This window comes from Schistocerca cancellata, chromosome 5, assembly GCF_023864275.1.
Source record: "Schistocerca cancellata isolate TAMUIC-IGC-003103 chromosome 5, iqSchCanc2.1, whole genome shotgun sequence".
NCBI classification, from domain to species: Eukaryota; Metazoa; Arthropoda; class Insecta; order Orthoptera; family Acrididae; genus Schistocerca; species Schistocerca cancellata.
The window spans coordinates 729,887,160-730,175,517 of NC_064630.1; the positions used below are offsets into that span (position 1 = coordinate 729,887,160).

Genomic DNA, 288,358 nt, shown 5'->3' on the forward strand with positions numbered 1-288,358 from the left:
TACGACTGCGAAAGGGTAGAGAGTGATGAGCGAGCTGAGAATGGAAAGGCCAAGTCACAAAACAACATTTAGCTCATAAAACAATTACATTATTTGGGTCCGGTGTTGCATAAGAAAGATAGAATTTACTCAGTGTTATTGGCTTATACAGCGGCGCCAAAACAAATTTGCGAAAACGAAAATTAAAGCACACAATGTACAATTAGATGATGATAGTCGAAGTAGGGAGGATATAAATTGCAGACTGGCAATGGCAAGAAAAGCGTTTCTGAAGAAGAGAAATCTGTTATATCGAGTATAGATTTAAGTGTCCGGAAGTCCTTACTGAAAGTTTTGTATGGAGTGTAGCCATGTATGAAGTGAAACATGGACGATAAACAATTTAGACAAGAAGAGGATAGAAGCTTTTAAAATGTGGTGCTCAAGAATAATGCTGAAGATTAGGTGGATAGATCATTTAAATACTGAGGAGACAGCGAATAGAATTGCTGAGAAGAGAAATTTGTGGCACAACCTGACTAGAAGAAGGGATCGGTTGGTGGGACACATTCTGAGGAATCAAGGGATCAGCAGTTTAGTACTGGTGGGAAGCGGGGTTGGGGGGGGGGGGGAGACTAAAAATCGTAGAGGGAGACAAGAGATGGATATAGCAAGAAGAGTCAGAAGGATGTAGGTCGCAGAAGTTACTCGAATGAGAAGAGGTTTGCACAGAATAGGGCAGCATGGAGAGCTAAATCAAACTAGTCTTTGGAGTGAAGACCACAACAACAATATATATAATAAAGAGTTGACCTCGGTCACCATGTTTTAGCGCATTAAATGGCCCGTACATGTTTGCTGCAACACTTTGAAAAGTGAAACTTCCTGGTAGATTAAAACTGTGTGCCCGACCGAGACTCGAACTCGGGACCTTTGCCTTTCGCGGGCAAGTGCTCTACCGTCTGAGCTACGCGAAGCACGACTCACGCCCGGTACTCACAGCTTTACTTCTGGCAGTATCTCGTCTCCTACCTTCCAAACTTTACAGAAGCTCTCCTGCGAACCTTGTAGGACTAGCACTCCTGAAAGAAAGGCCCAGGCTGTGGCTAAGCCATGTCTCCGCAATATCCTTTCTTTCAGGAGTGCTAGTCCTGCAAGGTTTGCAGGAGAGCTTCTGTAAAGTTTGGAAGGTAGGAGACGAGATACTGGCAGAAGTAAAGCTGTGAGTACCGGGCGTGAGTCGTGCTTCGGTAGCTCAGACGGTAGAGCACTTGCCCGCGAAAGGCAAAGGTCCCGAGTTCGAGTCTCGGTCGGGCACACAGTTTTAATCTGTCAGGAAGTTTCATATCAGCGCACACTCCGCTGCAGAGTGAAAATCTCATTCTGGAAACCTGGAAAAGTCTTACAGAACATGCGAACAGATAAGGTACATGCAGTGCAAGGAATATATCAAACAGACAGCATGAAGCTTCCAAAACTGTGAAATTGTAAATACGAAAGGTTAGTAACATCAAATAAGGAAACCATGAACCTTATATGAAAACACTTTCTGAAACACAACAATAAATTATTTAAAAAAAAAGCTTTCCCTTTATTCTGTCACAGGCGCTACAACCATCACAAGGAACGCCACCAAGAGCCAGCAGTCCTGCAACAACAGGGCGAGATCGCTTAATGCGTGACAATTTAAGCGACGGTTAGCTGAAGCCACACAGGTCACTCGACGGAAGAATTTGCTTCAAAACGTTTCTCATCGTATTCATTTCTCTATGGTGTTTCACTCGCAGTGCGGTGAACGAAAGGCAGCCACAGCTAGCGTTATGCCGTCTGTTTGCAACGAGCCCGAACCTTCAGACGACAATATGTTAGCACGTGTCTCCTCAGCTGCAGCATCCACAGTGCGCCTCCATCAAAGGTACCTCGAGTTGACAGACAACAAAACGTCACGACCTTCAAATACAAGGAACATACTAGTGTTTCTCAGAACCACCATTTAATTCACGGCAGCTGATTAAGAGTAGATGCCGCTGCGAGGAACTTGCACTGACATAGAGCGATTTCGCGAACCCAGCGCTCTAAACTCCAACAGGTGGTGGGGCCTGCTGTGCCCTGTAGCGGAATGTCAAAGCACTCTTTGCTCGATAACGAGGTTCAGTAATAGCATCCAGAGAAGGCTTCTAGCTATAATCGTTCCATAAGCCGACAAAGGGCTTAGTATAACATTTTCACTTTGAAATTTAAATAACGAAGGCATATCTTATTAAAAATCTACATCTGCTTTTGTAATCTGTGGATCAGTGAAAGCAGGTGTACGTCATCAGTAATCTCCACTATATTTACACGGTCGCTTCAAAAAGTTGCGAGACCGATTTTGTTCCTGGCAGCTTGAACAGAGAACTGTAAACACTAGACGGACATTCGATCGGTCAGATGTGAGCGGGCAGTGCAAAGCAGTGGATGTGTGAATGTGAGAGAGCTTTGTTGTGTCACAAGTCGCAGTGAAGCAACCTCCCTACTTAGAGCGCTCAAGGCATTCTCCAGAATGTTTTGAAGAAGAAGAAAGTGTTTTTCTTTTCTTTTTTTTAAACGTAACTGCACAACAGCACGTAATAAAATTATAAACAGCCGACCAGTTGCAATGGATAAAGAAATTCTTAACCTAGGTTTCGACAAATATAAATATGTCTTCTTCAGAAGATAGCAATTTTACATTGTGTCAAACCCTAACTCTAGGGCTACATTTTATTTTTGACACGTGGATCTATGCCGACAATTGTAAAAACGGCGATGGTACATTAGTCCTTACTAATGTAAAATTGCTACCTTCTGAAGAACACAAATTTATATTTGTCGAAACCTAGGTAAGGAATTTCTTTATCCATTGCAACTGGTCGGCTGTTTATAATTTTATTAGAAGAAAGTGTGTGCGAACTTTTTTCTGCATATGTAATTCCCGGAAACATACCTCAGTGCCCGAAAGCCTGCCGCGAACTGAGTGAAATTCAAAAGGCATGTTATCCTTTTCAACGCTTTGCCAACAACACTGCCGACATTCAAGCTGATGTGACGCTAGAGTAAGAAAACACCCCAAAGAAAGGCGCTTGAGGCACTACAACATGGTTGTATGAACGTTCTGTGCAATATACTCAAGTGGGGGAAGACTATATGGATCACTCGTAATTTTTTTATGCAGACTCAAAACTTTTTGGACTGAGAGTAGCTTTACAGCAAGCCTACATCTACGTTTTTACTCTCAGCCATGTCCGACAGAACAGACACCACTCAAACATATATATTTCTGTAAGCGCACGAAGGCGTTTTGACGTTTGCTTCAGTGTGGATGCGCTAATATCGTCCAAGCTCCGGAAATCAGTAATTTGCGAATAGGAAATTAATAGACGAGAGGCGGTACTTTGCGGCAAGGGATAAGATGTCCGGCTCGTCACCGGCACAGCAGCTCAGCGTGTTCGGTCAGAAGGCTGACTACCCTATGTAAAAAAATAAAAAATAAGAAACAAAAATAAATAAATAAACTCGCAAAGTGTTCAACGATCAGACTGGACAGGTGTCATGTGACATCCGCTCAGAACAAATACCGAGAACAATAAAGATAAAAATGAAGGAGTGGGGTGGGGAGGTGGGCGTTAGGGCAACCGTAGTAGAGACGTGGAGCATCCGGGTTCGAGTCACAAATTTTCAGCTTTCGCCTTTGCATTACCACAGTACCATGTGCTGCTGATACTCACAGCTTTCCCACCCATCCTTTCCCTTTCTTTCCTCTTACAGTATTTCACATGTGTCACATATGGTGAAATATCTCAAGAAAATCACTTGTCTAAGTTGTAGGCAGTCTCCACAATGGACCACAAAACGCTTCACTATTTACAGGAAAACGCCGGTAATTCGAGGTGCTTGGGACCGAGTTGGGCTCTAATCTGGGAAAACACGAAGAGTGGCAATTTTAGAGACCTTTCATTTAAAAATAGATTCAGAAGGTGGTGTTCACAGTGTTATTACAGTAAACAAAATTATTTCATCAGTTAAAATATTACCTGAAGCCACTTTTTGACTTTTGCACAAAACTGATAAGTTCAACATCTGTACATTTTTAGTGCTCTTGGTTTGGCAGATTTACTAATTAACTAAAGTGGCAACTTATGATCTGCAAAGGTATTCCTGCAACCAATGATCGTTACTCTATCTTCTGATTTCTTATAATCTGGAGCGGAAGCTCTACTTATAGCTGCTAGCGCTTTAGTCAGAAGCATTCTGTAACTGAGTCCTGTCTCATCACAGTTACAAACTTGACCCAGTGACAGATTTCCCAATTTTTTTTTTTACTTTTTCTTGGACCACTGGTCATCTCCACTGTCACAGGGTAACTTTTCGGCGCAGATTTCAAGCTGACGCACTCCATACCATCTCTTTCCTTTATCCTGCCATCCAACACTAGCAAGAAACGTTCTTCTCTTTTTTCTAACTCGTTTCGAAATAAAAAGTGATTATATTCATGGTATTCTGTTTGTAAAGTAGTAGGCATTTATTATTCGCCTCGGATTCTCGGGCTCGAATAAACACTGTTTTACTGTACTTCGCAACAGATATACGAATTAATTGAAAGCGCTACACAACAGTACCTTGGAAAAAACTTTCTGTGGCCATTACCTTATAAATACTTCTTTATTTCCGACAATCTGATTAGACAGATTGTGCTGTCATCTTTTAGTTTTCAAAAATTTGTGTCGCAAAACGTGTTCGTTTTGAGTTCTGTAACAAAAATTTATGAAGACCAGAAGGCGTCAGCAAAATCTGTGGAAACCGGGTGTCGAAAATAAAGAAACATTTATGCGATCTTGGCTATAGAATGCTTTTTACCAAGTAAAACAGATCGCTCCTCCTCGTTTCTCGGCATGAGAAAATTCAAACAACAGTCTGTGAGTAATAGCCATTACAATGCGCTATCGGCTATACAGTGTTATTGTTATTACTCGTTTCAACAGTGCATCTTTCATTGGGCCAGACAGATGGAAGTCGGGAATTGCAAGAAAATGGTTCAAATGGCTCTGAGCACTATGGGACTTAACTTCTGAGGTCATCAGTCTCCTAGAACTTACAACTACTTAAACCTAACTAAACTAAGGACATCACACACATTCATGCCCGAGGCAGGATTCGAACCTGCGACCGTAGTGGTCGCGCGGTTCCAGTCTTTAGCGCCTAGAACCGCTCGGCCACTCTGGCCGGCCGTAGATGAAAATATGCAGCAGACTTTCGAGTTGATCGATGCACCATGAAGATGCGTGTAGCAGAAAACCCCGTTCAGAGTCCCAGAAGACGATCGCTCAAAATTTCCCGCTGAGGCTGCGGCTTTGAACTTTTTCTTCGGGAGAGAGATAGAGTAGCGCCACCCCACGGATTGCCGTTTTGTTTCCGGTTCGAAGTCATGTTTCATCACGTGTGACAATGTTCAACAAAAAAATTGTACCCATCATCCTCGGCAGGCGCAGTTAATTCCGTACTGATGCCTCTTCGATGCTCTTTAAGGTGTTCTGTTAGGCGATGGGGAACCAAGTGGACACACACCTCTCAGTACCCAAAGCGTGTCAGCACTACCGACAGAGAAATCCTGTTGTGCAGCGGGGCGTTTGGTTGTGATCCGTCGATCACCTTGAATGAGAGTTTTTGCACATTCCAACACTGCAGGAGTCACAACAATGTGAAGCCGACCGTCAAATAGGAGATAGGACAGCTCTGCGCAATCTTGTTGCAATGGTACCAGATGCTCGCCCAATGACTCGCCGTGCTTTTGTTCACCGCCAGGTCTCCGTAGACATTCCGCAAGTGCCTATGAATAATTTTGAAGCTTTGGTTTTGTGCCAAAACTAAGTCAGTGGTAGTTGCCTACTTGGAATGCACCTGTGTTACAGACGCCATTTTGAAGGCTACGTACGGCGTCGGCACGTATGGGAACTTCATGAAACTATAGGGGCTACAGCGTGAGTGTTCCAACATGTTCCTAAACAAATTCCGCGTTTTTAAACCGAAACTGGCCGAGAAAAATTTGTTGCATTACTTACTGAAGGCTCCTTGTACATGGAGGGAGAAATTTAGGCTGAAACATAATTTAAACATAGACTTTGGCACCTATATTAAGTTTCGTGTTTATATGATTGCCGGTGGAGCTCTTGCTGGTGTAGCTAGCTCGACCGCTTGGTCGTTCATTACCCCAAAGACATCCGACTGGGTTTCGATCCCGCGACCTTACCGTTTCCGTGCACATATTTTACGAGTGGATCACCAAACGCGACGAAACAGGTGAAATGTATGGATATCCCGCAGGCCGCACAGTGTCGCAAACAGGAAGGCTGGGAGGCCGTGGGCGGCGCCCCTGGCCGCGGTCCAGGCAGCGCCACGGCGCCGCCAGTGAGTGGCTGCCCTCCGCGCGCGCTGCCGCGACGCCGCCGCCCGCAGACATGTACGAAGACGACATCAAAGGTAGAGAGCGCCGCCGCCGCCCCACCTGCTGCAGTGTCAGCAGGGCTGCTGGCTGCGCCCCTTAACTGTCGCAGCGTAGGCACCCCTGCTACACATTCGCCAACTCAACCTGCGCCAACAGCGGACTACGACTTTCGAAGTGTGCAAACCAAATACATGTAGGGCACCGTGATCGTGACCTCCTTGTGTTTTGCGGTGTGGGACCGGTTTGCTGCAGCTCTCCAGTCTAGACTGCCCACGCAAGCCTCTTCATCTCTTCTTAACTATCGCAACTACGTCCATTTGAACCTACTTCAAGCCTTCGTGTACCTCTAGAGTCGTTAGACCCCCTCCCTCCCAGCCCTCCCCCCCTCCCCCACACAGACACTTCCCTCCATTACCAAACTGATGATACCACAATACTTCAGAATGTCTCATCAACTGATCTGTTCTTTTAATAATTATGCCATAAATTTCTTTTTCCCATTATTCTCTACACTCATTATTTCCTTGACCTACCATCTAATTTTCACCATTCTTCTGTAGCACCATGTTTCAAAAGCTTCAGTTTTCTTCTTTTTTGAATTCTGATAGTCTACATTTGACTTCGGTGCAAGGCTTCACTCCATACTAACACCTTCATCAGAAAAGACTGCCTAACACTTAAATCTACATTCGATAACAAATTTCTCTTTTTCAGTCACGCGTTTCTACCTATTGACAGTTTGTATTTTATATCTTCTCTACTTCAACCGTCTTCATTTACTTTGCTACCAAAAATAGCAAAAAACATTTACTACTTTTAGTGTTTATTTCCTAATCTATACTCTCAGCGTCGCCTGGTATAATTCGACTACAGACCATTACCATTATGTTACTTTTGTCGATGTTCATCCCATAACCTCATTTCAAGACACTGTATTTTCGTTTCAGCCACTTTCGCAAGTCCGTTGCTGTCTCTGACAGAACTACAATATCATCTGGAATCTATGAATTTTTATTACTTCTTCACCAACCTTAATTCTCTTTCAAAATTTCTACTTGGTTTCCTATATTGCTATTCAACGTATCCTCCCTCATTCACTTCTCAACCATTGTTTCCCTCTCATGCTTTCCGACACTAATAAGCACCACTTGTTTCCTGTACAAGCTGTAGCTAACTCTTTTCTCCCTATATTTTACCCTGTTACCTTCATAAATTTAAAGAGCGTATTCCAGTCAACACCGTCAAAAGTTTCTCTAAATTTACAAATGCTATTAACGCAGGGCTGCCTTTCTTCAGCGTATCTTCTATGATATGTCGCACGACCAGTATGGCTTCATGTGTTCCTCAAACTGATCTTCCCCGAAATCGGATACTGCCAGTTTTTATTTTCTTCTGTAAATAACCCATAACAGTATTTTTCGACCATTACTTATTACCCATGAGGCGTCCCCAACTACTGGTATATTTACAAGATGCGTTTCATTGTTTGTGTTTAAGGGTGGTTGTAGTGAAGTGCTTCCTCAAGAGAGAGGAATAATATTTTACTCCAGGGCTGATAGTTCACTAGCAAATTAAATTACGTTTTACGCCACTACGCTATGTCATAGGCGTTAGCATCAACAGAAGTCACCTCTTTAGCCATTGTAAAATAGTGAAAAATTTAAAACATATAACGGGCGGCTGTGTTTATGTGACTCTTTAATGCGAAAATAATGTGACCGTATCGTGATCATTTGATGATGTCTGATCCATTTTGACGATTTAGGTACTGTGTTACACACAATGCCCGTGGCCGCATTATAGAAGCAGATAACGTAATGAGATTGTGTGCACCGTCCACGGAATGCGGAACAGTCTTTTGTACATTTTTATCTTTGTACTGCCAATTCAGCACACAGTTGTGGCAGGACACTTTTTCCATAAGCGTAGGGGTAACAATCACGCAAACACGCATAACTTAATTAGGGAAAGATTATCGGTAGTAGAGTAATAAGTTATCAGATTTTCTTGTTCAGTCCTATGAAATATACTTGTAAAACCATTAAAAGTGTTATGTAAAAAAAAAACGATGTTACGAAACGTCTATATTTTGCAGACACTCTAAGTGTATGATTCCGCATATTTTTGTTTGATTTAATTATTTACGTTTTCACTTCGAAAGCTAAAGTCGTTGTCAAAAGACTACTCTAGTGAACCATTGGCAGCTCCTAGACTACGCCGGTATACTCTTTCGTACATTTCCGTCAGCATTTAGTGTGTCCCTGTACATTTCTGACAAGATAGTGTTGTCTGTTTATTTCTGTTTTGGTGGTCGTGCATTCTAAATATGGCGGTGACTAAGAAAGAAGCAGTTCAGTCTTAATGAGAAGAGCTACTGGTGCTGAAGTGTTCAGAAGACAACCAAGTCATGGGTGAAATAGAGTGAACTGGCATCGTCGGTTGGTGGTACTTATTCACGCTTTCCGCTGGATAGACAGTGTCGTTTTCGAATTCAATTTTTCGGCGTCTGAAAGGAATTATCGAAAAAATGTGAACAGAAACTATGGTGTTACGAATTGCGTGATAGGTGCAGAAATAACAGACTATTACTGAAATCAGTATAATGACAATGTGAATGTGAATTTCAAGTCAGCATGAGAGGTCCCTGTTAAAGGAAAACTACAATATTATTGAAAAGTTTGTCCAGGTTTGACAAAACGCAATGTGGAACAAACTAAAAATATGTTACGACTTTTCACAGTAATAATCATAGATGATAAAGTGATGAAACATAACATTAAGACAGCCTGCTTCATAACGTACTGGTCAATCTTTGGAGCACAATATAGCAGCGATTCTGCGTGGTATGGATTCGGCAAGTTCTTAGAAGGTGCATGGAGCTAAGAGGCATAAGATGTCTACGCACAGGAGACACGATTCCTGTGAATTTAGTGCCAGTGGTTTGTAGGTGCGGAGCTGACACCCAACAGTATCCCAGATACTTTTTAGCTGTCTCAGATCACGCTGATTTCGTGACCAGACATCAATCAGAGTTCACTAACATGTTCCTTAAACCTCTGAAACACAATTCAGGCCTTGTTTACTCACGAAGGGGCACTGGTGGCCCACAGTGATGTACACATAATCCACAGCTGTCACGATGCCTTAGATTACTGTCACAGGTCCACGGAAGCCTGCGGCCGTGGTGCTTTGCCTGCTTTGAACAGCCATTCGCGTAGATCACTAGGTTTACGGACATATTCTTAAAAATTATTAAAATATTAAAAAAATAATTAAAATATTAAAATATTATTCCACATAAACTTTGTGGGACAAAAACGGTGATTCATCCCACAAGGCGACACCTTTCTATTAATTTCCCCTACCCGCTGTAGTGGTAACAGGCGATGGGAACACATAGGAATCACCTGCTGCGGAGCAGCATATTAATCAATGTACACAACGGCGTGCTCCGAAACACCTATGCTTGCACCAGCATTGTTGTCTGTCGTCAGATCTGCCACAGACCGGCGGCATCCTGTTTTACAGAGTGCGCGAGCCTTCGTACTCGTCAGTCTATTATGAAGCATGGATGTCTAACGCCTTGTCACCTATTCGTGATTTCCCGGACCTTCAACCACATTCCACGCGTGCTCACGACAATAGCACACAAATAGCCGACCAGATCCGCCGTTTCTTAGTTGATACTCCCACTTGCCGGAGTCTAACAATGTGCCCTGTCCCAAACTATCTTATGTCTTTTCGTCTCCTCATTTACAGCCCATATCGTCGCTATATTGGTTACTCATCAGCGTTTACTCCGTTAATTAACTTTCCTAACCGCAGTGCCACCGGGAATCATTTAAACGTGCGATCGGCTGTGATCACTATCTTTGGACTCATCAGTGTCAGTTGAGAAAGGTAAAAGAGTCTGAGATTGCATTATTTCTGCACATACTGCCGTCTTGATTTGTTGCGAATTGCTGTCTTAATGCGTGTTTATACGTGGATAACAGCGAGACAGTGACTTATTGTGGTGTCACGCCCGTACTAATAGTCCAATTCGCCAAAACTGGAAAACAAAAATGAAATGCACAATTCACGTAACACTTCAAATAAAGTAGTAAAATTTGTTAGAAATCGAAAAAATTGACGCATATATAGATTAAATTAGACATTATGCAGCCAAAATTTAAGGAAACAACTTCAAAATGGTTCAAATGGCTCTGAGCACTATGGGACTTAACTTCTGTGGTCATCAGTCCCCTAGAACTTAGAACTACTTAAACCTAACTAGCCTAAGGACATCACACACATCCATGCCCGAGGCAGGATTCGAACCTGCGACCGTAGCAGTCGCGCGGTTCCGGACTGAGCGCCTAGAACCGCTAGACCACCGCGGCCGGCCGAAACAACTTCATTTGCACATAGCTTATAGATACAGGTAATCAACACAATCAGTGTTTTGTCTCAGATACGTAGATGATATAAGCAAAATTGTAATTAAAAAGAATAATGTTACGACTGATTAAACATGAGCAATGAAATGCTAATATGTTGATACAAGAAAGTGTGTTCTGAAGGAATAAGATTTCTGTTCCGCTTTAATAACATCAATACTTCCAACTCTTCCTGTTTTGTGTTGTTTTTCTTCTGACACCAATGATAAAAATACCACTATGCTCATAAATGCAGTCGGGTTGATGCTGCGAGAATTTTGTTCTCTAGTTTTACGAGAAAAGGAAAAGTTACACAATAGAAACCTTAATCGGATAGGCTTACTAAGAAACTATTACTCCTTACAATGCAGAATGATGCGAGTTCATTATGGTTACTGGGTGTTTCCAAGCGTTGTGGATATTTTCAGATGAAGAGCACTGTATACCAATAGGTCGTATAGTAAACATGCTGCTTATCTCCATCTTTTGCAAATTGAGGAATGTCGAATTATTAGCATGAGGGACATGGGGGCATCAGACAGACAGACCAGACAGCCAGCTATTGTGCAACGTCTATAGAACGAATGCTGAGGAGATCGACTAATTTCAACAGTGAGGCAGAAGGGGTCTGATGCGCCACCTTTTTTGATCAAAACTTCCAAACATCCTAATCGAACTCCATTAAAGTGATAAATCCATGTAATCAAAATTTCCATTAAGAAATGTAAATAACAATATTGAGATAGTTACTGTCATTTACTACCATATCTAACTACTAAAACTACACGTTAATTTCTTTTTATGGAGGATTACGTAAATGAGTAGTTGAGAGTCTTCTTGAATGTATGTGGAGTGAAGCTTATCAGGTTCAAATGGTTCAAATGGCTCTGAGCACTATGGGACTCAACTGCTGAGGTCATTAGTCCCCTAGAACTTAGAACTAGTTAAACCTAACTAACCTAAGGACATCACAAACATCCATGCCCGAGGCAGGATTCGAATCTGCGACCGTAGCGGTCCTGCGGTTCCAGACTGCAGCGCCTTTAACCGCACGGCAAGCTTATCAGGGTCGAGATGAGCGGACCAATATCGGGCCATTAGTCCTGAGGAGGAAAAGGATCCTTTTGAAAAGGCACGTGCTGCTACTGTCGAGGGCAGCAAGACGCCAGTGTATCGTATGTGAGCAGGACCCGCCAGTTACCATCTATACTTTCTCGGATGGCATGGTATAAGCAGTTTGCATCCTACGCCGAGGGAGACTATTGGATAATTTTTCCCATAAGACAATAGCGATTGGACGTGCAAAATCATGAAGAAATGAATGCAGCAGCAGTCTCATTCTGGGAAACGCTGAGTAAGAGATGGATCATAGATAAGATCTGCGAGGTTCAATGAGGAGAGGCCATCCCGCACCTCGGTGCTTGGAAGCGTGGCACCAGCATCTGTCAAGCTGACGTGAAACTACTTGAGGTTGTTGACTCTTGCTAAAGAACAGTAAGAGCAACTAATTACCGTTAGCTAATACAAATAAAGTCTGGAGTGGGAGAACGGTGCTCACCTATGTGTACGCAGAGGGGGGCTAATTGACTGAAATACGAAATGGGACAGATATTGGGAGTCAGAAGCTGTCTGTTTCTGAGTCCAGCACTCACAATCCTCACTGTTTGTTAATTATATCAAAACTGAGTATGGGAGGTAGACTACTGTCTTCTTATAATGTATCTGATCGGTCATCACTCAGAAGAACTACAGTAGTTGTTGACGGAAATCATGCACAAGGCTCACACTGACAAAGGAATTCACTTATTGCTGGATGTGTACTGTAGTGAAGACTTTGGTCTCAGGACGTGAGAGGCAGACCTCAATTTAAGGTCCTGAGGGAGAGAAGCTGTTAATGTAGGACAAATGACTTAGAGTTTTGCAGCTTCCACAACGCTGACTCACTGTCACTGGTAACTCCAGGTACGGCGAGCAACAACAGCGTTCACAAACTAAGCTGTAGAAGGACCGCAAAGACTTCAGCTAATGTTAGGACTTCACTTTCATGTTTGAAGTACGCTTAACAGCGTTTACAGGTTCAACATGTGTTCAATAGAGGTAGTATGTGCGTAAGTGATTCTTTCTGTTTTTATTTCCTTACTTCTTGATTAATAATTGATAATCACTGTACGGCTTCTGCGAACTTAGTTGTTTCCTAGAATGTTGTGCTGATTCTAACTTATTCATGCCGGTTCATTCATAGACATAACTGTTATTTGTGCATTTTTTGTATAATCTGAAGTACACAGGAACTTGTACCAAACAATAATTTCTAGTGACCAGGTGTTTCACTTGGTAATTTGACTAACTCTCAATTTTTATCATCTTTGTGAGTTACAGCGCACATTTACTACGTAAGTTAGGCCACCCCTGTTTAATTAATTTACTTCATTTAATGACTTGCCATTCTATATTCACGAATATGCAAAGCTGGTACTTTTGGCCGGTGATACAAGTATAGCTATCACACCCAACAGACAAGAATTAACTGATGAAATTGTAAACGATGTTTTTCAGAAAATCATTAAGTGGTTGTCTGCAAATGGGCTCTCATTAAACTTTGACAAAACACAGTACATACAGTTCCACACAGTAAATGGAATGACACCATTAATAAATATAGACTTCGATCAGAAATCGGTAGGTAAAGTAGGATATTCAAAATTTCTAGGTGTATGCATTGATGAGGTGTTGAACTGAAAAAAAGTACCATACTGAAGATCTGCTGAAACGTTTGAGTTCAGCTACTTATGCTATTAGGGTCATTGCAAATTTTGGCGATACGCATCTCAGTAAATTAGCTTACCACGGCTATTTTAATTCTCTGCTTTCATATGGCATCATATTCTGGCGTAACTCATCATTGAGTAAAAGAGTGTTCATTACACAAAAGAGTGTAATCAGAATAATTGCTGGAGCTCATCCAAGATCATCCTGCAGACACTTATTTAAAGAGCTAGAGATACTCACTGTAGCCTCACAATATATATATTCACTTATGAAATTTGTTATTAACAACACTAGGAGAAAGGATGATCTTTACTACTCAAGGTTAAATCTAACTTTGGCTCAGAAGTGGGTAAATTATGCTGCCACAAAAGTCTTTGGTCACTTACCTAATAGCATCAAAAGTCTGACAGATAGCCATATGGTATTTAGAAGGAAATTAAAAGAATTTCTTAATGACAACTCCTTCTACTGAATAGATGAATTTTTGGATATAGTAAGTGGGTAATTTCCCCAACCCCCACAAAAAAATTAAAAATATTAAATATTAAGTGTCAGGTAATACCTTGTATAGATACTTCTTATTAACCTGACACGTTCCACATCATTACGAAGTGTCGTATTCATGATCTATGGAACAAGTACTAATCTAATCTAACTTATCCATTGCACAACACCTGTAACTAAATTCACGTGATCCTTTGATGATCGATCTGGTAAGGTCACCTGATAAGGACATTCTGACATCCAAAGCAGTATGTCGACTGCTGTGCCATGACCTCACGGTAGGCAAGAATTCCTTCCCAGAGGGCTACAAAGCGAGGAGATCGCAGGATTGTTTAGCTCGCTCTCCCAAAAAAATGGATGAAACAGGTGAAAAACAGATATATAAAAGAGTGTCGCCATCAACTGCCCCACCGGGAATAAATTACTGTAATTTGAGTTGGAATATAGAGTTACAGTGAGTCGCTTATCGCTGCCACACTACCAGAGAAAATAAGACAGTGTAGAGTCAGATCAACTGGGAGATTGACTGGCAACGAGTCTCGCCTCTGTCTGTGCCGATGTGGTCGACGCAAAGGTATCCGTAGATGATCTGAAAGGTCACAGGAAGCAGCAGTTCTTGAGACCTGCACGTCTTTAATCATGTGGATGTGACAACAAAACTGATGTGTTAGTTATTGAAGGGAGTCCAACGCTCAACATGGTGTGCGAAGACTGGTATAACCCTTCACTACCGCCGTTCCAAGTGACGTATTCCAGCAGCATAATGGAGACCCCATACTGCAGTTTCCACCACAAACTAGTTGAGGCACGTACAGATGTTTGGCTGGGCTGTCTGGTCCTCTGATTTGTGTCCTGTATAGCATATTTAGATTATGATAAAACGTATCCTTTCACACTACCCTCCAGCCAACAAATTTAATTACCTGACGTAGCATCTCTGTACGCAGACTGAAGTGACGGACGAAAATTCGTTCCAAGACCGGGATTTGAACCTCGTCTTCTGCTCAAGAGGCAGATGTTCTAATCACTACGCCACCCTGCCACAGTGGCTTTGCGCAACAGCACTGACTACCGTAGCGCGCCTCCCTCCTCAATCCAAATTCCCATTTGCACGTGAGACCACTTGGCACCCCCCCCCCCCCACCCAAAAAAAAATTTAAAAAAAGTTCAATCGTTGATGATTCAGTCTGCATATATACATCCCACAAGAGACATTTCATAAATAATGCACAGATTGATGTTACTGTGGATTGTTCGATGCAACAGCAATGAAAATTACGTCAGATGAAGTTGGAAACTTGAAGCACGTGATTCTGTTTTTTCGCTGTGTATCCTAAGGCCGGTACTACACTATCAAATTTCTTTGTCAAATATCTTTGTCAAAGAAATTTGATGGTGTAATAGGGAACTTTGTCAAAACTCGCCTATCGTCAAATAAATTTGATCAAATCTCGGGCCTCGCTGTAGATTTGATAAAGAAGTCGCTCGTCTTCTGTTCACTGCGATGTGATAAGTTACCACATGGAACGCTAGTATCGCTGCAGCGTTCTGTTATCGGTAGTGTTTTTATAAACAAAATTAATAGCGATGTATGAAGCTGATGAGGCGCCCCGAATACTAAAACGGATTAAGAAGATTGGAGACCTATTCTAACCTAACCAACCTCTCTTCTGTACAACTACAAAATTAACAGAAATGTATAAAGCTGATCAGGCGCCCTGAATACAAAATCATATTAAGAAGATTGGAGACCAGTTCTAATCTAACCTAACTCTCTTCTGTAGCAAGGAATCGGAGTGTTACAGTGAGCCTGTCTTCTGCAGATATAGCAGTTCTTAAGTGAGTATTGTGCTTTGTGATATGAGGATACACTTCACTAAGCACATACTGAAATGTATGCTCAACCCCACGCCCGGGTTCCCGGGTTCGATTCCCGGCGGGGTCAGGGATTTTCTCTGCTTCGTGATGGCTGGGTGTTGTGTGCTGTCCTTAGGTTAGTTAGGTTTAAGTAGTTCTAAGTTCTAGGGGACTGATGACCATAGATGTTACGTCCCATAGTGCTCAGAGCCTTATGCTCACCCATTCTTATATAATTGATGTACGACTTGACGTCCTCCACTATAAGCTCACGTGACAAGTTTTGTTGAATGCTTTTATCGTGTCGTCGTAAAAGCCACGGCATCACCCAGGTACGTTTCCTTTTTTTTTTCCCGCTTCTCATCCGCATGTGCATACAGTGCACTTGTGGTACATGCAACTACTGCGGTTAATAACAAGTTGCTGTTGTCAGCCATCTTGAACTTTGACGAAAAATATGATGACGGTGTAATACCCCTTTTTAGCGCCACGTCAAAGATCTTGGTCAAATATATTTGACGAATATTTGACCACATCTTTGATCAAATCTTGACAAAGAAATTTGATAGTGTAATACCGGCCTAACATAAAATTGGTGAAAGTTAGAAATGGACCCTGCAGGGATTTCGCGTACTGTGACTGTTGAAAACAAAAGGTGTACTTCAAGATCGAAACTTTTCGCGGCAAAAACCCAACAGGAATCCACAGTGCGTTAAGTGAAGTTTTGGGTGAGTTTACAGTGGACGTAGCACAATTTCACGTTGGGTTAATAGTTTTCGGGATGCTCGTACGAGCAAAGACGATAATCCAAGTCCCGGAAGGCCAGAAACGTCAACAAATGAATGAAGTGCGAAACCTGTAGCAGGTGCTCTTGGAGAAGAATGCGGTGCGACTTTTAAGAAACTCTCTGAAGCCATGGGAATTCCTCCAACATCAGTATTCCGTATTCTAGCAAATGATCTGAAGAAGAGGAAAATTTCTCACACCGTTCAACTGCTGAAAAGAAGCAGAAAAGTCTGGACATTGCAACCTTCCTCAAATAACGATTTGACCGCGAAGGTGAAGGATTCTTGTCTCGAGTTGTCGCTATTGATGAAATGTAGATTAATGACTTTGAACCGGAACTGAAATCACGATCTAATGAGTGGAGTGCTTCACATTCTCCATGTTCAAAAAAATTTCGACTAGTTCAGTAATTTTTTGTGATCACCAAGGAATCATCATAACAGAATACCATGTGGAACAAGTGTCACAGCGTTGCATTATCGTAACTTCATGCAAATCCTGGGCAGAAAAATGCACAAAACCTGATCTCAATTGCTCGAGGCTGGCTCACTCATTCTCCACGACAATGCACACCTGCGTATCGGCAATTTTGTAGCCCAAAAACAGCGCGAACACTGGTGAGAAGTTTTGCCGCATCCTCCCTGCAGCCTGGACATGAGTCCATTCGGTTTGTCACCGAATGTGAGAAAACCAATGCGTGGACGTCGTTATCTTTCTCTACAAGAGCTTTCTTCCACCGTTACCTACGCCATTCGACAGATTAACGGAAGTTGTGTCCTGGGTGGAATAACGAAGCTACCGAGACGTTGGGTTCACTCATAGAGGAGCATGGAGACTATATTGAACGACTGCAAAAAGATATGGAAAAAAGTATACTTATATAAAAGTTAGTATGCATTATTTATGAAATGTCTCTTATAGAAGTCAGAGGCTTCAAAAGGTCTCTGGAACCATATGGTTACATTTGAAATGGCATGTGTTTCAGGCAGGATAAGAAATTGCTCCAGGTGACATTGGTGGGCTGTTTGTTTTCACGTCACAAGAAAAGCGATGATTTATTTGTTTCCTTGGGGTCATATCACAAGCTGGTGTTGGGAGTAGAATGAAAGGTAATAATTTAATACTCGTTGTCTGATGAACATCACAACGATGTTTGATAAATATTGGCCTAGTACTTCACAAATACTGGAACACATGAGGCAATACTGACCTTACGACTTATCTTAGAAGAAAGATTAAGGAAAGGCAAACCTACGTTTCTAGCATTTGTAGAATTAGAGAAAGCTTTTGACAATGTTGACTGGAATACTCTCTTTCAAATTCTAAAGGTGGCAGGGGTAAAATACAGGGAGCGAAAGGCTATTTACAATTTGTACAGAAACCAGATGGCAGTTATAAGAGTCGAGGAACATGAAAGGGAAGCAGTGGTTGGGAAGGGAGTAAGACAGGGTTGTAGCCTCTCCCCGATGTTATTCAATCTGTATATTGAGCAAGCAGTAAAGGAAACAAAAGAAAAATTCGGAGTAGGCACTAAAATTCATGGAGAAGAAATAAAAACTTTGAGGTTCGCCGATGACATTGTAATTCTGTCAGAGACAGCAAAGGACTTGGAAGAGCAGTTGAACGGAATGGATGGTGTCTTGAAGGAAGGATATAAGATGAACATCAACAAAAGCAAAACGAGGATAATGGAATGTAGTCGAATTAAGTCGGGTGAGGTTGAGGGTATTACATTAGGAAATGAGACACTTAAAGTAGTAAAGGAGTTTTGCTATTTGGGGAGCAAAATAACTGATGATGGTCGAAGTAGAGAGGATATAAAATGTAGACTGGCAATGGCAAGGAAAGCGTTTCTGAAGAAGAGAAATTTGTTAACATCGAGTATAAATTTAAGTGTCAGGAAGTCATTTCTGAATGTATTTGTATGGAGTGTAGCCATGTATGGAAGTGAAACATGGACGGTAAATAGTTTGGACAAGAAGAGAATAGAAGCTTTCGAAATGTGGTGCTACAGAAGAATGCTGAAGATTAGATGGGTAGATCACATAACTAATGAGGAGGTACTGAATAGGATTGGGGAGAAGAGGAGTTTGTGGCACAAATTGACCAGAAGAAGGGATCGGTTGGTAGGACATGTTCTGAGGCATCAAGGGATCACCAATTTAGTATTGGAGGGCAGCGTGGAGGGTAAAAATCGTAGGGGGAGACCAAGAGAGGAATACACTAAACAGATTCAGAAGGATGTAGGTTGCAGTAGGTACTGGGAGATGAAGAAGCTTGCACAGGATAGAGTAGCATGGAGAGCTGCATCAAACCAGTCTCAGGACTGAAGACCACAACAACAACAACAACTTCACGGTGTAGCGCATTTCCTTCCATATATGGAAGGCTTGCTCTTTCAGAACACCGTGACAAACGCTGCTTTAAGAGGTCCCCATCGCGCTGAGCTGGTATGGAGGGAGGGGAAACTGGTGATGGAGGGAGGGGGGAATTTGGCGGAGAGGAAGGGCTCGCGTGTGTCGCGTGTGGTTGGACGGTTGCCTAGGTAGCCGCAGCTACGCCGGCAGTTGTCACAGCTGTGTCATGGCAGAGCGCCAAACAGAGCAGGTGGCATCGCGACCACTGCTAAGGTCACAACTGAGTGGGACCCTCATCCTTCACTCCGAATTCGGAGGAAGAAGTTGGTGATTGAAATTTCTTGAAAAGATCCTGCCTTAACAGTAGCACCATTTGTTTTAAGGACTGCCATTCAAATCGAGTATCATATCCGTGACACACTGTCCCCTATTTCACAATAATAAAAAACGAGCTTCCCTTCCTCGAATTTTTTCGATATACACCGTCAATGCTGTCTGATGCGCAGGCTACATCGCAGAGCAGTACTCTAGATGAGGACGTAGAAGCGAAGTGCAGGCAGTCTCTTTAGTAGAACTATTGCATCTTCTAAGTATTCTGCTAATAAATCGCAATCTTCGGTTCGCTTTCCCCACAACATTATCCAGGTCGTCGTTCCAACTTAAGTTATTCGCAATTTATGTTCGAAAAAATGTTCAAATGTGTGTTAAATCTTATGAGACTTAGCTGCTAAGGTCATCAGTCCCTATGTTAACACACTTCTTAACCTAAATTATCCTAAGGACAAACACACACACCCATTCCCGAGGGAGGACTCGAACCTCCGCCAGGACCAGCCGCACAGTCCGTGACTGCAGCGCCGTAGACCGCTCGGCTAATCCCGCGCGGCAATTTATTTTCGAATTCATGACGTACTATTAACGAATGACCGTTGGATTTTCAGGAAGGAAGAACAGAAATCTAGCGCAAACAACCCGATTTTTATTTTTTATCTATTTCAACTATAGAACAGTCGTCATCAGTGCTAAAATCAGTGCAAAAAAAAAAAACAACAAAAATCAGCGGAGTAACTATGCTTCCATAAATGTCACATGGGCATACAAGGTATATATACCATAATTGTGATCCCTAAGTATTTAGTTGAATTAACAGCGTTTAGATTTGTGTGATTTATCGCGTAACTGAAATTTAGCAGATTCCTTTTAGTACTCATGTGGATGACATAGTCTATCGGCCGGCCGCTATGACCGAGCGGTTCTAGGCGCTTCAGTCCAGAACCGCGCTGGTGATACGGTCGCAGGTTCGAATTCTGCCTCGGGCATGGATGTGTGTGATGTCCTTAGCTTAGTTGGGTTTAAGTAGTTCTAAGTCTAGGGGACTGATGACCTCAGATGTTAAGTCCCATAATGCTTAGAACCCTTTGAAAAATTTTTTAGGCTCGATAACGGCTCAACAAAGATGACACGCAAGTGGGAAATTTAGTGAATTTATGTGAAGCGTAACGATGGGCACGTTGCACACTATTAATAATAGTGAATCAGCAAGAAAACTCACAGTTACGACACAGCGCTTGGTTTAAAGATATTTAAGGTACTTAGGGTGCCAGAGCAAGCGTTCGTGTTCTGCATTCTGCTACTGGAATTCGTATGTTCTTCTCACAGCACACCAGTCGTTATACGAGGGTCACTCCAAAAGAAATGCACACATTTTTTTAAAATACATCTTTTATTCTACATGTTTGAATGTTTTACAGTGTGTAAATACATCCTTTAGGAACAATATTTTCATTTCTCCACATAATTTCCATCCCTCTCAACTGCCTTATACCATCTTAGAACCAGCGCCTGTATAACTGCATGGTAAAATTCTGGACCAACCTGTTGGAGCCACTGTTTGGCAGCGTGCACAAGGGAGTCATCATCTTCAAACCTTTTTCCACGAAGAGAGTCTTTCAAGGAGATGATAGTCACATGGAACCAGGTTAGGACTGTAAGGTGGGTGTTTCAGTGTTGTCCATGCGAGTTTTGTGATCACTTCCATGATTTTTTGACTGACATGTGGCCGTGCATTGTCGTGCAACAGCGAAACCACCTGCTTTTGCCTATGTGGTCGAACACGACTCAGACGAGCTTGAAGTTTCTTCATTGTCGTCACATATGCATCAGAATGTATAGTGGTTCCACTTGGCATGATTCCGCAAGCAAGAGTCCTTCGAAATCGAAAAACACTGTAGCCATAACTTTTCCAGCAGAAGGTGTGGTTTTGAATTTTTTTTTCTTGGTTGAATTTGCATTATGCCACTCCATTGAGTTTCTCTTCGTTTCTGGTGAAAAATGATGGAGCTATGTTTCAATACCTGTCACAGTTCTTCCAAGAAATTCATCTCCATCATTCTCGTACTGTTCCAAAAGTTCGCAGCATACTGTTTTTCTTGTTTCTTTGTGAGCCACTGTCAACATCCTGGGAACTCACCTGGCACAAACCTTTTTTAACACCAACACTTTCAGTATTCTGCAAACACTTCCTTTCCCTAACGCAACGTAGCGTGACAATTCGTTCACTGTGATGCGTCTGTCAGCAGTCACCAATTCGTTAACTCTCTGCACATTGTCTGGAGTGTGTGCAGTACGAGGCCTGCAGCTGCGGGGCCCAATCCTCAATATTGCCGTGCCCGCTTTCATCCTGTAACCTGCTTTCCCACAGACTAACTATACTCCGATCAACAGCAGCATCTCCATACACCTTTTTCAACCTCTTGCGGCTGTTTCCCACTGTCTCGTTTTCACAGCACAGGAATTCTTTGACAACACGTTGCTTCTGACGAATGTCATGTGTTGCAGCCATCTTGAAGACATGCAGTGACGGCGCCACTCACGGGAACAGGCCGAACTAATTTAGAAAACAAGCGGGAAGGATGTATCTACACTCTGTGAAACTTTCACACATGCAGAATGAAAACTGTATTTTTAGAAAAATAGTGTGCTTATCTTTTGGAATGACCCTCGTACATCAAAGACAGCCAAGAACTTATATTTTTCGGCAAAAGAGCTTAAAATCAAACAGTTTACATAATAGAATTATTGCCAAAACGAGACTGATTAACAAATGGCTCTGAGCACTTTGGGACTTAACTTCTAAGGTCATCAGTCCCCTAGAACTTAGAACTACTTAAACCTAACTAACCTAAGGACATCACACACATCCATGCCCGAGGCAGGATTCGAACCTGCGACCATAGCGGCCAAGCGGTTACTGATTAACACATATATATGTAACGCATCTTGCGTTATTGAGGCACAGAGGCAAAGAGGATATTTTGTATACGTTGGATAACAGTTGGTTCTGATTAAACTAGTTTCTAATGTCGTACAATTTCACTGTTACAAATGTTTGTGTAATAGCATAAATAAAATATAATGTAGGTGCATAAATTGTAAGACTCTTTAAAGGTACACGAAAATGGCTGTGTGTAAACTGTCTATGTTATGAGATTTATGACTATCAGATATGGGAGATAAGATGTATGACAGGATAGTAACACTTTTGTTGAGTCCAGAGTTACAGCGTACTCTAGCAACTGACGCAGAATTACATAAATTTTTCGTTCTAATTAACTGTTACAGGCCTCACAACATATTCCATAATCCATGGAATTGGTATTTAATTTTATTTGTCAGTTTTATTCGGCACATATTGCTAATCGTCATTACAGCTTCTCTTAAGCAATACACACAAAATTACTTATTACTGACATGGGAATGTGATACAGACATTTCGACTGTTCCATTTTTAAATACGTTTTAATACTGGAAGTAGTTAGTTTTACATTTTAGGGTTAATTAATGTTGGCTGCCTATATTTATGATAAGGGTGGCATTTGCAACTAGCAAGAAACAATGGTATTAATTGCACCGTTTACAGGACTGTAGATAAAGTACCTGCATTAGTTGCATTTTTAACTAAATTTTCTTTTATTTAATTTCAGTAACCATTTACAAACCAGGAATACAAAAATTACTAATATTTTTTTCCATAACTACAATCGGAGTGGGAAAATCATGATATGCCCGTTAAATTAACAAGGACCTCACAGTCGTTTTTCCCGTTTATTAGACATTGTTGTGAGACAAAGCGTACAGTGTGAGTCAGACCATCATAGGAAAACGTAGGTAGATGTTCCTTCCGGGAGATGGCGTGTGAGTGGTGTTCGTGTTATGTTCTGGAAAATATAAGTCCCTGTGAATGGTAGCAGCTCGTTATTACAGTGGCGATCAAGCAGGAGTGGTACTAGTGGTTATTGGCTATGAATATTACTGCCAATCATCACTTTCGAACATAAGCAAAGTCTCACAAGTTCACTCAACAAACGCTGAAGCGTCTTCGATTAGCTCTAGCAACAAGTGCCTCCCGTGAAGCCCCCACTCGAACAATCGTTGCAGGAGGACCTGTACCTAGCGTTCTCTAACGTTGTGTAAGAAACTGCTATGAGCGTGTCAATCCATATTACTGGCTAGTTCGGATACTTCGTTTCACCAATTGACTCAGTTAACAGCAATTTTCTTAGCTGTTCCACAATGTTCTGCTTTCCCACACCGAAAGACACGTACTTAGACTCACGAAATAAGTTTTTCTCTGTAGGTGTTCTATAATTATATCAAGTTGTGTCAGGTTCTCCGATACCATGTCCAGGTATGTCGTCAGTTTCTCAGATGCCTTTGACTAGAACCTTTGCTGTTCTAATATCTCCATCCTGATAGCAAGCCATCACCACATTCTGTATCTGACTGTTGTGGACTGGCAAGACAGCCAATCCACTATGACAAGAAGCCGAAAGGCACGCGTTTAAGCTCAGGCAGGCTGGCGTGAGGTCTGGAACAGGACAAGGAATTTATAGTAGCAAAGAACGTACGTAGCTTCTGGAATACTTAACTTTAATACATAATTGGGAAACATCGCTCTTGACGGTACATGTTTTACAGCATCAATAGTAAATGGCAATGGCGCCTTGCTAGGTCGTAGCAAATGACGTAGCTGAAGGCTATGCTAACTATCGTCTCGGCAAATGAGAGCGTAATTTGTCAGTGAACCATCACTAGCAAAGTCGGCTGTACAACTGGGGCGAGTACTAGGAAGTCTCTCTAGACCTGCCGTGTGGCGGTGCTCGGTCTGCAATCACTGATAGTGGCGACACGCGGGTCCGACGTATACTAACGGACCGCGGCCGATTTAAAGGCTACCACCTAGCAAGTGTGGTGTCTGGCGGTGACACCACACTGATTCTTCAGATATGCATATACAGTGGCTTACCAGAAGGTGTCCACAGCATCACTGTAGGGTCAGGCGTCTTGGCTTGCGCCAGTACTGTTCAGCAAAAACGGCTTTCACTCCCTGTCTCTCGTGGCGCCTGTGAATGGTAGCAGCTCGTCCCTACTGGTTGACACATTTCATTTATCTTTCGAGCCTGTTCATTCCTTCAAGTTGACTAATCAAATGTTAGCACTCCTAGTTCATTAGATATATCTCTTCGAAGGGACTCCATTTTATTTTTAGGCTACCACTGCCTTTCTCGTTCTCCATTGATGAAATGATAGCTTTCCTTGGCAGTCTCCTATCAATCATATATAATCACACCATTTGTATGTGTTTTCCTGCACACCATTTAGTGCACTAAATATGGGTTTTACACACGTACTGTTTGGCACCAAGTTGGTTGGTTGGTTGATATGGGGAAGGGGACCAAACAGTGAAGTCATCCGTTCCATCGGATTAGGGGAGGATGGGGAAGAAAGTCAGTCGTGTCCTTTCAAAGGAACCATCCCGGAATTTGCCTGGAACGTTTTAGGGAAATCAAGGAAAACCTAAATCAGGATGACCAGAGACGAGTTTGAATCGACGTCTTCCCGAATGCAAGTCCAGTGTGCTAACCACTGCGCCACCTCGCTCAGTTTTGCATCAAGTGATTCACTAAATTTGGATGTAGATTTCCGCAGTACATGCGAGAATACCCTACTGCAACTGGTCTCATCAGATTGCACTTACCCTTCAAAATTCTTGCCCATTTCGTTATATATAATTTGGTAATCGCATCACTTGTAGGGCTATCAAATGTTTCACAAGTAACTTGCATACTCTGTTCTTTCCTGTTTTTCCTGGCCTTATCCCGTGTCGTCAGGGGTCGAGATGTTGTTCAGGATTTGGCAATGTTAGTGGTAGAGAGCGGTCATATACCTTCTCACTTTCTGTTTGACAACCAACATCTTGGTGCACCCGTGCACTTTAGATTGAAAGTGCAGTGGTACTTGAGCAGAGGTTTTCCCTGGTAGGTAGTTCGCTTGTTGAGGTCGGTTGTAATGCCTCCATGCTCACATTGTCTCAATCTCTTGGATATCATGCTGTCAGGACACTTGAATGAGTACATTTATTCTACTCCCCCCCTCCCTCCCCCCCCCCCCCCCCAGTCTGTGTCAGAACAAGCAGCGCTGGTCCATAATGCTCTACTATGGTTGCATCATTTTACACTTGAAACGTCCCCTTTGAAAAATTCAGACGACTGAAAGAGGACAAGTCACTCACTAACTTATTTTCATATTCAATTCTATTCTTTAATATTGTTATTACACCCTGGATACAATTTTTGTGAGGCGATAGAAATACATTGATGGGAGCATGTACATTGTTAATGGATGTGAGATCTTTTAGATAAGTCTCCTTCGAATAGTAGTTTCTGGAGTTGAGAACAAGAAGGTGATTTGATTATTTAACAGCAAATCTTGCAGTGGACATTCAGGGCTTCGAAGCCACTAGCGGCTGTTAGGGAGAGGAACGTGTAAAAGCATTTGACGGGGACAGAACGCTAGTCCCAACAATTTCTCGCACTGACGTGCAGACAGTGCTTTCTGCCACAGAATCGAAGAACTGCCTTTCTCTGCCTCGTGATGGCTGGGTGTTGTGTGCTGTCCTTAGGTTAGTTAGGTTTAAGTAGTTCTAAGTTCTAGGGGACTGATGACCAAAGCTGTTAAGTCCCATAGTGCTCAGAGCCATTTTTTTGAAGAACTGCCTACCTGGATCTACTTGTTGGGCTTTTCTGGCCATGGCAGGGACGGGGGAGCAGGAGAGAAGTGCGTCGCCTGGCCAGAGCCTTTCGACAGCGTCGTAAACGCCCATTGTGTAACGAGCCGGCATCCATAAAAATCCGCGTGTTTCCATGCTCGACTTGTACCAGACACTATCTAAGGAGCAATCAGGCGATGTCTTCCCTCTGCCTGCCGATTTTTTTGGAAGCCTCAGGCCTTCAGAAGAATTTCAGGATGGAACGCAACATTCATGGAGGCTCTGAAATGGTCCGTATAGTGAGACAAAAACACCTCTCTTAGTTTAGCTGAGGGCCATGGTCCGACGTGCTGTAGCGTTTGGCTAATTCAGAAAATGATCTGTGTGATACATGTGTTAATCACATTATACATAAACGAAAACTCAAAACACGCTGTCTAAAGTGGGCATCGGAAAAACAATTCGAGAGCGTAATGTCTTCTCCTCCCTGTGCGGAAATGTGCGAGACAGGGATTGGCTGGTTCTTCAGCAAGGAAAGGAATGTGATTAAGTTTGGTTAGGATTGGCCAGAAGGTAGAACAGATGTGTTAGAGAGGAGACGTGGCACACGTGGAGTCTTGTTATTAGCACAAAACCCCAGTGGGGGTAGTTGTGTGGATGCACTTTTTGAGTTTACTGAGGTTTGATCGGAAGGGGCAAGCAGAGACATGGGGCTTCTGATTCAGACTCTGGTCTGAAGAGCAGATTATGATCTTGACCCTTATTATAAGTGGTTTGCACTTGGGACATTTGTCCTGAAAATAACTTTGCAGTAGCACTGGACTCGATTGGTGTGCGGAATTAGTTCCTAATTTAGGTACGACTAGACACTTCAACAATAACAACAAACAACAGGATTAGCGTTGCCACCACTTAACAAATAGCCTCTAATCCCCTATTGTTACATCAACGCCCGTTCCCAACTGGTCATGGTTGACTGGCTAATGGAGATGGATGCCTCCAACAACTGCTTACACAACATTACTGATTTACGTAATTTGTTAATAATAGTTCACAGAAAAATAAGTCTTAAAACACTTCATAGAAAGGCTGGTTAAATAACTATTCCTTTGTTCCATAAGACGTCTTGGTACGACGGAAGTGATGGCACACTTGGTCACTCGGTGTACAGAAAGCCCACTCATACAGACCTGTATCTACAAGCTACTAGTTGCCACCATCCAGCACAAACAATGGGCGTTCTCAAAACCTTGGTCCACCGTGCCCATACTATCTCTGACGCCGACAGTCTTCAAGCGGAACTGGAACACCTGCAAAAAGTATTTTTGAAAAATGGCTTTTCACCTAGGCAAGTGAACAGAGTGATGAAGACCTACAAACGACGGAACAAGGAAGAGGAAGAGACCTTCAGGTCGACTGTTTATCTACCATTTATTGGGAATATTTCTTCACAGATAGGCAGAATATTGAGAAAGTATCAAGTGAGAGTCATCTTTTGCCCTCCTTCCAAAATTTTATCACTGGTGGGATCCGTTAAAGACGACCTGGGCCTGCGTAAACCAGGTGTTTACAAAATTCCGTGTGAATGCGGCAAATCATATATAGGGCAAACAACACGAACTGTGCAGGAACGCATTGTGGAACACCAACGGCATACTCGCCTTCTCCAACCCACCAAGTCCGCAATCGCCGAACATTGTATTTTCACAGACCATTCCATGAATTACAACGACACAAAAATTTTGGCCCATACATCAAACTTTTGGAGCTCGATTATCAATGAATCTGTGGAAATAAGATTGTCTGACAACGAGACTCTCATCAATCGAGATAGCGGTTATCAGCTGAACTCTGCTTGGAATCCTGTTATAGAGAAACTTCGTAGTCGACGTAGTTATCTGCATAAAGATGGAAATCGACCTGACACCGATACGCCAGGCTTTCGCAGTGGAGGGCGCGAGGCGCAACGCACGGAGCCGTTATGAACGCGCGCGCTGAGCAGCGCATGCGCAATGTCACCTCAGAAGGCTTTAAATAGCGGAGCCCAGCGCGTACTCGCCAGTACTACTACAGTGGCATTCAGCTGAAGATGGCCAGAAGACTCTGCGCCGAAATATCGTGGCAGGAAGTTACTGATATCCGGCAGTTCTCCCGTGTTTTTATGGAACAATCAGTACGCCGGGAAAGCTTTAAACAACTATTCCTTTGATTAAATTCTCAACGAATAACAGTAGCAAACAACATCACTTCCAAATAAAAACTTACAGAATAGTAATGGTAGAAAGGACCTTACAAACTTCAAAATTCAGTTTCATTTAACACGCAGATATAAAAACATATCCCAAACTTACAGTTGGCGTATTTGTCAAATTCCAGTATTTATAACCCGCTGATCTACAGCGCAGAACAGACAATTTCAAATCTGTCCAATGAGTCATCCTGATAACAGAATATTAAGTCCACAAATAAGAAATATAATGACTTTATGACAACGCCCATCCAGCATTGGCCACACTTTTACACAATCGTAAACTCCGTTGAAAAGTGACAGTTCACAGCTCAATCTCCACACATTTAAGTAAACTAACACTGCGGTATTTACTGAAGGTTAACACACGTACCGTATTCCACTGCTTTCTTCTCCAATATCATGACATCCTTATTGGGGGCGAACATGCTACAGCACAGCTTCTTCAGATTGGGCCCACGCTGTTTATCTGCCGTGGCAAAACACCCACAAACGACATCGGCCACAGCTCTCCGTAAACTGCGTCCATACAATAGTAGAGCCCACGGCTTATCGTTCCATAGCAGCGTTGAATCCCAAGCGTCTCGGTTTCACCATCAGTTCATTACCAGAGAGCTCCAAAATTATTGACGCACAATTCGGACCATCCGGACACCAACACTCTGCCGTTCTGTCCTTCTCGCTCGGTACTCTCCAACCCTCCTGTCCTCGCCGCCAGAGGGCCACTCGGCTCCAGCTCGGCGCCCCAATATCTCTGACAAGGCCAATATCGACCTTAACACTCGCGTCCGGAACACAAACGTGCCGAAAGTCGGCACATTGGAGAGCCTGTGGTGAAGTCTTCAGGCCTCATTGTCAGTTATCTTGAAGACCTCGCTGTGCCGAGAACAGTCTTATTCGAATCTGGTCTACTGCCTTGGCGCTTTGTACACTGCCGTATAAGTGAGTCAGATTGGTGCATAGTATGACCAGCGAACAAGAGTGTCACATCCTAGAATCTGTCAAGATTTCAGGTCTCAGTGAGAGAGTAATTGCGATCCGTCTATCAGACCGGTTATCCATGACTCTGCGTATTTCATGCCAGAGATACCGGGCGCCACACATGACTGCTCTGCAGACGCCTGCATCATGACCCTCACCTGAGACACTGCTACGCAGCGAGAAAGAGGTACAGTACTGCTCTGGCTTGTCAAGGCCAACAGAATCACAGTCTTGCCACTCGTTCTCAGCTGCTCCAATGTAGTGTAACTTTTCTGTAGATGAATCCATCAAAGTCTGTTCAGCGTTAGATAATTTCAGATTGCATTATTCATGTTTTGAGCCAGGGTAAATAGATTAAACAGATAAACCTTAGTCGTTGTCCACCAAACACCAGCCATGGAGTGCTAATTATTTGTTACCTCTGTTTGTGTCGCCAACAGTTCATGATTTCTTTGTCATTTAGTTTAACTTGTGTTGCCTGTCCTATTTCATGATCAGTAAACTCTTGCCATTTTTTTTATAAGAGATTAATCCCATGTCGCTACATTAATCGCCCGCTGCTGCCGTAGCCCATTAACCCCAAATTACGCCTCTCGGAGAAAGACGAAGGTAATGAGAAGTAGTAGAAATGAGAACAGCGAGAAACTTAACATCAGGATTGATGGTCACGAAGTCAATGGTAGCAGTAAAATAACCAATGACGGACGGAGCAAGGAGGATATCAAAAGCAGACTCGCTATGGCAAAAAAGGCATTTCTGGCCAAGAGAAGTCTACTAATATCAAATACCGGCCTTAATTTGAGGAAGAAATTTCTGAGGATGTACGTCTGGAGTACAGCATTGTATGGTAGTGAAACATGGACTGTGGGAAAACCGGAACAGAAGAGAATCGAAGCATTTGAGATGTGGTGCTATAGACGAATGTTGAAAATTAGGTGGACTGATAAGGTAAGGAATGAGGAGGTTCTACGCAGAATCGGAGAGGAATATGTGGAAAACACTGATAACGAGAAGGGGCAGGATGATAGGACATCTGCTAAGACATGAGGGAATGACTACATGGTACTAGAAGGAGCTGTAGAGGGCAAAAACTGTAGAGGAATACAGAGACTGGAGTACGTCAAGCTAATAATTGAGGACGTAGGTTGCAAGTGCTACTCTGAGATGAAGAGGTTACCACAGGAAAGGAATTCGTGGCGGGCCGCATCAAACCAGTCAGTAGACTTATGACAAAAAAAAAAAAAATCCTGACTGATACGTTCGTCGACGTCCCACATTGATTTCACGCACTGTTTCTTCTCTGTTAGCACTGACAAGTCCACGCAAACGATGCTGCTCTCAGTCGCTAAGTGAGGATCATTGGCCACTGCGTTGTCCACGGCGAGAGGTAATGCCTGAAATACGGTACTTTCGACACACAATCGACGCTGTGGATCTCAGAGTACTGAATTCCCTAATGATATCTGAAATCGAATGTCCCATGCGCCTTGTTCCAACGACCATTCCACGTTCAGAGCCTGTTAATTTCCAGTCTGCAGGCGCAATCACTTCGGAAGACTTTTCCCATTAATCACCTGAATACAAATGACAGCTTCGCCACCGCAATGTCTTTTTGTGTCCTGTGTACGCGTCATTACCACCATCTGTATATGTACATATCACTGTCCCATGACTTTTATCACCTCAGTGTAGAACAGTGTGCATACGACTGCTATATTAGCTGTGTTCTAGCTTGACATCTGGTTTCCTTCTCAGCAGGGCGTAAAGATACGGAAGGGCGCAATCCTGTTGCTTCTCTACACTAAACTGTATGCTTGGATGAAGCCTGTTGAGGTGATAAAGAAATTCGCCTAAGCTTACAATGAAGGCTTTCACGACCGGATGTTTCAGCTGCCGAGAATTCTTCCGGGTTGTATAGCCGTGGTGGATGGAACTCTTCTCTCCCTGACGTGCTGTCCAGTCCATGTTGCGAAACGAAGAAGGACTCATCCCCGTGACGGGAGAAACAAGATGAGTTTAGTTGGGCTTACTCCAGGCCTTCTGCTCGAAATCTCCCATAAACGAGTTCTCCAGGACCGCGACAGAAGACACTGCATGACAATGCCATTTGTCTCTTCGTAACAATTTCCATCGAACAGGAAGTAAATTGATGTGAGCACGAACTCGAAGAATCTTGCCAGGTTGGTCTCGAGTTTCTTGCTTATCAACCCCTTGGAGTCCTTTAGGGGTACCTTGGTGCACAGGGGCGCTACGTCAAACTTCACCAACAGCCCACTATTACTCAGGCGAAGTTCTTGTAGATGTTGTAGACACCACACTGAATTATGTCAGACCACCAACTCAAGCGGGGCCATGCACAGTATGAAAACTGGCCATACTACGCATTAAAACAAAAAAGAAAAAAAATATAGAAAATCATCCTGCTTCTGGGATAGCGTGATCAAAAAGGCCATCGTAATTAGTGGTCTAGATCGTCTAATTAAGAAATACAGCAACCTACAACTGCGCCTAACGTGAAACCTTGCACTGAGACTAGGAAAAAAGCTATCCTGTACAGTTAAGCCCACATTTGACTACGATAGCACAGATACTTGAAACGAGAGTCCACATTTAGGTGTCGCCACCCCAACCACAGCCATTTCCATCGTGACTGCTGCACAGATAGCGACAGAAGAGAAGAGATGGTGATAAAGTCTAACTTACACAGCACAAGAGCGGAGCAGCAGACATCAGGAACCGCCTGAAGATGGTTACGAGTCTGTCAGCCGAAATATCATGGAGAACCTTAGACCTGACCCAGACGCACTGCCCGCACTACCCAGAAGGCAGCACCCTAGGTGGTGGGACGGCCGAGGTGGCCGAGCGGTTCTAGGCACTACAGTCTGGAACCGCGCGACCGCTACGGTCGCAGGTTCGAATCCTGCCTCGGGCGTGGATTGTGTGTGATGTCCTTAGGTTAGTTAGGTTTAAGTAGTTCTAAGTTTTAGGGGACTGATGACCTCAGAAGTTAAGTCCCTTAGTGCTCAGAGCCATTTTTGAACCTAGGTGGAGGAATTCCAGAACTCAACTCTCCTGATGGTTGCCGCGGGCCATAGGCCTATTCTGATGTCTTTGATTAGACAAAACCCTGAAAATGACATAGTCCCATTCGCTGTCCAACTGGTAGCTTCTCTTTCAAGACAAGTTAGTAACGAAACGGGAGAGTAAAAAGGTCCAACAGCCGGAGTTCTGAGTCAAGTATCAACAGCCGCAAGCCGGGAAGTGAAAACACTTAAACGCCGTTACTCGGTCAGGCAGACATCAACCGCGACCCTCGTGAGCGAGACTGTGAGTGAACCCAGTAGAAAATCGTTAGAAGGGTGTCTTCGTGACGATTTCTAAGAGACACTAGGCAAGACGCAACATCGGCTAGCAAGGGTTTGACTAAACAGTAACGACACTGCAACAAATTCTTTAGGTAAATGTAGCGGAAATGAAGACAGCTGATGACTCGAGAAGAGCAGAATCGATTCGGTCATTGCGAATGACGTTGTAGAGCTGAGCCTCTCCTCAGTGACATAAATACTCCACCCATACTAGCCCAGAGCACTCAGTTAGTAGGTTCGATGGCGTTCATGTTGTTTGCACTCGATTCTCCCGTTGTGGTTTGGTAACTTCTAATGTGAGAGACTTTTGTGGTGTTAATCTTGCACTTGCTGCCCTACAAGACGATCAGCGATCCGAAGCCACGGCTGATGGCGTTCAGCATCGAGTATTGAAGTCAGCACAGCAGTCAGAAGTGATGGATAGTCCTGGGATCTACCAACATGGCTCCGGTCCAGGGCAGAAGCTGCCCTAAAACTCCAGCGTCACACAAGTCTGATGGCCTCCCATTCCGGCGGGCCTGGTTCCGAATTCAGCACGACATCACAGCGTCCGACATAGTGGTCCACCTGATGGAGCAAGGTAGGCAGTGATCTGGGAGGGATAGACTACTCCCCAAAACGGTGCGTGACTCAAACACAAACGCCACCTGCACCGCCATCTGCAAGCAGGGTTACCGACGGGACGCGCTCACCTCACCGGCGGGCTGCAGGTGGCCGGATCAGGATGTCATCGATAGATTGACTTCCACTCCGAACAGATGCAGCGTCCGCGGCAGTCTTGAGTCCACAGGGGAGTGTTATGGGACCATTGCCTTTCACAATATATGTAAGTGACATAGTGGATAGTGTCGGAAGTTCCAAGTGGCTTTCCGCTGTAGTATACAGAGAAGTTGCAGCATTAGAAAATTGCAGCGAAATGTAGGAAGATCTGCAGTGGATAGGCACTTGGTGCAGGGCGTGGCAACTGACCCTTAACGTAGACAAATGTAACGTATTGCGAATACATAGAAAGAAGGATCCTTTATTGTATGATTATATGATAGCGGAACAAACACTGGCAGCAGTTACTTCTGTAAAATATCTGGGAGTATGCGTGGGTAACGATTTGAAATGGAATGATCATATAAAATTAATTGTTGGTAAGGCGGGTGCCAGGTTGAGATTCATTGGGAGCGTCCTTAGAAAATGAAGTCCATCAACAAAGGTGGCTTACAAAACACTCGTTCGACCGATTCTTGAGTACTGCTCATCAGCGTGGGAACCGTACCAGGTCGGGTTGACAGAGGAGATAGAGAAGATCCAAAGAAGAGCGGCACGTTTCGTCACAGGATTACTTGGTAAGCGTGATAGCGTTACGGAGATGTTTAGCAAATTCAAGTGGCAGACTCTGCAAGAGAGGCGCTCTGCATCGCGGTGTAGCTTTCTGTCTAGGTTTCGAGAGGGTGCGTTTCTGGATGAGGTATCGAATATATTGCTTCACCCTACTTATACCTCCCGAGGAGATAACGAATGTAAAATTAGAGAGATTCGAGCGCGCACGGAGGCTTTCCGGCAGTCGTTCTTCCCGCGAACCATACGCTACTGGAACAGGGAAGAGAGGTAATGGCAGTGGCACGTAAAGTGCCCTCCGCCACACACCGTTGGGTGGCTTGCGGAGTATAAATTTAGATGTAGATACATTCAGCGGATTTCTCTCCAGATGACATAGCATCCAGCCGTCGCAGAAGACGTGGCAACGACTTGTGCTCTGAGTAGTAAATGGAATAACCTTGAATACTGTTTTATTGTGTTTAACGACGTAACACTGGTGCTTGGTCTGAGAAAACAGTGAGAGTTTTCAGCCGACAGTCGGCGACCCCTACAAATTAGTGTCAGAAGTGCACAAAAGAAAAAGAAACGTATTATTTTCTAGGTCCAGGTCAGGACTTAAAGACTTTGAATATACTTCGTGTAGACTGTGAGAACTGGCAGATTTATCTTAGTTTAAGGGCAATAGTCGGAAAGAGTATCTCGTCGTGACACTTCGTAAAGCATATAATTTGACGGCACACCGTGACCCATGTGACAGATCTGTACCAGCAACATGTACTACATGTAGAAAATATGGTCACATGGCAGCCAATTGTTCAGACTGTAGTTGGCTGATGATTAGTCGCCGCGCGGGATTCTCCCAGCGGTCTGAGGCGCTACAGTCATGGACTGGGTGGCTGGTCCCGGCGCAGGTTCGAGTTCTCCCTCGGGCATGGGTGTCTGTGTGTATGTCCTTAGGATAATTTAGCTTAAGTAGTGTGTAAGCTTAGGGACTGATGACCTTAGCAGTTAAGTACCATAAGATTTCACACACATTTGACCATTTTTGATGATCAGTCGTAGGAATTAGATGTAATTGTTTTATTTTTGTAACTGTCGCTATTGAGTTATTGTCGGAAATAATAGTAATGTGATTCGTGGGAAAGAGAGAGAGACAAATTGCACGAAGATCACACATACAAGGTCAGGTCGAACTAATAAAGCGATAGACGCCCTTACAGGACAAGTTTACAAATTTTTGAAGGATAATGAATAATAGAAAGCACTTAATGAACAGCAAGTCAGTAGTTACAAGCTTTATTGACAGAACAGCAGCAGCAATTAGGATTGACTAAAGTTGAAACTGTAGTACAAGTGCCCCCTTCATCCGCTGATCCTTCAGCCACGAATCCTTCTCCGGGAAAACCATAGAGGATGTTACTGTGTTTAAAACGATGTATTAGCCACAGCTGCTTTAAATAGCTGGTTAGGTGAACCATGGTTGGGATGGCTAAGTTACGTATCAGAGGCGAGACAAAAACCTGTATCTCGTATCATGAGGTGCTTAATAAGATAACCAAATTCAGTGAGTTAGCGGAGAAATTGTCTCTGAGGCACAGAAAAGAGAACAGTACACGGTTTTTTAGGATGAAACTTAATAGCTTAACAAAGAAGGCGAATGGAATAGTGGAACCAATTTCTGAGAGAATACGTAAAATGAATGCAAAGACTTGTGAGCTGACGCACAAGCTGGATGCGGACAGCCTTGCTCTAGGAAGTGGAAAATAGAGCGGTGGATCCGTTTCTCAGAAGGATTCACCCAGATTTTTCACGGTGGTTGCGAATGGCGACCTCTGAGGATTTAGCCGCAGCACTCTACGTTGCTATGCGTTTACGAGAAGCGGATAGTGGCCAGCAGGAGCATTTAAAGGCGCAGTGTCGCCAAACACGCGTCTATAATTGCCAATAGTTCGGGCATAAGGCTCAGGATTGCGAATTTAGAAAACAGGGCAAGTAAAATGAGTAAAATAAACAGATAAAGGCCAACCTGGATGTTCCTTCCATTGGGACGTGTTCTCAGTAAATCGCAGTACTATAAAAAGAAGTTCACGGAGACGGATTGTTACTTGATACCTTGGATAAATGAAATGAGATATAAGTTTTTGCCAGATACTGCGGCACATGTATCGGAAGTGAATCTAGACCTCGTGGAACAGAGGACACTGAAAACTGCGAGATACAATTTGTGTGCAAGAGGGGTAACAAAATGGATTCAGTGCAGACAACAAAGCTCAAGGCTAGGGTAGGAAACACAAGGTTTCGGGAGTAAATGGAAGTGTTGGCAACTGCGGAGCAGGGATTTTCTGTGTTACTTGTATAACACTCTCTGGTTAGACAGCATGCTAAAATCGTCCTTTGGCAACAAACAGTTGAATTCAATGGGGATTTTTTTCTCGATGGGTGCAACAATGAAACGTTTGTGATTCACAACGTACACCCATTGCTAAGGTACTACCAACTAAACTGAATAAAAGTACATTAATAGTTGTTTATCATGACATATTACCACCAGATACAGGGAAGTTAATTTGAATTATGATAGATGTTGATGTTCCAGAACAAGTTTTACGTTTAATAGAACATCTGTCGACTAATGACTTGTTGCACGAATAGTATTGGTTCTTATGAAGTGTAGCACATGCTAGGAAAATAAATGTTGTGGTGTCAGTAAGCCTGGATAATTTCGGAATGAAAGAAGTAAGTTTTCTGAAGGGGTCTTTAGCTCGTAGCTACATTGCAGCTACTTGATGAAGAAGTCAACAGTAGGTCAGAGATAAAGTACAATCTCAAGCAAATCATCAGCATTTCTGTGTTACATAAAAAGTTTAGTCTCTTATAGAGTTATTATTGATCATTCATGTAATCACTGGTAATCTGGTAGAGAGTTTAGTGTAATTCATAAGGCCCTATACCAGTCATGTCCATAAAACAGCATTGGATTGGATCAGGTAGTCATGCACTATCGCACAGTAAGCATATAGGTTACCAAAACATCTCCAGCTATTAACAGAACAGCTCATAGATCATCATCTTAAGAAAGGCATTAACAGAGCCACAGCGATAGTCCTTGGTCAGCCAAGATAGTTATCGTGCCAAAAAAAGTCACCTGACTGAACAAGAAAATATAGATTCTGTTATGATTACAGGTTTGTAAATGAACTAATAACCGATGTATATCTGATTCCAAATATTACTGAATCTTTGAATAACTTGGGATAACTTAGTACAATGTAAATTCTTTTCTATGATAGTTTTAAAGAGAGGTTATCACCAGAGTGAAGTACACTCCTGGAAATTGAAATAAGAACACCGTGAATTCATTGTCCCAGGAAGGGGAAACTTTATTGATACATTCCTGGGGTCAGATACATCACATGATCACACTGACAGAACCACAGGCACATAGACACAGGCAACAGAGCATGCACAATGTCGGCACTAGTACAGTGTATATCCACCTTTCGCAGCAATGCAGGCTGCTATTCTCCCATGGAGACGATCGTAGAGATGCTGGATGTAGTCCTGTGGAACGGCTTGCCATGCCATTTCCACCTGGCGCCTCAGTTGGACCAGCGTTCGTGCTGGACGTGTAGACCGCGTGAGACGACGCTTCATCCAGTCCCAAACATGCTCAATGGGGGACAGATCCGGAGATCTTGCTGGCCAGGGTAGTTGACTTACACCTTCTAGAGCACGTTGGGTGGCACGGGATACATGCGGACGTGCATTGTCCTGTTGGAACAGCAAGTTCCCTTGCCGGTCTAGGAATGATAGAACGATGGGTTCGATGACGGTTTGGATGTACCGTGCACTATTCAGTGTCCCCTCGACGATCACCAGTGGTGTACGGCCAGTGTAGGAGATCGCTCCCCACACCATGATGCCGGGTGTTGGCCCTGTGTGCCTCGGTCGTATGCAGTCCTGATTGTGGCGCTCACCTGCACGGCGCCAAACACGCATACGACCATCATTGGCACCAAGGCAGAAGCGACTCTCATCGCTGAAGACAACACGTCTCCATTCGTCCCTCCATTCACGCCTGTCGCGACACCACTGGAGGCGGGCTGCACGATGTTGGGGCGTGAGCGGAAGACGGCCTAACGGTGTGCGGGACCGTAGCCCAGCTTCATGGAGACGGTTGCGAATGGTCCTCGCCGATACCCCAGGAGCAACAGTGTCCCTAATTTGCTGGGAAGTGGCGGTGCGGTCCCCTACGGCACTGCGTACGATCCTACGGTCTTGGCGTGCATCCGTGCGTCGCTGCGGTCCGGTCCCAGGTCGACGGGAACGTGCACCTTCCGCCGACCACTGGCGACAACATCGATGTACTGTGGAGACCTCACGCCCCACGTGTTGAGCAATTCGGCGGTACGTCCACCCGGCCTCCCGCATGCCCACTATACGCCCTCGCTCAAAGTCCGTCAACTGCACATACGGTTCACGTCCACGCTGTCGCGGCATGCTACCAGTGTTAAAGACTGCGATGGAGCTCCGTATGCCACGGCAAACTGGCTGACATTGACGGCGGCGGTGCACAAATATGCGCAGCTAGCGCCATTCGACGGCCAACACCGCGGTTCCTGGTGTGTCCGCTGTGCCGTGCGTGTGATCATTGCTTGTACAGCCCTCTCGCAGTGTCCGGAGCAAGTATGGTGGGTCTGACACACCGGTGTCAATGTGTTCTTTTTTCCATTTCCAGGAGTGTATATGACTGAATTATGTCCAGAAGACAGGCCGAAAATAGCTTTTATAAGCCGGGCGTTGTGACCGAGCGGTTCTAGGCACTGCAGTCTGGAACTGCGCGACCACTACGGTCGCAGGTTAGAATCCTGCCTCGGGTATGGATGTGTGTGATGTCCTTAGGTTAGTTGGGTTTAAGTAGTTCTAAGTTCTAGGGGACTGATGACCTCAGACGTTAAGTCCCATACTGCAGAGAGCCATTTGATTTAGCTTTTATATCATACGGTAACTACCAGTTCGCAGAATGCCTTTGGGGTTAAAAAACATAACTGCTACACGTCACCGCTTATTGTATGGAGTCCTTCAAGGATTAAAACCCAAAAATCCTTGGTCTATTTAACATCATCGTTTTTTCAAAAGATCTAGATAAGCTAATTGTTTGTCTGATCTGATAAAACAGTTATGTTGTCTATTGAAAGTAAAGTATTTGCATACTAGTCCAATCCACCCAAAAGGTAATGATTGTACTGAATGAGTCTATTGTACCATATCGAAGATGCTAAGACACTATGTCACTAGTGAATATTTGGATTAGGATGTCTATATGAACCATGTGGTGAGCACGTACAACTCAAAAACCTGTGCAGGGACAGGTCTTTCACTGTACGAGGCAGAGATAAGAATGCAGGGCCGACATGTGAAGCAGTTCGCAAAATCATTGAAAGAGGTTTTGCAACGAGCGAAACGTACAATTACAAAGGCACTGAAGCGTCAAGAGCGAACTGGGCAAGGAAAAGTAAATAACCTCAGAGCAGGGTAGGACTGTCAAATACGAGCACTGCAAAGCGTAAAATCAGAAAACACTTGGCGTAGTTTCAAACAGTTTTGAGGAGATGACTCCAACAATCAATGTCAAGTTGCAATTACCCAATTACCGATCAAAACATCAGTTGCATATGTTAGTTGAGTTAAAAATTTAAACGGTACAGCTGATGCGTTACAGTAAGTATCTGCACCGTTACCACAGAAAAAGAAAGTAGCACGAGGAATGAGAGTAGCACAAAGCGGAGCTTACAAGCTCAGGTCTAGATAGAAGTTATAACGTAGCATCTACATCAACATCTACGTGTTGCTCTGCTATTCTCAATAAAGTGCCTGGCAGAGGGTTTAATGAACCATCTTCAAGCTGTCTCTCCACCGTTCCACTCTCGAACGGCACGCGGGAAAAACGAGCACTTCTGTGCGAGCCCTGATTTATCTTATTTTGTTGCGATGTTCATTTCTCCCTATAAAGATGGGTACCAACATAACTTTTTCAGGATCAGAGGAGAAAACTGGTGATTGAAATTTCATGAGAAGACCCCGTCGCAACGAAAAACGCCTTTGTTTTAAATTATAGCCATTCCAATTCACGTATCACGTCTGTCTCCCCTACTTCGCGATAATACAAAACGAGCTGCCCTTCTCTGTACTTTTTCGATCTCATCCGTCAGTCCCACCTGATGCGGATACCACACCGCACACCAGTACTCCAGAATAGGGCGGACAAGTGTGATGTAAGCAGTCTCTATAGCAGACCTGTTGTCCGCCCCAGTAGCTGAACGGTTCTGAGTTCCCGCTTCGCGCGCTGGGCCACTAGGTTGTGCTATTAGTTCCGCCTCTACCGTAGCGATGCGTGTTTTCCTCGTGTCCGTTTAGTGTCGTGTTGGTCTCCGTGCGCGTCGCACCGCTGGTTGGTGTTCGTGCGGACCTTCCTGTCGAGGCGTCGTCTCACGCCGTGATGTCCACCATGGTTCCCACTAAAATTCTGCCTACAGGTACTGCAGCTTCACCTTCGACAAATCCACGCTTCACGTCCAGCCCGATTCTTTGGCGATACATGACTAATTAGTCGATACAATTGAAGTCACTACTGATCAGGTGCATACTACTTTTCTCCATAGTTGCTATTTAAATTAAGGCACTTATCGTACCGATGGACGAACTTGGAAATTCCTTCGTCGTAAAATTCGGCTGCCTGTGCCTTCAACCACGTGGTTACCTCTTCTTGAAGCTGTGCTTCGTCATCAAAACGCTGCATAGCCAACCACTTCTTCATTGCTGGGAATAAGTGGAAGTCGCTCGGTGCCAGGTCGGGACTGTACGGCGGATGAGGAAACAACTTCCACTTAAAAGATTCGAGAACTTCACGAGTGGCATTTGCCGTGTGGACCCGGGCGTTGTCGTGAATCAGCAAGATCTTTGAGCCCAACTTTCCCCTGCGCTTGTTTTGTATTGCTCTTCTGAGGTTGTGCAGAGTTTGGCAATACCTTTGAGAGTTTATTGTAGTGCCTCTTTCCAGGAAATCCACAAATATCACACCTTTTCTGTCCCAGAAGAGATAATCACGTGGTTGAAGGTGCAGGCGGCCGAATTTCACGACGAAGGAATTTCCAAGCTCGTCCATCGCTACGAAAAGTGCCTTAATTTAAATGGCAACTATGTAGAAAAGTAGTATTTAAGTGTGGCTTTCATTTGTATATAATAAAAAAAATTTCCAATACTTTATTTATTTTTAATTCCAAAACGTAATGTACTTTGTGGATAACCCTCGTATATACAAATGCCCGGTTGTTTAACCTTCCGCGCGAGGTAGACGACTGTTTTCTGAGGCCCGTTTTGCTTCCTTACGGGGAAATACGTCATATTCGAAAGGAACGCTGGTATGCTCAGCACCGCTTACAGGTCTATAGTGGTATCCGGTCGGTGGAAATGGTGATCAAAAACATACTCCTCATCTACAGGTATGTGGTTATAGGGTCCATATTACGTACAGTGGCCAAGAAGGAATATGTTGTTGCCGGCCGAGGTCGACGAGCGGTTCTAGGCGCTGCAGTCTTGAACCGCGAGGCCCCTACGGTAGCAGGTTTGAATCCTGGATGTGTGTGAGGTTAGTTAGGTTTAAGTAGTTCTACGTTCTAGAGGACTGATGACCTCAGAAGTTAAGTCCCATAGTCCTCAGAGCCATTTGAGCCATTTGAACATGTTATTAGTGTAATCAAACCGGTCATTTCCGTACTAATTGTCCATTGCATTTGGTGGTATTAAAACCTACATACGAACAGCGTAAAAATTGACTTTAGCTGATCTTCTCCCACAGGGTTCTCAGACTGAATCGCTCCCTGTTACTGAGGGACGCAGTGATTCGTTGACCGACAATGCCCGTGATTTTCCCCGCCTGTCCTTGCGTAGCGATGTTGATGCCGTTACTTCCGAGGTGCTCGCCATGATTTCTCACAAAAAGCGTCGCCGAACACAGGATGGTGCGGCTGATGAACCTCCCTATTGGCTCGCCCTTCCGATGGGCCTCCAGTACAGGATTCTCTTTCTCAGTCTGAAATCGTGGATGAGGACGCCACAGGTGCTTTCATGTCTGTGCAGGAGACCCTTGACACCGGCGTTGTTCCTGTTGTCGCGGCCGCCCCTTCGGAGACGCCCGTGAAGCAACCTGCTTTCGGTTCCCACTTGTCGTCTCCGGTTCTCTCGGACACTTCTCCTGTCGACTCTGTTTCCCATCCTCCTTCTGCGACTTCTGTCGCCCCCTCTGGGTTACAGGCTTTTCCCATGAAACAATCGATTGATTCTCAAGAGCCAGGGGATTCAGTTGTTATTCACCAACCGTCCCTCCGTGAACCCATGTCTGCGGACGAGTGGGATGTAGAGGCCTGTCCCTCGCAATCTGAAACGGAATACCTACATGATGCTCCCACGCGACCGAACGCGGCAGCGGCGGCGCCACGGAGCAACAGTAGAATCCGTAAACAGCGACAGAGAGCCGCGTCACGGCCGAAGAAAAAGCAGTGAGAAGATGAGGGTTCTGTTTCGTAGTTCTTCTCTCTCTGGTTCGGCGATTGATTCTGGTATGGTTACTTGTATGTTGCTCCGCCAACTGACGGATCTCTACCGTTTTTTGTTCTTTCTGGGTTGAAGATCCATGCGAGCATACACATTTCTTACTCTTTTGCTCGCCGCTTTGCGACTTTATATATCAATCTGGGGCAGATTTTTTGTTTCCTTTTACATAAAGTCTTATTCGACCAGTTTTCCATTCCTGGGTTCTCGACCTTTTTTAATACAGCTTCCGAACTTTCTACGGGCACTACCTTGTTTTATAGGGAAGGTATTCCGTTGATGGATTTCGAAGTACTCGACACTGAAAGGGGCATCGGGTGCACGTTTTGTGACCTCAGTTTACTTCTTCTTTATGCCCCTTCTGGAACATGCCCTACTACCACACGTTCGAGTGTCTATAAAGAAGAAATCATTTACCTGCTTCGAAAATCCTCGACAAAGATTATCTTAGGTGGGGACTTCAATTGTGTTCTACGGCCGGTGGATCAGTCTCCTAATTTTAATTTCAGTAAACAACTCGACGACCTGGTGCGCTCCTTGCGCCTGCGTGACGTGCGGGTTTCTCGCTATCCTACACTTGTGCGACATACATATTTTACTCCCACGTCTAGCAGTCGCCTCGATCGCTTTTACCTTTCCGATTCCTTGTGTGGGCAACTTATGGATGTTGATGTGATACCAGCCTGTTTTACCGATCATTGCGCCGTAGCCGTCACGTTTAATTACGAGCAGCAACCAGTAAAATTGTTTCGTCCTCCCTGGATGCTCAGTGTAGCCTATTTGCAAGATACCTCTCTTGGTGTCGTCCTGGAGGACGTACGGGTTCGTTGTTCTCGTACTAAGGACCGGTACTCGTCTCTTGTGGCATGGTGGACATTGCATGCTAAACCACAAATCCGTAGGGCTCCCATGGGTTTTGGAGCTGCGGAGATAGTAGACGATCGACGAACGCAATAATTTTACTACTCAGTCTTACGTGAACTGTACGATAATGCTACGCATGCTTCCCTACGCGTTACTGATATACAGCGCATCAACGTCAAATTGCTGCAGCTCAAACTCATTCAAATGGAGGGACTGCGGACGAGGTCTCAACCACGTTCCCTTTTACAAGACGAATTGACGTCACTATACCATCTAGTCCGTTTACGGGCGCGCCGGAAACGTGTGTGTCTTGCCTCCCTCAAAACCGCTGACGGCCGCATGTTCACCTCTTACCGTGACATTTTCGACTTTATTTACACCTATTTTACTGATCTGTACGATACCCATGTCCCGGCTGACAACTCTCTACGACTTTACATCCTTGCTGCATCACGTCGTCACTCCTCAATTAAATGATGCCTTTCTGCGTCCCTTTCACAAGGATGATATGTATGACGTTGTTACAGGATCTCAGTCCCGGAAGTCGCCTGGATTAGACGGTATTCCTAAGGAGTTTTATGTTCAATTTTGGCCACTCATTCACAATTCGCGTGCTACATCTACATGATTACTCTGCAATTCACATTGGCAGAGGGTTCATCGAACCACAATCATACTATCTCTCTACCATTCCACTCCCGAACAGCGCGCGGGAAAAACGAACACCTAAACCTTTCTGTTCGAGCTCTGATTTCTCTTATTTTATTTTGATGACAATTCCTACCTATATAGGTTGGGCTCAACAAAATATCTTCGCAATCGGAAGAGAAAGTTGGTGACTGAAATTTCGTAAATAGATCTCGCCGCGACGAAAAACGTCTTTGCATTAATGACTTCCATCCCAACTTGCGTATCATATCTGCCACACCCTCTCTCCTATTACGTGATAATACAAAACGAGCTCCCCTTTTCTGCACCCTTTCGATGTCCTCCGTCAATCCCACCTGGTAAGGATCCCACACCGCGCAGCAATATTCTAACAGAGGACGAACGAGTGTAGTGTAAGCTGTCTCTTTAGTGGACTTGTTGCATTTTCTAAGTGTCCTGCCAATGAAACGCAACCTTTGGCTCGCCTTCCCCACGATATTATTCATGTGGTCTTTCCAACTGAAGTTGTTCGTAATTTTAACACCCAGGTATTTAGTTGAATTGACAGCCTTGAGAATTGTACTATTTATCGATTAATCGAATTCCAACGGATTTCTTTTGGAACTCATGTGGATCACCTCACACTTTTCGTTATTTAGCGTCAACTGCCACCTGCCACACCATACAGCAATCTTTTCTAAATCGCTTTGCAACTGATACTGGTCATCGGTTGATTAACCGTCTATTACTACGAACTGTGACCTTCCTGACAGGAAATCACGAATCCAGTCGCACAACTGAGACGATACCCGATAGACCCGCAGCTTGATTAGGAGTCGCTTGTGAGGAACGGTGTCAAAAGCTTTCCGGAAATCTAGAAATACGGAATCAACTTGAGATCCCCTGTCAATAGCGACCATTACTTCGTGCGAATAAAGAGCTAGCTGCGTTGCACAAGAACGATGTTTTCTGAAACCATGCTGATTACGTATCAATAGATCGTTCCCTTAGAGGTGATTCATAAGGTTTGAATGCAGTACATGCTCCAAAACCCTACTGGAAACCGACGTCAATGATATAGGTCTGTAGTTCGATGGATTACTCCTACTACTCTTCTTAAACACTGGTGCCACCTCCGCAATTTTCCAATCTGTAGGTACAGATCTATCGGTGAGCGAGCGGTTATATATGATTGCTAAGTAGGGAGCTATTGTATCAGCGTAATCTGAAAGGAATCTAATCGGTATACAATCTGGACCTGAAGACTTGCCCGTATCAAGAAATTTGAGTTGCTTCGCAACCCCTAAGGAATCTACTTCTAAGAAACGCATGCTAGCAGCTGTTCGTGTTTCAAATTCTGGAATATTCCATTCGTCTTCCCTGGTGAAGAAATTTCGGAAAACTGCGTTCAATAACTCCACTTTAGCAGCACAGTCGTCGGTAACAGTACCATCGACACTGCGCAGCGAAGGTATTGACTGCGTCTTGCCGCTTGTGTACTTTACATACGACCAGAATTTCTTGGGATTGTCTACCAAATTTCGAGACAATGTTTCGTTGTGGAGCCTCTTAAAGGCATCTCGCAATGAAGTCCGTGCCAAATTTCGCGCGTCTGTAACTTTTAGCCAATCTACGGGATTTCGCGTTCTTCTGAACTTCACATGCTTTTTCCGTTGCCTCTGCAACAGCCTTCGGACCTTTTTCGTGTACCACGGGGGATCAGTTCCATCTCTTAGCAATTTATGAGGTATGAATCTCTCAACTGCTGTTACTACTATATCTTTGAATTTGAGCCACATCTCGTCTACATTTGCATAGTCAGTTTGGAAGGAATGGAGATTGTCTCTTAGGAAGGCTTCTAGTGACACTTTATCCGCTTTTTTAAATAAAATTATTTTGCGTTTGTTTCTGGTGGATTTGGAAGAAACGGTATTGAGCCTAGCTACAACGACCTTGTCATCAAAAATGGTTCAAATGGCTCTGAGCACTAGGCGACTTAACCCCTGAGGTCATCAGTCGCCTAGAACTTAGAACTAATTAAACCTAACGACATCACACACATCCATGCCCGAGGCAGGATTCGAACCTGCGACCGTAGCGGTCGCTCGGTTCCAGACTGTAGCGCCTAGAACCGCACGGCCACTACGGCTGGCCCTTATCATCACTAATCCCTGTATCAGTCATGATGCTCTCTATTAGCTCTGGGTCGTTTGTGGCTAAGAGGTCAAGTGTGTTTTCGCAACCACCTCAACGTCAATTGTAAATGAAGTGATGCAGGGAGTCTCACTTCCTGCTCCTTTTCAGGAAGGTAGACTGGTCCTCCCGAAATCCACAGGTCGCCCTGCGATTGATTTCCTCCGTCCTATTACTCTCCTTAACTTCGATTATAAAATTGCTCGAACAATTAATATCCATCTCTCTAAGCTGCTCGATACCATTATTGCCGCCCACCAAAGCTGTGTGTCTGGTGGCACGATACTGACATCTGTTCTCGAATGTAGCGATGTAATTTCGGTGGCGGCTGCCACTAATATCCCAGGAGCTCTGCTTTTTCTTGATTTCCAAAAAGCGTTTGGTCGTGTCAGCCATGATTTTTTAACGAGAGTGCTCACCGCTGTCGGCTTTAATAATGATGCTCGACAGGTCTTAACTTGCCTTTTTAGTGGTATCAGTGTCCCGGTGATTGTTAATGGTCACCATACCCCTCGGATATCGATCAGACGAGGCCTACCCCAGGGAAGCCCCTTATCCATGTCACTTTTTGTCTTGTTCTTAGAGCCCTTACTTCGCCGCCTCGTCATGCAATTACGTGGCTGGACTATACTGGGGGAAGTTCTTTCGGTGCGTGGATACGCCGATGACGTCATGGTTTTGGTACCTACTACATGTCGAGGACATACCGAGACTTAAGGATACCTTGGATTCCTTTTGTCGTCTTGCTGGTGCTCGCATTAATGATCGTAAATGCACTTTCCTACCGTTCCGAAGCTTCGATCATGTCATTCCTTGGGCGACGGTCGTCAAGTGCCATAAGACCTTAGGGATCTTAGTGGATCGCAATCTGATCAAAACGGCGACACAAAATTGGCGTAAGGTTATGAGTCGTGTTCACGGGGTGATCCTTGAACATGAACGCCGTTCCCTTAGCCTCCTTCGCAAGGTACGGGTTTTAGAGACCTATGTTTCCACTAAAGTATATTACGTTGCGCAGGTCTTCCCGCTTGGGGGGGGGGGTGGTTAGTGTTTAACGGCCCGTCGACAACGAGGTCATTAGAGACGGAGCGCAAGCTCGGGTTAGGGAAGGATTGGGAAGGAAATCGGCCGTGCCCTTTCAAAGGAACCATCCCGGCATTTGCCTGAAACGATTTAGGGAAATCACGGAAAACCTAAATCAGGATGGCTGAAGACGGGATTGAACCGTCGTCGTCCCGAATGCGAGTCCAGTGTGCTAACCACTGCGCCACCTCGCTCGGTGCCTTCCCGCTTCCCGCGATGATGGCCCGCAGAGTGAAACAACCGTCTGGTCGATTCCTGTGGCACCGCCATATCTTTCGTGTCCGGTATGAAGACGTGGCCAGGCCTCGAAAGCTTGGAGGATTGGGGCTTTCCGATATCAAAGTGAAGACATCCATCTTATTTGCCCGCCGCTGTGTTTTAACCTTGCGGCACATTCGTGAATACTTTCTCATTATTGGTATCCTAGGTGCTGATGTACTTTCTATGACGCGTGTTACTACCAACATGCTATTACCTCGTTGGGGTGCACCATGTCTCCTTTCTTCTGTTGAACTTGCTTCCCCGTCAACGTCTTGAAAAACGGTCTGGTCTCATCTTAGGCTTCCTATATTGCCGATGGAGATTGTTTCAAGGTGGTATAAGGTCATTCAGCGTTTGATACCTGCTGGTGATCGTCTTCATCGTATTGGCCTTCGTCCGACATCAGTGTGAGGCATGTCATCAAACTGACACCTTACATCACAGGCTTGTTGATTGCGGACGGGATCATGGGCCCTGGGTCCGCCGTGAATTAGCTTTCCTTACTCGAGGGCCTGAAACCGCATTCACAGACGACATTCTCCTACAGCCGGACATATCCTTTTTTCCTCAGACGAAAACGAACACGATTGTCTGCTCTTGGGTTACTATGTTCATTAGGTCGTTGAAGGCGGGAATGACACGGATCCCCGCGTATTTCCCCATTATCTCTCAAGTGCGCATTAGAAATGGCAGCGGTTGCCACGATACCGAACGCTTTTTGCGAATATGCTTTTTCTTGTGTTTAACCGTCAGAGTGTTGTTAAGTTCCCCTGCGATTCCCTGTTTCTTCCCTGAACTTGAGTCCCCTCCCTTGTAGCTTTGTTTTGTCACTTTTTCTCCTCCACATGCATATAAAAAAAGAAATGGGCAAAGCGTTGGAATGCCAAGCACGGGGGCCCGATTTCGATTCCCGGCTGGGGTGGGTGATCTTCTCCCCTCAGGGACTGAATGTTGTGCTGTCCTCATCATCATTTCATCCCCACTGTCGACGCGGAAGTCACCCAATGTGGCGTCGCACTCAATAAGACTTGACCTTGGCGTCTGAATTTACAGTCTGGGAACTCCCGGCCGCTGACACCATACGACCATTTCCATTTTTTTCCAGTAGACCTGTAGCACCTTCTAAGTATTCTACCAATGAATCGCAGTATTTGGTTGGCTCTACTCACAACATTATCTATGTGTTCGTTGCAATTTAGGGTATTTGTAATTGTATTTCCTAAGTATTTAGTAGAACTTACTGCCTTCAGATTTGTGTGACTTATCGCGTAATCGAAATTTAGCGGATTTCTTTCGGCACTCATGTGAATAACTTCACACTTCCCTTCATTCAGGGTCAATTGCCACTTTTCGCAAAACATAGGTATCTTATCTAAATCATTTTTCAATTCGTTTTGGTCATCTGATGACTTTACAAGACGGCAAATGATAGCATCATCTGCAAACAATCTAAGACGGCTACTGAGATTGTCTCCTACGTCGTTAATATAGATCAGGAACAATAGAGGGCCTATAACACTTCCTTGGGGAACGCCGGATATTATTTCTGTTTTACTCGATGACTTTCCGTCTATGACTACGAACTGTGATCTTTCCGACAGGATATTACGAATCCGGCCGTACAGCTGAGGCGATATTCCATAGGCACGAAGTTTCGTTATGAGACGCTTGTGAGGAACGTAGTCGAAAGCCTTCTGGAAATCTAAAAATATGGAGCCAATTTGACATCCCCTTTCGATATCACTTGTTACTTCATGAGTATAAAGGGCTATCTGTATGTCGCAAGAACGATATTTTCTGAATCCCTGTTGACTACGTGTCAATAAATCGGTTTCTCCGATGTACTTCATAATGTTCGAATACAGTATATGTTCCAAAACCTTACTGAAAATCGACGTTAGTGATATGGGCCTGTAATTTAACGGATTACTCCTACTTCCCTTTCTGGGTATTGGTGTGTCTTGAGCAATTTTCCAGTCCTTGGGTGCGGATCTTTCGGTGACCGAGTGGTTGTATATAATTGCTAAATATGGAGCTATCTTATCAGCATACTCTGAGAGGAACCTGACTGGTATACAATCTGGACCGGAGGCCTGGCGCCGGCCGTAGTGGCCGTGCGGTTCTAGGCTCTGCAGTCGGGAGCCGAGGGACCGCTACGGTCGCAGGTTGGAATCCTGCCTCGGGCATGGATGTGTGTGATGTCCTTAGGTTAGTTAGGTTTAATTAGTTGGTTGGTTGGTTGGTTGGTTGTTTTGTGGAAGGAGACCAGACAGCGAGGTCATCGGTCTCATCGGATTAGGGAAGGACGGGGAAGGAAGTCGGCCGTGCCCTTTGAAAGGAACCATCCCGGCATTTGCCTGGAGCGATTTAGGGAAATCACGGAAAACCTAAATCAGGATGGCCGGACACGGGATTGAACCGCCGTCCTCCCGAATGCGAGTCCAGTGTCTAACCACTGCGCCACCTCGCTCGGTGTTTAATTAGTTTTAAGTTTTAGGCGACAGATTACCTCCGAAGTTAAGTCGCATAGTGCTCAGACCCATTTGAACCACTTTTGAACCGGAGGCCTGGTCTTTATTAAGTGATTTAAGCTGCTTCGTTACTCCGAGGATATCTGCTCTACGTTTCTCATCTTGGCAGTTGTTCTTGATTGGAATTCAGGAATATTTAGTTCGTCTTCTTTGGTAAAGGAGTTGCGGAAAACCGTGTTTAATAAGTCTGCTTTAGTGGCAGTGTCATCAATGACATCACCGTTGTTATCGCTCAGTGAAGGTATTGATTGCGTCTTGCCACTGGTGTGCTTTATGTACGACCAGAATCTCTTTGGCTTTTCTGCCACATTTCGAGACAGAGTTTCGTTGTGCAAATTACGGAAATCATCTCGCATTGACGTACGCGCTTTATTTCGAACTTGTGCAAAACGTTGCCAGTCTTTGGGATTTTGCGTTCTTTTACATTTGGCATGCTTTTTTCGCTGCTTCTGCAAAAGCGATCTGACTCGTTTTGTGTACCAGGGGGGTTCAGTACCATCACTTATTAGTTTATGGGGTATATAATCTCAATCGCTGACGATACTATCTCTTTGAAATCATTCAACAACTTTTCTACGCTTACATGATCAGATCTGAATGAGTGCAGACTGTCTCTTAAAATCGTGTTAAGAGGATTTTTATCAGCTTTTCTAAATAGACATACTTTGCGTTTCTTTTTGATGGTTGTAGGAGTTACGGTATTGAGGCAAGCAGCTACTGCCTTGTGGTCGCTAATTCCTGTGTTCGTCACGATACTCACTAATTGTCCAGGATTATTTGTTGCTAAGAGGTTAAGTATGCTTTCGCAAGCATTTTCGTTTCGAGTGGGCTCATGAACTAGTTGTTCAAAATAATTTTCTGAGTGTGTGTTTAATTTTGTGTTGCGTTACCTAGATTTACTTTTTTTAGTTTGCTGTAATTGTTTTCTGTGAGATACGCTTTTTCACCTGGGACAGCGATGTCAAAATATATTAACATGGATATAGAGTTCTTGCACGAATGCGAAGCAGGTGTCATTAGAACCCAGCCGTTGGAGAACAGAAACTGAGAGGGTACTAGAAGCAATAGACAATGTCACACATGGACAGTAAAGTACAACATCGTTAACACCACAGCAGTTTCCACTGTGCCTGCAGCATGCAGAAAAAGAATTTGCAACGGGGTCATGACACATTGTACCACTAGTGAAAAGAAATATGGTATTTTTCTTTCATGTTTCTACAATTAAGGTTTATTCAGATGGACCTAGGGTGAATATTAACATTCTGTTTCCAGTTGAAAGTTTAAATTATCGTCACCAATATTTTACGGTCCATCCATATCCGATCAAATGGAAAATTATCGGTAAGTTGGAACAAGTAAAAATAAACAAAGTATTACTTGTGTCAGAACAAAGAGATACACATGTTGTTAAGTCAGTAGGAGACCTTATCAATTGTTTCAAGGTCTTAGCCACCATCTTTCCATTGTAGGTGGTTCGAAATTTTTGTATCCTGCCTGGAAGGCGGCGCGTGGGTCTACTTCTGTAAACGGAAGGGTAGGCCAAATGTAGGAAGCGAGTAGGAGCAGGAAAAGGTGAAATGCTTCGGTACTGCTGGTAAATTTAAATCACGTTTACTATAGGAAGAATATGAATACTTAACATTGCACTGAGGAGCACGTAGGTGCGAAGCCAGATGTCTCAAAGCTCACAAAAGTTACACAGGCAAATTCTGTAGTGGCTAGCTGTGGTGAGCGTACTGTAAGACCTTCGGTACACACACCATCAGATTATTTGACTTGTCTCTCTAATGAAGTACGCGAGTGTCAGCAATATGTCTCGTGGTCTTATTGTGGCGTGTTTATCTTCTGCCGTTAGGTCAGACGATAGAAATGACACTTGCACGCTTATAGTAGCAGATTGACGGTGACCAACTTTAAACAGAACTTGATTAATTTTCACACACATTTATTAAAATAATAACAAGCATAAAAATTACTTAACTTGGTTCTGGATGCTATTTACAATTGACAATCTGAAGTTCTTTTGGTATTGGTACGTTAATCTTATTCTCACATATATCTCTGATACTTGACAAAAGTGCCTATACATTTATCCTCATGGCTATGCACAGGAATATGGTAATCTTATTAGGCGCAGACTGAAACTTGACTATAGACTAATGCAGACTGATGCACACTGATGCAGACTGACTAATCGGAGGTCTGTACACTCGTTATAATACCTCGAGCGTTCAGGTATCACTGCGCGAGTGTGATCTGCGAGACATATTAATACGCGGATCGGCGGAAGCAGAATTTGGTCCGTCTCTAAGACAGCGCCATCTCGTAGTGCGGAGACGGACGAGCGCTGCGCCTGCGCTGTTGTGCTTAGCGGGGCGCGCTCTGGTGGGAAAGCTGTGTACGCGCTGACTACGCGGAACTATGTACACAACACAAGCCCACTATTAGATAGAACCAACGTTGCTTGGTCTTCTACTCGGGCTCAAATGGGCTCAATCCGGAGCGGCACTCGTGGAGCTCTATAGCGCCGGATAGAGGGCGCTGTCGTCGGTGTCGGTGTCGTAGTGCCAACCTAGTAGAGCGCACCTACGTTGTGGCATCGTAGCTATTGATACCACATCCCTCGCCCCCCCCACCCCCACCCGAAACGACGCACCGTCGTTGAGTAGGGCTTCCGACGGCGGTTGGAGGGACCCAGAGGCGGCGCTGCTGAGGGGGCCGACAGCGGAGCTACGAGGGAGCACTGTCCACCCCCACCCCCGAATTGCTCGCGAGGGGGCGAGGAAAACGCCCTGTGGATAACCTGCCCAGGCCGCGCACAGCCACTGGTTATGCTCGGATGAGGAGACGGAGCAACGACCTCCATGGGTGACAGCGGCGGCGGCGCGACGGCAGCCTCAGCGTCCGTCGGTTGCGGCACCGCAGAGGAACACGACGGCCGCGGCGGCGAGAGGTGCCTTTCGGGTGCAGGTGACCGGACCGGCAGCGGCGGCGATGGCAGGAGCGCCAATGATGGAGGCGCGAGAGGCGTAGGCGCCGTTGGTGGAGTCGTGGGCTGGGGCGGCGGAAGCCGCGAAGCATCCAATTCTACTGGAAAACAACCAGCGGCAGAAAACCGAGGACGGCACGAACGGATCTGGTTTTGCTGTCGCTTGACAGTGCCGGAGGGACCAGAAATGACAACTAAGGCGCGGCCAAGCTGGTAAAGAATGCGCCCCTGCTCCCAATGCTGCCTGCTAGAGAAAACGCGCCACGCCAGAACGAGGCGGAGCAAAAAAAAAATTGTTCAAATGACTCTGAGCACTATGGGGCTTAACATCTGAGGTCATCAGTCCCCTAGAACTTAGAACTACTTGAACCTAACTAACCTAAGGACATCACACACATCCATGCCTGAGGCAGGATTCGAACCTGCGACCGTAGCAGTCGCGCGGTTCCGGACTGAAGCACCTAGAAGCACTTGGCCACCGCAGCCGGCGAGGCGAAGCAGCGGGAGCGTGCAGCGGCGGGTGCAGTAGCTGCAGGAGCGACCGATGGGCGCGGCCATGTAGCAACTCCGTTGAGGAATGGGTGCCGCGCGGCTGGGAGCGATATGAAGCAAGGAAAGTCCAAAGCGTACGCTCGCGAGAGTGCGTGGCGAGCAACTTGCTCATCTGCGACTTAAAGGTACGCACAAAGCGTTCAGCCTCGCCGTTCGACTGGGGGTGGAACGGGGTTGAGGTCAGATAGCGAATGCCATTAGCAGCACGTAACGCTTCAAACTCGTAGGACACAAATTGCGGGCCATTTTCAGAGACAATAACTTCAGGAATGCCCTCAATGCAGAAAATAGACGTCAAAGCGCGAATAGTATTGGCAGATGTAGTAGAAGCCGTAGGTACAACAAAAGGAATGCTGCTGTACACATCAATAACTACCGACAAGCGGGTGTCCCAGAAAGGACCCATAAAATCAATCTGAACGCGCTGCCAAGGCGCAGTAGGAGTCGGCCTCGCAAGGAAGCACTGACGGGGGGCAGATTGATGCTCCTAGGAAGAGCGGCAATTAGCAAGCAAATTCTCAATGTGTTTATCAATGCCGACCCAAGTTCAGTGACGACGCACTAATTGCTTCATACGCCAATGACCAGCGTACAGCAATCGGAGGATTTCCGACTGCAACGAACGAGGTACAACCACACGAGACTCATGATTGTCAGTTCGTAACAAGATAACACCGTGCTGTACAGACAAGTTGTGACGCTGCGCAAAGTAACGCCGCACCAGGGGATCACTAATCTGGGTAGCAGGTGGAGGCCATTGAGTACGAATATACTGCAAAAGAATCTGCAAAGAAGCGTCGGCGGCTGCCGCGGCAGCAATGCGACGAAAATCCACTGGAAAACCATCAGCTAATTCCTTATCTTGTGAATCAATAAACATTCATGACAATTCGGAAGAATTAAAAGCTTCGTAAGGGCCAATAGGTAGACGAGACAAAGCATCAGCATTGCCATGCTGGGCCGTAGGCCGAAACAAAATTTCGTAATTGTAGGTAGACAAAAACAAAAACCAACGGTAAAACTTTTCTGCAGTACGGTCCGGAATTGGCTTTGATGGGTGAAACGACGACGTCAAAGGCTTATGGTCGGTGACCAAATAGAACTTTCGACCGTACAAAAAATCATGGAACTTAGTCACTCCGTGCACAATAGCTAAAGCTTCTTTCTCGATTTGAGAATAGTTCAGCAGAGAATAGTTTAGCAGAATTGAGCAACTTAGACGCAAAAGCGATCGGGCGATCGACAGAATTAATGCAGTGCGAGATAACGGCTCCGGTGCCGTGAGAAGATGCATCGACAGCCAAAACAACTGGTTTGGAGGGATCGAAAGGAATCAAACAGCGATCACTCAACAAAGCAGATTTGAGCTTGTGGAAAGCAGCGTCACATTCCGAAGACCAAACGAAGAGAACGTTCTTACGCCTAAGGCGATCCAAAGATGCTGCAATCTGCGCTGCATTTGGTATAAACCGAATGCAATATGTAATTTCGCCCAACACGGACTGAAGTTCTTTCAAGTTCCTGGGTGCTGCAAGTCTCTAATCGCACTGAGATGTGGCGGTGAGGGGTGGATACCCTGTCCGTTAATAATATGTCCTAAATACTGAATCTCAGTTTGAAAAAATTTTCACTTGTCTGTGTTACACTTTAGTCCTGCCTGCAAAAGTACAGTAAATAAGGCACGCAAATTCTGCAAATGTTCGTCAGGGGTGCAACCTGATACAAGTATATCGTCCAGATAATTCAGATAATTGGAACAACCAGGGACAGTGGCTCACAAGTGCTCCAAATAAGACTGAAAAATAGCAGGAGTCGAAGCACAACAGAACGGAAGGCGGCGAAACTTGAACAATCCAAAGTGGGTGTTGATCACAAAATAGCGATGTGACTGTTCGTCGAGCAGAATCTGAAAGTATGCGTACCGCAATTCAATCTTGGAGAATAATTTTCTCGCAACAAGCTTATCAAAATGTCTCCAAGATGCGATAAGGGAAGCGTAGCTACATCTGCCTGAGGATTTGCTGTAGACTTAAAGTCAGCACAAATAATGAGACGACAGTTTGGTTTCTTTACACACACTGCAGGTGAAGCCCATGGCGAAGCAGAGAAAGTTTCAATGACACCACTGTCTTGCAAATGCGTAAGTTCAGCTACTACGGCGTCGCGCAGTGCGTGTGGTACCGGGTGTGCAAGCCGAAAAACAGGCATGGCATTGTCTTTAACTACAAGATGCGCTGCAAAGTCTGTGGCACAACCAAGGCCATCAGAAAAGAATGCAGCAAATCATCACATATTGCGGCAACACTGTTTGCATGGTCACTAGTGTTGATGCAAAGTACATTGTCCTGAATTGCGAGGCTAGAAAGTTCAAATGTGTCCATGCCAAACATGTTCGTAGCATCACTAGAGCGGAGTACATGGAAAGACACTGTACGTGTCGTTGCACCATACGTGGCTTACAAATTACACACGCCGAGCACAGATTTCCAGTCCAGTAAACACAGTGTGAAATGTGAACGATGAAGCGGGGAAGAGCGAATCAAGTTATACGTTGATTTGTTCACTAAAGAAACTGACCCACCAGTGTCCAGCTTCATGCGAACAGAACGTCCACACATGTTCAAAGTCACAGAAAGTTTCCTCACATTGCGCTGGATACGAGAGGAAGTGTCTGGCAAAACTTGATTCGCACGACGAACTGTTGACGCACCTGAAGCAGAAGGCTTTGAATAAATGGCATTAAGGTCCATAGGCTGATGTGAATCATGATCACGGCGGTTGCTGTTGCGGTGACGCCCACGCGAGTCACGCGAACGGGAGACACACACAGCTTGCACTTGTCCTTTCTTATTACAGAAATAACACTATGCTTGACAGGATGGGCAACGAAAGCAGTTCGGACATGATTTAAGTTTCTTAGAGGGTGCCAGGCTTGAAACTTGTTTACTTGCGCACGAGTGGCACTGCGTAGCGTGTTGCGCTGTGACCGGGCGGTAGGGCACGTGTTGTGCCGCGCTAAGTACACACACCCGGGGTCACGTCGTACGCGGAAGTAGCCATGTCTAATGTATGTCTAGGACAGGGGCGGGTAAACGTTGCACGCGGCTCATGAGCGCACAGCGCTGCACGTGTGCTGCTCGCGTGCAGGCGTCGCTGTGGCGACAGCCGGCAGGTTGCGGCAGTGTAGTGCCAGCCTAAGCTGCGGACGTTTATGCGAAGCGAGCACTATGTAGTGAACGTTGTATCTGAAGAACGGAGAAGTGGAGATTTGCTATCTTGTAACAAGTAATGGGAGAATCATATTTTCTTTGTGCAAAAACGTGAAAATTCGAAATGTTTAATATGTGGCAGTATTCTCGCTGGTCAACGGAAGTTTAGTATTGAAAGCTATTATAATAAATTTCACAAGGACGAGTACAATTTGTCGGATTCTGAGCGGATGGGGAATTGACTGAGCTTAAGAAGAGCGATCTGACGATACCAGATGAATCTGTCGTAGTTGGCCGGCCGTAGTGGCCGAGCGGTTCTAGGCACTACAGTCTGGAACCGCGCGACAGCTATGGTCGCAGGTTCGAATCCTGTCTCGGGCATGGATGTGTGTGATGTCCTTAGGTTAGTTAGGTTTAAGTAGTTCTAAGTTCTAGGGGACTGATGACCACAGCAGTTAAGTCCCATAGTGCTCAGAGCCATTTGAATTTGTCGTAGTTGCTGTTGTCACGAGAGATCTGCGACTTTTTCTCGTCATGTCTCTCATCTAACTGATTTAACATTTTATGGAGCACTGTTTTCAAGTTTTCAGGACGACAACTATAATAGCCCAGCGGTATCTGCAAGTTATAAGACTGCGCTTAATATAGCGAGAGCTGGAAAACCGTTTGCTGAATTAATAAGTCTCGGTTAAGAGCAAACATCAGTGATGAAAATTTACGTAACTGTTTGTTTTTGTCTCTACGTAGAAATTTTGTTCCAGGTATTAAACGTATTGTAAACTCCGCCTGTGATAATTAAATAAAACGTATCGTAGGTAATAGGTACTCTTTCAAACCATGATTTCTTTCAAGCACTCCTACTAACCTTGTTCATTCACTCAACAAAGCAAGCTAGGAAACAAAACGCATTACAGAGGAAGGAGCGGACAGAAGGTATGGTGGGGATGGGAGATAAGCGGGTGGCTGGCTTGCCCCTGTGTGTACGCGGATCACCTGTTAACTGCACGCGTGCAAGTGCACCGCACATGTGCAGGATTCCTGCCCGCCCCTGGTCTAGGAAGTCCACTGCTTCCTGCAAAGACGAATTTTAAATTTGAGGATTTGCTCGCGGATGCGGTGGTCCGCCACACTCTGCGCAATAGCGTCTCTAATCATTATATCCGCATATGAGCGTCCACACGAGCAAATAAAGTCACAATCAGATGTTAGTTCCTGAAGGTCCGCTAACCAAGATTTGTTGAACTGAGTAGGGCCACGCCGGAGACGTAAGAATTTGTTGCGTGCAGCTACCACATTGACACTATCACAGAAGTGGGAATTCAAAGAGTCAATCACTTCGTCGTAAGTTTTAGTTTCTGAGCAGGTGGTGGGTAACAATTTTACGAGTACACGGTATAACACAACACCCACGTTGCCAATGAAAAAGGCAAGCCGCTCTGTACCTGGTGTGTTGTATGCTGCGAAGTGTGCCTCGAGTTGGGCGATGTATTCTGGCCAGCGTTCAACGTCAGGATAGAAGGCACGAAATGGTGGCGCCACGGGCGTCGGCAGTGGTACCGGCGCTGAAGTAGCTGCAGTTTGTAGCGTGCCCAGTCCATTTATGGCAGCAAGCAGCTGCGTCATTTGCTGAGCCTGAAAACGTATAAGATCGGACAGCGAAGCCTGTTCCTGTGGCGAATCCATGGTGTACACAAAAGAAAATCTTATAGCGAATGGTGGAAGAAGTCACACTGGGCTAGCACGAAAAGAAAGCAGTGCTGAGCAAAAAAAGAAACAGGAAAAAAGGCGCAACTTTTGTATCCCGCCTGGAAGGCGTCGTGTGGGTCTGCTCCTGTAAACGGAAAGGTAGGCCGAATGTAAGAAGCGAGTAGGAGCTGGAAAACAGGAAAAGGTGAAATGCTTCGTACTGCTGGTAAATTTAAATCACGTTTACTATAGGAAGAATATTGCATACTATAGGAAGAACTTTGCACTGAAGAGCACGTAGGTGCGAAGCCAGATGTCTCAAAGCTCACAAAAGTTACACAGGCAAAATCTGTAGTGGCTTGCTCCCTATGAAATAGAAACAATGTTGCTTGGTCGTCTACTCGGAATAAGATGGGCTGAATCCGGAGTGGCGCTCGTAGAGCTGCACGGCGCCGGCTAGAGGGCGCTGTCGTCTGTGTCGGTGTTGTGGTGCCAACCTAGCAGAGCGCACCTACGTTCTGGCATCGTAACTATCGATACCACAGAAATGACAAGCGATCTCGTGAAATTCAATTGTTCTTACGATATACAGAAGCACCAGACCGTAAAAAAGGAAGTTTCCATGGCACAACGATATTTACAACGGATTGGCAGGTACTAGTTATTTCTATGGTGGTGGTGGACTTGAAAGTTTTGTTGATAGAGACATTATTGCCTATCGTACTTACCATGTGGCCGAACTGGCAAATAAAGACTTTGGTAAATCCGCATATATGTCGCCATCTGCTCTTTCATTGTATACTCGTAGTAAGAGAAAGATATCTCTAAATGAGTCTGTGTTTATTTGGGTTAAAGGTAAAGGTGTTTGTGAATATGTAAAGTTTGTTGGTGATTGTACCTTGCACTTTCATAAATAAATATATATTATTCAAACCTAATTTTGTGTTAGTACAACGAGAACCGGGGGCTCAAGGATGCAACAGTTTGTTTTTCGTCTTTCTTATCACACTTGACCTTGTTCACCCCATCCGGCGACCGCTTACGCAATCGTGGCGGCGGGCCATCGGCAGTGCGCGCTAACGCTCCCAGGTAGATGCTATTTTTCTTGACTTCCGGAAGGCGTTCGATACAGTTCCGCACTGTCGCCTGATAAACAAAGTAAGAGCCTACGGAATATCAGACCAGCTGTGTGGCTGGATTGAAGAGTTTTTAGCAAACAGAACACAGCATGTTGTTATCAACGGAGAGACGTCTACAGACGTTAAAGTAACCTCTGGCGTGCCACAGGGGAGTGTTATGGGACCATTGCTTTTCACAATATATATAAATGACCTAGTAGATAGTGTCGGAAGTTCCATGCGGCTTTTCGCGGATGATGCTGTAGTATACAGAGAAGTTGCAGCATTAGAAAATTGTAGTGAAATGCAGGAAGATCTGCAGCGGATAGGCACTTGCTGCAGGGAGTGGCAACTGACCCTTAAAATAGACAAATGTAATGTATTGAGAATACATAGAAAGAAGGATCCTTTATTGTATGATTATATGATAGTGGAACAAACACGGGTAGCAGTTACTTCTGTAAAATATCTGGGAGTATGCGTGCGGAACGATTTGAAGTGGAATGATCATATAAAATTAATTGTTGGTAAGGCGGGTACCACGTTGAGATTCATAGGGAGAGTCCTTAGAAAATGTAGTCCATCAACAAAGGAGGTGGCTTACAAAACACTCGTTCGACCCATACTTGAGTATTGCTCATCAGTGTGGGATCCGCACTAGATCGGGTTGACGGAGGAGATAGAGAAGATCCAAAGAAGAGCGGCGCGTTTCGTCACAGGGTTATTTGGTAACCGTGATAGCGTTACGGAGATGTTTAACAAACTCAAGTGGCAGACTCTGCAAGAGAGGCGCTCTGCATCGCGGTGTAGCTTGCTCGCCAGGTTTCGAGAGGGTGCGTTTCTGGATGAGGTATCGAATATATTGCTTCCCCCTACTTATACCTCCCGAGGAGATCACGAATGTAAAATTAGAGAGATTAGAGCGCGCACGGAGGCTTTCAGACAGTCGTTCTTCCCGCGAACCATACGCGACTGGAACAGGAAAGGGAGGTAATGACAGTGGCACGTAAAGTGCCCTCCGCCACACACCGTTGGGTGGCTTGCGGAGTATAAATGTAGATGTAAATGTAAAAGTAAATGTAACGCGCGCACCTAGAGCGACTAGTGCGCGCGTCCGTGATAACGCTACTACACGCGTCTGCGATAAGGACTTAGTAAATTTCAACGTCCTCCCTATACTACATAAGCGAGCGACAGCCGCGCAGTGGCTCAGTCGCGCTGGTGCTGCAGCACAGGCAACTGCATTGAACGCCGCCACGATGCCTTACAGGAGAATTCGTCGCCGTTCTAAGCAGACTATCTATAAAACCATCGAGTTCGCCACAACAGCTGGCGACAAGACGAACCACATACCATTGAAGAGTGTCGCGGCTACTGCACTTGTGGACGGACCTTGTGTGTTCTGTGGTTGTAGACTTAATTTTAGCATTGATCTTAATGATACATTTTCTCATGGTAATGGATGGCTTACTGTAGCCAGAGACAGTAATCGTGAATTGCTACAATAATAAGACATTTACAGAGTGATAAAATAAGAGTTGAAAAAAGTGAATTGCTAGTAAATGTAACCAAGTGTGGTATAGGCGGAAGAAGGACGTACCTTACTGCTACGGTAACAGATACCACCACAAGTACAGGGACTCAACGAATGTTGTATTGAGCGGAGAAGCCTTTTTGCGTGTTATCCGTGGAAACCCTAACCTTCCTGTATAGTACTTTGCTATGGTCAACAGAGGAATTAGTCATTGAAGAAAAACAACTAATTTCGGTAGATAAAATGTCATGATATGTGCATAACTATGAAAAGAAGCATAAACAAAATACTGTTACAATCAGTGTATCAATGACTAGTATTATTGTGATGATAGCCTATATTTGAAAAGTTTATTTTTGTCTCAGAAAGAGAGCAAATCGTGCAAAGGGAAATTCCTTTGAAATGAATTAGTACTAGTAAGTAAGAGACTTTAGAGTAAAAAGCGAGAAGAAACAAGGTAGAAACCTAATGTTGAGTTAGGAAATGTTTTCTTTGTCCTTAATGGGATGAAAGGCTGTAAGTAGATGTAATTGGTTCAAATGGCTCTGAGCACTATGTGACTTAACTGCTGAGGTCATAAGTCCCCTAGAACTTAGAACTATTTAAACCTAACTAACCTAAGGACAGCACACAACACCCAGTCATCACGAGGCAGAGAAAATTCCTGACCCCGCCGGGAATAGAACCCGGGAACCCGGGCGCGGGAAGCGAGAACGCTACCGCACGACCACGAGCTGCGCACTAAGGAAACAGGGCCCGCCTGGTTAGCCGTGCGGATTAGTGTCGAGGTCCGGTGTGCCGGCCAGTCTGTGGATGGTTTTTAAGGCGGTTTTCGATCTGCCTCGGCAAATGCGGGCTGGTTCCCCTCATTCCGTCTCAGTTACACTATGTCGGCGATTGCTGTGCAAACACTTTCTCCACGTACGCGTACACCATTATTACTCTACCACGCAAACATTGAGATTACATCCGTCTGCTGTAAGACGTTCCCTGTTGGATCCACTGGGTGCCGAACCGCACAATAACCCTGGGTTCGATGTGGGGCGGCGCTGGGGTGAGTGGACTGCTGTACCACTGCGGGCTAGGGCGGGGACGAAGCCTTTCCGTCGTTTCTCGGTCCCCAGCTCCATACAATACAATACAGTACAAAGGAAACGGCAGAGTAAAATGTTCTAAGTCTGAACAGCCAGTGTTATACAGTCACGTGGAACTGTCAATTTTAGCCACCAACCAGGAAGCAGAAGCATGTCAACACCGGTTAGGAAAAAAGCAACCTCGAGATACTTGAGCGAGACTGCGAGCGAGCTCAGCAGAAAATCGTTAGATGGGTGCAGACCGAATTGCCGGCCAGAGTGGCCGAGCGGTTAAAGGCGCTACAGTCTGGAACCGCACGACCCCTACGGTCGCAGGTTCGAATCCTGCCTCGGGCATGGTTGTGTGTGATGTCCTTAGGTTAGTTAGGTTTACGTAGTTCTAAGTTCTAGGGGACTTATGACACAGCAGTTGAGTCCCATAGTGCTCAGAGCCATTTGAACCATTTTTTTGCAGACCGAATTGGCTTCGTAGCGTTATGTAGGTAGGTCATGTAAGTAGGTAGGATGCAACTTGACCTAGCTCAAGTTTGACTAAACATTAACGACTCTGTAACAAATTCATTAAGCAAATGTTGCGGAAATGTAGATGACTGACTATGCGAGAAGAGAAAAACCGATTTGGTTATTAAAATTGATGTCATAGGGCGGAGTCTATACTCAACGAGATAAACACTCTACCCTCACTAGCCTAGGGTCCTCGATCAGTAGGACCGATGGCGTTCATGTCGTTCGCATACGACTCTCCGGTTATTGTTTGGTAAAGATTGCTCTACGTTGGTCTTACACTTGCTGCCCTACGAGAAGATCAGAAATCTGTAGACATGGATAATGAAGTCCAGCATCCAGTACTGAGGTCATAACGGGTGCCAGGATTGACGGGTAATCCAGGGGTATACCATCTCAGCTCCGGTCCAGGGTAAAAGCTGCCCTAAAACTCCAACATTGTACGAGTGTGACAGCCTACCGAACCGGCAGGCCAGGTACAGCGTTCAGCGCGACGTTACATCATCCGACATCGTGGTACAGTTGATGGGAGAAAGCGGGCAGTGATGTAGGACAGATTGAGAACTTCCAAGAAACGGCGTGTAAATCGAAACACACACACCGCGGTCTTCGCCATCGCCAAGCAGGGCAACCGATGGGGCGTGTCTACCTTGCTAGCGGGCGGCAGACCGCCGAACCAGGGTGATGGACTTCACCTCGGTCTGATGCTGCGTCCTCGGCAGCCTTGAGTCCGGTGTTGGATTGAGCAGATTCCTCTCCATAGTACTTAGAGCCCAGCCATCGCAAAAGACACGGCAACGCCTGAGTAACAAGTGGGATAATAATACTGTTTTATTGCCATGTACTGAGGCCACAGAGGTCCTCTCTCTGCATCCTGACAAAACAGTAGGAGTTTCCAGACCGGTAATGGGCGACCCCTACATTGCTACAAAGGTTAATCTGATTTTCCACCGTGAGGATTTCTATGGATTCTTTAATAGGGGAATCCCATAAAGATGGTACTGGGACTGAAATTATTATCATACTTCCTTGAATTTCGGGTGGTGGCACAATGTTTGAGAACAGCAGACTTTCTTGGTAGCAAAAGGCGACTGCAGTATTTATGTTCAGTGCAGCGTTCGTACAACTTGCGTCTCGTCCGTCCTGTATAAGCCGGAACGCATTGGCAAGGTGTTCTATAAAATCCAGTCTTCCATAATAACAAGTGGTCTTCCACTGATTGCAGAAGATCTGCAGTCTTAGATGGTGTGAGAGAAAACCACTTTCACCGGATATTTACGGAGGATTCTTCGTATCTTAAATAAAATATTGCCACCAAAGAGAAGAGAGGCTAGAGATTTGGCCGGCGTGCTCTCCAGTTTGTCCATTTCCTGCGTCTTGGTTTTAGTGTCGTGTTTATCTAGTAGGTAGAATGTCAATTTATCCTGAACACTGTCTTCAGGTGGGATAGCTGTTTAGGCAAACTGTCTGCGTCTAGGGCTCAGTGAGCTCTGCGTGCAAGTGTTTTAGGAACACTCATCGTTTGTTGTGGGTAATAGCTTGACGACTGCGAACACAAATTGATATGAGTAGGCTAATGTAAAAATTTCATTAATTTAATTTCCTCATGAGACGACACTGTGAATGTACCGACCCCACAACTCCAAAATACAGATCGCCTGAGAGACGCTGATTCACTTGACATTCCTCGAAGTCCTCTTTAAAATGTTGGGCCACGAGGAGAGAAAATAGGCTACCCATGGCGGCGCCGTCAATCTGTTCAAAATATTCTTGGTTGAACACAATAGGTTAAGGAAAGAGCGTGCCGAAACAAAGTAGTAATGTCCGTCTGAAACCTATTTCAATGAGCACCAAAGAATCTACGAGAGGCATCTTTATAAAAAGTGATACTACGTCAAAGCTAACAAGCGGTCCGAGCTGCTTACACGAAGAACCTCTAGTCTATTGATAAAATATGTCGAGTTGCACATAAGATGTATAATAAAGCGGTTTACTGCTTGATTGTCGTGGACTGTAAGAACTGACTAGCCTCCGCAAAGACGCTAGTGTGCAGGTAAACGAACATTTGAAAGCTAAAGACATAACGAGATGGCGAAGTGTTGTGTCCTAAGAATCCATTAAACATGTGAGCATGAGCGCAATGTAACATCTAATATGTTCACATAAAACATGCATTTAAAATATTCGTATGAAATAATCACAGAGAAATGGAATTGTGTTCAGACGCAAAATAATTCACTGTCACTTCAAAATCTATCACAAAATAAATGTTTTTAAGAAAACCTTTTATTGTATTTTTCTTTCTCACGTCATGGAAATAGTATCACGATCGATTTCGACGTTTTAGAAAGACAGTCAAACGATCTGCTTAAAAAAGAAAGAAACGAGAGGAAATTAAAATACTGGGAAAACGAATCACAAAATCAATTTAGCGTCCATGTACGACTACACACCCTTGAATACGTTACAGGCTGGGATAGGCGTTGTGAAACTGGCGATGATACCATTTGTGCACCCGGAAGCTCTAAATTACAATAAAAATATTTCAATTCCAAGACATTCACTCTTCTCTATGCAAGTATGCCGAGTGTGTGGAAGACTGTTTTTATCTTTGTATTTTACAGAGATGTACTGTCCTAACGCTTCGTGTCCCTGCCCTTTATGTAAGAAGTTACAGTGACTACGTACTTTAGATATTACAGGGTAAGTCGACTTCTCTGAATCCTCGAGATATTTGATGCTGTGTAGTTATTATTCGAAAAGTCAGCAGATTTTAAGGATAATATTTCTTCAATCACGGAAGTACGTTCATATTCTTTTTTCTTTACCTTTTATTATTTCGTTTTTACAGTGTACTTCGACTTTTTCCTTTACTGCTACTCTATCGCTTTGTCGTACAGAACTGAATTTCACGATAATTTCTTTAACATGTTTTCTAGATCACAAAAGCCAGGAAATGCCGTCATCGAATTTCACCTCCTGTGAAATTCACACTGACGTTGTACTTCTAGGATCATATATATTCACAAAGCTACTAATGGTTTGTAAATATTTGGTACAGTTAGTGACTACATCTAGCGCACGGTTGTTCCTAGCGGCTGTGTAAGGTCTGCTGCCGAAGTAAATTCACAGAAATCCGAAACTGCTGCTCTTTGTGTGCTCCTTGTTTACGAATCCGTTTACAGCATTTCAGATCTCGCGTTTCGCCTGTTTGTACAATACATTCACTTTTATCTTTGACGCTCTAGTAGCAATATCGTATCACATAGTTTTTGCGTGTAGTGGAATCCTTAAATCGTTTGAAACAGCTTTATATTTCATTTAAAGGAGAATTTTACATCACCACATTACTGTTTTCAAATAATTCTTTATTCTCTTACTTATTTTACTCACTTTTCCAGAGCTGTGAAGTACAACTTAAAGATTTCTTAAAATATTAAGTTAGTTGCCGTTTGCACACTAATATTACGTTTTGCGGTAAGTGTCCACATTAAAAAATATGTCCTATCGTCCGTCATGACTACTTGTCTATTCCGACAACTTTTAAAATAAATTATTTTTTCTGACTGTTTCTTTGTAATGTTTAAATCTCAATTCCAGCTCTGTGCAGTGAAAGCTGGCAAGTTATCAATGCTGCTTCTTCGTCGTACTGTTGATTACATTAGTTAAACAACAGGGTCATACCATATTCTTGCAGGTCATCCCCCTTAAAACGTTAATTTCTCTCTGGAAGTGATGTTTGAATTCGACTAGACACTCATTCCTATCTGTTCGTTACGTAGAAGCAGACAGTATAGGCAGTACTGTATATGTTTATCACGTCTTATGAATCATTCTTCAGCTCTTCTTCTAGCTCTGGCTCTATTCGAACTGCGTTACATGCATTCACACGCTTCTGTAACGTTTGCATATTTTCGATAGCCTGGGCATAGTGCAATACTTGTAAATATATCAACAGTCAGAAATCCAATGAAATCCACTTCGGTGAAAGGGGAGCCCGAACTATCAGACTTCTTCAACCAATCGATCGCACACAAAACGTTGCGATGAGGTAGTGTCTCGTGATCCGTAGAACATAAGATAGTGCTCCGTAGTCCATAAAATACAGTTTTTGTCTTTCTGCAAGGGTACCGTTCTCCAGTAGCGCTGTAGTGAAGTAGAAGTGGATAGTTCTTGTGAATTATTATGGGTGGAGGTTACACTCAACAACCGAGCTAGGTTAATAATTGGCTCCTTTTACCGACCCCCCGACTCAGCAGCATTAGTGGCAGAACAACTGAGAGAAAATTTGGTATACATTTCACATAAATTTTCTCAGCATGTTATGGTCTTAGGTGGAGATTTCAATTTACCAGATATAGACTGGGACACTCAGATGTTTAGGACGGGTGGTAGGGACAGAGCATCGAGTGACATTATACTGAGTGCACTATCCGAAAATTACCTCGAGCAATTAAACAGAGAACCGACTCGTGGAGATAACATCTTGGACCTACTGGTAACAAACAGACCCGAACTTTTCGACTCTGTAAGTGCAGAACAGGGAATCAGTGATCATAAGGCCGTTGCAGCATCCCTGAATATGGAAGTTAATAGGAATATAAAAAAAGGGAGGAAGGTTTATCTGTTTAGCAAGAGTAATAGAAGGCAGATTTCAGACTACCTAACAGATCAAAACGAAAATTTCTGTTCAGACACTGACAATGTTGAGTGTTTATGGAAAAAGTTCAAGGCAATCGTAAAATGCGTTTTAGACAGGTACGTGCCGAGCAAAACTGTGAGGGACGGGAAAAACCCACCGTGGCACAACAACAAAGTTAGGAAACTACTGCGAAAGCAAAGAGAGCTTCACTCCAAGTTTAAACGCAGCCAAAACCTCTCAGACAAACAGAAGCTAAACGATGTCAAAGTTAGCGTAAGGAGGGCTATGCGTGAAGCGTTCAGTGAATTCGAAAGTAAAATACTAGGTACCGACTTGACAGAAAATCCTAGGAAGTTCTGGTCTTACGTTAAATCAGTAAGTGGCTCGAAACATCATGTCCAGACACTCCGGGATGATGATGGCATTGAAACAGAGGATGACAAGCGTAAAGCTGAAATACTAAACACCTTCTTCCAAAGCTGTTTCACAGAGGAAGACCGCACTGCAGTTCCTTCTCTAAATCCTCGCACCAACGAAAAAATGGCTGACATTGAAATAAGTGTCCAAGGAATAGAAAAGCAACTGGAATCACTCAACAGAGGAAAGTCCACTGGACCTGACGGGATACCAATTCGATTCTACACAGAGTACGCGAAAGAACTTGCCCCCCTTCTAACAGCCGTGTACCGCAAGTCTCTAGAGGAACGGAAGGTTCCAAATGATTGGAAAAGAGCACAGGTAGTCCCAGTCTTCAAGAAGGGTCGTCGAGCAGATGCGCAAAACTATAGACCTATCTCTCTGACGTCGATCTGTTGTAGAATTTTAGAACATGTCTTTTGCTCGAGTATCATGTCGTTTTTGGAAACTCAGAATCTACTATGTAGGAATCAACATGGATTCCGGAAACAGCGATCGTGTGAAACCCAACTCGCTTTATTTGTTCATGAGACCCAGAAAATATTAGATACAGGCTCCCAGGTAGATGCCATTTTCCTTGACTTCCGGAAGGCGTTCGATACAGTTCCGCACTGTCGCCTGATAAACAAAGTAAGAGCCTACGGAATATCAGACCAGCTGTGTGGCTGGATTGAAGAGTTTTTAGCAAACAGAACACAGCATGTTGTTCTCAATGGAGAGACATCTACAGACGTTAAAGTAACCTCTGGCGTGCCACAGGGGAGTGTTATGGGACCATTGCTTTTCACAATATATATAAATGACCTAGTAGATAGTGTCGGAAGTTCCATGCGGCTTTTCGCGGATGATGCTGTAGTATACAGAGAAGTTGCAGCATTAGAAAATTGTAGCGAAATGCAGGAAGATCTGCAGCGGATAGGCACTTGGTGCAGGGAGTGGCAACTGACCCTTAACATAGACAAATGTAATGTATTGCGAATACGTAGAAAGAAGGATCCTTTATTGTATGATTATATGATAGCGGAACAAACACTGGTAGCAGTTACTTCTGTAAAATATCTGGGAGTATGCGTGCGGAACGATTTGAAGTGGAATGATCATATAAAATTAATTGTTGGTAAGGCGGGTACCAGGTTGAGATTCATTGGGAGAGTCCTTAGAAAATGTAGTCCATCAACAAAGGAGGTGGCTTACAAAACACTCGTTCGACCTATACTTGAGTATTGCTCATCAGTGTGGGATCCGTACCAGATCGGGTTGACGGAGGAGATAGAGAAGATCCAAAGAAGAGCGGCGCGTTTCGTCACAGGGTTATTTGGTAACCGTGATAGCGTTACGGAGATGTTTAACAAACTCAAGTGGCAGACTCTGCAAGAGAGGCGCTCTGCATCGCGGTGTAGCTTGCTCGCCAGGTTTCGAGAGGGTGCGTTTCTGGATGAGGTATCGAATATATTGCTTCCCCCTACTTATACCTCCCGAGGAGATCACGAATGTAAAATTAGAGAGATTAGAGCGCGCACGGAGGCTTTCAGACAGTCGTTCTTCCCGCGAACCATACGCGACTGGAACAGGAAAGGGAGATAATGACAGTGGCACGTAAAGTGCCCTCCGCCACACACCGTTGGGTGGCTTGCGGAGTATAAATGTAGATGTAGATGTAGATGTAGATGGTATTTCACTTCACAGAAATCGGTGATAAAGAACATCTGTTTCCCAAATTCCGGCCTATACACTGATACTGAAGCGGTCCCAATGCCTCAATGCCATGATAGTTAAAGATTTGCTTCTGCCCACGCATGCATAATCTGGTACTTTAGTACGCCATCTCTAGTGAACCCTGACTCATCTATGAATAAAAGGTAAACTGTGAATTTCTCGTCTTCAATTACCCATATCTCAATAGGTATTCATTTCAGGACATTGCGAATTTTCTTCTAGTTTTGACCAATATTACCTCCTGTATGAATTTGTGACAACCTTTTTTTGACACTTTATATGTTCTGTTATCTTTTGCTTGGAACTACAGAGAGTAAAACACAACGTAATGTGCCATTTCCCTGTGATTGCCATCTCACTGTTGAATGAGAGCGCCATGCAACTGTGAGAAGAGGAATTGTTGTCAGTGAAGGACATATACATTGGGTGGCCAAAAATATTGAAACACCAAATTCGCAACACATTCCCATTCCGAATACGGTGTAGAAAAACCGTTGGCATTCAAAAACGCTTCCAGTCCTCTCGGACTGGATGAACACAAGTCATGTATGGTTTCCAGGAGAATATTAGATCATTCGTAGTGAAATAAGACGACAAATTCAGGAACCGGTCCTGGAAGAGGATAACGATCAAGTACCCTTTTCTCCAAAGCAAACCACATAGGCTGAATAACATTGATATCTGGTGAATGTGGTGGCCATGCGAGCGCGACACTTCATCCACGTCCTCACTAAACCAGTCCTGGACGATGTGATCTGTGGTAACAGGGATCCTTTCATTATAGAACACAGCATCACCATTGGGGACAAACATTGTACCTAGGCATGGGGCTAATCAGTCAAAATTGTGGCATAATCCTTCACATTAATGCGGCCTTGCAGAGTAGCCGTCGGGCCATGGTATACCACAATAAGGATGCCAAAATCATCACCGAACCGCCTCCATGTTTCACACTTGACACGTAAACTCGGCCAAAATTGGGAGACAGTGTGAAACAAGACTGATCCGACTAAATGACGTTCTTCCACTGCTCCATAGCTCATGTTTCAGGACTTCGGCACCACGTTTCCCTTTTTACAGTCAGCTGAATCACTGGTGAATGGTTTTGGAATTCCAGCGCGACCTGCAATTCATTGCTTCTGGAAATCCCTTCATGTTGTTTCATGCTGACACGGTCCATGAGTGCGGCATTCAGTTCTGTTGTGACTTTAGCAGTTATCGTCCTCGTACTTTTCGTCACGATCCTCTTCAATGACCGCCCTTCACGATCACTCAACTTACTTTCGTCCGCCTTGTCACTTCGCGGATGCTGTTTTTCCGCTTCTTCTGTATGCGTATAAATCTTCGATAGGATGCGCGTTGAAACAACAAACAATTCGGCTACCCTTAGTTAAACCGTCCTGTCACGGGAAGTGAAAACACACGTGGACGAGGAGCTGAAGACGTCGCAGCGTTCCACGTTCTACTACACTGCACAGCGTGAAGTGAAGTGAAGATCTGGCACCGGCCGGGGTGACCGAGCGGTTCTAGGCGCTTCTGTCTGGAACCGCGCGACCGCAATGGTCGCAGGTTCGAATCCTGCCTCGGGCATGGAAGTGTGTGATGTCCTTAGGTCAGTTAGGTGTAAGTAGTTCCAAGTTCTAGAGGACTGCTGACCTCAGATGTTAAGTCCCATAGTGCTCAGAGCCATTTGAACCATTTTTGAAGATCTGGCATATCAGATGTTGCTTAGTGGAGAGGAATATGGACAATGAGCTATGAAATCATTTCACGTCACAAGCGGAAATCAGGAGCCGCCATATTGTATTAACTAGGTATTGAAATGCCCGCTAAACCCGCTGAGCAGAACAGGTGATTAGGATTGTGGAAAGGACCAAATAAGGTGTGGGTCAGGTTCACTCAAAACTGTAATTTAATAACATCTTTAAACCAAAACGGCACACAGCCGAGCCTTTAGAACTACGAGTTTCAAAAAAGCAATTATTTCAGGGCTGAAGGCCTCCAAACAAGAAATCTTAAAGCAACAACATAAATCTCAAGTGGTAAAAAACATGCAGTTAAAACTGAAAATAAAGTAATCATATATATACACGGCGAAACTGAGGGCCTCAAGGCAAGGGTGAATAGAATACCTTACCATAACTTGTCAAAGGCAAAAGGCCACCGAGCGAGGTGGCGCAGTGGTTAGCACACTGGACTCGCATTCGGGAGGACGACGGTTCAATCCCGTCTCCGGCCATCCTGATTTAGGTTTTCCGTGATTTCCCTAAATCGTTTCAGGCAAATGCCGGGATGGTTCCTTTGAAAGGGCACGGCCGATTTCCTTCCCAATCCTTCCCTAACCCGAGCTTGCGCTCCGTCTCTAATGACCTCGTTGTCGACGGGACGTTAAACACTAACCACCACCACCGCAAAAGGCCGCGATTTTATTTTATTTTTATTTATTTATTTATTTTGGAAATAAGGATTTAAGTGGCTGAAGGCCCACAGTTGATTTTCCAAAATTCAAAATACATAAAACCCATAGAAGCAAGAACATTGGGTATGGAATGGCTCTGAGCACTATGGGACTCAACTGCTGTGGTCATAAGTCCCCTAGAACTTAGAACTACTTAAACCTAACTAACCTAAGGACAGCACACAACACCCAGCCATCACGAGGCAGAGAAAATCCCTGACCCCGCCGGGAATCGAACCCGGGAACCCGACCATTGGGTATGATAGATCATAAACAGAAAATTAAACACCGCTGACACCGCTGAGGAGGACAGTAAAGAAAACGGCACTCAGAAGCCTCCAGGAAGGTCGGTCTGCCCTAGTTCGTCCGCAGCTCGTGGTCGTGCGGTAGCGTTCTCGCTTCCCGCGCCCGGGTTCCCGGTTCGATTCCCGGCGGGGTCAGGGATTTTCTCTGCCTCGTGATGACTGGGTGTTGTGTGATGTCCTTAGGTTAGTTAGGTTTAAGTAGTTCTAAGTTTTAGGGGACTGATGACCATAGCTGTTAAGTCCCATAGTGCTCAGAGCCATTTTTTTGCCCTCGTTCACTTAGGTGACACAGGTGATGAGCCCAACTACACTCGATCCGTCGGGACCCAATTAGGGCACAGCCACGGACCGACCGACAAAACGACTTGCTTGCCACCAATCGGTACATGAGAACTGAAGTACCAAAGTTGCCAACGTGATTATCCACAATGAAATATGTATTAGCTGTCAAAAGTTCACACCATCTTGGACAGCGACAACAGGTGAGGAAAGGACGCTGCCTGAAATTACGTCAGTGGCCAGGGCTGGTAACCGGAACACTAACGGCCACAAGGCAGAAAATTCCGCTGGTGCACTTGAATTGTAGTCTACCAGTGTAGTCAATTGCACCGCTTGGCTGCTAAATTTCAGCAATAGAAACACTCGGTGTTGCTCACAGGAACATCTCCCCAACAACGAACCACCGAAACGAACCACACAACATGAATGGACATGGCTTGGGTAGTTGAAACAACTACTCAACTTTTACGTCCTGGGTCGGTGAACCACGAAGCACGTAGCTATCGGACAGCTCCACACACGCTCCGACACTGCAGAGGGACCGACAGTGGACCCAGCCGACTGCACTACGCTGAGATAAATTCCGTAGTCCGCAGCAACCGACAGACTGCACTCAGGATGCCGACAACGTCTAAAATAGTCGTCAGTGGAAGTAACGCCAACTACACACACAACCTGATAAACACTTGCACGAAGACCTGGATAATACCCAATAGTAACTAAACACACGCGAAGAGAAATCGGGAGTCGATGCACATACACAGAGCCGACTCATGAACGATCGGTGAGCCAAAACGCGTCGTCCGGTAGGACGACCGACCGACGATCCACCAAGACCGTGGCCCGGCTCAAGTGGCGCGTGGCGGCAATGGTCGGGCGAGCCACGTCGACGCAGACCTTATTGCTCCAACTTGGCTGCACTACTGCCACATTGCAACTCCCTGACTGGCAGGTCCAGACTGCGCTCCAGACGCGTTCCAGCTGGCTGGCAGCCCGAACTCGCGACCCCAACTCCCTACGACCGACACCGACCGGAAAGTAACAACAGTCCAGCAAAGATACTACGAGAGAGGATATATCGATACGCTCTGCTAAGGCCACTCACGGTCAGGCAAAGCAGCAGCTCAGTGACAGTATAAATTTAAATTAACCTAGTGAGATGAAATTACGTTAAAAAGAGGGTGTAAAATACATGATGCCGGGAACATGAGCCACGCACGGCTCACGTATTTTATGGGTTTTCTTTATACATTGTATGAATATGATCTGTTTCAAAACACCAGGAAATTGAGGGTCCCTCCAAAACGCGTCACTTTAGCTACGATTTTTTATAATAAAATGAGAGGAAATAATATAGCAGTAGAGAAAGGCTTCTTGTATTTGATGTTTGCAGTGTTATAATTTGTGCGTGCTTTTGTACGATTATGATGTATCAAAAGTGCGTCATTCTGATACGATTTGCCATAGTTACATATCAAATAATGACATTCGTAGATATAGTTTTTAGACAGTGTATACCACGTACGAAGGCAGTCTGACGTGTTCAGGTCGAAGCGGAGTTGGTTGGGCAGTGAGCTGTAAAGGGAAAGGTAACAGCCTTGCGTACGTCTTGTTTCAATTTTTTTCCGCTTTTTTTTTCTGAAAGATTCTGATATTTTTCATTAATTTAATAGACGTATTTACTGCTGTAGTTGATGTTATTTATTATAAATGATTCATTTGCTGCAATTCGTGCTGCAAGGGCCAACGACTGAAATGTTGCACCACTAGCCAGAAGTATTTAGCGTAACATTCAGTCTTTGTCCAAAGGTAAATGTAGGCTACACACTGAAAGTTGTTGCTCTTATGAAACTTTGTGTAAAATGTTAGGTTTGATTAACTGCCTCATGTTTGTTCCTTTTGCGTATATATGTTTTTCAGTGATGGCTAGCAGCTTCGAATAAAACCTCCTCTTCCATCCTTACGAAATTACAAAACGAATTTTGACCTTGAAGTCTATGGGATGAAGTACGTCACTACAGAGTGATGGTAGCCAACGCAGCATTGAGAATATGGACATTATGCATGGGTCTGGAGCCGAGCGACCGCTGCGGTCGCAGGTTCGAATCCTGCCTCGGGTATAGATGTGTGTGATGTCCTTAGGTTAGTTAGGTTTAATTAGTTCTAAGTTCTAGGCGAATGATGACCTCAGAAGTTAAGTCGCATAGTGCTCAGAGCCACATTATGCATGCACAAACTGAGATTAAACTCTGTACTTCAAGTACATTCAATTTAAAACCACTTAGACAGATCGTTGTATAGCATTATTCGCTGTTCAGGCCGTCGATGAGACCAGAATTGTCTCTTCGAGTTAATCCGCTTTCCTTCGGCAAATTTCTGATAGAATTAATACAGCTATTTTACTAGCGTCCGTTTTAGAGAGGAAACTTAGATTTATGCGCCGGATGCCGCAGACCATCACTGGAGAATGATGGGGTCGCAAAGCACGTTGGGGAGCATGTTCTGTAAGATGTAGCGCACAGCAACGATTACGGACACCACCTGTGGTCTGCTCCAAGGCGGCCTGCTTCGCGATGACAAGCTCGTCCCGTGAAGCAATGTGGGGTGGAGCGCCGTCCCGCATAAACATCGTACGTTCCAGCAGGCGTTTATCAGCGAGCCTGGGGATGATGCGATTCTGTAACATATCGGCGTACCTCTCACCCGTCACGGTAGCAGCTACAAAATCAGAATGACGCATTTCCTCAAAGAAAAAAGGCCCGATAACGGTAGATGTGGTAAATCCAATCCATACCGTGACTTTCTCGTCGTGCAGTGGAGTTTCCACGACAGTTCTAAGATTTTCGGTAGCCCAAATTCTGCAGTTGTGGGCTTTTACAGACCCTCAGAACGTGAAATGAACTTCGTCGGTCCACAACACGTTACTCAACCAATAGTCATCTTTAGCCATCTTTTGAAACGCCCACACCGCAAGTGCCCTCCGCTGCACTAAATCGCCAGGTAACAGTTCATGATGCCGATGGATTTTGTACGGATAGCATCGGGGGGTACGGCTAAGTGCCAACCAAACAGTAGTGTATGGAATGCCGGTGAGACTGCACGAGCGCTGACTTCCACGTGCATAGACGAACCCGCTACAGTCTCCATTTCTTCCTGAACTGTCTCAGCTGCATTACGCCTTGTGCTCGGTCGCCCACTACGGGGTCTATCGTCTAAAGAACCCATGGCTTCGAAATCATTCTCGCCACAGCTGCATTTGTCAACGGACCTTTACCTCTCCGAATCCCCTTCCTATGGTGACAGGATCGTAACGTTGAAATAGCACATTCCCCATTCTGATAATAAAGCTTCACTAAAAGCGCCTTCTCAGGTAACGTCAACATGCTGCGACTGCTGGCGCATCTGATTCTCTCTCTGTTTTTTCTTTTTTTTTTTTTTTCTTTATTGAATTTCAATTCCCCCCGAAGGGGGCGGGCTGGCAGCAGCTTAGTATGCCGCTCTTCAGCCTACAGGCTTTGTGAGAAAGATGAAGAGAATAAATAATAAAAACAGGCGATAAAGATTCTCTCTCTCATTACAGCTCATTTTATACACGATTGTCATGCGCAGTCACTGACGTTTTGCTGTCCAGCGCCATCTGTCGGTAATTTTGTGAACTTTTTTTTTGTTCTAATAAAATCCCATGTCATTCCAAGCGTGTGTGTCAATTTTTACCTCTCCATCTACATTATTCTGTGGTTTATTAAGTTTTCAAATTTATACTGACTTTTTGATAACCCAGTGTGTGTGTGTGTGTGTGTGTGTGTGTGTGTGTGTACATATGTTCTTGTAAGTGAATGTGAATACAAATGATAATTATGTGATTTTTATACTTTAATTTTCGTACATTGTTTTCATCGCTTCGTCACCATAGCCTCACTCTGCTCTTATAAGAGTAAAGGTCAGGCAATAAATATCTGACTGTCTAGTGCTCAGATCAGTATGGCAGCATCCCAGAGTTTTCATCTGGACAGTCTCTGTGCTGTTGCTAGTTGCCTATTAACTTAACAACGTGAACAACAAGTCATCAGGTCTGTCCTTAAAGATACTTTCTGTTATCAGCTGGTACGAACTTCTTATTTATATTTTTAGGTCATCAGTCTTCTTATTTGTTTCATGCAGCCCGCCATGAACTGCTCTCCCGCGCACATCATCTCAAAGTAGCACTTGCACCCTACGTCTTCAATTATTTGTTGAAAGTATTCCACTCTCTGTCTTCCCGTATAATTTCTACCTTCTACAGCTCCCTCTAATACCACTGAATTTACTCCGCGATGTCTTAAACATGTCCTTTCATCTTGCTCTATCCTGCTATCAAAATTTTCTCGCGTCTCTCTACTCGGCGAGTTTAAGGACAACTTGAGAATCTTTCACTTCACCTAATTTTCGTCATTGTTCCGTTATATAACATCTGAAACTCTTCGATTTACTTTTTTCAGTTTTTTCCATAGTCCTTGATACATACACATGAAAAAATGTTTTCATCACCCCGGTTCCCATAACTCAAGATAGACGCTGACAGACACAGTGCCTTTGACCGTTCAGAGATGTCACTAAACAAGCCCAAAGATGTAAAATGGTTCAAATGGCTCTGAGCACTTCGGGATTTAACATCTGAGGTCATCAGTTCCCTAGAACTTAGAACTGCTTATACCTAACTAACCTAAGGACATCACACACATCCATGCCCGAGGCAGGATTCGAACCTGCAACCGTCGCGGTAGCGCGGTTCCAGACTGAAGCGCCTAGAACCGCTCGGCCACCAGCGGCCGGCCCCCAAAGATGTAAGCAACCATGTATGAGCTGAGCCTATTAGACGGAGGGGGTCCGACAGCCGATCAGTTCCAGTCATTCCAACAGGAATTGTCTATAGTTCAGTCATGCCTAGACAGTCAATACCGCGGTTCAATCGCATCCGCATTGTTACTTTGGCCGGCCAGTGTGGCCGAGCGGTTCTAGGCGCTTCAGTCTGGAACCGCACGACCGCTACGGTCGCAGGTTCGAATCCTGCTCGGGCATGGGTGTGTGTGTGTGATGTCCCTAGGTTAGTTAGATTTAAGTAGTTCTAAGTTCTAGGGGACTGATGACCTCAGATGTTAAGTCCCATAGTGCTCAGAGCCATTTGAACCATTTGTTTTTTTTGTTACTTTGTACCAGGAAGGGCTCTTAACAAGTGGCGTCTCGGAGTGAACCAAAGCGATGTTGTTGGGATATGGAGGAGATACAGAGAGAAAGGAACTGTCCATGACATGCCGTGCTCAGGTCGCCCAAGTGCTACTACTGCAGTGGATGACCGCTACCTACGGATGATGACTCGGAGGAACCCTGACAGCAACACCACCATGTTGAATAATGCTTTTCGTTCAGTCACAGGACGTCGTCTTACGACTCAAACTGTGCGGAATAGGCTGCATGATGCGCAACTTCACTCCTAACGTCCATGGTGATGTCCATCTTTGCAACCATGAATCCATGCAATGCGGTACAGATGGGCCCAACAACATGCCGAATGGACCGCTCAGGATTGGCGTCAAGTTCTCTTTCCGATGAGTGTCCCATATGATTTCAAATGGTTCAAATGGCTCTGAGCACTATGGGACTCAACTGCTGAGGTCATTAGTCCCCTAGAACTTAGAACTAGTTAAACCTAACTAACCTAAGGACATCACAAACATCCATGCCCGAGGCAGGACTCGAACCTGCGACCGTAGCGGTCTCGCGGTTCCAGGCTGCAGCGCCACTTCGGCCGGCCCCCATATGATTTCAACCAGACAATCGTCGGAGTCGTGTTTGGAGGCAAGTCGTTCAGGTTGAACGTCTTAGACACAGTGTCCAGCCAGTGCGTCAAGGTGGAGGTTCCCTGATGTTTTGGGGTGGCATTATGTGTGGCCGACGTACGCAGTTGGTGGTCATGGAAGGCGCCGTAACGGCTGTAAGATGGGTGATGCCATCCTCCGACCGACAGTGCAACCATATCGGCAGCATAGTGGCGGGGCATTCGTCTTCATGGACGACAATTCTCGCCCTTATTGTGCACCTCTTGTGAATGATGTCCTTCAGGATAACGACAAAGCTCGACTAGAGTGGCCAGCATGTTCTCCAGGCGCGAACCCCATCGAACATCCGTGGGATACATTGAAAAGGGCTGTTTATGGACGATGTTACCCACGAACCACTCTGAGTGATCTACGCAGGATCGCCGTTTAGGAGTGGGTCAATCTGGACCAACAGTGCGTTGATGAACTTGTGGAAAGTATGCCACGACGAATACATGCATGCATCACTGCAAGAGGACGAGATTCTGGGTATTAGAAGTACCGATGTGTGCTGCAATCTGGACTACCACCTCTGAAGGTCTCGCTGTATGGTGGTACAACATGGAATGTGTGGTGTTCATGAGCAATAAAAAGGGCGACAATGATGTTTATGTTGATCTCTATTCCAATTTTCTGTACAGGTTCCGGAACAGAGGTGATGCAAAAATTTTGTTGTTGTGTGTACTTGCATGCAGTGCTGTGCCCTAATCATCCTGTATCCTTACAAATGTCCTCTTCAAATTAATGCTGATGGTGGATCCTAGTGGTCATTCTTTGGTTTGGAATTTCCTCATTGCTCGTATTAGTCTGGTCTTTCCGTCCTCCTTGTTTTGTCCGTGATGGGTTATTTTTCTTCTAAGCTAGCAGAATCCTTCACTTCGTCTGCTTCGTGGTCCTCAATTCTGACGCCTGCTGTTTCTCTTCACCTTAGTCTTGCTTCGGTTAACTCTCAATAGACAATGTGTACTCATTAGACTTCATTGCATTCGAAACATCCTGTAATTCTTCCTCAGTTTCACTGGGAATTGCAATGTCATCAGCGAATCTTATCTGATATCCTCTCAACGTGAATTACAATCTCACTCCTTAAACTCTGTTATTTCCGTCATGGCTTCTTCGATGTATATACTGAAAAGTTGGGGCAAAAAACTACTTACCCTTCTTAGACGACTTCTAATCTGAGCTGTTTGTTCTTGATCTGCAAATGTTTTATTTCCCTTTTTGTTTTTTGCACATTTATAGAATAATATCCTGTCCTGTTTAGCAAACAGAAGTGGCTGTAACTAATTAGGTGGCTCTGGCTGGCTCTGAGCACTATGCGACTCAACTTCTGAGGTCATCAGTCCCCTAGAACTTAGAACTACTTAAACCTACCTAACCTTAGAACATCACACACATCCATGCCCGAGGCAGGATTCGAACCTGCGACCGTAACGGACTCACTGTTCCAGACTGCAGCGCCTAGAACTGCACGGCCACTCCGGCCGGCTAACTAATTAGGTGACAGCCTATTTATAATAATGGGTGAGCTGCCACAGTTTACAGAGTGAACTCAAAACTACGCCTCCTACGGAATCACGAATTATTCGGCATCCTTCCTAAATAGCTATGTGTACGTATGAATGAGCCGTGCGGAGTGGCAGCGTGGTTTGAGGCGTCATGTCACGGACTGCGCGGCCACTGCCGCCGAGGGTTCGGTCCACGCTCGGGCATGTGTGTGTGTGTGTGTGTGTGTGGGGGGGGGGGGGTTCTTAGTATAAGTTAGTTTAAGTAGTGTGTAAGTCTGCGGCCCGATCACCTAAGCAGTTTGGCTCCCTATGAATTCATACATATACAAACATACGTATGTACACTACTGGCCATTAAAGTTGCTACACCAAGAAGAAATGCAGATGATAATCGGGTATTCATTGGACAACTATATTATACTAGAACTGATATGTGATGACATTTTCACGCAATTTGGGTGCATAGATCCTCAGAAATCAGTACCCAGAGCAACCACCTCAGGCCGTAATAACGGCCTTGATACGCCTGGGCGTTGAGTCAAACAGAGCTTGGGTGGCGTGTACAGGTACAGCTGTCCGTGCAGCTTCAACACTATACCACAGTTCATCAAGAGTAGTGAATGGCGTATTATGACGAGCCAGTTGCTCGGCCACCATTGATCAGACGCGTTCAGTTGGTGAGAGATATGGAGAATGTGCTGGTCAGGGCAGCAGTCGAACGTTTTCTGTATCCAGAAAGGCCCGTACAGGACCTGCAACATGCGGTCGTGCAATATCCTGCTGAAATGTAGGGTTTGGCAGAGATCTAATGAAGGGTAGAGCCACGGGTCGTAACACATCTGAAATGTAACGTCCACTGTTCAAATTTCCGTCAGTGCGAACAAGAGGTGACCGAGACGTGTAACCAATGGCACCCCATACCATCACGTTGGGTGATACGCCAGTATGGCGATGGCGAATACACGCCTACAATGTGCGTTCACCGCGATGTTGCCAAGCACGGATGCGACCATCATGATGCTGTAAACAGAACCTAGTCCGAAGAAATCCGAAGAAATGACGTTTTGCCATTCGTGCAACCAGGTTCGTCGTTGATTATACATTCGCAGGCGTTCCTGTCTGTGATGCAGCGTCAAGGGTAACCGCAGCAATGGTCTCCGAGCTCATAGTCCATGCTGCTGCAAACGTCGTCGAACTGTTCGTGCAGATGGTTGTTGTCTTGCAAACGTCCCCATCTATTGGCTCAGGGATCGAGACGTGGCTGCACGATGCGTTACAGCCATGCGGATAAGATGCCTGTCATCTCGACTGCTAGTGATACGAGGCCGTTGGGATCCAGCACGGCGTTCCATATTACCCTCCTGAACTCACCGATTCCATATTCTTCTAACAGTCATTGGACCTCGATCAACGCGACCAGCAATGTCGCGATACGATAAACCGCAATCGCGATAGGCTACAATCCGACCTTTATTAAAGTCGGAAAGGTGATGCTACGGATTTCTCCTCCTTATACGAGGCATCACAACAACGTTTCACCAGGCAACGGCGGTCAACTGGTGTTTGTGTGTGAGAAATCTGTTGGAAACTTTCCTCGTGTCAGCACGTTGTAGGTTTCGCCACCGGCGCCAACCTTGTGTGAATGCTCTGAAAAGCTAATCATTTGCATATCACAGTATCTTCATCCTGTCGGTTAAATTTCGCATCTGTAGTACGTCATCTTCGTGAAGGAGCAATTTTAATGGGCAGTAGTAGTAGTGTGTGTGTGTGTGTGTGTGTGTGTGTGTGTGTGTGTGTGTGTGCGTGTGCAAGCAGTAACTGCTGACGGAGCAATGTCGACGCTGCAGCAGTGGGAGGCACGAAATGCGATAGCTGATTCCCCACGATATATTCGGTGACGAAGCTCTGCTGTCGCGACCTGACACGGCAGAATGGACGTCTGTCGGTGGACCTCTGACCCTCGTATCTCTCGCTGTGCCCCACGTCGACAAGCTCCAGGCAGCCGTCACCGGATCGTAAATCTGGAGCGCGTTGCAATACGCTGTAAACACCGAGCGCCGCTAACTCCGCTCCCGAAATAGCGTGACGGGTGCCTTCGATCCGGCGAATGTGGTCTGTGATTTATTTATAATGTGACACCGGCGACACATTTAGGCTCCCCGCCGTGGAGATGCGGCTAAAATAAACAAGGTGACTGGTTTGCTGCGGTTTTCCGACGCCACGCCACTGGCACGCGGGACAGCAACATGGGAGTGGAGCTTAGGGGGCGGCAGCAGGCGTCTGCTGCATACCTGCTGGTGCAGATGGAAAAAGACTGCGGGAGCCTCTGCGAAGGAAATGCGATTTACTCATTTTTTTCTCTTACTGTGACGAACCGTCAATGGCAATTTTTATGTATATGCAGCCACTTATTAACAAAAGCACAACATTTTATGACGTACAATACATCCTTATATTGCGATCTAACTTACGGCTTGTAATGCCACCGTCAGATAAAAGCTCATTATCATCCTCAGATAACTGTAGCATATTGGTGAATAACTTCGGAAGAGACACTACAGTCGAAAACATGAAACGTATTCGCAGTTGCGAATTGTACAACGATCAACTGTATAATGGAATGACGACAATGAAATTTGTGCATGTCCGGGACTCGAACCCGCATTCCTCGTTTTCTTGAATGGTCACCTTACCATTTTTTTTCCTTTTTTTATTGTGAAAGGTTTTTGTTATTTTATTTATTTATTTATTTTTATTTTTTTTATTTTTTTAACAGTAAGTGATTGAAACTAGTGAGCACACTCGTCGCGTCGAGTTGGGGACGCACATAACTGAAAACATGCTTATAGTTGCAGCAAAGGGCGTAAAGAAAGAAAGCAAAGTGTGGAACTAAGAAAGCCATGAAACAAAACGTAAGGGTGGAATCCATACCACCAGTAACCGGTGCTACATCTTGCAGCGAATGGGAAACAAAAACTGCGAAGACGTTTTCGCACAGGGGACGAAAAAGAGGAAAATGGGGCAAATACTGCTATAGAGTGCGAGGGGTCACGATGAAACTCTCCACCTGCTGTATCATCCAGGTATGATTTCACGCAATGACCAAGGCAGATCCCACGTTGTACCGTGTAGTGTTCTGTCAGCGTCTTGTAATTTTAACTTCTCTTAACCGTGATGATCCAGCTGCATGGAGGGTGGGTGGAACGCACTCCATAATTGATTGGAAAAATATTGACGATACTTTGGGTTACGGAGGGTCTTGCAACGTCGTTCCTGCATATAGTGCCAAAAGTCTAAAGTGCCGTCTTGAAACAAATAATGCACTGCATGTCCACGAAGCCACGTCATGGCATTAGTTTTCGTGCGTGGGTAATACGTCTCATCCGTGAATAAGATAGTCTTGGGGTCGATATGATTCGGCGTCACTCGATGTAAGTATGCTGACATTTGCTTCACTAAGTGCCACACTGCCGTAGACTCGCCACAGCTAACACGGTCTTCATCGTTCTCTTGTACGCCACAGCTCGTGCACGTGGGTGAGTCTACCATATGGATCGCATGTAGCCTTGATCTGGTCACCTACTTACCATTGACGGTGATATACCAAATCGCCGTGACGTCAGTGTCCAGTGTTACGTGGTGAATTGTCCTCCACACTACTCTCCAATTGACGTTCGGATGCTTCCTCTCCACAACGTTATCGGGTCGTCCACGTTATGACGCGATAAACCGTCTTTGCCGTTGCCAGCTGAGTCGCTCGTAACGCAAGTCGAACGTAACTGAGTTCGAAGTAAAAGACACTGATGTAGAAGAGCGAGGAGGGGACGTGGTGAATCGGCACAGGTGGCAACAGGGAGGGCGGTGCTAGTTCTTCTATTAACAAACTCGTCAGACCTTCCGGACGGCGGTGCCATAGTTTGACTAACGTGCTCAAAAATAGGGCGACCACTCTGTCATGAACGTGATAAAGGCTAAACCCTTCCCGATCCGGGGGAAGGCCGAGACTATCATATTAGATTCTGAAAAGCATTCCTGAACTCACGAAGAACCCAAAAGCTGGGAGTACACGGCGGTATACATAATATGGGCGATGTGTGGAATGCGTAACGCTAAATGTGTGTTGACATACTGGGTCCGTTGGACGATGTCCAGGGCTCGTAGGCGGTTGTTGGCTATCTCAGTCTGAACAGTTCGTAAAAGCCGTTGAAAGTTGTGAGCAGCGGTTCGTCGTATATCGTCTGTAAAACCAATGCCGAGACATTTCAAAGTATCTCTGAGCTGTAAGGGGGTGACGTTGTCTTCAGACAATCCGACCCCGATGTTCAACGCCACCGATTTTGCGACGTTGCTACGACTACCAGTGGCCATGCTATATGTCGCTATATAATTCAGTGCGCTAGCGGTCTCGTCGCCGTTGCGGATGACAATCACCAGATCGTCAGCGTACGTTTTACATCGGAAAGTGTTGCCTCGTAATGTCATACCTGTTATTCGTTGGCGCAGGCCGCAGAGGAGTGGTTCCATGGCCACAGTGTAAAGTAAAGTGGACAGAGGGCAGCCTTGGCGTATCGATCGAGAAATGGTGAGGGGCTGCGTAGGACGGCCGTTAACGATCACCTTGGATGCCGCGCCACGGAGTAGTCGCATGAAGACAGTGACGAATGGCTGTGGGTACCGCATATGTTGGAGGACCGCTTATAGATAGTCGTGGTCCACGGGGTCGAAAGCTTGACTGAAAGCGATTGCCGCCAGTGCACCCTTCAGACAACATGCCCTCGCCTGTGACATCAAATCACGATATTCACTGAGTGCTGTTTGAATATTATTGTCGCCTCATAATGACGCTTGATCGGGTGAGATGACGTTTTGTAAGGTCTGGTGTATCCGCGCCGCCAACAGTCGAGAAAAGATCTTAAAAAGTTGCAGTTCAATTGCGTCAACGGGCGGTAGTCCTGCAGCCGTGAGCCACCGGACGGTTTGCGAATAGGAATAATCATCCCTTCCACAAGGGCCGCAGGGAGCGGCACTTACGGGGATAGTACTTCGTGACAGATTTCCGTTCGTCGGGTGGCTAGTAAATATTGAAAAATCCGGTAAAATTGCAAGGGAAGGCCATCAAGATCCGGAGACTTGTTGACAGCTCCTTTTCTAATGGCGTCGATCACTTCTTCATCCGTAATTTCTTCCAACATGGCTGCTTCCATTGCCGGGGTGACGGTGCCGTAAATCGTCTGAGAGACGTCCTCCAGTGCTGTCGGATCAGGGGTCTGAGCGGAATAGGGCTGGGAATAATGATCGTAGAACGCTGTGTTTGTCTTGTTGCGTGGTGAGGCGACGACCTTCCTCCGTGTCGATGAAGCGTATCAGCGCTCGTTCGCGTCGTTTACGTTCACGGAGTACAGGAAACATAGACGAGCGTTGGCTCGCTACCCTATTGCGTCCTCGAGCGGATGACCACCCCCTCTAGGTGGCGTCGCATATTAGCGATGATCTGAGCCTTAGCACGGTGGACCGCCGTTTGTCGTTCCGGAGACGGCGCCATAGCATCGCAGTCGCGCAGTACCCTGAAGTAAAAGTCGAGTGTATGTCTACGCCAAGCAGCGTGGTCGCGACCGTAGATTATCAACGTTCGCCTCAGTGCCGGTTTGGCGCAGTCCAACCACCAGCGGATCGTTGTGGGATATGCAAGGAGGCGATTTTCACACATGCCTCGTATCCTCAACGGCTTGGCGGCAATCCGGGTACGACAGGTGAGCGATGTTTAATTTGCACGGGCTGCGGCTTCCCCACACTTGTTGCCGCTGCAGGGTGACGCCACAAATGTAAGCTGAGTGGTCCGAGAAAGCTGCAGGCCATAGTTCTGCATCCTGTGTTCCAGAGGCAAGACACCGTGAGTCGATGCGTCTGGAATAGTGACTCGTGAAGTGTGAGAATCCCGGTCGGTGGCCGTGAAGATGTTCCCAAGTGTCCACCATCTGCAGGTCTCGATTTAGCGTCTTGAGTTCCGGGCACGGATTATGTCGTGGGAGTTGGTCTCTGGGTGCCGGTGCGCAATTGCAGTCACCTCCAAACATCAGATGGTCGTGGCGGCCTTGGAAGAGCGGAGCGACGTCTTCCGCAAAGAATCGTGAACGTTCGGGACGTTTGTCCGTCCCGGAAGGTGCGTAGATATTGATAAGGCGGACACCTAGTACTGTGAGTGCCATTCCTCTTGCCCCAGGCACGAAGAGGATATCGTCCGCCACTATCCCTTCCCGAAGAAGCACAGCGACACCGCTGTCTGTTGGGGAAGCTGGAGAGACACAGACGTCATAACCGTATATGCTTGGGAAGTTGTCGACGTACACATCTTGTTGTTGTTGTGGTCTTCAGTCCTGAGACTGATTTGATGTAGCTCCCAGTACCTACTTCAGCCTACATCCTTCTGAATCTGCTTAGTGTATTCATGTCTTGGTCTCCGTCTACGATTTTTACCCTCCACGCTGCCCTCCAGTACTAAATTGGTGATGCCTTGATGCCTCAGAACATGTCCCACCAACCGATCCCTTCTTCTAGTCAAGTTGTGCCACAATATCCTCTTCTCGCCAAATCTATTCAATACCTCCTCATTAGTTATGTGATTTACCCATCTAATCTTCAGCATTCTTCTGTAGCACCACATTTCGAAAGCTTCTATTCCCTTCTTAATCTATACTCGATGTTAACAAATTTCTCTTCTTCAGATACGCTTCCCTTGCCATTGCCAGTCTACATTTTATATCCTCTCTACTTCGACCATCATCAGTTATTTTGCTCCCCAAATAGCAAAACTCCTTTACTATTTAAGTGTCTCATTTCCTAATCTAATTCCCTCAGCATCACCCGACTTAATTCGACTACATTCCATTATCCTCGTTTTGCTTTTGTTGATGTTCATCTTATACCCTCCTTTCAAGATACTGTCCATTCCGTTCAACTGCTCTTCCGAGTACTTTGCTGTCTCTGACAGAATTACAATGTCATCGGCGGACCTTAAAGTTTTTATTTCTTCTCCCTGGATTTTACTACCTACTCCGAACTTTTCTTGCTTGCTCAATATACAGAATGAATAACATCGGGGAGAGGCTACAACCCTGTCTCACTCCCTTCCGAACCACTTCTTCCCTTTCATGTCTCTCGTCTCTTATAACTGCCATCTGCTTTTCGTACAAATTGTAAATAGCCTTTCGCTCCCTGTATTTTACCCCTGCCACCTTCAGAATTTGAAAGAGAGTATTCCAGTCAAAATTGTCAAAAGCTTTCTCTAAGTCTACAAATGCTAGAAACGTAAGTTTGCCTTTCCATAATCTTTCTTCTAAGATAAGCCGTAGGGTCAGTATTGCTCACGTGTTCTAACATTTCTACGGAATCCAAACTGATCTTCCCCGAGGTCGGCTTCTACCAGCTTTTCCATTCACTACTGGCCATTAAAATTGCTACACCAAGAAGAAATGCAGTTGATAAACGGGTATTCATTGGACAAATATATTATACTAGAACTAATATGTGATGACATTTTCACGTAATTTGGGTGCATAGATCCTGAGAAATCAGTACCCAGAACAACCACCGCTGGACGCAATAACGGCCTTGATACGCCTGGGCATTGAGTCAAACAGAGCTTGGATGACCTGTACACGTACAGCTGCCCATGCAGCTTCAACACGATACCACAATTCATCAAGAGTAGTGACTGGCGTATTGTGACGAGCCAGTTGCTCTTCCACCATTGACCAGACGTTTTCAGTTGGTGAGAGATCTGGAGAATGTGCTGGCCAGAACAGCAGTCAAACATTTACTGTATCCAGAAAGGCCCGTACAGGACCTGCAACATGCGGTCGTGCATTATCCTGCTGAAATGTAGGGTTTCGCAGGGATCGGATGAAGGGTAGAGCCACAGGTCGTAACACTTCTGAATTGTAACGTCCACTGTACAAAGTGCCGTCAATGCGAACAAGAGGTGACCGACACGTGTAACCAATGGCACCCCTACCATCACACCGGGTGATACGCCGATATGGCGATGACGAATACACGCTTCCAATGTGCGTTCACCGCGATGTCGCCAAACAGGGATGAGACCATCACGGTGCTGTAAACAGAACCTGGATTCATCGGGAAAAATGACATTTTGCCATTCGTGCAGCCAGGTTCGTCGTTGAGCACACCATCGCAGGAGCTCCTGCCTCTGATGCAGCGTCAAGGGTAACCGCAGCCATGGTCTCCGAGCTGATAGTCCATGCTGCTGCAAATGACATCGAACTGTTCGTGCAGATTGTTGTTGTCTTGCAAACGTCCCCATCTGTTGACTCAGGGATCGACACGTGGCTGCACGATCCGTTACAGCCATGCGGATAAGATGCCTGTCATCTCGACTGCTAATGATACGAGGCTGTTGGGATCCAGCACGGCGTTCCGTATTACTCTCCTGAACCCACCGATTCCATATTCTGCTAACAGCCATTGGATCTCGAGCAACGTGAGCAGCAATGTCGCGATACGATAAACCGCAATCGCGATAGGCTACAATCCGACCTTTATCAAAGTCGGAAACGTGATGATACGCATTTCTCCTCCTTACACGAGGCATCACAACAACGTTTCACCAGGCAACGCCGGTCAACTGCTGTTTGGGTATGAGAAATCGGTTGGACACTTTCCTCATGTCAGCATGTTGTAGGTGTCACCACTGGCGCCAACCTTGTGTGAATGTTTTGAAAAGCTAATCATTTGCATATCACAGCATCTTCTTCCTGTCTGTTAAATTTCGCGTCTGGCGAAAGCACATCATCTTCGTGGTGTAGCATTTTTAATGGCCAGTAGTGTATATCCCAAGGAGCAATATTGCATCGTACTCCTGAACGACACAGGTACTGCAACACCATACAGTCAAATATCACGGAATTTTGAGTTTTTGTGATGAAATCGAGTCACCTTTTACGCCGGACTTATCGCGTACCAGGAAACATTACAATTAAACTCAAAACTAGGAAGATACGCTTGGTGTGTCGAATTAGATTATAAGTTCAAATTACGCTACAACTAGTTGGAAATCAGTCAAACAGAATTTCATCATCATCTGCATCAGAGATTGAAGCATTACAGGTATGTTGCATCTTCAAAATCCCTGTTTCAGTCTCTTCCTGTTAACCGATCCTTCTCCCATGTTTTGGCTTGTAATCATCCACTTTCTTAAGGGTGTCGGGGTTTGGGTAAGAGGGTGCACTTACTCCTGGAATATGGGTTTTTATTCATTACAGAATTAAAAGTATTTGGATAAAAACGGTCTAGGATCGCTTGCAAGTTGTTAAAATACAAAATTTATTTATCTAGTGACCAGTTTCGATTTCGTTACGATAATCTTCAGGCCATTAGAACTCCATGAGGACGGTTGGAAAGAATGGCGAGGAACCACCCCCTATGTAGCGACGGTAGACACTGAGAGCAGTGATTGTCTTTTGCCATTATCAGCGCCAAATAACAACAGCCACTTGTTCAAAACTGCTGAAGAAGGCAGTGTCATTGGCAAACTGAGCGAGCACCACCTGTGCTAAGTCGTGAGACCGTTCACGTATACAACGAAGAGCAGTGGAGAGAGGATTGCTCCCTGTCTGATGCCTTCTGCAAGCTGAGACTGGAACGTCGCCCATCGATTTTTACCAAAATTCTGCGATATTGTAGGGAACTACTGATGAGCGGTGTAAAGTAATCTCGTAAAGATCGTAGGTTCTGGAGTTTGATCAGTAATTTATCCTTCCATACCCTATAAAAGGCTTTCTCCACATTCAGGAACATTGATGCAGCGGAGTTGGAGACGTTTACTTTATAAGCTGAAGCGGAAGCCCTGCAGTTCAGGCGATAATGTAGGCCAGGTAGCAAAGTGGTCTGGGTGAACAATGTCATTTTCCACGATAGGGTGTCTGATTCGCTGAAGTATGATTCGTTCTAGCATATTGGAAAATGTCCACAGCATGCTAATTGTTCGGTAATTGGCAGGTTGCGTGAGGTGCTTGCCTGGTTCGGGCAACGGTATGTCCCGAGCTATCTTCCATTCTAATGGGAAGTGTCCTAGCAGCATGCAATGCTTGTAGATGTCGTATGAAGTAATGGAGGCTGTCTTGGGAAGTGGTTCAACTGCTCGTCAGCTTTCCGTCGGGACGAAGGATGAAATCATTTGCTAATCGGCTGATGAACTTCTTGACCTTCGCCCGTGTAGTGAGTTCGAGTTACAGGTACGTAGGGAGGTCTCAAATTTCTTTAGCCTGACGGCTGGTCTATGGTACTCCTTTATCGTTGCCGTGCAATTCCTAGTTGTTTTGTACCTCGTATTTATTGGGAGAGATTTCGGCCTTGCCCAAGGAGTCATATCGCTGACCAGCAGGGCCTTGAATGGCTAGTTTTGGAGGTTTCGGTTTGTCCAAAGTCTTCACAAGCCACCATTCTTTCCTCGACTGCGGTGTTAAAGTGACCAATTTGTTTTACCCAACGCTCTGTTCGATGTCTTATGGCTCGGAAGTTCAGTTCTCTAGAAACGGTGATCCCTCTGTGATCTGCTGGATTACGGCACTTTTGCCACTGTCTACGGACTCTGTTCTTAAGTGCTTTAAGATGCTGAAGTAATATCGAAAAGGTATCGGCCTGGTGCGTTTGATGTGTTGCTTGCACGGAGGCTTGCTTGTATGCCCTCTTGATTTTGCTGGTTAGTACCGAGATAGTTTCTTCAAAGGCTGACATGGTGGAGACATCTGTCATTGGACGATCATTGTTATTTATTCATGAGCTTAACTGGTCCCAGTTTTGTGTGACATATGTGGGCTGACAAAGATGGGCAAAAGTTTCTTAGATGGAGCCAATGACAGGCTGATGATCGAAATCAAATCTATAACATTGGTGAGGTATAGATCTAGTAGCAGGTTTTTCGGTATTGCAACATCGAGATGATCTGGATGATAGTTGGGGTTAGTTGGGACGTGGATCCGCTCTTTAGGGGGTAATGTAATGGCTTCTAGCCATTTTTATGGACATGGAGTTGTATTCGTTTTGGGTTGTTGCGTCAAGAGTACTAACCGTAATTTGTTACATTAAGGTCGTGACATGTGAGAGTCTTGTCAAATCGGCCGAAGAGAGTGTTGAGGTCTTGTCGTTGTGGGCTCAAGCATACAGACACCATCGTGACAACGGCGTGACAAGAAGTGACGTTCACTGCTGTTGCCTCAATAAATGTGAATTGAGGAAGTGCAAGTAACACGTGCTTGAGGGCCTTGTGAAGATATATGGCCATGCCACCCTCTCGGAAGTTAATTCAGTCTCTCCTGTAACCAACCATGTTCCGAAGTTTAAATGTTTGAGAGGGTTGCCATTGTCCTTCCGCCAAGAACTGAATTCCCATCTTATGTCTTACATGAGAAAATCATCCAGTTCATGCTTCTTAGTGATGACACCTTTGGCATTAAATACACAAGTGTGAGGTCTTTTAGCTCTGAAGATCTACAGGGCATTATTGGTGGCGAGGATCTTAATAGCAATTTCGAAGAGGATGAATAATTTTGAGGGACTTTAGAGTGCGTCTTCATCTTTAAATTTTTGGTAATTTTCCTTAAGGATGGCAAAAATTTTCTTCTGGTGGAGTGATATTATGAATTCCGATACCCTCGAGAAAATTTGAGTGATGTCTCTAAAATCGGACTATTCTTGTGCTGAATGTGTTGAGGTAGCACGTGGGTTGCGGTCGCTAGTTCGGGATGAAGATCGTCCAGTGTATTGTGCTGATGTCGTCCTCTTAGGTAACGTAGGAAAGTCCTCCTGGCGGAGGAGCAGTGGCTAGTTGTTGTCGGCGTGACTGAGCTGCTTCTACTTGTGCAGTGTACTTCTTCAGCACCTACTGAAAAGTGACATACCACCTCTTTTGTGTTAGCAGAAGAGCCTACACAGTGTTACGAGTGGAGGCCGAAATGCGCGCGTTTTAACTCACACGGGATGACGTGAGGAGGGAAGAACTATACTGACGTGAGGTCTGGAACATAACTAGGAATGAGAATTCAGAAAGCGGACGTAATTAGTTTCATACTTAACTTTAATCCATTAATGATGAACGTCGCTCTTGACGGTACGTGATTCACAATATTATCTGTTCAGAATACATTCTTGAAGTAATTATAGTAACTGAATATGGCGCCTTGCTAGGTCGTAGCAAATGACGTAGCTGAAGGCTATGCTAAACTGTCGTCTCTGCAAATTAGAGCGTATGTAGACAGTGAACCATCGCTAGCAAAGTCGACTGTACAACTGGGGCGAGTGCTAGGGAGTCTCTCTGGACTAGACCTGTCGTCTGGCGGCGCTCGGTCTGCAATCACTGATAGTGGCGACACGCGGGTCAGACGTATACCAACGGACCGCGGCCGATTTAAAGGCTACCACCTAGCAAGTGTGGTGTCTGGCGGTGACACCACACCCTCCATATGGTGGATGGTCGCCTTCGCTGTACACGCATTTAGCCTGCTATGTTGTTGATTTAATGCAAGTTTAGTACGGGTGGTGGCCGGCGCATTTGACGCATCTGGGTGGTAGTGAGCAATAGATACCGTTTGTAAGAAGCTATCGCAACGCTTACACTGTGGTGGTGCGTCCTTCGGGCGATAGGTTTCGGTCTGGAGTTGGTGACCATGAAGTCGCGAACATTCTACCGTAAATCGAGTCGTTAGTTGGTCCACGTAGAAGTGAAACACAACACATAGGTTGCTCCTTTAGCTGTTTGGTTCGTTTGCCACGTGATTGGAATTGACGGATGAAGACGTGGGTGAATACCATGGTTCGGAGTTCCCGCTCAGCTTCCTCAGCGGTTATCTTAGCTGGCAAGTACTTATTAACAGCTCTCAGTGCTTTCTCTGTTGGTAGAGAGCGACAGAGAAACGGAATTTGGGACTCCTGAAAGAATCGTAGTTCAGCACACTGATATGCGAGGGATTCAAAAAGATACTTGATTGTATCCCTCTTGAATATCCCCTTCATCGGTTGAGTAATGTGTTTCTTCAATTTCGCATGAAGTGTCAGGTAGCACCTTATGTGCTGGACTGTGATCAGAAAAAGTTGTGTTGCTGGAAATGCAGGTCGTTGAGACAATGCTCAAATGGTTCAAATGGTTCTGAGCACTATCGGACTTAACATCTGAGGTCATCAGACTTAGAACTACTTAAACCTACCTAACCTAAGGACATCACGCACATCCATGCCCGAGGCAGGATTCGACCCTGCGACCGTAACAGCAGCTTGGTTCCGGACTGAAGCGCCTAGAACTGCTCGGCCACAGCGCACAGTTATATCAAATTCAACGATGCATCGCCAGCTGAGTGAGTGGTGGCTTCCGTTAGTTCTGAATCTGCCTACAGTGGAGTGAATTTGCTGATGTTGGCAGTGGATTCTGTCGCTTAGTTAAGTTTTATTGTTGTTGGGAATTTTTCGGTTTCCGGACAGCTGCCTTACGTCCGACCAATGGGAAGGGTTGTAAACCATTTCAATAGTCCTGGAGAGGCTCATCGTACTTCGAATGGCAGGCAACGCCTGATTCGGATGCAGGTGTGCAGGTGTGCAGGTTCGCAGGCCCCCAGAAGAGCCTTGATCGCCACGTTCAGGTGCAGGTGCGGCCCTGTCTCTGGGAAGCTGGTCACGCCGTTGGCCATCTTCATTAGTTATTTGTTGAGTTCTGTAGTCCATGGAAGGAGAGACATTCGCAGGAAATGTCCTGCCCACATAATGATGCCTTGTTAATGATCTGGACCTTGACCTTGGAAGACGCGGACTTGCCACTCTCAGGTGGGGCCCTGGCCCTTCGCCATCCCCTCCTCTTGCCTAGTTCACCAATATCAAAGGTGCACCTATTGTTGTCAAAGCTGATGTAAGTGGAGCAGCCGTTGTAGCTACCTGTTGGGCAAGCTGGGTAGGACGCTGATCGGCCAACTGCAGTGCGGCCAAAGCAGCTGCCCCGGCGGTGTGCGGTCCGCTGTCTGTCTGCTGCGGCATCGCGCCCTCGGCTATGCTATTAGGAAATACTTCCTTCATTAAATGGGACCTCTCGTCACCCTAGACCAGCGTCGGCCACGGCGTTCCAAGTTACACGCGCGCAGCGTCGCGGGCGAAGTCCAGGTCTGTCACTCGGCTTTGTTCGGTCCTTCTCGGAAGTATCCGGAAGAGCGGGACATTTCATTTAGCATTGCAGTGCGGCATTTTGCGGTCGACACAACTCTCTGAGTTCAGCAGTATCGTCATGCCAGCGCGGTTTACCCTTCGCTATTTGTTAGTGATATGAAGGACGTTCACAGGGGCACTAGCTGTTCGCATAAAAAGAGACGATCTAGCGATCTGTCATCACAATCCATTGAAATGAATGGGACTGACAGAAGACAGGGATGAGAATTCTCAGTTCGCATAAGGGACAGGTACTGCTTACTTACTACGAAACGACGTTACAGTACAATGCAGAAAGAATTTAAACTTTTAGATGACAATAAAAGCGCAAAAAAGTACAACGATCGACAGACGGGATTCACTGTTCAGTGCATCACGAAGCGCTTTCTGTAAATCTGCCGGCATGGAGCAGCTGAAGAAACTGGTGGTACGAACAGTAAAATTTCTGACGTCGTACCTATAATTCCAATTTTAGTTGCAACGGTTTTCGATGGAAATCAACGAAGAGTCTGTAGACTTCATATATTAATGCAAACTGCCTTGATTACATCAAGAGGCATGCCAGGGACGACTTTTCTATTTAAATCTCTCTATTGTTGAGCGTATGAGGGGAAAAGGAGTGCAGGAACGAAAATTACAACATGCAGAATGGTTTGCAGACTTCGAATTTTAAGTGGACTTAACTGCCCACTGCCCACAGAAAGACATTGCAAGGTCCCTTCTTTCTTATTTAATGGAAATGCATTTAAAAAGAAAATCACGTTGTGGAAGGGACACAGTCCGGCAAAGTCGATCCAATTCCCTAAGCTCACTGGCGTTAAAGAAAGCGCGAAGTTTGAAGAATTCATTGATGCCTCGTAAGAATTACAACGATAGTTTCATAAAAGTTTTCAGAACACTGTCTGTCTTACATCTGTTTTCGAGATCATTTGCCGTTTGAGATGAAAGCATTCCTGCACATATGCGGATGTAACTGGCTGATCTGCAATGTAATTTAAGTTTTAATTACAAATATTTTTACTTTAAAAATGGCTCTGAGCACTATGGGACTAAACATCTATGGTCATCAGTCCCCTAGAACTTAGAACTACTTAAACCTAACTAACCTAAGGACAGCACACAACACCCAGCCATCACGAGGCAGAGAAAATCCCTGACCCCGCCGGGAATCGAACCCGGGAACCCGGGCGTGGGAAGCGAGAACGCCACCGCACGAACACGAGATGCGGGCAGGAGTTACGTTAAAACTGCCCAGGACGTCTGCACTGCATTTCTCAGGTAAATTTTCCGAGTCTCCATAATGAGGTTGCAAAAGCACTACGCGGTAACTTGAGTGCGAAACTCTATGAAATTATCTGCATCTGTCTTATTATGCCTACAGTTTGTACCAGATAAAAATTATGTCTTCAGCGCGCCAAAAACAGTTAATTAGTACTGAAAACTTGTTTTGTTTGTGCCCTGTGCTGTTGATAAATGTGAAATATAAAACCAAGTGACATGCAATACGACTCTACGGCTCTTTAAATGCGACGCGTTCGCTGCTTTCCCCTCTTCACCCTTCTCGCACTCAGATTGCGTGGCGTGGCGCTGGGGAAATGTAGAGTCAGGTTGAGTGCTTCGACACTCGGACCCTGGGCATGGCCCACGAGAAGAAATCTTGACCATCCCTGGTCTAGATAATGTATTCCCAGTGTTTCATTGTTTACACTTGTACGTATACAAATTATTGCAGTTATTATCCTGAATAGGAAATAATTGTTTTGGAACTTGCTGGTGATGTGCTGCAAAGAGTTATCGTAACCTATTCACTTCGATAATATCAATCCAGATTTTGTTGACAAACTAATGAGTAAGATAACCGACGTTGTTTGCACAATACGGCGAGACAGGAACAAGTTGCCCGACTTCACTTAAAATGAGAAACTGAAGGAGAGCGAATTCGTAATCGCATACAGAAATAAGCAGATGCTGATAAAATGGGAGAGCAATAGAGAAGTAATTGTGAGAACGTTCTATGACGATACAGTTCAAGATTTCAAAGAATGGAATCGCACAAAAGCCAAGCATAGTCGTGAATTACTGCAAAGATAGCAAATGGCTAGGAGAATTTTTCGCCTCTTACTGAACTTCTCAGCCTTCAATGCGTACGTTCTGTAGAAAAAACGCGGCGGCGAAAATAATCACATTGGAATTCATGGCAAGCTTCGGGAAACAATCCTCCGTATCCTCTTCGCAACAAGAGTCGTCAGTTGGACACCCGTTTCGAACATAAAAAACGACTCGTCTGGTAGTCACACATTTTCCAGATATTCGACTATCACAACCAAGAAAAGACCAACAGGGAGTTGTGGAGTATGCACGAGAAGAGGCCTTCGAAAAGAGACATCTTAGCGGTATGCAGAATGTGAAATTTCTCTGTGAGCAGCACTATGTTTTACATTATTTCATTCAGAAAACGGGTTGTATTTAAGAGAAAATAAAATTTCATTATCACGTTTTTGTACAGCCTGGTCGATTATAACCCAGTTTAGTTTTGGCCCCAATCTAAATCAATAATGAAATGTTTTCACTAGCGAGAAAAACACAGAGCGATACTCCGTCGGCCAGCGCTGGGTACAATTACCCCATAAGGCAGAGGAGTGCGAACGAAAACTACGCACCTAATGACTGAACAACATTTCTCTGTGTTTTGCGGCCTCCAAAGTTCCCTCAAACCATTCATCTATTTTGTAAAAGTCATGTTGGAAAACACACCGACAGTTACTACCTGTTTATCTCTTTCAGTCATACTGTGGGAGAGGGGCGGAAGGGGCGGGGGGGGGGGGGGGAAGGGGGAGGTGTTGTATCACGTAATGCTTTTCAGACTTTCGTCACCAGTCATTCCTGTAATAGAAGTTCAAAATACTTCCTCATTCATTTGGAAACGATAGTACTCACTTTATGTGTGCTGCAGTCTTAATGAAATTGCTCAGGAAAAGTAAGGATTCTTGAAATGTGAGAAACTTTTCCAAAGTTGTAAGGTTACAGATGTAGATAGTTCTTGAGTAGCGATGTCTGTACCTTACATGTAGCGGCCTTGCGCAGCAGCACTGCCGCCATGGGAACCCCCAGTGATCGAGAAGCTCTGTGTGGTGCCAACCGTTACGGGTGGCGCAGAAGGCAACGAGTAGTGGGGAGTCGTGTCGGGATGCCACACGTGGTTGGACGTTAGATGGCCGCGTCCCGTAAGAAGTTCGACAAATCTGTTAAATATTACAGCGTTCGTGGACGGGATTGAGAACACATCAATATTACAAGCGGGTCGCTGGCAAAGGCTGGCAGAAGAAATGTTTATCTCAGAAAATTAGTAAAAAGCCGAAGAAAGAGTGAACGTCAGTATGTGTGCGCAGAAACGTTAGGAAAGTGTACCGCCCTAGAGACAACAGACCTGTCAGTTCTACGAAGTCAGTGTTCATATCTTTCAGAACTGAGTGCGAAGATTTTTAATTGCAAGTGTGATGATTTTGATGTGACATGTACCGGTATGCACACGGTCTCATTTTTAGTCTTCAAGTGCATGTTCCTTGGAAGTAAGATGCCCAACGTAAGCTGGGTAGCATAAACATGAGTCCGAATGCCGTGGCTATATCAGCACAGTGCTTTGAAAGAGAAACTCGGCTGTGGTAGACACTAATAACGGAGTAAGTATCTTAAAAGGTACAATTTGGTTACGTGCCTAGGAACAAATATTCAATTCAGATTTAAAAATGTTCCCGTCGAGAAAATTTTGTCAATATTGCCCTTAATAGTCTGTGTGTTACATTATTACTCTACTACACACCAACAGTCAGTAAGTGAAAACAAATTAAGAAGAAATATTACCGAAAATCAGTCGCAAGTTAAAAACATTTTCAAGCAGAAGCTATTGGCAATCAACTCGGGCTTCCATTTTCAAGACTGGGAACAATGTACAGACATTAATGAAACTCAGTTAATTATCAATTATCATTTGTTTTATAGTAAAGAGTCCTTCCGTTTCAAGGTAACAGATTGTGCACAATCTTTGCATGTGCATTCCACCAAACGAACGACAAACGTCCAGACGATAGTCAAACACGTCTCGGTTTTTGCAAGTATGTATGGAGTGGAGCCGCTCACTGCTGTTTTCACGGCTCTGTTCGCCCAAAGTTGTTGGAGGAGAAGGCGCACAGAGTCTTTCACATACTCAGAAAAAGGACCACAGGGCGAGATCACGTGACCATAGAAGCCAATGGTGCAATTCGAGATCTGCATGTCCCTTACGGTCAGTCCTTCTTGGAGGCTATACTCTCGACGAAAAACACGTCTCACAGTTATAACTGAACTGATCCTGATGAAAAGAGAAAGCAAACTGTCTTGTGTTGTTCTGTTAGCCCGACATCGTCTCGACTCACATTTACTTATTTTATTTACTCTTTTGGTATTTTCTTTTAGTCTGTTATCTGTATGAAAGAACAGACAGAATGTTGCACATGAATTGGCACGAATATAGCACATAAAATTCGAATATAATTTCAAATTGGTTAGTAATAACTAAGCATTATGCTGTTTAAGGGATTAAAAAATCTACATAGAATATCTACTCGAAAATGAAAATAATAATATTTAATGCCGGCCTGTGCACTACTATACGGCCATCTGGCGCACGGATATCTGTATCCGGAACTCAGAAGGCACAGGCTACTAGTCTTTTACACTAAACAGCACTGATAGATCAAAATTATGTAATTCATAGTTATGGACTACACTAATATACAGCACTACACTACAGAGCACTAAAATACGCTAAGCTACAGCCAGAATTTCTCGCTTGTCTAGATGGATAGTCTCTGGCGCGCTGAGGAGCAACTCTAAGATTCACAGGGGCTGCGCTGCGGTGGAGATTGGGAGATGGCTGTCAGGATCTGTTGAAATCTTTCCTGGTCCTTCCCGCGGCCCATCTCCTCATTGCTTTCAGAAGGTTGCTGTATGTGGACGTTCTGCCGTGGCACGACTCGTTATCATGATGTATGGCAGGGCTTAACAACTGGCCGGTTTTGAGAGCGAGTACTCGCGTCTGCTCAGGCACGTGCTCGCGAGCAGGTGCAAGGTCGCGGAGTAGGGAGGGAGGGGAAATGCGCGCGCACGCTTGAATGTGATCTCGCGTTCTTAGCAGATTTAACTAGCCATCTGAATGCTTTGAATATTTTACTACAAGGTAAAGATCTGCTAATTACTCATTTCATAGATCGAATACGAGCTTTTAAAATGAAATTGACACTTTGGGTGAGTCAGCTGGAAACAGGAAACCTAGCTCATTTTCCTAAATTATCATCCATGCACGATGTTCACAAAGACTGTGAACGTTATTCACATAGTTTAGTTGATCGGCGCTTTCAAGATCTGACACCACTAGACAGTGATTTTGATCTGTTCTCTCCATATTCAGCGAATATTTAAGAGATTCGTCCTGAGCTGCAGCAAGAAATTATTGACCTGCAGTGTGACAGAGAATACAGAGACAAATTTCAGAACAAGAAAAACATTTTGGAATTCTACAGACACTTCCCTCAGGATAGATTTCCTCGTTTGCACAAACTGGCGGCTACAATAATATCAATGTTCTGTTCTACGTATGTTTGTGAACAACTGGTTCAAAAATGGCTCTGAGCACTATGGGACTCAACTTCTGAGGTCATTAGTCCCCTAGAACTTAGAATTAGTTAAACCTAACTAACCTAAGGACATCACACACGTCCATGCCCGAGGCAGGATTCGAACCTGCGACCGTAGCGGTCTCGCGGTTCCAGACTGCAGCACCTAGAACCGCACGGCCACTTCGGCCGGCGTGAACAACTGTTCTCTGCAATGAAATGTAACAAGAAGCGCCTGAGAAACGCATTGTCTGATCGAAATTTAAACTGCACGCTGCGCCTAAAATGCACAAGAACGATTACTCCGAACATAGACGCAATTGTAAAGGGCAAAAAGTACAAGATAACCGAGAATCCCACACTTCAGTGACACCTTTTATTGTGTAACAGTTCACAAATTAATTCGAATGTAGAGGCTTATACTAAACTAATAAAATTATGTGACACATGTACATTCTCCTTTATTTGTTTCATTTGTCGCAGTAATATTTCGTGAGTGATATCCCTGCAGGTGGCCGCGGATTTACATTGACTGGCGGCAGCTGTTGTGTGCCCCACGTGACTCTCCCCACTCTCCGCTCTGGTCCGGTAGTGGGGGTAGCGTGCTCGCGCCGCTCCGTGCTCGCGCCTTGCTGCTCACAGCTTGCTCCGCGAGCACGTATGTTGTGAAGCCATGATGTATGGCCTCTTCTTGGTTTATCTCTTAGCCATGTAGGCTTGCAGTTCATGAGCTAACATTTTAGCTGTCAGCCAGTTCAGTTCGCCACAGTTCCCCATTACATTATACACTGTTGCATTACCAAATGCGTTCCTGTCCTGACCTGTAACATCTTGTCTAATGGCACATTCCCAGACGATAAAATCTGGTTTGCCGATTGGTCCACGCACACAAGTGTCTGTAGTGCGCTGTCGTATTTTTGGTAAGTGGCTGGGATACGAACCGTGTCCCGACAGGTAGTGTCTAGCTCCCTTGGTCGGAAAGAAGTCAGTCATTATTGTGCTTTGTGTTAGGAAGGAATTGGTAGGTGCTCCTCCCTGTTTCTGCCCTGTCTCAGATTTATTGTAATTCTCTATCAACGTATGCTTTTATTCCTATATTCCATACTGCTCTTTTGCCCAGTATATTCTTTACCTTATCATATTCTCGCTTTTTGAGCCAGTATTTGGCACTTGCCTTTCCTTTTGCTAAGTCTAGGTGTAGCAAGCGTCGTACCACCACCACCACCGCCTCAGTCACTCTCGTTCTTAACGCGCAGGAGTACACCCCTCTGTCCTCGCCTTACAGCCTGTCCTGTTCTTAACCTTTCTGGTTCTATAAGCCCACACACTCGACCCGTACCCCACAATAGCGAGTAAGATTGCGCTGTGGTACGCTCTAATTGCACTTACAAGGGGAGGCCGCCAATTGTGAAATTCAGATTCGATTCATACTGCGCATAATAAAAGCTCATGGTCAGAGGTGTAATGTGGCAAAGCACCAATATGCACTTCTCAGCCGTTGTCGAGAAAATGGACAGTTAAAAGAAATCGTTCCGGTGAAATACTCTCTAAGATTAATAGTTTTCTACAGCGTCGTGGCGCAGCGGTAAGCGCTCGGGTTCGTAATCCGTAGGTCGTCGGATCGAATCTCGCGCCATGCAACCTTTTTTTTAGTATTTGTTTTTTTTAATTCAAATATATATATATATATATATATATACTCCTGGAAATTGAAATAAGAACACCGTGAATTCATTGTCCCAGGAAGGGGAAACTTTATTGACACATTCCTGGGGTCAGATACATCACATGATCACACTGACAGAACCACAGGCACATAGACACAGGCAACAGAGCGTGCACAATGTCGGCACTAGTACACTGTATATCCACCTTTCGCAGCAATGCAGGCTGCTATTCTCCCATGGAGACGATCGTAGAGATGCTGGATGTAGTCCTGTGGAACGGCTTGCCATGCCATTTCCACCTGGCGCCTCAGTTGGACCAGCGTTCGTGCTGGACGTGCAGACCGCGTGAGACGACGCTTCATCCAGTCCCAAACATGCTCAATGGGGGACAGATCCGGAGATCTTGCTGGCCAGGGTAGTTGACTTACACCTTCTAGAGCACGTTGGGTGGCACGGGATACATGCGGACGTGCATTGTCCTGTTGGAACAGCAAGTTCCCTTGCCGGTCTAGGAATGGTAGAACGATGGGTTCGATGACGGTTTGGATGTACCGTGCACTATTCAGTGTCCCCTCGACGATCACCAGTGGTGTACGGCCAGTGTAGGAGATCGCTCCCCACACCATGATGCCGGGTGTTGGCCCTGAGTGCCTACGTCGTATGCAGTCCTGATTGTGGCGCTCACCTGCACGGCGCCAAACACGCATACGACCATCATTGGCACCAAGGCAGAAGCGACTCTCATCGCTGAAGACGACACGTCTCCATTCGTCCCTCCATTCACGCCTGTCGCGACACCACTGGAGGCGGGCTGCACGATGTTGGGGTGTGAGCGGAAGACGGCCTAACGGTGTGCGGGACCGTAGCCCAGCTTCATGGAGACGGTTGCGAATGGTCCTCGCCGATACCCCAGGAGCAACAGTGTCCCTAATTTGCTGGGAAGTGGCGGTGCGGTCCCCTACGGCACTGCGTAGGATCCTACGGTCTTGGCGTGCATCCGTGCGTCGCTGCGGTCCGGTCCCAGGTCGACGGGCACGTGCACCTTCCGCCGACCACTGGCGACAACATCGATGTACTGTGGAGACCTCACGCCTCACGTGTTGAGTAATTCGGCGGTACGTCCACCCGGCCTCCCGCATGCCCACTATACGCTCTCGCTCAAAGTCCGTCAACTGCACATACGGTTCACGTCCACGCTGTCGCGGCATGCTACCAGTGTTAAAGACTGCGATGGAGCTCCGTATGCCACGGCAAACTGGCTGACACTGACGGCGGCGGTGCACAAATGCTGCGCAGCTAGCGCCATTCGACGGCCAACACCGCGGTTCCTGGTGTGTCCGCTGTGCCGTGCGTGTGATCATTGCTTGTACAGCCTTCTCGCGTGTCCGGAGCAAGTATGGTGGGTCTGACACACCGGTGTCAATGTGTTCTTTTTTCCATTTCCAGGAGTGTATATATATACTTCGAACATCATTATATTTTCCGCAAACAAAGTTGTATTTCACAAATGTTATTAATTGTCTTCATAATGTTTACCACGTATAGTTAACGGAAGACGTAGAAACGATATTCCGAAACGAATACGTATAGTGTAAGTCAAACGTTCGAATTAGAAAAGAGACCCCATGAACACAAATTTGCTGTGGCAGGTACGAAATATAAACTCCGTTACTCGCTCGTTACATTTGAAGGACAGATGTTGAATGGGCCGAAACTAGCCGCCGCATAACAGCATAGTTGCCTGCTAACTTCGAAAGAAGGTAGATGCGGTCCCTAGCAACTTATAACATCGTCGAAAATCAGTGCGTACGTGAGAGATTTGGTACACCCTGATAAACAAACGGAAAAATGGAGGCGGTACAATTGGAGAGCGATCCGCCTTCACCAACATGCATAAGCAATTCATTAATAGTGTGTGTGTATGTTTGTTTGTTTGTGTGTGTGTTTGTGTGTGTGTGTGTGTGTGTGTGTGTGTGCACATTGGAATTACAAAAAAAACAAATAATAAAAAAAAGTTGCATGGCGCGAGATTCGATCCGGCGACCTTCGGATTAGGAACCCGAGCGCTTACCGCTGCGCAACGACGCTGTACAAAACTATTAATCGTAGAGAGTATTTCCCCGCAACGGTTTCTTCTAACTGTCGATTTTCTCGACAACGGCTGAGATGTACATCTTGGTGCTTTCCCACATTACACCTCTGGCCATGAGCTTTTATTATGCACAGTATGAATCGAATCTGAATTTCACAATTGGCGGCCTCCCCTTGTTAGTCGTGGCTGAAAACTTCTTTGGGCAATTGTTGCTATTTTATTTAGGATTGTAATGCCTCTCTGGCAGACGATTTGTACATGTACATGAAAGTATTGCTTTTCGTAAGTGTTAATTCGAAGGTACCTGTATATTTCTTTTCTTTTGACACTATGGTCATTTATTCTGACTGTAGGATTTATCGTTACTTGATAATATTCCTTTTAGTAGCATACAGACTGTTTTGTGGTGTGCTATCGTTAGTTTGTTTTCTACGCATCATTTACTTAGTCTTTCAAAACTACTCTAATATTTTCCTCTAATCTAGCCTTTGTGTTCGCAGATACTGTAATTAGCGGATCGTCTACATGGGCGATGCAGCCTCTAGTGTTTGTTACACTCTGAAGTTGCTTCAGTAATGGCTCCATGCCAACATAGCAGAACTCTGGACCACTAACAAAGACCCTTCGGCAGTCTTTGGCGATGACTTTCACAATTTTCTTTACAGGGCACTCTCATTGTACCTGCCTGTCTTTGCAATAATCTCTCAGACACCTGGAACAGTCCATCTGTTTCAGTCTTTTGAACAGGGCAGGTCACCACAAACTATCAAACACCCCAGCTACATCAGTCATTATGCCTATTACATATTTGTTGTCTAATGTGTGATGTTCCTTAGGTTAGTTAGGTTTAAGTAGTTCTGAGTTCAATGGGACTGATGACTATAGATGTTAAGTCCCATAGTGCTCAGAGCCATTTTTTGTCTAAGGTGTTCACAAGATTCACTGCGTGATTTAGCGCATCTTCGGTGGATTTCCTTTTCCTGAAACCCTACTGCATGGGGCTCATGCCTACTATCCGTCTTTGGTCAACCGACTCACATTCGATAATGAACGTGGAATCCAGCAAGCTAGCTGGTCCAGGGGGACCACAGCCGGCAACCACATGAACCGACAATTTACAACTGTCGCCGAGGTAAACTTTTAGTTTTGATGCGGAAGTCAAAACTCAGTGTGCGTTTCTGTCTTCATTCACGTAAATGACATACTCTTATGAAATCGGCAGATACTTCTTTAAACATAATTGCGGGAAAAGTACACAGTTGGTGAATGAACTATTTGAAAATCAATGTCTGTTTGTACAATAAATATAAGCGTCGTTTGTCCGTGCTTGCTATTACAACTTACTCCCCAGTTCCATGGGTTTATATTGCTGTACCCTCTTTAGCAGCTTCTATTTCGATTCGTTGTCTCTGGATAGCTGTAATAACTGGTTTCTTTATTCCTAAACAAAGAGCTACTTAACTTCAGTTTCCATGTGCTGTGGTACAAGCTCTCTTCTGTTTAGTCCACGAAGCCTCAATGCTGTTGAAGTAGAAGACTGTTATGATCACTATAAGGTTACTATGTGCTGCCTGTCACTGTGCTAGACACTAAGTCTGCGGCTCCATCGCGGTGATACGCTGGAGTTCCACGGCGTACAGACTCGAAATAATTGGAACGAACTAGCTAACTAACTCAGCATATCAGGTTCGAACTAACTGGCTAACTGACTGGCTAAACTGGCCCTCCGGTCCCAGGCGGCGATCCTAAACACTGCCGGCTGAGAGGGCGTTGGCGGCGCGTTTCCAGCGAGTCTTGTTGTTGGCCTCTATGGATACTCTCCTAACCTCTATGAGGCATGGTGTGCTGGCGCTAGCGTACGCCAGCACATGTGGTAGTCCGCCATACCCAATCCTTGAAGAACATTTCTGTTTGGAACTGCAGGGGTTGGATTCGAAGAAATTGGTGCAAAATGAGGGCGTCGCGCCAATGGACTTATTATGGGAAGATGGTGAAACAGCTGGAAATCGATTGACAAAGTGGCCAGTACACCTGAATGTTGTAGAATGTTCCAGACACAAAGTTGTAGAATGTTCGAGAATGTTCTACAATGAATGTGGCCGTCATCGAGCAGATCGTCCACACACATTACTTCATTTTCATAATGTTGAGTTCGTATATAAATAGACTTTATGCACCATGACGAAACTATCTGAGGGTTTTTATCATATTAGAAAATGACAATAATATGCTATCACCAGTAATGTGAATTCTTGAAGTAATTTGGCAACACTGACATTATAAATTAATGTACCAGTCCATGGTCCTCAAAGTCGATACTTTTTGTCCTGCCGACATCTCCCCAGCTGGAAATCTGTAGTCCAATCCCACACGCGTTTCGATGTTCCGTAAGCACTTATTTTGTTTACTAGAAATTGGAACTGTTTCGAACGCCCTCCGGAAGTTGAGAAGCATGGTCATCTACAGCGTCTTGGAACTTGAAAACGAACGGGGTAAGCTGGGTTTAAATTAATCGGTGTTAAGATTAAAGCAAGAACGGGGTCATAACTACACTGCATAAAACAAGATAAGAAGTTGCTGATACTCATGTTTTTTCTTTTTTTCCTTTTTTTTAGGCTTCTCTTCCACAGACGGGTTTTCCCGAATAATGTTGGGGCTATGCTGTCATCTGCGACTGTAGAAAGTCTTATTTACACAAAATACATAAATTATTATTTAATAGCATCAGCAGTGTGAAACTTAGTTCTTCTTTTGCAAAACTTCAATATTTGAAACAATAGTGCTGAAAACATTAAACCTGAAATGTTGATCATAATGTGTGATCATTAACTTTCAGTGCAATGCCTTTTTAACTTATTTTACATTTTTCCCTGCTGAAATTTTGACTTTAACTTTAATCATCTTCAAAATATTGTAACACTGTGGGTGAAGTCCTGAATATGTCCAAAATCAGCGTGGTAAGCTAATCCAAGCTTTTAACGATTAGTGACCTACATTGACCTTACGAGGAATGGAATACACGTTGGTCGCCATAAAAAATACAAAATAAACAGTTCTCACGGTCCCTAAATATAAAGTTACCAGAGCAACGGAAGATCTGCTCTGCAACAGTACCTGAAAGCTGATCTCCCGCATCTGCACCTGAAGCACGCTATGGTGCAATGTGATTGCGCTTTTTTGTACAAGGTGGTTTTCCACCAGTAAACAGGAAGTGTATAGTCATAAGGCAATCTGAATGAAAAGTTTACTTCAGGACAAATTTTAAACTGAAACTAGTAGAAAGATAATTAAAGAGGACTATTTGTATTTCAAGTTTCATGTACATTATTCTTTAGGCAAATTTATCAGTCACGAAAACGTGGAGGCAGGCACGGAATACAGAATCCATGCTGGTACAACATTACATATATTACTCGAAAGATTTCTACATTAAATATGTGCACACCCTCAGAAGGAGGGAGATCGGACACCAACTTCGTCAACACGTGCAAGACGAGAAATAACTGGCCTTCCGTTAAAGTAAATTACTTTAAGGCCACAGCATGTGGCTACTGCTTGAACATACCAAATCGCATCACTGAGTGTTTAGAATGAAAGTCTGACTCCACGTAATGATTATAATAGTACAATCTCGTGTGGTATAGAGCTATAGGCCCAAATACACTAATCCAGCTTTATACTTAGGTCGAAGTGGCTATCGCGAAGCGGCTACGAAGCCAATGAATGACTTTCTATTCAGGATTTTCATACCACAAGAATAACTCGCGATGTTGTTATTCAGTCCTGGTCGTACTATAAAATACTTAGAGATCGCGGTACACGCGAAAGCGCCCGTACACTCTACCACGTTCTGCATGCAGATGGCAGCAACTGCAGCAGCAGCAGCAGCAGTCAGACCTCTCAAAGTAGCGTCTCGGAAACGAGTGTGCGCGAACACCACATTCTACTGCCTGTCGGTTAACTTGGCCACAAAACCTCTGGCGTCAACTATTACCAATCATACCGCAGAGAACTTCTCCAAGAGCGTGATCAGACACATAGTTATATGGTTGTCAGACGATAGATAATGGCCTAGTGACGAAGATGTGCCGGCCGTTGTGGCCAAGGGGTTCTAGGCGCTTCAGTCCGGAACCGCGCGACCGCTACGGTCGCAGGTTCGAATCCTGCCGCGGGCATGGTTGTGTGTGATGTCCTTAGGTTAGTTAGGTTTAAGTAGTTCTAAGTTCTAGGCGACTGATGACCTCAGCAGTTGAGTCCCATGGTGCTCAGAGCCATTTGAACCATTTTTTTGACGAAGATGTATCCACAAAGAAACCTAGTGTCAGCTGTCAGGCTTTCACTGTAGCAATTGTCGTTTTGTTTACATATCGGTATACACACGGGGGTAAACTTTTCCCTATAAATTAATGAAACACTTAAATATTACTGAGAAAGGTATTGCAGAAATATAATTATGAAATATCAGTGGAAAAAATTTTACAAAAATCTTGTCAAACAAAACATCAAGAATTGAAGGAGGAGGAGGAGGAGATCGCATCACATAATTTTACGGTGGATTCAGTCTCACAAGATAAAATGAAGATGGCCGAAGGGGAGCGAAATTTAACGCACAGTCCTCAGAATTTTCCATAAAAAAGATAGCCATTGCTGGAGATAATGGAGAACGCAAATCTATTCCTAAAGTTACAATTTGTCCTCCACAGGTACTTCTGTTTCAAATAGTATGAAGAACAGGAAATTATGGGCCAGATGGTATTAACATTGAACTTTTAAAATACGATGGTCCCTTTTCTGATTTTAGATTATTACATTTTAGATTATTTATGAATGATGGCACTCGTGTCAAATCCCAAACTCTTGAAGAAATGATAAGTGATATCAATTTTTAAAAAAGATCAAAGGAATAATTGTGAAAATTATAAGGATTAGCCTCCTAAGATGTTGTTGTGGTCTTCAGTCCTGAGACTGGTTTGATGCAGCTCTCCATGCGATTCTATCCTGTGCAAGCTTCTTCATCTCCCAGTACCTACTGCAACCTACATCCTTCTGAATCTGCTTAGTGTATTCATCTCTTGGTCTCCCTCTATGCCGGCCGCGGTGGTCGTGCGGTTCTAGGCGCTCCAGTCCGGAGCCGCGCTGCTGCTACGGTCGCAGGTTCGAATCCTGCCTCGGGAATGGATGTGTGTGATGTCCTTAGGTTAGTTAGGTTTAATTAGTTCTAAGTTCTAGGGGACTGATGACCACAGCAGTTGAGTCCCATAGTGCTCAGAGCCATTTGAGCCATTTGTCTCCCTCTACGATTTTTACCCTCCACGCTGCCCTCCAATACTAAATTTGTGATCCCTTGATGCCTCAGAACATGTCCTACCAACCGATCCCTTCTTCTGGTCAAGTTGTGCCACGAACTTCTCTTCTCCCCAATCCTATTCAATACCTCCTCATTAGTTACGTGATCTACCCATCTAATTTTCAGCATTCTTCTGTAGCACCACATTTCGAAAGCTTCTATTCTCTTCTTGTCCAAACTATTTACCGTCCATGTTTCACTTCCATACATGGCTACACTCCACACAAATACTTTCAGAAATGACTTCCTGACACTTAAATCTATAGTCGATGTTAACAAATTTCTCTTCTTCAGAAACGCTTTCCTTGCCATTGCCAGTCTACATTTTGTATCCTCTCTACTTCGACCATCATCATTTATTTTGCTCCCCAAATAGCAAAACTCCTTTACTACTTTGTCTCCCTCCTAAGATAAGCCCATAAAATATTTGCAAAATTAATAAAAAACCGTTTAACAACCATAACAGAGACTCTCCTATTGGAAGAACAATACAGATTCCGGAAAGGTCTTTCACCCAGTGAGAACATATTTACCATCAAAATAATTTTAGAGAATTGACGATAGTTGAGCTTAGAAAAAGATATAGCTTTTACTGAATTAGAGAAAGAATTTGGCAGTGTGAACAGAAAGAAACTATGGGGCATAATGATTAAAGTTGGGTATCCTAGACAACTTACAGAAACTATAAAAAGCTTGTAATGGACACAAAAGCGATAATAAAAATTGGTAATAATAAAACTGAAGAAATAACTACCAATAGCGGACTTAAATAAGGCTATAGCTTGTCGCCAACCTTATTTACTGTACATGTAAGTTATCTCATTGAAAACTGGAGAGAGTAAATAGATAAATGGAAATAAATATGTTAATATCCTTGCGTACGCAGATGATGTTACTATTTTGGAAGGAGGTGAAGATGAGCCATAAAAAGCTGTATATTAATGATATCATTTAGGGACAAGAGATATAACCTAAGAATATCAAATCGGAAATATTCCGCAAGCTCAAAAATAGTAGTAGATAATAAACAACTTGAGTAAGTCTCAAAGTTTAATTTTTTATGATTCGACGTAAGCTGTGACATGGACAAGGAAGTAGAAAATAAGGTTAACAAGTATCAAACATTATGCGGAATGATAAACAAAACATTCGAGAACAGAATGCGGAAGGAAGCGAAATTAAAATTTTATAAAACCACGGCTACACCTCTGTTGACATATGGAAGCGAGTAATGGATCCTCAAAAAGCGCAATAAAAGAAAACTACCATCAGCAGAAGTAACGTTGCTTAGCAAAGTGAGAAGTATTACCGTGGAAGACCTCACAAGAAATGAAGATATCAGAAATGGACTAGCCATACGTGCCTAAGCCTTGGAGTGCAGAAGAAGTAGTATGGGAGAAGGCAGGGGACTGTTATCAGGCGACAAAAAAAAAAGGTACACTACTGGCCATTAAAATTGCTACACCAAAAAGATGACGTGTTATAGACAGGAAGAAGATGCTGTGATATGCAAATGATTAGCTTTCCAGAGCATTCACACAAGGTTGGCGCCGGTGGCGACACCTACAACGCGCTAACATGAGGAAAGTTTCCAACCGATTTCTCATACAGAAACAGCCGCGCACCATCACTTTTCCGACTTTGCTAAGGTCGGATTGTAGCCTACCGCGATTGCGGTTTATCGTATCGCGACATTGCTGCTCGCGTTGGTCGCGATCCAATGGCTGTTAGCAGAATATGAAATCTGTAGGTTCAGGAGGGTAATACGGTACGCCATGCTGGATCCCAGCGGCCTCGTATCACTAGCAGTCGAGATGACAGGCACCTTATCAGCATGGTTGTAACGGATCGTGCAGCCACGTCTCGATCCCTCAGTCAACAGATGGGGACGTTTGCAAGACAACAACCATCTGCACCAACTGTTCGACGACGTTTGCAGCAGCATGGACTATCAGCTCGGAGACCATGGTTGCGGTTACCCTTGACGCTGCATTACAGACAGGAGCGCCTGCGAATGTGTACTCAACGACGAACCTGGGTGCACGAATGGCAAAACGTAATTTTTTCGGATGAATCCAGGTTCTGTTTACAGCATCATGATGGTCGCAACCGTGTGTGGCGACATCGCGCTGAACGCACATTGGAAGCGTGTATTCTTCATCGCCATACTGGCATATCACCTCGCGTGATGGTATGGGGTGCCATTGGTTACACGTCTCGGTAACCTCTTGTTCGCATTGACGGCACTTTGAACAGTGGACGTTACAATTCAGATGTGTTACGACCCGTGGCTCTACCCTTCATTCGATCTCTGCGAAACCCTACATTTCAGCAGGATAATGCACGACCGCATGTTGCAGGTCCTGTACGGGCCTTTCTGGATACAGAAAATGTTCGACTGCTGCCCTAGCCAGGACATTCTCCAGATCTCTCACCAATTGAAAACTTCTGGTCAATGGTGGCCGAGCAACTGGCTCGTTACAATACGCCAGTCACTACTCTTGATGAACTGTGGTATCGTGTTGAAGCTGCATGGGCAGCTGTACCTGTACACGCCATTCAAGCTCTGATTGACTCAATGCCCAGGCGTATCAAGACCGTTATTACGGCCAGAGGTGGTTGTTCTGGGTACTGATTTCTCAGGATCTACGCACTATGAAAATGTAATGACATGTCAGTTCTGGTATAATATATTTGCCCAATGAATACCCGTTTATCATCTGCATTTCTTCTTGGTTTAGCAATTTTAATGGCCAGTAGTGTTTTAGATGACTGATACTGAACTTGAGGCCCGTATTGCTTGTTGCTGACAGTGGCACACAGTACTGTGCGCCTTGCGCTGTAACCTGCTTGCAGCAGCAGATGGTGTAGCGTGCCGTGGCCCGCAGCAGGTATTGGCGCGTGACGGCGCTGCTTAGCCGACGTTTCGCACTCGGGGTGGCCATCCTCACCGCCAAAGACAAACCGCAGAGCCTAACGAGGCGCGGGCCTCTCTAATAGCGGCGATCCACTCCGGAGGTCCATTACGGCACAAGTTGTTATTTCTCTTCCCTCCGCCGTCCATTTTGTTGCTGCCGGGGCGACCGGCGTTCGGTCGGCTCTCCGGACGTTAATAAAAAGACACCGGAAAGATGGAATAAAGCCGTAAAAAATATACGGTTACGTGTTACAGTAGATGTTGTATCCGAAGCGGGCAGAGAAAAAAACTCCGAATCCCATTAGTGGCATCTGGTAATGATGAAAGGTGCCGAAAGCCGAAGAGTGTTCTCCCCGGGGCTGGAAAGGCGGCGGCAGCGGCGGGTTTGTTTTAGAGGAGCGAAATAAATAGGCTTACGTAAGCGGGGATAGGATATCGGCCTTCGACGCAGCGCGGGTTTTACGAGGGCTCGCTCCGGGGGTCCGAGCAGGCAGCAGCGAGTAAGGACTCATTTAGCCGCGAACGGCCGTGCGCCCGCCGGGGCGCGCGTTCTAATTGACTTAACACGTTAACGGGTGCTTAAACGAGAAATAGTGTTGGCCGGCTTGTTTCCGCCACTTACAGCCGCGCTCTCCGCTCTCGTACTGCTCACTGGACTCAGCATATAAACAACTCATTCTCCGCTTCGCCGCCCGAATGCTGTCCGCTGCATCCAGTGTTGTAAACCAGCGAACCTCGATAGCTCGGGGTACTGCTTCACTGTCACGACTCACGATTATTGAGCAGAAAGGGGATGTCTGTCGGAAAATACGTTTAATCAGACTTATTATCAGTTAATAAACAATCTCTGTCTACACACTAGTGAGGCGTTAGAAAGGGGAAAGCATGTTAGTTACCAAAATATCGTAAGTCGTTTTCTCTTGTAGGGCAATGTACGCAAGGGTCGTTAAAAAAGTAAATCAACCCTTTTTCTCAGTCAATTTCGATTGAAGATTTTGTGTTAGCAGAAGAGCCAACACCGTGTTACGAGTTGAGGCCGAAATGCACGCGTTTTAGCTCACGCAGACTGGCGTGAGGGGGGAAGAACTATACTGACGTGAGGTCTGGAACATGACGAGGAATGAGAATTCAGAAAGCGGACGTAATTAGTTTGATTTTTAACTTTAATCCATTAATGATGAACGTCGCTTTTGGTGGTACATGATTCACAATATTATCTGTTCAGAATACATTCTTGAAGTAATTATAGTAACTGAATATGGCGCCTTGCTAGGTCGTAGCAAATGACGTAGCTGAAGGCTATGCTAAACTGTCGTCTCTGCAAATAAGAGCGTATGTAGACAGTGAACTATCGCTAGCAAAGTCGGCTGTACAACTGGGGCGAGTGCTAGGGAGTCTCTCTAGACTAGACCTGTCGTGTGGCGGCGCTCGGTCTGCAATCCTGATAGTGGCGACACGCGGGTCTGACGTATACTAACGGACCGTGGCCGATTTAAAGGCTACCACCTATCAAGTGTGGTGTCTGGCGGTGACACCACAGAAGAAATGCGTCATTTATTGTGGGACATTGTGGAATACTCCCTTTTCACCCCTTACAATTTCATATAGTTCCAGTAGATAGCAGCCCTATACATAGCCTTCAAAATGACATCTGTCACGGAAGCGCCTTCCAAGCAGAGAGCTGTCATTGAGTTTGCTTTGGCGGAAGCCAGAGCACCTCAGGTATTCATAGTCGCTCACAGAATGTGTACGTAGACCTGGAAATCAACAAAACACGATGACTCGTTGGCCGAGGCGTCTGTCATTACCGCAACAAGTCCGCGCACACGTGTCCGACCACCCGCGTCCCACGTGCCGCTCACCCGTGCGCAGCTGTGACTTCTGCAATGTTGGAACGTACAGTCACTCTCATTCGAGGTGATCGACGGATTACAGTTAAATACCTCGCTGCACTATTGAACACCTCTGTTGGCGATGGCGACACACTCGTACTCCAGTTGGGTAGTCAAATGTGTGAACGCGCTTGGTTTCTCGCCCCCTAACAGAAGACCATAAAGAGAGACGAAGGACCATCTGTGCGGAATTGCTTTCGCGGTACGAGAGAGGTTATTGATACAGCAAGTTGGCTCCGACGTCGACTAGTAGAGTGGTATCATGCGGGCATAGAGGCCCTCCCAGTTACGTGACGTAAGGACATCGCACGAAACAGAGATTATGTTGAATAGCAGGGTTTTGAAGCCAACAGAGTACGGAATAATATGGTGTACTGGAATCCTGAATAAAACCAACACGCTTTCATTAAAAAAAAGGATATGTTTCATTAACTATTGAACGCTCCTTGTAAAAAGCCAATCGTACAGTGAATTCAATAAGTTTAGATGTACTTTTTGTGCCAATAGATCCATAATAACGAGATCCTGCAGCATGTAGACCAAGTCAGAAAAACGAGAATACACAATAAATGTTTACAAAGAGAAACAAATGTGCTAATGTACCTTCCACAGATCCAAAGTGAAAACTACTGCACTGAATTTATGCAGGGATCAGATTATATTAATACTCTCATTATTTAATATTATTAGAAAGGGCGCCCATACGATAGTTTCTAGGGGAGGGGGGCGGGCACACCTTGGGGGTATCGAATTTTTTTAATATTTTGCAAGAGTAATGGTGATTTTTACGTAGCCAAAAAAATCTCCAATTCCAACACTGTTAAAGAAAACGCGTAATAGCGACATTTACGTAAATCACGATATCGAAAGAAAAACCGCTGACTACGCTATATTTTTCCGTTCCTTGGGGGAAAGGGGGCGAGGGGTGGAGGGGAGGGTTGGGAGGGGGAGGGGCCGCGCCCTCTTGACTCCAGGTATGGGCGTCCTTGATTATTTATACCACACACACATCAGTTAGTTCTCTTTAGAAATTCATCAGTGCGGTGGAAGGAGACGGCTACTAATAAATCTTTATGTTCCTCTTAAACTGAATTTTATTAGTAGTTAAATTCTTTATGGCTGCTGGTAAGTTACTGAAAATATGTGTTCCTGAATAATGGGTACCTTTCTGGACCAAAGTAAGTGAGTTTAACTCTTCTGAATATTGTCCCTGTTTCCAGTAATGAGTCTATCAACTGAGCCGCTGGTTTGAAAAAGAGATTTCATTAAGAAATATATATACTGGGAAGCAGTAGTTAGTATCCCTAGTTTCCTAAACAGACAACTGTAGAATGTTCTTATGTCCACACCACAAATAATTCTTATTACAGCCGGCTAGGGTGGCCGAGCGGTTGTAGACGCTACAGTCTGCAACCGCGCGACCGCTCCGATCGCGGGTTCGAATCCTGTCTCGCGCATGGATGTGTGTGATGTCCTTCCGTTAGTTAGGTTTACGTAGTTGTAAGTTCTAGGGGACTGATGACCTCAGAAGTTAAGTCCCAAAGTGCTCAGAGCCATTTGAACCAATTCTTATTACATATTTTTGGACCCTGTAAACTTTAGCTAGGCTTGATGATTTTCCCTAAAAAATAATCCCATACGACATTAGGGGATGAAAATAAGTATACTAAGTCAGATTTTTATTTTTATATCACCTGTATCTGACGACTTTCGCATTGCAGACAGCGATTTGTTCAGGTGCTTCAGCAGTTCTGTACTTTACTCCTACCAGCTGAATTTATCATCAAGCTGTAAACCGAGAATTTAAGCTTGTCAACTTCTTGTATCTGTTTGTCTTCAGAATTTAGGCACATACTGGCAGTTAACCTCTTATAAGATCTAAACTGCATGTAGTGCTTTTTTTTTCTTTTTCAAAGTTTAGTGACAAAGAATTTACTATGAACCATTTATTATTGTCCATGAAATAGTTCCATCGAACAATCCCGTTCCTGCAGCTCTCCAAAGATGGCAATTGCGTTTAATATGACAGACTTCGCATCGAGAAGGCTGAAAGTCCACTTTATAGGACAATATTCTGATCAACGGCAGCCTTCATACATTTAATTGTTGTCACGGTGTCAACAGAATTTTAGAAGTGATTGAGTCATCTGATTAAATTACTGAATTCACTGTACGATTGGCTACGACGGTCCAAACCCGCATCCGGGGATCCTGATTTAGGTTCTCCGTGATTTCCCTAATTCGCTTCAGGAAAATTCCGGGATGGGCACGGCCAGTTTCCTCCCCCATCCTTCGATGGGACCAATGACCTTGCTGTTTGGTCCCCTCCCCCAAACCAGCCAACCTACCAGCCAGTGTTATTGTCAGAGAGGGTAATGATCCCTGTGTGTCTGTGCTCCTCTAGAAAGCCGTATTCAACAATTATCCTTTGTTACTTGTCCTTGGGGGTCTAGCGGATAGAGCAGTAGACTCCGGCCCACAAGATTCCGGGTTCAATTCCGGTTAGTGGGGAGGGGAATTTTCGTTGTTCCAGTCCCACCAACAATGCTCCAGGTCCACCACCCTGCTGTCAAAATGAGTACCGAGGCCTTTACTCGGAGCTAAAAGGCGGCCAGGGTGATAAGCCCGCCACTCCTTCCCCTCCTACTGGCACGGTGAATAGAAAAGCAGTGTACCTGCGGTCAGTCCCATACTCTAGTCACGGATTACCGTCAAGGACTTTCCGGTTACCTTTGGATTACCTTCAAATATCACTACAAGTGTCAAGACCTAAAGGGAATCGACGGATGCAAATAGTGCGGTGGATTATAGATACAAATGGAACATCAATTACCTTTCTTTTTGGGTTAAAACACCATGTGCCCAAAGAAAAGAGACGACAGTTTGTTAACGATACCACATCTCAAATCTCTAGAAAGCAGCTGTTAGCGAATTCTGCCAACACCTCGTGATAAGCACGTGGTTAGTCAATTAAAAAAAAACCCATAGGCTCTCTAGGCAACGTCATAAAAAAGCTGCAGTATCATTAAAACCACCCGGTACGATGTACGAGAGGTAGTGATGAAGTTTTAATTATCGGATCGAAACAATAAAGTTGCGTAACATTTGTTTGTTTGTAGGCACGCGCCTGCAACCCGGGCACCCACTGAAACACTCGCATGGTAGTACGGTGGCACGCCGCTAGAGGACCGAATAGCAAACGTCGCAGATCAGGTCCCCTGGTGCACGTGCTACGCCATTTGCCTTCAGGTCTCCTATCGGCGTGCTACGGTAATATCACACGAGGATATCAGAGTGTGCCGGGACTGCACGTAGCTGCCTGTAAATAAGTAAACAATTAAAATCCCACTTTTTGATGACTCTTTCTCGTCGTTGGTCCACAATTTTTCTGGTGTTTGTAACTGGCTTTCCATTACAGACCCATCTGAATTTTAAGGTTCCATAACTGAGACAAGCATTCCACGACGGGGATACAACACAATCACGAGGAACTTTAGGACACATTCCGACATTTGTCTACGAAAAAAAAGTTGGCAACAATACGCGGTACGTCAATCCCCACCGAGGATTTTATTTAGGTGTTTTGTTTTGCTAAGAGTAATGATTAACCGAACAATTTGAGTGAACACCTTATACTCTTATGACCATAGCAAAATTCCCTTTAAGTCAGAAACTTGCGATATTAATAAATAAACAATTCATAAAAGAGAAACATAATTAGGTTTATTCTCAGTGAAAGGTTTGTCTTTTATTCCTCTTTAGATTGTCGCACTAACGCTGAAATGACACATAGACAAAGGGCAGTATAATTAAAAAACAACTACAATAGTTCAGTATGGCATAGCTCTCTGGACATACTGAAGTGTTTGTTCGACTCTACAAAGATTGTCAGAGAAAATGGCCTATTTCTAACAACGTTTTAGCGTACGTAGATCGAGCTTTGAAGCGTTCGAAGCAGTTAAAATAAATGACAGTCATTCCAGGTTTCAAAATGGGACGTCAGATATATGCATGTAACAGAACACCTATATCGCTTACGTCAATACGCTGTAAAATTGTGGAACACATTTTACGTGACATTTTCACAGTCTGAAACTCCATTGCTTGTGTTAACGTGCCACAGCAATGCCTCGGCGACGTGCTTGGCGACGTCGCCTGCGGCACAGCGTTCCTGTCTATCGTGCTTTGAAGGCAATAGACATTGATCTGGCTGGACAGTTCAATAAGCAACAATTAATTGGAGGTCCGAATGTGTTTCGAGGCCTCCGTCTGAACTTTACATGTGATGTACAGGCTCTGTTTGGAGGCAGTACATGGCTCACACTTGCTGTAGTGTGGGGCAATCACTGTGACTACGGTGGCCTTGAAACATTTCCAGAAGCAAATATTCTGTGTTGGAGAACGTGGAGTATAGCGGAGACAACAGGACTCTTGGCTAAAGTTCCATTGGTACGCTTGTTCCAAGTATGCCATTTGTATTGACTACCAGAAGAAAGAAGAAATTGAATGCTGACGAGTACCTGTTTATATGTGCTAAAGTTGGCAATGGAGTTCACGAATCTACAAGGGGTTGCTGAATAGTAATGCTTCAGAATTTCTTTTATGAAAACTCTTACATCTTTTTAAATAAAACAGACTTTGTTAACATTCTAAGTCGTTATTCTTCATATCTACATATTTATTTCTCAACGTAGTCATTCTGGCCACAAACACTTTTCTCTCGACAAGAGACCAGTTTGCTGATGGTCACTATAGAATGTTTGAATTTGCTGACGGTGCCGCAGCCTCACCTCTGCTTGTAGTGCATCATCACTATCAAGCTGCGCGGTGCAGCCGTTCGGTCTGAGGCGCCTTCACACGGTTCGCGCGGCTCCTCCCTTTGGAGGTTCGAGTCCTCCCTTGGGCATGGGTGTGTGTGCTGTCCTTAGCGTAAGTTAAAGTTATATTAAGTAGTGTATAAGCCTAGGGAGCGATGACCTCAGCACTTTGGTCCCATAAAACGTACCAGAAATTTCCAATTTCCAGTCAGTATCAAAGTGAAAACTGAAAGATATTCTTCAAGTTTTGGAAACAGATGAAAACTGGACGGGACGAAGTCAAGACTGAATGGAGGACGGCGGATGACCCTGAACCCAAGGGTTCGGATTGCTGCAGATGTCACAGCACTCGTGTGTGGCCTGGTGCTGTGATGTTGAAGGAGAGGGTGCTCTATGTGTGAACGGAACCTTCCCTTCCGAAAATTGGGTTACAGCACACTGTTTCACACGCAGCGACGTAGCTACGTTACACATCGCCATGTTACATGCTACAATTCGGAGCTCTTTAGCGGCAGAGGGTTGCAAATACATAGAAATGAAGAATAAAAATTCACAATGTTAATAAGGTTTGCTTTATTTAAAACGCATTAACAGTTTTCACCTAAATATACGGAGACATTACTTTTGAGCACGCTGTCGCACATGGAACCTGCACGCAGCGTAGTGAAGTAACTTGTCTCTGTGCGCCTACGTCACGCAGCAGATGATAGATTACTACGTACTAAATTCTGTGTCGATTGTCTACTAGAAGACTATCTGTACAGTTCCACATTTTCATAAAGTGAACAAAACAGCAGATTAAGAAATTTCTGACCAGTTTTGTGGCCCTCTATCGAATAAACTCATCAGATGTAAAAATAATGTCCTGAGCACACAAGACCCATATAGTCTTGGTTTTATTTACGAAAGGGGGCACAAAGTAAATGACACTCACCGCTTTATCAACAGAACAGTTGTCATTCTGAAGAAACCAATTCTTTGACTGTCACAATGCAGGCAATACACAGTAATTTTTTCAACTGAAGAAGACAATACTGGTCAGCTGCGGTATTTTCGGAAACAAATTCATGGTGGATTACGTCGTTAATATCGAAGAACAACCAACATATTCTTCACGCGGTTCTCAACATTTCGATTTGTTTCATTATGCTTGGAGTACGTTCCGTAAAGTCACGCGGACACTCAGTGTTTGCAAGTAGCACGGGGTTGCTGATAGAATTTGCGGGACAGCGAGCACTTTTTATGGAACATTCACACTTTCTGATGCTTCCGCACGATTGACTGTGCTAATAGCTGACTCTACAGGGTGTAAAATAGTAACGTAGCAGTAAAACCGTTCATTGCTGCTCGGGTTAAAAGGGATTTTGTTACCTCTGTATCCCTTTCCTGCTACCAGTGACTTGGAGTATGGCCTTGAAAGCTAAGTGAACCTGTCCATATGCAATGGTACAGAATACAAGGAACTCCAAAAATTTACGTTCGTAACAAAATGCAGGAAGACCCGCATAGGAGCAGAGACTGAAAGCTCACTCTACAGTCTGGAGCCGAGCGACCGCTACAGTCGCAGGTTCGAATCCTGCCTCGGGCATGGATGTGTGTGCTGTCCTTAGGTTAGTTAGGTATAATTAGTTCTAAGTTCCAGGCGACTGATGACGTCAGAAGTTAAGTCCAATAGTGCTCAGAGCCATTTGAACCATTTCTTTGCAAAGGGATCTATAGTATTGCGCCTCATAGGATTGAAACAGATATGTAAAGGTTGCTTGTTACTATTACAATTGTGTTAACCTGTCCCTTGCTCTTTACTTGCCTCTTTTGTACTTGTTTTTCATCGCGCTATAAAGTGATGGTTGAATGTGAAGAGAAACCCTATCTTATGGATAGCTGAAGGCATTAGGAGAATAATAAATGGATAGAAAATACGAGAGTAAATGCTTAAGATACATTCATTACGTAGCCATTGCAGGAAATACGGGTTGATTCATTCTGGGGCTATTTGCTCGCAGCGAAATCAAGAAAATTAAACCCGAATTATTGGAGTGAGTAAAATAAATTACCACAAAATACAATGTTACAGAACAAGTGATGAGTTAAGCCTATTCTGTTGGCCTGAAGTCCAGGCCACGTTTCTACAAATACGAAGAAGAAATAAATTACATGAAACATAAATTTTACATAACTGACGTGATTTGCCTAGATTACGAACATATTCGTATTGAATTAAGAAGAGGGGGAATGTTAAGTCCAGAAAGTTTTGCTTCCTCATTCAATTCATAATACTCGCATAGGTATCTAATCTATTCTTGAACCGGTGACTATGATCAAAACAACATTAAGAAAAGCACAGGTTATTTGGATTTGGGAATCTACAAATTAAATTCATGGGGATCCCTACAGCTTGCCGAAGTTAAACCATAGGTGGAAATCTACACATCGACAGATTTGCACAGTAACTGCAACAGTAACATTAACAAATACACACATCAAAAAAGTTTTGCATCACCCCGACTCCCACAACTCCTGTATCACAGACAGAGTCCCTTTGACTGTTCAGGGATGTCACTAAACCCGCCCAAAGATGTAAACAACCATGCTTGAGCAGCACCTATTAGACAGAGGGGATCCGGCAGCGGATCAGTTCCAGTCATTCCACGACGAAGGAGGTACACGGCTCGTGTTGTCTGTAGTTCAACCATGCCTAGACGCTCAATACCGCGGTTCTATTGCGTCCGCATTGTTACTTTGTGCCAGGAAGGGCTCTCAACAAGGGAAGTGTCCAGGCGTCTCGGAGTGAACCAGAGCGATGTTGTTCGACATCGAGGAGATACAGAGAGACAGGAACTGCCGATGACATGCCTCGCTCAGGCTGCCCAAGTGCTACTACTGCAGAGGATGACTGCTACCTACGGTTTACGGCTCGGAAGATCCTGACAGCAACGCTACCATGTTGAATAATGCTTTTCGTGCAGCCGCAGGACGTCCTGTTACGACCCAAACTTTGCGCATTAGGTTCATGATGCGCAACTTCACTCCCGACGTCCACGGCGAGGTCCATCTTTGCAACTACGACACCATGCTGCGCGTTACAGATAGGCCCAACAACAGACCGAATCGACCGCTCAGGATTGGAATCACCTTCTCTTCACCGATGAGTGTCGCATATGCCTTCAACCAGACAATTGTCGGTGATATGTTTTGAGGCAACCCGGGCAGGCTGAACGCCTTAGACACACTGTCCAGCGAGTGTAGCAAGGTGGAGGTTCGCTGCTGTTTTGGGGTGTCATTATGTTGGGTTGAAGTACGCCGCTGGTGTTCATGGAGGGCCCCGTAACGGGTGTAAGATACGTGAAAGCCATCCTTCTACCAATAGTGCGACCATATCGGCATCATATTGGCGACGCATTCGTGTTCTTGGACAACAATTCGTGCCTCGCATCGTGCACATCTTGTGAATGACTTCTTTCAGGATATCGACATCGCACGACTAGAGTGGCCAGCATGTTTGCCTGACATGAACCCTATCGAACCTGCCTGGGACAGATTGGAAAGGGCTGTTTATGGACGACGTGACCCACCAAATAGTCTGAGGGATCTACGCCGAATCGCCGTTGAGGAATGTGACAATCTAGACTATCAGTGCCTTGACGAACTTGTGGATAGTACGCCACGACGAATACAGGCATGCAAGAGGACGTGCTACTGGGTGTTGGAGGTACCGGTGTATACAGCAATCTTAACCACCACCTCTGAATGTCTCGCTGTATGGTGGTACAACATAATAACGAGAAATAAAAAGGGCGGAAATGATGTTTATGTTGATCTCTATACCGATTTTCTGTATAGGTTTCGGAACTCTGGAAACCGAGGTGATGCAAAATTTAGTTTATGGGGTAGCGTTGCTAACTCTGCGTCCAATCCTCCTCGGTTTTCACGATGGATTGGGCCCGCCAGTGGCACCTATTATTTGTATAATAGTGACTGAGACACATCTCTGCTTTTAGGTTGCAGAATGGTGTGTCACTAGCGACCATTGACTGCGTGGTGCAGCCTTCCTTACATTTTGAAACTAAAATATAGGACAGGTATGAAACACGATAAGCACCTGGAATTTCGTCGGTAGTGACCGTCGTAAAGTCATGAAGCCTAAGGCTGCACTTAAGTGTAGTGACTGATGCGGAAGCAGAACAACACCTCTCTGCGACCCGCTGTTGTTTCTGTGAGGCTGCTGTCTCAAGTAAAGACCAGGTGCACGGACTGCAACAATGCGTAATGCGGCACATCTGTTTGCAGCACTCTCCAGTGAAAGAGTGCCCCGACTATCTAAGCTGAGGTGGCAATTCATACTAGTTTCGTAATAAACTCTTTTTGTTGACAGCAAACGTACTATTTCTGTCAAATTTATGACAGATGCCTAATACCTAGAATACAAAGAGTGACAAGAGTCATGGGACAGCGGTCGGCACTTACACAGACAGCAGTAGTATCGTGTCTGGTATACAAGGCATGAAAGGGCAATACACTGGGATCTGTCACTTGTTCAAAAATGGTTCAAATGGCTCTGAGCACTATGGGACTCAACTGCTGAGGTCATTAGTCCCCTAGAACTTAGAACTAGTTAAACCTAACTAACCTTGTAAGTAGACTGTATAGGTTTTTTTATTGGTAACGCCACATAGCGCTCTGTATGAAAATCACTGGCTGTGCTGTGTGCAGTCTGTGGCTAGTTTGCATTATTGTCTGCCATTGTAGTGTTGGGCAGCTGGATGTGAACAGCGCGTAGCGTTGCGCAGTTGGAGGTGAGCCGCCAGCAGTGGTGGATGTGGGGAGAGAAATGGCGGAGATTTGAAATTTGTAAGACTGGATGGCATATATATTATGATTATTAAGGTAAATACATTGTTTGTTCTCTATTAAAATCTTTCATTTGCTAACTATGCCTATCAGTAGTTAGTGCCTTCAGTAGTTTGAATCTTTTATTTAGCTGGCAGTAGTGGCGCTCGCTGTATTGCAGTAGTTCGAGTAACGAAGATTTTTGGTGAGGTAAGTGATTTGTGAATGGTATAGGTTAATGTTAGTCAGGGCCATTCTTTTGTAGGGATTTCTGAAAGTCAGATTGCGTTGCGCTAAAAATATTGTGTGTCAGTTTAAGCACAGTCCTGTATTATTGTTCTAAGGGGACGTTTCAACCTAAGAACATAACAAACATCCATGCCCGAGGCAGGATTCGAACCTGCGACCGTGCCGGTCTTGCGGTTCCAGACTGCAGCGTCTTTAACCGCACGGCCACTTCGGCCGGCATCTGTCACTTGTGCTAAGGTGATTCGCGTGAAAACGGTTCCGACGTGATTATGGCTACACGACGGGAATTAATGGACTTTGAAAGAGAGATGGTAATTGCAGCTAGACGCATAGGACATTCCATTTCGGAAATCGTCAGGGAATTCAATATTCCATTATTCATAGTGTTAAGTGAATGCTGAGAATACCATATTTCTGGTATTACCTCACATCACGGTCAACGCAGTGACCGGCGGCCTTCACTTAACGACAGAGCGCAGTGGCGTTTGCACAGTGTTGTCAGTGCTAACAGACAAGCAAGACTGCGTGAAATAACCGCAGAAATCAATGTGGGACGCACGACGAACGTATCCGGTAGGGCACTGCGGCAAAATTTGACGATAATGGGCTATGGCGGTAGACGACCGACGCGAGTACCTTTATTAACAGCACGAATTACCTGCAGTGCCTCTCCTGGGCTCGTGAGCATATCGGTTGGACCCTACACGACTGGAAAACCGTCGCCTGGTCCCATTTCAGTTGGCAAGAGCTGATGGTAGAGTAAAAGTGTGGCTCAGACCTCATGAGCCATGGACCCAAGTTGTCAACAATGCCCTGTGCAAACTGGCGGTGGCTCCACAATGGTGTGCCCTGTGTTTACATGAGTGGACTGGATCCTGTAGATGTTCGGCTACTTGGAGAGAAATTATGAGCCATTCATGAACGTTATGTTCTCACACAACGACGAAATTTTTTGTGGATACCGTTTACCATGTCAACGGGCCCCAATAATTCGCATTGGTTTGACGAAATTTCTGCACAATTCGAACGAGTCGTTTGGCCACACATATTGCCTGTCATGAATCCCATCAAACATATACAGGGTGGTCCATTGATCGTGACCGGGCCAAATATCTCACGAAATAAGCATGAAACGAAAAAACTACAAAGAACGAAACTCGTCTAGCTTGAAGGGGGAAACCAGATGGCGCTATGGTGGGCCTGCTAGATGGCGCTGCCATGGATTAAAACGGATATAAACTAGGTTTTTTTTAAATAGGAACCCCCATTTTTATTACATATTCGTGTAGTACGTAAATAAATATGAATGTTTTACTTTGACCACTTTTTTCGCTCTGTGGTAGATGGCGCTATAATAGTCACAAACATATGGCTCACAATTTTAGACGAACAGTTGATACCAGGTAGGTTTTTTAAATAAAAGTACAGATCGTAGGTACGTTTGAACATTTTATTTCGTTTGTTCCACTGTGATATATGTACCTTTGTGAACTTATCATATCTGAGAACGCATGCTGTTACAAAGTGATTACCTGTAAATACCACATTAATGCAATAAATGCTCAAAATGATGTCCGTCAACCTCAATCCATTTGGCTATACGTGTAACGACATTCCTCTCAACAGCGAGTAGTTCGCCTTACGTAATGTTCGCTCATGCATTGACAATACGCTGACGCATGTTGTCAGGCGTTGTCGGTGGATCGCGATAGCAAATATCCTTCAACTTTCCCCACAGAAAGAAATCCGGGGACGTCAGATCCAGTGAACGTGCGGGCCATGGTATGGTGCTTCGATGACCAATCCACCTGTCATGAAATATGCTATCCAGTACCGCTTCAACCGCACGCGAGCTATGTGCCGGACATCCATCATGTTGGAAGTACATCGCCATTCTGTCATGCAATGAAACATCTTGTAGTAACGTCGGTAGACATTACGTAGGAAATCAGCATACATTGCACGATTTTTTTTTGCCATCGATAAAATGGGGGCCAATTATCCTTCTCATAATGCTGCACCATAAATTAACCCTCCAAGGTCTCCGATGTTCCACCTCATGCAGCCATCGTGGATTTTCCGTTGCTGATTTACGTTACCGCTATTGGTGAATGACGCTTCGTCGCTAAACAGAACGCGTGCAAAAAATGTCTTCGTCCTGTAATTTCTCTTGTGCCCAGTGGCAGAACTGTACACGACGTTCAAAGTCGTCGCCATGCAATTCCTGGTGCATAGAAATATAGTACGGGTGCAATCGATGTTGATCTAGGTAGCATTCTCAACACCGGCGTTTTTCAGATTGCCGATTCTCGCGCAGTTTGTCTGCTACTGATGTGCGGATTAGCCGCGACAGCAGCTAAAACACCTACTTGGACATAATCATTTGTTGCAGGTCCTGGTTGACGTTTCACATGTGGCTGAACACTTCTTGTTTCCTTAAATAACGTAACTATCCAGCGAACGGTCCGGACACTTGGATGATGTCGTCCAGGATACCGACCAGCATATGGGCTCTGAGCACTATGCGACTTAACTTCTGAGGTCATCAGTCCCCTAGAACTTAGAACTAATTAAACCTAACTAACCTAAAGACATCACACACATCCATGCCCGAGGCAGGATTCGAACCTGCGACCGTAGTGCCGAGCAGCATACATAGCACACTCCCGTTGGGCATTTTCATCACAATAGCCATACATCAACACGATATCGACCTTTTCCACAATTGGTAAACGGTCTATTTTAACACGGGTAATGTACCACAAAGCAAATACCGTCCGCATTGGCGGAATGTTACGTGATACCACGTACTTATACGTTTGTGACTATTGCAGCGCCATCTGTCACAAAGCGAAAAAAGTGGTCCAAGTAAAACATTAATACTTCTTTACGTACTACACGAATATGTAATAAAGAATGGGGGTTCCTATTGAAAAAAAAAAACGCAGTTGATATCCGTTTGACCAATGGCAGCGCCATCTAGCGGGCCAACCATAGCGCCATCTGGTTTCCCCCTTCAAGCTAGACGAGCTTCGTTCTTTGTAGTTTTTTCGTTTGATGCTATTTCGTGAGATATTTCGCCCGGTCACTATCAATGGACCACCCTCTATAGGACGTAATCGAGAGGTCGGTTCGTGAATAAAATCGTACACAGGCAACACTTCCGCAATTATGGACGCCTATGGAGGTAACATGGCTCAATATTTCTGCAGGACACTTCCCACGACATTTTGAGTCCATGCCACGTCGAGTTGCTGCATTACGCCGGAAAAAAAAGAGGTTCAACACGATATCAGGAGGTGTCTTATAACTTTTGTCACGTCAGTGCTTATTTAACTGAGAGAGTATATGTTTGAGATTCGTATGTATAGTTCTGTTGTCAAGTAGGTAACGTTCAGATACATACCAAAATCTTCTATATTCACATTGTTTCTAGTTGTTAACAGCTGAGACCACGACGAAAGAATTGTGAACTGATGGTGAAACGAAACTGGATACTATTAGAATTCAGTAATCTGGCATTTTCAATTGCATCGAGAAGAGTGGTCTGTGGCGAAATAGTCTTGTGATTTCACGACCAATAGCTCAAGCAGCACTTGCTTCTGTCAGGATTCTAACGTGTTCTCTGCTGAGAAGCCACAAATTCTAATTTCCAGCGCCTCATAATACGGTAATATCTACTAAAATTCAAAACGTCTTTACAAGAGTGGTTTTTCAGGACGATGTGGTCCGCGTCGGTTATCTTCGAGTCCTTAAGTAATTGAGGAAAATGGGTGACACATTAGAAATCATATACCATTTTAAACATGAAAATTGCAGTTCATTGTTTTCACTATTGTTGTTTCTAACACTGAGTACATTTTCTTCACATCGTTGGCATAATAGTCTTGGAGTACTTATGATTCCTGATGGATGCATAAAGTTACTGAGTTTGTGAACTGATGATTTTCTAGAATACTAGTGACGAAAGTCACAGGTGTCATGTTCACTATCATCACATTTATTCACTAATTTTCCAAATGATTATTCTTCAAATAAGTGATTGCAGACACAGCGCAACATGTCCGCGATGCAAAACCAACTTTGATATCCCTGTTCCCGCTATCGACATCCAACAGTCACCTTTAACGACTAACTAGAAAGAACCATATCATATACGTATCAACGAAATTCTTTTACAGAACAAATAAGTTATTTTTCGCAGTCTTTTCTTTGAAGTTATTTTAAAAGTTTATAATTAACTATTTTAATATCGATGACTCCGAACAGAGATTTCGAAATACATTCAAGATACGCAAAAATAATTAGGTTACATGAGAAACGTTAAAAATTAATATTACAAATTACGATTTTTTACTCATTCTCACCACATAGTGAATTTAGGAAGTATTGACAGGCACTATACGTAGCAGAAGATGAGCTATTGATCGGGTCCATTACAGAAGCCACTACATGTTCTGGCTTTCTTCAAATTGATGCTGAAGTGGTACTTCTCTGTGTGAGATAGGACTATGGTTGGTCGTTTAGAATTAATTCTGAGACGCTTCGAAAATGATTTAATGACAACTGCATTCCGGCCATGAAGACAATCAAACACTGTACAATCTGCTCGCATAGGCAGGCACCTGTAACAGCACATTCGCACAAGATCTAGTACCTATTTGTATGACCACACTCCAGCCCACCACATGGGATTCATTTATACGCACAGCACAGGAGTAACATATTTTCCCACATCCTGCAATACTGTAGTACGAACAATAGCAACAACTTGGACTTAACGTTGTACTGCTAGGACTCACCTAGCGATGTGACCTCACTGCAGCTGATGGTTGCATTTTCTTCTATACCTGTCTCTAGACATCTCTATAACGTTCTTGCGGATAACGTAACCTCACTTCAAGAGTCATGAAATTTAATTAAACTCTATAGTGTGAAACATGGCCTGTTTTATTCACGTATCATGCCTTCCTAGACCCCTGGATGGCGTTCAAGGCTGTATCCACATCTTCGACTAATAACCTGCATACCTCCCTAGATTGCGATTCAGCCAATGAATTTTTAATTAATGGGACATAGGATATTGTATTGGACGCCGAACGTTCGACAGAAACAGAGGTATATAAGGCCATGCCCCAACGAAGCGTAATAGTATATCCGAGGTTCTCAGAACATGTGAACAAACTTCCAAATAGGGCAACAGGGCCATCAGATTTTCTGTCGACTGTTCGTTGTCTACAGGTAAGTAGAGTTATCAGACGATCATGAGAAAATCCACAAAGATATGGACACAATTTTTTTTTGGTGTAATGAACAGCAGCTCTATTTAAATTGGTAGTGTCCGACTGAAAATTAGTGGTACAGATACTGAATATGTCACCGAAACAGGAATTTATTTCATGACTGAGAACAATGTTTGTGATATCATGACTCAAGTTAGAAGCAGGACGCTATGATCAGAAGTTAACTTAAATGTTATGGCATTAAAACTGTGCACTGTTTTTGTTTATGGAAGAGGATACATGCATGAACAAAAATTTCGATAGCTTGTCCTGAACTCTGATCATGTTAATGAACTTCACCTATACGTAACGCACATCCTTAATTGCTAGAATTTACTAGTATGGAAAGGAGTATGAGATGGAGAGTAATAGTTAGTGTGTAAACTAGACAGGAAGGTTTATGTGCTGGTGAACTGTATGATTACGTAATTAATAATTACAGTCTCGGATTTTTGTCCATGACGCGGTAATCTGTTACGAAGCTTTACGTGTAGAGCAACTAACTATGGAGTAAAGTGTGGGAATACTTAGCACATAAAGAGAATATTGTAGCATATTGACGTATTATTAATAATGAGAAATTCAAAATCAACGGTACGTCAGATTGCATACATTGCTTTCACTTTCCTAAACTAGTAGAAAAAACAGGTAATTGTAATGCAAATATCAAATATATGCGACTGCACATGATTTTCCCCACTCACATAGTTTAATTATCCACAGTGACTGAGGAATCGCTTGGATTGTAAGACAAGCCTATATTAAACATAAGTGAGACAGAATAATCCTCAATTAAATTATCTACCACTTTCTGTTAGTAAATTATAATACACAAGTGTATTTGAACAGTTATGTGCAATGTATAATCACATTTAGCCTACTTTCACTTTTCAACAAATTTTAGGAACGTACTTCCGGCATGCTGAAATAATTGTAGATCAGCAACTTCCGTTAATCAGTGCAATGGAAAACCAGCAAAAGTTGCAAATGCCACTTTTTTTTTTATACATTCGGTGACTGGTTTCGACTCGGGCCCGCTTTCAGATAATTGTACAGACAGTCAAAATGGCATTTCCGAAAATGCAAATACCATGACATAAATGTGCAAACACCGAGTGCATAAAAAAAGTGAAATTTTCAACTTTTCCTGGTTTTTTGTTGTGCTGAACTCTTCGAAGGTTCCTTTCTTGGATAAGCAGCCACCACAAACATAGTCTTGGAGTGTCTTCTCCAGTATATACAGCATGATTCCAAACAGAGTACCCAAAACAACTGTACCAAAACTCTTTGTGTTTACCTGCTTCTGCGCCAGACGTAATAAGACTCTTTGCTTGCTTTAGTACTTGTAGATGTCGCTTTCAGTGTGCCAGTAAACTTATTATTGTAATCATCGTCACCGTCATCAGCAGAGATGGTGGAAACATACGATACATTGGACAACTTTGATGTTTCACCCTTACTTCTGACTTCCAGTTTCTTTTTACATGGCTGCTCTGTAAAGCATTCATGTGCAGCTGTCTCACTCATGTTCTTCAACCCAGCCTGTGGTCGCTTTTCATTCTTTACCTACTTCTTCACTATAGCTTCTCCTGGCTTCTTTATGGTCTTTTTATACGCATCATTAACCCAGTTTGCCATTAAATTCCGGATCTCATCCCTATTTCCTGAGTTTGGGGTAAGTGACGCATTTCACATTAGCACTATATACTATCCGAGAAGTTCACAATTTGCAGGATTTGCTATGTAACTTGTGTTTATTGATCAGTTGTATTGTTTCGTGGATCTTAGACACGTTTACTTTGCGTTGCGATCTGCACACATTAGCAAATATTGTTGTGTTTCCCAAGGTACCTTCTCACAGTGTTGGTGGCATATTCTTGATGAAACCGAGCTTCTACAGAGCTTTAAATTTCCGTATTTTAGGTGACGTCGTGCTAGTTGTGTTGGAGCAGTTTCCCAGCCAGTTTATTTCGTTGGAACCTTATTCTCTGTCGTTTTAATGTGTCGCATGTCAAGGTCTCAGAGTGAATAATTCACTAATTAAACTCAGACTTGATTTGAATCTCAGAACCGAACTATTCGTCCAACAACTGGCCCTGGCTAAACAACCCTCTAAAAATAAATATAGACAATTTATCTGCATTTGCAATTCATTTGTCTCAGTGTGACGTTGTTCCGTTTCAATACATGGCAGAGGCTTCTTACGAGTCACCTTATACGCAGATACAGTGATCAGTTTTTTCACTGTTGTATAACGAGCGCTGCACTCGTTCACCTAGCACGTTTTTGATAATATCGTAAGTTAAGTTGGATAGCTACCACTTTACGTGACAACGAAACGGTTACATTTCATTCGAAAAAAAATTCTGAAACAATTAATGAGAGAGAATGCAAATGCAACTATAATTTTCCAACAAGTCGTTAGAAATTTCACACATGCTTTTAGTGATCATGTTAATTCAGATATGAATTTCAATGCACGTAAAGAGCATGGAGTGATAATGCCTACAATTTCCTAGCTATAAGGAAAGAAGATGATTTAAATAACGGACGTTATTGTGTTAATTTCTGTAACTATATTTGTTATTCACATCCTGTGATATGTAAGAGCAGTTCTGCATTGTGATGTAATGGAGACTTTTGTACGTCACCAATTCATATGCTGACTGAGCATTGGGATTGTCAACATGCCTCCCAGTTAACATTAGTCTTAAAAGAGAAGTGTTGAAACTGCACAGTAAAATATGTGTAAGGATTTAGACCAGTTTCTCAGCTGCTAAAAAGATTTAGTAAAAAACAGTTGACTGCTTCGGAAGAAGACAGATCAAGGCGAAGAAGATGAAAACAAACAAACAAAAACTAATCTATTTATGTAAACAGAAGTTGGAAACATTCGCAGATAAAAGGAGAAGAAGAAGATGAGTGCAATGAAAAAGACGGAGATGACGATGACAACGAAAGCTATGATGAAGTTGTGAGAAGTCACAGAAGAAAATTGTAGTACAAGCAGAGGAAACTGGCAGCATCAATTTTTAGTAGACCAACAAACAAAATGTGTGGAACTGTACACGCTATCAGATTTGAACTGATAGCAAAAGTGTGGGTGATTCGTAGTTCACAGGTAACTGTAGATGGAAATGATTTAATTAACTCGCAATGTGAAATACCCTGGAATGAAAGGACTATATAACCTATTGTCTAAAATTAAACCTCCTAAACAGCGTTACACAAGTTCTTCAGAACTAAGTTACGTTAAAATTCTCAGGATTACTGATGCCCTTAAGTAAAGCCATCTCTCCTACAGACTATTAAAATTCAAACAAAGGTTATAAATATACCCAAACCTTACGCCTGCATGATAAATATGTGACTGAGAGGTGATGACATACATATCGTTATTGGGGAGAATGATAATGCATTTGATATTCACTATTGGAAAATAGTCTCCAATGAAACATCGGCACATACCGATGTTGTTCAGTGAAATAATCCGAATGAATCGCTTAGTTTTATTGATAGTTTGTAAGCAGCGGGTAATGATTCACATGATAATGAAATAATATCTAGTGAACAGGGGCTTTGTAAGGTATCGATTATTGCTTGATATTTACCAAAATTATTAAAAATAACAAAGTGAAAGACTCAATAGTATATTCGGAAGGTGCATATGAGGACATTCCACCAATTTAAAGACACGCAGAACAGGTGCATTTTGCGGATTTAGAAAAAGTTCTTATATTTATACCATGGTATTTCGCATTTGATCAGCAAGCACTGCATACTTTGGAACAAATATAGAGGGAGCGTATATGATTTCAAAGGAGAACTGAATATGTAGGCCGAATTATAGTATCATCATTATGGACTAACCGTTACAAAAGGCTAGAGCTTAACAGAGTGACAGAGGGGACTGTAAGGTGCTCTGTGGCGAGCCGTTGTGCGTGTGTATTAAATCTCGCATTCTGGTTCATTGCGGTCTCCATTGTGGCGGCAAGGTTATCAGACGCGTTCGTATGTTAGGGAGAATTTATTTTCACCACAAAATTGTAGTTATTGCTATGATAATCAAAGTACGAATTTTCGTTTGATATGCAGCGTGGAGATGGAGAGGCATTTGAGATTGCGTTACTTTTTCTTAAATGTGCAAAATGTACGTATCTTAGGGGTACACTTGCATTCGAGTTTGTTTCTTCTTCCTTGAAATGTGTATTCGACTCATTTAAGTGAAATATGATGACTTCTTGAATGCAAATGTCGACAAGACAGATTGATTACTTTAGCCTGTTGCAATAACTTGGAACAATTCGGAACAAATCGGAGCTTGATGGCTCAGGAAATAGGTGTATAATAAAAGTAGACCAGCCACTGTAAGTAGGACGTTATTAATGCTGTCATGTCATCACAATCGTTGTCTTAGTTCAACGTTTTCTTCTTCCGTTTGGAAATAAAATGTAAAATTCCCTTGCACTGCATACCAGTTCTACCAATAAAGTATAACATTTAAAATTATTTGCTGCGATTCAAGATAATAGGGATTATGAAATGCACTTACAATTGCAAATCAGGGCTCAAGTACAATCGGGCATAAATTTTCAAATTTTACTGGTAAATCGTGTAGTTGTTTTAGTCTCATTCACAATTTGCGTATGCGTTTCATCATTTAATACGGCTGCCAATTGTCAGCAGTGCCCGTTCTTTCGGACACGCATGTTCGAGGGAACTTTGCATCGAACTACACGGACACTGAAAAATAAAGACACTTCCCTACTGAAAGTAGGGATTCTTCAGCTTCTATGTCGCGGAACTTGAAGCACCATGGTGACGGTGGAAGCGTAAATGTACCAAAAGATTACTGACACTGGAGAAGAGAGAGAACACCCAATCCGCAGTGGTAGATGCATCAATACCAAATTTAGGGTGGCAGTGCTGGTTTACTTGAAGAACTATAATACGTATCTACCATCAAGATTGTTGGCTGTTTCTGATGTCGAACTTGACTTTCTCAACAATGACACAGCGTGTGTGATTGTTCATTATAGAGTGAGCAAAATGAACACAAATTATTTCGAAAATAGTCATATTAATTAATCTAATTTCTTTTGAGTCATCTGTGTCTACTAGAAAACGATGTATACAAAATGTCAGTTAAGTAACACAAAGTGGAACTGTGAGAGAAATTAATGTTCATACTCTAAAAGCAGATTGTTATGGCATGATGTTTAATTTGCAAGCATGTTTAGCACAAAAAAATCATTGGCCTTGCGTATGATCTACACGGTTCTTCAGAAGTTAATGAGAAATAATACAGTCGCTCAAGACGGAGTGATTTATGGGTTCCGAATGCTTTGTTGCTTTTGAAGTGTATGATAAAATGAATGTGTTTATTATACTGAATTGTTTGTATTTCAGTATAACACACTAACTGATTGTTACATTAATTATATATTATTCATATTTTATGTGGTTTGGCAAAAAATGCAATTCACTGTGCAGTAAGTCAGATACAACTGTTAAAACTTTGTTATATGATGGCTAAATCACACATATTTACTAGAACTGGAGCAACCTACTGTTTGCAATAGACGCTAATCCACAAAGTGTTGAAGATGAATAGTAATGTGTATAATTTCGTATATTTCCACTGAGTGACAGCATAAAACGTCAAACGATTTATGCTGCAGGAAAAAGTTAAGTATGATTTCAGGGTACGTGTGAAATTATAAAAAAGTTTTAAAAGAGTTTTATTATGTGATACTGAAAAAAAATTACATTGACGGTATTTTTGTTTGGGGTTTTTCCTCCCATTCGAGTCTGAAGTGTTTTATATTGTTGATGGCCTATTCAAGTAACTATTACAGAATGATATATAGGCAGGTAGGTAGAGAGAGAGAGAGAGAGAGAGAGATGATATTTGATACAAACCTTTGGAAATGAAGTACATAATACAGGTAGAAATTTATTGATGAGGCAGAATTTTGGGTGCTTACGTATTTTTAATGTTACAAGTAATGTAGTTTACACCAGGATGCAATTTTTGTATCTGTTAGTTATGAAGAAGTACGCTGAAGAGATAGAATTTTAGGTGCTGATATGTTTGGTAATACAGTAAACTACACCCATTACGTAATTTCTGGTTTGTTGAAAAAATCAATAACCAGTTGCTTAAAAGAAATTTTATGCCTTTACCGGTTTCTGGTACCTAGTGTTCTTCACATGAGTATACATACGACTATTCAGTACAAGCTAGATAAGAATATTAAATTTTAAGAAAGAAAACTATAAAAAATTTGAAGATACAAATTGTACTTACTAAGAATTACCGCAGTATTACGAGACTAAAAAAAAAAAATTTGAGCCCAGCCTAATACTATAGTCCCAGAAAATAACAGGAATAGTATGTAATACAATAATGAAATACATTATTACGAAGAGAGCTCGTAAGTGCTTACTTAGGGATAAAAGTGCATGTACAGATATGGTGTAAGAAAATCAGACAACAAATTTGGACATCATGCAAGAATTCGAGCTAAACAGGTAATGACAAGCGTAATTTGAAGTTGGTCTCATAGAGGGATAAAAGTAAAATAAAATAACCAGACAACGTCTTACACTACTGTAGTTCCCACAAAAAATAAACGATTATGAAAGTGCGCATAACTAGCATGGTAACTAATATACAAAGTCCTACATACTAGTGATAAATAAAACATATTAATACAAATGACATGCGGCGCAATGGCTCGGTATTTTAGGAACTATTCGCCGAAACAGGTATAATAAGATGAGTATGTTAGCAGGGAACCCGTCGTCGAAAACAAAGTGCGAAGGAAATCGTGGGGGCGGAACTTCTGACTGCGATAAGTGGAGAGATGATTCTGAATCAGTAGTTAATATGAAGGGTCAGAAAGTAAATACAGAGCAGAGAAAGCGTGAGTGCAATTGTATACTTCTATCATACTGAAACAAATAGTACTGGATTACATGTACGGCGCAAATACGATTCGTGAAACAGTAGTAACTAACGACATTCATAGTAATTGTATGGTAAGTATTACGACACATCACTGAACTGGTGTAGATAGGTCAATAGCATGCCCACAGGAAATACTGCCGCACAAACAATGCACGAAATGCAGCAAGGGTCCAAAAGCAATAACTTGAATAATTAGGGAAACAGTTTCTGATCAGTAGCCAAAACGAAGGGTCAAAAGTGAGTAAAGGAAAAAAGAAGCATGGGCATAGTTGTATACTTCTGTTAGAGTTAAATAAGTAGTGCAGGAATTTAGACAAAGCATAAACACTTTACTTCCAATTATTGATCACAGCTGTGTTATCCCACAAAACCTTTCACAGAAAGCACTTGGCGCCTGGAAATAGTTATCAACGTCTGTGTTCATTATGTCTGTGATGTTTGATTCTCTGATCGTATTTCACCATCATATGGATATATATCCTAGCTGCATACAGACAAGAGTAGAGATTTCCATACCCTCTGCCTTCTGTACTGTCTTATCAACTTACACTGTTTCCCATATCTCTCCTCGACGTTAGCACTCTTGCCCGATCAACACATCAGGAACAGTTAATGACATGCCTTCTAAAGCAACAAGTGTTACCACTGTCCCTGTGTGCACTTGTTGACCTTTTTTATCTCTCTTTACAACTTGATATTCCTCATTTCCCAGTGCTCTTAGCTGATGCAATTTTCTTAAATTTTCTTTTTCCAAATTTGCTATATCAGAAAACATCTATTTTGTTCAGATATTAATTCTTGGCCCATGCACGCTCTCGTGATTTGCCACGCTTAACTGAGATCTATGTCTGTATTGCCCGACTATTTTCTCTGATGAGTTCATCAACCGATTTCGATGAATGTCATCGGTTGCTGTAGAGTTCGTCCACTCCAAGCCACGAAGAGGTAAAGTGGACCGAGTAATATGCGTGACATGTAATACGGCAACCGATATTGAGAGCAGAATAAAAAAAATTAGAAGCTTACGTTTCATAATGCTCTCATAACTATTTAAACTACTGTAGTACTGACAATACTTCTTTGTTTTGTTTTGTTAATTAGAGTTTCATTCCACGTAGTTCAGGTAAAGTCTGTGTGTTTTTCGATTTGGAAATATTGTAACATTCGCATTATTTGGCACTATTTCACTCAGGTAAAGTGAAGATTACCTATCGTTTAAAAAAATTATACTAGCCGTTTGGATTGGATACTTACTACTTGCCTGTTTCGCCAATATTTTTGAATTTCCCACCAATGAGACGTCATAAAAAAGCGGTGTGGCTAGTGACGTCATGATTATGACATCACTGATAAAGAGAGATTTATTTATGCGAGTCATCAGCAAACAGAATACATTATAAGGAAAAACAAAATACGGAAAGTATTATTAAGCTACACTATTGTTGCTCAAAATTTTGTACAATCAATTGTGCTCGTAGTGGCGAGCAGAAGATCTTTTTCTAGGCAACATGCAGAGTATAGTTGACACACCATTAGGTGTTCTATGGTGTGTTCTTCTCCGGAGTCAGAGTTGGTGGTATCCACAGATGAGTGCCATTTCTGGAGGTCACTGCTAGATCTTCAAACTCTAGATCGAAGGCAGCTGAGTGACATCCACACGATCCAGTTATGCTCAAGCCAAGGGGGAAGGTTTCTGAATCGGATGGCCAAGTCGAGATATTCTTAGGTCGCGAGACCCACAGCTATTTCACTACTGTAGCTAATGTTTGAAACACCAAAGCGGTCTTGACGAAACTTCTTCTGGCTCTCAAACTTAAGGCTGCTGGAATGTGTCCATACAATGGATAGTTTTCCTGACTTCACAATCCAGGTTCTGAACTGAACATCAGCAGCCCAGAAGCAATTAAATGATCAACATGATTAATAAAGCGTAATGGTGTTATTGATTGGACGGATTTGGCTCTTCACGTCATGTGTTCATCGTCAAGTAAACGTTGACATTTCCAGGGTTGAAGGTCGGTCAACGTCAAACTGCACCAAAGAAATGCAGTGCTGGCTTTACTACTTGCGGGCGTTACACAAAAAAGGGCAATGTGAATAACAACAGGCTTGTCCCCCCCCCCCCCCCCCCCTGAAAATCATGAATTTGATACGACGCAAACTAGAAGTTGAATAATTCGCAGAATATGCACAGAAATTCCAGGAACAATCTTTCACGACGAAGTCTACAAATGACTGTGTACATACATCTTCTTTTCCCAGTAAAGACTATGAAAATAAATGTAGATGAGTAACTGAACGTGCAAAAGGTAATAAGTAATCACTGTTTCTACAGTTAATGCTTCAGTTGGAAAAAAGACGCTGTAACATATCGTATGGTTATGAAGCACCGTATCTTATATTTTTATAGTGATTCGTAGAGTGAAGATACAGATTTAGAGCCACTTTGATTCTGTATCTGGCAATAGCCCCTTCAGGACTGCAGAAAGGCGACCACACAGGTTACCTAAGAATTTACTTTAACTATGATTCGACTTGGAGAGAAATTTCATAACGGTAGGTTCACACAGATCCTTGCACATCTTTGATCATCCCGGGAACTGTGTTAACGGCGAGAGATGTTCGGTAGACGTAGAACACATCAGTTAATGGATGTGGTGAAGCACGTATTCCGTGATTAACTGTATTGCTCCGCACATGTAGAGAACTGGTAACCGAACGTGTGTACCACGTTCCCCATACGAGTTAACTGAAATGTAAGTAAATTTAGATTATTGGCGAAAGACATTCCTGTCCAGAGCAGTCAGTTGGTTATCGAGCTTGTACGTGCAATTGATCAAATAAGCATCCAAGTCATCTGATACTTGGAATTACATCAAATGCTGCGTTTTGACAGGACCTCACCTTACCATTATGCACGTCCTAGTGGCCAGAAGATAACTGTTTAGTGTGACAGGTAGCGCTCCGATGGTTATTTTTCTCACAGCTCTGGTCTAAGTACTCAGGGACGAATGGAGAAGTCAAGAGAGAACACAATTCTCACAAGCTCTAAACTTATATTTTTAACTTAAAAAGTAATATTTAACTGGGTTTATATAAATTTGTGTTTTCCAATGAAAATATCATTTATTCATAAAACCTGAAATCCTATTTTGCAGAGCCCTCAACGAGCCGTCGCCGGGCCTCCAGAGAAATGACGCCGTCTTCCACATCCACCCGACAGCGGAAGGGCTTCCTGGGCAGGTTCTTTAAGAAGGGTATGTCGCTTTCTGTCTTGCATAAATACAAGACCAATATTTGTTGCACGGGCACATTTAGTTTCTTGAAAATCCAGGGGACTTATTATGTTCCAACACCCCCCCCCCCCCGATATGAAAAAAAACGATGCGGCTTACGTCTTTTTAAGGGTAAGGCTAACTAACACAGTCAGAAAATCGACATACAGATATACAGGGTGAATAAAAATACGCGCACTCTGACTTCGCATCGCGATTCCACACGTAGCGGCAATATAAAAATTTCTCTCACAAAATTTCGTCCTGCGCATATTTCGCGCAGTAAATGGAAGTTAAATATTGGTAATCTGGCGACACTGTAATCACATGTACGGCAACTATCGCTGTCGGTGCTGTGCAGTTGGCGGAGTGGAGAGCGTTTTGGGTTAGCATGCAGATGGTCGAGAGTTCGATTTTATTTGCTAAAAGTAGAAACTACAGCGATTACAGTGGGCCCTTTGCAAAATTTCATTTTGCAGTTAGGTACTACCAACACAGAGATGGAAGGGCAATCATTTTCATTGGTCAGATTTTAAATAAACCTTTTGTACGTCGTGGACGCGAATTGTTTCGTCCCACTGCATCTATGAGGTGTATTCGGAAAGTATGATCCATTTACGCGCGAAATGGAAACCACTGTGAAAACCCAATGGAACTTTACACAGGGGCAGAGTCTTCAGTGTGATTGCTGATGTCTCCACGTCGATCTTTTCAGTTCAGAGTGCAAAGTGGTCACGTGGAAATGCCTAAAACAACAGTGTCTCTCGCCAAGTTTGTGGATCTAATGAGAGATTTCGCATAAAGCCATGCAGCCCATATGACATAAATTTCATGCGTTTCTTTCTTCAAGACAATTTTCAGCGGCATTCTGCAGGGACAATGAAGACGCTCCTGCAGAGTTTTCGATGAGAAGTGTTTGATCACCCACATACAGACCTTAATTGGCTCCCTCCGTGGTTTATCTCTGCTCACATGAACCACTGGCTACGAAGACAACATTTTGGCACAAACAAGGAAAGGCAGACCAGCGTAGGGAATTGGCGGAAAGCGCAGGCGGCTGCTGTCTGTGGCGAGGGTACTGGAAAGTTTGTACAGCGCCCCGAAAAATGTCTGTCGGAGTGGCTACTATTTAAAGAGGTAGCTGGAAGATGTCGCTAATTGTTGCGAATAAAAAATTGTTGATTTTCACAGTGGTCTTCATTTCGCGACCGACTAGACCTTACTTTCCGAACAGCCCTCGTACTGGATTCCAAACCTGTTCTTCTGTATACCATCCCCCAATGGTCCCATCAAAATTATTTGCAAAGCGCGTTGCTAATCCTACTGGTGACGTAAGGTTCTAACGAAATGTAATGGACTTGAACGTGGCAAAGGATAATAACTGGTTTTAATCGCTGGGACCACTGGGAGGGGGTGCACACTAATCAAGCTTGGAACCTAGTAAATGCAGTGGTGCGAAAAAATTAGCGACCACGACTTGCAAAAGATTTTTTTAAAAGCTGACCAATGAAAACGAGTGTACATATTTCCACTTCCGTGTTCGTAGTACATATCTATAAATGTTTTCTAGAAGACCCGCTGTACTCGTTTTATGACGATTAACGCGCTAGATACCGTACCACGCAGACTACTTTTAGCAAATAAAAGCAAATAAGCCTCGACCCAGAACCGAACTCTCGATATCCTGAATGCTAATCCAAAATGCTCTCCACTGCACCAACTGCCCTGCACTTCTGCTGTTTCCTGGCAAAGGTAGTTACGGTACGCGTACGTGATTACAACGATTCTATATTGCCAGCCTTTAACGTCTATTTACTGCCCGAAATACGCACAGGACGAAATTTTGTGAGAGAAATTTTTGTGTTGCTAGTAAATGAGAAATCGTGCTGCGAAGTCCAAGTGCGCGAATTTTTCTTCACCCTGTGTCTCCTCAATTTTCTGTCCTGCTCCATTGGCGTATTGAGTAAGAGAAAAAATGGCTGCATGCCTCTGTATGCGCCCTAATCCGTCTTATCCTATTCTCGTGGTCCATACCTGAGATGTATGTTCGTTGCTTCGAATATGGGTTCTCCAAATATACCTAACACGATTTTGTCAAAAATGGTTCAAATGGCTCTGAGCACTATGGGACTTAACATCTATGGTCATCAGTCCCTAGAACTTAGAACTACTTAAACCTAACTAACCTAAGGACAGCACACAACACCCAGCCATCACGAGGCAGAGAAAATCCCTGACCCCGCCGGGAATCGAACCCGGGAACCCGGGCGTGGGAAGCGAGAACGCTACCGCACGACCGCGAGCTGCGGGCACGATTTTGTCAGAACATCGTCTTTCCTACTTAAATTTTCCGAGCTTTTACACTTTTATATGCAATATTGGCAATGAAAGCCTGCTAACGATCCGAACACTGAACATTTGAATTGTTGGATATCCGTTGTCATACACCCTTGATGACGCTGGAGCAACAGAACTGGTCGTCCTGGCGTCTTGCCTGTGATTTAGTTTATGGATGCACGTTTCCATAAGACTTCCAATAAATATATATTCGTATTCTCTAATACCGATTTTATATGATCCTCTGACTTCATGTAGCTCCTAAGTATTTATTACCGCCGAATATTTATAAAATGTGATGTTCTCCAGATGTTTACTGCTAACCCTGTAATCGAATAGAATCAGTAAACCCAGATTCGTTAAGGACAGACGTAGGGCAAAGTGCATTCTTGTACATACATATCTCCAAAAGTATTACAGCTAAAACAGTAAATCTGAAACTGTTATGAACAGCATAATGCTTGATATTCTGTGCAGTTTTTGTTTGAAAATGCGCATCTACTTAAATTGTATAAGGAATCGAATTTTTAATTAGCATTGTTTCTAAACTATACCTTTTCTCGTAAACTAATCAAGCAATAAAACTGGAATTTCATAGTTCAAATCTGCATTAACGTGTGCAACAGATTTTTGTTTAAGGTCATAGTTGCTTTGAAATTAATTTCTCACTTTTGTGCTACGTGGGCCTTCCCTATATTTCTCAAATTTTAAAGGAGAAGTTTTTTCGGGGGAAAGGTGACAGAGAAGTGCTGCATAGGATTATTTAGTAAGTAATACTTAAGAACTATGCCAAATTTTACGATGTTTTCTTTTATAATTTCTGAGAAAGGATACATTGTAGCTCAAAAACATCAGTTTATGGCAGTTAGCATTGTAAGTTTTTATTTCAACTTTCGAAAATTTTGCTATACCTCTAGTGACTATCGCTGCCCATACCCATAATCTTTATTCTATTCCTCGTCCTCCTGGAGTACACTCTTCCCCTGCCTTCTTTGAATAGCCAACGTTTGCGTTTTTTCTTCTGCACCTGGATGGACACCTAGTCTCTGTAGGCACTAAATCCCACCTACGTTTCCATTATTCAGCACTACACAGACGTCACATGCAGCTATGTTCTCAACAATTGAGGACATACTGTTTTTGGACAACGCGTCCATATAAGGTGATTGCTGCCCTCTTTGTATTCTGTGTTTTCCCATATACACATTTTTTCAGCAGTTCAGGATTGCCTAGGTACCTGAAAGCTGGTTTTATAGCATCTAAAACAGAAAATGGCAAACCATGTTCATGGGTGTATGGCTTTTCACTGGCTTCTGCCTGAAGATATTTGCACCACGATATGTCACAAAGGAGATGTTTAGGATTGTCATCTGTGGAAAGTTTTCGAAAGAATATTGCTCACACGGCTTGCTGCATTATTTTCACGCTATGTATGTTATCTGTGATAACTTTTCCATTATATGTTTGTAAAGTGTGAATTTATTTGTCTGTCACTCTGTTAACACCTCCCAGTGGTTTTCCATCTTATAATATCTTGCCTGTTCAAAAAAAACACCTTTTAAACAAAGGAACAAGCAAATATAATCGTCCTCACAGCCTTCTAGACTCATATGCAGTTCTTTTAGATTGAATGAACAAAAAATTAATGCACAAAACATACAAGCGTAGGAAAGGTGTGGATAAGCGAATAGAAAGAGAGGGTGTGGAAGGCGCAGATGGCCAAAGAAACTTTTCTAAAACATATTTCCAGCCAGAATTAGATTATGAAACTTTACGATGGTCTTCTTAAAGAATCAATAAAATAAATTACACAATAAAAAAGCTCTATTTTTTTCACATTCTTCCCTACATCTGCCCTTAAAGAATCGCACTCCCATGTATAAAACGGTTTCAAACGTCCGATTACAAATGAGGCAATGTGTTAAATATTTGACTTTCAGCACGTAAGAGAGAACAGTTTTACGACAGGTCTGAAATTATGCATTAAGTTTGTTGCAAATTGCAAAGTACTCTCATTACGGAACAGTGGATGAATGTAGTCTGGGTAATTGGTGCTCCATTTCAAGGGAAAACTAGTTTTTCACATATCTCATTGTTTATGATGTAATATCTCCCGAACAACGTTTCGTACAATTACATAATTTTGCACATATATTGAGAGATATACGTAGAAACTGCCTGCAAAGTGCGTTGCTAATAGAATTACTAGTAAAGAAACAATAAATTAAAACATTCTACCCGATACTGAACTGTGACTAAATGAACAGCGTAAATGTAGTAAGCGACAAACCGTTGCCTTTCATCAGTTTGTGGGGAGTATCAGTGCGAAAACGCTTCGTTAAAGTTTGGAATTGTGCGTGAAGTTTGTTGGAAGTCGCCAAGTGCCCTCATTCTCAAATACTGGAAGAACGTAGCCCGTGTATATGCACGTCATCAGTTACGCTGCATCAAGAGAAACAAGTAGTTTCTAACTGTGATACTTGTCTTCCTGTGGAAACTTACAATTATGATACCTCTTAGTGAGTAGATTGTGACAGCATTTTGAATTTATAATTCGTCCAATAATTACGCAAAATACTGAAAATAAGATTTTTCCTTCCCCTGGAAGCCTTTCGATAGGCGACTTGTAACTGTTATTGGGTCCTGGGATAGTGGTTTAAGAATATACATTGGGTTCTTTCTCTTTTTTACAACGTAATCTTACACTGATAGACATGTAAACAGAGCTACCATTGATTATATCAAATGGAAATTTCGCCCAAGTCTTCCAGTACGTCCTTCCTAAGTCCAACAACGATACTTCCCCGTAAACAGCGTCATCAACACCAGCGAACAATCTTACTCTGCTGCTGATCCTCTCTGATAAATCTTTCATTTAGACTGAAACATAAGAGGCACTGTTACTTTTCTTTGGAGCGAATTCGAGGCTTCTTTCATTTCTGAATAACGTTCTCCGTCAGTGTAACGTTCTGGATTGTGTTAGTGAGATATTCACCTAACCAGTCACATATCTGTCATGATTGTATCGTGTTTCAATGTCGTCAGTGTGTTACAATGTCCAGAGGCTTTCTGAAATATAAGAAGACGGGTTCTGCCTGTTCAACCACATCTACCTGCTTCTAAGACGTCGTGATTGAATAAAGCAGGATGTATGAGGAAAGTGCCTTACATTTATGATGCTCCCTCTTATAGTGGTTCTGCTGCGATGAAGTGGAGTCTGAGTAACACCCAAGTCTATATAATACCGAATACACTTACGATGAAGTTTCCCCAGTGACAGATATTTCACGTTATACGAGCATATCACAGCCTACAAACAATTTCACTAGTGCCTTTTCCGGCAGTGTAAATTTCTTAAGGGACTTTCACACGCTCGATATTTATTGCGCAATATGGAGCACTACGTAATAATATTGACTGTCTCAAAATGGTATTGATTGTTTCTCGCAGTATATTGAAGGAGACAGCAGAGCTTTAAAATATAGACGCTGCTTCAATGTATTGCACAGTATATACGACCAATTTCCCTACACAGACTTTGAGGACAGGTTCCTTACACGAAAACAAGAAAAAATTTCTAGTAAACATAGGCTCTAAAATGAGTACCTTAAGACCTACCAGCACTTCTTCAATAGAAGCGTTTCACTGTAGAGAAGACGAGCAAGTGATTATAGCTCTTAACCTATGAATTACAGAGCCCATGTTTACTGGATATCTTTTTCTTGTTTTAGTCCATACTACCTCCTCCCACAATATGGAAAGCAAAGAGCTTGCACTGGAAGAGTCGTGTTTCATAGCCTCTACTCCGTAAGCCACAACACGACGCGTAGAGGAGAGTACCCTGTCCCACTTGTAATCATTTCCTCTCCTGTTTCATTCGCAAATAGAGCGACGGAAAAACGACTGTCACTATGCCTCCCTACGAACCATAATTTCTCTTATCTTATCTACGCGAAAAGTACGCTGGTGCCAGTAGAATGTTAATGTTCACAGTGCCATCAGATACGATGGCAAGGGTCATTGGTTGGTGAGAACTGAGCAGCTAAATTCAAGATGCCAGGACTATGAATGCAGAACATTGTTTAGATGTGAAACGTGAAATACTACCCTGCACCCTGCGTGTCAAAAGCTTTATTATGTACAGTAAAAGGCGTACTGAAAGAAACAATTCGTGAAACGTTGGTAAAGCTCGTAAGTATGCAATTTAAGACATATGAATTTCTATTTTATTGCTTATTATAAAAAATAAACAATTCCATAGAACCCACATCAATTCGTTTTATTCTAAAACGCGTTTATCACAATTCCTCATCATCTGGCCCCTCATTTAACACTGGCAGGAAACCTGCCAATGAAAAATGTAATGTAAAAAAATTAAAATCCATTTAATTTTGCTAATATGTTAAAATGTATGATACTTTAATCATTATACTGAATATGTGTAAGTATACGAAGATTTCGGAAACAAAATAATTTTTGTATGATATTGGTTAAGAACATTTGTCTGTAAAAACGTGGAGTGGTATAACAGACAGTCAGTTGATTGAGTCTGTTGTGTTACCGCATCGTCTTCCACCTCCCCGTTATTTAGCCTCTTCGGACAACGAGATTCCAGCATTATTGAAAGATGTTACTTTGGATACACGGACGGGAATGTTGTTCTTCCAGCATAACAGGGCCCCTGCACATTCCAGTCACTAGGTGGCTTTTCATCTAAACCTAGTATACAGCGGTTGACGGATCGACAGAAATAGCCACGTTTCTTGGCCACCTAGGTCCCTGAACCTTATCCCCATACCTTTTTGCCTGTTGGGAAGGTTAAAGGGCAAAGTCTACAAATAAAAAGTACACTCAGTCATTTGCCGTTGCTTCCGCCTTCAGTTTACACTCTAACAGTAGTATGTCTGTAACCAATGAAAATTACACTCATGTTAAGCTGAATGTTTTATTCGAGCTATACGATCACTTTCTGACGTAGAGCGGACAAAACAAAGATGGACCAGGAAACACGAGGGGCGTTCAGTAGGTTTTATTCAGTATTCCAATACACCATACTATTCTCCACTGTTTTAGCAACAAAACCGTATTTTTCAACACAATCTCCGTTCAGTGCGAAGACCACGCCACCTGACTTAGAGGGCCTGTTTTCCCGCATGTTACCACCCTCCTAGTTGACATCCGGGCCAACATCGCCCTGCACCAATAACCTCTCGATCATCCCGCGGAGTCGATCCTTCATTGAGCCAAACAGTTGAAAGTCGAAAGGTGCGAGATCGCTGCTGAGAGTGGATGAGGAAGAAAGTCTAATAAAGCTTTTTGAGCTCCTCTCGTGTCGACAGGCTTGCGTGAGGCCTTGCGTTGTCATGGAGAAGGAGAAATTCATTCGCATTTTTGCGGCTACGAAGATGCCGATGTCGTTTCTTCTATTTCCAAAGGGTAGTACAACACACTTGGGACTGGATCGATGAACCATGAGGGAGGACATCAAACAGAATAACCTCTTCAGAGTTACAGAAGACCGTCGCCATTTTACCGGGTAAGGGTGCGTCTCTGGACTTTTTTTCTCCGATGGGGAGGTGGTGTGGCGCCACTCCGCTGATTGCCGTTTTGTCTCGGATTCGAAGTGATGGATCCACATTTCACTGTCTGTGATGATGTTCGACCAAAAAACTGTCACGATCAGCTTCGTGACACGCAATAAATTCCACACAGATGATAGATCATAGCTCTTTCTAGTCTTCTGTTGGGTGGCGAGGAACCCAATAAAATGGTCCCAATGGCTCTAAGCACTATGGGACTTAACATCTGAGGTCATCAGTCCTCTAGACTTAGAACTACTTAAACCTAAGGACATCATCCAGCCCGAGGCTGGATTCGAACCTGCGACCGTAGCAGCAGCAGCGCGGTTCCGGACTGAAGCACCTAGAACCGCGCGGCCACAGCGGCCGGCTCGAGGAACCCTCCCCCCCCCCCCGTCCCGTCCGCCGCTCGTGGTCTCGCGGTAGCGTTCTCGCTTCCCGAGCACGGGGTACCGGGTTCGATTCCCGGCGGGGTCAGGGAGTTTAACCTGCCTCGAGATGACTGGGTGTTTGTGTTGTCCTCATCATTTCATCATCATCCAGGAAAGTGGCGAAATTGGACTGAGCAAAGGTTGGGAAATTGTACGAGCGCTGATAACCACGCAGTTGAGCGCCCCACAAGCCAAACATCATCATCATCATCGAGGAACCCCGCAAGCACACACTTTGAATACCCCAACTGGTCGACGAGTGTGTCAGCACTACCAACACAAGCTTCCAGTTGAGCTGCGAGGTGTCTGACTGTAATCCGTCGATCACCTCGAATGACAGTGTCCCGCACTTTCCATCGTTATAGGAGTTACAGCTGTGTGCGGTCGGTCAGCACGCGGGAGTCAGAACGGGTTTGCACGACTATGTTGCGATGACGTCAGACGCCTCGCCCAACGACTCACTGTGCTTTTCTTCACTGTGCTTTTCTTCACTGTGGGATCTCCATAGACATTCTACAGTGCCTGTGAATATCTGCAATGCTCTGGTTTTCCGCCAAAAGAAACTCGGTGACAGCTCTCTGCTTGGAACCCACCACCGTTATGTCCGCCACTTTGAAGGCTACTTACAGCGCCGCAACCTGTCAGAGCTTCGTGAAACTACAGAGGCTGAAGCGGGGATGTTCCGCGATGTCACGCAATAAATTCTGTCTTTTTTTCGACCGAAACTCTCTCAGAAGATAACTACATTGCATTACTTATTGAACACCTCTCGTATTAATAAGCCTGACGCGGAACTGAACCTTGTTAACGAAAGGAACAGGGCACATCACAGAAAATGCTGGTAACATTGATTTCGAAGCACCAATCTGTTGGTGTCTCATGCTGCACATGAGCATCTCCTGCAAGCTCTGTCCCGTGTACTAAATGTAAATGTCGTGTGGCTAGGGCCTCCTGTCGCGTAGACCGTTCGCCGGGTGCAAGTCTTTCGATTTGACGCCACTTCGATGACTTGCGCGTCGATGGGCATGATATGATGATGATTAGGACAACGCAAAATCTCCGACCCAGCCGGGAATCGAACCCGGGCCCTTAGGATTAACATTCTGTCGCCCTGACCACTCAGCTACCGGAGGCGGACGTCCCACGTATTTCTCTGTGAGAATGAGAGGAGCAGACGTGATTAGTGATCAGTTCAATGCAACACAAAATGGTGCTCACTGCGAAACAGAGCGTATTTATTTCCGAGTGTTATGCGAAGCACACTTTGTGGAAAATCTCTGTGGAACTGCTTGTTCAACAATTTAAGACTGGAAGTTTCTTGGCGAAACCTCCAGCGTAGTCTACAATTAGTGGACAAAATGATTCAAACTGGGTTCTGTGGAGAATAAAAACGGAACGGTAACTATCCGAAAAGAGTTCGATCACTTGGAAACACTGCTCGGAAGAAGAAAAATTTAGAACTAAGTCCGAGGAAATCTCAGCGCTAAACATTTGTGCAAGTATGTATTAACAGTTCGTCTCGTCGCAACATTATCAAAAGTAACCTGAAGCTGAAAGCTTACAAATTTTCAGTTGTGGGTGAGTTAAATCGTTCAAGTGGACTTTTACTTGATAAGTTGTGACGGTGATTTCTGAGTGAAGTGGAATTTTGGATTCACTGTTTTTCTTTTCTTAAGATGAGACCGGGTTCACACAGTCTGGGTACGTGAATACAAAGAAAATGCGCCATTATGCATAGGATAGTTCACATCAGTACTCTGAACGATGGCCATTTCCAGCATAGTCTGTAATTCTTGGAGGTATGTACCGTCTATGTAACTAATTGAAGACAGTTTGTTTATGACCATACGCGTTTCGCTTCATTTATTTGGGAAGCATCATCAGTGGCCTGTAATACATGTTTCCTTTTATTCATACAAGAAATGTATTATGTTGTGTATATAATATGCTGCTATATTACATTTTGCCGTCTCTTTCTCTTATTTTTTAGGTAAAAATCTACTTTTGTAACTCGAAGTTCGTAATGTGAACTTATCGTTCGGTGGTACGATTTCCAGCGCTGTTAACTCATGTGTGTGGTCCTGGAGATGTACTCGTTAATTTCCATACTCCAGATGGCTCATTTCTGGCGTTCTTTCACCCACATTTGTCACATCGCATATGTCCCTTGCACTTCCTGTTTTGTGATCAACAAAATGGTTCAAATGGCTCTGAGTACTATGGGACTTAACATCTATGGTCATCAGTCCCCTAGAACTTAGAACTACGTAAACCTAAGTAACCTAAGGACAGCACACGACACCCAGCCATCACGAGGCAGAGAAAATCCCTGACCCCGCCGGGAATCGAACCCGGGAACCCGGGCGTGGGAAGCGAGAACGCTACCGCACGACCACGAGATGCGGGCTGTGATCAACATATATGTGTTTTCGTGCGTGTAGTGTTGCAGGCTGTTGTTGTGTGTTTGTCTAACTATTGTTCGTGTTGTGGTTTGATATTTTTTATTAGTTGTTTGTGTGTGTGTGTGTGTGTGTGTGTGTGTGTGTGTGTGTGTGCTCGTGTGCATATGTGTGTGTATTTTGCTGAGTGTAAGTTTTTCTGTTTTTTAATATATATGATAATGAGTTTATATGTGTTTGCGGGGTGGTGGGGGGGGAGGGGAGGGGGGGCGAGAGAGAAGGGGGAAGGAGATTCATTAATTATTTATCCTGGTTACATTTCAGTTTCTTATTGTTTTGGTGGTCAGCATGGTTCAAATGGCTCTGAAGACTATGGGACTTAACTGCTGTGGTCATCAGTCCCCTAGAACTCAAAGCTACTTAAACCTAACTAACCTAAGGACATCACACACATCCATGCCCGAGGCAGGATTCGAACCTGCGACCGTAGCGGTGGTTAGCATGACCAGAGAATTATTGCTTATATCGATTTGGTCACTGAGTACCTTCTTTTCCGTTGCAATGGCTCTTAGTATGTGAAAGTTTTCTTCCAAAGTCACGAGCTGTTTATTTTGATTATTCACTCTGATAACTGTCATGTCACATTCCATGTTGGATGGTTCATGTCCATGTCTTATTAGGTGTTCGGCTTAGGTGGGAAGGCTATTTTATATTTCCAGCTTCTTATATGTTTTTTATATCAAGTTTTGAAGTTCCTGCTTGTCACCCTCAGATGTACCGATTTACATTCTTCGCATTCTAGTTAGTGTATACCTGTTCCTTGTTATTTACCTGGTTTGTCTGTTGCTCCTGTCCGCCCCGATGGCTAAGTGGTGCCGGCACGGTAGCTCAACGTGTTCGGTCAGAGAGCTGATTGGACTCTATAAGAAAATGAGTGAAAGGATGAACAACGAACTTGAACGGATGTCATGTGACGTCTTGCCGTCCTTCGGGCCCGGGTTCGATTCCTGGCTCTCCTCTCAGGGACTGGGTGTTGTGTTGTCCTCATCACCATTTCACCCCTACCCAGTGCGTAGGTCGCCTACTGCGGCGTTGAGTGTAATAAGACGACCGGACCTACCCCCCAAGGGGCCTCCCGGCCAATGTCGTTCAACGTTCATTTCCATTTTTTCTGTTGTTTATAAATGTAACTGGAGTGTGTTTCTTGTTCTGTAAGCTATGTGTAATGCCTGTTTCTTTAGTATATTTGCTATCTTGTGTGTTACTTTGTGTTTGTATGTAAGAGTGTACCATTTTTTTTGTTATTCATGTCATGAGTATTATGGTTTTGTGTTTCCGTGTGTGCTATAGTGTCTGTGGGGTTCTTCAGTGTTTGTGTTGTCTGCTTGTTTTGATTTTCTTTTGTTGTGTTTTAATTTTTTGGTTCAGTTTTTGTACTGTATTGGTGTTGTAACTATTATTTGTGGCTATGAGTTGCACTGTTTGTAATTCTGTTTCATAGTTTTCGTTTCTGAGTAGGATGTTATTTAGCCTACACTTGTTACATACAAACAGAAAGCAACCCACAAGATAGCAAATATACTAAGGAAACAGGGATTACGCATAGCTTACGGACCAAGAAACACACTCCAATTACATTTACAAACAACAGACAAACCATATAAATACCAAGGAGCAGGTATACAGAGTGGTCAACTGATCGTGACCGGGCCAAATACCTCACGAAATAAGCGTCAAACGAAAAAACTACAAAGAACGAAACTTGTCTAGCGTGAAGGGGGAAACCGGATTGTGCTATGGTTGACCCGCTAGATGGCTCTCCCATAGGTCAAACGGATATCAACTGTGTGTATTTAAAAAAAAATAGTAACCCCCATTTTTTATTACATATCCGTGTAGTACGTAAATAAATATGAATGTTTTAGTTGGACCACTTTTTTCGCTTTGTGATAGATGGCGCTGTAATAGTCACAAACATATGGTGCACAATTTTAGACGAACAGTTGGTTACTGGTAGGTTTTTTAAATTAAAATACAGAACGTAGGTACGTTTGAACATTTTATTTCGGTTGTTCCACTGTGATAGATGTACCTTTGTGAACTTACCATTTCTCAGAACGCATGCTGTTACAGCGTGGTTACCTGTAAATACCACACTAATGCAATAAATGCTCAAAATGATGTCCGTCAACCTCAATGCATTTGGCAATACGTGTAACGACATTCCTCTCAACAGCAAGTAGTTCGCCTTCCGTAATATCTGCACATGCAATGAGCATGCGCTGGCGCATGTTGTCAGGCGTTGTCGGTGGATCACGATAGCAAATGTCCTTCAATTTTCCCCACAGAAAGAAACCCGGGGACGTCAGATCCGGTGAACGTGCGGGCCATGGTATGGTTCTTCGACGACCAATCCACCTGCCATGTAATATGCTATTCAATACCGCTTGAACCGCACGCGAGCTATGTGCCGGACATAGATCATGTTGGAAGTACATCGCCACTCTGTCATGCTGAGAAACATCTTGCAGTAACATCGGTAGAGCATTACGTAGGAAATCAGCATACATTGTACCATTTAGATTGTCATCGATAAAATTCTCGCGCAATTTGTCTGCTACTGATGTGCGGATTAGCCGCGACAGCAGCTAAAACACCTACTTCGGCATCATAATTTGTTGCAGATCGTGGTTGACGTTTCGCATGTGGCTGAACACTCCCTGTTTCCTTAAATAACCTAACTACCCGGCGAACGGCCCGGACACTTGGATGATGTAGTCCAGGATACCGAGCAGCATACATAGCACACGCCCGTTGGGCATTTTGATCACAATAGCCATACATTAACACGATATAGACATTTTCCGCAATTGGCAGACTGTCCATTTTAACACGAGTAGTTTATCACGAAGCAATAACTGTCCACACTGGCGGAATGTTACGTGATACCACGTACTTATACGTTTGTGACTATACAGTGCCATTTATCACAAAGCGAAAAAAGTGGTCCAACTAAAACATTCATATTTCTTCACGTTCTACACTAATATGTTGTAAAAATGGGGGTTCCTATTTTTAAAAAAACGCCATTGATATCCGTTTGACCTATGGCAGCGCCATCTAGCGGGCCAACCATAGCGCCATCTGGTTTCCCCCTTCAAGTCAGACTAGTTTCGTTCTTTGTAGTTTTTTTCGTTTGATGCTTATTTCGTGAGATATTTGGCCCAATCACTGTCAGTGGACCACCCTGTATAACAGCTAGAGTGCGAAGAATGTAAATCGGTATATCTGGCCATGACAAGCAGGAACTTCAAACCTAGATATAAAGAACATATAAGAAGGTGGAAATATAAAAGTAGCCATTCTACCTTTGCCAAACACCTGACAAAACATAGACATGAACCATCCAACATGGAATGTGGCATGACAGTAATCAGAGTGAATAATCACAACAAGCTCCTAACATTTCAAGAAAACTTTTACATACAAAGAGCCATTGCCATGGGAAAGAAGGTACTCAATGACCAAATCCATGTAAGCAATAACTCTCGGATCATGCTAGCCACCAAAACAATAACAAGTTCAAAAGTGACCAGGATGAATAATTAATGAATCTCCTTCCCCCTTCTCTCTCCGACCCACACATATAAACACACACACACACACACACACACACACGCACGCACACACAACAAATAAAAAATGTCAAACCACAACACAAACAAAAGACAGACAAACGCCTAACAACAGTTGGCAACATGATACGCACGAAGGCACACGTATGTTGATCACAAAATGGAAAGTGCAAGGGACACATGCGATGTGACAAATGTGGGTGAAAGAACGCCGAAATGAGCCAGCTCGAGTATGGAAATTAACGAATACATCTTCAGAACCACACACATGAGTTAACAGCCCTGGGAATCGTAAGTAACATCGAATGATAACTTCATATTACGAACTTTGTGCTACAATAGTTGATTTTAACCTGAAAACAAGAGAAAGACATTACAAAAAGTAATATAGCAGCATATTATATGCACAACATAATACATTTATTGTATGTATAAAAGGAAACATGTATTACAGGCCACTGATGATACTTCCCAAATAAATGTGGCGAAATGCGTATGGCCATAAACATACAGTCTTCAGTTGGTATCTAGACGATACATACCTCCACGAATTTAAAGCATCTAGGGGAAAGACGGAAACCAGAAAAAATAACAATCGTCTCTAATTAACAAGGGTCAACCATTAGTCAGTCTTAATGTAAATATCTTCCGGGCGACTTTTCTTTGGTCACCCTGTATGCTTAGTATTTCTCCGGAAACAACGTGAATGGATGCAAAATCTCCACCTGTAATTTCAACAATCTGCATGGAAATGGGCCGGCCGCGGTGGTCTAGCGGTTCTGGCGCTGCAGTCCGCAACCGCGGGACTGCTACGGTCGCAGGTTCGAATCCTGCCTCGGGCATGGGTGTGTGTGATGTCCTTAGGTTAGTTAGGTTTAAGTAGTTCTAAGTTCTAGGGGACTTATGACCTAAGATGTTGAGTCCCATAGTGCTCAGAGCCATTTTTTTTTTTTCTTGCATGGAAATGCAGTGATCAGCCAGAACATGGTGACCACCTACCCAACAAGTGTCCATCTTTGGCAGGCTAACAGTGGTGACGCATCGTAGCATGGAAGCTATGACGTCTTGGTAGGACGCTGAAGGGAGTTGGCACCACATCTGCACACACGTCACCTAATTCCTATAAATTCGGCGGAGGAGGGCGATGACCTCTGACTCACATCCCAGATATGTCCGATCGGGCTCAGATTTGGCGAGTTGGGAAGCCAGCACATCACCTGGAACTCGCCACCGTGTTGCTCCATCACACTCCTGGCCTTGTAACATTGGGCATTATCTTGCTAAAAAATGTTACTGCCGGGAGAAACATGATGGTCACAAGGGGTTTACGTGGTCTGCAACAAGTGTACAATATCCTTTAGCCGTCATGGTGCTTTTCATGAACTCTACCTGACCCATGGATACCCACGTGAACGTTCTCCAGCGCACAATGAAGTCGCCGCCAGCAGCTAGTCTCCATCCTCCCATCCCGATATCAAAGAGCTGTTCCCCTGGAAGACGATGGATTTGTCTCCCCCCCCCCCCCTCACCCCATTCATTGGCATGATGAAGAAGATATGGGGATTCATCAGGCGATGCAACACTCTGCACTGCCCCAATGACCAGTGCCAATGGTCACATGCCCTTCTCAGTAGTAGTTGCCAAAGTCGTAGTGTTAACATTGGCAAATGCGTAAGTTGTTCGTTGTGGAGGCCCATCGTTAGGAGTGTTCTGTGCACTGTGTGTTCAGACACACTTATACTCAGCCCAACATAAAAGTCGGATATTAGTTCCGCCACAGTTGGCACCTGTCCTGTTTTACCAATCTGCCCAGTCTACAACGTTCAACATCTGTACTGAGGGGTCGCCGCCCAACACAATGACTTCTGCATGTGGTTTCACCTTCGTTTGGTCACTTGCTGAAGAGACTTGCCACAACACTCCTCCAACACCTGACAAGTCGAGCAGTTTCCGAAATAATCTTTCCGGGCCCCCGTACCTTCACAATCTGCCCTTGGTCAAACTCAGATAGCGTGCCTTCCCCATTCTACATATGGATACCTCTCTCATTGATACTATGCGCGTGTCTCTGACTAGCAGTCAATCCTCGCCACTGCTTTCGACTGGAAGAGTTTATATTGATAGTGTTGTGTACATAGTTCCGCATAGTCAGTGCGTACACAACTTTCCCACTAGAGCGCGCCCCGCTAAGCACAACAGCGCAGGCGCAGCTCTCGTCCATCTCCGCACTACGAGATGGCGCTGCCATAGAGACGGACCAAATTCTGCTTCCGCCGATCCACGTATTAATATGTAACGCAGCCAATGAGATTGCTTTTCTCCTCACAGATCACACTCGTGCAGTGATACATGAACGCACGAGGTATTATAATGAGTGTACAGACCTCTGATTAGTCAGTCTGCATTTGTCTGCACCAGTCTATACCAGTCTGCATTTGTCTGTACCAGTCTATAGTCAAGTTTCAGTCTGCGCCCGAAAAGATTACCATATTCTTGTACATAGCCATGAAGATAAATGTATAGACACTTTTGTCAAGTATCAAAGATATATGCGAGAATAAGATTAACGTACCAATACCAAAGGAACTTCAGATTGTCAATTGTAAATAGCATCCAGAACCAAGTTAAGTAATTTTTATGCTTGTTATTATTTATAATAAATGTGTGTGAAAATTAATCAAGTTCTGGTTGGTCACCGTCAATCTGCTACTCTAAGCGTGCAAGTGGCATTTCTATCGTCTGACCTAACTGCAGAAGATAAACACGCCACTATGAGACCACGAGACATATTGCTGACACTCGCCTACTTCGTTAGAGCGACAAGTCAAATAATGTGATGGTGTGTGTACTGAAGGTCTTACAGTATGCACACCAGAGATAGTGAAACGATAGTCAGAATGTTCAGGCCGATCAGTGTATGTAAATCAGTTACAAAAAGTAATTCGATAACTTCTGCAGTACTTCTCGGGCAGATATCATTCTCTTTCCAGTGCGGTCCTATGTTACGAAGAGTAATTTTTCGTACTGTTGCTAACTCAGATTGCCTGAGACAAGAAATACATATCTGGTTCCAATAGCTCACATACTGCTGAAGACGAAAGTATATTAAAGAAAGCAACAGTTTTATTTCTTTCGGTAACGTCTCAGACTCAGCTAAGTAGCAACATGGTGGTTAAAAACTGCCCGCTTATTAACCAGCGATTCGTAGAAAGCAGAGCGAACACAGATGCCGCTAGCGGGAAGTCTGTGAGCTATGGAGGGCTCCAGGGTAGCAACTACGTTGTAGCACGTGGGTGGAGCAGCCACGCCCACTGTGCTCTTTCTAACGGGTGGCCACCGAGCACTAATCCGATAGCTTACGAGCAGCTGTCGGCAGCAGCAAACTGCCCTGGCATAAATTTCAAAGCGCCCACGAGTCTCAGAGAAAAAAGCCTCGAACTTAACGGGGCGAGTGTACGAGTCAGAATTTTAAGACGGTATACCGACACCTTAAGAGAATCTGAAAGATGTGGCCTCAAAATAAGCGCCACAAAAACCGAATCCGCCAGTACTATAGAGTATCTGGAGACAGGAGACAGTAATTCTTTTAAGCATCTGGGGGCTCTGATGTTACTAAACGGAAAAAAAATTGAAGATGACATAAATAATAAAATAGAGCAAGACAGGAGTGCCTTTCAGCTGAACTCGGTCCTTTTTAATAACAAAAAGGATCAAACCGGTGATATACCGTCCAGATGTTGAAAACATCAGTACGTACGTTGCAGAAACGTGGCAAAATAACAAGTTACAGATAAACAAGTTGCCTGCGCTAGAGATGAATTTCTGAAAGTGAAGTTGTGGCATTCCCAAGCTGGATCGTTAGCAGATACCAACATAAGAGAGGCTACGGGAGTCGATAAATCAATAGTAAACACTATAGAGATGAAACGTGTAATATGATATGAACATCTAGAAAGGATGGACGATAGCCGGTGGCGAAAGAAAGTGTGGCAGTGGTCCCCAACGGAAAGAAGACAGCCTGACGAGCTGGTAGGAACAGGAATCAAGAGATCGCGATGGCTGCCAGAGGGTTACAAGGATTGGCGCGATCGGAAGAAATGGAAAGCGGGAAGCTAGAAACGGCGTCAGTCGTAGAACACTCGCAAGATGATGATGATGATGATATTTTAGAATCTGTCACTTCCATGGAAAAATTCATGACATCCTGTGTGACGTAGGAATGTCAGATGTATAGCTGTGCAAGAAAAATAGAAGAATGTTGAATATAATCGAAGCTACATTAACATTTTCTCAACTCTAGAATGTGCTGGCATTTGCCTTGAATACCTGGGCAATACCAACACCGTTACAGGGTAACGGCAAGAGTATTTTCTGTTTTTCCACACGAGAAGCTTTCATTTACATCCTCTATTGCTCTTTCGTTTTCTAAGCTGAACAGTAACGGAAAGAAACTGAGCACTTGCCTTTCGCCCTATTCAATCCGAGCAGTTCTCCATTGGTCTCCCATTCATCTTGATCCCACTCGGCCCTCGTACGTATTGTGTATTACCTGTTCCTATAAGTCATACCTGTTCTTCTGAGAATTTCAGTTATCTTGTACCATTTTGTTGCAAAACCCTTTGTGATGACCACGGTCTACATCCCAACTTACATTTTTTGTTTTTGTATGTGCATTATTTTTTCCCCTAGATATTCTTGTAGAGAATGTCAGGACAGTAAATTAAGAAAAAGGAATCGTAAATGCTGGCTTAGCCCACCAAAGGCGCCTGAAAGAATTTCGTGAGTAAATGATGTATCGAAAAGTTTTATGTCGATATGAAAACTATAGAATTTCAATAACCTTGCGTTGACAACAAAAATGAAAAAAATAATAAACTGTGTGGTACAATCAGTAGAACGCTAAGAAAAAGAAAGGAAACAATGTTAAGTTCAACAAAATGATGTCTGTACGAGTAGGTTTTTTACCGGGCTAAAGAGTGAATCTGCGCTAGCAAAGACAGAAACGGAGTCCAACTCTTCGAAATGCGATCTCTACGAACTGGAAGTATCGTAAAGAACGCTTTCCAAAGGCGGTCTACAGGTATGAGATTAGAGGGCTCCGCAGACAGGACAGACGAAGGAGAAAATGAACGCATAAATTTTGGAGGTCACTATATGTCTAAAGGACTAATGCAAGAAGATATGAAGTAATCGCAGTCGGGAACAAGTAACAATCTTTTATTTTTACCTGCATATTCAAATCGTGAAAGGTACAAAAAGCATTAACATAAGCCAGAAATGTAGCATCTGAAAATGACAATGCTCTTTTGGCAAGCATAATTTTGATTGAAGTGCGAAACAGTATCTAAAAATCAGACTTTGCTTAGTTTTAAGATTTTTTGTAGCTTTCTTGGCCATCTTGTCTTTTGTCTCGCGATCTTCCTCCGATGTTTATTCAACTTATTTTGTTATCATTTCAACAGAAAAAGTGGGCACCATGTGAAAAGAGGGCGTGTCTTTCACAATGCCAGCCACCTGTGCTGGCGAAACGTCAATGGAATCTTTGAAAAAGCATCGGCCGAAGATTTGTTTAGTTTGTTCTACTTACCCTAGGAGCACCACATATTTCACAGAAACAACCACTTCCCCTGTGAGGAAAGCGAAATTATTCTTTTTAGCCGTGTAACACTAAATTTTCCAAGGGGCTTCTGCGTGACTGTCTCAGAGAGATATAGAGGCGTTTCGCAAACGAGGACTGGGCGTGTTGTCGGATCAGAAGAGTAAGCGCCGACCGTGGGTATTTCCATAGTGTGTGCCCGCCTGCAGACAGCGGCCGGTATACCCCTGTAATTTGGGAGGCGTGGCCACAGGCTACGAGGCGGGCGGTCAACATGAAAGGGTGGAGAGAGAGAGAGAGAGAGAGAGAGAGAGAGAGAGAGAGACAGTGTTGCGCTGTGCTGTAGGTCTTCGGGCATTTCCTCTGCGGTCTGCTGCGCGTTTCCACCTCATTTGCTTCGGTCCTGCAACAGCACGTTAACAAAACCAATACCACTGCAGCACACAATTTCCTTCACATCAGTCATTTTCTCGATGTTGGAGCATAGCCTAAGGCAGAACATTTTGACGTTTCAGGGTGAAAGTAATCTTCTATCAGAGACTGGGCGCGATTTCGAGAAACACTTCTCGTGTGACACACAGCTCTGAAATTTCACACACGCTTTCTTACCACCACTAAACGTCATGGAACAGGCAGACTTGTAGGGTGAGGCGATTGGCATTCTAGCGCACTACCGACTAGTACCTACGAAATGCTCATACAATCTCTTCATGCGGCAGTTATTGAAATCCTTGGGAGAGCTAGCCATGACCAAACGATTCTAGCTTGTGTACAAGATATAGAGTTGTTATAATTAAAGCGCAGCTATTCACAGAATTATCATATGGCAGCGGAACCTGGTAGATATTCTAATGTGTTCAAGTAGAACGGATTTCCGCTAGAAAAACTGGTTCAAATTTTCGCCACCAGGTGCAAATATGGCGCTCTGACTGAAAGAGAGACGTATAGAAATGTTTCCATACGTAATGGATTAGGAACGGGGCGTGGGCAGAAAAGGTCAAACAAGAGAGACAGACATAATGTTGATTTTATTATTAACCACCACTTACACGATTTGTGCAATGTGAGCATCAGAGACACGGAAGAAACGTCGTACAACGCCATATTTGCTCCTGGTGACCAAAATTGGTACTAATTTTTTTCCAGCGTAAATCAGTTCCGCATTAACACATTACAATACCTACCAAGTTCGCTGTCATACCATAATTACAGCCCACACTGGACCTCTGTGAGTATCTGCACTTTAATTATGCCCACTTAGTATATCAGAATTACGAACTGCCTTCAGACGTCAAGAAAAATGTAATTATTTTAATTTCTAAGAAGACAGGTGCTGACATACGTGAATATTAGCAAACTGTCAGTTTACTAAGAATTTTAGTCAAGCTTGAAAAATACCTGTACTTATTATTTACAGAAGAATGGAAAAAACTGGTAGAACCCGACTTCGGGGAAGAACAGGTTGGATTCCCGGCAGATGAAAAAACACTTGAGACCGTACTGAATCTACGACTCACCTTAGAAGATACACTGAAGAAGGGAAAATCTATGTTTATTGAATTTGTAAATTTAGAGAAAGTTTTTGGCGCTTTTGACTGGAACAAGTTTTTAAAATTCTGGGTGTAGCAAGGATAAAACATAAACAGTGAAAGATTATTTAATCCTTGTACAGAAACCAACGGAGGTCGTGAGAGGGTATCAGTAATTGAGAAGGGAATAAGAGAGGGCTTTGACATATCCAAGATGTTGTTCAATCTGTAGATTGGACAAGCAGTAAAGGAAATATAGGAGAAATTGGGAGAAGGAGTTAATGTTTAGGGAGAAGAAATAAATTATACGTGGTTTGCTGACGACATTCTCATTCCGTCAGAGAGAGCAAAGGACTTGGAAGAACAGCTGGACGGCGTGGATAGTAAATGTAAAAGAGGTAATAAGATGAGCAACCACAAGAGTAAAACAACAGTAACGGTACGTAGTCGAATGAAATCAGGTGACGCTGAAGGAATTAGATTAGGAAATGAGACACTAAAAGTAGTAGATGAAGTTTGCTATTCGGATAGAAAAATAATTATTGACGAGTAAAGCATAAAAGATAAGAAATGCAGCCTGGCTATGGCAAGAAACGTATTCCAGAAAGAGAGGGGCCTTTTACAGTATATTGCAAATTTAAATGTTAGGAAGTCTTTGCTGAAGGCATTCGTGTGGAGTGTAGCCATGTACGGAATTGAAACGTGGACGATAAACATTTCAGACAAGAAGAGCAGACGCTTCTGAAATTTTGTGCTGCAGAAGACCGCTGAATATTGGATGGGTAGATGGTTGGTTGGATCGGAGGAGGGGACCAAACAGCGAGGTCCTCCGTCCCATCGGATTACGGAACGATGGGGAAGGAAGCCGGCCGTGCCCTTTCAAAGGAACCATCCCATCATTTCCCTGAACTGATTTAGGAAATCACAGAAAACCTGAATCAGGATGGCCGGCCGCGGTTTTGAAACGTCGTCGTCCCGAACGCAATTCCAATGTGCTAACCACTGCACCACCTCGCTAGGTAGATGGGTAGATCGAATGAATGTGAGGAGGTACTGAAACGAATTGAGGGAGAGCAAAAGCTACGCACAACTTGATGAAAGGAAGGGAGCGGCTAATAGCACACATCCTGAGGCATCAAGGAATAGTCAGTTTTGGTAATGGAAGGAAGGATGGGAGGTAAAATTTATGAAGTGATATCAAGGGAAGAATACAGTAGGTGGGTTCAAATGGATATAGGTTGCAGTAGTTATGGAGAGTTGAAGAGATTTGCACATTATAGATCAGTGCAGGGAACTGCATCAAACAAACCTCCGAACTGAAGACCACCACAACAACATAGTGTACTGTTCCTGCTAGATTATATGGCCTTTGGAAAAACAGCAAGGAAGTGGTTGCTCTTAGCTCAGTTAGTAAAAAAGGTGCTCAGACGTACTACTGTATTGAGTCCACGGGTGGATTACTACCCAATTCACATTAGGAAATATGTAAATTTCATACCTCGATTAGAGGGTTAATCTGACTGACTCTCATATTTTAGAATGTGTTGATGTTATCGTTCTCTTCATTCGTGTCCATCTGTCGGATTCTTTACTGTTAACTACGGTCAGATACGGTGGCGGATTAACTAGTTTATTTCTGCAATCGTTGATTTCCACCTACGTTTTGTTCAGAGGCCAGTTCCATGAGCAAACAGATGAAATTGCAGTGAGGAGCCCTTTGCCATTTATTGTTGCAAACATTTTTGTGTGTTTTGTGGCAACTGCCAAAGAGATATCGGCATTGAAGCGTTCACGTTTTTTAAATTCCCGTACCTCAATGGCTTAAACGAAATCAATGTAGGATCACTTTGCTGTCCGACAGTCCCTCTGTTTATCCGACTGACAACACCCCTTTTTCTCAGGAACCGGTTGAATTTCCTATCAAGTTGAAATTTATGTTACATACTCAGGTGTACGGTCTCCGGGCGGCGTAGAAACTTTAAGCTCCAAAGTCAGTGCAATCAAAGGATAGAGCCGTATTTTGATACTCACAAACTCATTCATCAGAAGCTACAGAGTGCTTCTCGCCGACCTAGAATCATGAAATTTGACAAGAAGTAAGGTTTCATAGAACAAGTAAAGGAAAAAATCCGAAAACAATTAATTTGTAATTATGTTACATAAACAAATATTTTTTTTTACAATTAAGTGAATACCCCTAGTTGCATATAGGCGTTGATATAAGTCAATGGGGACAGTTGAAAATGTGTGCCCCGACAGGGACTCGAAGCCGTGATCTCCTGCTTACATGGCTTTTTTAAAAATATAATTTTTTATTTGTTTTCGTTCGTTTTATCTGCTCGAGGCGGAAGTCGCAAGACACCCATTTCAGTTCGTCGTTTATCCAGTAACTCAGTTTTTATTACAGTGGTCAGCTAACCCTCTGACCGAACACGCTGAGTTACCGTGCCGGCATCCATCTGAGCCACCGAGGACACAGAGGATAATGCGACTGCAGGGACTTACCTCTGGCACGCCTCCCGTGAGACCCACGCTCCCAACTTATCGTCCCGCACTATTTTCGTAGTGTCCCTGCCCATTATACTTATCAACCGCGCCTTCTTCCCGATTCTCGTAAGAGTTCGGGCACTGTTTGTGCATCCGCACAGGTGGTCCAATGGCCGGTGAGACTTACATATGTATATATATATATATAAAATATGGTATCTGTTCTTTCCGACATGTCCGAAAGAACAGATACTATCTTCATATATAAATATTTTTTTGCCATTACATACATTGGATTCGTAATCTGTCAAAGGTTTCAGGAACTGCTTGCTGTACGAACTTTGATCTGGTTTTCAGTAATGTATAGAGTGATTCAGGAGGAAGGTTTGTGTATGAATGAGTAAGTTATAAATATTTCCTACTAACTGGTTCAGTTGCGATAGTGAAGTCTCCTGCCGCTGTGAAAACGATGACTTTGCCATCTGTCGGTGATAGGTTTAAGTCCACCCGACTACTGCACCACGCCGGCGCTAACATCACAGGTCCTTTAGAAATTATTCGTTGTGCATACAAACATTCCATGACAACCTATTCCTACGACACTCAGACCATCTGTAATGTTCCAAAGCAAAGTGATAGTGGTAATTGATGAAGGATTCAACTTCCTATGTTTGTGATGAGGTTTCACTATCTCACAATACCCGTTGAAGTATTCTATTGAACAATTCGACATTTTGGCAACAAGGATAGCCCGACGGTGGGTATTAGCGTTATCTTCTCCTGAGACTTCCGTCAAATCTTACCACTAATCTGAACAGGGCCGATGGCAGACGAAGTTAACGCATCTGCATTTGCCAGTTAGCATAGCATGCTTAATAATTCCAAAATTAATAAAATATATGAAAAATTACAATGACAAATGTCAAAACACACACAAAATTTCAACTTAAAATTAAAACATTCTCGAAAGTCTTGGACATCCCTGAACCGATATCTTGCCAGTATCAGTATCGATAACAGGCAAATATCGTCGAGATTCTCGATACCCACGCTGGATGGAATAACTACAGACACAATAAAGTTAGTACGGAATCTTTGGAGCAGGAGTCTTACTCGCTATTGTCCGGGTTTTTTAAATATGTACATGATATTCTTGATATCTGGCTACATGGCAGGGACAACGTGGACAACCCCTTGGAACATCTCAGTTACGTCCACCTGGATATTCACTTCATTACGCTTCTGGAAAAGAAACATTATCTTTCCTCCTTTGACTGTTCGTAAGAAGGAAGGACAATAGTATCTCATAAATGCCGTTTACTGAAGCCAACTCACACCTGTTTGTTTGTGTTATTTGGGCTCCAGGATTTTTAGCCTGTTTAGCCACCGAGACAACATGTCTACTTACACTACTGCTCATTAAAATAGAAACACCAAGAAGAAATGCAGATGATAAACGGGTATTCATTGGACAAATATATTACACAAGAACTGACATGTGAATATACATTTTCACGCAATTTGAGTGCATAGATCCTAAGAAATCAGTACCCAGAACAACCACCTCTAGCCGTAATAACGGCATTGATACACATGGCATTGAGTCAAACAGAGCTTGGATGGCGTGTATAGGTACAGATGCCCATGCAGCTTCAACACGATACCACGGTTCATCAAGAGTAGTGACTGGCGTATTGTGACGAGCCAGTTGCTCGTCCACCATTGATCAGACGTTTTCAGTTGGTGAGAGATCTGGAGAATGTGCTGGCCAGGACAGCAGTCAAACATTTACTGTATCCAGAAAGGCCCGTACAGGACTTGCGGTCGTGCATTATCCTGCTGAAATGTAGGGTTTCGCAGGGATCGAATGAAGGGTAGAGCCACGGGTCGTAACATATCTGAAATGTAACGTACACTGTTCAAAGTGTCGTCAATGCGAACAAGAGGTGACCGAGACGTGTAACCAATGGCACCCCATACCATCACGCGAGGTAATATGCCAGTATGGCGATGAAGAATACACGCTTCCAATGTGCGTTCACCGCGGTGTCGCCAAGAACGGATGCGACCATCATGATGCTGTAAACAGAACCTGGATTTATCCGAAAAAATGACGTTTTGCCATTCGTGTACCCAGGTTCGTCGTTGAGTACACCATCACAGGCGCTCCTGTCTGTGATGCAGCGTCAAGGGTAACCGCAGCCACGGTCTTCGAGCTGATAGTCCATGCTGCTGCAAACGTCGTCGAACTTTTCCTACAGATGGTTGTTGTCTTGCAAACGTCCCCATTTGTTGACTCAGAGATCGAGACGTGGCTGCACGATCGTTACAGCCATGCGGAGAAGATGACTGTCATCTCGACTGGTAGTGATACGAGGCCGTTGGGATCCAGCACGGCGTTTCGTATTACCCTCCTGAACCCACCGATTCCATATTCTGCTAACAGTCATTGGATCTCGACCAACGCGAGCAGCAATGTCGCGATACGAGAAACCGCAATCGCGGTAGGCTACAATCCGACCTTTATCAAAGTCGTAAACGTGATGGTACGCATTTCTCCTCCTTACACGAGGCATCACAACAACGTTTCACCAGCCAACGCCAGTTAACTGCTGTTTGTGTGTGAGAAATCGGTTGGAAACTTTCCTCATGTGAGCACGTTGTAGGTGTCGCCACAGTCGCCAACCTTGTGTGAACGCTCTGAAAAGCTAATCATTTGCATATCACTGCATCTTCTTCCTGTCGGTTAAATTTCGCGTCTGTAGCACGTCATCTTCGTGGTGTAGCAATTTTAATGGCCAGTAGTGTACAATACATAACTGTACAAAGAAAATAAAAAGAAGTGTATTTACAGAATTGAAAGCTCAAACCGTAATCTTTCTCACTTAACAAATAAGATGATAAGTAAATTGGACATATTTATGTTATCAATTCACACTGATTCTTAAATTTAATAACAAGTAATGCAGGTAAATTAAAACTTGACTCCTGCAGCTTTTTTCCCTTTACTGTTAAGAAAACTGACAATCACTTCACATAGGCGAACGTCTTTAGAAACCAAAAGAGAAGACACCGATAGCGGGAGGAGGTAACACATACACATCAAAGCCTTTAGTAGTTCCGATCGTCTACTGTCAAATTTTGAACATTAAAACAATTGTTTACATCAGCTTCTGACTCGGAATCACACTCACATGCCGGGGAGTCGTAAATGTTGATTCCATACAGACGTATAGGAAACGACTATGGTTAACGAGGAGTCGAATGGTGGCAGATGTCGTTGATCGGTCCAAATGTATCCTCGTAAACCACTGCTTTGCAGCGTTTTGGGATTCTAATGCCGCACAATATCGTCATTCCGTTTGTTGGGACACATTGCACATCTCTTGCCATAGCTGTTTTCCGTGGCTGTTGACTTCACGTAAGTAGTCTGCATACTGTAAAGTCATGTCGAGAACAGGTTCTGTAGCTGCAGCTTGCTTCGCTAAGACGTCAACTTCCTCATTATAGCGAATGCCAGCGTGGAATGCACCCAGAGCAGAATGATTGTCTGCCCGCTCCGTTTACAGCGAACATAATCCAATATCACATCCCACATAATGGTTGATAGTTTTATTCCCTCTTCTGTGTTGAATACTTCTAAGAACACTCCGGGAGACGGACACGATTAATATATTTAAGAAGGAAGTTGAAGTTACAAACTTTCCACAGTTTTACAACTTTCTAAAATTTCCATAGCCTCCGCTGTAAAAACTGAACCACTTTTAGACAATTTGTAGGCCTTACTGATTTGTATTTGTAGGCGTAGAAAAACACATCCAGGTTAATCCTCTTTTGGACTTTGTTCCATCAGTGCATATAGCTATATAACCAGGGCACTGAGCTTCAATGAGACATTAAATATGCAGTGTACGATAACAGTGAACGAACTCGTCATATTGTAGTATAATAATAGACTGGAATCTGGCAGCTGAGTGTGTCACGAGCACATTCAAATAAGGGCAAACGTGAAGAACATTGTATAGAATGTATGACGGGATATCACTTGTCAAAGTTTGTGCGGACAACCGGAATTTTGAGTTCTTCTGTTGGAAACCTTCCGTAACTGGTAAATGCGTCCTCTGCTCTTATAAACAGGACATTCTATGGACGCCATTTCTTGAACGAAAAATTTATCTAACAACGTCTGACGTCTACTAGTAGGGCATCTCTCGTGCCTCCACCAAGTGAGCATTAATAGGCATCGAGCGTATGGCTCCAAGGCATATTTGGCTTAACGTAAAGAAGTGCTTTGTTTCTTGATTCACACGGTCCACGTAATCTCAGATCCTGAATTTAGTCAGCTCAGTTATCTGAGGAAAGCCTCATAATGGGTACAGTGCGAGATAAATCTGACTCGTGTTGCACTGCCGACCAGCCGCTAATCCGATGAGAATAATGATGTGGTTCCCAAATCTAAACCTTTTTCGCTTTACGCAGGCAGTATCTGCAATAGGTTTGATCGTATTCTGAGGGAACACTACGTGAAGGCGATTTTCAAATGGTTCAAATGGCTCTAAGCACTATGGGACTTAACGTCTGAGGTCATCAGTCCCCTAGACTTAGAACTACTTAAACCTAACTAACTTAAGGAGAGAACACGCATCCATGCCAGGGGCAGGATTCGAACCTGTAACCGTAGCGGTCGCGCGGTTCCACACTGAAGCGAAGGCGATTTTCGATGATCTATGATTAGAGCACTTTTAAGTGTCTGTAACGCACGAGCTTGGTTTATTTAAGACAGTTGTCTACCGTATCTCCTACGGGTTTTCTCTGCCATAAGTCGGTCAGATATTAGGGCGGTAGTAGACCGGTGTGTAGGGCATAAGCGTCACTCCAGTTTACAACAATCGAACAGATCTGCAGTTGCGGAACATTGCCTTGGTTCTGACCATCCGTTGGAATATAATAACACAGAAATTCTAGAATGTAGTTTAAGTTACTGGGATAGTGTTGTAAAGGAAGCTGTTGAATTAAACTAGCAAGTGACCATATGAATACAGACAGAGCTATTCAGTTAAATTCTGCTTGGAATCCTACTCTTTCACTGGTCAGACAGCAAATGATAGATTTAGCATTACTTACGCATCCGTTGTTAATTTACGAGGTGCATTCAAGTTCTAAGGCCTCCGATTTTTTTTCTAATTAACTACTCACCCGAAATCGGTGAAACTGGCGTTACTTCTCGACGTAATTGCCCTGCAGACGCACACTTTTTCACAACGCTGACGCCATGATTCCATGGCAGCGGCGAAGGCTTCTTTAGGAGTCTGTTTTGACCACTGGAAAATCGCTGAGGCAATAGCAGCACGGCTGGTGAATGTGCGGCCACGGAGAGTGTCTTTCATTGTTGGAAAAAGCCAAAAGTCACTAGGAGCCAGGTCAGGTGAGTAGGGAGCATGAGGAATCACTTCAAAGTTGTTATCACGAAGAAACTGTTGCGTAACGTTAGCTCGATGTGCGGGTGCGTTGTCTTGGTGAAACAGCACACATGCAGCCCTTCCCGGACATTTTTGTTGCAGTGCAGGAAGGAATTTGTTCTTCAAAACATTTTCGTAGGATGTACCTGTTACCATAGTGCCCTTTGGAACGCAATGGGTAAGGATTACGTCCTCGCTGTCCCAGAACATGGACACCATCATTTTTTTTTAGCACTGGCGGTTACCCGAAATTTTTTTGGTGGCGGTGAATCTGTGTGCTTCCATTGAGCTGACTGGCGCTTTGTTTCTGGATTGAAAAATGGCATCCACGTCTTATCCATTGTCACAACCGACGAAAAGAAAGTCCCATTCATGCTGTCGTTGCGCGTCAGCATTGCTCGGCAACATGCCACACGGGCAGCCATGTGGTCGTCCGTCAGCATTCGTGGCACCCACCTGGATGACACTTTTCCCATTTTCAGGTCGTCATGCAGGATTGTGTGCACAGAACCCACAGAAATGCCAACTCTGGAGGCGATCTGTTCAACAGTCATTCGGCGATCCCCCAAAACAATTCTCTCCACTTTCTCGATCATGTCGTCAGACTGGCTTGTGCGAGCCCGAGGTTGTTTCGGTTTGTTGTCACACGATGTTCTGCCTTCATTAAACTGTTGCACCCACAAACGCACTTTCGACACATCCATAACTCCATAACCACATGTCTCCTTCAACTGTCGATGAATTTCAATTGGTTTCACACCACGCAAATTCAGAAAACGAATGATTGCACGCTGTTCAAGTAAGGAAAACGTCGCCATTTTAAGTATTTAAAACAGTTCAGTCTCTCCGCTGGCGGTAAAATTGGATCTGCCATACGGTGCTGCCATCTCTGGGACGTATTGACAACGAACGCGGCCTCATTTTAAAACAATGCACATGTTTCTATCTCTTTCCAGTCCGGAGAAAAAAAATCGGAGGCCTTGAACTTGAATGGACCTCGTATATTTCACTATCGACGTTGGTTGTGTTTGGCTGTGTGGTGCCACTAGTTCTTTGTGTTTTACCATTCCACATGCGCCATTTTTTGGTTCCTGGTTAATGCAGTACCGCCAACCTAGAGTTAAGTTGCCGTGCTCAGCCCTCTCTCGTTTCATTTATGCCCAGAAAATGACGGGCTGCTCACCTATCGAAACATCGGCGGTTATCAATGACCTTACCAGGCTGCATTCTCATACGTTATATTCTCTTTAATTGTTGAAATTAAATTTTATATCGGCTAAATTATTTAGACACCAATAGCGGTGATACGTTCTCTGAGTTACCTGATTCTAGCGGTACATAAAATGCGGAGGAAGGTTTCACCCTCTGATTAATAATAAAGACGAGTAAAATCCAGATTTTAAGTTTTGATTAACTCAGAATTATAAAACTTAAAATATATACAGATTTGCTTTAGAACAGAAGACACGAGGGACAATGTCTTTTTCCCTTCCTAAAATGTGGCCGAGATAGATACGAAGCCTACACCTACTACAGTAGTACAAGTTTATATGCCAACTAGCTCTGCAGATGACGAAGAAATTGAAGAAATGTATGATGAAATAAAAGAAATTATTCAGATAGTAAAGGGAGACGAAAATTTAATAGTCATGGGTGACTGGAATTCGAGTGTAGGAAAAGGGAGTGAAGGAAACGTAGTAGGTGAATATGGATTGGGGCTAAGAAATGAAAGAGGAGGCCGCCTGGTAGAATTTTGCACAGAGCACAACTTAATCATAGCCAACACTTGGTTTAAGAACCATGATAGAAGATTGTATACATGGAAGAACCCTGGAGATACTAAAAGGTATCAGATAGATTATATAATGGTAAGACAGAGATTTAGGAACCAGGTTTTAAATTGTAAGACATTTCCAGGGGCAGATGTGGACTCTGACCACAATCTATTGGTTATGACCTGTAGATTAAAACTGAAGAAACTGCAAAAAGGTGGGAATTTAAGGAGATGGGACCTGGATAAACTGAAAGAACCAGAGGTTGTACAGAGTTTCAGGGAGAGCATAAGGGAACAATTGACAGGAATGGGGGAAAGAAATACAGTAGAAGAAGAATGGGTAGCTTTGAGGGATGAAGTAGTGAAGGCAGCAGAGGATCAAGTAGGTAAAAAGACGAGGGCTAATAGAAATCCTTGGGTAACAGAAGAAATATTGAATTTTATTGATGAAAGGAGAAAATATAAAAATGCAGTAAATGAAGCAGGCAAAAAAGAATACAAACGTCTCAAAAATGAGATCGACAGGAAGTGCAAAATGGCTAAGCACGGATGGCTAGAGGACAAATGTAAGGATGTAGAGGCTTATCTCACTAGGGGTAAGATAGATACTGCCTACAGGAAAATTAAAGAGACCTTTGGAGATAAGAGAACCACTTGTATGAACATCAAGAGCTCAGATGGAAACCCGGTTCTAAGCAAAGAAGGGAGAGCAGAAAGGTGGAAGGAGTATATAGAGGGTCTATACAAGGGCGATGCACTTGAGGACAATAGTATGGAAATGGAAGAGGATGTAGATGAAGATGAAATGGGAGATACGATACTGCGTGAAGAGTTTGACAGAGCACTGAAAGACCTGAGTCGAAACAAGGCCCCCGGAGTAGACAACATTACATTGGAACTACTGACGGCCTTGGGAGAGCCAGTCCTGACAAAACTCTACCATCTGGTGAGCAAGATGTATGAAACAGGCGAAATACCCTCAGACTTCAAGAAGAATATAATAATTTCAATCCCAAAGAAAGCAGGTGTTGACAGATGTGAAAATTACCGAACAATCAGCTTAATAAGCCACAGCTGCAAAGTACTAACACGAATTCTATACAGACGAATGGAAAAACTAGTAGAAGCCGACCTCGGGGAAGATCAGTTCGGATTCCGTAGAAATACTGGAACACGTGAGGCAATACTGACCTTACGACTTATCTTAGAAGAAAGATTAAGGAAAGGCAAACCTACGTTTCTAGCATTTGTAGACTTAGAGAAAGCTTTTGACAATGTTGACTGGAATGCTCTATTTCAAATTTTAAAGGTGGCAGGGGTAAAATACAGGGAGCGAAAGGCTATATACAATTTGTACAGAAACCAGATGGCAGTTATAAGAGTCGAGGGACATGAAAGGGAAGCACTGGTTGGGAAGGGAGTAAGACAGGGTTGTAGCCTCTCCCCGATGTTATTCAATCTGTATATTGAGCAAGCAGTAGAGGAAACAAAAGAAAAATTTGGAGTAGGTATTAAAATCCATGGAGAAGAAATAAAAACTTTGAGGTTCGCCGATGACATTGTAATTCTGTCAGAGACAGCAAAGGACTTGGAAGAGCAGTTGAACGGAATGGATGGTGTCTTGAAGCGAGGATATAAGATGAACATTAACAAAAGCAAAACGAGGATAATGGAATGTAGTCGAATTAAGTCGGTGATGCTGAGGGAATTAGATTAGAAAATGAGACACTTAAAGTAGTAAAGGAGTTTTGCTATTTGGGGAGCAAAATAACTGATGATGGTCGAAGTAGAGAGGATATAAAATGTAGACTGGCAATGGCAAGGAAAGCGTTTCTGAAGAAGAGAAATTTGTTAACATTGAGTAGAGATTTAAGTGTCAGGAAGTCATTTCTGAAAGTATTTGTATGGAGTGTAGCCATGTATGGAAGTGAAACATGGACGGTAAATAGTTTGGACAAGAAGAGAATAGAAGCTTTTGAAATGTGGTGCTACAGAAGAATGCTGAAGATTAGATGGGTAGATCACGTAACTAATGAGGAAGTATTGAATAGGATTGGGGAGAAGAGAAGTTTGTGGCACAACTTGACCAGAAGAAGGGATTGGTTGGTAGGACATGTTCTGAGGCATCAAGGGATCACCAATCTAGTATTGGAGGGCAGCGTGGAGGGTAAAAATCATAGGGGGAGACCAAGAGATGAATACACTAAGCAGATTCTGAAGGATGTAGGTTGCAGTAGGTACTGGGAGATGAAGAAGCTTGCACAGTATAGAGTAGCATGGAGAGCTCATCAAACCAGTCTCAGGACTGAAGGCCACAACAACAACAAAATGTTTCATTCTGTTCAATGTCTGAAATCTATATGAGCGCGTGCCATTCACATGGGTCTGAAGGAACCAGTAGCGAAGTCACACATTACGAGATCCTAGGTGGATACGGTCAGGTGAAGCCGGCGTCTCAGCCAGCTTCGAAAATTGGACTCAACGACTGTTCCCAGACTTCTATTCTCTATCTTAACCTAGAGAGATCACCTGAATTCACCAAACTGCAATTGCATCAAAGTCATACAATCCAGCAATCATCCATGTTTAGGAAAAGTGTTTACAGGTACATGGTGTACTGAAAATCAAAAGTAGCAAAAACGAAAATATAACGAAATCATTTCGGTTCCCAAGATTATCTTTCTCCCTGGCATGGTAAAAATATGAGGACACGCAGCAGAGGAAAGACACTCTGCAGAACTTAATAAAACTACAAAACCTCATGACTCACTGCCGCCTCAATTACTCACTACCCAGGTTAACAAACTCATGCCGCGTCTGTTATTACAGTGTGATGGTATTGTTTTCTTTGTGCAGCCTTGTTTTAAATACTAAGACCACAAGAGATAATCCTAAACTCTTGTGTCCAGCACGGAAATTTTCTTAATCGCCCTGTACACTCTGCAAACGCTATCAAAAATATAAATTTTCCTTAGTAATAAAATGATTTTCCCACGTTATTCACAGAAACATTATGAATTACTTCTGAAAAATCCAAGACCTGCCCTCACTCGCCCCCACTTCGCCCCCCCACCCCACATACACACACAACATCACATACAACTCACAATTGAAACGCGATGTTCAGCTGTGTTCTGAAGCACAAATGCAGCAGAGATTTTCTCATACTAAACACAAATGGAAATTCGGCATACACATTCTTAAGATATCTATAAAAATATATCACATCACAAAATATAGGAGTGTGTCTTTGTTACAAGAATAATTGACATCACAAAATTGTAGCTCGTACCAAGAATATAAAAGATTTATAATAACTAAGCACATAAAAGCATGGTCCGCAGTCGGACGAAATGTGAAACAAGTAGATAGTGTTTTTCCCTCAAAATAAGAAGCACATAATGAAAGAAAAACAGTCACGGTACAAAATACAGTCTTCATTCGGACGAGTGTCAGAGACTTTTCAGATGATTACTTGTTCTTATCTGCAAACAAATATATTAAATGCTAGTCTGTGCAGCAATAAAAGCCGGGAGCACATCTCTGAAGGCGTAGTGAGACAGAATTACGAATCAACTACAGGAGAGGATATCAACACAGCGCCACTTATATCTCCAACAGCACAGTAATCACCATATCAATTCCCAACTTACATCGACCATCACAATATTCCATCAACTCCTGCTGCCACAAGTCCGTATCGTCCAGTCCCATAGTAAATGGTCGAACATAATATAACTGAAAAAATGGTTCAAATGGCTCTGAGCACTATGGGACTTAACTTCTGAGGTCATCAGTCCCCTAGAACTTAGAACTACTTAAACCTAACTAACCTAAGGACATCACGCACTTATGCCCGAGGCAGGATTCGAACCTACGTCGTTCCGTTCCAGACTGTAGCGCCTAGAACCGCTCGGCCACCCCGGCCGGCTAATATTACTGAAGGGTCAATTTCGGAACACATCAGGAACAATATTCTGATGAAGAAAAACAGCCAAAAATGATTGACGTCATATGAATACTTGTTTATTAACAATACATCAGTCTCCTCTAGGCGAGTAGGGTCAGAAGTCACGCAGCTCACGCGAGATGAGACATCCGTATCTACAGTGCTGCTTGTTTTCCCTAGCCATCCCACATTAGGTTCGCTACGGGGGGGTCACACCTAGTTTTTGTACGGTTGTTACAGTTATCATTTGTCGCCGATAGTATAACAGAACAGTAATGGATCATTCCACTTATTTATGCATAATATTTTTCATTATTTAGGCACGGGTCGCTGCTCCAAACGCAGATCCTCTAAAGGTTATCCTAAATTTCGTTACCGTCTTCTGGCGTATCAACCTCCTTATAGTCAACACCATCGTCAACTGAGATCTCACAGAGCCTCCATCGTTATCCGCTAGTTCATTGATGCTGACTGTAATCTGTAATGGCCCGATAAAACTCCCTAGAGACATTGCCGAAGTTTCTTTTACATCTGTCGATTTAGGCCTGTTAAGAACGACATGTTGAGTTCTTTCTTCTACGAAGTCTTGCATCATCTTCAGACACTAAAGACAATGCTTTGTTGGTGTAGCCATCCTTCTCTACCTCTCGGCGTCTTTTATCATTGGGTTGTAGTCATCCCATCTATAACGCTTTGTAATACAGATGTTCAAAGCATGCGTCTTAATTATTTTCACTGTTTTTTTTCCTTCTGAGATGTAAATGTTTTATTCAGTTAAGTGTCCAACAATTTTAAGTTTTCTTCTCTGTAAGACGTACAACAATGTCGTTTTCCCTTTAATTTTCTTTAGTGTTTGTTCACTGGATTTTCTTTCGCTCTACAGTGTTTTAGTGTCTCTTCTCATAAACTCGTCTGTACTGCATCCATCTTTTTCTTTTTCTATTTATTCCCAGTTTGCCATCCACAACAATAACTCGAAATGGTCCAGATAAATGTCTTGATGAATTTATTTCTTGTTTCTATATTAACGTAGTTGCTTGTTAATAAATTATTCTTATTTCTGAAGTCTTGCTTGGTCAATGTACACTGAAGAGGCAAAGAAACTGGTACACCTGCCTAAATTGTTTAGGGCCCCCGCTACCATGCAGAAGTGACGCAACACGATGTGCGTGGACTCGACTAATGTCAGAAGTAGTGCTGAAGGAAACTGACACCATGAATCCTGCAGGGCTGTTCATAAATCCGTAAGAGTACGAGGGGATGGAGATCTCCTCTGCACAGAACTTTGCAAGGCATCCCATATATGCTCAATAATATTCATGTCTGGGGCATCTGGTGGCCAGCGAAACTATTTGAACTCAGAGGAGTGTTCCTATAGCCACTCTGTCGAAATTCTGGAAGTGTGGGGTGTCGCATTGTTGCGTTGGGATTGCCCACGTCCGTAGGAATACGCAGTGGACAGGAATGGATGCACGTGATCAGACAGGATGCTTACGTACGTGTCACCTGTCGGAGTCTTATCTAGACATCACCCAAACTGTCCGCAGCTCGTGGTCGTGTGGTAGCGTTCTCGCTTCCCACGCCCGGGTTCCCGGGTTCGATTCCCGGCGGGGTCAGGGATTTTCTCTGCCTCGTGATGACTGGGTGTTGTGTGATGTCCTTAGGTTAGTTAGGTTTAAGTAGTTCTAAGTTCTAGGGGGCTGATGACCATAGATGTTAAGTCCCATAGTGCTCAGAGCCATTTGAACCATCACTCAAACTGCACACGCCCCACACCATTACAGAGCCTCCAAGAGCTTGAATAGTTCCCTCCTGACACGCAGAGTCCATGGCTTCATGAGGTTGTCTCCGTACCCGTACACGTCCATGTCCATTCGCTGGATACAAACTGAAATGAGACTCGTCCGCCCAAGCAACATGTTTCCAGTCATCAACAGTCCAATGTCGGTGTTGACGGGTCCCGGCGAGGAGTAAAGCTTTGTGTCGTGCAGTCATCAAGGGTACGGGAATAGACCTTCGGCTCCGAAAGCCTATATGATTGAATTTTCGCACGCTAACTCTTGTTAATGGCCCAGCATTGAAATCTGGAGCAATTTACGGAAGGGTTCTGTCACGTTGAACGATTATTTTCAGTCTTCGTTAGTCCCGTTCTTGAAGGATCTTTTTCCGGCCGCAGCAATGTCGGAGACCTGATGTTTTACCAGATTCCTGATATTCACTGTACACTCGTGAAATGGTCGTACGGGAAAATTCCCACTTCATCGCTACCTCGGAGATACTGTGTCCCATTGCTCGTGCGACGACTATGTTACGACGTTCAAACTCATTTAATTCTTGATAACCTGCCATTGTAGTTGCGCCTTATATAGGCGTTGCCGACCACAGCGCCGTATCCTGCCTGTTTACATATCTCTGTATTTCAGTACGCATGCTTACACCAGTTTCTTTGGCGTTTCAGTGTAATTCTTCGTTTAACATCCATTATACGTCTGTTCTCAAGCGTTATTACACTTTTCCTGTAGCCGAACTTGTTTAGTTTGCATGAGTGTTATACTTACTATAGTTTTCCTTTACTCTTCTGTTAGCTTTATCTATAGCCATTATTTTATACCTGATTGTTTTTGTTTTCCATTTCTTTGTGTTCAGGTATCAGACAAATTTGATGCGATACTCATTAATTTCATACATTGTTTAATAATTCATAGTGAAGATCGGTATCGAATACCTTCCAGGAACACAGTATCAACCGGATCGCCAATATCTACAATCTTCTTGGAGTTTCATAAGAACATTGGTTGCGGAATCCATGCTGATTCCTAAAGAGGAGATTTTCCTTCTCTATAAAGAACGCAGTACGCTACCATAAATGATGCTCAATAATTCTGTAATTCTACAACAGACAGACGTCATTCGTATAGGTCAGTAATTAGCGGCATGTGTCCGACGACCTTTCTTGAAATCGATGAGTGACCAACGCCTTTTCCTCATTACTTGGAATCCTTCGTTGCTTAACCTGCGTACGATGAACTGCTGCTGGCAGATGACCAATTCCTTCCGCAAAATTTGTAGAAAATGTCCAATTGCCTCTCCTATACTGAGGGATTTCAATCGATTACCTGCTCTGCTATCAATTATCTCGGTATGTGCTTTTTCAGCAATCGTATGATGACTGGAAGGAAGAACGTTATTCATTGGGTCTTCTGGCTCCCATTTTTCGATTCAGTGCCAATATTAACTCAGAGTAACTGAACAGAAGGTTTTGATTCGTTTGCTTATCTTACGTTAAGGAGAAAGAGAGGAAGAGAAGAGACAGAGAGACTTTGAGGATTTTTTGTCTCACTGATTGGTAAAAGTTTATTTGCATCCCATATTCCACACAATCTTCATTCAGATCTTTCAGCATGTTATTCACTGTCTGCTCACTTTCTGCCACTAACACCATGTCATCAGCAATTATTATACATTCTATTCTCTTTCCACCAATATACACTCCCGGAAATGGAAAAAAGAACACATTGACACCGGTGTGTCAGACCCACCATACTTGCTCCGGACACTGCGAGAGGGCTGTACAAGCAATGATCACACGCACGGCACAGCGGACACACCAGGAACCGCGGTATTGGCCGTCGAATGGCGCTAGCTGCGCAGCATTTGTGCACCGCCGCCGTCAGTGTCAGCCAGTTTGCCGTGGCATACGGAGCTCCATCGCAGTCTTTAACACTGGTAGCATGCCGCGACAGCGTGGACGTGAACCGTATGTGCAGTTGACGGACTTTGAGCGAGGGCGTATAGTGGGCATGCGGGAGGCCGGGTGGACGTACCGCCGAATTGCTCAACACGTGGGGCGTGAGGTCTCCACAGTACATCGATGTTGTCGCCAGTGGTCGGCGGAAGGTGCACGTGCCCGTCGACCTGGGACCGGACCGCAGCGACGCACGGATGCACGCCAAGACCGTAGGATCCTACGCAGTGCCGTAGGGGACCGCACCGCCACTTCCCAGCAAATTAGGGACACTGTTGCTCCTGGGGTATCGGCGAGGACCATTCGCAACCGTCTCCATGAAGCTGGGCTACGGTCCCGCACACCGTTAGGCCGTCTTCCGCTCACGCCCCAACATCGTGCAGCCCGCCTCCAGTGGTGTCGCGACAGGCGTGAATGGAGGGACGAATGGAGACGTGTCGTCTTCAGCGATGAGAGTCGCTTCTGCCTTGGTGCCAATGATGGTCGTATGTGTGTTTGGCGCCGTGCAGGTGAGCGCCAAAATCAGGACTGCATACGACCGAGGCACACAGGGCCAACACCCGGCATCATGGTGTGGGGAGCGATCTCCTACACTGGCCGTACACCACTGGTGATCGTCGAGGGGACACTGAATAGTGCACGGTACATCCAAACCGTCATCGAACCCATCGTTCTACCATTGCTAGACCGGCAAGGGAACTTGCTGTTCCAACAGGACAATGCACGTCCGCATGTATCCCGTGCCACCCAACGTGCTCTAGAAGGTGTAAGTCAACTACCCTGGCCAGCAAGATCTCCGGATCTGTCCCCCATTGAGCATGTTTGGGACTGGATGAAGCGTCGTCTCACGCGGTCTGCACGTCCAGCACGAACGCTGGTCCAACTGAGGCGCCAGGTGGAAATGGCATGGCAAGCCGTTCCACAGGACTACATCCAGCATCTCTACGATCATCTCTATGGGAGAATAGCAGCCTGCATTGCTGCGAAAGGTGGATATACACTGTACTAGTGCCGACATTGTGCATGCTCTGTTGCCTGTGTCTATGTGCCTGTGGTTCTGTCAGTGTGATCATGTGATGTATCTGACCCCAGGAATGTGTCAATAAAGTTTCCCCTTCCTGGGACAATGAATTCACGGTGTTCTTATTTCAATTTCCAGGAGTGTAGATTCTGTATCAGTCGTCTCTCTTTCAAATCTACTCCTTTCCTCTTCAAAATATCCATTAGCTTGTTCCACTCTCAAAAGCCCTTTCTAAATCTATAAAAACAGCAAAGATTTCTCTACCTTTTTCCATATATCTTTCCCCTATAGTTCTTAACAGGCCAATAGCATCTCTTGCTCCTTTTCCTCTTTTAAATCCGAACTGCTCCTCTGAAATCCCTCTATCCAGCTTGCTTCTGTTCAACACTCTCAACAAGACTTCAGCTGCATAAGAAATTAACCGACGGTCCGGTGCTCTTCACATTTTTTAGTGTTTCTCTTTTTCTCTTTTGGTGTCATAACTGTTGCAAGGAAGTCCTCAAGCCATTCCCCTTTGTCATATAGCTCGTTACAGAGGTAGACTATTTATTTTCTTGCCTTGTTTCCCAGACTCTCCAACAGTTCTGCTCGCAAATCATCAATTCCACATGCCTTCCTATTCGTCATCTCCTTCAGCGCCTTTTCTACTTTTGCTTTCCAAGATGGTAAATCCCTTTCCATCTTCCGGCACATATTGCTCCTCTTCCACCTTAATTTCGATACATAAGAATCCGCAATGTACTTGCTGTATCTTGTAACGCTGGTTTCGAACTTTTAATTTTGAAATTATTCCAGGAGTCTTAGCATGCTATGAGGAATCGCATAAACACTGCAGTGGTGTGCGGTACGCCGTAACGCGACGAGGCACCTTTTGATATCATGACAAGAAGTTCAGGAGATCTGATTGCAGCACTTGGAAGCTTGGCATAATACTAAATTTATTAAATCGAATTTCATTTATATGCTACTACACAAAAGAGTGAGGCACCCAGTCGGGGAGGACGAAAGGAAATGAAATTTCATGGGTTGTGGTGTTACGTGATGTTCTTTCCGTGACTACAGAATCGAGTAAAATATACGAAGAAATTGACAGTAAGAGCCCAGTTACGACTATGACGTTGCACCGCTTCTGGTCTGGATGCACGGACCGATTCGTTGAGGAAGCACGTCATAAAACGCTGTATCCTCTCCTGAGCCAAGGTGACCCACAAATTTTGTGACTGGTCCTTGTTCCTGGAGAATGGTAAGGGACAGAACCGATGTCAGGGAAAGAAATGTGGATTTTGTTGGTCGCAAGAATCACTTCAGCATCACGCAGACAATTCACAGAGACGCATACCATATGAGAACGAGAACTGCCCTTTCGAAAAATGGGTGCACGATACTGTCGCATGAGAGGTAACGCATGAGGGGGCAGAACGTGCGTGACGGATACTGGTGTCGTCAGACTTCTCTCAATCACTACCGCCCATGACCTGGAGGCATACTCGATGGTTCCCCACACCATAAGGCCAGGAGTAACACCGCTGTAAAACATTTGAAGAACGGGATCTCTCAACAGGTCACCGTCATACTCGCCGACAATGGCGATTCAAGGCGGTAGTGCAGAATCACAATTTATCGCTGAATGCGATGCGACGCCATTCACCAGCAGTTCATGGTATCCGGTCATGACACCGCTCCAAACTCGGCCGTTTGTGTTGTGGTGTTAATGGCAGTCTACGCATGGGTCGGTCACTCCCTACGTCAACTGATACTAGTCTCCGACCTATCGTGAAATGGTTATGACGTGGTTGGTGCATAATAAGGCTATCGTCCTTCGTGGTGATGGACCAGAACCATGGCGACAGCTATACCTGTCTTCGCATTGCCGTGCAGCGTAGTACCGGGCTGCATGACACCCGAATGCCACACAAACCTGGATATTGCACGATTCAACCAACAGCCCCCTTTCGAACTCTGGCATGTGCTGAGAACAGTGTCTCATACGAGCACCCAACATCTCCACTTCTTCACAGTGATCACTCAGCGTATGACGAAGTTCGCGCCCCTTATGTACACTATCAGGCCAGCCCTGGTAACAACATTAGACACAAGAAACACTAATAAACCCAGCTGGTTGCTCTACCTGTCAGAGAGAATTGCAACTCTGACCATTTACACAGCCGACTGTGGTGTTTAAGAGTACGAAGTTACACCGACTTCCGACCGTATCGTGCGAGTGCTTTACTCTTTTTGTCAGATAGTGTACGTAGTTCTGTGAGCCTGGTTATTTTATTTACACGAATCTGAACCCTTGTTGCTAGCGAAATCTGAACGGAGTCAAAACAACTGAATGGTCAATAATGTGATGTCAGTACATTGTATATGTTATATGAATACATTACATTGACTCAGCGCCTACGTGACGCTGCCATAATCATTTGGTCTGATTATACACTGTACAGCCAAAGAAACTGGTACACCTGTCTAACATCGTCTACGGCCTCCGAGAGCACGCAGAAGTATCGCAGCACGACGTGGCATCGACTCTACTAATGTCTGAACTAGTGCTGGACGGAACTGATACCATGAATCCGTAAAAGTACGAGGGGGTGTAGATCTCTTCTGAACAGCGCGTTGCAAGGCATCCCAGATATGCTAAATAAGGTTCTTATCTGGGGAGTTTGGTGACCAGCGGAAGTGTTTAACCTCAGAAAAGTGTTCCTGGAGCCACTCTGTCGCACTTCTGGACGTGTGAGGTGTCGCATTGTCCTGCTGGAATTGCCTGTCCGTCGGAATGCACAGTGGACATTAATGAATGCAGATGATCAATGATCAGACAGGATGCTTACGTACGTGTCACCTGTCAGAGTAATACCTAGACGTATTAGGGGTTCCATATCACTCCAACCGTACACGCTCCACACCATTACAGAGACACTACGAGCTTGAAAGCCCCGTGCTGACAAGCAGGGCCCATGGATTCATCCTTTCGACACAGTCTGAAACGCGACTCGTTCGACCAAGCAACAAGTTTTCAGTCATCAACAGTCTAATGTCGCTGATGACGGACCCAGACGAGAGGTAAAGCTTTATGTCGTACAGTCATAAAGGGTACACGAGTGGGCCTTTGGCTCCAAAAGCCCATATCTATGCTGTTTCGTTGAATGGCTCGCACGCTGACACTTCTTGATGATGACCCAGCATTGAAATCTGCAGCAATCTGAGGAATGGTTGCACTTCTGTCACGTTGATCGATTCTCTTCAGTCGTCGTTGGTCCGTTCTTGCAGGATCTTTCTCCGGCCGCAGCGAAGTCGGAGATTTGATGTTTTATCGGATTCCTGATATTCGCGGTACACACGTGAAATGGTCGTACGGGAAAATCCACACTTCAGCGCTACGTCGGAGATGCTGTGTCCCATCGCCCGTGCTCCGACTATAACACCAAGTTCAAACTCACTTACATCTTGATAACCTGCGATTCTAGCAGCAGTATCCGTTCTAACAACTGCACCAGACACTTATTGTCTTATATAGGCATTGCAGACCACAGCGCCATATTCTGCCTATTTACATATCTCTGTATTTGAATACGCATGGCTATACCTGTTGCTTTGGCACTTCAGTGCAGCTGCCAAGCCGAAACCGGTATATTACAAAAATGGATATGTGTGTGTGTGTGTGTGTGTGTGTGTGTGTGTGTGTGTGTGTGTGTGTGTGTGTGTGTGTTTGCCTGTTTGTGTGTATACCACATCTCTTCTTAAATCACTGGATCGATATCAACCAAACTTGGTACTCATATCCCTTATTGTCAGGAGACAATCGCTGTGGGGGTAAGAACCATCTACCTATCATAATTCAGGAGAGATGTCGTCATAATGTCATCGTACATGACCTTGAAATTAGTTACTTGTTTTCCAATAACTACATCCGAAGCACATTTTGTGAAGGATATCCACATATGCCGCTGAAGGTATCTATACAGAAGCATAATTGTACGATACGCAGCTCGAGAGATATGACATGATAAACAGTGAGATGGGTAAAAAAATACCGCTTCATACATGAAGTTTCAATACATTGGTCCTTTACTACTAAGGCACTGGTGCAGTCGTGTCAACGTAAGGAAATCCCTGACATCTTGTAGCGCTTTAGACAGTTTTCAACAGTGAAGAGCAACTGGCTGCAGACGGAAATGATAGGCTTTTATAGAGCTCGAAGAGGCGTTGGCTTGGAGATGATTACAAAACCCCATTGTAGACATGCGAAGCAGCTGAGCTCAGCGTATGGAAACTGTCCGAGATCATGTTTCTTAATTTGAATACTGTACCTATACATCTGTGCATTATGGATACTTCCTTCTTCCACTGTTTCATAGTTTTAAAGGTGTATCGCAAATACAATGAGATGGCATTTTTTCGATATTTCACTAGAAACACAGTTTATTTTTTATTTTCGTTTCTAATAGAAAACTGGCGAAATGAATACCCGATCAATGCCAGGTTTTGTCATCTAGTAACGTTATTACAGCATTTGACCTACCTGTATACACCTATTAGGAGACATTGTTTGTAGCTCTCTGAAGCTTTTCGCAAACGACACAGTTGGTGCAGGGAGGTTCAAATGGCACTATGGGACTTAACATCTGTGGTCATCAGTCCCCTAGAACTTAGAACTACTTAAACCTAACTAACCTAAGGACATCACACACATCTATGCCCGAGGCAGGATTCGAACCTGCGACCGTATGCAGGGAGGTCACGTCGCTAGAAAACTATAAAAAAGTTCAAGAAGACATGTAGATGATCCTTGGCGAGAAGACTGATCGATTTACACAAATACGAATAAACGTAATGTAAAGTTTATAAACAGACGTAAAAGCAGAACTTTTTAAGCACTCGATCAGCGATTAGTTACTGGAATCACTAATCATTCATCCGTAAACGTCTGTCTAGATCGATTTAATGTCGAATGAATAATGACAGGTATTTAACCATGGGGAAGGAAGAGAGAGGATTCGTATTTTTCCGAAGAATACTAAGTAAGTTAAATATACAAACGTGAGGAGGTAACCTGAAAATGCTTCGTTCGAGCAAACCCTAAGTATTGTCAGGAGTCTTGCTAAGGTGGATTTACGGAAGACTTGAGGGTTTATGTTTCTCATCCATCCTTTTCAAAGGTGAATAGCGGCATGCGAACAGTTTCGAAAGCTAGCCTCTGCGGTAATGCTTCCATTCATGGACCGAGAGCCAATCATCGTGCACTTTTAGACGTGAGACAAATCGCTCCGTTTCTGCATTACGTCATCGACTGCACTGTTCTTCAAGCCCACCCGGTCACACTTTAAATAACAGCACACTGCTAGTGCTGCCACTTGCTGGCTTCATGTGGTTATTCCACGTTGACGTCGAACATAGGTGGTGGTCACATTAATGTGATTTGACCGTGTCTTATTATTGCTTGCAGCTTTCACGCGACGTTAGTGATTTGATTTGATTTACTAGCCGGATCTGCTTATTGAATTATTAAACAATTTGTAGCAGAGTTTAGGAAAAACTGTCACGTAACATCCTTCTTGTTCTTGATGAGTATTTATGGCCAACCTGTTTGTGTTTCTACAGTTGAAAGTTGCGAAAATGCATTGGAAATCACAAAAACAGTTTTTGCGAGACGATATAGGCTTCTCTAGCAGAGTAAGTGATCTTGATTTGCGTTTACCGAAGCTTCACAGCAAATGCTGATCAATAATCAACTAGAAATCGTCAAAAAATTAATAAGCCGTTCGGCGGCCGTCAGTGACTCAGTACTATATTCAGTCGTAAATCCCACAAAAGTCAGATGACGAGAAAACTAACATATCCAATTTCCGACAGACAGGAATAAATCTTTCTATAAAGAACGATTTCTGCCATTATCTGTGTAACAAGCTGTTCTCATATGGACACTCTGTCGCTTATATCAGAGAGCGATGTACTTGTATGTCATTCGCAGAGACAAGCAGTGAAAGCACCTTCAGTGAAAAATCGGAAACTTTCCCGTTTAACTTGCTACTATTTGAGTGAGTACAAGGTGTCGGTAAGGTTCGGTGATCGTATCAACAAACGACAAAAACAAAATTTTTGGACAAGACATCTTTATTCGTCTTGAAAGTAATCTGCATTAGCCTCAGTGCACTTTTGACATAGTATCTACAGTTGCTGGAAACTGTTAGCGAATATTCTTCTCGAAGTAATCGAAGCACTGGCGCACTGCACTAACAAGGTGACCGTTGTCTATCCTACCGCAGATCGTATCGGTGGCACCAGTCTGTATTCATTGCGACGATAGCTTGCAGAAAAGATAGACGCCAGTTATGAGTTTCTGACAGTTTAAATACTTGGTATTCTGTGTTTATCAGTCAACTTGTATGGCACAGATTGACAATAGATAGTTTACTAATACACATTTTTGTGAATTATGTCGCTGACACTCTCCTTACCTATCCGTTGTGTGATATCACTGTCAGAGACACCTGCTGCTTATGTTTCAGCATCTATCGCACCAAATAGAAGTTGCCTATTATAATGGTTACTGATGATCGAAAGTGTACTGATGACGTCATCTGTTCTTTTGCAACGGTGCAAATCTCCTGTGCATTTGTAGAAATACATATCTTAGTACCAATTTGGGGGTCTTTGATATGTGGGCCCATGGAGGCTCGCAACGAGTGTGCGCGAAATCAGGTGATGGTGCTGAACTGTGAACATCACGACTGCCCAATCTGGTAACACTGGCGGTACTAAATTACCAAAACCAGATCCGACACGGAATGATGGGGAGCTTTTTGTGGAGCGCGGAAGGGGTATCTGATGACAAAGTGTTCTACAGTTTGTCAGCAAGTGGCCACGAAAGCCTTAACAACTTTGTATTCCGCAGTTTGCTCGTTTCTAAAATATTTTTTCAGCGGGCTGCTAGAATTCGTCCGAGCCGACTGCGCCCTGAAATTTCCACCATCCCCCACCCCATTCCTCTTTAGCCGATAATCTTTATACGCTCTTGAAGCGTTTTCAGATGTTCTGTGATTAGCTTCAGAACGTAATGTTTTCAAGTTGTAGAGATTTATGCTAAAATAATTTATTCATTACTTTTCCAACAGTACATGTCTTGAGTTGGGGATCAGTTTTTTTGTTTCTGGGGCAGATAGGTGTTTAATTTTAATGTTGTTTTGCGTAAATGTGCATAAATGTGGCTCACTTGTGGAACGGCGATATATCTTGTCTTCAAGTTCTACTGCAAGGAATATATTCTACTGTGAAGTGTATTCGTAACATCCATACAACAGTGAGTCCATCCAGCACAGCTGTATAAACGTCTTATAAGCGACAACTTATGTTGTACATCACACAGGAGTTTATTAGAATCAAAGACTGTATAACAATTTTATTGTGGATAAACGCAAACCTTTTCGTGAGGTAGCATACAAATCCATTTGAAATCAATTGCGAATCAGTGTCAAGATCCCAAAACCGTAGCTCACAGTATTTTGTGAATTCTGACTTGTTTTATAAACAAACTTGGTTGCTATAGCTTGAAGTTGACTATTGAAATAATTATTTAAAACGAAATTCTTGATCAGTAAATGAACTTGAAGCATTTTACAGAATTGAAATAGACCTTAATAAAATTTAAGATTGAACTGAGGAACTTGGGGTGCTTTGATGTGGTGAAGGAATTCTGACTTGATTTCAGACACGTCGGAAATTTAAATAAAAGATTGTAGTAGGAGAAAGATAGCTACTCTCAAAAGATGTTTGAACCCTTTAACTACAAATTACTCAACCCAAAGTTAAACTTTTTCTGTTCTGCGTTAATGAACCTTACATCAGAAGACTGAGCTGTGTTTTTCTAGGAAAGGCGCAACAAGCAATACATTATATTAGAGTTTTAATTCGTTTGGTAATAAAATAAAGTTATCGCACTGCCAAATAAAGAAATATTTCTGTTGAGGGTATATGTATACTTATTTAAGAATAGTTTTTCTTGCTTAATTTAACAGGCCAAGTACTATTTGTTTGAAAGCCTCCCGAAAGAAAATTACGTACATAAAATTTAAAAAATAAAGAAATTTTTTTCCAGATAAATAAAAACACGAGCATTTTTAGGTTGCAATTTAGCAAATTGAAACCCCCACTTCGAAAAAATCCTGTCTACGTCTTTGGTGGGGCCACAGACCGGAAATTAAAACCCGTGCTCAAAACCGCTTACGAAGATGCGCCTCTAGTTAAAAAAGCAGCTACGCTACTGGCCATTAAAACTGCTACACCAAGGAGAAATGCAGATGATAAACGGGTATTCATTGGACAAATATATTCTACTAGGACTGACATGTGACTACATTTTCACGCAATTTGGATGCATAGATCCTGAGAAATCAGTACCCAGAACAACCACCTCTGGCCGTAATAACGGCCTTGATACGCTTGGGCATCGAGTCAAGCAAAGCTTGGATGGCGTGTACAGGTACAGCTGCCCATTCAGCTTCAACACGACACCACAGTTCATCACGAGTAGTGAGTCCGCCGCTCGTGGTCTCGCGGTAGCGTTCTCGCTTCCCGAGCACGGGGTCCCGGGTTCGATTCCCGGCGGGGTCAGGGATTTTCACCTGCCTCGAGATGACTGGGTGTTTGTGTTGTCCTCATCATTTCATCATCATCCAGGAAAGTGGCGAAATTGGACTGAGCAAAGGTTGGGATATTGTACGGGCGCTGATAACCACGCAGTTGAGCGCCCACAAACCAAACATCATCATCATCATCACGAGTAGTGACTGGCGTATTGTGACGAGCCAGTTGCTCGGCCACCATTGATCAGACGTTTTCAATTGGTGAGAGATGTGGAGAATGTGCTGGCCAGGGCAGCAGTCGAACATCCAGAAAGGCCCGTACAGGACCTGCAACATGCGGTCGTGCATTATCCTGCTGAAATGTAGGGTTTCGCAGGAATCGAATGAAGGGTAGAGCCATGGGTCGTAACACATCTGAAACGTAATGTCCACTGTTCAATGTGCTGTCAATGCGGACGAGAGGTGACCGAGACGTGTAACAAATTGCCATCCCATACCATCACGCCGGGTGATACACCCGTATGGCGCTGACAAATACACGCTTCCAATGTGCGTTCACCGCGATGTTGCCAAGCACGGATGCGACCATCATGACGCTGTAAACAGAACCTGGAGTCATCTGAAAAAATTACGTTTTGCCATTCGTGCACCCAGGTTCGTCGTTGAGTACACCATCGCAGGCGCTCCTGTCTGTGATGCAGCGTCAAGGGTAACCGCAGCCATGGTCTCCGAGCTGATAGTCCATGCTGCTGCAAACGTCGTCAAACTGTTCGTGCAGATGGTTGTCGTCTTGCAAACGTCCCCATCTGTTGACTCAGGAATTGAGACATAGCTGCACGATCCGTTACACTCATGCAGATAAGATGCCCATCATCTCGACTGCTAGTGATACGAGGCCGTTGGGATCCAGCACGGCGTTCCGTATTACACTCCTGAACCCACCGATTCCATTTTCTGCTAACAGTCATTGGATCTCGACCAACGCGAGCAGCAATGTCGCGATATGATAAACCGCAATCGTGATAGGCTACAATCCCACCTTTATCAAAGTCAGAAACGTGATGGTACGCATTTCTCCTCCTTACACGAGGCATCACAACAACGTTTGACTAGGAAACGCCGGTCAACTGCTGTTTGTGTATGAGAAATCGGTTGGAAACTTTCCTCATGTCAGCACGTTGTAGGTGTTGCCACCGGCGCCAACCTTGTGTGAATGCTCTGAAAAGCTAATCATTTGCATATCACAGCATTTTCTTCCTGTCGGTTAAATTTCGCGTCTGTAACACGTCATCTTCGTGGTGTAGCAATTTTAATGGCCAGTAGTGTATATAAAAGGGTCACGGAAGTCTTAAGCTTTGTGTGTCCGACGCCTGTCGCCATGTTTTTACACGTGCATGTACATTCTCGTCCACGCCATTTCTATACGCGCTACTGTTTGGAGGTCATTTCACTTAGGGAACTCTTTAGTATTGTAAAGTAATGAGAAGTTTGAGTAACCTCGCTTCCTGCATCCCTACCAGAATTAATTCCGCTGGAGCCCACGGCGGGCACAGAGGTACCCAACGCGACGTCTCGGTCGCGGACAGGGGTGGCATTGTGCCCAGTGCGAATATAAGAAACTAAGAATAAATACCACGTTGGTCGCGGCCGGACGCCAAGGAAGCGGACCGCTGGAAGATTACAAGCCCGGGCGTGGCGGCCACTTCTGTGGTAGGACGCCCGCATCCACGTCGCTGTGAAGGCTTGTACTGCCACAAAATTGTCGACAATGACCCTTCTACTCCTATCGCTTGTGTAGTCGCAGGCAGAGTCGAAATTTATCTCGTTCTGCATTTTAATACGCTACTAAGTTAATATACACTGACCGAAATAAGTCACACCACCAAAAACTATATAATGCAAAGTCATGAAATTTCAAGAATACATTTGCCTAGGTAATATACTAAGGGGGGTACGTTGATGAAAAACACACACTCTGTTTCAAAAATGCACCAAATCCACCATTTTGGAGATATGGCAATGAAATTTTGTACTACACTTGACGTGAAAGTAACACATTTATATATACAATACTTTGATTATATGTTGTTGTTGTTGTTGTTGTTGTTGTTGTCTTCAGTCATGAGACTGGTTTGATGCAGTTCTCTATGCTACTCTATCCTGTGCAAGATTATTCATCTGCCAGTCCCTACTGCAACCTACATACTTCTGAATCTGCTTAGTGTATTCATCTCTTGGTCTCCCTCTACGATTTTTACCCTCCACGCTGCCCTCCAATACTAAATTGGTGATCCCTTAATGCCTCAGAATATGCCCTACCAACCGATCCCTTCTTCTATTAAAGTTGTGCCACAAACTCCTCTTCTCCCCAATTCTATTCAATACCTCCTCATTAGTTATGTGATCTACCCATCTAACCTTCAGCATTCTACTGTAGCACAACATTTCGAAAGCTTCTATTCTCTTCTTTTATAAACTATTTATCGTCCACGTTTCACTTCCATACATGGCTACACTCCATACAAATACTTTCAGAAACGACTTCCTGACACTTAAATCTATACTCGATGTTAACAAATTTGTCATCATCAGAAATGCTTTCCTTTCCATTGCCAGTCTACATTTTATATCCTCTCCACTTCGACCATTATCAGTTATTTTGCTCCCCAAATAGCAAAACTCCTTTACCACTTTAAGTGTCTCATCTCCTAATCTAATTCCCTCAGCATCACCCGACTTAATTCGACTACATTCCATTATCTTCGTTTTGCTTTTGTTGATTTTCATATTATATCCTCCTTTCAAGACACTGTCCATTCCGTTCAGCTGCTCTTGCAGGTCCTTCGCAGTCTCTGACAGAATTACAATGTCATCGGCGAACCTCAAAGTTTTTATTTCTTCTCCGTGGATTTTAATACCTACTCCAAACTTTTCTTTTGTTTCCTTTACTGCTTGCCCACTATACAGATTGAATAACATCGGGGATAGGCTAGAACCCTGTCTCACTCCCTTCCGAACCACTTCTTTCCTTTCATGTCTCTCGACTCTTACAATTGCCATCTGGTTTCTGTACAAATGGTAAATAGCCTTCCGCTCCCCGTATTTTACCCCTGCCACCTTCAGAATTTGAATGAAATTTGAAGATTTATTTTCAAAAAATAATGTATCTTCCTTTTTCTCAGAAAGTATTCAAGAAATTTCTACAAAAATTTCTCTGTTTCATCTCTTTATATGTTATAAGCTTCTCTCATGAGGTTTCTGGAATAGGTCAAATAGGAGAACTTTCATAATTTTTTAATTCCACAAGTTCAATTTTAAATTCATGCAAAATTCCAAGCGCCTTGCCCCATATCTTAGCCTACAACCAGACTTTCAAAATTTGCCCTAGGGACAACGTTTATTAGGTTTACTGAAATATGTGTACAAAATTTAATAATTCTAGCATTCGTAGAATCTGAGGAAAAGATGCATAAACTTTAAAAAACAAAGTTTTCAGGAAACGCAATTTAAAGTTCAACCTAACTTTTTACCGTATGTCACTTCTTCAGAAGGCATCACATTTGTACTCTCTGTCGTCTTTCCCTTCAAGGCTTCTCTTCTGGTTTCTTGTTGTCTGTCTTCTTTGCTTTACCAGTTCTTCAACTGACTTTTCAGCTGCAGAGACGCGCTGTAAATCTATTTTTCTCAGGATGTCTCCAGTAAAATTTCCTATCGTGGAGCCCGTTCTTTCTAATACCTTCATCCTCCCGACGCTCTCATCATTAAATACAGTAACTGCATCGTAAGTTGCAATTCTGACAACTGTAGCACATGCACATGTGTTTTTAGGGTATCGTGTCCATATGAGTGAATTTAGAGACTCATTTGGATTTTGGGTTTTGCCATGGACACACTTTCTGAGAAGTGCAGGATCGGCCAAAGATGATCTATAAAACCAAAGACTATGTATCGCGGCCTTCTAGATGTATGGCTCTGAGCACTATGGGACTTAACAGCTGAGGTCATCAGTCCCCTAGAACTTAGAACTACTTAAACCTAATTAACCTAAGGACATCACACACAACCATGCCCGAGGCAGGATTCGAACCTGCGACCGTAGCGGTCTCGCGGTTCCAGACTGACGCGCCTAGAACCGCACGGCCACACCGTTCTAGATGTATCCCGCACACGTTTGGTTGAAAGTAATACACAGAATTGTTGTTCACTGAGCTGGTATTGAAGTCCTTCTTTAAAACGTGGGCGTGGCAGGGAGGCCGCGCCATACTTTTAATTAATTTTCAGGGCACTTCGGATGCAATTTCAACATTGAAACTTCGTACTAACAAATAAAAAATAAATCGAAAATTGACACTTTTGGTCAGTTTCATCAACGTCCCCGCTTAAGACATTAACATTGCAGCATTACAGGTTAATGAAGGCATGAATTAAACCATCGCAAACGTGAAATGCTGATACGTTAATAACCGGTGTACTCGCCAAAATGTTGAATACAAGCACACAAACGTGCATGCATTGTGTTGTACCAGTGCCGGAAGTCAGTTTGTGGCATAGAGTTCCATGCCAGTTGCATTTGGCCGGCCAATACAATGACGCTTATTCTGTAGCGGTTGAGACTGGAGTTGTCGTCCAATGATGTCCCATGTGTGCTCGGTTTGAGATAAATCTTGTGACCGAGTAGACTCTGGTAACACGTCGACACTCTGTAGAGCACGTTTGTTACAACAGCGGTATGTGGACGAACGTTATTCTGCTGGAAAACACCTCCAGGAAGCTGTTAATGAGTGGCCGCACAACATATACAACGTACAAATTTGCAGTTAGGGTGCGTGGGATAACTGTGAGTGTGTTCTTCCTGTCATACGAAATCGCACCCCGGTCGATAACTACAAGTATAGGTCCAGTTGTCCAGTACACAGACAGCTTGGTTGCAGGTCCTCAACTGATCTCCTTCCAACCAACACACGGCCATCACTGGCACAGAGGCAGGACAACCTTTCATCACTAAACGTACGAGGGTGAGTCAAATGAAAACCTTAAATTTTTTAAAAAATATTATTTATTGTGTAGAAGTAGTACAAAGCTGTATCACTTTTCAATATAATCCCCCCCACGCTCAATGCAAGTCGTCCAGCGCTTACAAAGTGCGTAAATTCATTTAGAAAAAAAATCTTTTGGTAGTCCGCGCAAACTATCATGCACCGCGTCGGGTACCTCTTCATCAGAACGGAACTTCTTTCCTCCCATTGCGTCTTTGAGTGGTCCAGACATACGGAAATCACTTGGGACAAGGTCTGGTGAGTATGGTGGATGAGGAAGACACTCAGAATGCAGGTCTGTGATTGTTGCAATTGTTGTACAGGCAGTGTGGTGCCTTGCATTGTCATGTTGCAAAAGGACACCTGCTGACAGCAATTCACGTCGCTTGGATTTGATTGCAGGCCGCGGATTATTTTTTAGGAGATCTGTGTATGATTCACTGGTGACAGTGGTCCCTCTAGGCATGTAATGCTCCAAAATGACGCCTTTTTCGCCCCAAAAGAGAGTTAGCACAACCTTCCCTGCTGATGATTCTGTTCGAAACTTCTTTGGTTTTGGTGATGAGGAATGGCGTCATTCCTTGCTCGCTGTCTTCGTTTCCGGTTGGTGGAAGTGAACCCAGGTTCCATCCCCAGTAACGATTCTTGCAAGGAAACCATCGCCTTCTCGTTCAAAGTGCCGAAGAAGTTCTTCACAAGCAGCAACACGCCCTTCTCTCACTTTAGGAGTCAGCTGCCGTGGCACCCATCTTGCAGACACTTTGTGAAACTGGAGGACATCATGCACAATGTGTGTGGTGAACCATCACTAATCTGTAAACATGCTGCAATGTCATTCAGTGTCACTCGGCAGTTTTCCTTCACTACGGCTTCAACTGCTGCAATGTTCTGTGGAGTCACAACTCATTGTGCCTGACCTGGACGTGGAGCATCTTCCACTGAATACAGACCATTTGTGAACTTCCTACTCCATTCGTAGACTTGCTGCTGTGACAGACATGCGTCATCGTACTGAATCTTCATTCGTCGATGAATTTCAATAGGTTTCACACCTTCACCACGCAAAAACTAAATAACAGAACGCTGTTCTTCCCTGGTGCAAGTCGCAAATGGGGCGGCCATCTTTATACTGGTGCTGCGACGGTATGTGTGTATCTGCACTATGCTGCCTCCTATAGGCCATTGTGCACGCTGTTTGTAACACGCTTACCAACTTACAGGATAACGGCGCGAAATTCGATTTGTTATTACAAATTTAAGGTTTTCATTTGACTCACCTTCGTAACAGACCCCCACCCTGCCATCTAATGAGCTCTCACTTGACAGCATTGAAGTCGCAAATGGCAGTGATTTGCAGGCAACAGGGCGTCTGGTTCGGAACTGTCCTTGAAGTAATCGATTTGTTCAAATGGTTCAAATGGCTCTGAGCCCTATGGGACTTAACATCTGGGGACATCAGTCCCCTAGAACTTAGAACTACTTGAACCTAACTGACCTAAGAACATCACACACGTCTATGCCTGAGGCAGGATTCGAACCTGCAACAGTAGCGGTCGCACTGTTCCAGACTGAAGCGCCTAGAACCGCTCGGCCACAGCGGCCGGCAACCGATTTGTAACACTTCGTTGTGTCACTGCGGTGCCATCTGCAAACTGAGATTGGTGCTGCAGATGCAGTACGAAGCACCAGAGCCATAGCTGTACACGATGGTCTTCCCTCTCGGTAGTGCCACGTGGCCGTCAGCAGGCCGGTCTTCTTGCAACCGCACGTTCTCGTGACCACCGGTACCAGCAGTCATGTGCAGTGGCTACATTCCTGCCAAGTCATTCTACAGTATCGCAGAAGGAGCACCCAACTTCTCGTAACCCTGTTATATGAGTAAACTCAGGAAGGTGCTGATAATGGCGTCGTTGACTAACATCAACTTACCACGTCCAATGGAGGGTAACTAATGGTTCAAATGGCTCTGAGCAATATGCGACTTAACTTCTGAGGTCATCAGTCGCCTAGAACTTAGAACTAATTAAACCTAACTAACCTACGGACATCACACACATCCATGCCCGAGGCAGGATTCGAACCTGCGACCGTAACGGTCGCGCGGTAACTAATGCTCACGACCGTTAAAGCGTGTATTTAAAGCTAACCTGACTTGCTACCTCATAGTGGAACTACTAGCGCCATTCTTATGCGACTGGTGTGTACTTTGAATAGACATAGTCTTTCATATGAAAAAAACATGCCTACGAGTTTTCGTTTAAGTAGAACGATTCCATCTTAGTGTTTCGACTTTTTTCATATCAGTCTATTTAATTAGTATTCTTTATAAAATGATTCCGGTGTTTTGTTTTACTTTAATTAGGCTAAGCGAGTTCTGTAGCCGCACTGAAAATCGATCGTTATGGGTCGTGAACTGACCACGCCGAACAAATATCCTAAGGAGATTGTTTCACTTAGACTCCGGCGCTGCACCATACGACCATCACATTGTATCAAGGATATCCCTTTCAGACCTCACACATTTCAATTTCCCGGAAAAAAATACAGTAGTGCTTCTCAAAGAATTTAGATTCCCGCGTCGGATGTGCCAACGTTTGTCGTCGGAGTGCAAAATAATCGCATGAAGTGAAAGTGGTGACTCCACAGCAATCTGCGCGAGTAGTAGTGTGGTTTGCAGAAACAAAATCGCCGATTAACGTGTAAATAAACTATCGTAGGTTGTATGGAAGTAAGTCACCTGATATGATGATGCCATCGTAAGTTTCTGGCAACTTGACGTCTTCTGTAACATTGTGGTGGTGCACCTCGTAGTGTTTCGGAAGAAAAGGTGGAGGACATCAGACAAGCGTTTCTCAGAAGCGCACGTAAGTCAATACATGAGGCAACGTAATGTACCCCGAGTAACGACGCATCACGTAGTACACTAGCGCCTTCTTTTGGATGCTTAGAAAGTAAATTCTGCAACATACGACGTCGAAAGACAAACCATGCCGACAACAATTAGCTATAGACATGCTGCAGCGTATTGACATTAATAACACCTTTCTGGAAAGATGATTAGTGTCAAGTGTAGCAACCTTTCACGTTTCAGGAACAATTATTTGGGATAACGTGCGGATTTCGGTTTCGCAGCATCTCCACGCTATCACTGAACACGCCGTGATAGCCCTAAAAGGAATGTCTGGTATGGGCTAATGCACGACGGGATTGTTGGATCTTTCTTCTTCGCAGAAAACACGGTGAATGGGTCAGTGTATCTAGACTTATTGTGAAACTTCCTGGAATATTAAAACTGTGTGCCGGAGCGAGACTCGAACTCTGGACTGTTGCCTTTTTCGGGCAAGTGTTCTACCAACTGAGTTACCCAAGCACGACTCACGACCCGTCCTCACAGCTTCAATTCTGCCAGTACCTCGTCTCCAACCTTCCAAACGTGGTAGATCACTTGCCCGGGAAAGGCAAAGGTCCCGAGTTCGAGTCTCCGTCCGGCACACAGTTTTAATCAGCCAGGAACTCTCGTATCAGCGCACTCTCCGCTGCAGAGTGAAAATCTTATTCTAGAGATGTTGTAATTGTTTGTACACCCTCAGGTACACAACTTTGAACACAACATTATCATCTGCCGCATTGATCAACGGCTGTTCGCAAGTTCCTGGATACGAAGTTTCCCAGCCGTTGGGTCGGACGTGGAGGATCCTGTGGGTCGAGATGGGAACAGTCTTGATATGGACGGGGAGTATGACACAGATGGTGACACGGAAAAGAAAGCAACTGAATTTAGTGGCATTAATGTGCATTTCGTACAGCTGTTTGAGCCTCTTAATACAGCTGCCAGACGTATGAACATTTTACTTGAGGAGGGACTGTTGGAGGTGGAAATGGCTCACATTCCACTGTTGTCAGTTGGGTCTGTCAACAGGGCGGGTTTCACTACGCGTGGCCTGCACGTCAGTAGGTATTGGAAGGGGGGGTTGACAAAGGTTGTAGGTGACAGGGTAGTGGGGTGTACAGGGATCACTTACGGGAGAAAATTCCTGTAGTTGTTGGCGTTGGAACTCCATCAATTTTAGACTGAAGTCAGCCGATAGGTATTCCTGCTTAAAGGAAGTCTCTCTAACAAAGGAACGACTTTTTACAAATTTTAGACATCCAATTAATGAGGGAAGTAGCACATGTCATCAAAATATACAAGTTATTAGAGATATAGTTAGTGAACTGCTTCTAGATGTTGACTCTGAAGTTATTGGTACGTACATCAGAACACTTCTTAAATAATGTGATAATTTAGAGAAACCTTTACCAGGACACGGGTTAGCTGGCTGTTTCTCTAGGAATACTTTGTGGTGTGAGGGAGTGGGATTATATAATATTAGTTGTATGTGATAATTTCAGTAGTAATTGTGTAATTGTGGTTGATCTTCATTCACATCATATAATGCAAATTGTATTCTTTCAAACGAGAGTGCAGGGGAACAGTAGCACGACCACTGACAACATTTTTGTTCATTCTTCATTACTAGAGGGGCGTCCTGCGAAAAGGTGAATGGCCTTTAAGACCACGATGGAAAAATTTTTGGGCTAAAAAGTTTTGGGCTCAGTCACACGTTAAATATAAATACAAACTGTTTATAAAAGCTAATCCAGTTGCAATATAGACCTTTCTAAACCTCATTAAGGAGGAAGAGTGGCAGGATTTTTATAGTGCTGATAACCTAGACGATAAATATAATGCTTTCCTCAACACATTTCTCATAGTCTTTGAAAGGTGCTTTCCATTATAAAGCTCAAAACAAGGTGCTAGCAGTAACAGGGAGCCTAGGTGTCTAAGAGGCTAAAAATATCATGTAGGACAAAGTGGGAATTATATCAAAGTTTTAGAAGCAGTCCCAAATGAGCTGCAGCAGGCCATTACAAACGGTATTGAGAGGTGCTTAAAACCGTTATTTGAAAGGCAAAAGGAATGTGGTACGTGAATAGAATTGCTAATCATCAGAAGAAAATAAAACCTTATGGTTACTTGTGAAGGAAGTGTCTGGACAGCAACGCCAGGTTGAGCGCGAATGCTTCAGTTACTGGTAAGTCGGATATAAGGACAGTATCTATTACTCACTTTCAGAATATAGCAAGTGAACTAAATAAAAGCTTAGTTCCTACAGGGGATCATATACCCTATTAGAAAATAGGTTTCGGAGACTGTTTATTCGACATACTCCTTGATGATACTGAGTGATACTGACAAGGTGGAGACAGAGTCAGTAATTAAATCACTAAAGACTAAGGTCTCTCATGGATATGACGGGGTATCTAACAGGATACTAAAATGCTGTTCCGCATTTGTTACCCCAGTACTTAGGCATACCTGTAACTTATCCTTTCCGAGTGGTTAGTTCCCCGCCAGATTAAAGTACTCAATAGTGAAGCCACTTCATGAAAAGGGAGAAAGGAAAAATGTAAACAATTTTAAATCTGTTTCTATGTCATCGGTGTTTGCTAAAGTTTTGAAAAAGCTGTATATACAGGGTGTAAATTTTAAGTTGACAAACCAGAATAACTCGAAAAATAAGCTTCACACGAAAAAACGTGTAGAATTCAAAGTTGACTATTTTCGAGGGGGACGTCTTCTGGTGCTAAAATTAGCCCGCCACTCCAGCCCCCTGGGGGTGGGGTGGGAGCCAACTTCAAAATTTCAAATGGGAACCCAATTTTCTTATTGCAGAATCAGATCCTACATAAAAAACTACGTACATTTTGTCTTAGACATTTGTTTTGATTTATGGTAGTTGGCGCTGTAATTCAAGAAAATCCCATGTTCTCATTTTTACGTGGAAAATGGGTACGGATAAATAAAAAATATTTATTTACTTCGTAAATTAAAACTTTCCCTCTCTCCCCATTGAAAGTTGTGTGGCCGCATTACCACTACATAAGCAATTTATCCGAATCTGAGGAAAAAATTAATATTTGCATCAACATTTGTAAAACTCTATTTCCTCTCTCTCAAACCCCACCCTGTACAGGTTCCGAAACTATCGGATCCGAGGTGACGCATTTTTTTTTATGAGTGTACATGCGATCTGGTAAGGTACCCAGTATTACTTTGCACCTCAGCGCTTCTATCTGCAGACACAGAGGGAGGCCCCTTTTGGCATTTAACCTGCGTAGCGGTGAGACGATGCTCATGTAGCAACAACGAATAGTGTAGGTGCAATTTTTTTGAATATTGCACAATTCGTACTACAGTTTTGTACTACAAATGTAAGGCTTTGAGCGGGAGTCGAAGTGTTGCCTCATACACGTGCGTCTATACGAAGCTCGAACGGTAACCTCACGACCACCATGAAGCCTAAGGTCCGGCGCCTACGCACAGGTATATCAGTTACATAACAGACGCGCGAAACTTCTCGCGACTTTATGGGAATTGCCAGGGTAGTGTTCCTTACTTCTTGCAAATTACTTTATTTTGATGGCCTACATCTACATCCATACTCCGCAAGACACTTGACGGTGTGTGGCGGAGGGTACTTTGAGTAGCTATATCGGTTCTCCCTTCTATTACAGTCTCGTATTGTTCGTGGAAAGAAGGATTGTCGGTATGCCGCTGTGTGGGCCCTAATCTCTCTGATTTTATCCTCATGGTCTCTTCGCGAGATATACGTAGGAGGGAGCTATATACTGCTTGACTCCTACTTCAACCTAAGCCCGTACCGAGCTACTGAGCGTCTCTCTTGCAGAGTCTTCCACTGGAGTTTATCTATCACCTCCGTAACGCTTTCGCGATTACTAAATGATCCTGTAACGAAGTGCGCTGCTCTCCGTTGGATCTTTTCTATCTCTTCTGTCGATTCTATCTGGTACGGATACCACACTGGTGATCAGTATTCAAGCAGTGGGTGAAGATGTGTACTGTAACCCTCTTCCTTTGTTTTCGGACTGCATTTCCTTAGGATTCTCCCAGTGAATCTCAGTCTGGCATCTGCTTAACCGACGATTAATTTTATATAGTAATTCCATTTTAAATCACTTCTAATGCCTACTCCCAGATAATTTATGGAATTAACTGCTTCTAGTTTCTGACCTGCTATACTGTAGCTAAATGATAATGGATATTTCTTTCTATGTATTCGCAGCACATTACACTTGTCTACATTGAGATTCAATTGCCATTCCCTGCACCATGCGCCAGTTTGTTGCAGATCCTCCTGCATTTTAGTACAATTTTCCATTGTTACAACCTCTCGGTATAGTACAGCATCATCCCAAAAAGCCTCAATGAACTTCCGATGTTATCCACAAGATCATTTATATATATTGTGAATAGCAAGTGTCCTACGACAATCCCCATCGGCACACCTGAAATCACTCTTACTTCGGAAGACTTCTCTCCATTGAGAATGACATGCTGCGTTCTGTTATCTAGGAACTCTTCAATCCAATCACACAATTGGTATGATAGTCCATATGCTCTTACTTTGTTCACTAAACGACTGTGGGGAAGTGTATCAAACGCCTTGCGGAAGTCAAGAAACACGCCATCTACCTGGGAATCCTTGTCTATGGCCCTCTGAGTCTCGTGGACGAATAGCGCGAGCTGGGTTTCAGACAACCGTCTTTTTCGAAACCCATGCTGATTCCTACAGAGTAGATTTCTAGTCTCCTGAAAAGTTATTATACTCGAACATAATACGTGTTCCAAAATTCTGCAACTGATCGACGTTAGAGATTTAGGTCTATGGTTCTCCACATGTGTTCGGCGTCCCTTCTTGAAAACGAGGATGACCTGTGCGCTTTTCCAATACTTTGGAACGCGACGCTCTTGCCGGCCGCGGTCGCCGAGCGGTTCTAGGCGCTTCAGTCCGGAACCGCGCGACTGGTACGGTCGCAGGTTCAAATCCTGCCTCGGGCATGGATGTGAGTGATGTCCTTAGGTTAGTTAGGTTTAAGTAGTTGTAAGTTCTAGGGGACTGATGACCTCAGATGTTATGTCCCATTGTTCTCAGAGCCATTTTAACCATTTTTGAGCTACGCTCTTCTAGAGACCTACGGCGCACCGCTGCAAGAAGGGGGGCAAGTACCTTCGCGTACTTTGTGTAAAATCGAACTGGTATCCCATCAGGTCCAGCGGCCTTTCTCTTTTGAGCGATTTTAATTGTTTCTCTATCCCTCTGTCATCTATTTCGACATCTACCATTTTGTCATCTGTGCGACAATCCAGAGAAGAAACTACAGTGCAGTCTTCCTGTGTGAAATTTGCCTACTGAAGATGTAGAAATTAGAGTGCTGCAACGCTCAATGTTTGACCGGCCACGGTTCGCCTGTTGACGGGGTGACCGAGCCACTTGTGTCCGGCCCCACACGACTCGGCTCGGCCACGTACTCGCCCCACGTCTGATGTCCGGATTCCGGACACGCGGATAACCGAGCATGACCGGTCACTGCTGACGTCTCACCTCGCCTCGCCCCGGCTCGCTGCTCTGTACTGTGCTGTACAAATCCAACGCCTCTCTCTCTCTCTCTCTCTCTTTTTTAATACAAAAGTAACATTTCCAAGAACGGGTACGTGACACAGCTAAATTCATAAAGCACCTGGAAAGTAAAATGATATTTCAATACAATCGCGGATAGAAGACGAGTCTCATTTCCAAACAAAAGAGATATTTTTCCTTTCATTTATAGGAAACATTAAATAAGTGCTTTCTCTGTAATCTAGAAGACAACCATCTTCATAAAGAAAGCATACAAAGAACATTTAACATTTACAGACGTAACTTGTCATATGTTTCAATTGTTTGCCACATAAACAAAATTATAGTTATTGTTGATCAGCAGGAAATCACTAACGCGTTCCGGATTTAATTGGCTGCGGCAATTTGTTAGTAACATGCCGGCTTTACTAAAGCACCTTTCACTAGGTGCGCTTGTTGCTGGGATACATAAAATACGTCTTGCAACTGCAGCCAAACCTGGTAGATCTGTTTCATGTCTGCTCCACCACTTTAAGATGTCATCATCATCTCCGGGGTGCATTAAAACGTACAGATCTACTTCATCTGCTGCGGATGATCTGTTGTTCCTCCATTCCTTGAAACGAGCTCTCTTTCTGGGTGGTGATGACACAGTACTTGAAGGATCTATGATAATAAAGAAAAGAGACGAGTAATACAGAACTGATATGGAAATCATCGAAATATTCCCGTAAGAGACCGATGACCTCGCTGTTTGGTCTCTCCCCCCAAACAACCCGACCCCCGTTGCCATAAAAACGAGATGTTTTACGTTAACGAAATATTACACGAGTCACAACATTCCCGTTTCTCTATAATACACTTTCCACTAACAATCCAAAAACGATTATGTTAATGATTGAATGTTGTACCTGCGTACGTAGCACACATTTGTCGCAGTTAAGAATTTCCTGCTTTTCACTATTTCAAGCATATTAAGATAACGGAAGGACGGCCAAAGAAACGATCTTTGTGAGGTTTCTTGCAACTGTGTTTCTTTAAATGAGTGGTTCCCGACTGGAAAAACAATAAAGTGGAGCAGTTTATGCACGATGCGTACCCAGTACACGCAATGTTTTCATCTACAACCAACAGAAATGTACTCCATACTTGGCTTTTTAGACCTTCCCGTTTCTTTAATGTGTAAACATTGGTTTCAATCTTACGTCTTACTGCACTGGCTTCCTCGCGCTGCATGATTACAGAGACACACACCACAAATAAGAAGCCCGTACTGGCTGCAGTGTCACACGGATAATAACACGTGTAGTGTGTTTGAAGTTGCGTGCTACGTATTCGGTCACGGCTTCTATGCTCGGTCACAAGAACTAGTGCGGGTAGCCTATCCAGTTAGGGTGTGCTCGCCCCACCTCGTATTTTGTGCTCGCTTACTCGGTCATGCAGGACTCTAGTACAAATTTTGAAATAAATCCGAGATCCCAACGTCGTGGCCCCTCCCTTGCTAGTCACAGCGTTTTTCGTTAACGGCCGGTTGGTCAGAGGGAGCAGTACCTGTGCTGGGCTGGCGGTGTCGCCGCACGCCGCACAGTGCCGGACAGGCGGTACGAGCGGCCAGAAGGGGCGCCGGTTCCGCTGTGGACGGAGCGCGGCTGACGCGCCTTGGCCTGGTCTCAAGAATGCGCGGCCCACGTCCCGCCGTGGATCCCTTCCCCGTGACGCATCGAGCGTACACGTCGCTCCCACCGAGTGGTGCCGTAGCCCAGCGGTCCGCAGCAATGCCACACTTTCTGCCTGCCTCGCGATGAGCATTGATCACCACGCTTATCTTCTATGATGATGCACATCTGTTTGATGCTCAAAAGGGATATGCTTATAGAGACCTACTTCATATCAGTAGCTTCCAAACATATTCCAAACAAGAAAAATGGCTCTGAGCACTATGGGACTTAACATCTGAGGTCATCAGTCCCCTAGAACCTAGAACTAATTAAACCTAACAAGGGAACGTCCCCATCGCACCCCCCTCAGATTTAGTTATAAGGTGGCACAGTGGATAGGCCTTGAAAAACTGAACACAGATCGATCGAGAAAACAGGAAGAAGTTGTGTGGAACTATGAAAAAATAAGCAAAATATACAAACTGGGTCGTCCATGCGTAACATAGGCAATATTAAGGGCACTGTGAGGCGAGGAGCTCCGTGGTCCCGTGGTTAGCGTGAACAGCTGCGGGACTAGAGGTCCTTGGTTCAAATCTTCCCTCGACCGAAAATTTTAACTTTTTATATTCAGTTTATGTGAAAAACTCTTATGTTTCATCACTTTTTTTGGAGTGATTATTACATCCACAAGAAAACCTAAATCGGGCAAGGTAGAAGAAACTTTTCACCCATTCGCCAAGTGTACTAGTTAGGTGGGTCGACAACATATTCCTGTCATGTGACGCACATGCTGTCACCAGTGTCGTATACAAAATATCAGACGTGTTTTCCTGTGGAGGAATCGGTTGACCTATGACCTTGCGATCAAATGTTTTCGGTTCCCATTGGAGAGGCACGTCCTTTCGTCAACTAATCACACGGTTTTGCGGTGCGGTCGCAAAACACAGACACTAAACTTATTACAGTGAACAGAGACGTCAATGAACGAACGGACAGATCATAACTTTGCGAAAATAAAGAAAGCAAAGTTTTCAGTGGAGGGCAGATTTGAACTAAGGACCTCTGGTTCCGCAGATGTTCACGCTAACCACGGGACCACGGCGCTCCTCGCCTGACGTTGCTCTTAATATTGCCTATCTTACGCATGGACGACCCAGTTTGTACATTTTGCTTATTTTTCCATAGTTCCACACAACTTCTTCCTGTTTTCTCGATTGATCTGTGTTCAGTTTTTCAAGGCCTATCCATTGTGCCAACTTATAACTAAATCTGAGGGGGGTGCGGTGGGGATGTTCCCTTGTAAGTAACCTAAGGACATCACGCACATCCATGCCCGAGGCAGGATTCGAACCTGCGACGGGAGCAGCAACGCCGTTCCGTACTGAAGCGCCTCGAACCGGTCGGCCACACCAGCCGGCTCCAATCAAGAGTCTGTCTATGTAAGTCTGCAGGCTTTCGTGGCCGTTGTCACTGAAGTTAAAGCCTTCTGGGTTATTAGGCCGCGTCATGTTTCTTCTAAAATGTTCGACGTTTCGACCCCTCTGCTGGGATCTTCTTCAGGATCTTTTGGTGTCCACTACTGCTAGAACAGTGTTCTAGGAGTAGTGGACACCCAAAGATCCTGAATAACACTGTTCTAGCATAGTGCACACCAAAAGATACTGAAGAAGATCCCAGCAGAGGGGTCGAAACGTCGAACATTTTAGAAGAAACATGACGCGGCCTAATAACCCAGAAGACTTTAACTTTACTAAGAGTCTGTCCTCTCAGTCCGTAATATAATAATTTTAATTATGCGCATACTTTTAAAACATTTAATCTCAAAGGAGATCAACTGAAACGTAGGCCTAATATGAGTCTATTTTTTTAATGTGAATTGCTGCGAGACCCGCACGAAGACAGTCAGTGGGGTTCTGAAAGGTACCGAAAGTGATGCGGCGCCAGCGGCGTGGGCAACTGCACCAACGTTCTCGGTTAAGGATCCATGGCGCGATCAGACCGTTGGAGGTGGTCACACAGATTCTCGACTGGTTTCAAGTTCGGGCAGTTTGGTGATCACGGTAGTACGATAAACCCATCCTGGAGGTCCAGTTGCTATGCTGGCGTGTAAATTCCAACCGTCGTCGCCGATGGACAGCAGTCAGTACGGGCGCCTGCTGCGGTCGCACGTACGCAGCAACGTCAGCTGAACTGACGGCGAGGAGACGCCGTTGGTAGCCCCTTGGTTCGTCTGGGCGGTCGATTGCTAAAGAGTTGCGTGTCTGTTCGCCCGAACATATCTATGCAGCAGTTTTCCACCCGTGGCGCACCACAGAAGCCTCGGCCGCAGTTTCGGGTATCACCATTTTGCCTTGCTCGGTACATTTTAACCACGGAGGCACGCGGACAGTTCACAAATTTTTTTCTTTTCCCGATATGTTTCCACTCTTGATGAGAAATCCCATTGGAAATTGGAAATGTCGTTTGGCTAGGGCCTCCCATCGGGTAGACCGGTCGTATGGTGCTAGTCTTTTGAGTTGACACCACTTCTGCGACTTCCGCGTCGATGGTGATAAGATGATGATAAAGACAACACAACACCCAGTCCCTGAGCGAAGAAAATCTCCGATCACGCCGGAAACCGAACCCGGGCCCCTTGGCATGACAGTCCGTCGCACTGACCACTCAGCTATCGAGGCGGATAGAAAGCCCATGATTGTGACCTTTGGACGTCAGACACCTCGCTCTGTTTCCTCTTTACGACTAAGACTGCACAGATTTCCTGCTGCCCACCCTCCCTCCCCCTCAACGCTCTCCACCCCCTCCCCAGACATGTTTTATGTAGCCTCCACCACTAGTGCTGCCACCTACCGTCTATGAGTGGTTACTATACGTTGACGTCTAATATAGGCAGTGGTCACACTAATGTGACTGGGCCGTGTATGTAGAGATTTCAGAATGTGAGTTGCACGTGTCATCCTGCTCTAAGACCATTATGCTAACACAGTGGCGCACTATCAGCAGCCATTATATGTTCCGGGTATCCTGCACTCACAGTTCTGCTGCGCTACGGATAATAGGCGCGTCACAGTGTGTGACTAAAATGGCGTGCCAGCCACGACAAAAGTTCACTGATCATAACAATGTTTTAGATTCTGTAAGAAATGAAGATATACTAAAGAGTCGAATCCGAAATAGGGAACACAATTTTTTAGCAAGTTGAGATTTTTATTCCTCGTCCCTGGACAACCCATATCGCATTCCAGTGCACGCAATTGGCGTATTTGTTACAGATATTTCTGATGTCAGGATGGATTCATATTGGCCTAATAGCTTGTACATAACTTTCCAAATGTAGGAAGCGATCATTATTAATCTTAGATGTCATATTATTTTATACAGACTATTTCTGTCAGTAGCTCTGAAATCGTCATTCCTTCGTTGTACATATAACGAGGAACTGTTCCGAGCGCATCACTACGTCGTACTTTGCCCACAAGTAGCTACACAGAGTGTAATTGCCGAAAACTAGGAACTTTCTCAATCCCACATTCCATTTCCCATTTATTGAAATACCACCAAACCTAAAAACATACACAACACACAGTTTATTGTTGTGAAGCTGGAAGGACCTGAAACTGAGTAGTTTCGTCTCGACTACCCCAGGAGCAAAGTTTCCAAACTCTGTTTCTAAACTTAATGTCTAAAAAGGAAAAGAACATTTGAACATCAGTTTTAGGGCAGATCCATCCATTGACGTCAATGAAATGAATGTTCACATAGTACCTCAGCTCATACAAAACTTCTTTCCCATTTTGTACGATCTCTTTTGGCAGTCCGCAAGTATTAGGAGACATGGGCAACGCCACGAATTTTCTCCCGCCCTTGTCAAGTACAGGAAAATAAACTGAGAGCAGTGTCCACATCCAGTAGAGTCAGCACTGCATTTATTCTACATATTCGTTGATGCTTGGCCAATCTTACAGCATTCTATGGTTTTTCAGAGATCTGGAATTAACCGTGTACGTCACAAGTGTGAAAATCTCATTTGGAAACAACCCCTGTATCGGTACCATCTGGAGATCTGTACGTCATCACTCGAATCAGCGTTATTCTCGGAGCGTTTCCCTTTATACATCTACATTGTTAATTTTTCCCTGGAGATGAATAGCACGTTGTTTAGTCTGGCAGAAATTGGACACTAGCAGGTGGAACTTCTCTGAAAAACCCGGAATGCCATAAACACTTTTATTACAGCAGTAACATTTCTGACCGAGCACTGATATCTTCGTAAACATTGAGCAGAGGTGGATAAACAGGATGTTATGTGACGTTCGCGACTTGAAATGACAAACTGCAACAAGTACTAACATCAAAATAATGCATAACAGCGTTTAATGCTTGAATTTATAATTAGTGGCTATTCTTGGCAATAGGGAGACTATCAAAGGAATGTAAAAATAGTAGAATCTGTCTGTCTTTTAAACAGTGTTTTTTCTGCCTCCCACGGATAAGCAATTGTGGCATGTTAACATCACAATGAGGCTAATTCGATAAACGATCATGATGAAGCTGTGCTCCGAAATGTACATTGATGAAGTAAAGCCGGCCGGCGTGGCCGAGCGGTTCTAGACGCTTCAGTCTGGAACCGCGCGACCGCTATGCTCGTAGGTTCGAATCCTGCCTCGTGCATGAATGTGTGTGATGTACCTATGTTAGTTAGGTTTAAGTAGTTCTAAGTTCTAGGAGACTGATGACCTCAGATGTTAAGTCCCATAGTGCTCAGAGCCATTTGAACCATTTTGATGAAGTAAATACGATATTGAAACACAATGGGCCGAATTTATTATTAACTTTTCAATTCAGAACTGTTCGTTTAGAAACACCCAGTCAACAGTCAGCAAGGAAAACATTGTTCATAGCGGATTCAAACACCGTAGCCCCAACTGTCAGCTTTTGAGACAGACGGCAGTTTACGGATGTGACTAGCATCTGCTTAAGGTCAGTAGTATCACCAACAATTATGGAATTTGTGAGAACTGGGAAGGTAGCAAACTTGATGTGTCCCACCGACAGTGAACAAGAACAACAACATTCCAAAATTTTCGTAATATTTTGACAGCAGAACAACAAATACAAAGTGGTTAGTGCCCTCTAGTAACGAAAAGTCATACTTTGATTTTTTTCTCGTAAATTTTGAAAAGTAACTTTGAAGAAAGAGAACCAGCTCTGTTACATGCACTACCTGATCAAAAGTATCCGGACATATCTTATGTAGACCACTAGGCGTCACGAGAGGCGATCAGCTAGTATTTTTATAAAAGGAGACGGGGAGTATTGTGCCAGTAGAGAAGTAGTAACAGCAAGATGGGTCAGTCAGGAGAGTCAGTGACTTCGAACGTGTGCTAATCATTAATTGGATTACACTTCAGTAAAAAAAAATCATCGGTAACATTTCAGCTATTCTAAAGCTGCCCAAGTCGACTCTCGGTGATGTGACTGTGAAGAGAAAACGCGAAGGAACAACCACAGCTTCAACCAAAATCAGGCAGACCTCATGTACTGAAGGACAGGAACCGTCAACACTGTGGAGGTTGGTTCTAAACAGTCGCATGGAATCAGCGGAAGGAAATGTTTGGAAATTTTCTGGTAAGGTCTTATGGGACCAAGCACAGCGGAAGGAATCACTCTTGGGTTCCAAAGTGCTACCAGGACTCCAGCTGACACAATACTGTGCGTTGTCGGCCGTGGTGGCCGAGCGGCTCTAGGCGCTCCGTCCGGAACCGCGCGACTGCTACGGTCGCAGGTTCGAATCCTGCCTCGGGCATGGATGTGTGTGATGTCCTTAGGTTAGTTAGGTTTAAGTAGTTCTAAGTTCTAGGGGACTGATGACCACAGCTGTTGAGTTCCATAGTGCTAAGAGCCATTTTAACTATTTGAACTGTGCGTAGGTAGTTAAAAATAATTAAGTGCAAAGTTCCAGTATCTTCTCATAAGCCACTCGTTTCCGTAGTCGACGTTACGCGACAGTTGAGGTGGTGTAAAGTGGATGACTGGAAACGAGTGATTTGTGGCAGTCAGTGGAAAGGATTTGTGGTCGGTGAATACCTAGAGTAAATTATCTGCTATTATGTGTAGTACCAATGGTGGAGTCACAGGAGGTAGTGTTGTGGTATAGGGGTGCTTTTGGTGGTTATGGTGTTATCCCCTTAAACGGTAAATGAGGAAGAACATGTACATATTTTGCAGCGTTGTATAATACGTGGAGAACTACTTTTCAGGGACGACGGTTGTGTCAGCGTGACAATGTATCCTGCCATAAAGCAACCTCTAGCAGGCAATGGTTTGTGGACAATAACATTCAGGAAGTGGACTGCCTACCAAGTCCCGACCTGAACATAATTAGACACCTGTGGGACGAGTTAGAACGTCAGCTCCGCTCCAGATATCCAGACACCTCATTTAAAGTGTCCCCCGCAGTGTCCCGATTGTCTCAAGGGGGAAGGGTTGACACATGCTACCTTAATGCCCGCTAATATGTGTTCGGATTCTTTTGATCAGATGATGTACTTTCTGTAAACGTGTAGCAGACAGTTTTTCATTATTAAAAACACATTCGTAAATTCGTCGTTTTCTTTAATACTTGTCTCTGAACATTTAAATATTGTCCAGCCTACTGTTGATGTATGACTACACTCCTGGAAATTGAAATAAGAACACCGTGAATTCATTGTCCCAGGAAGGGGAAACTTTATTGACACATTCCTGGGGTCAGATACATCACATGATCACACTGACAGAACCACAGGCACATAGACACAGGCAACAGAGCATGCACAATGTCGGCACTAGTACAGTGTATATCCACCTTTCGCAGCAATGCAGGCTGCTATTCTCCCATGGAGACGATCGTAGAGATGCTGGATGTAGTCCTGTGGAACGGCTTGCCATGCCATTTCCACCTGGCGCCTCAGTTGGACCAGCGTTCGTGCTGGACGTGCAGACCGCGTGAGACGACGCTTCATCCAGTCCCAAACATGCTCAATGGGGGACAGATCCGGAGATCTTGCTGGCAAGGGTAGTTGACTTACACCTTCTAGAGCACGTTGGGTGGCACGGGATACATGCGGACGTGCATTGTCCTGTTGGAACAGCAAGTTCCCTTGCCGGTCTAGGAATGGTAGAACGATGGGTTCGATGAGGGTTTGGATGTACCGTGCACTATTCAGTGTCCCCTCGACGATCACCAGTGGTGTACGGCCAGTGTAGGAGATCGCTCCCCACACCATGATGCCGGGTGTTGGCCCTGTGTGCCTCGGTCGTATGCAGTCCTGATTGTGGCGCTCACCTGCACGGCGCCAAACACGCATACGACCATCATTGGCACCAAGGCAGAAGCGACTTTCATCGCTGAAGACGACACGTCTCCATTCGTCCCTCCATTCACGACTGTCGCGACACCACTGGAGGCGGGCTGCACGATGTTGGGGCGTGAGCGGAAGACGGCCTAACGGTGTGCGGGACCGTAGCCCTGCTTTATGGAGAGGGTTGCGAATGGTCCTCGCCGATACCCCAGGAGCAACAGTGTCCCTAATTTGCTGGGAAGTGGCGGTGCGGTCCCCTACGGCACTGCGTAGGATCCTACGGTTTTGGCGTGCATCCGTGCGTCGCTGCGGTCCGGTCCCAGGTCGACGGGCACGTGCACCATCCGCCGACCACTGGCGACAACATCGATGTACTGTGGAGACCTCACGCCCCACGTGTTGAGCAATTCGGCGGTACGTCCACCCGGCCTCCCGCATGCCCACTATACGCCCTCGCTCAAAGTCCGTCAACTGCACATACGGCTCACGTCCACGCTGTCGTGGCATGCTACCAGTGTTAAAGACTGCGATGGAGCTCCGTATGCCACGGCAAACTGGCTGACACTGACGGCGGCGGTGCACAAATGCTGCGCAGCTAGCGCCATTCGACGGCCAACACCGCGGTTCCTGGTGTGTCCGCTGTGCCGTGCGTGTGATCATTGCTTGTACAGCCCTCTCGCAGTGTCCGGAGCAAGTATGGTGGGTCCGACACACCGGTGTCAATGTGTTCTTTTTTTCCATTTCCAGGAGTGTACTTCTCTGAAAAGAGAACTATTTTTACATCTTGCGTGTTGCAGGTTCTTTTTTCACGTCTATTTGATTTTCATAATTCTATCATCTGTTCATTCCTAGACAGTAATTTCAGATCGTATTTCGTAAAATAGACGACCGCTTAAAATAATCTGAAATAGTCTGCTTATACGTATATCTATTAGCTGACCCGCGTGGTTGCGTCATTCGTTATTCAAATTTTCTTATTTGATTTAGATACAGAATGTTTCATGTCTTACTAGTGCAATTACGGATGCACTTCTTTTCTCGCAACAGTTTCCTCCATACCTTCTGAGACAGATAACTTCGTTTTTTATCTAACTGTACATTCGAAATATTGAATCGCTGTCTTTCTTTTATGAACAGTAGGGCAGTCCCCACAAGGAAAAGTCAATTTCATATCAACGTGTGCTGTCTGTTTTTTCGGACTTACCTGTGATAAATTTTATGTAAATTGAAAGTGAAAGGAGAAAAAACGAAAGGAAAAGAACTGTTGATGTCAGCATCGTCAGGAATTTATGCGGAATCAGAGGCGACGAGTGAAATTGTGTGCCGGCCCGGGATTCGAACCCAGGACCTCCTGCTTACTAGGCAGTTGTGTTAAACATTGCGCCACACGCACACACGGCTTATCGCAATCCGTGGTATGGCTCACATTTTCATTCGTCGTCACCGATTCCGCACAAAGTCCTAGTGCAGCTGACGTCACTAATTCCTTCCCTTACCTTTCCTTTTCTTTCTCCACCCTCCGCCTTAAGTTTACACAAAATCAGTTTATCACCAGAGTTTCGTTTCAGCTTCTTCTTCGCACGTTACTCGGGTATTTCTGGTTTGTTTTCTTAGTCTAATAATACACTTCAAACCACAATTTTAGGAGTGCTGTTGTTAGACTTCAGTAACTAAGCTTTGTTTAAGGGTGTAAATTTTAAGTTGAGAAACCAGAATAGCTCGAAAAAGAAGCTTCACAAAAAAAGTGTAGAATCCAAAGTTGGTTATTTTCGAGGGGGACATCTGCTGGTGCGAAAATTAGCTCGCTACCCCAGCCCCCTGGGGGTCGGGCGGGAGGCAACTTAAAAATTTTTCAAGTGGGAACCCCCATTTTTTATTACAGAATCAGAGTCTTACTTGAAAAACTACTTACATTTTGTCTTAAACATTTATTTTGGTTCTTGGTAGTTGGCACTGTAATTCAACAAAATCGATGTTCTCATTTTTCCGTGGAAAATGGTACAGATAAATAAAAATTACTTACTTACTTCGTAAAATTTGATTTGCTAAAACTAAAACTGTCCCTCTCTCCCCATAGGGGGGTTTGAGACAGAGGAATTAGAGTTTTACAAATGTTGACCACAAAACTTACCCGAATCTGCGGAAAAAATTAATATATGGGTCAACATTTGTAAAACTCTAATTCCTCTGTCTCAAACCCCCGAATGGGGAGAGAGGGACAGTTTTAGTTTTAGCGAATCAAAACTTACGAAGTAAGTATTTTTTATTTATCCGTAACCATTTTCCACGCAAAAATGAGAACATGGATTTTCTTCAATTACAGCGTCAACTACCAAGAATCAAAACAAATTTTTAAGACAAAATGTACGTACTTTTTTAAAGTAACAATATGATTCTGCAATAAAGAATGGGGTTCCCATTTGAAATTTTAAAGTTGCCTCCCGCCCCAACCCCATGGGGCTGGGGTGGCGAGCTAATTTCAGCACCAGCAGATATCCCCCTCGAAAATAATCAACTTTGGATTCTACACATTTTTTCGTGTAAAGCTTCTGTTTCGAGTTATTCTGGTTTGTCAACTTAAACTTTACACCCTGTATAACACTACCTGTCATACATTTGTGCTTCGAGAGTCTGTTGTTATTGTATTTCATTAATAGTTGAATTTAATCACTTATTAAATGTTTTCTTATCAACCTACTACGTTTCTGCACTTGAGATGTTATTATTTAAATTTCTACTGCTTCTCGTAACTTTTTATAGTTTCTTTATTTATACTTTACTCCAATTACTGCAAAATCTAATTATTGTGTTTAGTCGTTCAAGCTATATTTGAAATCCGCTTCAAAAGGCCTGGTACCGAGATGAGACCAAAGCAGAGAGAGAGAGAGAGAGAGAGAGAGAGAGAGAGAGAGAGAGAGAGAGAGAGAGGGAGGGAGAGGGACAGGATGACTACGTTGGACAAATAGAAAGAGTGTTATGTAGTAGACCTCATGGACTTGAGCTTCCTGTACAAACAGCGAGGAGAGTGCCGATGGATTGGAGGGTTTGTGAAGGAAATAGAACACCACCTAGATACAAAACAGAGGTTTTGTGCAAAGCGACATTTGTAAGCTTTTACTACTTCCAATGCATACGTCGCAAATTAGAGAATTAACATCGGCTGTAAGAAGAAAAACATATGCAAGACAAAAAATGTCACTGAAATAAAAATCTAGGACCTTTTGTCAGATGCGTTTCAGCAGTTCGTCATGACAGATACTTTAGAAAATATGTTGGTTGATGTTAGCAAACGCATAAATTGAAAAATCAGAACAATATAAATTTGAGGAAGAGATTTTGTGGATATTACAAAAAAGGAAGAGCTGTGTTCGAGCTCGCCGGCCGGTGTGGCCGAGTGGTTGTAGGCGCTACAGTCTGGAACCACGCGACCGCTACGGTCGCAGGTTCGAATCCTGCCTCGGGAATGGATGTGTGTGATGTCCTTACCTTAGTTAGGTTTAATAGTTCTAAGTTCTAGGGGACTGATGACCTCAGAAGTTAAGTCCCATAGTGCTCAGATCCATTTGAATTTTTTTGTTTTCGAGCTCCACTTGACCGATAGACTTCGAGCCTCCAGTTAGACAGGCGCTAGATGACAGTTGTCCACTGTGTGTTGCATCTATTGTAAGATGTTTGATGCCCCTTTCTTGTAGTGCTGCACAGCTGTTTCGCATCAGCACGCTTCTGGACTGTATTCATGAAGCGACCAACGTTGTTCTTCAGAAGTACATGTGTTTTGAGTGCCATGTGTACGCTCTGTGACTCAGTTATTGCCGGAGGTTCGTTTGGCCACCGTACGTCGTTATGAACTCAACAACACATGAGACAGCCGCTGCCTTTGTCGTAAAAGCTGAAAGAAATCAGTTCCGTTCTTCTTGGAGCTTAGGAAAGAAGAATACGCTTGCCACACGGGGCAAGAACAGACGTTTTGTTTTAAACAACTCTTATTCTAGTGGCCTGTTCCTAATGATTTTGCAGTCCTATCACAAATATTATACAAGCGATGTTACATGTTCTTGCATAATAGTACCGTGCCGTTCTTGCAGAATCTTCCGATGCTAAGTTTCTGCCATTTTGCTGACGTCTACTTCCGGAACTGGCAGAACAGTAATTACCTGCTTTTTAGTGTTTTTTTAATTATTGAAGCTATGCCCATATTAAGTGTGTGTGTGGATTGTGAAGACAGTCCCTGGAAGAAGGCATCACCAAGAAAGAACAAACCTTGTATCGGAAGATTCTGAAAGGATGTCACATAAATGTACAAGTCTTCCGTTATGCAAAAACAGCTCTAAACGATTAGGAAGTCTGCGCGCAAGATGATGGTCGTATACGCCGCAAGTGATGACTACAGCTCGACAGTGGTTAGCAACAGCTCACATGTTCATGAAATCACTTACGCTGACAATCATTAGTGCCATAACCCTCAATAATGCAAATTTCTCCAAGAAATTCACGCTCATCTCTAATATACTTTTTTAAAATCATATGTCCTCTGATCCCCCATGAACCATGGACCTTGCCGTTGGTGGGGACGCTTGCGTGCCTCAGCAGTACAGATGGCGGTACCGTAGGTGCAACCACAACGGAGGGGTATCTGTTGAGAGGCCAGACAAACGTGTGGTTCCTGAAGAGGGGCAGCAGCCTTTCCAGCAGTTACAGGGGCAACAGTCTGGGTGACTGACTGATCTGGACTTGTAACACTAATAAAAACGGCCTTGCTGTGCTGGTACTGCGAACGGCTGAAAGCAAGGGGAAACTACAGCCGTAATTTTTCCCGAGGGCATCTAGCTTTACTGTGTGGTTAAATGATGATGGCGTCCTCTTGGGTAAAATATTCCGGAGGTAAAATAGTCCCCCATTCGAATCTCCTGGCGGGGACTACTCAAGAGGACGTCGTTATCAGGAGAAAGAAAACTGGCGTTCTACGGATCGGAGCGTGGAATGTCAGATCCCTTAATCGGCCAGGTAGGTTAGAAAATTTAAAAAGAGAGATGGATAGGTTAAAGTTACATACAGCGGGAAATAGTGAAGTTCGGTGGCTGGAGGAACAAGACTTTTAGTCAGTTGAATACAGGGTTATAAATACAAAATCAAATAGGGGTAATGCAGGAGTAGGTTCAATAATGAATAAAAAATAGGAGTGCGGGTAAGCTACTACAAACGGTATAGTGAACGCATTATTGTGGCCAAGATAGACGCGAAGCTCACGCCTACTACAGTAGTACAAGTTTATATGCCAACTAGCTCTGCAGAGGACGAAGAAATTGATGAAATGTGTGATGAGATAAAAAAAATTATTCAGATAGTGAAGGGAGACGAAAATTTAATAGTCATAGGTGACTGGTATTCGAGTGTAAGGAAAGAGAGAGAAGGAAACATAGTAGGTGAATATGGATTGAGGGTAAGAAATGAAAGAGGAAGCCGTGTGGTAGAATTTTGCACAGAGCATAACTTAATCATAGCTAACACTTGGTTCAAAAATCATGAAAGAAGGTTGTATACATGGAAGAAGCCTGGGGATACTAGAAGGTATCAGATAGATTATATAATGGTAAGACAGAGATTTAGGAACCAGGTTTTAAATTGCAAGACGTTTCCAGCGGCAGATGTGGACTCTGTCCACAATCTATTGGTTATGAACTGTTGATTAAAACTGAAGAAATTGCAAAAAGGTGGGAATTTAAGGAGATGGGCCCTGGATAAACTGACTAAACCAGAGGTTGTACAGAGTTTCAGGGAGAGCATAAGGTAACAATTGACAGGAATGGGAGAAAGAAATACAGTAGAAGAAGAATGGGTAGCTTTGAGGGATGAAATAGTGAAGGCAGCAGAGGATCTAGTAGGTAAAAAGAGGAGGGCTAGTAGAAATCCTTGGGTAACAGAAGAAATATTGAATTTAAATGATGGAAGGAGAAAATATAAAAATGCAGTAAATGAAGCAGGCAAAAGGGAACACAAACGTCTGAAAAATGAGATCGACACGAAGTGCAAAATGGCTAAGTAGGAATGGCTAGAGGACAAATGTAAGGATGTAGAGTCTTATCTCACTAGGGGTAAGATAGATATTGCCTACAGGAAAATTAAAGAGGCCTTTGGAGAAAAGAAAACCACTTGTATGAATATCAAGAGCTCAGATGGAAACACAGTTCTGAGCAAAGAAGGGAAAGCAGAAAGGTAGGAGTATATAGAGGGTCTATACAAGGGCGATGTACTTGTGGACAATATTATGGAAATGGAAGAGGATGTAGACGAAGATGAAATAGGAGATATGATACTGCGTTTAGAGTTTGACAGTGCACTGAAAGACTTAAGTCGAAACAAGGCCCCGGGAGTAGACAATATTCCTTTAGAACTACTGACAGCTTTGGGAGAGCCAGTCCTGACAAAACTCTACCATCTGGTGAGCAAGATGTATGAGACAGGTGGAATACCCTCGGACTTCAAGAAGAATATAATAATTCCAATGCTAAAGAAATCAGGTGTTGACAGATGTAAAAATTACCGAACTATCAGTTTAATAAGTCACGGCTGCAAAATACTAACACGAATTCTTTACAGAAGAATGGAAAAACTGATAGAAGCCGACCTCGGGGAAGATCAGTTTGGATTCCGTAGAAATATTGGAACACGTGAGGCAATACTAACCCTACGACTTATCTTAGAAAATAGATTAAGGAAAGGCAAACCTACGTTTCTAGCAATTGTAGACTTAGAGGAAGCTATTGACAATGTTGAGTGGAATACTCTTTTTCAAACTCTGAAGGTAGCAGGGGTAAAATACAGAGAGCGAAAGGCTATTTGCAATTTGTACAGAAACCAGGTGGCAGTTATGAGTCGAGGGACATGAAAGGGAAGCAGTGGTTGGGAAGAGAGTGAGACAGGGTTGTAGCCTCTCCCCTACGCTATTCAATCTGTATATTGAGCAACCAGTAAAGGAAACAAAAGAAAAATTGGAAGTAGATATTAAAATCCACGGAGAAGAAATAAAAACTTTGAGGTTCGCCGGTGACATTGTAATTCTGTCAGAGACAGCAAAGGACTTGGAAGAGCAGGTGAACGGAATGGGGAGTGTCTCGAAACAATAGTTTGGACAAGAAGATAATAGAAGCGTTTTAAATGTGGTGCTACACAAGAATGCTGAAGATTAGATGGGTAGATCACATAACTAATGTGGAGGTGTTGAATAGAATTGGGGAGAAGAGGAGTTTGTGGCACAACTTGACTAGAAGAAGGGATCAGTTGGTAGGACATGTTCTGAGGCATCAAGGCGTCACCAATGTAGTGTTGGAGGGCAGCGTGGAGGGTAGAAATCGTAGAGAGAGACTAAGAGATGAATACACTGAGCAGATTCAATAGGATGTAGGTTGCAGTAGGTACTGGGAGATGAAGAAGCTTGCACAAGTTGGAGTAGCATGGAGAGCTGCATCAACCCAGTCTTAGGACTGAAGACCACAACAACAACAACATGTCCTCTGACTGGTTAGAAGCATCCCACCACGAATGTGTCACTTGTATCCTATTTTCTCAGTCATTTGTCGGATGTATTCCACTCTCTGTCTTCCGCTGTTTTGTATCTTCTACAGCTCCCTCTTAGTACCAGAGAAGTTATTCCCTGATGTCTTACCACATGTCCTGCCATTCTGCCCCTTTTTTCAGCAGCGGTTTCTATGTGTTCCTTCCTTCACAGATGTTGTGAAGAACCTCGGCGTTTCCACATAATTTTGAAATGATACTATTGCGTCCTATCTCAGAAGCTTCGATTCGCTTCTTTTTTGGTTTTCTAGTAGTCCATGATGGACTACCAGACTCAGAAAGTTCTTCCTCATATTAAGGAAGTACAAGGTACTGAGTAAGTGGGGTGAGCGTGGGAAGGGGATGGCAAAATAAAATAGTTAATAAAGGGAAATTTGTGATATATTCTCATTGCAGTAATCCAGAAAGCGGTTGTCCACGAGAGCAAAAATTGTGGACGCACTGTACTCCGAAGGGGTCTGAAAAAATTTATTGGGGATCCAGCCCCAATTTGGTGCCAATATGACATTATTAACTCACCTTACACGTCACATGAATTTCTGAGTTCTGGCCTTTTTTAGCATGTGCCACCAACTTACTGTTTAAGTGACGTAGATCTTGAGGGCGACGTTGCAAGCCGCCAAGCTTTTGCGTCATCGCAGAGGAACATTGAAGGCACGTTTGTACCAAATTCAAAATTTCTGCGTGGGAATGGGAGACAGTTACAAGATTTGAAAAAGTTGGTCCTTTAATCGCGTTAGGCAGTGCAGTAAGGTTTGTAACAGGCCATCAGCCACATGTGTATATACACTCCTGGAAATGGAAAAAAGAACACATTGACACCGCTGTGTCAGACCCACCATACTTGCTCCGGACACTGCGAGAGGGCTGTACAAGCAATGATCACACGCACGGCACAGCGGACACACCAGGAACCGCGGTGTTGGCCGTCGAATGGCGCTAGCTGCGCAGCATTTGTGCACCGCCGCCGTCAGTGTCAGCCAGTTTGCCGTGGCATACGGAGCTCCATCGCAGTCTTTAACACTGGTAGCATGCCGCGACAGCGTGGACGTGAACCGTATGTGCAGTTGACGGACTTCGAGCGAGGGCGTATAGTGGGCATGCGGGAGGCCGGGTGGACGTACCGCCGAATTGCTCAACACGTGGGGCGTGAGGTCTCCACAGTACATCGATGTTGTCGCCAGTGGTCGGCGGAAGGTGCACGTGCCCGTCGACCTGGGACCGGACCGCAGCGACGCACGGATGCACGCCAAGACCGTAGGATCCTACGCAGTGCCGTAGGGGACCGCACCGCCACTTCCCAGCAAATTAGGGACACTGTTGCTCCTGGGGTATCGGCGAGGACCATTCGCAACCGTCTCCATGAAGCTGGGCTACGGTCCCGCACACCGTTAGGCCGTCTTCCGCTCACGCCCCAACATCGTGCAGCCCGCCTCCAGTGGTGTCGCGACAGGCGTGAATGGAGGGACGAATGGAGACGTGTCGTCTTCAGCGATGAGAGTCGCTTCTGCCTTGGTGCCAATGATGGTCGTATGCGTGTTTGGTGCCGTGCAGGTGAGTGCCACAATCAGGACTGCATACGACCGAGGCACACAGGGCCAACACCCGGCATCATGGTGTGGGGAGCGATCTCCTACACTGGCCGTACACCACTGGTGATCGTCGAGGGGACACTGAATAGTGCACGGTACATCCAAACCCTCATCGAACCCATCGTTCTACCATTCCTAGACCGGCAAGGGAACTTGCTGTTCCAACAGGACAATGCACGTCCGCGTGTATCCCGTGCCACCCAACGTGCTCTAGAAGGTGTAAGTCAACTACCCTGGCCAGCAAGATCTCCGGATCTGTCCCCCATTGAGCATGTTTGGGACTGGATGAAACGTCGTCTCACGCGGTCTGCACGTCCAGCACGAACGCTGGTCCAACTGAGGCGCCAGGTGGAAATGGCATGGCAAGCCGTTCCACAGGACTACATCCAGCATCTCTACGATCGTCTCCATGGGAGAATAGCAGCCTGCATTGCTGCGAAAGGTGGATATACACTGTACTAGTGCCGACATTGTGCATGCTCTGTTGCCAGTGTCTATGTGCCTGTGGTTCGGTCAGTGTGATCATGTGATGTATCTGACCCCAGGAATGTGTCAATAAAGTTTCCCCTTCCTGGGACAATGAATTCACGGTGTTCTTATTTCAATTTCCAGGAGTGTATAAAGGCATCATAAAATCACTAAGAAGAGATGTATGTATTAATCGATTTACTACATGTTAGATCATATTAATATGTCTATCATGCTTATTCTCTCACACACGTATATATTCAGACGATTCCATACGAAATACTGACTACGGAAAAATATGCCACATGCAAGTGATGAGAGAGGTGTCAACATTGTAGATAAGATACATTGCAGAGATACTGCTTGCGCGAAACTAATTATAATTGGGAGGATAGTTGTTCAGGTCTCCATTAGACTGTAAAAATTATGGTTTAGAAGTTTTATGAGGATTTAGTCCACAGCCTTAATGTAATTGTAATCCAATCAGCACGCGGCTACAAGAGCGATTCATTCCGGTATGTATTGTGAATGTAGTATTTATTTTTTATGCAGGCTGACTGCTGTTATTGTGCTTGCCACATGGCTTTTGCTTGGATTCAGAGTACTGAGAACTATGTTCCGACATCTGACGACTTAACATCTACATCTACATCCATACTCCGCAAGCCACCTGACGATGTGTGGCGGAGGGTACCTTGAGTACCTCTATCGGTTCTCCCTTCTATTCCAGTCTCGTATTGTTCGTGGAAAGAAGGATTGTCGGTATGCCTCTGTGTGGGCTCTAATCTCTCTGATTTTATCCTCATGGTCTCTTCGCGAGATATACGTAGGAGGGAGCAATATACTGCTTGACTCTTCGGTGAAGGTATGTTCTCGATACTTCAACAAAAGCCCGTACCGAGCTACTGAGCGTCTCTCCTGCAGAGTCTTCCACTGGAGTTTATCTATCATCTCCGTAACGCTTTCGCGATTACTAAATGATCCTGTAACGAAGCGCGCTGCACTCCGTTGGATCTTCTCTATATCTTCTATCAACCCTATCTGGTACGGATCCCACACTGCTGAGCAGTATTCAAGCAGTGGGCGAACAAGCGTATTGTAACCTACTTCCTTTGTTTTCGGATTGCATTTCCTTAGAATTCTTCCAATGAATCTCAGTCTGGCATCTGCTTTACCGACGATCAACATTATATGATCATTCCATTTTAAATCACTCCTAATGCGTACTCCCAGATAATTTATGGTATTAACTGCTTCCAGTTGCTGACCTGCTATTTTGTAGCTAAATGATAAAGGATCTATCTTTCTCTGTATTTGCAGCTCATTACACTTGTCTACATTGAGATACAATTGCCATTCCCTGCACCATGCGTCAATTCGCTGCAGATCCTCCTGCATTTCAGTACAATTTTCCATTGTTACAACCTCTCGATACACCACAGCATCATCTGCAAAAAGCCTCAGTGAACTTCCGATGTCATCCACCAGGTCATTTATGTATATTGTGAATAGCAACGGTCCTATGACACTCCCCTGCGGCACACCTGAAATCACTCTTACCTCGGAAGACTTCTCTCCATTGAGAATGACATGCTGCGTTCTGTTATCTAGGAACTCCTCAATCCAATCACACAATTGGTCTGATAGTCCATATGCTCTTACTTTGTTCATTAAACGACTGTGCGGAACTGTATCGGACGCCTTGCGGAAGTCAAGAAACACGGCGTCTACCTGGGAACCCGTGTCTATGGCCCTCTGAGTCTCGTGGACGAATAGCGCGAGCTGGGTTTCACATGACCGTCTTTTTCGAAACCCATGCTGATTCCTACAGAGTAGATTTCTAGTCTCCAGGAAAGTCATTATACTCGAACACAATACGTGTTCCAAAATTCTACAACTGATCGACGTTAGAGATATAGGTCTATAGTTCTGCACATCTGTTCGACGTCCATTCTTGAAAACGGGGATGACCTGTGCCCTTTTCCAAGACTGGGCCTTAAGACTGACTGCCATACAGTGGACCCAGTGTCGATTCCCGGCCGGGTCGGAGATTTTAGCCACTCGGGGATTAGGTGTTGTGTTATCATCATCATCATCATCATCATCATCATCGAGGCGCAAGTCGCTGAAGTGGCGGCAAATAAAGAATAGCACTATGTAGCAGAACAAACCCTAGATGGGGTATCCCGGACAAAAAAATGCAATACTATCATTTCATTATTTAAACATGGAATAGCTGCAGTAGACAGTAAGGTTTTCCGTAGTTTCCTTAAACCACATTAGGCGAATTCTGGGATGATTCCTTTGAAAATGATACGGTCTGTTTTCTTTCCCAATCAGATCTTGAGCATCACCTGCAATGACCTCGTCGTTGACAGACTTAAATCCTAAGCTGCTTAAAAACTATTTTATTGAGAGTAAGATGAAGGGGGGTACACTCCTCACCTTCAGAGCAAGCAAAATATCTCGTAAGGTGACAGTGTTCAAAGTTTTCAATTCTAATATTCAGTTCATTTCAAAACAATCATCATTTGTGGCCAGAAATAATTTACAAAGAAGAAGCTACGATCACATATAATGGGACTTTGAATTCAGTAATAGTCATTTGCAGCCATCTCAAATCTTCACTTACGTTATAGTAGAGGTAAGGGATATTACATATCGTTTGTCATGATATGTGTTACGTGTTCCGAAGAAAGGTTTTTACTGGAGTAAGCATGGAGAAGATTTATTGTTATTTTTATAACACATCGGTTATTTCAACACCATCCGGAATCACTTACGGGGTATTTCAGGAGATTCGTCGAGGAACAAATCAAGTGTGGGAAACTAAGGCTAGTACCGTCGACCAATGACGTTACAAATCATGAAAATCCTGGGGCCTTTCACCTATGGGGCAACGTGTAACATCACATTCCCCACTGGGCATTCAGGCAGTTAGTGAAGATACAAATGAAAGAACATAGGTTCCGAAAATTCAGTTATTAAATGGAACTCAAAAAGTATAAATGCAAATCTAAATTGTTAAATATTGCAGTTACTTTGAAGAAGCAGATACTACCATTCAAGCAGATGTTAAAAGTAAACGAGCATCTACAGATTCCTCTATCCATGAGAGTTAAAAGCGCCTCAGGTTCCGGCACATCAGCAACCAGTGCCACGGTTCAAAATGGTTCAAATGGCTCTGAGCACTATGGGACTCAACTTCTGAGGTCATTAGTCCCGTAGAACTTAGAACTACTTAAACCTAACTAACCTAAGGACATCACACACATCCATTCCCGAGGCAGGATTCGAACCTGCGACCGTAGCGGTCGCGTGGTTCCAGACTGTAGCGCCTACAACCGCTCGGCCACACCGGCCGTTGAGTTATTTTACTCAATAACATGTCGTTCAAAGATGCCGAGACCAGACTTGATGAAATTAACTATGCAAGGGTCACATGAGGCTCTCTTATTGACAATACTTCTGGATATGTATTCAGTTCTCAAACTCAGCACGAAATTTTTTATGTATGAGATTACAGTTCATTTGCTCCACTAAAGTATCATCACATAAGGAGGTTCCCTTTCTTCCATTGGCATCTCAAGACCTATCCCTTAGATACAGACATATAAAGAGCTTACCGGTCGACTCAGCTCTCGGAAACGACTAACATGGATAACACAGCACAGACGTCTGGTTTCAGAGACTACAGCCCTAACATTACATTCGGAGTCTACTAAATCTACTCTTCAGTAGACTTATTGGTTTCCAGTCTCAGGAATTTAGTGCGTTGTCTCCCGACCCAAACCAAGAAGATGTGTCGGAAGTTTTATTAAGATAAATCCCTCTCTCCCTTAGAGTCATTCCTCTGATGCTGGGACAAATGGTAGCAGAAATGAACTCACATATAATGTTTACAGTCGGATATTAGCAATTGTGGTATAGTCTCTACCATTGCAGAATTACTTATCATAGATTCAAGGAACAGAGTTCTAAACAGTATATCGGACAATAGTTTTCAGGTTCCTAGAGTGGAACGCCCGGTCAGCCGTAGCCAACACGCAAAATACAACTGTGGCTTACATTTCCGAAACGTGCTTCAAACCGAACTGACATGTCAACTTCAGAGGATTCTGTGTTGTCGGATTATACAGACCAGACGTAAAAGTAGATGTCGCTATCCTGCTACGAAAAGGAGTTAGTAGACAATTGTCCCACCACAAGGCTACAATTAGCTCTAGTATAAATTAAATTAGGACTGTATCATTAACTTTGTTATCGGACCATTTCTCCCCGAAAAGTAAGGTAGGCGAAACTCTGCGGGGATTTCAGCGGCTCAGCACAGAGCTCAGCTAACGTAATATAAGACGATTACGTCATAATCTTCAATGATGGACCTCCCACCTTGCTGTCGCTTCCTCACAGAAGTTGATCTTAAAATGCACACTAAACAATAATCGAGACGATATGTTACGCCTATTCAACATGATGTTCAGTATTTTCTAATGCATAATGGTGCTAGCCGGCCAAAGTGGCCGTGCGGTTAAAGGCGCTGCAGTCTGGAACCGCAAGACCGCTACGGTCGCAGGTTCGAATCCTGCCTCGGGCATGGATGTTTGTGATGTCCTTAGGTTAGTTAGGTTTAACTAGTTCTAAGTTCTAGGGGACTAATGACCTCAGAAGTTGAGTCCCATAGTGCTCAGAGCCAGAGCCATAATGGTGCTTGTTTCGACTTCCCATATCCAGGCAAATTGACACATAACTCATCTAAAAAATGATGAACCGGGAATCTCAGCACTCTAGGTGTCTCGACATCTTCTGGGAAGGGTAAAAAGAACGAAAACGAGAGGAGTTGGTAAAACTACTCGGTTTGTTCTTATTCGTGGACCTACTTTATTTTGTGGTGCGAGGTTAAATTTTTCTTTAATGAAAGTTTCTTCTTCCTCTAGTTTGGGTAACGGATGGCTCACTGTTGCTTTCGTTGCTTGTAATAATGCAGGTATACCAGGTTTGGAATCCTTTGAAACTAGGGAAAACTTAGCTTACCGTACTATCCCTGTTTCTGAGATTATCATTGCTAGTGAGGGTTCCTACCTTTTTCCGCACGGGAGTTTGTCTTTGTCTTGTCGTAGACGTTGTAAGATAAATTCTGATTGTAGCGTTCACTTGTGGGTGAAGGCGAGTGGTCCTTCTTCTTTGGAAGATTGTCGCATTGTTGGTGATTGTACTTTATATAATCATTGAAAGTAGTAGTTCTCAACAACAAGAACTGAACACTCACCAGCTGGTGTGCACGCGTAATCCACTCACAACAACATATGTGTTAAGTATCAAGAGGCAGGTTCTTTCTGGTGACACTGTAATTTCCAATTTCGACTAGCACACCCAGCCGGTGTTTCACGTTCATTTCTGCAGCCGATCTTTCGCAGGAGTAATATTTCCTGTTAATTGAACAAATATCGAATAGTTTCCTATTAGTGCCCTCCATCTAATGATCACGTTGTCACGACACAGCGACAACGATTTTATTGACAGTGTTATTTTGACGACCCTAAAAATGTTTCAGCTTGCAAATGACTCAAATTTTCCAATAAACAACAAATGAAGAACAGTTCTGAAAAGAGCTGCTGATAAACTTTTAATGGATGTTAATAAACTGGTTTACAACAAATCTTTTGCCACTTATGTTTGAAAATCCTCTCCCTACACTGATCAGAAACTGTACGATATTTCCATATAGCATATGAATGATCAGTCGAAAACGATATATTCTGGAGATTAAAACAAGTTCGTATTTGTAATATGAATATTGTCAGGTACAGGAAACAAATGAACAAAAGGAGTTGGTGCATTTTACTCGCTTACTTCTTAACGCCGTTCTTTACCATATCTGGGGCCTAGGGAATAACTCAGCAAGTCAAGTCGAAATTCTTCAGTCCGAATGCTTCTAATGAAGAACTACTTCTGTTGTGATCTCCACAAAATCTCTGAAAAGCCTCTTCCAAATCATGTAACCTAACTACTGAGTGTCAACACATTTATACCGGAAAATCTGTAAGTAAACTCTCGTTTTCCTTTTTTTTTTTTTTTTTTTTTTTTTTTTTCAAGTAACAGCTTAGTTCACAGAATCAGATCCAAGAGTTTGAACGTGCTACACAGGAATACAAATTGTCAGTAACTTTGTAGCAATTATAAAGTGATTTGTTTCTAATACGGTACATTTTAGGTACAGCCTAAAAGACTTACTGCTGGACAACCCGAAATCTGTCTGGTATATTTAATATTTGCAAATCTTCAGTGCAACAATATTAGAAATATTTTTGTCATTTCTTTTTAGAATGTTGGACTACAACATTTTGAAGATATTGTTAGAATGTATAAATCTGAACGTTAATGATAACTGCTGCAGTAATTCCCGTCATTTCCGGGGAGAGGGGCGATGAGCTCTGACGCCACGTTGAAACACATCCCAGGTGTGTTCGATCGGGTTCATATCTGACGACTTCGGGGGCCAATACATCAACTGGAACTCGCCGCTATCTTCCTCGAATCACTCCACCAAACTCATTGCCTTCTGACATGGCGCATTTTAATAATGAAAAATACCACTGCCGTCAGAAAACATGATCGTCATGAAAGGGTGTGTGTGGTCTGCAACCAGTGTACGACATTCCTTGGGCGTCGTGGTGCCTTGTACGAACTCTATGGACTCATGGATGCTCACGTGAGTGTTCCCCAGAGCTTAATGGAGCCATCGCCAGTTGGTCTTCGTCCCACGGTACAGGTGTCAAGGAGCTGTTCCCCTGGATGACGACGGATTCACTCCCTCCCATCGGCATGATGAGGAAGGTATCGGGATTTATCAGACCACGCAACAGTGCCGATAGTCGCGTGCCCATTTCAGTCGTAGTTATCGATGTCTTGGGTGTCGCATTGTTCTGCTGGAATAACCCAAGTCCGTCGTAATGCACAATTCACATGAACGGATGCAGGTAACCAGACAGGATGCTTACGTACATGTCACCTCTCAGAGTCGGATCTAGACGTATCAGGGGTCGCATATCACTCCAACTGCACACGCCCCACACCATTACAGAGCCTCTACCAGTTCGAACAGTCCCCTGATGATATGCGAGGTCATTGGATTCATGAGGTTGTCTCCATACCCGTACACGTCTATACACTCGATACAGTTTGAAACGAGACTCGTCCAACCAGGCAACATGTTTCCAGTTGTAACACCATAGCTCTAATGCTGTACTCATTTATTTTGCTTTTGTTTCATTTAATGTTACGTTGCTGTGCTTCTGTAAATGTGTTTGATTGAATAGATAACACAAAATTGTATACTCCTTTCTTTGTACAAACTTTGACGTCATGATTTGATTCTATGCAAAGTACTGTATCTGTAATTTAAAATCTTTGTCCCATTTGGAAGAAACAAAAACTTACTATATATAATTGTAATTTCTGTGTGAATAATTTTTTTGTAGAAATGTCAATATGTGCAAATGTTCGGTCTTATTTAATGTATTTGTTTGCTGTTATGTAAACTGCTGATCCTCACTTAGGGCTCTTAGTTATTCTGTATGTAAAAGGTGTAGTGGTTCCCCTCGGGAACGGAACTGTGTAGCGCGCGCAAATTGTGGTTGGCCTACGTAGAAAAGGTGGAACTGGTAGCCAGTCGGGGACGAGTTACCAGTCGGGGACAAGCTGTGAGTCGGGGACGAGCTATGAGTCGGGGACGAGCTACCAAACTGTGCACTGCCATGTAAATGTTGCATATTGTGCTGGTTCCGAGAGAGGCTTTGTCTGCTACTTTCCAATGCCTCGGATGGATGGATAAATAGCTGGAACTAATCTGGAATTGGTATTTATCATCGCCACCAAGAAATGACAGAGTCCAGCAATTCTACCTGCAATTCCACCTACCAACATGCAGTTGCCACCACATTGCGCAATCATTGCAACGGAATACTACAATGATGTACAGTGAAGGATCAGCTTAATGGATGTGTTAGTGTGCTCAAATATAAGGTAATTTATATCTGAATTATGTACCTACCTTGATTTTTCTCCTCATCATAACACCTCTCAGGTTCCTCTCCGATCGAACTAAAGTGATTACCGAGTGTCCCTACTGAAAGAACATTAAAAACCAGTGTTTCTTTTCTAATTAATGCCTCTTGAACATAGTAAAGAGAAAGTTAATGTGGCTAAAGAGTGAATTAAAGTCAATGATGCTTGCTGAAAATATTCCTATTAAAACTGCTTATTAAAGTGCTTTTGCCGACTTCAAAATTAAAAGTTCTTAAGACTGAGGCTTATAAAGTAAATGATCACATTGTTGTCTGTAGTAAATTCTAAAAGGTGAGTCAGTTTCTTGCAATGTTGTCAACATTGTGTTTCGCTGTAGTAAAAGTGCACATTAATAATATAACAAGATCCACAGTTTGTCTATTGTATTAATGCTGGGTATCAAGTAATGGGAAGACCACTAATTATAAAAAACCATAATTTCTTTAAAGCCTGAAAGTAATAGGGTGTTTTGGTATCTCTTATAATTTTGCAAATAGTTCTGCTGCTCTAACTGCTAGCTTCATTCTTAACGTAAACTAATGTATGTGTCAGAGCTCACTGCACTCGCGTGTGACAAAGTATAGGTTGTGTTTATCCCTTAAAGTTACTAATAACTATTTTCTTGAACGAGAATGTTAATCATTCTCTTGCCTAGTTAGGCTGGCGACCGTTTTCTTTATCAGTTAAACAGTGTAAATAGGCAAAATTTTGTTTGTTACTGTTCAAATATTTACGTAATTCTGACTTTCACTTCCGATAAGCCACCTCCGTTAGGAACAACACGATCAACATAACAAAATTCCTCTCAGAGGGTAACACTGATCTGTTGCTTTATACCATTATTACTCTAACAAAATAATTCTGTTTTGCAAATTGCCTCCAGTTTCGAGGTTATGGTATAGCAGTAGCAGACAGGAGTGTTATACAGTCGTCAACAGTCCAATGTAGGTGTTGACGGGTCCAGGCGAGGCGTAAAGCTTTTTGTCCTGCAGTTATCAGGGGTGCACGAGTGGACCCTCGGCTCCGAAAGCCCATATCGATGATGTTTCTTGGAACAACGATTTTCTTCGGTCCTCGTTGGTTCCATTCTCGAAAGATATTTTCCGGCCACAGTGATGTCGGAGATTTGACGTTTTACCGGATTCCTGATATTCATGGTACACTCGAGAAATGGTCGTAGGGGAAAATCCCCACTTCATCTCTTTCTCGGAGGTGCTGTGTCCCATCGCTCGCGCGCCGACTACAACACAACGTTCAAACTCACTTAAATCTTGATACCCTACCATTGTAGCGGCAGTAACCGATCTAGCAACATTGGCACGTGCATGGGTCGTAGGCAGCCGAGGCATGTCGTTGGGAGTGTTCGGCGCACTGTGTGTTCAGAGGCACTTGTACTCTGCCCAGCACTGACCTCTAGCGTTAGTTCCGCCACAGTTTACCGCCTGCCCCGTTTTACCAGTCTCCCCAGCCTACGACGTCCGACATCAGTAATTAGTGGTAGTCGCCCAACCGCTCGACGTCTGAACGTAGTTTCATCTTGGTCTCGTCACGTGCTGAACACACTCACTACAGCACTCCTCGAATACCCGGCAAGTCGTGCAGTTTCCGAAACGCTCGTGCCGAACATCTGGCGCATCACAATCTGCCCTCGATCAAACTCAGATTGCGCGCCATCCCCATTCTACACACGCACAGCACGCTCGCCGATGAAGTAAGACGTGCTGTCGACAGGGGATTCAAATTGATTCCATATTTTTAGATTTCCCCAAGGTTTTCGACACCGTTCCTCACAATCGTCTCCTAAGCAAACTGCGTGCCTGCGGAGTATCGCCTGCGGAGTATCGCCTCAGTTGTGCGACTGGATTCGTGATTTCCTGCCAGAAGGGTCACAGTTCGTAGTAACAGACGGAAAGTCATCGAGTAAAACAGAAGTAGTATCCGGCGTTCCGCAACGAATTGTTATAGGCCGTCTATTGTTCCTGATCTATATTAACGACGTAGGAGACAATGTGAGTAGCTGTCTTAGATTGTTTGCAGATGATGCTGTCATTTACCGTCTTGTAAAGTCACCAGATGATCAAAACGACTTGCAGAATGATTTAGATAAGATATCTGTATGGTACGAAAAGTGGCACTTGGCCCTGAATAAAGAAAAGTGTGAAGTTATTCACATGAGTACTAAAAGAAATTCGCTAAATTTCGATTACGCGAATAATCACACAAATCTGAAGGCTGTAAATTCAACTAAATACTTAGGATTACAATTACAAATTGTTGTGACTTGGCAAGACAGCCAAGCCACTATGACCGGTAGCCGAAAGGCACGCGTTTAAGCTCACGCAGGCTGACGTGAGGTCTGGAACAGTTAAAGGAGTTGAGTCTAGTAAAAATAATACGTAGCTGCTGGAATACTTAACTTTAATCCATAATTGGTGAACATCGGTCTGACGGTACATGCATCACAAGATAAATAGCAAATGATAATGGCGCCTTACTAGGTCGTAGCAAATGACGTAGCTGAAGGCTATGCTAACTATCGTCTCGGCAAATGAGAGCGTAATTTGTCAGTGAACCATCACTAGCAAAGTCGGCTGTACAACTGGGGCGAGTGCTAGGAAGTGTCTCTAGACTTGCCGTGTGGCGGCGCTCGGTCTGCAATTACTGACAGTGGCGACACGCGGGTCCGACGTATACTAGCGGACCGCGGCCGATTTAAAGGCTACCACCTAGCAAGTGTGGTGTCTGGCGGTGACACCACACAAATATACTAAACTGGTACGATCACATAGATAATGCTGTTGGTAGAGCCAACCAAGGACTGCTATTCATTGGCAGAACACTTAGAAGGTGCAACAGGTCTGGTAAAGAGACTGTTTACACCACGCTTGTCCGCCCTATTCTGAAGTATCGCTGTGCACTGTGGGATCCGCATCAGGTGGGACTGACGGATGATATCGGAAAAGTACAAAGAAGGGCAGCTCGTTTTGTATTATCGCGAAATATGGGAGATGGTGTCACAGACATGATACGTGAATTGGAGTGGCGATCATTAAAACAAAGGCGTTTTTCGTTGCGACGGGATCTTCTCACGAAATATCGATCACCAGTTTTCTCCTTCGATTGCGAAAACATTCTGTTGGCACCCACGTACGTAGGGAGAAATGATCATCACGATAAAATAAGAGAAATGAGAGCAGGCACAGAAAAATTTAAGTGCTCGTTTTCCCGCTTGTCGTTCGAGAGTTGAACGGTAGAGAGACAGCTTGAAGGTGGTTCATTGAACCCCCTGCCAGGCACTTTATTGTGAATAGCAGAGTAATCACGTAGATGTAGATATAGATACTACATGCACCATGCGTGTGTCTGACTAGCAAGTCATTCGTCGCCAGCTGACGCTGCTATCTGCTGGACGGATTTTTATTGATAGTAGGTCGGTGGTCATAATGTTCTGGTGTACATACAAGTGCTACGTTTCCGGACAAGGCTTCCGTATCAAAACCTTAAGTACGTACTCCCCTCTAAACCTCTTGAATCTGTAGTAGGAATTGGAGAAAACGCTGTATATCCAACCTAATGTTTAAAAAAATGAAATGAAGAACATAGAGAGAGAGAGAGAGAGAGAGAGAGAGAGAGAGAGACAGACAGACAGACAGACAGAGAAAGACACTGTTTCAGAATTTCAAGGATATGTTCTTTCCATTCTGCAACACTGAGCGTTTGGCCGGCCGAAGTGGCCGTGCGGTTAAAGGCGCTGCAGTCTGGAACCGCAAGACCGCTACGGTCGCAGGTTCGAATCCTGCCTCGGGCATGGATGTTTGTGATGTCCTTAGGTTAGTTAGGTTTAACTAGTTCTAAGTTCTAGGGGACTAATGACCTCAGCAGTTGAGTCCCAAAGTGCTCAGAGCCATTAACACTGAGCGTTCGACGAGACTTTGTTTAGACGTTGCTCGGCAACTGACTGTGGCGCTGTTGTGTGTTGCAGCCTGGGAGAAGATGAAGCGGCCCGAGAGCGAGCGGCCCAAGGAGGATCCGTGGGACTACCTGGAGGGTGAGTACGCTCAGCAGCCTTCCCACGCGTTTCCAGTGGTAGTGATTTAGGGTATAACCACCCTTGCACCCTCTTTCCTACTCTCAAATACAGTGCTTTCATTACGTTTGTTTTTGCGAAAGAGTCTGTTCGCGTCTTTGAAACAGCGTGACTTTGCTGCGACTTAGCTATCCCTATCTCCTAAATTCGGAGTCCCGGAATCAAGCAACGATATTAATACTTTCATTAGTAGGCTTATGTTGGACTGTGGTGCACTCTTTCACTAATTTTGCCGGGTATTTACCTCACTGAACTTGGGTAATTTCCAAGAAACAGTGACATCGAAGGCGCGGCCTCAGTGCGAGAGATGTATATATAGAACGCTCTACTCTCTAAGCGGGAAATATAGGTACTGTTATCTGCATTGACAACGGAAGGTCGCATGAGAGCAGTAGAAGTGCAATGCCCATATATAATTCTCTTGCGTGGAAGCAGTTGATTCTTCCGTTTGAACGATACTGAACAATGTACTAAATTCTGTAGGGAATATGGATTGCTTCCAAATCACGGTGCGATAAATTGCTTTCACTGTGGCCACCGGAGATGCATGATCGATTTACGATCGCACGTTCGATATGTATCGTTTGAACCCAACGACTTCGATAGACAATCATTATTGGAAATTACCAAGAGCACAGTGAAAGTTAATTTTGGTTTCCAGCTCATATATAAGAAATGTAGGAAGAGAAGTAGTAAAACAAAGAGCGTCATACATGTTGCGTACTAGATGCCTAATTTTGCATTGGAAGACCGGAGGTGAAATTTAGGTGATACGGTTTCTGATTAGGAAATGAGACACTTAAAGTAGTAAAGGAGTTTTGCTATTTAGGGAGTAAAATAACCAATGATGGTCGAAGTAGAGAGGATATAAAATGTAGACTGGCAATGGCAAGGAAAGCGTTTCTCAAGAAAAGGAATTTGTTAACATCGAGTATAGATTTAAGTGTCAGGAAGTCGTTTCTGAAAGTATTTGTATGGAGTGTAGCCATGTATGGAAGTGAAACATGGACGATAACTAGTTTGGACAAGAAGAGAATAGAAGCTTTCGAAATGTGGTGCTACAGAAGAATGCTGAAGATTAGATGGGTAGATCACGTAACTAATGAGGAGGTACTGAACAGGATTGGGGAGAAGAGAAGTTTGTGGCACAGCTTGACTAGAAGAAGGGATCGGTTGGTAGGACATGTTTTGAGGCATCAAGGGATCACAAATTTAGCATTGGAGGGCAGTGTGGAGGGTAAAAATCGTAGAGGGAGACCAAGAGATGAATACACTAAGCAGATTCAGAAGGATGTAGGTTGCAGTAGATACTGGGAGATGAAGAAGCTTGCACAGGATAGAGTAGCATGGAGAGTTGCATCAAACCAGTCTCAGGACTGAAGACCACAACAACACAACAACAACAACGTATTTTATAGGGAGGTGTGTTATGTTATTGTTTCTAATGGTAGCGTCCTGATTGATGGACAAACCCAAATTTGTAGAAGTGGGTGAATCTCACGTGGCCACCAGCAAGTGTGGAAAAACGATTACTTAAGAATCAAACAAAACATGTTTGGTTTTTCGCGGAATACAGCGGGAGTTAAGTGCTTCATTTTACTTGTGTATTCCAGGGGAAAGAAAACGTTAGTATCTCTCATTCAACATTTCATTTTACCAGGTGCGGAAGTGATCATCGATGGCTGTAAATCATACAAAACACTGAAAAACTGAGTGGCGAATTGATCATGAATTCGTCGGTCAGTTGGTAGAATTTGTATCGTCCGACAACTCATCTGTGCACACACAGATCACTGACCGTCTCTAGAAGTCACTTACCTCATCTGGTAAGAAATAAGAGAGACCTGGGCATCGAGATGAATTGTACATATTTGTTTTTTTATCTTTTCACAAAATACGCCTATCTCGCAAATCTTCCATTTTTCCTAAAAGATATGTCAAAAGTGTATTCTTAGTACGGGAAAAAAGCAGTGGAGCCAGTTGCTTACATCACGCACGATATTCTGCACGACGATGATTCACCTGATGAGTAATGTAAGTGATTTATTTTATTTTATTTACACGTCAAGTTCCGTAGGACCAAATTGAGGAGCAAATCTCCAATGTCATTGAACGTGTCAGTGCATAAAATTACAGATTAAAAGTAATAACAGATAAAAAAATGTTTATCAATCCGAAAAATGTCAGTCCATAAGTTTAAGTAAACGCAATAAACAATACAACAAATATCAGCTTAATTTTTCAAGGAACCCCTTGACAGAATAGAAAGAGTGACCCATGAGGAAACTCTCCAGGTTTGATTTGAAAGCGCGTGGATTACTGCTAAGATTTTTTAATTCGATTAGTAGCTTATTGAAAATGGATCCAGCAGTATACTGCACACCTTGCTGCACAAGACTTAAGAATGTCCGATCCAAATGTAGGTTTCATATCCTTAATAAATTCCCGTGAGTGAAGGAAGTGCTGCTACTCTCTTTTTTTTAAATAACTACGTTTTCAGAACGATCGTCTTTTGTCGTCTCTCTTGTCAACAACTAAACATCTCGAGAGTCGAGCGTTCGATATATGTCGCTCGCAGTGAGGTCACGACTTTGATGTGAACCGTATCTTCGAAATTACCTTAACTTGGCTATCGAACTTCTTCTGAAGGGTTTAGTAAACAAACTATTGGGTTATTGTTTTCAACAACAAAGTATTCATCGCACTTCACTGCTTACCTTGAATTATAATTTTGATAATTTGTATTTACCACTAAACACAGTGACTGCATTTACAACTGGAACAAGGACCGTGACTAAATCCACCTTGAACAATTTCTTCTAAAATTCAACTCAGTTATTGGATTTTTACGATCGCGAAGTCTGATGGAACGGATTTTGAAAGCCAAATCTGTTCATTCAACTCGTAACAGTTATTTAATTTATGTCTGAATAACTTTATAAGCTTTTCAGGACTAGAATGGAAATAACAAAACGGTTATCGACTTCCTTTCGTTACTTTAAGTCTACGCAACGAATGTTTAAATGTGATATTTGTGATTTGAAGAAAGTTAATGTACTCTTGAAACTTCAAGAAAATTGCTTAACACAAATAAAATTTACTTCTGCAATGCAACAAAGTGATCCGTTAAAGATATTTAATACTCTGTCTCAATGAACTGACTACAACAAATAAATTACTGTTGTTACATTCAGCATTAATGAATTTTGATGTTGGGTTTAAGAAAAATAAAATGATTATCTGAAATTAAACTTCACAAGCTATAAGAATTAAATGTCTCTATATTGACCAAAACTACACTTGTTCACAGTGCGCATTGGATTAAGTCTGGCCCTCCTTTTACAAGAACAATAAATAAATATTTTGGAGTTTGTTATCACAAGTTCAGTTGAGGATATGACGCCAAAAACACTTTCACAGTCTCTTCATCTCTCTGATTAAAACAGTACAACAATGAGTGCCCTTATTAACACTTTCATGATTAACATTTTTTCAGAGGATAGTTGAAAAATGAGGTCAAGACCTATCTTCCTTTGTGATATATAATACACTTCTACTACCAAACATTATTTTAAGTTGGCCGGTTTTGAAAATTAGTGAAGGGGGACACATGTGAACTCTGAACCTAACTGGATCCATGTTTTCGTGTGCACCTAGGATGTTCAGAGTCAAATATTTAATTTTAGAATGATTTTATCAGAATGGCGATTATGGAAAAATTGTAACAAATTAGTATCAAAATACGTTTCTTCTCCCTGCAACGAAAAACATGAAATATCGCACACTCGTTTTCAAGATAACGTGTGAAGGTGGCTATGACATATCACGCACTAATGTTTTCTACATTCTATGAAATTTTCTTGGGCATAAATGTCCCACTACATAAAAATTATGTATTGACGATCAGAACTACCGAGGTGTCTGTTAAGTATAAGAAAACATAATCAGTTACTTCAGACATTGTTGGAATGGAGAGGACAGTGATTTGATATGATTTTCGTGAAACAGACCAACTATAAACTCACGCCGTCTCACTTGTTCACTCAGTCTTCTATATATATCCATCTCGTGGTCCGTGGGATTTTGGTTCTGAGCACTATGGGACTTAACATCTGTGGTCATCAGTCCCCTAGAACTTAGAACTACTTAAACCTAACTAACCTACGGACATCACACACATCCATGCCCGAGGCAGGATTCGAACCTGCGACCGTAGCAGTCGCGCGGTTCCGGACTGAGCGCCTAGAACCGTCCGTGGAATTTTCCTCGAAGTTCCTAAAGCATCTCGCTACGTGCTAGCACTTGAGACATAGACGTTCCAACGCTCAAAACTTCATATTACTTCATTGGCACGTATGTGTCCCATCAACCACAAAAGGGTTAATCCTACTTGACGCCAGTTTCAAAAACGTTGCAGAACCAGAATTTAGCCTGGTAAGTCTTACATCGACGGTGAATAATTACTGAAGACTACTTCTAAGTGCAGAAGCATTAATAAACGTAGTCCTCCAATAATATATGCCTATAATAGCACAAAATACTGACGTCTCGCAGAGAGCAAGAAAACACGACCTCTCAATATCATTGCTGACTGGCTGCTCATTACTGCTCAGTCTGTCTGCGGTAAACTTTTTTTCACCATATAAAACGTGTTCCTCAAAACGGAACGCGACAAGGCAACCTGTCCGTCCTATAGCAACACCGCCCGCCAGGTCTGCGTTGTTCGCCTTTTCCCTTGTAGGAAAGACGTTCACCAAACTTCAACAAGTTTGGCCTCTGTCCAACCTAACGGCTTCACTCTTTCTTATGCGTATTGTTATACCTTGGGTAATAACAATGCCAAGTCAAGTAGTAGCTCAGATCGTTCAGAAATGATTTGTTACTTCTTAATTGTAGAACAGTAATTCAATTGTGCATTTACGATTCTAGTTAAACTTTTAGGAAAATTACTAAATAAACGTGTCAGATCTAGACAACACACTACGTGGAAGGACATTAACAGTGTTCCGGTACAAGGAGCAATGCGAACTGGCAGCCGCAGGCAACGATCCTCACAAGGGAAACTTCCCATGGCACCCCCTCAGATTTAATGGTAAAACGGCCCACTGTATAGCCCGTCAAAAACAGAACACAGATCAAGCATGAAAACTGGAAGAAGGTGTACTGGACTGTGAAAAAAAAGAAGAAAAATAGGAACACCGAACGATCCAAGCTCAAGATACGCAACATCGAGCTAGTTTGAATAGCCAAATGTTGTGGTTGTGCGATCACGATGTTGGAATGCGTAGCGATGGATCCGTGTTCAAATCTCTCTCGTGCCGCCTTTTTTCCACAAATTTATGAACCGTCCGTCCGGCCATTGACGTGTCTGCTCCTCTTCTGTAGTCTTGGCAATTGTCATACAATACGTTGATCACAGAATACGAGTCATGTGGTAAGAATATATTACCTGACGCAAGTAATTGTGATGGATAAAGAAAGCAGGAGAGATGCCGCATAGATTTCTCACAGAAATGAAAACAACAAATAAACGGGTGTGAACTATGTTACAACAAAGGAATTCAACAACCAAAAGTTCAAAAACGGAACGCAAGGGTCATAACATGTGGTACTTGCGTAGAACAGACAGAAGATACATACGTCTGGACTTCCCTCTGTTACCCCTTGCGGTTGCAAACTGATGTTACACCACGGCACAGACACAAAGTTGAGTACAGCGAACACACTCGTCAATGGCGGACTGATAATTCGTAATTTTGTGAAAGAAAAAAATATGGGTCAACAGGGAGATTTAAATAGGGATCACCCACCACGCAGTACAACACCGTGACAGCTTAACCACGACGCTGCGGATATTCAAATTAGATCGATGTTGCACGTCTTGAGATTGGATCCTTCACCGTTTCTACTTTGTTTCATTTTTCACGTTTCAGTACACCTTCTTTCTGTTTTCATTTTTGATTTGTGTTCAGTTTTTGATGGGCTGTCCAGTGGGCTATCTTACCACTAAATTCCAGGGGGCTTGCGATGCGATCGGGAGCTTTCCTTTCCAGCACTGCCGTTCCGAGAGCGCTGCTCACTTCCCTGGGCTCGGCACAGACTAGCAATGTCTATAAAATCAGTATCTAGATTCCCGGAACAGAATGTTCGTGGCCAACATTCACCGACACTGAAAGTCAAGTGACTATGGCACGGCGTAAGTTTTGCCCTTAAATGACCCCGCAAAATTTACATGACCGTTAGACACATACTAAAATCAAAAATATTATCCGTTTATCTTCCGCGATTCTTAGGCATCTTAATTGTTCGCGCTCGATATCTGGAATGAGATTGCCTTAAAGCGTTTAAGAGATAAACGCAGGGGCATTTCGTTCTTTACGACAAGTATCACTGCTCAGATGCTATTTTTGAAGTTGTTATAGGAATAGAAGGCAAAGCTAAAGCATTTTCCTTTAGATTTCAAACTGCACTTGATAGTATTTTCGAGTCTTTGTTTTAACAAATCATGTTCCAGCAGCATTAAGAAATGGTTTCCTAGTACACCAAATTGAAAGTTTGGCGAGGAACATCGAATTTGGAACTATGACATGCAGAAAACTTGCTATTTATCAAGTATTGAAATGTTTTTGAGGGCAACATTCTCTCAATTTTATTTTCGTGTACCATTTTTTTAACCTTCTTTCTTTCGTTCTTAGGGAAACTAAAGTATTACTCACACACGATCATTCTCCATTTTGTAGGTACCAGTACAAAAGTTTACCATTGTGATTCTTTTAAAATAAGCATAATGGCATGGAGACATGTCATGTGTGCGCCAGCGAAAACGACTCAGACTGTCATACATAAATGCCATCTGCAGGTGTAAATTCCTCAAAATATGTATAACTTCAAAGGTTCGACTGGCAACACACTCCAACACTAAATAATTCGTCTAGCAGTTGTCTCACAAATATATGGCCATGCACTCACATAATTAGCCCTACTATGTTAACACTTTATTAGATTATGTCTCGATATTCTGCAACACATAAAGCGCATATTACTGGTGTGATAACTACAGTGAGACCTTTGTGGTACTTACCCATGAAAAGTGACTTTTCCTCCTTTCACGTACTCCGATTTGCATTTGTAGCAGCTACAATTATTCATCGTTTCTGTTACTAATAAATAATCTGTAAAAACAGGGAAAGAACTTGCAGTGTAATGGTTACAGTCTCGGGATAAAATGTAAACAAACATCGCTGTACGGATGTCATACAACAAACCCACCATAGACGTTCCTATTCTATTCTATTCACTCCAGTAATGATGTCACAGTTATGCCGGTCAAAATGAATACAGTTTCTCGGTTCTTCCCTTATAGAGATGATTCCTTTTGCCGTAAAAGAAACATAAAACCAGTTATATGGTCGTAATGATGTTCCTTTAGACTTTTTGATTTTTCTATGATTTTCCTAGTTTGTAATTTGACCAAACTTTGCTCTGGAAAACCACTGAAAGTTTGCTCTACCCTAAAATCTTCGATAAAGTTCTCTGTACCGAAAAAGGCTCTGCCACCGCACAGCGCATACAGAGGGTCTATGTCTTAGTGAAAGATAATGACTGTCATCGTAAACCTTTAAGCATTCTTCTGAAATAAGGACTTAAATGATATATTGGAATGCAAGTGGATAATAAAACACGCTTTAATTGACGTTTGCTGAAGCCTTCGAATCTGCAATTGAACATAGGTACAGATCGCAGTTCCGCGAACCACTTAACAGCGTTCAAAATGTGAGAGGCCCATGTGCAACACATATGTAGCAGTAGTGTTCTGTACACAACCATTCGATGTATAAGATAGCGTAAAACTGTATTTCAGTGAAATGATATTATGAAGTCTGAAATAGCCATGTCTTCAAAAAAATTGATTAATTAAAATATGTATTTATTTTCTTTCCGCAGCGGATCTGACATAATTTTTCTAGTGTGCAGGAATTTTATTAGGTAGGTGTTGGGAAGGTGTTTTTCTATTTTTTCCTTTCTTTTTTTAATTCTGTACAAATGTTTCTTAAAAACATTTGATAAAGAATAATAGAGGCATTTGATAACAGTGGATAAACTCAAAACCGTATCAAACCCTTATGTCCAGGATTTTGCTTAAATTTCGGGAGACATGACCAATCATACATAGTGAAAGAATAAGCGACAAACATAAAGCACGAATTTGTTGTTCAGTGTTACTTTCCTTTGATTGGTCTTTCATCGTACTTGTTTAGATCCCTCACTTCCACCATGTAGGATATCGTCACATTTCCCTGTACTTTCCTGCTGAGGGTAATACCACCTTATCACTGGATGTAACTTATGTGCATAAGAGAGATGAGTACGAACCGTCTGGCGCAGGCAGCTGTGATTTTCGCACCTGTTTGCGCCTCGCGTGCGTCGAAGCGTTGCGGACAACTTACACTGTAACTTAAAACGTTGAATTCGGGGGAAGGGGGGGGGGGAGATGAGGGCATAGTATGTTGTACCGGTACACACTAAACATGGTTTACTCTAATCCATTTTAAAGGATTTACTTACTCATTAATTCTGTGACTATAGACTTGTTAATTAATGTTGGCCATAATGTGGCATAGGACTGTTTCAAATGCGCTTTCGTTTATGCTGTTGTTTCTAAACTTAATAAACTTTCAGAATATTGTAAAACTTAATTGCTTCGAATTTTTTCAGTATTACAAATATAGGCAAAAGGAACGAAATTGTCGAGACCTGAATTAATTCAAGCACTGTTAATGGCAGAGATTCTATTCGTTACACGTTGTCCATAGATGCTTAATTCTTCTTGAACATGATGAACATTAACATTCGTTAACGAATTCTGATGAAGAACTTTGTACAGAACTCATTTATATTACATTAATACAAATTGCATACAAATATCACAGGAAACAACTACACTTGAACTATATGAACATGTCAGAGTACACATTTAAAAATGACTCTTTTACTTCCAGTATTTGGTAGGATACTGTTGTGACTCACAATTCGCAATTTCTCACAAACATCTATTATTGATGTAAGTTCACAAGGTTGATCACTGAACAACAAACGAAAGGTAACAATAACGATTCCAGTAAAAGTCTCCTAATTGAGGCAAACAAAAGTTCACTTCTAATCTTCCTCAAAGGTTCGTGGTAACACACACACACTAGTAAAAGTCCAGTTCAGTGACGAAGACGTAATCTTCAGCAGTCGAAATACACGAGGTCGGCATCCAGAGTGAACTGAACTTTGGGGCTGGTTCTAGCTCCTAAATAGCTGTCTCCAGCCAATTACGTTTCGGCGTAGTGATACTTCCTGCAGGCCGTGGTTCGAGTTCCCCCTGCAGGATGTAGTGCTCGGAATGTCTGTTTCCATTATCTTGTGTGTACAGAGCCGGTGTTTACCATAGCGCTTTTGGTACGCCTTGGACATAGACAACCTCGTCCTCTGTGGTGTAATATGGGTTGCCGGCCCTCAGGGGCTCACTTGGCTCCTGCATAATAGATACATAATACATTTTGGTTCAATATACGACGTTCATCCATATACTCGGAGTCTGACTATAAATTGCACGTTATACATGACTGCAGGTAACATCAATAATTCACACGAAAGAAAATGTATTTGAGTGTTCGGTGATGGGTCTTAGTAGGTCATTCATTCTGTGATGGCCAGAGATCCAGAGATGGTATCTTCAGCTGATTGAACTTCAGACTATGTCTTTCAAGTGGACAACAGCACCTCATTAGACCCCAGAACTGACTAACAATGTCATAAAATTGATATGTCATAGTAATTTAATACATAATGGCGATTTATGTATGTGGCATAGCTACCTGTTACATACCTTTTACTGACTGCACTGGCTCGACAATCGTATATTGTTGATATCTGGGACCATTATTCCTCATTTCCGCACCTCTGTCTCGCAGGTAAGATTAACTGTTATCAGTCTTTTGCAGCTGAATTTTGTGCTTTTGCTTTAACCACATATGTTTCATTTAGCTGGACTTGGTATGTCTTCCGTGTTTTATGTATGCCCATTACCCCCGGATTAACTGATGCACTCAAACTTCTTTAACAGGATTTCGATCTACCAGCAAGACATGTTGTACACTTCGAAGTTGTAGCGGAAAGTCTATGTGCAGTGAATAACAAGAGTGACTAAAAACTTGTTAAAGCAGTTTGACTCCAACTGCTTCAACAGCCAAAGCTCAAAGTTTATTTTCTCAAAACAATATCAAAAAACATTGAACCATCTGGCAGCTCACCTCTTTCTAATAACTGTACGTTGGGAGTCCAGTGGTATACGCAGAAGTTAAAAAATATTTCAGATAATCAAGAAAATATGCGTTACCTACATTTTGTATAAAGAGAGGAGTGTATCACATGAGCAGATAGAGCTCTAAGTCTGATAGTGTCAGAGATATATTTTCAACGGCAGTGCTGCTAAACAAAATTATAAACGAGAACACATTTTTATACATTTAAGGATAGCTGTTTATAACAAGTTATTTAAGAACAGAATTATACAAACAGGGAAAGATTTTGCTTCTAAGAGTATTTGAAATTTACGTATCTATCTAGATCCCTTCAGATACAACGTAGTTCTATAGAGAACCAACTTCCCTTGACTTTTAAAATATCTCCCAATAATTCAAAAATGCACTATTCATTCTGTCCGACTTGAGGTCAGTGTTTTTTAATTGATTTCAAAATTCTCCGAAATACTACTCTATTAACTGATGTCTTTATTACGGATAAATTTCGACGCGGTTAGTACTTTACGACCACTAGCTGGTAGTATCAGTTGCTACTTTTCCTATAGGAACATCATTTTCCGCCATGAAAAGAATACTTGGCCGGCCAAAAAGAAGAAAATGTTGGCGTTTTGCAATTTCATCAACATAAAATGTCGTGCTGCTAGGTTTCATAGCTTAAAACGGGTGACATGACTTTTACCAGTGAACCGTCGGGATATTAGTTAAGTGACGGGAATGTGAGATAGAGGGACTCAGTAAAAGCCAATGACAAACATAAACAGTAAGATAGTACTGTTTGACATGGCTATGATAAACTTGCTATCTAGTTTGTGTTTTTCTTCGTTAATTGCTTGTTAATCCTTTTTGATTAGTACTGAAAATGCTGATTGCAATACGTTAATTTACTTATACGCTATATCTTTTATTTTAATGCGAAAAATGGGCGTCTGCCTTGTTAGAAGCTACAAAATGTCGAAAGTAAACACGAGTCTAGATGATCACGATTTTGCAGGGGCAGTGGGGGCCTATAAACGTCGTTGTGCTATACGCTTCCGTCAAAATTTGCGGTTCTAATAAAGCGATGAAAAATGATTAAGCGTCTTTTAGGGTAAATGTAAGCCGTAAAAATCACATAATGGAGCTGATGTCTTACCGGTGGCGCTGGAGCTTTGTGTTACAAAACCTACACACCAGATGCCGCCAGCGTACAGAGTCGGGAGGAAACTGCGTGCACTGCGAGTTCGTCGACAGATGGCAGCACTAGCCTGCCTTTCGTTCAGCCATCCTGTCGCATAGTGTGTGAACTAGTCACGCTGATGTTATTGTCATCAATCGCAATGGTAGATAAATGGTATACGTTATGAACGAATGTGAATACGTAGAAGTATCGCTAGAAATTTTCAAAATAAACAAAAGACGTTGCACAGAACGTGAAAATAAGAAACATTTGAACATATTGTGCTACGTACTACTAATTAAACTGCTACGCTAATTGTGTTATGTTTACTCATTGTATAAATTACTGTCTATTTTGATGTGAACGAAGAGTCATCAAGGCATGAAACAATAGAGAGATCAACATTTCTTCTTAACGTTTTTGATTGCTGCAATTAGGCAATTTGTTATTTCAAAATTAGCTGTGATGCTTTTTGATTCCGGATTGTGGAACCGAATCCAACGAACTTTTACCCTTCATATACACACCAAGATTTTGTGTAGTAAGTATTTTGTTCACCATACGAAGTCCTAGCACGGAGAAACGCACGCTCGGCGATTTTTGTCACCGAAAGTGCATATCTGTGGTATTTTTTGACACCAGTGGAAAATCATTAGATTTTGTGTTGCTAATCTAATAAAATACGGAGGCATAATACAGTGTCGAAAGTGTTAATTGACCTTTATAGTCACTGTGCTAAATGTTTAACCTTTCTTGATTCAACTATCACGAGGTATTCTATGTCAGGCCAGGCGTGTCCACGTGATACTGTCGTTTATTTTCTCTACGAAGATGTGTGAAATAGCTCTTGTTTCGCAGTGAATCAAAGGAGTAATAAATAGTTACAAATCGGCCAATTACAGAATATTCTATCTGAACTGCTGTCTGTCCTCAGTCTGACGGCTAGAAGTCTCTCAAGTCGCTTGTTTTCGAAGCTTTCTGCCTGTAGCCGCGTAGGCCTCTAATTGTTGAAGGATCTGGTGACGACCTAAGAGCGTTCGTGCCCTTTGATAAACGAATGAGGCCGCGGGGCTGCCTTCGCTTACGTGTTCGCCTGATACTTATGCAACCTGAATAGCCGCGCTGCTTTATAGGTTGCGGCCATCCGGGCACCGCAACGCCGCTATTTGTCTGACGCTTCTGTGATTACTCCAGGAAGGTCTTCACTGTGAGATGCTGTCTTGCTTTCACTCTTCTCCTCTTCTTGTTAGCCATTACCTGTCATATTTCGAGAATTTAAATTCAACATGACTCCATAGCACCTATAAACAGTGATAATGTGGAGACGGAAAGGTCTCGGCTTTCAAGGTGGGTGGCAACATAGAGGTAGTTTGACGTTACAACGATTACCGTATCCATGGTCTTGTGGCGAAGTGCCGAGATACTGCAGCTGTCCCAGAGTTTATACTAGGGGAGCGCCCCTTGCGTGTTGGTTGCGGGTGACCTAGTCCTGTGCAGTAGGGATGGGAAAAACCAACTAGTTATAACCGATACCGGTATTTTAGTTCTGAATAACCGGTATTTTTAGGTATTTGTTTGGCCTCGGCTTTAACAGGTATTTTTATTTTTTACTAATAACCAGGTAAAAGAACCGAAACATCAATTAGCCATAGTAGCAGTGCTAAAATTATTCGGTTTTAAATACAGCTTTTTCGAAGAGCGAATAGTTTTTTACCTGCAAAATAATTTTGGGCTCTTATAGAAAATGGGAAAAGCGATCACTGCCATTTTAATTAGAATCCCGACAGAAACAAGCAACAAACGCATTAAATAAGAATTGGTACAGCATTTCTAAGACAATATTTTACCACGAGATGTGGCGTGTCATATTAGACTGTACTGGTGTACAAGCAGTTTGCAAGCCTTGCCCCATCTGGTCTGATTGGTATTTTCACCACGTCGTGTATTACAGGAAGGCACCCTCTCCAGTCTGGAAATATTTTACAAAGTGAGGTATCAATTAAGTAAATGCTCTACTTGCTTTAAAAGACTAAAAGCAATTGGAGACACAACAAACTAGTGACATAATATAAGGAGAAAACTTAAAAATGAACAGTTCATTCACAGTTTACAATTAAAATAGCAAGCGGCTGATCTGCTGCCCGTGTCTACATAACGCGACTCTATCTGCTTGTAACCGTTGGACACAGACAAATTAATACGAAAAATAGAGTTCTTCAACCTCAGTTTTCACCCTTTAGCACTGACTATTGGTAGTGTCCGAATAGTGATATGATCGCCGATTACAATATGATTTTTGAGCAGAGTTTAAAATATTTCGGCAAAAAGGAGAATACTGCTGACTATTTCTGGTAATCAATCAGTTATTACAGTCAGAGGAAAGCAGCGAACGGTGGACAGACTAAGTTTTCTTTTATTTCCATATTTAATTTCATATCTTGATTTTACGTATCTTGAAACCGAGGGCGTCAACAGTTTTCGCCTTCTGTTCGATTTCTACGTTTATTAAAGGGGTAATAGGAATAACGTACCGAAAATCGGTTGTTTTAGAAAACAACTATTTTGAGCGCTTTTAACAGTCCGGGTAAAGTGGCGTTGAAACTGTTGTTTCAGCGATAACTGACGTCACTGCTTGCGGCCTGCGGGGAGGGACTGGCATGAGAGTGCAGTGGTGGTGGCGTGATAATGCATCTTACAAAATACCCTTTGTCTTTTACTAGACTGTTCGTATGTTAACCTTTAGGTGGCTCCGTTGACACACTGAACTGCTTGCTCTTGATGCTGACATCTTAGCCTTAAGCCTGTACCGTTTATTCGTACGAGCTGAGCACAGCGAGACATATTCAGTTACTGACAGACCACCGTAGACCTACAAACAGTCTGACAGAATTCTTTTGTCTGTATTGATTCTGGTTGTGTGTACTTGATAATGGAATTATAGTATATGTTCTGCAACTGTATACACAATAATAGACGAAACATTGAATGTGTTTCTGAAACTTCCCAAAAGCTGTAGTTTCTTTCTGCATTTGTTTACCGAGAACTGTTTTCAAGACAACATCATCATTATCAAGCAGTCATACGAGATTCAAACCAGATGTAGGTTGTCATCTGTTTTATAGTAATTAAAAAGTTCTTTTATTTTAGGGCGCAAAAACAACTGGGGCCACACGCGCCAAAGTCAAAGCTATAGAGCGCGAAGACAGATAGGAGTTTAAAAAAAGCGACTATACATCAATCCCAAGTGACGTAAGAGAAGACAGAAAAGGCTATAAAGGACACTAAACAGAACTGGAAGACCAGAACTAAAAATGAAATGGCCTTCGCCATATTGCTACGATGGATAAAAAGTAATACGCGGTCGACAGCCCGCGCGCCGCTTGCTGAAACGGCCGATAATGGTTCAAATGGCTCTTAGCACTATGCGACTTAACTTCTGAGGTCATCAGTCACCTAGAACGTAGAACTAACTAAACCTAACCAACCCAAGGGCATCACACACATCCATGCCCGAGGCAGGATTCGAACCTGCGACCGTAGCGGTCGCTCGGCTCCAGATTGTAGCGCCTAGAACCGTACGGCCACTCCGGCCGGCAACGGCCGATAAATCAGACGACAAACCCAAGCGGGAACCTAAACTATTAAAAAATGGGCATTCCGTCAGGAAATGGCGGACAGTTAAAACTTGGGAGCAATGTGTACAAAATGGTGGGGGAGCGCCTCTTAATAAACGACGATGGCTAAAACGAGAGTGCCCAATACACAACCTAATTAAAATGAGAGGAGGTCGTCCAAGCCGCTGGGAGGGTCTTAATAATCTGGAGCTTATTCCCGTTAAGGGAGGACCCATTGCGATGCCAAAGTGACACCACCTGCTGACAGAGGGCAACACAGAGATCATCGAAGGAAATAGGAACAAATGGGCTGAGGTATGAGGACTACAGCCTTGGCAACATCGTAAGCAGTCTCGTTTCCTCGCAGACCAACGTGTCCAGCAACCCACATAAACATCAGTGGTTCAAATGGTTCAAATGGCTCTGAGCACTATGGGACTTAACATCTCAGCTCATCAGTCGCCTAGAACTTAGAACTACTTAAACCTAACTAACCTAAGGACATCACACACATCCATGCCCGAGGCAGGATTCGAACCTGCGACCGTAGCGGTCGCGCGGTTCCGGACTGAAGCGCCTAGAACCGCTCGGCCACAACGGAATCCATGGAATAGTGCGAACGTGGTCAGATGTCTGCGAGTCGTGTAACTGAGGCGGAACGTGGGGACCAGCCCGGTATTCACCTAGCAGGATGTGGAAAACCGCCTAAAGACCACATCCAGGCTGGTCGACACACCGGCCGTCGTCAGTAATCCGCCGAGCGGATCCGATAAAGGGCCGGCGCGCCTACCCGAGTCCAGGAAGCAGCGCGTTAGCGCTCTCGGCTAACCTGGCGGGTGGAGACTTTCCATCTCTTTGTTGCAACATCAGTGGCTCCATCAAGAGTGAGCAAGTGACAGTTTTCCTGGAGCCGTTGCGCTATGGAACGGGCGGTGGACAGCGCACAGAGACTTCGAAGAACGCTGAGAGAGTCGGAGCAGGGAACACAATTGAAAAGCCTGTGTCCCCAGATGCACTCCGTGGTCTGATACCGGGCGAAGAGCTCGGCTGTAAATATTGGGCTGTGTGCCAGAAACCGACATCGAAAAACGTCTGCGCCAGTGACGAAGGCATACCCGACGCCACGGACAGTCCGAGAACATTACGCAAAGGTACTATCGCGAAGTTCCATGCGAAGGTTGTGAAACTGAAGGCGATAGAGCGAGGCTGGAGCAGCGTCCGGTCGCAGGTTCGGATCCTGCCTCGGGCATGGATGTGTGTGATGTCATTAGGTTAGTTAGGTTTAAGTAATTCTAAGTTCTAGGGGGCTGATGACCTCAAATGTTAAGTCCCATAGCGCTCAGAGCCATTTGAACCAATTTTTGGAGCAGTGTCCTTAGGAAGCTTATGAATGCCTAGATGAACACGGACCGCCGCAAGAGGCCATGGTCGAGAAGTGTTCACACCCAGCGGCAAAGTTTCAAGTAGGGTCAAGTTAAGCCACCGGAGCAACTGCTGAAAGCGGACTCCAGGAGGTAACAGAGAAGAGAGACGCGCCACGTACTGGCGATCAAAGGTATCATCGACGAAGGAGGCATAGGATGGGTGGCCACCCGTGGCAGACAAGCGGCATGCATACATGCTGAGGAGAAAGTCACGATAGCAGGACAGTGGTAGTTCGGCAGCTGCTGCATACAGACTCTCAACCGGGCTAGTGTGAAAGGAGCCAGTGGCCAAACGGCTGCCACGATGGTGGATAGTGTTGAGATGGCGTAAGATTGACAGACGTGCAGATGCATCAACAATGCGCCCATAGTCTAGTTTCGAACAAACAAGGGACCGGTAAAAACGGAAGAGGGTGAGTCGATCTGCACCCCAGGAAGTACCACTGAGGACACATAGGACATTGAGTTACAGCATACAGTGGCCTGCCAGGTAAGACACATGGGAGAACCAAGAGGGTTTCCTATCGAGCATGAGCCCCAGGAATTTCGTAGTTTCAACGAACGGAAGAGAAACAGGCCTAAGATGTAAAGATGATGGGAGAAACCAATTGCGCCGCCAGATTTTTATACAGACGGTTCTGTCAGTGGAAAAACGAAAGCCATTGCCGATGAGTAAAGACGATGAAGACATCGCTGAGGACTTGTGACGTGTCAGACAGCGTCATGAGCGCATGACAATGTTTGAAAGGGGCTTCATTCTGGGTCTCTGCTTGGCTGACTGGCCTGCATCTACATGTACGTAGATACTCCGCAAGCCACAGTACGGTGCGTGGCGGAGGGTACCCTGCACCACTACTAGTGATTTCCTTTCCTTGTCTATTTGCAATACAGCGAGAGAAAAACGACTGTCTGTATGACTCCGTATGAGCCCTAATTTCTCGTAACTTTTATTCGTGGTCCTTACGTGCAATGTATGTTGGCGGCATTAGAATTCTTTGGCAGTCAGCTTTAAATGACCAATTTTCTCAATTGGGTTTGTCGAAAAAACGTCGCCTTTCCTTCAGCGATTCACATTTGAGTTCCCGAAGCACTTACGTGTTGTTCGATTCTACCGGTAAAAAATCTGCCAGCCCGCCTCCGAATTGCTTCGATGCCGTCCCTCAGTTCGACACTCGAGCAGTACTCAGTAATAGGTCCCGCTAGCGTCCTATATGCGGTCTTCTTTACAGGTGAACCACTCTTTCCTAAAATTCTCTCAATAAACCGAAGTCGGCCATTTGCCTTCCCTACCATAGTTCTCACATGCTCGTTCCATTTCGTATCGCTTTGCAACGTTACGCCCAGATACACTCCTGGAAATGGAAAAAAGAACACATTGACACCGGTGTGTCAGACCCACCATACTTGCTCCGGACACTGCGAGAGGGCTGTACAAGCAATGATCACACGCACGGCACAGCGGACACACCAGGAACCGCGGTGTTGGCCGTCGAATGGCGCTAGCTGCGCAGCATTTGTGCACCGCCGCCGTCAGTGTCAGCCAGTTTGCCGTGGCATACGGAGCTCCATCGCAGTCTTTAACACTGGTAGCATGCCGCGACAGCGTGGACGTGAACCGTATGTGCAGTTGACGGACTTTGAGCGAGGGCGTATAGTGGGCATGCGGGAGGCCGGGTGGACGTACCGCCGAATTGCTCAACACGTGGGGCGTGAGGTCTCCACAGTACATCGATGTTGTCGCCAGTGGTCGGCGGAAGGTGCACGTGCCCGTCGACCTGGGACCGGACCGCAGCGACGCACGGATGCACGCCAAGACCGTAGGATCCTACGCAGTGCCGTAGGGGACCGCACCGCCACTTCCCAGCAAATTAGGGACACTGTTGCTCCTGGGGTATCGGCGAGGACCATTCGCAACCGTCTCCATGAAGCTGGGCTACGGTCCTGCACACCGTTAGGCCGTCTTCCGCTCACGCCCCAACATCGTGCAGCCCGCCTCCAGTGGTGTCGCGACAGGCGTGAATGGAGGCACGAATGGAGACGTGTCGTCTTCAGCGATGAGAGTCGCTTCTGCCTTGGTGCCAATGATGGTCGTATGCGTGTTTGGCGCCGTGCAGGTGAGCGCCACAATCAGGGCTGCATACGACCGAGGCACACAGGGCCAACACCCGGCATCATGGTGTGGGGAGCGATCTCCTACACTGGCCGTACTCCACTGGTGATCGTCGAGGGGACACTGAATAGTGCACGGTACATCCAAACCGTCATCGAACCCATCGTTCTACCATTCCTAGACCGGCAAGGGAACTTGCTGTTCCAACAGGACAATGCACGTCCGCATGTATCCCGTGCCACCCAACGTGCTCTAGAAGGTGTAAGTCAACTACCCTGGCCAGCAAGATCTCCGGATCTGTCCCCCATTGAGCATGTTTGGGACTGGATGAAGCGTCGTCTCACGCGGTCTGCACGTCCAGCACGAACGCTGGTCCAACTGAGGCGCCAGGTGGAAATGGCATGGCAAGCCGTTCCACAGGACTACATCCAGCATCTCTACGATCGTCTCCATGGGAGAATACCAGCCTGCATTGCTGCGAAAGGTGGATATACACTGTACTAGTGCCGACATTGTGCATGCTCTGTTGCCTGTGTCTATGTGCCTGTGGTTCTGTCAGTGTGATCATGTGATGTATCTGACCCCAGGAATGTGTCAATAAAGTTTCCCCTTCCTGGGACAATGAATTCACGGTGTTCTAATTTCAATTTCCAGGAGTGTATTTAAACGACTTGAATGTGCAGATCAGAACACTAGTAATAATGTAACCGAACAGTACAGGTTTGTTCGTCCCACTCATCCGCATTAACTTACATTTTTCCACATTTAGCGCTAACTGCTATGGCTTGTATGGCTCGACTGCGTGTTGTACATTTTTAGCAAGATTACAATAAAACTTGTTATTCATTATTAATGTAACACGATGTTTTATTTAATCATTGATTTTCCCGGCTAATGATCGTTATTTTATTAAAGAAATCTCTATCTGGGAACGTGTGGCTATGTTGTCTGTCAAGCACTGTATGGCAGCTGGTTCATTTACAAAAGTAATCATACGTAACCAGCAAACAAGCTAAATGTGTGCTAAGTAGTCTGGACTAAACAAGAGTAATGATCCTTAGTAATTTTCATTGCTGTTGTATAATAATTTCAGATTAATTATCAAGTTTAATTAGTAATTTTCATTGCTGTTGTACAATAATTTCAGATTGTTTATCGAGTTTAACGCTACTGTTATTCGAGCTGGCAACATTTGTCTTTAAGCAAAATTAACAGTTTTGCCACACAATACCACACGCACACAACACTCACGTAATTTTTCCTGTCAAAATATTTCATAAAAGTTGTTACGAAATAACCAGGCTTCATACATCAGCAGATAAGAATTTATGTCACGTAAGACGCTGTTTGCATTCATAGAAGTCGACTGTATTCACAGTATAACTGGAATTTATTACCTAAGAGTGGGTTCTGGGCCACCACAATTATTATCGCAATTATGACCAACAGCATTTCTGTTTGTATAGAAAATCAATTTAAAACTGCAGCTGCAATATTTCACTAAGATAGCGGCTAACATAAGACAATCACTTATCGATTCTCCTTCAGGCTCTGTTTTACTACTAACAAATAATATATATTAAATCTTTTTGTGCCTTCACTGTATGCATTGACATTTGAAAATATTTCTCAATGTTAATTGCTTATTATTCAGCTTTTACCAATAAACCGCGCTGTAGGTCAATAGCGCTAATGGCTGCGCTCCTTTGTAGCTGAGCAGAAAACTTAACAGTTATATACGACGAGAATTACAATGAAATAAAACTCCAAACAAAGAAGATTCATTTCAGTGACATATAACTCTATTTTTCAAATATCAAATTAGCAACATAATACAGATTTTTACTGATCGCTGTGTTACGAGTCATCAATCACATCCTATCAGTACAACAGCTCGAACAAGAAGGAGGTTTTTCCTAGAAGAATCATAGATAACAAAAGACTGAGATTTTCATCACCTTTTTTCCGTGGGTATTGTCTGAGATGTAATTTTTTACAAAATATTAAATTATGTCATTGACAATAATTAATTATTGTTTTACTAGTGAAGAAGTCCTTTTTATTAATATTACGAGAATACGATTAATGTTCATTCACATTCGACGCACAATGCTGTCGTAAATATTCTTCTGAATGAAATAAAGGCTTGGATATTACATTGCCCCTTGGGCTGAATAAAACTAGTTTATGTATTGCATTTTTTTTCCAGACCACCATTGTTCACTTTCACTCCATTAACACACTGTTCTCACCTTGCAAATGTTCAGATATAACACTGAGTAACTCATGACACTATCAGTGTTGATATGATTGTGTAAATGACTTCAGTAAATGTAAAATCTTGGAAAATGTAGCGGAGACTTCCAGGTTTATCTTATCTCTCTCCCCCCCCCCCCCCCCCCAATCAATCTGGGTTCACTCGAACCGGAAAACCGGGAACAAAACCGTCGAAGGGAACTCAAGAAAATACAAAAATGGTTCAAATGGCTCTGAGCACTATGGGACTTAACAGCTGTGGTCATCAGTCCCCTAGAACTACTTAAACCTAACTAACCTAAGGACATCACACACATCCATGCCCGAGGCAGGATTCGAACCTGCGACCGTAGCAGTCGCGCGGTTCCGAACTGCGCGCCTAGAACCGCGAGACCACCGCGGCCGGCCAAGAAAATACAGTTACCTACTCTTATGTGTTAGACTTGACATGATTATAACAGACATTATTTTGAACACGATTATTTATGCCTGTGTTTATTTGTATTAGAGGTCAAGAGATTTTTTTCACCGAGGTTTAACATGAAAATTTAAAGTTCGTGTAGTTCAAAATAACGAAAGTTCATATAACGAGCTATTGGATGGAGTGTCGGCGGCCGTCAGCCGCACCATGGTCTCGATCTGTTGCTGTCTGGAAGTATTACTGCAGCAGGTCCTGCTTCTCTCTTTGAACGTCCCTCTCGTACAAGGTGGATACATGAAATGTCGAAAAGAGGTATCAGTAACAAGGTAATTTTTATATTCACCTTGTGGAAGAAGTGTTAGTTTCAAGCTCACTTTCATTCACAAGGAATCATACAGTTTGATTTCGGACGATGTCCTGCATCTGAACACATTCATTTGAATGTAGTGATTCATTGCCAGCTTTAATTAGCCATGCACATGTCTGAGTCTGCACTGTTTTCATTCTGGTGTTCTGTTTATTTTCTGCGGTAAGCAAACATTTCAGCGAAACGCTGCGTAGCCAGCGTAACATTACATTGTTGCCGCACGGCTGGCTGTACAGTCTGTCTCATAACATTTGGCACCCGAACACGACTCGTAACAGCTTTATTTGAGGTCTGGAATTTCATATCAATTTTTATACTGTTCAAAGTTTTTCAATGTCCACGTCGTTGCTGGTAACATTAACACTCTATGTGCGTTTATATGTTCAATGGTCACATCTATAACAAGAGTTAATCACTTTCCTTAAAAGAAAATACAGTTCTTCTCGCGTCCACTAGACTTTCATAGTTCTTTTGAGACACGCTTCACCGTCCTGATCGCTGCTAGTGTTTCATAAACCACACAGCAGTCAATCTTCTATACAACTGACACTTTGCAATGTAATGATTTTTATTCACGTTCACATTGTTCCATATTGTAATAACATGATAACAAAGATCATATACTGTAAAAAAAAAACTATGACAAGATAACTGTTAGAATCCTCTACATTGTTTAGACGATAGGATCATCAATGAACCTTGTAGGTACCAGTACATTTCCACATTTGGTGACATATATTTTATTTATGTTCATTTATACTCATTCATTCATATTCTTGTTAGAATTATTAGCAGATTGTGGGACAGATGTCCATGTTCGGTTCACCTAACAATAGAAAAGCTCTTAAGAGCAAACGAAACAGATAACCCCGTAAGGAAAAACAGCCAAAGCAATATACAACAGAAGAATGATCCCTAAGGAGCGAATGCAGATGCAAACACGCGAACTCACACGCAATTAACATCCGTCACGTATGTGCGTTTACCCAGGTGAGGTTCACAGAAACATTCATGACTCATTTACCCTTTTACACGGATAATCACAGTATCTATATATATCCATATATTGGCAACTACTATAAACTACATAGAAAAAACAAGAAGATTATGTTTACTGAGATAGCATCTACACTAACTTCTATCGACTAAATGAACTTCTCATTAAAATTAAAATTTTTATCATAAAAAACTTTATTCTGCCTTTTTGAGAGTTATACTTCATGAATACTACAGTGGAACTATTGACATGTGAGTTTACAGACTAGTACATATAAATTCATGAAATGACTCATCATAACAATTTCACTATAACTACTATTTACATATTTACATATTTACATTTGTGCTATTGTGCATTTACACTGGGCATATTATTCTCTTTACAGAGACCCAAAGTGGTTTCCTACTGCAAATATTTCTTAATGCCTCTATGACAATACAGTCCTTCTAGATTCCCTGTATTGACGTCTTCTAGTACATAAAATCCTTCAGGTGGGATTGAGATTATTTTAAATGGTCCTTCGTACAATAATCGCCATTTTCTTTGCCCAGGGGACCGAGTATGAAGCTCTACAATAGGTCTTATGTGGATAGAGTTTCATATCATATAAATAATCTTTTATGATACCTGGCCGATCTATAAATACTTCATGGTATCTGGATAGAAATTTTTTTAATTGTCCAGCCTGTGAAGCGTCAATGCAAACTGCCTCTTTCACTTTCTCCTCTATTGTTGCGCCGATGTCACTCACGGTATTGGGGGCATCATTGTTTCGGTTGGTATGACACTTGTGTGGCTGATCATACTCTAACACCAACAATTTTTGTTTGCCGACCTGAGCAGTCTATTCGGCACGTTATTGGGCCAATGTGTACTACGCTGCATGGTGTCGTGATTGCAAAGATGGACCTCGCCGTGGATGTTGGGAGTGAAGTTGCCCATCATGCAGCCTATTGTGCACAGTTCGAGCTGTAGCACGACGTCCTATGGCTGCACGAAAAGCATTATTCAGTGTGGTGGCGTTGCTGTCAGGGTTTCTCTGAGCCATAATCCGTAGGTAGCGCTCATCCACTGCAGTAGTAGCCCTTGGGCGGCCTGAGCAAGACCTGTCATTGACAGTTCCTATCTCTCTGTATCTCCTCCATGTCCGAAGAAGATCGATTTGGTTCATTGGGAGACGCCTGGACACTTCCTTTGTTGAGAACCCTTCCTGGCACAAAGTAACAATGCGGACGCAATCGAACCACTGTACTGTCCGTCTAGACATGGTTAAATTACAGACAATATGAGCCGTGTACCTCCTTCTTGGTGGAATGACTGGAACTGTTCGGCTATCTGACCCCTCCGTCTAATAGGCTCTACTCATGCATTGTTGTTTGCATCTTTGGGGGGGGGGGGTTTAGCGACATCTCTGAATAGTCAAAGGGACTATGTCTGTGATACAATATGCATAGCCAAAGTCTATCTTCTGGAGTTCCTGGAACCAGGGTAATGCAATGTTGTTTTTCTTTTTTTATTTGTGTATACTAAACCTTATTGTACTTTCACTGGGCCGGCCGCGGTGGTCTCGCGGTTCTAGGCGCTCAGTCCGGAGCTGCGCGACTGCTACGGTCGCAGGTTCGAATCCTGCCTCGGGAATGGATGTGTGTGATGTCCTTAGGTTGGTTAGGTTTAAGTAGTTCTATGTTCTAGGGGACTGATGACCACAGATGTTAAGTCCCATAGTGCTCAGAGCCATTTGAACCATTTTTTTGAACTTTCACTGGATGCATTAACATTTCAAAATATTTCTCAATGTTAATCGCTTATTATTAAGCATTTACCAATAAACAGCGCTGTAGATGAATAGTGCTAATGACTGCAGTCTTTTGTAGTTGAGCAGAAAACTCAACATTTATAAAGGAAGAGAATTACAATGATATGAAAATCGAAACAAAGAAGATTCCCTTCATGACACATAAACTCTATTTTTCATATATTATATTAGTAACCTTATACAGTTTTTTTACAGGCCTCATTGTTACGAGACATCAATAATATGGCCCCTGCAACAAATATGGCCCCCCTTAATATCTTAATAACATTTGCCTGAACTCTAGTGGTGATGGCTGGAACTAGTCTGCTAGTATCCCCACTGGCCTGTAGGTGCGCTGGAATCAGGTCAGTACAGTGGTCGAGTTACAGTGAGGTTATGTTTTTGAAGCTCCTGTTCAATACTTTGAGAGGTATGTGAATTTCACTTTATTAACGTATTGAGTAACACTTAGATGTAATCATCATGCATAAAACCTGGAAAGTATTGGCAACAGTTTCAAATATATTAAAAGGAGTGGTATTATTTCGTTTTTGTTTTCAGATGCTTGAGACTAATCTGGCACCTAAACCAACCCCCCCAAAAGGCAGGTGTAGGAAAAAACAAAATGTGGACGGCAGTGTCTGCTGTCGTAGGCAGAACGATGGGAATTAAAAAAGCATCAAAACATTTTGCTGTCCCAAAAACGACTCTGCGTCAGTATGTGTGTGAGGCTAATACCTCACAGATGGCAGATGTTGAAACTAAAAAGCTTGGAAGAAAACCAGCTCTACCAGCAGCCCTAGAAAGTCAACTAGTGTATTAATTACAGCATATGGAGGCCAAATTCTATGGTTTTACTCGTGCGGATGTTCGAAAGTGGCCTACCAACTTGCAGTTAGGAATGGAATTGCAACAAACTTCAGAAATGAAATAGCTGGAAGGGCTTGGCTTGACCATTTTCTTCGACGTCATCGAGATAAGCTTTCAATTAGAAAGCCAACCGGAACGTCGTATGCTTGAGCAAAAGACTACCCGTGAAAGAGTTAACTCATTCTACGACTTGCTACAAGCTGAATACCAGAAACATAAATATCCAGAAGATGGTGCGTGGAACGTCGACGAAACAGGCCTAAGTATAGTTCAGACTAAGATACCGCAAGTAACTGCAAGCAGAGGTGAACGCCAAATTTGTTCTATGACTGTTGCAGAGCGTGGATCTCTACTATCGGTCATGTGTTCGATGAGTGCGGGAGGTTCTTATGTTCCCCCGATGTTCATATTCCCGAGAACGACTATGGCAGACGTTCTTATGAAAGGTGCTCCTCCTGGTTCAATTGGGAGAGCCCACCCATCGGGTTGGGTTCAAGCAAATCTATTCACGGACTGTTCGAAACATTTTGTTGGAAAAACAAAGCCAACAGAGACTTCGCCTATTCTACTCATCCTTGATGGTCACTTCTCCCATGTAAGGAATATTGCTGTGAGTGATGTGGCAAGAAAAAACTTCATCACCATTTTGTCACTGCCTTCACACACAACACAGAAACTGCAACCCCTGGATCGTACTTTTATGGGTGCGCTTAAGACTCACTACAGCGAGAATATTCGTCATTGGATGCTCCATGAAAGCAGACCTGTTGGACCCTATGGTATAGCGTCTTTCTTTGACAAGGCCTACCTCCGGTGTACAACCGGCATTCATGTAGTAAATGGGTTTAGGGTAACAGGAATGTATCCCTTAGAAAGAAATGTGTTTCAAGATGATGAATTCATCGCTGGGGAAGAAGTCCCGATTCCTGCGACTGCCGACCAACCTGAAGAGAAGGAACTCGAAAAGAGAGTTCAGACTGAAGAGGACTTTGATCCTATTGAAACTGATGTCCATGAGCCTATTAAAACTGCATTTAATGTGTCTCCAATCCCATACCTGAGAAGATGAAAACATCTTCTCTTGGGCGAAAACCGTGTGTGACAGGATCTGTATATAAAAACGAATTAGAAGCTTACATAGAAGAGGAAAAAACTTGCAGCTAATCTTCGTGGCCTGGACGCGAACGAGGGAAATTGACAGCTATAAAAAGGAAGTTGACTTATATTACAGCCATCTTGTTCTGGGACCCAAACCCAAACTCGTAGTTGAGGGTGTAGTGCACTGGTCGTGGAAGAGCCGTTAGTAAGAATAGTCGACAGTTACAGAAAACCTTGATTAAGCAAGAAGAAATGAACAGTGACGACTCAGATTGTGTTGAATATGACGTCAAGCGGGTCTCAACTGGTTCTACTGATTGTCCATGTGGCCTTCGGGTTGGTGAACTCCAGCCAGATAAAGACGATTCTGTGACGGGAAGTTTTCAAATGATGTTCGTGGCGAGTTATGGGTGCAATGCCTAATGTGCTCTTTATGGGCTCACAACGAATATGTGGGGCGGAGAAAGAGGACTATGTCTATGACTTCTGTCGCTGTACTACCATCTTCATCGAATATGGCAGTGACCTCAGGAGAGGTCCCACGCTTTTTTTTTTTTTTTTTTTTTTTTTTTTTTTTTTTTGTTGAGGTACAGTGCTGATACTCCTGGAGTCATGGTGTGGGGAGCCATCAAGTATGACTTCATGTCTCGACTTGTAGTGACTGAGGGAACTCTGATGTCATAACGGTTCGTCACCGACCTCTTGCGTCCTCAAGTTTTGCCTTTCACGCGATAGCACCGTGGTGCCATTTTTCAACAGGACAGTGATCGTCCATTATTTTCGTGCCAGTGACTATGAACTCCATGCGTGTCTTTGAGGTACTCCCGTGGCCAGCAAGGCCCACAGATCTGTCCCTAAAAGAAAATGTGTGGAACCAGTGCCGACGTCAACTCTCAGTTCCTGGGTATTAAGTACTAGTCACAACAGTTCTGGCCGGCTGGGTTGCAGAGAGTATACAATGGCTTGGTGACACTCTTCCCAACGGAGTCAGTATATGCAATCAGGACTGAGAGGGTGTAGCGTCATACAGGTAAGTGGGCTGATATTGCCATGACAACCCGTGAAGTTTCATTTCGTTTCCTCCGCTCCTTGTCGGTGCTCTGTTCTTTTTTTTTTTTTTTTTTTTTTTTTTTTTTTTTTTTTTTTTTTTCGTGCTGTAGGTATTAAGGTGTGGTTTTTGCTAAGTGATAGCGGACAGCTTAGTGTATTTTCTGATCGTCCTAGGTAATCTTGGACGTTTACGGTTGCGGAACTGCCGAATTACGATACTGATGTTTTTTAAATGTTTTATGATGTGTTACACTTTCTTCAAAAAGGTCTTCATAGATATATCATTTGCGAAAAAAAAAATTTAAGTAACAGCGCTGCAAACGAGTATCCTGTCGTCAAGTGCAGAGGTCCAACAAATTTCTCCGGTACTATACCACGCACAAAATTGCCTTCGCGCCCACCAAACGTAACACCTACGAACTTTCATCTGCGGCGGAAATGAGAAGAACTTGTCTACCAGGAGACGCCAACGCCTCTCGATGAAACGAAGTGTCATGTAACACTGGCCTGTGATACGATCAGGTAAAATTCAACATGAATTATCGTCTGTCTGAAAATGCTTTATAGCACAAATTAGTGCCCAAGGTCAAAATTTTGAACACATGATACGGCAGTCATAAAAATAAACACACGTGCCATACCTGAGTTACGTGTTTATTTAAAATTGGGACAAAAGGGCAGACACTCGCGGGACAGTGCTGTTGTCTGTTTACTGTTCCATACATGTTATACTGTTGTAGTCCTCCCCTAATGGTACAGAAAAAGTATATAATTACATTAGTTTGTAAATTCGATGTCATAATTCGACAGCTACAAAAGTTGCAGATTATTTCTCTGCGTCAGAAAATTCTGTACATTGTACGCTATAACCTCCCGAAACCGCAGTTCACACATTTACCTGCTCTGGAAATAACTAGGACGGCTTGTCTTAACTTCCTCACCCTGTGGAGGAGTCACGTCACATGTGATGTGTGTTTCCTTAGTACTCATAGAGTGATCAAGATGATTTCTAAGCAGGTAAAAAGATACTGGGACAGCGTTGTTAGAGAGGCCATCGAAATTCGCACCAATGACGACCTCATAAACCGTGACTGTGGCTATAATTTAGCAAGGCTTGGGAACCAGCGATTGGGTTAATCAAGAGTAAATCGAGCAACCGTATAGTTGTGACGACCACGGCGGACAGAGCCATAACATCGACGTCATCTCAGACGCCGTCGCAATCTGTTCCACCGCGCGACCGTGGCGCGGGGCGCGGACAGCGGAGGGAGCGCGCCGCGGGCGGAGGGTATTTAAATCTGCCGCTGCCGTGACCGAAACCAGTTCCCTCTGAGCAGCCATAGCGTACGGATCTCCGTGCCGGCACGTTCACAGGAGCTCAGTCCGTCAGTTCACCTGATGATGGCGACATATATGATCGCCGAAATATTGTGTTCGTTGGACACTGTAGACCGGCAGTACACCCGTGGATATTTTGATCACAATCTATTGGTTATGAGCTGTAGATTAAAACTGAAGAAATTGCGAAAAGGTGGGAATTTAAGGATATGGGACATGGGTAAACTGACTAAACCAGAGGTTGTACAGAGGTTGGGGGAGAGCATAAGGGAACAATTGACAAGGAAAAGAAATACAGTGGAAGAAGAATGGGTAGCTTTGAGAGATGAAGTAGTGAAGGCAGCAGAGGATCAAGTAGGTAAAAAGACGAGGGCTAGTAGAAATCCTTGGGTAACAGAAGAAATATTGAATTTAATTGATGAAAGGGGAAAATATAAAAATACAGTAAATGGAGCAGGCAAAATGGAGTACAAACGTTTCTTATCTCACTAGGGGTAAGATAATTACTGCCTACAGGAAAATTAAAGAGACCTTTGGAGAAAAGAGAACCACTTGTATGAATATCAAGAGCTCAGATGGAAACCCAGTTCTAAGCAAAGAAGGTAAAGCAGGAAGGTGGAAGGAGTATATAGAGTGTCTATACAAGGGCGATGTACTTAAGGACAATATTATGGAAATGGAAGAGGATGTAGATGAAGATGAAATAGGAGATAGGATACTGCATGAAGAGTTTGACAGAGCACTGAAAGACCTGAGTCGAAACAAGGCCCCGGGAGTAGACAACATTCCATTAGAACTACTGACGGCCTTGGGAGAGCCAGTCCTGACAAAACTCTACCATCTGGTGAGCAAGATGTATGAGAAAGCCGAAATACCCTCAGACTTCAAGAAGAATATAATAATTCAAATCCCAAAGAAAGCAGGTGTTGACATATGTGAAAATTACCGAACAATTAGTATAATAAGTCACGGATGCAAAATACTAATGCGAATTCTTTGCAGATGAAAGGAAAAACTGGTAGAAGCCGACCTCGGGGAAGATCAGTTTGGATTCCGTAGAAATATTGGAACACGTGAGGCAATACTGACCCTACGACTTATCTTAGAAGAAAGATTAAGGAAAGGCAAATCTACGTTTCTAGCATTTGTAGACTTAGAGAAAGCTTTTGACAATGTTGACTGGAAAACTCTCTTTCAAATTCTGAAGCTGTCAGGGGTAAAATATAGGGAGTGAAAGGCAATTTACAATTTGTACAGACACCAGATGGTAGTTACAAGTGTCGAGGGGCATGAAAGGGAAGAAGTGGTTGGGAAGGGAGTGAGACAGGGTTGTAGCCTCTCCCCGATGTTATTAAATCTGTATATTGGACAAGCAGTGAAGGAAACAAAAGAAAAATTCGGAGTAGGTATTAAAATCCATGGAGAAGAAATAAAAACTTTGAGGTTCGCCGATGACATTGTAATTCTGTCACAGACAACAAAGGACTTGGAAGAGCAGTTGTACGGAATGGATAGTGTCTTGAAAGGAGGATATAAGATGAACATCAAAAAAAGCAAAACGAGGATAATGGAATGTAGTCGAATTAAGTCGGGTGATCCTGCGGGAATTAGATTAGGAAATGAGTAGTAGGGGAGTTCTGCTATTTGGGGAGCAAAATAACTGATGATGGTCGAAGTAGAGAGCATATAAAATGTAGACTGGCAATGGCAAGGAAAGCGTTTCTGTAGAAGAGAAATTTGTTAACATCGAGTATAGATTTAAGTGTCAGGAAGTCGTTTCTGAAAGTATTTGTATGAAGCGTAGCCGTGTATGGAAGTGAAACATGGACGATAAGTAGTTTGGACAAGAAGAGAATAGAAGCTTTCTAAATGTGGTGCTACAGAAGAATGCTGAAGATTAGATGGGTAAATCATATAACTAATGAGGAGGTATTGAATAGGATTGGGGAGAAGAGAAGTTTGTGGCACAACTTGACTAGAAGAAGGGATCGGTTGATAGGACATGTTCTGAGGCATCAAGGGATCACCAAATTTGTATTGGAGGGTAGCGTGGAGGGTAAAAATCGTAGAGTGAGACCAAGAGATGAATACACTAAACAGATTCAGAAGGATGTAGGTTGCAGTAGGTACTGGGAGATGAAGAAGCTTGCACAGGATAGAGTAGCATGGAGAGCTGGATCAAACTAGTCTCAGGACTGAAGACCACAACAACAACAACATGTCCTGTGAATTGAATGTTCTTTTTGTAGTCGTCCAAGGAGTTCTAATTTTGTGAGCAAGTGTGCACTTCGAGTTGGAATCTCGGTCCGGTACACAGTTTAGATACGTCAGGAATTTTCATAAACAAATGTTACCAATAAAGCGAGAAGCTTGTGATGAAGCGGTGTATGGTTACCTAAATGATTGTTGATGCAGATCCTCAACGATTGTTATCAGAATATGCTAGTAAAGCGAGATACCAGTCAAAACACGGAGCCTTTATAAAGGCCTCTGGCACGTTATGCGTTGTGTTTCTCGCTGTATTTTCTCAATCTGTGTATCTGTTGGCTGCCTTTTTTCACCTCTACTCTGTCATCACTTAAGAGGGCCAACTCAGGACTGTCATCTTTAGAATTTTGACAGCATGAAATTGTTTGGTTTGAAACTTCAGTAATTAACAATCAACATAAATTATAATTTAGAATTTGAGCTGTGTAGTTAATCTTCCCGTTGAGATTTATCTTACGTCAAATGAATTTGAATAATGTAACTCCTAAGAGCAAGCACGGCTAGTGCTATGCTGTATCATGCCCGACTTACTGTGAGAGGCAAGAGAGCTATAAATACCTCCTGATAAATTCTTTCAGAAGGCGGCTCCAAAATCACTGTCCATTGCCAATTTTATCAATACATTTTGAAATCCATGACCTTCTTGATCAAAGAACAATCGCAATGCCTGCACATTTTTCACCCACATAATTTTTTTTTTATTTTACGCAGATATATGTATGGCAGATACCATAGGGTAGGAGTAATTAAAGCGTATCTCCCAGTTCAGTCTGCTTTATGGCCCCTACAGAACTGCATTGCCTAGAACGACCATGTACGGAATCCATCTTTATTGTATAAGAGAATATAACACACGAGAACCGATGAAAATTACCTAGGAGGACAAATCCAACGAACTGTGGGGGTGGAAAAGAACCGCCGATAAACTGGAAGAAATGAGGAAGCGCAGATTGTGTGTAATAGGGTTTTATTATTGGTGGTATATCGTATTACTTCTCGCCAGACGCTCAAAGTGGTCAAAAACTGACGTCCCATGCGGAGCAAGAATAAAGGAGATTGACCGATGTAAAAAGCATCCACACACAGGAAATGAGTACTGTGATTTGTCTAACGTCACTTATCGTTAGCTTTCTGTCGCACCATCGCCCAGCGGACTTGCTGTCATGATGGAGGAACATTCACTGCATCGATATGTTGAGCAGAAAAACATCCCGGGTCTGAAATTTCCAGGAGGTCGATACGGCGAAGTCGGGTATCTACACTCACGCTCATAAATTAAGGGTAATTGCAGAATGTGGTGCCATACAACGTGGCACAGATCTGTAAGTCCACGGTATCGGTGGTAATTTGAGAAAACCGTCCCGAAACACATGTGCTACAAAACGCCACTGTTTCCTGCGAACGTACGCCGACATCAATATGGGATATGTTCACCATGCACACGTACACAGGCCGCTCAACGTGTTGGCATACTCTGGATCAGGTGGTCGAGCAGTTTCTGGGGTATAGCTTCCCATTCTTGCACCAGTGCCTGTCGGAGCTCCTGAAGTGTCCCAGTGGTTTGAAGACGTGCAGCGATACGTCGACCGAGAGCAGGCCAGCTGTGCTCGATGGGGTTTAGGTCTGGAGAACAGGCAGGCCACTCCATTCACCTGATATCTTCTGTTTCAAGGTACTCCTCCACGATGGCAGCTCGGTGGTGTCGTGCGTTATCATCCGTTAGGAGGAAGGTGGGACCCACTGCACCCCTGAAAGGGCAGACATACTGGTTCAAAATGACGTCCCGATACACCTGACCTGTTACAGTTCCTCTGTCAAAGACATGCAGGGGTGTACATGCACCAATCATAATCCCACCCCACACCATCAAACCACTACCTCCATACAGGTCCCTTTCAAGGACATTAAGGGATTGTTATCTGTTTCCTCGTTCACTCCAGACGAAAATCCGGTAAGAATCACTGTTAAGACTACACCTGGACTCATCCGTGAACATAACCTGGGACCACTGTTCCAATGGCCATGTACTGTGTTCTTGACGCGAGACTTAACGGGCTTTCCTGTGACCAGGGATCAGTAGAATGCACCTTGCAGGTCTCGGGCGAATAAACCATGTCTGTTCAGTCGTCTATAGACTGTGTGTCTGGAGACAACTGTTCCAGCGGCTGCGGTAAGGTCCCGAGCAAGGCCACCTGCAGTACTCCGTGGCCATCTGCGGGCACTGATGGTGAGATGTTGGTCCTCTTGTGGTGTTGTTCACTGTGAACGTCCCGTACTGTAGCGCCTGGACACGTTTCCTGTCTGCTGGAATCGTTGCCATAATCTTGAGATATCACTTTGTGGCACACGGAGGGCTCGTGCTACGACCTGCTGTGTTTGACCAGCCTCCAGTCGCCCTAGTATTCTACCCCTCATAACGTCATCAATATGTGTTCTTTGAGCCATTTTCAACACACAGTCACCATTAGCACGTCTGAAAACGTCTGCACACTTACTCGCTGCACCGTACTCTGACATGCACCAACAAACCTCTGCATATATGGACTGCTGCCAGCACCACCTTGCGACGACTGCAGGTCAAACGCACCGCATGGTCACACTCCAAGGTGATCTAAACCTGCAAACCGCCCACCAGAGCGTTGTTTCGCCATGTATCAGCATTATCCTTAACTTATTAGCATGAGTGTATTACACTGTACCAGGAAGGCTTCCCTCTCTATTCAGCTTAGCCTATTCACTCCACTGCTCTTCACTGAAGACACCTCAAGCAACTGCTCAACAAACATTTGCAATGACGAAGGGTTATCAAAAAGCTTCTGTTTGCTGCAGTGTATGTGCAACGTAGCATGACGCCGATGTGGGTTTACAAGCACCGACGTGTAGGCCAGGGATCAGAGTGATATTCGTGTCTTTCCGAAGTGGGTCCATAAATTGGGCAATGTTGTTATCAAACGTGTCCAAACAGCACCAACGTGCTGCTGTTTTTTCCTTGGCTACCGAAGGATAAAAGCAGGTAGACATCCATCGGATAGTGAAGAACGTGCATGGTGCAGCATGTCAGACGAAAACCACTGTTGTGAAAATTTGCGAGAAGGGTTGCTCCATATAACAAATAGCGTAAGGCAGAAGTTATGCCAACTCAAGTGGGACGCACTCGAGCACCCGCCGTATATTCTCTCTTTCTCCCCATACGACTATCACGCCTTCGGTCCCTTAAAAACGGTCTTGAAGGGTCGTCGATTCCTGTAGTCGAGGACCTGCTGTAGGCATTTATGAACTTCTCCACGCAGCAGGACGTGGTGTTTCATCAAACGAGTATCTTCAACCTGGTCGCTGGTGAGGTGAGTGCCTCAATGCACATGGCGATTTTTGCCTGATTGGCCTACCGATTTTGAAGCTGTACGGCCTTCGAACGGTACCTTTTTGACCACCCCTTGTTGTTGTTGTCGTTGTCTTCAGTCCAAAGACTGCTTTGATGCAGCTCTCCATGCTACTCTATACTGTGCAAGCCTCTTCATCTCCGAGTAACTACTGCAACCTACATTCTTCTAAATCTGCTTGCTGTATCGATCCCTTGGTCTCCCTCTACGATTCCCCCCCCCCCCCTCTCCTGCTTCCCTCTACTACTAAACTGATGATTCCTTGGCGCCTCAGAATGTGTCCTACCAACCGATACCTTCTTATAATGAGGTTGTACCACAAATTTCTCTTTTTTCCCAATTCTATTCAGTACCTCCTCTTTAGTTACGTGATCAGCATTCTTCTGTAGCACTAAATCTCAAAAGCATCTTTCTCTTCTTGTCTGAACTGTTTATCGTCCATGTTTCACTTCCACACACGGCTACACTCCATACAAATATTTTCAGAAAAGACTTCCTAACTTTTAAATGTATACTCGATGTTAACGAATTTCTCTTCTTCAGAAACGCTTTTATTGCATTGCCAGTCTACATTTTATATCCTCCCTACTTCGACAGTCATTAGTTATTTTGCTTCCTAAATAGCAAAACTCGTAAAGTATCTCATTTCCTAATCTAATCCCCCCAGTATTCCATTATTGTTTGATGTTCATCTTATGTCCTCCTTTCAAGACACTATACATTACATCCAACTCCTCTCCCAAATCGTTTTCTGTCTCTGACAGAATTACAATGTCATTGGCAAACATCAAAGTTTTTATTTCTTCTCCCTGGACTCAATTCCTACTCCAAATTTTTCTTTTGTTTCCTTTGCTGCTTGCTCGGTATACAGATTGAATACCATCAGAGATAGGCTACAGACCTGTCTCACTCACTTCTCAACCACTCCTTCCCTTTCGTGCCCTCGACTCTTATAATTAACTGCCACCTGGTTTCTGTACCAACTTAAATAGCCTTTTGTTCGCTGTTTTTTACCCCTGCCGCCTTTAGAATCTGAAAGGGAGTATTCCAGTCAACATTGTCAAAAGGTTTCCCTAAGTCTACAAATGCTATAAACGTAGGTTTATCCTTCCTAATCCTGTCTTGTATGAGAATCCGTATTATCAGTATTTCCCCTCGTGTTCCTACATTTCTCCGTAACCCAAACTGACCTTCCCCGACTTCGGTTCTACCAGTTTTTTCACTCTTCTGTAAAGGATTCGGGTAAATATTTTGCAACCGTGTCTTACTAAATTGAAAGTTTGGTAATTTTCACCCCTTACGTAATGCATATAACGCCAACATAGTACTGTAACATAAGAAAATGTATTACCCAGGCCAATCGCGCTCCGATGTATAAGAAAACTCCTTAATTTCTTTGTTTCATGGAAAATATAAATTAATAATACATTAAATTGATTACAAGTATATGGGTTCCTATCCTGCATTTCCTTCAAGTAATCTGTCATCGCCCATTTAAATTAGATGGTTTATCTTCGGCAGTCTTGCATACATTAATCGTTAAGCAGTTGATAAGATGGAGGGATTACTACGTAATTGGTGCCTAGAGAGCAGACAGGCAAGCGCAGAACTGCATGGCTTGGCGCCTAGCGCAAAGCCTGCAAAAGCAACCACTCTAATAAATGAAAAGCACCAGTTTGCTTTTGTTCTACAATATTACTTATATTGTAAACCGGTTTTCGGCTTGCAAGGCCATCTTATACTTGTTTCTGTATGTCTTCAGTTCCGATGTCCTCTTGGAAGTTCCCTTGGCGACGAGGTATTGTGCAGCTGTGCATTATGCTAGAACCAATTCGCGGTTCATGTTTTGAAAGCACCTCCTGCAGATCAGAAATAGCAAACTTGAGGAAGCCGGACAGTGGCGTGAGACGAGTAAGCATGAATGTGCTAGTAAACACGTCGACTGAGATAATGACCTCTCCATGGTCTGCTTGAGACACTAGTTCCCTTACATTGTGTAAAGTTTGTAACAGAAAGATCTACAGAGAGCAGGAGACCATGTACATATGTGTCAAAACGAATCCACTGGTAAAACGGAAGCCACATTGAGTTGCAAGTCCCTAAGATAAATCTCCTGTTTTATGTTGCTAGTTATCTGTGTTATTAATCACTGTGGCTATGGGGGTACCATGCAGGAAGCATTAGAGCGTCAGGTAAATGCCAACATGCTCGCTTCATGAAGCGGAAATGACTTAGCTGTTGGTTACAATCTCGCTAGAGACCTAGGTAGTTTTAAAGTTTTTTTTTTCTTTTCTGCAGAGCTACAAACTGCTAGATCGAATAACGTTTGTTTATTTATTTTTTATTAACATTACAGAGTGACCCACTACTTTGGTAATTATAGTGAGTCGTTTGTTACTACAAACTAGACAATTTTCAGAATGTTAGTGCTTTTGTTTCCGCTTCATTTAATTAAATTGTATATTAAAAGAAAACACAAAAAATCACAAGATACATTAAGTAAAATTGGGAAAATTATTATATTTTTAAGAAAAAAATAATACTCGAAAGGAAAGATTTAGATTGCAAAATAGGGCCCTTTACCTAGCTATTGCAAGTGGGAGGGCTTCGGTAAAAATTTCGAGCCCGGCTTGCCAGAATTAGCATATTCTATTTTAGCATAGCTACCACTGTATGTATGTATGTTGTGATACAAACTCTATGTGATTTGTGTACAAGGTATGACAGTACTGTCTGTCACTACAATTGTTCCCCCCCACTTAATCACGCCGCAAGCGAAAGAGCAGGTAGGTGACCTCGAGTCTCGTCTTCCAGAAGGACGCTCCTTATCTATGTTGTGTACTTGTGTTTGTGTATTTATGGAAATTTGTGGTAAGGTCTTATGTGACCAAACGGCTGAGATCATCGGTTCCTTAGCTTACACACTATTTAATCTAACTTAAACTAACTTACTCTAAGGACGACACATACAACCACGCCCGATGGAGGATTCGAACCTCCGACGGAGGAAGCCGCACGGACCGTGACAAGACGCCCTAGATCGCGCAGCTACCCCACGCGGCTTGTACTTGTGTCTTATTATACTGCGTATGTATGTTAATGCACAATTGTATGAAGTTCCCATGTTTTATAGTTAGCATCTTATGCATTTCACAAATTACGCATTTAAATGTTTGAAAATAATGATCCAAAGCACTAAATAATTGCTTGGTTTACCTGTACAAACAGGAAAATTCGTTGTTTTATCTATTTTTACTAACTGATTTCCAAATTCCATGTTTGTATCACTCATAATATCGTTACAGTCGTGTGATCTGTTACTATGCCTTATATGTATCTGGTGATATTTGAGAGCTAATATCATCCTCTTTGTATGTATGTTCATCTGTTTCCATATCAGTGTTTGAATCTCTGTTGTCATGCATCATTTTGTGATGTGGGGTGTGTTTCGGGTCATAATCTTGTATATGGTCATAGCTGCTTATAAGTCTTGAGCAGCACTCTTGATATTTCACCTGCGATGCGGTTAAGCGTGCTCCAGTTATCTGGATCTCTTAAAGTTTGCGCTATGTCTGCGATTTATGACGTCGGTCTTACTTGTCTCTCTCTCTCTCTCTCTCTCTCTCTCAGTGTGTGTGTGTGTGTGTGTGTGTGTGTGTGTGTGTGTGTGTGTGTGTGTGCCACCTTTCAGTTTTATGTGTTCGGGGGATCCACGTTGCCCACATTGACACATATCACTTTGGCTAAGGCTAAAGCGGTGCAGGTGTGTAGGGTAAGGGCCATGGCCGGTCAGGAAATGTACCATCCGACGACTTTGATCAGCGTGTCTCAGCCTCAACCGTTCCATAATGTTTGGGAAAAAGGAGAAAACCCGACGACACTTGCCAGATGTTTCCCATTATTTTCATCATGTCTCAGCCTTTCAAATATTTAATTAACATTTTTTTCTTTAAGCTCCCCTGTTCTCTCATATAACTTATCCAGTCTTCCCCTTTTGAGCCAGTACGCTGCTGCTCTGTGTCTAATGGTCACATCAACAGGGTATGCTGCAAGTACAACGCATAGCGCTTCCACGGACGTGGTGCCAAATGACCATGACATTTTGAGCAGTACACCTCTTTGACCATGCCTCACAATATTTTTTGGGTCAAGAGTGTCAGTCGATGTGCCTGGGCACCTGTTGCTAAATATTTTATACATTCAAAGAGGTCTGTGTGATACATTAGCCGTGTAGCAATGGTAGTCTGTAGTGAGTTGAGTTTAGTATGGCGAATTTGTGCATTATTCTTGTCGCTTTTCAAGTTGTAAATATTATGTGCTCTTTGAATGTGAGTCGTTCGTCGAGGTGTTTCCCTCTGTATCTTGCTGTTATTTTCCTCTGTATGTTAGTTTTTTCAGCCTAATAGTGGGGTTTCCCCGCAAGGCCCCTTTGATGTGTAAACATACTGTCTTGTTTGCCGTAATTGTGAGCTTGTTATGGCTGTAACCGTCATTTATTTTTATAAGGAGACATGTAGCCTTTGTTTCGAGTTGCATTCTCGAGTTTGCAGTTATTTCTAGTTACCCTATAACCTTCGTGCATATTCTTTAGGAGCGATTCTATTGCACTATCCCAGAAAAGTGGCTCACAGACTCAGCCTTGTAGCCATCCTTTTATTATTTTCTTGATAACACTGGTCAACACTCATTTTCTTGCCAAGGATATTTGAGTGGCTTTAGGATGGGTTAGTGGTGCTGAGGACGAATATAGCAACCATTTATGCAGTTTGGCTCTAGTTTTTGAGATAATGCATGATTTATTCAAAAAATTAGAAAAAATTGCTAATACTGAACTCGAGCGCTACAAACTACAATGAAAAAAGAAAATAATCTTTATAAATAGCTTCTATGAAAACCTGATAGGCATTTGTCCACGTATAAAACATAATTGAAAAGTTTCTCTATAAGTATATCATTTTCCGTCCATGACGAACCGCTTCCTGCACGCTTTCTTTTTATAGGTCTCTTCAGAACAGTCACGTTGCAGATTCCAGCAATAATCTGCCATCATTCCTGTCCCATCTTCGTTTATATCTTTCCTCTATTCCTTTCATATCTTGATGGAACCGCTCTCCTTGTTTCTCACTGAAATCACCTAGATTACGACGCCTACTTACCAATGTACAATGTGGATTTCGTAGGCGCCGCTCTGCTGTTGACCATCTGGTTACCTTGTCGACCTTCATTATGAATAACTTCTTGCGGAAGCGCCCGACCGCGGCTGTGTTCTTTGATTTGGAAAAGGCTTACGACACCTGCTGGAGGGCGGGCATTCTCCGCACCATGTATACATGGGGCCTTCGCGGTCACCTCCCTGTTTTTATTCGTTCTTTTTTAATGGATCGACAGTTCAGGGTACGTGTGGGTTCTGTCCTGTCAGACACCTTTCGCCAGGAGAATGGGGTGCCACAGGGCTCAGTTTTGAGCGTCGCTCTCTTCGCCATCGCGATCAATCCAATAATGGATTGCCTCCCAGCTGATGTATCAGGCTCCCTTTTCGTGGACGATTTTACCATCTATTGCAGCGCGCAGTGTACACGTGTCCTGGAGCGCTGTCTTCAGCGTTCTCTTGACCGTCTTTACACCTGGAGTGTCGCCATTGGCTTCCGTTTTTCTGCCGAGAAGACGGTCTGTATTAACTTCTGGCGCTACAAAGAGTTTCTCCCACCGTCCTTACGACTCGGTCCCGTTGCTCTCCCAATCGTGGAGACAACCAAATTTTTAGGCCTTACATTTGACAGGAAATGTACCCTTTCTTTAAATGTCCTCCGTGTTCTCAGTGGTATGTCGTGGGGAGCGGATCGAACCGTCCTACTTCGTCTATATCGGTCGATCGTCCGCTCCAAGCTGGATTATGGGAGCTTCGTATACTCCTCTGCACGGCCATCCATCTTACGCCGCCTCAACTCCATACAACATCGGGGTTTACGACTTGCGATCGGAGCATTTTATACTAGTCCCATAGAGAGTCTTCATGCTGACGCTGGCGAATTGCCGCTCACCTACCGGCGCGATATACTGCTTTGTCGGTATGCCTGTCGGCTACTGTCAATGCCCGACCATCCGTCTTATCGTTCCTTTTTTGACGACTCTCTCGACCGTCAATACGGGTTGTATGTCTCTGCCCTGCTACCCCCTGGAGTTCGCTTTCGTCGCCTCCTTCAACACCTTAATTTTTCACTCCCTGCAACCTTTCGAGTGGGCGAGAGCCACACGCCACCTTGGCTCCAGGCTCAGGTCCGCGTTCACCTTGACCTCAGCTCGCTCCCAAAAGAGGTTACCCCCGGTTCGGTCTACCACTCCCGTTTTGTGGAACTTCGTTCGAAGTTCATCAATATGACTTTCATTTATACAGATGGCTCTAAGACCAATGACGGGGTCGGGTGTTCCTTTATTGTCGGGGCACAAAGTTTCAAATACCGGCTCCATGGCCATTGTTCGGTCTTCACAGCTGAGCTCTTTGCCCTCTACCAGGCTGTTCTTTACATCTGCCGCCACCGACATTCTGCTTATGTCATCTGCACCGATTCCCTGAGCGCCATCCAGAGCCTCAGTGATCCGTATCCGGATCACCCTTTCGTGCACCGGATCCAACGCTCTCTTCGGCAGCTGGTGGACGTTGGTTCTCCGGTTAGCTTTATGTGGGTCCCTGGCCATGTCGGTATCCCTGGGAACGAAGCTGCAGATGCCGCGGCCAAGGCTGCGGTCCTCCAGCCTCGGACAGCTTCTTGTTGTGTCCCTTCGTCAGATTTTAGCAGGGTTATTTGTCGGCGCATTTTATCGCTGTGGCATGCCGATTGGGCTGCCCTTACAGCCAACAAGCTTCGGGCCTTGAAACCTCTTCCCGTGGCTTGGACGTCCTCCTCACTCCCTTCTCGGCGGGAGGAGGTAGTTTTGGCCCGGTTAAGAATTGGACAGTGCCGGTTCAGCCATCGCCATCTGCTGACGGCTGCGCCGGCGCCGTTCTGCCCATGTGGGCAATTGCTGACGGTCCGCCACATTTTAATGTCCTGCCCGAATTTTAACGCGCTGCGTCTCGATCTTAACCTGCCATGTACTTTAGATGCCGTTTTAGCGGATGACCCACGAGCAGCTGCTCGTGTTCTTCGTTTTATCAATTTGACAAACCTCACTAAGGACATTTGATGATGCTGTTTTTTAATCCTATGCCTGTCAGTCTGTCTTTTATCGTGTTTTCCCTTTTAGTTGTTGTTTTAAACTTGTGCCTCGCGGTGCATTCTTAACGTCGTCAGGGCGCTAATGACCATTGAAGTTGTGCGCCCTAAAACCACAAAAAAAAACCTAGATTACGAGGAAATCGATCCAAGTGGCTGTGAAGGAAGTGCAATTTTATGCTCATGTTAGCTCCTAAGTTTTGAAAGTTAGTGAGCATGTTTTTGACCAGTTCCTCGTAATTGGGAGCTTTATGATTGCCCAAAAAACATTTTACAACAGCGACAAAACTGTTCCAGGCCGATGCTTCAGTGACAGTCATGACACTTGTAAAATTGGTATCGTTGATGAGCCTGCGAATTTGAGGACCATCAAATATTCCTGCCTTAAGTTTTTCACTGCTGAGTCCAGGGAACGTATTGCAGATGTATGTGAAGCAATTACCATTTCTGTCTAAAGCTTTGGTGAATTGCTTCATTAGTCCTAACTTAATATGTAATGGTGGAAGAACAATCTTGTCCCTACTAACCAGAGGTTCATTAATGATTTTGCTTCACCAACAGCCATATGTTCCCTTGGAGGCCATGTTTTCTGCTTCCAATGTTCGTGCTTTGCCCTACTATCCCACATGCAGATAAAACATGGGTGCTTTGTGTATCCACTTTGTTGTCCAAGCAAGAAGTTCACCATTTTCAAATCAACACAAATCAACCACTGGTGCTGCATATACTGAATTTTCTGCAGAACCATCTTGATGTTAGCATATGCTTCACAAAGTTTTGTTGAGTGGGCAATTGGAATAGATGCGTAACGATTGCCATCGTGTAGGAGAACACATTTTAAACTTCTAGTGGAACTGTCTATGAAGAGACGCCAGTCCTCTGGTCTATATTCCGGTAGCCCCAATTCAAGTAAAAGTCCAGGTATATTGCTGAAATACACTATAACCTCTTCTTGGTTGAAGTATGGAAGAAGGTTTTCTTCTCTCGTCCGGTAAGCTGTTATTTTAACACTTGGATGAAGACAGTTCTTTTCCTTAAGCCTGGATGCTAAGAGTTCTGATGCTTGCTTTGAAAGATTGAGTTCTCGTATCAAGTCGCTGAGCTCCTTCTGGTCGAACTGCTGGGGTTGTGTCTCACGTCCTTCGTATTCCGAACCACTACTTGTACATTCCCCGCCGTGCACCTCGTCATCTGATGATGTTAGCGTGGGTAATGTTGTGAAGGTTGGTACAGGAACATCGTTGCTGTGCACCACCGGTCTTCTTGCTGACTCCAAATCGGGATATTCCCACTTTCGTTTTTTGAACCTATTAAAACCTTTCACATTAACAATGCAAAAATAGCAATCATCTGTATGGTTCTTCTGCTCTCGCCATACCATAGGCACTCCGAAGTTTAAGCTTTTCCTTTTTCGTTTTGTCCACTGCCGTAAGCACTCCACACAGCATTTACAAACTTTATGGGGTGCCCACGCCTTGTCTTGATCTCCAAGTTTAATTCCGAAATATGCCAGATACGCTTCCTTCACAAAAGGAGTGATATTCTTCCTGTTCTTTTGAAGAACGTATTCACCACAAATGTAGCAGAACTCATCTGGATGGTTCACGCAAAGACGGCGTGAAGAACTCATGTTTTCCTAAAACAAAATTGCACAAATACTACATATTATGCAGAACTTTCTTGTATTTGCATGTCAATCACATCCAACAAACATCATTAACTGTTTTGTGTGAAATGAATACTCACCTCTTATTTGCTACGTCATGATGAAAAGGTTCTATCTCCTTGAAGCTGCACTGCACATGTGTGTGACTTTCGACCATCGCCATTTTTCTTGTTTACACTGAACGCTACCTATCGGCTGTTGCGGGGATTACCTCGGCCAAAAAATGAATGTCGAGTACCGCCGAATTCAAATCTGCACAACCCTCAATATCTTCAACACACGCACCGCACAACAGGACTGAACACATGCTGACAGTGTGATGTTTGCATGATGTAATCCTCAACCACACGGATGCACTCCCTGAGCACAATTGTTTAATAAAGATAGTACAATATCACTAATTAAAAAACAGGTAGCAAATACATTACACCATATATGGACCCTGCAGTCGGTATTATCCACATGAAACTCTCATTTCCATAAACAACCTATATCTCAAAAACCACAGCCAATTTGGAAAAAGTACAAATATACTCGGAATGAGTATCATAACAATATCCCATTTTCGTTCAAACTTCCCTGGAAACGAAAAAAAAATTTTATTTTGTAGAGCTGTGTAATGTTTTACGTTGCTGCTTGCCACCGCACCACCCGATCTTTGCAGTAGTCGAGACCGTGTTGCTGTGTGCATCTGTCGTAGCCTTGCGAACAACGCAGGCCAACAGAGGCCTGCTACATCTACGAGTATTGCTATTGCTACTGCGTATTTTTATTTCCAGCGCGCGGCTAGCCACATCGTCTATTGAGCTTTTTGGTCTAAAACTATACTGATGTGCACTTAGGCCAAAGAGCGTCCTTTGTGACTGTAGTCGATTACACAGGAGCCTCTCCTGTACCTTAGCCAAAGTATTCAAGAGGACACCATGTCTTTGGGTCTGTTGAGCCCCGATCCTCTGATTTTTTGATGATTACTACGTTTGATGATTACTACGTTTGATGATTACTACGTTTGATGATTACTACGTTTGATTATTACTACGTTTGATGATTACTACGTTTGATGATTACTACGTTTGATGATTACTAGGTTTGATGATTACTAGGTTTGATGATTACTAGGTTTGATGATTACTAGGTTTGATGATTACTAGGTTTGATGATTACTAGGTTTGATGATTACTAGGTTTGATGATTACTAGGTTTGATGATTACTAGGTTTGATGATTACTAGGTTTGATGATTACTAGGTTTGATGATTACTACGTTTGATGATTACTACGTTTGATGATTACTACGTTCGCTGTTTTCCACATGGCAGGGACCATACCTTGCAGCAGCGCTTCATTCAGTAACTCTGTTAGAAAGTGCGAAACCTGTGCAACAATAATTTTTAATTTTTCTGAGTGTATGCCATCTGGACCGGGAGTCTTCTTCTTCTTTAATTGTTTTACTGCTAACGCTACCTATTTTTGGGCAAACGGGACAGTAAAGGGGTAGTTTGTGTAGGTGTTCTCCATTTGCCTTCGTAAGTCTGTGTGATGTTGCTGATATTCGCGTTTTCGTCATCAGGGAGAAAGTGTGCAGCAGGTACTGAGGTGAGCATCCACAGCCCCTTGTAGTGCCGTCTGTGTGCCTAAGAGTTGGCAGTATTGTCGGCGTTTTTACCTTATCTGTTAAACGTTTAAATTATTTCAACCATGTTTTGCTTTGTAAGTCAATTTTAACAAAATTGTTGCAATGATCCTGTCTGGTTCTGTATAGTTTTGCTTTGCATCACAGTGTAGTTCCAATTTTGCCGCCCTCTCTAGTGCTGTTTTTGCTTTTTGGTAATGTTTCCTTTCTTTTCTAGCGTCATTCCTCAGTTTCGTTAACTCAGTTGACCGGCGAGTTCCTGTTTCGGCACGCAATCGGTCTTTGGGATTGCTTATTGCTGCGCTTTTTGAAGCAGGCCAGTCAGAATGTGAGCTTTATAGTCCATGCTACCATTGACTGTATGGAGGGACAATTCTTCAACCACATCCCTTAATTTTTGCCAGCCAGCCTTGTTTAAAAGAAGCCAGTGTTTTCGTTCGTGTGAAGCTTGTTTATGTTTTTGTGTGGATGAGTATGGCATTTTGGTCACTGTGTGTGGCATTATCTAGTACTTCCCATTTGTTGAGGGGTCATTATGGAATTCGCATTTGCTAGTGAGATATCAGTATTTCTGGATCCTCCTGCATTGTTGCAGTATGTAGGTGTTTGTCCTGCTTTGTTTATAACAGCGGCTGCATTCATTTGTTGTATCAACTACGATTTGTCCCCTATTGTCTGTTTCGTCTGCGTGCCAGACAGTCGACTGTGCATTGATGTCAATAGATATGAGTACTTTTTGGTCCTAGAAAATTGTACTATATCTCTTACTTGGTCAGCTAAAGGCTCTGTCATATAATACTGTGTATACATGGATGTGATCATCGAAGAGTCTCATCTATGTGTAATTTCATATGTCGCTATATGCTAAGAACGAAGATCTGTTATTTTTGTAGCTGTGTAATTCATGTTGGCTTTTACAATAGCATCCTTGGCATTTTGGATCTCGGTAATTGTTATGACATGTTTGAAAAGGCCTGGAAGTCTCCCTTGGAGACAGATTATATCTGCCTGTAATTCGCTCAGAAGTCTACCCAGTTCCACTGCAACCAAAGTGCTCCTATTGCAATTTAGTTGCAAAGGGATACCACTTAGGTGTTGTCTCGAAGTAAATGCACCCATGAGCCCTGACGAAGTCCTTATAAACTTTATATACGTTTAAACCACCACCTCTTCGTGTGCTTGCTTGGCCTAAGAGTCTGCAGAGCTAACGATGGTCGGATGTCAGTTTCTCTGTCCTAAGTATCACTCTGTCGATCTGCTCTATTGTAGGGGAACAGGAGCAAATATTAACATTTGCCAGTTATTGGCTACACTGAGGCCTAGCGGTCAAGGTAAAAGCCCCTCCGACTAATTCACGTAAAAACTATCCTACTTGAAGCCAAGAAAAAAAGGCTGTTTCTGACGTGATCCCTTCGATGGAACTCATCCCATACTCGGCACATATATTTCGAGTAGCCTCTGCTGCTTTCATCCTTCTATTAAACCCACAGAGAACAGAAGTCAAAAATGTCAAACTTTTTGTCTTTTACACTGCGTTTTCTCACTCTTAAACAACGCTCTTTATAGCCTTGAAACGTGCAACGTTCAGCAAGTCACAGAAAGAACAACATTAGAATTTCAAATAAAAATGGCGATTGGTAAATATACTTATAGGAACCTGCGTGACAACAAGCGAAACAAAATAGGTACGTACTTCTGCACCGACCCAGTTTCGTTTTACTTTTCAGGCAAATTTTGCCAGCAGTGGCAGATTATTTAATTTAGTATTGCTCACGTCATGTGCTGCAGGGTCAGATGGCTTTTTCCTATGGAATTATGTGAGACTAAAACGTTTTATAAAATAAAGAAGGGAGTACACTCGATATCTCGGCTTTGTTTTTACATCGCGTGATATTCACATTTCGATACTGGGGTCTTCCTGCCATATACGCCAGTACCAACACGACAAGAAAGCGTTCTGTCTTCTATTGCACTTTTTGTTCTTGTGTAAGGGGGATACGTTTAATTTAACTTTCCCCTTTCTTTGGATAAAATGAAATTAATGTTCTCACATTACCACCACTTGTTTGCAGAAAGGAAATTAGGTATTGTTTTAAATAAATAAAATGAGACAAAGTCACTGACCTTGTTGGTAAAAATCAGCTAAAATAAAATCCTCTCACATTGTATTGAAAAGGTGCAATGCATAGATATGCAATGCAGGCAGGGTTATCTTCTTGCTTCTTCTGTCTTAAAATAAGTTGAAAACTTATCTTCTTTGAAGGAAATACATCTTATGATAATGTAACTTGAAAGACATTTAACTTCAGCACTGTGACTAACAAAATTTTTCTTATAGAAGTGAGTACAAAAGGTAAAAGTAGGATCCAGATAAAAATAAAAAAAACTTAAATCATCTTCATCAGGTGTAAGTTGTGTTGCCTTTCTTCAGGTACATGAAATATTCCAGTTGTATTCTGCCCGTTTTGCACATATTAGACTTCACTGGGAACCAAATATTTTCTGGATTCATGTGTGTAAACAAAGAAAACACAGCTTTGTTACAATCGAAGCAAATATATGGCAATTGAAATTCATATTTATTTTCCACCTCGTCTGCATTTATTCACAAACAAGGATTTATTTATTCACGATTGTCGCGTTTCGGCTTTAAGCCATTTTCAAGTTGTCGAGTGTGCATCACTGGTTGTACACCGAGCGCCACGGCTTTAACACACTGCGATGCAGCACGTGTGCGTATTCTCACAGTCTGTAGCTGCCGGATCAGCATAAAAAGTAGCCTATGATAACATGAAATGAAAGCGACATCGACCGATCGCGGATGAATAAATGCAGACCTGAATCCATTAAGAGTCACAAAAAGATTGATAGACCGCTAAATGACAATATTGACTTAGGGCTCTACTGGGGCGTTATTAGCGACCGAGCTGCCCCTGCTGCCCCAGGCTCCGAGATTTGGAAGCGCTCTGGCGTGGACTGAAATTTCTGCGAGCATTGCCCTGTCGAGGATTAGCTCTGTTCTCGTATCCCGCCAAACTCTTCAGGCACTGGCCGGTGAGTGCGTGCTGTGGGGGAGGCCTGTTGGAGTTTCTGCAGCAGCGTATGAGTTCGTGGCAGGGCGATCGGTAATCCCGTCGAGGTGAAAAAACATTGCGGGTAGTGGATTGAGGGAATACAGGCAGAGGCCTCAGCTACTGCTGTGTCTGCACATCTGTAACGATCGCGGCTAATTAGCCCTGTACGCTGACTAGAGAAGTCTGGCTGTTTTAGGCAGGGGCAGGCTTCCTTAGGACGCGTTATTGGGGCCAGTGGCTTGTAAAAAAAGGAATATGACGCCACAGTCACGCGCTTGCAGCTTGATGAAGTACGTGATATTGGTTTACAAGATAGTATTTCGTTTCGTTTTCTCCCGCTGGGTGGGGGTACAAATTAACCTGATGCTACAGCAGCAGACATGTCACAACACCAAAAAAGGAAGCGTGGTTTCTTCCGACTGGCTGGGTAAGTAAGGGCAGAAACCACTCCTAAGATGACAAAACACAAAGACCACAAACCGAGTATATTTCCCCTCCGCTGCGACCCCTGCGTTTGCGCAGGTAGCACGTATTTGTTAGGCGACGCAATACTGAGTGAAAGTGTTTCAAATAAAATGGCGGAACACAAATATTCTATGCGTCAAAGAGTATTCTTGTGTGATTCATTTTTTATTTATTTTATTTGCACGTCAAGTTCCGTAGGACCAAATTGTGGAGCAAATCTCCAAGGTCATGGAACGTGTCAGTACATGAAATTACAACATAAAAGTAATAACAGATAAAAAATAAATGTTTATGAACCCGAAAAAAGTCAGTTCATAAGTTTAAGTAAAGGCGATCAACAATACAATAAGAATCACTTAATTTTTGAAGGAACTCCTCGACAGAATGGATGGAGTGACCCAAGAGGAAACTCTTCAGTTTCGATTTGAAAGTGCGTGGATTAGTGCTAAGATTTTTTAATTCGAGTGGCAGCTTATTGAAAATGGATGGAGCAGTATACTGCACACCTTTTCGCATAAGAGTTAAGGAAGTCCGATCCAAAACCAGGGTTGATTTTTGTCGAGTATTAACCGAGTGAAAGCTGCTTATTCTTGGGAGTAAGCTAATAATGTTAACTAGAAATAACAGTAAGGAATACATATATTAAGTGGCAAATGTCAAAATACCCAGACTCGTGAACAGGGGTCGACAAGAGGTTCGTGAACTTACACCACTTATTGCCCGAACCTCCCGTTTCTGAGCCAAAAATATTCTTTTAGAATGGGAAGAGTTATCCCAATATATAATACCACACGACATAATCGAATGAAAATAAGCAAAGTAGACTAATTTTCGTGTCGAACGATCACTCACTTCTGATACCGTTAGAATAGTAAAAATGGCAGTATTAAATCTCTGAACAAGATCCTGAACGTGGGCTTTGCACGACAGCTTACTATCTATCTGAATACCTAGAAATTTGAACTGTTCAGTTTCACTAATTGATATGCCCGTTCTGTGAAATTAAAACGTCAGTTTTTCTTGAATTGTGTGTTAGAAACTAAAAAAATTGTGTCTTACTGTGATTTAATATAAGTTTATTTTCTAAAAGCCATGACCTTACGTCATGAACTGCACTATTTGAAACCGAGAATGTGTTGCACATAACATGCTTTGCTACCAAGCCAGTGTCATCAGCAAACAGAAATATTTTTGTGTTGCCCATAATACTAGAGGGTTCAAATGGCTCTGAGCACTATGGGATTTAACATCTGAGGTCATCAGTCCCCTAGAACTTATAACTACTTAAACCTAGCTAAGTACACCACACACATCCATGCCCGAGGCAGGAATCGAACCTGCGACAGTAGCGGTCGCGCGTTTCTAGATTAAAGCGCCAGACAGATCGGCAATACTAGAGGGCGTATCATTTATCTAAATAAGGAACATGAGTGGCCCCAACACTGATCCCTGGGGCATCCGCCACTTGACAGTACCCCACTCAGACCCTAAATCACAGCCGTTATCAACATTGTGAATAATGACCTTTTGCTGCCTGTTGCTAAAGTAAGAGGTCAATGAACCAATTGTGGGCTACTCCCAGTATTCCGTAATTGTCCAACTTCTGGAGCACAGAAGCAGCGCGTGCAGTAAGAAGAATATTCCAAGAGGAATCTCCTGATATTCAAGTTCCTACCGGAGTACGAGTCATCGGTTGATAAATAATCTTCGCGAAACCGGAAGGAACCGATTCAAATAAGACACAGCTACAGAAATACGAGAACCTTGTAATTATCGATGTAAATCTTACAATTATAAAATCTGTATTACTAAAACAAAAACTGAGGGTATTAGAGGAACGGATCCAACCACAAGAAAATTGTGCTAAAAACAATATTTTGGAACAGCTATCGAATTTTATTTCAGCATTTTATAAAATGAAGATTACACAGACGTAGATGAATGGGACAGTTACTTAGCAATGGAACTCATGGAAATTTCAAATTATGTTGATTATGAAGGACATAAGATGAAAGAAAATCTCACATGGAAGAATGCAATAATTTAACAGAAAGTGCGAGTTTTAAGCAAGTGCCAACGAACGTAACCGAACGTGGTAGAGTGTGCTGCAACTGATCAGGTTTGCACGAGATGAGTCGGGCAAAAATTACCTTACTTGATATATAACATAGCCATTAAAATTACAACCGAATAAAGGTCAGGAACACACTGGTTTTAAGAGTGAATACGGCACACTAGATTGTACGAAAATCTTAAAAGAAGTTATAAAACGGAACAATGATTATGAACTGCAGTTCTGCTTGGAAGTCACAGATCTTGAGAAGGTCTAATTCAGTTTCAATAAAATTGTGCTAACAGACTACGGGTAGACAAAGAAATGATTCAGCCTCGGCTTGGATGCCGCAGAATATGTACATCAATGTTTCATTCTCTGCCGTTCTAGAGGACGTTTTCTGTTCTCTGAGCTTCGTAAGGGAACTAATACGACTGAATGGTACATGCGTATACGATCTTCGTTTGCCTTAAAAAATACTTTGTTTGATTATGAAACAGATTAAGTGAAAAACTATTCGAAGACCTCACTAAATTTGAAAGAAGATCTGAAACTCTATTAAAATTACCATGATAATTGATATACATCGCTGATGTAAAATTACCACTTAATGTCAACATATTATTAACATTTTAAGTAACTTCAGTTATTGCATGAAACCACCTCTGTGAACAGTAAAAGTAAAAATATATCCGTCACTGAAATTGTTGTCTGCCGAGTACATGATCACTCACTGTAGTCTGAATGGATGACTTGTGAACTTTTATGAGTGCTCCCTTCTTTCCTTTGATTATTATACCGTAAGTCGTGATATTTCCAGTTCCTTCTGTACTTCTCTTCTTTCTTGTGCGAAAAGCGCAAGCTAGGTAGGACGTTTTGTAGTAGAAGGAAAACGGGCCCTCCTGTGCGGATTTCGTTTTAATGTCCGCAATTAAAAGGGGTTACTTTCCCTGTCAGATGTAAAATTAGGTCTTAAGGCACAAACAAATGCTGAACAGAAACTGATAATTCACGAAAGTAGTGTGCGTATGCCTTCCACTTCAAAACGTCCTATGTGGTGCCATTTCGCAGAGAATATAAATTTAGCGCTGATTTCTATCGTAAAATTTCCTATCTTCCATACTAAACGCTGCAACAAATTCAAAATACACTTGCGACGCTATCATTCTACTTACTGCGTCTAATACTCGCAGGTGTTTATATGTCAAAGTGGCTTCAAAAGCGTGAAGTTGCCTTGCATTAAAGAGATCTTTATTAAATTTAAATTAGAAGCCACATTTTCAGAAGTAAACTGTCTTCGTATTATGTCGACAGATTGTAGTAGATCTCGTGGAATATGGAAGGTGTTGTGGCATTGACTGAAGCTAGCTAGTCGTAACGGCACTTTCAAGTACTTTGATTGACAGGTTTTCTGTGGTACACCCGACATGCGGATGACTTCCTGTCCAGAATAACACACTGTATAATGACTGTGGAAATTTTCCATCGTCTACATTCTTCGTGGCGTAGCAATTTTAATGGCCAGTAGCGTACCTTCAGGAAAGACTCAGTAACACCCAAATTTATACTAGATGGTAACAAATTTCTCTGGAGAAATCTTTCTTGCTGTAGACCGTCAGAATTACATATCCTCTCTGCTACGGTTATCATCGGTTTTTTTATTGCCCAAACAGAACAACTCATCTATTACTTTTACACTATCATCTCCTGAAATAAAACAGGCCCTTTTCAATCGGTCGTTCTTGGACTATTTAGTCACGTTAGACATATGAGCAGTAAAATGTGCCGGTGTCCCTTCATATGACTGCCGAATTACATACAAACGGGTAAAAATTGGGCCCAGTCAGATACCGGCTTAGTCGAAAAATTTACATTTTATACGCGTTTGTACCAACTAGGAGAACATTTCATTCCGAAGGCAGAGGCGGCTCGTAAACCACACATTCCAACTTATCTTGTAAACGGCACGTTGGCCGCGCGGGATTAGCCAAGCGGTCTCAGGCGCTGCAGTCATGGACTGTGCGGCTGGTCTCGGCGGAGGTTAGAGTCCTCCCTCGGGCATGGGTGTGTGTGTTAGTCCTTAGGATAATTTAGGTTAAGTAGTGTGTAAGCTTAGGGACTGATGACCTTAGCAGTTAATTCCCATAAAATTTCACACACATTTGAACAAACGGCACGTTGGCGGACTCGTGTTTATTGGATTGTTTTTGCTTCTGTTATCGAATATTTTCATTCTTGTCGTGTAACGCTTTTAACTGTGATACGGCATGAACACGTATAATACAGTGACGGAAAACCAGTGTTGCCTGTACAGGAAACGAGCATACTGGCGTCTGTACTCTTGTCAAGGTGACGGCTCTGATTGTCAATACACGGCAGTTTCATACGCCAAGCGTCCTGATCTTCTCGCGTCACGCTTCGTTAACAAGCTTCGTTTTCCTCTGATTCATCGCCACTCTCTTTTAAACTTTCATCCACAACTTAATCTCTCATTCGACAATAGTGTTCGTATATTGTAATAATAGTCTGCGAAGCACACGCACTGACGTCATACCCTTGACGATGTATGGCCCGCAGCCGTGAAGTGACCCAGGGCATGCGGTGGTGGAACTGCTTTTGCAGCTTTTGATCTTCTGGAAAAGCGTTCAGTTTTCCATTGTTTTCGTCGTATTCTTGACAAACTGACGAAAACTGTTCAGCTATTAAGAACTGAGAGAGAGTCTTAGGGCTTAAATTCGATGACGACTTACTCAAGAGCAACATTGTAAGTGGGTTGCTTCTGTGTTGGCAGCACTGTATAGTGCTTTGCATTGCATCTCTGACTGCGCTTTCGTTGTAAGAGACTCTGTGGCTGGTTGTACTTGTTGTTGGATGTTAGTCGCCAGCAGTGATGGAAGTACTGTAGGGCAGTTGGAGGGCAACAGCCAGCAGTGATGGATGTTAAATGTGAGAAGTTAGCTTTGATGGAGGGTAGAGGTCTGAAGTGTTAGCGTAGGCTAACGACCTGTACATGTTCGACTTGGAGACTGAATATTATTCATTATTGTATACCTTTGTACTAGATGTCAATGCCGATTTAAATTCGTGTTTGAACTGGATGTCACGTTATTAAGGTAAAAAATACTCTATTTGGTTTGAAACCAAATCCTTCCTTTGCTAACTACATGCCTATTAGTAGTTAGTGGCTTTAGTGGTTAGAATCTTTTATTTAGTTGGCAATATTGATGCTCGCTGTATTGCATTAGTTTGCGTAATGAAGTATTTTGTTAGGTAAGTGCTTAACCAAATGTATAGATTATTGTAAAGATTTCTTTTAGTCAGGGCCATTCTTTTGAATTAATTATCTGAAATCAGGTTATCTTTTTTTTTTTTGAGCAGTCAGATTGCGTTGCACTATGATTTGTGGGTCTCAGTCATTCAGCAATGTAAGTACAGACTCACTCATTTAATTTTTATTTACTATTAAAAATAGTCTTGATCACAATTTATTTAGTACGGTGACCTGTTTCGAACACTACTGTGGTCATCTTCAGTAGCGATTCTCTAGCAGAAGGAGGTTCTTATTCATTGGTCTGAAGATAACCACAGTAGTGGTCGAAACCGGTCACCGTACTAAATAAATTGTGATCAAGACTGTTTTTAATAGTAAATATTTGTAACATATTGATCACTGTCACTCCCATAAGGTATTCAAAAGTAATTCACTCATTTAAATAAAGAAGTTTCAACATTTGACAGTTCTCAACATGGGAATGCTATAAGGTGAGTATGCAGCAAAATCGAGTGCCAGACGGAACCCGCATACCACTATTTATCAGCTCTGTGAGTAATATCTGGTCAAGGGTGAAAATGTGCCTTGAAGGAAACCAGTTAATTCGCATAAACGTATCACGCTTAGCATGGTAACAACAACGAACTGCTCCAGTATGCTCAGGTTTACAAGTTTTAATATTTTTATTGGACACCAGGAGCTTATGAAAAGTCTTCGGTTACTCCCTAAATTGGTCGTGTAAATGCCGCTTGAAATCTTTCAGATAATCACAAGCAGCGATATACAAATGTTAAGGGCAATTATTGCGTCTTCAGTGAGGTTTCTACGACCAAATACAAGGACGTGTTGTTTCATGTAATTTTGAAGGAGATACTTAAAGACTCCAGAGGTAAACAAGCACTGTAAATTACATTGTCAGTTCTATTAGAAACATAGAGATGAACTATTCTCATAAAAGATTCGGAGGAAAAACTTAATTTGTAGGTTAATGTCATAGTGTGTAGAAAAATATCCGCTCCAGTCACAATAAAAGGTTATTTATTTGTCACACGATCGGTTTCGGGCTTGCGCCTATAGAGGAACAGTCACGGAGTTCGACAGCATCCACTATCGATAAAATTCATTTGATGTCGTAGTATTTGCAACCGAAATGGTCTTCATAGTTTCATTGTAAGGGACCCTACATCGGACGCTATGGTTAACAAGACAAGTGAGACATACATTGTTTTCGGAGACCAACAGTGCCATCACTAGCCGTTTGGAGATATCTGCACAGTGCGATACTTATCCAGGATCCTCTTCGCACCAGTAAATGATCCATTGCGCGTCTTTCCATAACGTTAGATAATTCAAGATTAATGATGTCAAGTGGCCGAAGTGGCGTCAAATAAAAAATATTTGCACTGGGATGACGAACTGCCTCAGATGGAGATTCCTGGCCAAGAATGCCAAACGCCCATTTCATTTCAAATATCTCATCTGGAATCGTGGAAAAATTAACTTTTGATTGATGTGGCTGTAACAAAAATACATCGATGGCGCCAATGATCTCTTGGGCCCAGCGCTGCAAGTCAGTCTTGGAGGCAGCACTTGGGGTGGGCGCTAGATGTCCTGTGTGCAGTACAGAGGCCTGTGTAGGACAACTGTTTCCAGCTTTGGCATACACTCGTCACTCATGTCTAATACAGTGATGTCGTGAGCGCGCCCTGAGTTTCATAGAACGTTGAGCAGAGGATGGGTGTAGCATATCAACGTCTCTAGGAGCCTGATTGGGCACAAGCCCAATCTAGGCCCCCACAGAAGACGACAGTTGAATACAAGGGAACGTCAGGTTCGGATGAACCTGCTCAGTTGGTGGCGCCATCCGCCACCCTTTCTTCCCCCAGATACCACACAAAAGTTGACTGACAGAGAGATTGAAGTGGCAGGTCACTTCTTCCCCCGGAAGATGACTGGCAGAGAGAGGGCTCACCATTTGGAGGATTCAGCTTTGACAGACGAAACAATCCCCCCAACACAAGGTGACTGGCGAACAGAAGGGAGTGGCAGTTCGCCATTCAGGCAAGCTAGTTTGGGTGATGGCCCTATCCTGCCCACCACATAAGATAAACAGCAAAGAGAAGGAATGGCAGGCTACCATTCCGACAAGCCTTCTCTGGTGGTGGCCCCATTTGGCCTCACACAGAATATGACCGGTGAACAGAAGCTAGTGGCAGGTCGCCTTTCAGATAAACATGCTTGAACAACAGCCCAGCCTGACCCACGACAGAAGACGACTGGCAGATAGAATGGAGTGGAAAGTTGCCTTTCAGATGAGGATCCTTGGGTGAAGGCCTCATCCGGCCCCCACAGAAGACGACTGGCGAAGAGAAGGGAGTCGCAGGTCGC

General features: G+C 43.6%; 1 long non-coding RNA gene across 1 annotated transcript; it reads left to right on the plus strand.

Annotated features, from left to right (window-relative positions):
• Window positions 1-6,413: 6,413 nt before the first annotated feature.
• LOC126189048 (uncharacterized) lies at window positions 6,414-232,099 on the plus strand. Its single transcript, XR_007537903.1, has 3 exons — window positions 6,414-6,474; window positions 139,214-139,312; window positions 232,034-232,099. It is a non-coding gene; the product is annotated as an uncharacterized LOC126189048 (long non-coding RNA).
• The last annotated feature ends 56,259 nt before the right edge of the window (window positions 232,100-288,358 follow it).